The sequence below is a fragment of the Papio anubis genome, chromosome 12, assembly GCF_008728515.1.
Source record: "Papio anubis isolate 15944 chromosome 12, Panubis1.0, whole genome shotgun sequence".
NCBI lineage: Eukaryota > Metazoa > Chordata > Mammalia > Primates > Cercopithecidae > Papio > Papio anubis.
Window position 1 is genome coordinate 77,081,849 of NC_044987.1, and position 237,709 is coordinate 77,319,557.

Sequence of the window (237,709 nt, forward strand, 5' to 3'; positions counted from 1 at the left end):
TCATGGGCATTTATTGGGTACTTCCTCCATTCCAGGACCCCTCTTTCGTGAAGGGGTTCCCAAATTGATGAAGACCTGGTCTCTCGCTCTCAAACAGCTCACAGGCTATTAGGAACAAGGGGCTTGGACATCTACAAGGTCTGATAATAGCCAATAGCAATCCAAGGGTGCAGAAAATAATCTGGGAGACATTGTCAACACCTCCTCAGTCATTATCTGATGAGTGCTTTCAGACACTCATCAGATTCAGCCAGTGAAGGAGCATGGAGAGAGCCCATCTGCCCAAAACTGATGTCTGGAAAGGCAAAACTGGAAGAACTCAAGGTGACGGGATGGTCTATGATGTCTTCTAGGGCCAGCAGCCATTCATTCTTCCACATGTGGATTATCTACCCCTGTCTGCTTCTAAGAAGGGTTTGACTCAGTTCTGAGAGTCTGAGGTTCTGCATCAAAGGGCTCAGGAGCTAATGCACCCCCTGATCCTGTTTCAGGCTGGGAAGGAACCCTGAGACACTTCTTTTTGGTGCTCACAAGGAGGTCATGGGAGAGGCAATAGGACTCAGCAGCAGAGGCCTTGGGATTTTGGTTTCTCCCAGCAGTTGCTGAAAGAGGTAGGAGGGAGCTCTGAACTGGAACCTTGTGAGAGAGTGCATTGGTTCTTTGTGAGTGGTAACCATGTAGGTAGTATGGGCCTGAGTGCTATCTGGTGTGGGATTGCTTTCCGGCCTGATACAGGCCTGTAGGACAGTGGGTGGTGGGCCAGTGACCTTGGGTTGCTCCAATATGGGTCACCTCTGGGCCATCTGATTGCTCCATCTCTGTGGTTTGTTTGGTCATCTTGGCAAATCAAGCTCCGAGTGCATGGAGATATCCTTCCCATTCCTCAAGTTCTTGGAGACTGTACTGGCCTCTATTGGTCCTGAGAGGTGGGGAACCAAGGGATTTGCTGGCCAGGGCAGCCATGTTTCTAGGGTGCAATATTGGGAGGACTCCATGCATGATGTTCAAGGTCAGCCTATGGCTGTCAGTGGTCTCTATGTTCAAGCCTGGGAAGCTCAAGATTGCCCTCATCCTCCTCTTCTGAGCTAAACTCACTCCTGGTCCCAGGGCTACTCTCCATCACACTCTTGTCTCACTCAAGGACTTAGCTGGGTCACTTCCCAATCAGGACCCTGGCCTGGTAGTGAGGTTTATGACCTTCAGATGGTCCCTTCCCCTCTTTTGGCCTCCATTTTCCCACATGAACAAATGAAAATGTTGAATAAAATCAGTGTTGAATAAAAACTTTCTCAAGGACCTCTTGTCAAACGAAATGTTATGTGAAGCCCAATATAGAGAAAAACTAAAGCTGCTTGGAATAAGATGTGTGTGGGGGGGACGGGGGAACCTGGACCTCTATCTACCTGGCCTCCTTAACCCACAAAGTGGCCACTGAGTTCTCAGGAGACTCCCAGGACTCTAAAGAATGCAGCGTGACAGCCACTAGGCTGGATGGTCTTTCAAGGGCCTTTAACTTTGGTATCCTGGGATTTTGTAACTTGAAGCCACTGCAGCCCAGCCCTAACAGACTCATTCTGAGTCACAAGCAGGCAGTGTGGGATGGGCCACAGACCTGGGCTGCCTAGCTGGTGACACTGCCATATGGTTCTCCAGAGAAAGTCCATTCTCTGAGGTCCTCTGGCAAAAGGCTTGTTGCCAGTCACAGCAGAAAGAAAGGTCCTATGTCCCCCAGAGCCACAGGGAAGTCAGGGAATGGGGATCTAGCCTGGTCTCCATCTTACCTGAGGGCCCTCCTCCTGCACAGGCTAGGGCTTGGTGGGGCAGATGGTCAGGGGTCAGAGTCTTTGACGTTGCTATCCCTACAGACTTCTCTTCTCCTGCTGTGACCTGTCCTTCATCTGAAACAATATATTTTAGCAATTATAGTTACACAAACAAGCTCCAGCATCCTGGCTGACTCAGATGAAGACAAATCTTCTGAGAGTTTCGCCAGTTGTAGCCTCTCTTGTCCATCCTAGGGTTTTCCTCTACTGGGTCTTCCCAGAAGTCTTGACTCTTCCTCCACGTACTCCTCTCTACTTCCCTCCACCCCTACTCCAGAACCTTCTCCCTCGCCCCCAGTCACCAAGATAAGAGATCTTTCCTATTTAAGTATCCAGTCATCTGATCAGGGTACCTCGATATCCTTGAACTAGAAAACCATGTGCTCAGGGCCTTAAAAATAAAACTCCAGGAGGGGCTGCTTTAGGCATGCCCCAGGAACCCTCTGTTTTGCTGAATTGAAGGCTGCTGGGCCAAAATAATGAGGGACATAGAACTGGGTTTTCTATCTCCACCAGGCAGGGACAGGCTAGAGCCTTCCTACTGGTGTGTTAGCTTTCCATATCTTTAGTGAAGACCTAATCCCTCATTCTCCTCTACTGAGTAGAAAGCATGTCTGCCTCCTTGAGTCCCAGGCACTGGGCAAGCAGCCTGCCATCATTCTGGTTTATGGTCAGCCCATCCATCACTGCCTTCTGAGCCCTTCTTTGGCCAACCCCACAGCCCAACAAAGCAATTCTCTGGGAAGGCTTTTGGTGCGAAAAGCCACTTTATTAAAGATTCTCTATCACAGTCCCCCATTTCTGGATCAGTCAGATTGGCTTTGGGTTGAAGTTTCTGATTGTCTTTCCTTCCAGTTTCTCTCTTTGTCCATGGCTTCCTGAGATTCAGTGTCCTCGGTGGCATCTGGGGAAAGGTAGGTGACCTTGGGGTCCTGGACCAATGCAGGGTGAGCTGGTAGCTGGCAGAGGGCCAGGGAGTGGCCAGCCCCACAGCCCACAAGGAGTCCTGATGATGACAGCAGAGCCTGCACCGGCTTCGGGGCCCAGATGTTGGTTTCAGTGCCATCTCCGCACATGCCATGTTCATTCCAGCCCCAAGAGTAACACACTCCACCTGTGAAGGAGAGGGAAGACTGCTGTAGAATAGGTTTTGGATAATAGGGCTGAAAAATTCACCCTGAGGGTACAGGTATCATCATAAACCCCAGTTCACACAGGAAGACGCCAAAGCTTAAGGACACATGGTGGCATGCTCCCCATCCCTACTTTCCTCCCTTCCTCTGAGGGCGGCTGCCCTCCCACCCCCAAGGCATGCTTCCCATTCCCACAAAACCCACGACTGCTCATGTTCCAAGCACAGCTTTCCTCCTCGGCCCTTCCCTACTGTCACCACCACATATAATCCATCACCAGACCTACTGACTGTGCCTCCAAAAACATCTCAAATCTTTCCCCACATTTCTCCATCTCCTCAGTCAGCTCCAGCCTGATCCAGGCCACCATTTCTCCTACCTGGACCATGCCAATAGCCAACTAACCAACCCAGCTGCTCACTCCATCCACCCTGATCTTCAAAGAGCATCAAGGCGATCTTCAACTACTGCAAATCTAATCACGTGTCACTCTGCACCTAAAACCCTTCAGTGACTTTCCACGGTCTTTAAGGAGGCCTTCCCTTGGCCTGTGAGGCCTGAGTGATCTGGCTCCTGACTATCCTGTGGCCTTACTTGCACAACTCTTCCCCTTCTTCTTTGCATCCAGAACCCTGGCTTTCTTTCTGTTCCTTAAATATGTCCAGTAAGGCCTTCCTATCTCTCAAAGCCTTCAGTTTACTGGGCTTCCAGATCTCTTCATGTTTTCCATTCCAGTTGTCGCTCAGAGGCCAGGGTCCCCCCCCGGCCACCCAATCCAAATAAGATTCTCATGACTGCCCATGTATTCTTCCCTCAGGAGGACCTGGCGCGCTGTAGTGAGGGATGATTTGTGTGGTGATGTGTTTACTGTCCCCTCTTCACTAGACTGCACTCTGTGGTGAGGGACAAAGCATGTATAGTTTCTCCACTGCTGTATCTCTAGGACAGTGCCTGGTACACGGTTGGTGCTCAATAGGTGTTTGCCGAATAGATACGAGAATGAACAAATTCATACAGTCAGAAAGTGGCCAAGCCAACAGTCATGCCCAGGTAACTCCAACACCCCACCAATCATAACACATCTTCCTAGGTTTTAGACACTGTCCTAGGGTCTAAACTCACTCATGTTTTTCTGTGGTTGTTTAAAAAAATCTTCTGGATGTAAAAATAATACATCTTCATAACAAAAGAAAAGAAAAGAAAAGAAACAATGGACAATATGGATGTGTAAGGAAAAGCAAACTTGCAGAATTTTGCCCTTGCCCACTACTAGAAATATTTTGGATATCTCTTTCAACCCTTTAATTTGTGAAATTTATAAATATTTGTATATGTTTGTCCCGCTTTTTAACATTATAGCACAACTATTTCTCCATGGATTGTAAACTCTTCAAAAAGTAAATTAAAATTAGTCAGGCATGGTGGCGCATGCCTGTAATCCCAGCTACTCAGGACACTGAGACAGGAGAATCGCTGGAAGCTAGGAGGCAGAGGTTGCAGTGAGCCAAGATTGTGCCATTGCACTCCACCCGGGGTGACAGAGCGAGACTTTGTCTCAAAAACAAACAAACAAAAAAGTAAATTAAAAATAATTTTCTTCTCAATATGCATTAAAGAACAGAAAATAATTTAATAGAAAGATGCAGATCTCCACTCAGATTAAGAACATTAGCTAACATTTTGCCATATTTACTTCAACTCTTCTCTTAAAAAAAATCATAAAGATACAGTTTATGCCTCACCTCCTATTCTTGTCCCTCTATCCAACCCTCCTTCCCAGAAGTAACCACTATTTTGAAGTTGGTATACATCATTTGCATGGTTGTTTTATATTTTTCTACATAGCTATATCCTTAAATATTGTGATCTTTTTAGTTTGTTTTAAAGACTTACACAAATAGAATCATTCACATATGCTTTTTTTTTTTTTTTTTTTGCAAGTTGCTCTTTACACTTATCATTGTTTTCGAAATTTATCTGAGCTGGTAGTTACAGATTTAGTTCAGTTATTTTCATTTTAACTGTGCATAGTATCCCGTTATATATAAATCACACTTCACTTACCCATGTCCCTTTTGATGGATAGTTATTTAATAATATCATTGCTGCTGTTTTATTATACAACAATTGAAAATATATAATATTATGCAACAACAATACTAATATGGTTGCTATTATAGACAGTATTGCAATGAAAGTCTTTGAACATGTCTCCTTGTACAAACTGGTATTTGTACAGGGTGATTCCTGGGAATATGTGCATCATGCATGTATATGCAAGCATGTTTACTTTCAGTAGGTATGGCCAAATATCTCTCCAATGACTAGACATTTATATTCTCATCAACAACAGATATGAATTTGCTTCACTATATCTTACCTTTAGACTCTTGCCATTCTCATGAGTACATTCAATTAGTTTGCATTTCCCTGACTACTAGTGAGACGGAGCAGTAGCGCTTTATGTTGATTACCCCGTTTAAGTTGCCTCTTCTGTGAATTGTCTATATACATTCTTTCTCTGTTTTGTTCTTTGGTTGTTTGCCTTTTCCTTATTGATTTGCAAGTATTCTTTGTGTATTATTTTGTTTTTCTGATTCTTTGTTGTTACGTGCATTGGAAGTATCTTCTTCCAGAAGTCTGTGGTGTGTCTCTTTACTTTCTTTATGGTGTCTTTTGTTATACAAATTTATTTATAATGGCTGCCTAACTGCCTATTATGAAGATTAAACAATTTACTTAACCTGCATTCTATTATCAGATCCATAGATTGTTTCTAATTTGTCATTATTTTATATAGCATTGCTATGAACATCTTTATGCATGAGTCTTTGTCTGTCTCTAATTATTTTCTCAAATTAGATTATTAGAATGGGAATTCCTGGTCAAAGAGTATAGGCATTTTTGAGACGCCTGAGTACTGTTTTGAGTACTGCCAGAATACTTTTCAGAAAGGCTACTTGCATATAACTTCAGCAATCTGTGAGAGTCTCTGTCTTACTCCAGCATTGCAGGTACTTAATAGTATTATAATGTTGAAAGATCTTCCTAATTTGAAGACAAAAAATGGTATCTCTTGTTTCAACATGTACTGTTTGGACTACCATTGAAATAGAAAAATAATTCTAATGTTTATCAGATATTTATATTTCCTCCTTTGTGTACTATCTGCTTCATATCTTTTCCCTGGTTAGTACAGAAGAGTTTAAGTACTCAGGCCCAAGAGCCAGATGGACTGCATTCAAATCCCAGCTTCGCCACTTATTAGTTGTGCCGCTTCAGGCAAGTTACTTAGCTTTTCTATATCTCAGTTCTCTCGTCTGTTAAATGGGGACAGTAACACCTTATTAGAGTTGTTTACAAGGGTTAAATGAGTAAGTAGAGTATATGCAAAATACTCAGAATGGTGCCTGGCACATAGTACTACAGAAATGTTTGTAATTGTTGTTGTTACCTATTAAGAGCTTTGTGGTTTGAAAGACTTTGATTTTAAGAATATAAGTTCTTTCTCTGCTATATTTAGCATTACTATTTTTTTCTCAGTTTGACTTAAAATTTTGTTTTCAGTCTTTTGATAAGTGTATGGTTCTGCGCAGTAAAAACTTCTTTTTGATATTTCAATAATTTGAATTTTTAAATCTTCTTTACATTTAACTCATTATCCATTGAAAACTTGTTTTGCAGACCACTCTATCAAGAGGGTGGCTGACTGGGCCCCAGAATTACCCTTCCCTTCCCTTTGCCTTAGTAGGAAGGCAATCACTGGCCAAAAGCTTGGGTTTAGGGAAACACAGATGTCTGCCTGTTTGGCCCACAAACGCGGAAGCGCATACAGAGAGGATGAACCCCAGGCCACATCTCCTACAGTTAAGCAGGAGTTCCAGCCAGGTTGAGCTGAGGCACAACGTAGGGAGAGTGGAAGAGGCTTGGTACCTTTGGGCCTAGTTCGGCACCTGGTATGGGCTTTGTGCCCGGCCCTGGTGAGTGGCACCAGCTGACCGTCAGCAGGGATGGGGGTGGCAGGAAGGCAGAGCTGACCTACCAGCAGGACACAGCACAGTGGGAAGCTGGCAGGCCCCTCTCCTCCAGCCAAAGGGAACGCACTCTGAGGAAGCTACGCCTGGGACCGGGTCAGCCAAAGGCCTAGAGCCAGGATTTTCATGCCCACTGGGTCGAGAAGCCTGGTAAAGGCCCAGTAATATCCCCTCACAGTACTTCCAAAGAAAGCTTGACTTTGGGTTAGGTGCTTTGTGTACTTTATCTCATTTAATTCTAACAACCATGTGAGGCAGCCACAATTTACTGATTATTCTCATTTTTCAGAGAATAAAACAGAGGCTCTAGAATCCAGGCAGGATGGCCCCAGAATCTGTGCTAAAGTCTGCATGTTCTATCCCAGGGCTTGCCAAGATTATTCTATAAAGGGCAGATAGGATATATTTTAGGTTTGAGGGCCATGTTAGGTCTCTGTCATGTATTCTTTTTGATAACCCTTTAAAAACCATTCTTAGCTTGCAGCATCACACAAAAAGAGGCTGCAAGTCAAATCTGGTCATAGTTTGCCAACCCCTGCTGCACACATATTACAGACTATGGCGTACGGACTCTGCTATCCTGTCCTGGGTCCCACTTTACCACACAACCGTGTGACAATGGTACGTAGGTCCCCACCGACTTCACAGGGTTGCCAGGAGGAGGAGCAATGCCCCAGCACCATGCCTAACACAGCGACAGCTCAAATCCATGTGGAAAGCAGACCATAGAAAGAGAAGGAAAAGGCAAGGAAAGCCACACCAGTGGCAAACAGCACAGAGGAGATGCGGGGGCAGCAGCAGAGGAGAAGGTCTACAGTAGAATGATAGGAAGTTTGGGGTTTCCAGACACTTTAAACAAGCCTATAGAAAAAAAAAAAAAAAAAAAAAAGCCAGGACGCTGAACTCAGAAAGCAAAGGATTGGTTATCCCCTTAACAGAAGGACTTGCAGCAGGACATCTTTCAGTAATAAGCTCCTCTAGCATTTTAGAATAGGTTTCATTCACCCCCTAACCTCACTTAGGGCCACCTTTTCAGGGGCACAATGAAGCTGGCAAGGCCCTCCAGACTCAGCAAGATGCTACTGTGCAGGCTGTTCTCACACAGAAGTAAGAGGAAGGAGAGTGGCCCACAGAAAGCCTCTCCCTAAGCTACACGGAACATGGAATGTCCAGTTTTCAAAACAGGTAAGTTAGAGGATGATTCCTGGCTTTACAGAGGGCTCTCTGCAGTGTGCTTGGCACTTGTCATGTCCTTGGAGACACTGGAATCCCACCTGGTTTACTGGTCCCGGGGCACATGGCTGAGCCTTGGGTGGAGAGCCCCATATTTACAGAGGGATTCCCTAGGCCCTTGGAGTTCAGGCCCCCTGCTCACAGGGCTCAATCTAGGCTGTGACGAGTGATGGAGCTCACAGCCCACCACACTTGCGTCAGCCTAAGAGCCCTGCAAGCAACGGAACCTCGGGACTGGCAGGGTCCCTGGCACAAGCTGGACACAATACCCAAATCTGTTCGGGTCTGTGGCACCTGCCTGAGCTTCTTGGCAACTAAGTCCTCACAGGGCCGTATGGTGCTGGGACTGCAGCCCAGTGCTAGGGAGGGGGCAGCATTTCTGCTGGAGGACCTTGCCAAGGAGGAATAAACACCTGAGCATGTGTGCAGAGCCTCCTGGTTGTCTCCTGAACCACAGAATCAAGACATTTCCCAACCTTTCTTGCAGCTAGGTGTGATCATGAGGGTCAAGCTGAAATGTTCTGTAACTGCTTATGGGACTTTTCCTTAAAAGACAGATGGCTACACTCTCTGCTCCTTCTTCTTTGTCCCTCCTTCATCCTGTCACCGGGAACGTGGATGTGATAGCTGGAGTTGTAGCCACTACCTCTGACCATGAGGATGAGGGCTGCAACCTAGGGATGGTGCTTCTCAGTTTCATAAAAATGTCACCTTAATTTCCACAGCAACCCTCGGAGGTATTACTACTTCCATTTTACAGATGAAGAACCAGGCTCAAGAGGTAAAATAACTTTCTACAGTCACACAGCTATTCTAGTCAGGACTAGAATCCAGGACTCCCAAATCTCAGGCTCCTTCGCTAGTTCCAAACCATGTGAAAATGGTAATACAATCATTGAATACTTGGTATATGCCAGATCCTGTGATAAGCACTTTGCAAGTATTCATTCACTGAATCCTCACAACAAACCTGTGAAGTGCCATCTAATATTATCCCCATTTTGCAGAGTGATGACGTGAACCGTGCAAGGTAACAAGAGGCAGAGCTGGATTCGAACCCAGACAGTCTGGCTCCAGGCCCTCTTCTATTTAATATTATACTGTTCTCTCTAGCAAAAACACTGCTCCCCAGGTAGTTAAGAAAAGGTACAGGGTAACAGGCCACCTATGGGAACACAGGAAGTAATGGAAGGCAACTCCAGCTGGCGAGAGAAAGACACTATGCAGAGAAGCAGAAATCCCCCTGAGCCCTGTGATCACTGGGGCTGAAGCCCTGCCCCCTTCTGCATCTGCTGGGCAGTGGGAAGAGGAGGGAGAGATGGGCACAAGAAATTAGGTAGCCAATGGTCCATGTTGTCTCCTCCTGTCCAAGAGCACGCATAGGCCTAGACCAACAGTCAGGACTGCTCTTCTGCACTACCAGGCTGATGGAGAGGAGGGGTGAGGTTTGAGCACCCTCATGGAGAGGAGGGCTCTGGATTCTGGTAGATGTCAGGAAGGATGGGGTGGGCCTTGGAGCGGGGTAAGTTTGGGAGACACTTCTGAGTGTTTAGCCACCCAAGCTCATAGGGATCTCATCCTTTTGGCAGCAACTGGTGGAATGGTCCCTAGGGTCCTGCTGTGAGGAACGGGGAATGAGGAATCCCAGAAGTGGGACCTCCTGAAGTGCTTTGGGTCTAGATGGCAATAGCAGGATGGGAAAAGGGGATCAGGTCCTCAGCTCCCTTGCCCGGACAATTACAACTACTACTTTATCCTTTACGCTGAGGCTGCTGGCCTGGGTGGGAGAAATCAGGCAGAAATGCAGCCTGGACTAGGTCCTCCCATGGAAAATTTCCTGTCTCCACAGCACCTATGAGACCAAGTCCAGACCCCTTAGCTGGCTCCCAAGGCCCCTCAGTAGTCTGTTCATCTTGGCATCATCACTCCTGTTCCCAACTCAGTGTTCCAGCCCCACAGGCTTACTGTCAGCTCCCTGAATTCACCCAGGCTGTTCACATTGCCATGCTCTTGCCCAACTTGAGTCCATTTATTTCATCATGTGGGTGCCTTTTCTGGTTTAGGACTTGTGCTGCACACAAGACCCAGAGAAGAGGAAAATTCAGTTTGTGCCCTCAGGGTCCCCATCCACTGAGGAAGACAGCCGTGGGAAAAGACAATTATGGCAAATGACGGCATGTGTACACAAAGGGGCATGGACAGTAGTGTTTACTGTAGCACCGTTTGCAACTGCGAAAGACTGGGGGACCCCAAGAATATTCATCAATAGAAGATTATTTCAAAAAGCCAGAGCCCCCTTCAGGCCAGGGTCCTTACATATTAAAACTTCTTTTTAACATAAAGTTATGTAAAGCCCCTATATATTTTTATATGTACAAATCAAACTGAGAACAGTCTCTGAGGAAGAGAGGGGGAAATGGGGGAAGGGTGACCCTCATTTTCTGTTTTGTTCAAATATTTTAAAAAGCCATAACACAGATGATGATTTAAAAAATAATAATATTTCTAAGGGACAGAGGGGTAGCATAGAGGAGAGGATGACCTAGGAGACACTGACCCAGGAGGCCATGCAGAGAACGGCCATGAGAATGGCTATGAGGATGATGGTCCTATTGGGCTGGGCAGAGGACACAGGCACTGTCAGTGTTGGGCCCTGCTATGGTTTAAGTGTGTCCCCAAAAGCACAGGTGTTGGCAACTTAATCCCCAGTGCAACAGTGTTGAGAACCGGGACCTTTAAGAGAGAAGTAGGTCATGGGGACTCTGCCTTCATGAATGGATGAATGCTGCCACTGTGAGAATGGGCTAATTATGGTGGAGTTTGGTCTCTTTTCTTCTCTGTCTTGAATGTTTGCTTGCCCTTTTGCCATGTTACGATGCAGCAAGAAGGTCTTCCCCAGATGCGGCCCTGTGATCTTGGACTTCCCAGCCTCCAGAACCATTTATTGAGCTAAATAAACCTCTTTCTTGAGAAATTACCCAGTCTGTGGTATTCTGTTATAGCAGCAAAATATGGACTAAGACAGGCCCTTTCAGGAATTAGTCCATCCATCACTCTCCAGGGCCAAGGATACCCTCGAGGCAGGAGCTGAGGCAGCAGGAAGAAGCTATTCCAGAATCAAGAAGTGGGGCTGTTCACCCACAGAATTACTCTGGGGATGTTTTGGGTTTGTGGCCCACATTGCTTCAGAGAAGGCTGTATGTGGGAAAGCAGACAGGCCTAGGGTCCCCTTCTCACCAAGATCCATAGCAGCCCTGAGAATGAGGTAAGAGAAATAGATGGGTGGGGGGGTGAGGCCAGCAAGGAGGCTGTGGCTGTCCACCAGGTAAGAAAAGGGGAGGGCCTGTGGAAAGAGGGTTTTGGGAAGATAATGTGCAAAATACAGCCAGGATCTGGCCACATCTCACTGGCCCCATCACCCCTCAAGGGCTGCCCAACTGGTCTCTCTGCTGCCTCTGTTTCCCTGTATGTTCTATTCTCTGCACAGCAACTTGAGTGATTGTGTTAAAACCTATGTCAGACAAGGCACTGCATTGTTTAGAATCCTTCAGTGGCTTCTCCTCTTACTCAGAATAAACAACAGCTGGTCTCCAGCTCCTTCTCTGACATCACATTCTATCACGATCCACTCTGTTAACATCATCATAGTGACACTGACTTTCTTACTGTACCTCAAACACTACTTGTCTCAGGACCTTTGCCCTGCCGTTCCTGCTATCTGGAATGCTCTTGGCCCTGATAGCCACAGGTTCACTCCTTCATGTTGTTTAGGTATTTGTTAAAGTCCCACCTTATTTGAGAGGCCTTCTCTGATAACTCTACATGAAATAGCAGTCTACCCTTACTCCTATCTCTATCTCTTCACCTGCTTTATTTTTCTTCATTTTTTTTACAGTATATTTATTTTATGATCTCTCTCTCCTAACCAAACACAATCTCTTTCAGAGTAGGTACTCTGTTTTGTTTGCTGCTATATCCCAGTACTTGAAACAGTGCTTGGCATATGTTAGCACTCAATACTGTTGTGTGAATGGAAGGACAAATGAATGAATGGCTAGTGAGAGAATGGAGCTGCTTGTTCTCTCTTAGAGGCCGAAAGAGAACCCATGGATGTGGGAAGAAGCAGCCATGGGCATGGCGATTGTAGCTCGCTATCAGGAAGAACACTGCAATGACTGGAAGACTGCTCTGGAACATAGCTGGTGCTCTGTCAGAGGTCCTGAGCTCCCAGGACAGTCCCACAGTGGGCAAAGGCTGGGCTGAGACAAACCAAAAGTCCTTCCAATCCTGGACAACTTGTTTGGTGGTGTGAGTGGATATGGAAGTGTATAAGAAAGAGAAGGAAGGTGGACACAGAAGAGTAGAATGGGCAGATACACGCTCCCCAGGCTGGCTCCTTCAAACCAGACAAAAGAAAGGTCTTGGTTCAAGTGATAAATAAGTGTGTTGAATTAATGGGTTCTAAGCTGCAAGGCTAGGACTGCTCTGGAACTTCTTCTAGAACCCCATTGCTCAAAAGGTCACCCAGTTCTCTCTGTCAATCACTTTCCCTTTACATAGGAGGAAATTGAGGCCCACAGTGGGGCAATGCCACGGCAAAGGTCCCCACTGGTCTACCTCCCCACTGCTCTCAACCACCCCCTGGCATCACTGCAGGCACCTCATCTGACAGCAGCCCAGTGAGGCAGGTGTTGGGTCAACATTGCATGGAAGAGAAAACTGCATTTGGGTGCGGTTCAGAAACAGCCAAGCTGGGACAGGCAGAGGCCAGCCCTCCCTACCCCCAGCCCCAGGAGTAGGAGGCTGCTGAGGCTGCTGTGGACACATTTCCTCAGTCACCTGCAGTGAGAGCGTGCTGTGGCACGTTGGCTCCAGTGGGTGACTATTCTTAGATCTAGGGAGCTATGATGACGGATTTAGAACTTACAAGGTGGAAACATGTTGGCCTGTTTTATAAACAACTGAAATCCTCCCTACAGACTGTCTTTCTGAATTCTGTGTTCTCTCAGAACTGCTGGCTTTCTGGCTTATTGGCTGCTTTGGGAGAGGGGGGAGAAAGAGAAACTAATCCTCTTGAGGGCCTACTATGATCACATATGGTGTTATGGGCTTTTGTATCACCCATCTCATTTAACAGCTCTGGAAAGAAGGTATTTTGGTCACGCTCTGTGGATGAGGAAACAGGCTGGGAGAGGTCCAGAAGCAAGCACACCCTGTGACGTGGTACAAGAACGAGGCCGTGGACCAGCAGGTCTGCTGTGGAGCCTGGTGCTGCCAAAAGAAAGGTGGCCCTGGCAGATGGAGCAGTAAGGGCATGCGCACAGCACCTTCAGATTTGAATCCCTTCAGGTGTTGCTCTCCTGTCCTCTAAGATTTCTTCACTCCTGGTGATACCTCCTCCCTCTGTATGACCTGGCAGCTTGTCCCCATTGCATACCAGGGCCCCCTCAGCAGGTTCTCAGTTGTCATCATCCCTCTAGAAGTATGGTATCCAGAGGTGGCTGAGGTCCAGAGATGAAGAGCCCACCAAGATGCACACACAGTCCCCGAGGCTCTACCTCTGTTAGCTTAGCCTGAGGCCACATTCGCTGCTTTGAAGGCCAAGTCCACTTCCCCTTGCTGAACCTACGGCCTGTATATACTCCTAAATAGTTTCTGGAGGACCTATTCTCCTATCTTTTACCTGGCCTGCCTGCATGCTGGTGTTTTAGACCTGGCTGGAACTTTCAGGTCGTTTCCATTAAAAGTCATCTTATTAAATGAACATGCCAATCTCCGAGGGGCACTAGCAGAGGGGTGGAGGAATGGATGCCACTCTGGGCCCAGGAGCAGCTGCACTGTTGCCATTCCTGAAGCCTGGTCACCATCAGAGCCTCCTTACATTGCTCTCCTCAAGCCTGTTTGGGAATCACCAGTGTGCAGAAGAGGAAGCTAGGGAATTAGGGGAATAGTGGAGGTGGTAGTAACAAGGTCTGCTCTGGAATCCAGTGGCAAGTCCAGAAGAATCCACATGCAGGAAGATTAGGGTACTAGAGTTCACATGGGGACGGGTGACACAAACCTGAGATAGAATTCTCCGTAGAGGTTCCAATCACTGAATAAATATTATACCTACTTAGTATCTGGTCTCTGTCTGGTGCTATGCCCAATTCAGTTCAATTCATTTTGTACACATCAACTAGGCTCCCACAAAGTCCAAGTGCTGGGTTGGAGAGCTGAGCATCCATCCCACAGTGACAGTGCAGGGAGATGAGGTCCTGGAAAGATTTGCTCAGAAAGACCAGGCAGTGGCTAATTCCTGAGACGGATCAAACCCCCAAGGGAAGAGAGTCTCTTATCTTTTTTTTTTCCTAAACAGCAAAATTTTATTAAACTTTATGTCAATAAACATTATTACAGTACAAAATAGGAAAAAACTAATGGGTTAATACTTATAATACATATTAATCAATTTTTTTCCCTTTTAAATAGACTATTTTTTAAGAGAAAATATAGGTTCATAGTAAAATTAAGAAGAAAGTATGGACAGTTCCCATAACACTTCCTGCCTCTACTTACTTCACAGCCTTCCCCACCAACATCCTGCACCACTGACACACCATTAATGCTCAAAGTGGGTGGTTTACATTATGGATGATCTTGATATTGTACATTTTACGGGTTTTGACAAATGAATAATGACATGGATCCACCTAATTATAATGTCATACTGAATAGTTTTGCTGCCCTAAAAATCCTCTGTGTTTTGCCTACTTATTTATCTTTTCATCTGCCAGAGTTGCAGAATAAATGTTATAGAGTGCCTATAATATTCAAGCAGTTGCAGAGAATACAGCACCAAACAACACACAAGGTCCCTGTCCTCAAGGGGCTTACACTCTAATGGGGGAAACAACAACCAAGTAGGCATACAAGTCAACAGAATGCAGCTAGTAATAACAGTTATACAAAAAACCAGTGATACAATTTAGAAGGGCAGGTAGTCGGGAAGTCCTCCCCAATTATGTGGCCCCTGAGTTGTGACCTGAAGGACAAGAAGGAGCCAGCCATACCTGTGGGAAGAACTTGGCAGGCAGAAGAAATGACAATACAAAGGCTGGAAGAAGGAAGGCATTTTGCCAGTTCCAGATATAGCAAGGAGGATGACTACGTGTGTCTGGGGCCAAGTAAGCCAAGGGAGAGGCAGGCCTTAAAATTGAAGGGGAAGCAGAGCCTTGAGATGCCAGGTGAAGAGTTAGAAGTTTGAGAATGCTGAGAAGCTAGGGAGGGATTTAAGCAGGCAATGACAAATTCTGATTTACATTTGAAAAGGCTGCTCTCTGAAGGCTGGATTACCAAGGCAAAATGCAGGGAGCAGATTTAGGAGGCTACTGCATTGCAGAGGACCAGGCAGTGCATGAAGGTGGCTCGAAGTAGGCTGGTAGCAGTGGGGACGGAGAAAAATGGATAGATTTATAAACTGCTTTGGAGATAGGATTTCTAGGACCTGCTGATAGATTATACACAGAGAGAGATAGGAATTATAACTGATTCCTTGAGCAATGAGTGGATGGTAGTGCTATTTATGAAGTTGAGGAGGCCTGGAGGAGAGAGAGGCTTGGGGGAGAAAATCAAGAGTTCTGTTTTGGACATTTTAAGATGTAAGTGCCTATGAGACATGAATGAATGAATGTATTCCCCAAATACAGACCTCTGGTGAGCCTAAGAGATGATAAACCTGAGACCTGGGAAACCGTGTGAATGACAAATGGTAGGAGCTACCAGGTGAGCAGTGGGCAGCTCAAGAGGTAACACTGTGCTTATGGTTCGATGGGGACTAATTTGGTGCCTTTATCACTCTAAATTATAGCTTCTGTTTTTGTTTTTTCTTGAATGAAGTGCTTGACTGGGATGCATACATACTACATGGGCTAATAAATATAAATTGCCTTTGTGAATGTCCCTACTTCATTAAAAAACGCATAATATTTGAAAGGAAAATTACCATTTCAGATAATTATAACCACCGGCCCAAGTTCTCCTACTGGTCCCATTGGAAGTAGCATTCTTCTCTAACCCTGGTGAGCTGCCAGGACTGCTGGGCTGGGAAATCCAGGCACAGAGTTCCTCTCTCAAAGCAGGGTGTCAGCAGGAGCAGTGGCATTCCCAGAGGATGCAGTGTTTGCATGAGACCCTGCAGCCAGACTCTCCTTGGGACATCTAATTCCCAGGTAGTAGGAGGCCACCCCAAAATGAGGCAGCCCTGAAAGACCCTTAAGCATTGGTTCTAAGAATAAATATGCAAATGAAGATAAGGAAGCCTGGTGAGTTCCACTGGGCTCCCTCCCTACATGACTATACATGTCTCCACCTGGGACTATTCAGCCTCCTGTGGGCTCAGCCCCAAGTGGCAGATTCCCCTCCCAGATAAGGGGACTAGAAACTTTGAGGCTGAGGCGAGGTACGTTTGTCTCAGAGTGTGAATCCTTCAATGGCATTCTAGCTCAGAAGAAAATCCCAAGCCTAGACCTTAGCCTATAAGGTTCTATACCATCTGGTCCCAGCTACCTCTCTGATGCCCATTGCTGCCACTCTCATCCTCACCTCTTCTAATCCACTCGTCTTCAGCCACACTGGTCTCCTTGCTCTTCCTCCAACTGGCCAGTCATGCTTCCAGCTTTAGCCTTTGCACCAGCTGTTCCCTCTGCCTGGAACCTTCCTCTCCAGATAACCATATGGCTCCCTCCCTCCCTCCCTTCAATCAGGGCATCATTCAAATGGCACTTTCTTAGAGGGCCTTCCCTGATCACCCAATTTCATCCTTCCATCTCTTTACACTGCTTAATTTTCCTTCCCAGCACTAATACCCTATCATATACTTTTGTTTGTCTGTTTCTCCACCAGAATGAAAAGCTCTATGAGAGCAAACATTTCATTTTATTCAACTGCTGTATTTCCAGCACTTAGAAAAGGTTATGGGTATATAAAAGGTGCTCAATAAATATTTATTTTAGCAATGAAGAGCTGTCACTTGCCCCAGGAGGGGCTCATTCCCTTGAGGGGAACCCAAATCAAAGTGCTGGGCAGACCATCCACTGGGATCACCAATCCGAAGCAACTGCTATATTGTGTGTGCACACCCACACATGTGGCAGGGCAGTTAGGGTAGCCCATGCTGAAGGCATTTTGTAGGGCAGCTGCAGCCTCAGTTATGGAGGAAGGGAGTTATTAGAGCTAGGGGTTGAACAGACCACCTCCAGCTCTAGGATCAACCCAATCCTGGCAGGCCTAGCCTAGCCTAGTCCATCCCAGCTCTTCAAATGAGCACCCATCCATCTGCCTGTAGGCTGACCCTCTGCTTCCTGAAATGAAGGAAAGCCAGCTGGGCAGTATATATCTCAAGTCCTCACCCAGTGGGTCAGTGAACTGGGAAAGAGTTGTTGCTGCTCAGTACTTTTGGAGCCAGACAGGCTTGGATTTGATCTTGCCTCTGCCACCTACTGTATGTACTTAATTCTTGGTTTCTTCATCTATAAATAAGGACAATCATCTTTTCCTTGCCTTTTTCTAAACAAACATGTAAAGTGCCCAGCACAGACTCCATCACGTGACACATGCTCACTGGACACTTGTTCCCTTCCCCATCTTCCCCTCTGCTGCTGGGATTGCCCACATCTCCTGCCCAGGATCTACTTCTCAGCCTTCCTCGATCTAGTCTATCTTGAGGCTAGCTATTAGTAAATCTGGGAAAATCATCCAATATAGGGGCACATGGAAAAATTGTCTCATCCCTTCTCCTTCTTCCCATCTCCATGGACCCCTTGCATGGAACAAGTAGGTAACATTTCATACAAGTTCTAGCTGAGGGTTCAGATTAGTGTTTGTCTGAGGCGTCCTGACAGGCACAAGCCACTAAGCATTGCTATGGAAACCATTTTGTTATTCTCTGCTGTGTCGTTTGTTTTCTGGCACAGTTGCAGTTGTGGTACAGGGGGAAAGGCAGTGGATAAGGTGCCCAAGGATCAGAAACCTAGTGGGGCCTGTGTTCCTACAGGATTGTATGACCAAGGCTAATTCCTGCTTCTCCTTGGGTCTTGCAATCTCCAACTCTCAGGTAGAACACTATTTTTCAAATAGTGGCCCGATGACCATCTCAACAATCAGAGTCCTGATGCCCGTCCTATACCAACTGTCAGAATCTCCCTCAGAGCTCTGATGCACAACAGAGTTTGAGAACACTGCTGTAGGAGTTAGACTCGCTAAATTGTTTTCAATCTCCCAGTGCACAAAACAGGCAGCACTGAAGTTATGCTGACTGGAGCAGGGATGAAAGGCTCAGAGCCCTATCCACTCAGCCTCCCACTACTCCCAACTGGCTCCATGGAATCCTACAGCTTCCCAGAGCACAGTTTGGTAACCACTGGACAAAATGATTTCTAGAGGCTTCCCTAGAAAAGGAGTCAGCATTCATTCAATCATTCGTTTATTCACAAATATTTATTAGGTGCCTTCCTTCTTTACACCAAGTATTTGTTTGAAGTCAGTAGCTCCACTATTACCTAATCTCTCTTGGGCTCAGATTTCTCCTTTGCAAAATGGAAACATAGTATTTGTTTTCCCTACTTTACTGGATTCTTCTAACAATCAAATAATCATGAGACCACCTAAGAAAAAGTTGTTTGTTACCTGGAAGAGACTCTGCAAATGCCAACAACTATTATCATTACTGCCATTAGTGGTATATCTAACTATCTCAAGTCTATAGAACTAAGTTAAGTCCTCAGAGGCCTCAATGGACTGTTACTCTCCTATTCTCTGTAACTAAACTTCCAGAAGGTGTTGCAGGGTTTGGAGAACCATTGGTCTAAAAGCCTCCATCTAAAAAATATATTTTCTGAGGGCTAAGAATATCCCTGAATTTGATGTCTTCTAAATAGAACATTTCTCTATTATCCCAATTTACTTCCATGATCATATATTACTTTCATAACAAAAAAAGTTAGAAAAATGAAGACTGTTGAAAATACTGTCTGATGCACACAGTTCTCTGATAAACTCTTTATCTAATGGTTTAAAATGAATTCAAATGAGATATTCAGGCAAGAGAAAATGCAAAATTTTCCCTTCCTGACAGCCACATGGCTCCACGGCAGTGCGGGGCTCAGTGTCAGACCTGGGCTCTAAGTCTCGGCTCTGCCACTAACTCAACACGTGGTCCTGGGTGAGTCACTACCTCTCACAGGATCTCAGTCTCTGCACCTATAAACTGAAAGCACCAACTATGGTGATCTGCAAGGGCCCTTCCGGTTCTGATGGTTGATGCTCCAGACAATGAAGGTACTTTCCCAATATACCCAGGCTGTAATTCTACAGCCTATCTGGCTGTGCTGGGCACACAGCCATGCTGAGTTCACAGTGGCTCATGGAAACGGTGCTCCTCTCCCCAGTCACTCATGTGGAGTTTTAGACCTTCCAAAGCTCCATCAGCCCCACAACAACCCTGAAGCAAGAAGTCAGGGAACAAGCACCTTGGGAAGAAAGGTGGCTCATTTCAGAGCTGCAAACTTGTAAGTGACAGGGTCATGACCAAAATCAAGGTATTTTGACTCCAAGCCTACCTAGTATTCTTTACCTCATTTGGATCATATCCTAAGAGAACTACAGACCCTAAAAGCTTCATGCGGTGGAAAGACCACCAGTGTTAGAATCAGAAGATGGGTGCAATCCCCTCTTCCTGCTCTCCTGTGTATGCTTCTGCACCAGCCACTCCCTATGACTGAGCCTCAGTGTCTTTCTCCATAACACGGGGCTATTGTTCTGACAATTCCAGTGCTGTGGGGAGGCTCATGGAAAAGTGAATGGAAACCTTTTGTATGTTATAAAGTTAGATGTCAGTTACCATGAATACCATTTATTGGGCCCAAAGGTAGGGAGGAATCCATCCCATTTGTCCTTCAAGAAACCCAAAGCCCTGGGAAGTTTAAGTCCTGGGCCATAGGACAGCTGGGTATGAAACCTGAATGAGCAAGTCACTTGACTTGCAAGCTGAGCTATACAAGACAGACTTTAAGCTTGGCCTGGCTCCCACCCTATGGAGACCAAACTGCAACAAAACTGAAAACACTGGACAGAAGTGTAGAGCCCAACAATATGGATGGTTCCTTCTTCCCATCATTCGCACATTCAACTAGTCAACAAACATTCCTCTAATATCAATTATAGATAGTGATGTTTGGGTACCTTATGTATGCAAGGAAAGAGAAGGAGGAAGGAGCAAAGATGAATATGATGGTCCATATATGGAAAATAACTAACATTTAATAATGAACATTTCCTGAGCTCTTACCATATATCAGGAACTATGCTGTACTATTTGTGTTATCTCATTTCACACCCACAATAAGCCAAGAGGGCAGGAATGTTCTGGATTACTATTTTACCCTTGAAAAAGCTGAGGCTTAGCTGAGGCTCAGGCTCAGCTGAAAACTAAGTGGTGGAACCAGTACTCAAACCAATGCCAGCCTGTTCAGATCCTAAATTTTTAACTTCTAGTTCCACAGCCTCTGTATTGCTGGGTGACCTTAGGCAAGCATCCTCCCATCTGAAATGTAGAGATTCAATTATTCTAATGGGCACAAGAAATATCACAAACAACTGTGACCCAAAAGAGAAAGAGAGAAACGCCCACTTGAAGTGAGGTGTGGCCGTCACTTCCCATTCCTCAGGAGAGGAAAACATCAGATATAATCTGGGTGGCATGATGACAGAGTCAGGCTTTTGCCAGACAGGGCTCAAACCGGCAGGGTTCAGAGAGATATGGCTAATATCTGCCTGCCTTCAATAAGGTCTGTTCTCCCACCAAACCCAACTGTGTACCCCATCTACACACTCCATTTACCACCCCACCCCTGAGCCAGGCCTTTTGTTCACGCTGCCCCCACCTCCCCTTACTTCTCTCCTCCAGGAGGTCTCTTCTGATGCCGCATCTCTCCCACAACAGAAAAGCTTTAACAACCACTCAAATACTATTTCATCAAGAAGCCCCCAACTTGATGGAATAGCATTTTCTTTAAGACCCTGGTCCTTGGTGAATGGTTCCCCTGTCTCCACAACTTGCTCTGCTTATAAGAGAAGAGTAGTGGTCCTTCTCCATCTGAATCTGTCACAGTAGCAGATGCCAGTAAGGTTGCCTGGAATGTCCGCACATGTGATGCTGCCATGGTAACAGCAGACCAAGGTTCGGAATGCTTTATCCCTGATGAGCTGCCCCGGCAGTGCCATGCCAGGCTGCTCACGGAATCTTCCTCGAAGAACAATAACAACAACAAAAATCACCAAAACCTATGCAACAACAACAACCCATTAATGGACAAGAAACTGCTGAGCACTGGTGCCAAGGTTCAGTTCCTATAAACATACTTTGGGCCACTCACCTGGTCCCTTAGCTGATAAGGAGGCCAGGCCTTGGCTGTGAGTACTGTGGCTCACCCAGAGGGTAATGCGGTTTTTAGCTGGCTGGGCCAATGAAGCAGGCCGTCCCCAACTCCAGCCCCCAAATTACCACTTCTCTTGTTTGATGCCGCCAACCAGGGATCTGCCGGCGTGGACCCTGGCAATTAGCACAGCACTCGCATTTGTTGGGGAATTAGGAGCCACTGATTACCCTAATTCCACGTCATTTACAGGCAATGAGTGTCAGCCTGGGATTGGCCTTTCCAAACGGTGGCCTACAGGGTGGCATGATCATGACTTGACTTTGAAATGGAAGCAGAGGCCTGGTAAGCCAGGCTGTGAACCAGGAGGGGAGGCAGGACTCACAGCTGAGCCTAGCTATATGGCAGCCATTGCCTCCCCCAGTCCTGCCCACTTAAGGGAAATGAAGACCAGAAGAAGGTGTTTCCAGATTGAGAACATGCCTATTTCTAAGTCATCCTGACCCAGGAAGGGAGCCCATTTCCTGTTGATAGCCCTGCTGACCCCCTAGAATGTGCAGCCACAAGATTAGTGTCCCCTAATCTGAGAGTTTCTGGGGGCTAAAGGCCTGAGTCAAACTCTCACTGACTGAGCAGGACCTTCACACTCAGATCTGCCCCCAGGATCCAATCACTTGCCACCAGGCCCCACCTCCAACATTGGAAATTACATTTCAATGTGAGATTTGGAGGGGACAAACATCCAAGCCATCTCACCCAATGATAATTACCTTTAGACTCTTGCTGTTAGATCTCTAGTCACAAATGGGCCCTCCAGGATAGTGACATTTACAGGATAATATAGGCCCCTACACCTTGTATGATTGATCCCTATCTCAACCAGCAGGGGCCAACTCTGTAGCTAGTATATTCCCTGTGTTTCCAACCTCTCCTGCCAGTTTGCTGTAAGAGGAGCCAATAGGCTTGTCTACACTTTATAGGGTCATGACCATGTGGAGCCAGCTAACTGAATACTTGTCCACTAGAGAACTTCCGGATCTCTCCAAAGGAATATATAGGTATTGGGGTTTGGCTGGACAAGTCCCAACAACTTCCCTAATTCAAACTGTAGCTTGCTTGAAAATCGGGGACTGAACCAGGTCTTTCCAGTCATTCATAAAATGTCTATTTTGTCTTACTTGGTAGATATCGTAAGGGATATAAAATGAACCATTCATGGCACCTGCTAGCAAGGAATAAACAGTCTAAGGGATCAGAAGAGATTCCTGGAGGAAGAAGAAAAGTTAGGGGAGAGGGAAGAAAGAGCATCCTAAGTAGAAAGAACAGTGGGAACAAAGACCTAGCTGGGGGAAGGAGTGGCTTGCAAAGATAATGGTGGTAGTTCCACTTGGTGGAAGAAGAAGTGGTGCAAAACATAGCAGAAGGAAATAAATTTGGGATGATAGGTAGGGGGCATATGGCAGATGGCTCAAGAAATATAATCCTTAAAAAGCCTGACTAAAGATTTCGGATTTTATTTCATAGCCAATTGGAAGCCACTAAGGCTTTTGGACAACAGAGTAGCAGAATCAGATCTGTGCCTCAGAAGCAAAATCTGGCATAATAACAATCATCATTATTTTCTTGCCATCATGACAGATCACATTTAGGATGCACTCACACAATGCCAGGCACTTTTCTAAACACTTAGACTGAGTGGGAAGGAAGGTCTACAGGGAGATCACTTGGAGGTGGAGGCAAAGTCTAAGAGGAAGAGGATGAACAAAGCCTGAGCTGTCTCAGTGGCAATGGGACATAGAAGAGGGCACGATGGAGAGAAAACAAGGAGGTGGGACCAAGAGGACTTGGCATCTGTGAAGCTGTGGGTACAGAGGGGTGAGAGGAGTCAGATAGCCTTAGCCAGGAGACTAGGAGGATGGAAGTCACAACTAGGTCTATGATATGTGATTCCTTGATTCATAGTCCTGGTAGATGAATCTAGAATCCAACCCCAAGGATATAGCCAAAATATTCCTTGTCACCCTGAGTTCAGGAAAACATCTGGGGAGGAACAGACCATGAATCAAGGGCGGCTGCCCCAGGAAGATTTATTCTCCCACACTGTGCCCTGCTCCTACCAACCTAGAATCTGCTGGTTGGAGTGAGAGAGAAAGGACCTGGAGAGAAGTAGCCTCTCTTTGCTTTGACAGTAGTGTCTTCTTGGTGGAGGTCTTGTCATGATATGCATCAGACTAGGGTCCCTATTTAGGGAGAATGCCCTGGTTTTAACCTAACTTATTTCTCTGTCCTTAGGTATCACTGGGGTGGCCCTGAGCCCCTGAGGATTAGGGCCCTCAGATGGAAGGCAAGAACTACCTGCTCTGATATTTATCTCACTTCTTGTATCCCATACAAACCCTGTGCTCTGGTCAGGAGGGCTTCCCACACTCTGCTCTCAGCCTGGGATCCGTCTATGCTTATACCTCCCCATCCCGCAATCAGGAATGCCCTTATCCTGGGCTAATCCAAATCCTAGCCTTCAAGGCTCAGCTCAAGTCCTCCTTCCTCTAAAAAGTCTACAATAATCATGCCTACACTGAGCTACAGTGAAATTTCAGAGCTGCAAGGGAACTTACAGATCATTGGCCCAACCCTCAAAACTCTACCGAAGAGAAAACTGGGGCCTGGAGAAGAAAGAATAAGGGCTATGCCTAGAACCCGAGTCCATAGCATTCCCTTGATGAGCTTCCCATGAACTTTGTAGTTCTTTATTTCACCTGTCCATGTCACAGATTGTGATACTGTCTGTGAGGACAACGACTTCTGTATCTCTACGTCCTTCACTGTGCTTAGCACCCTGGGTCACAGATGGCTCAGGAAATAGAATCCTTAATAGCCAAAGATTCAGGAAGGTAACAGGTCCTGAGGAAAAGCAGGATACAGGTGAAGAAAAAAAAAAAACCACCACCAAAACCCTCCTTCCAGCAATTCTCCACTGTTCTGGGATGCAAGCCAAGCCTAGCCACTGGACTGGGGGTGAGAACAGAGATGATGCATTCAAAGGAGACTTTTACATCCGAAAGAGATTTCTGCATCCAATATCAGTGTTCTAGCCCAGAGCCTCTTGGGAGAGCAGCTTCCAGAGGCTGGCAGAAGGGGTCATGCTGAGGTCAGCCTCCAGCCTAGGGACACTGGTAATGGTGGTGGAAGCAGCTGAGAGAAGATTTTTCTTTTAAAGCTGAATCTTCAAATTTGGGGAACTAAAAGAACCCTCCAAGATCACCTAACCCCATTCCTAAATGTTTCAGATAGGGAACCTGAGGTCTTGGTAAGGAAAGAGACTTGATCAAAGTCACACAACACATTAGGGTTACAGCCAGGACACAGTTCCATGTCTCTTGATCCCAACCCAGGGGTCTCTGCAAGACAACTTTTCTCAGCTGGGTCCCACATGGACATAGCCAGGAGAGCAGCTGGTAGGATTACATGGCTACCAAGAATTTCTACACTGCTTTTTAAATTGTCAAAACTCAATTGCCGATAGACTTGTGATGCAGGTTTAGAGAAAATAATGAGTTTGACTAAGGCTCCAAGCTGAGAAGTCACTTGCTTGAGATCATATCAAGCACAGATTTATCTAGTTCAAAAACCCGTCGTTTCCCATTGGCTCATGCTGCCAGACATGCTGTGTCTAGGCTCAGCATGGAAGAAGAAAGACAGGACAGACAGACATTCTGAGAGGTTTGACAAAGAATTCCATCAGATACACACTTCCTGGTCAAGTTCCTCCTTTGCCCCAGGCACTGTGCTGGGCGCTCCAGACGCAAAGAGGAAATACGATCCAGGAGTGGAGAGACTAAGTAGGTAACTTCCAGGGAGCTCCTAAATGAGCAGTTATAAAGATTGGAAGAGAAACAAATTCGGTCCTTCAAATTCTGAAAAGAATGAGGTTGAGGAACAGTAACAGACAGGGATGTTGTAACAGAACAGGCTGGCAGGGTCCACCACAGATGTATGTGCCACCAGCCAAAGCCATTTCTGTACTTGCAGAGCACAGCACAATGCCTGGCACATAAAAGACACTCAATGTAGACTTGCTGAGTCAATGCATGGATAAATGAAACTAGCATCCCAAAGGGAACTGAGGGGCAGTTCCAGTGCTTGCAGAGAAAGGGTCTGCCCACCAAATGTGGTCTTGCTCCACTCCATCTGTAGAAGGGGCAGGAGGCAGCTGGTGGGTCCAGAAATGCTGACAGAGAAGGACAGAGCTTCCAGCCCCAACCCACTTCTCCATGGCAACGAGCTGACAGAAAACTGCACAGGAGACTGAGAAACCAGTTTTAAAATAAAGACACAAAACACTCTCAGTCTAAAATCACACATGCAAAGCAACAGCTCCTGCCTCTCAGCCCCTTAGGAGGGGTAGGCATAATCACTAAGAAAAGTACCTCCTTCCAACCTGCCCATTTCTCTGCCAAGGGCCCATGGGCCTCCCCTCCTGCTGTATACTCTTCTAAGAGCTGCCAGGCAGAATTCCTCTTGCTTTGCAGTATATGCTTCAGGGCATTGCATCAAATCTGACAAGCAATGGTAAAGCTCCACCAGGGTTAGATCTGGCAGGTTCTGCAGCAAACAGGCTGTCTGCTGCTGGCTTTGTGTAGAACGGCAGTTCATAGCGGGGTGGCTGTGGCACAGGGGCCAAGCAGGAAGAGCAGGACAGGGATCACTTTTCTCCATCCTCCTCATGTTCAATCCTGCTTCATCCTTCAGGGCTCAGCTGTATTTGCCTTCATCTCTCCAGGATGACTTAATTGTACCTTTGACTGTAAACCCAAAGCCCTCTGTTTACATTTCAAATACAAAACTTACCAGTCTACTTTTCATTATACTGCTTACTTATTCTGCCCCCAGTAGAGAGCCTGGCATATGATAAAGCCTCAATAAATGTTTTCTGAATTGAATCAACAGCATGAGAAAACATGTTAATTTGAGTAGCTGGAGACCAACCTCCTTCTGGTTTATGGGAGTCCACTCAGACTACCATTTCCCTCCAAAGCCTTGGGTGCTTAGAGAGTGTGAAGGCAATGTCACCTCCTCTCCAACACTGGATCTGCTCACTACTTTTCTGCCAACACCACTGTGTGCTCTTCCCTATAGTTCCATGGACATCACCGTATTCAGAAGGGTACCCTAAAACAAGCTAGACTAAGGATCCTAGATTCAGTCCCAGCCTTATCACTTCCCATCTGTGTGAATTTAGACAAGTCATTTAATCTCTTTGAACCTTAGTGGCCTTGCTTGAAAAACAGAAGTACCAATTTCCATACCAGTATCCTGCCTACCTCACGAAGCTGGTGTGAGGACCAGAGATGATGAATGGTGAAAGTGCTCTGAAAGCAGTCAAGTGGTGTCTGTGCAAAGATGAGGTGGAGTTTTATTTCCAGAATCTTATAAAAAGGTAGCTGAGGCCTAAGCTCATGAGGTGACTTGCTCATGATCATATGGGGAGACAGTGGCAAAACAGGGTTCCAGTCTTCTAATTCTTGGTCCAGGGCTCCTTTCACAACCTTTTGCTGCCTTAGAGATCCCATCTAGACGTTCTTCAACTTTGGCAAAAGCAATTCCACATTCCATTAAAATGAGAAGCATTTTGGATCACCTGCAGAGTATAAATCTCTGCCATGGAATGGAGTCCAGCTCTCTACTTCCAGGCAGAATGCCACCTGAAACATTCTAGGCAGGGAGTTAACTCTGACTCCCCCACAAAAATCCTTCCTTACAGTCTCTCAGTCACTGCTAACTAACCTGTGCCAGAAAGGTCATCCTGGTAGCTAAAATATTCTTGCTGTGGCAGAGCCCACATCTTCTGATCAAACCTCAGAAACAAAAATAAAGAATGCAGCACTGCAAATATTAGAGAAGCAGATTGAAAACAACTTGTACAGGATATACAGGAAAACTCATATGGCCTGGAGCACAGGCTTCAATGGAAAACCACTAAAGCTACCCTAGGGCTTGACTCAGGAAGTAGGGACACTGCTTCCCTGAGATGTAAAGTCAGCAGAAACAGATCTGAGAGAGTCAGGAGGGACACACAGACCCCACTGCTTAGGTTCTAACAGCTTGTGGGCCTACATGCCAGAGATAGCATTAAGTGAAACCTCTTCAGACCTCAGCAATGACTTTAAAAAGAAGGGAGGAAGGGAAGATAGAGGGAAATGTCTTTGCTGAGAACTCTAACCCTTACATGGTATGATGGTTAATTTTGTGTCAATTATGGAAACCAGTTGTTTGATCAAACACTAGTGTAGATGTTTCTGTAAAGGTATTTTTTAGATGTGACTAACATATTACAGTGAGTTGATTTTAAGAAAAGTAGATTACCTTCCATGATGTGGGTGGGCCTCATCCAGTTAAAGGCTCTAAAAGCAAAGACTCAGGTTTCTTGGAGAAGTAATTCTAACTCCAGACTGCAACAGAAATTTTGCCTGAGTTTCCAGTCTTTGGACTCAACTCTTACCTGAATTTCCATTCTGCAGCTTGCCCTATGGATTTCAGACTTGCTAGCCCCCACTACTGTGTGAGTCAATTCCTTCAAATCAATCGCACTCTCTCTTTATCTTTCTCCCTCTCTTTCTCTGAGATGGAGGTAGAGGTAGAGATGTAACTTATTGGGTCTGCTTCTCTGGGGAACCCTGATGAATACACATGGGATGCGATGCTTTCATTTAATTTACCTAATTTCATCCTCCAAATGACCCTGGGAGGTAGGTTTGGTATTTTGATGCTTGTTTGCAGATGAGGAAACCGAAGCTTGCTAACTATGATTCCAAAACCCATGTGTCACCATAGGTCTGTGAGGAAGTGGAATTTCTTTGAAGAACTCTGGGACAGAATTCCTGGCCAAAGCAAATAATGTTGCTGATTCCTCTGAGTTCTCCTTCTCCTTGGGGATGTAGTTAACACCAGAGGGAACTAGGAGTATGAATAATTTTGCTCATTCAAGCAGGATGACTTGCTTTTACAAAACACAGTCTTTAGGATGGCCAGGTACGCTCAGAAACAGCCTATAATCCTAGTGCTTTGGGAGGCTGAGGTGGGAGGATCACTTGAGCCCAGGAGTTTGCAACCAGCCTGGACTACACAGTGAGACCTTGTCTCTACAAAAATAAAAAATAAAAAAATTAGTCAGGTGTGGTGGCATGAGCCTGTAGTTCTAGCTACTTAGGAAGCTGAGGCAGTAGGATCCCTTGAGCCCAAGAGTGCCAGGCTACAGTGAGCTACCATTGGGCCACCACAGTCCAGCCTGGGTGACAGAATGAGATCCATCTCTTAAGAAAACAAAAAACAAAAATTACAGTCTTTACGTTATGATCTACATTCTTACCTGGGGATCTGTTTCTGGATTTAGGGTTTTGATCTACATAAACACTTCAAGGTTTCATCACTTTTAAAAACTGACCCGGCTGGGTGTGATGGCTCACACCTGTAATCCTAGCACTTGGGGATGCAAGGCGGGCGGATCACCTCAGGTCAGGAGTTCCAGACCAGCCTGGTAAACATGGTGAAACCTCGTCTCTACTTAAAAAAAAAAAAAAAAAAAGCAAAATTAGCTAGGCATGGTGGCACACGCCTGTAGTTCCAGCTACTCCGGAGGCTGAGGCAGGAGTATCACTTGAACCCAGGAGGCAGAGGTTGCAGTGAGCCAAGATTGCGCCACTGTACTCCAGCCTGGGTGACAGAGCGAGACTCCGTCTCAAAGCAAAACAAAAACCGGCCAGGCTCAGCAGCTCACACTTGTAATCTCAGCACTTTGGGAGGCTGAGGCGGGCGGATCACGAGGTCAAGAGATCAAGACCATCCTGGCCAACACCGTGAAACCCCGCCTCTACTAAAAATACAAAAATTAGCTGGGCGTGGTGGCGCATGCCTGTAGTCCCAGCTACTTGGGAGGCTGAGGCAGGAGAATCACTTGAACCCAGGAGGCAGAGGTTGCAGTGAGCTGAGATCGTGCCACTGTACTCCAGCCGGGCGACACAGTGAGACTCCATCTCAAATAACAACAAACAAACAAACAAACAAACAAACAAAAAACACTGGCCCTCAAGTATGAAGGGGAAGATAAAGTTTTTGCTAGTTAATGAGTGGTCTTCTTCCTGAAGGCAAATCCAGGCTATAGATTGTTTCCACTGGGCTACTGCTAGAAAGTGGGAAGACTGCACTCTGCTCGAATAATGAGCCCTAAAGGGGCTGAGCTCAGGTAGGGCGAATGAGCAAGCAGCCCTCATTCTGCCTCTTCCAGCTCCCCTTTCCTGATCCAGAAGTCTCTCAGCACCGTGGTGTCTTCTGAGAAAGGGGGAGTATTGTTTTCCTGAATAACAACTCTAGTCTAAGGATGGATGAAACCCTCTTTCCTCAGTTCCCATTAGTGCAGCTGAGACAGGGCGGTATTTGCAGGAGGAAGTTTACTAAATGCCAGGGGGCAATGAAAAGGAAATAATCACAGGAATCCAAACATATCTACCAGTAGGCAGGGCTGCCAAGATGAGGTTCGTGACTCCTTAATAATTCTCTCTCCAAAGGGCTGGAACATGCATCTGCAGCAGCCTTTGCTAAGCTTCCTGCCATTTGAGCTTTCAACAGTTTCCACTTGGTCACTATCTTGCTTACTGCCTCAAAGGCACAGCCTCCCAGAACTCCCCAATGTGTTAAAGCTCACATAAAAAATGCTGACGTTTGGCACATAGGTAAATGGAAAGGTAAGCGTGTAGTCTGACATCACTGGCTCCTGCTAGCTCAGGCCTGACCAGCCACCCCAAAGTGCTGAGGGGATCCTTGTCTTGGTATCCTGGTTGGGAAATCTGTCCTGCAGAGTCTTGTCTCACTTGTGGCCTGAGACAAGATCCAGAATCAGCTCTGGCTCTGGCCTGAGCCAACCCCCTTCATTTCTGGGTTCTGGTCTGAGAGTGCTGCTTCCTCTTCAGGTAATGGGCTGGAATGTGGTGACAGACAAATGACTTCACCTTCAGATGAGATCTCAACCCTCTCCATAGGGAAGCAGCCTTATATGTGATATACCAAAGGGTCCTTCAGGAACAAGGAAGAGTGCTACTTGCCCTAGAAGCCTGTCCAGACAGGTACATCTTCTCTGTATCTGCCTAAAGACCAGGGATCTCTCCTCTCCTCTGCTGCTGGTGTTGCTCTGTCAAAAAGAGTTGCCTGCATGTTTACACAGCTGCTAGGGTCTATGAGGGGAAAAAGCTCATGATAATAATAACAGTAGTAACTAACATTTACTGAGAACTTACAATGTATTAGATACTACTACTCTAAGCACTTTCCATGTATTAAACTCATTAATATTCACTATAACCCTTTGAATTAGGATCTATCATCATACCCATTTTACAGACAAGAAAGCCAAGACACACAAAGATTACATTATTTGATCAATATAACAAAGCTAGTAAGTGGTAGAGCTGGGATTCAAACCCAGACAGTCTGGCTCTATATCATTTAATCCAAATAACAGCTCTGCAAGGTTAGTATTATTAATGCTGGTTTGGTTGAGGAAACTGAGGTTTGAGAACTCTGCTAAGATCATATAGCTAATAAGGGGCAATTCAAGTATTCAACCCAAAGGCTGCATCCTTTCTCAAGCTCTCCTTGGTAAGGATGATGTTATAACCACTCCAAGCTAAACTCAGGGAGGCCAGCTGACTTCATTTGTCCTTTTGGTTGAAAGGCCACAGAACCAGAAATGGATGCCCTCAGCCATCAGGAAGGCTCTTCCAGCAGGTGACTTTGGAGGAGTGAGGTTCCCAAAGCACTCTATGTATAATCCCATCTTTCCCTAAGATGGACAGACTTGAGGATTGGGAGAGCCAGCCTTCTGTGACCACGTGTACACTTTTTTCTTAGAGTGCATGGACACTATACGGTTATGGTTTTCTGGGTGTCCGCTCTGCCCCAGGAATAAGTGAACCTACTTGTAATCAGGATTCTGTGAGACACTCGAAACAGCATCTCCCAGTGGAAAGGGCAAAGACTCAGAGGAACTTAGACCTCTGAGCCACACTACCTGGGGGGATTTAGGCAAGTTTCTTAATCTTTAAGAGTTTCAATTTGCTTATCTGTAAAACAAAACAACAAACAAATATATTTTCCCTTTTAGGGTGGTTATAAGAAAAAAATGAAGTATGAAATTGTACAGAAAACATCTGCTAAGTACCTACGGTGTGCCGGGCTCCGTACGTTTGTATCTTATTTATATTCCACAAAAATCCCATGAGATAGATACACTATTATATCCATCATACAGATAAGAAAATTGAGGAACTGAGAGACTGAATAATTAGATCACTCAGCTGGTAAGGAGGAGAGCTAGGATTTAGGCCCAGGTTGTATAGTGCCTGAGACTTTGTGCTTTGGTGCTCTGCTGTGAGTCCCACTCTGCTGCTCCACAACTGCCTCCTTTTCACAGGTCTCTCCAGCTCTACTCTCCACACTGCAAAGGCAATGATCTTTCTAAAAGGCCAAACACCATTACTCCTCTATCTAAACTCCACCCTTGATTTCCCCTGCCTAAGGTGATCTTAAACTCTATAGCATGGCATTCAAGGCCTGCTCCTGACCCTGCTTCTAGCTCCTTTTCTGGCCTGTCTCCCACTCCAACTCCCACCAAAACTGAAGTCCTTGCCACCTAGACTTTGAACCTGCTGTTCCCTATACTTGCAAGGCCCTCTCTGCAAAGGAGGGAAACTCCTACTCATCTTTGAAAGCCTAGCCTAAGTATCACCTCCTCCTTCCCAGATTTCTTTAGGCAGCTGTCTAGCTTTCCTCTATGCTTCTGCAATAGCTCTGTAATAACACTGTTCACCCATAATCTTGTTTGTCAGTTTATATCTCTGTCTTCCATGCTACACCAGTGGTTGCCAATAAATTTGAGTCTGAGGACTCCTTTTTAATGTTGGAGAATTTCAGGATCTTCATATATACTAATCAAAGCAATACTTAATGACCAAGAGTCACCATTAATTCAGTAAAGCTTATAAATGCGACTGTATTTTGGTCAACACCATGCCATCTACAATATTTGAAAACAATGCTGCATGTAGGTGTATGTGTTATAGATTCTGAGGACTCTAAGGCTCCAGAGCCTCCAGTTTGGAAACAATTGCTCTGCTCAGCAAGTGAGTTTTTTGATTAAATGAAAGTAACGGCCGGGCGCGGTGGCTCAAGCCTGTAATCCCAGCACTTTGGGAGGCCGAGACGGGCGGATCACGAGGTCAGGAGATCGAGACCATCCTGGCTAACATGGTGAAACCCCGTCTCTACTAAAAAATACAAAAAAACTAGCCGGGCGCGGTGGCGGGCGCCTGTAGTCCCAGCTACTCGGAAGGCTGAGGCAGGAGAATGGCGTGAACCCGGGAGGCGGAGCTTGCAGTGAGCAGAGATCCGGCCACTGCACTCCAGCCTGGGCGGCAGAGCGAGACTCCGTCTCAAAAAAAAAAAAAAAAAAAAAAAGAAAGTAACATTCATTGACCCTATTATATTCCAGGGGTGTGCCAGTCACTATTCATTTTTATCTCCTTCAAAGCTCAAAAAAATCTATATTCTTCAGATAACAAAACAGAGGCTTGGAAAGCTAAAGTGCCTCATCTGAGGTCACACGGTGAATGAGAGGCAGAGCAGGGATTTGGTTCCTGATCTTTTTCTACTCTGCCACTCTGCCTCTGGTGCAGGACCAAAACATGTTCATCTCTGAATTTCCAGTGTTCACTCATGGCAGTGCTCAGCAGGAATGAATAATATAAACCCAGAGAACCCTTCTCTACACAGTCTCAGGCCCTCCCGCTTATATCCACCCCAGCCAGAGACCTTCCCAGTTGTAGGCAAGCATAGGAGCCCTTCACACATCAAAGAACCAGAGGTGCTGGGCAAAACTCTACAATGGCAAAGCATGGCCCACTTTTGCTTTGTTGTTGTTGTTGTTGTTGTTGTTGAGATAGGATCTCACTCTATTGCCCACGCTGGAGTGCAGTGGCACTATCAAAGCTCACTGCAGCCTCAACCTCCCAGGCTCAAGCAATCTTCCCCCACAGCCTCCAGGAGAGCTGGGACTATAAGTGCACACCACCACCCCCGGCTAATTTAAAAAAAATTTTTTTTTTGTAGAGGTGGGATTTCACTACGTTGTCGTGGCTGCTCTCGAGCTCCTGGGCTCAAGTGATCCTCCCGCTTCAGCCTCCTAAAGTGCTGGGATTATAGGCATGAGTCACTGCATCTGGCCCTACTTTTCCTTTAAGTGCTATTTCCCTCATTTGGTGGGTATTCCTGCCCTTTTCCTGAACTCCAAGCCCCTTTTCTTCATTGTCACCCTCATCCCCACTGTCCTCACTCCCCCAAACTTCCTGCCCATATCCATTGCAGTTTGCTCTCTATCCTCTAACAGTTCCCTCAAACTAGCTCCCACAAAAGTCATACTGCCTGGTAATAGCCAGGTGTGGCACCCCGCAACCCCCTCAACCGGACATTTATGTATTAAGCCAAAGGACAGACTTCTAAACAATTCTGGTCAGTATGCCATGGGAGGAAGAGAATGGGCTTCAAAGTCGGACAAAGCCAGGTTTCAATCACTGGTTCTGCTACTTCCTTTTTGAATTACCTTGGGCAAATCACTTAATTTATCTGAGCCTCAGTGTCTTCATCTGAAAAACGAGGATAATAAAAGCTACCTCATAAGGTAAATATACAAAGACCTTACAATCTTGGACTGTATAGTGGGTTGAACAGTGGCCTTCCAAAAGATGTCAGTCAATGCCTTAACCTCCAGAACTTGTGAATGTGACCTTTTATGGAAAAAGGGTCTTTGCACATATAATTAAGTTAAGGATTTTGAGATAAGAAGCTTGTCCTAGATTATCTGAGTGAGCCTAAAGATGCCATCACAAGAGAAAAGCAGAGGGAAATCTGACATACAGACAAAAGAGGAGGAGGCAATGTGACCATGGAGGCAGGGACTGGAGTGATGTGGCCACAAGTCAAGGAATGGCAGCAGCCACCAGAAGCTGGAAGAGGCAAAGAACAGATTCTCCCCTAGAGCTCACAGAGTCTCTGCAGATGTAACCAAGTTAAAGACCTTGGAATGAGTGCAATCTCTTCTTTATAAGAGAAAGAAGAAAAGATGCAGTCACACAGAGAGGGCCACATGAAGACAGAGGCACAGTTAGGGTTTTTGCAGTCACAAGCTAAGGAATGCCTGAAAACACCAGAAGATGGAAGAGGCAAGGAAACAGTCTCTCCTAGAGCCTCCAGAGGCAGCATGGCCCTGCTGACACCTTGATTTTGGACATCTGGCCTCCAGAAGTGACAGCATAAATATGAGAATAAATTCCTATCATAAGCCACACAGATTGTGGTACTTTATTATGGGAGACTAATAATTTTTAGGTTAATAATACTAATAATTATTCATATCATGTATACTAATACACACTGCCTATCTCCTTATCATATATCACCCCTCATCTCCCTCATACAAACTACGTTACAAGAACGCAAGCTTTGGGAGAATGGAACCTTATCTGACTTGGTCATTATCAAAACCCTAATGATTAGTATGGCACCAGATAGATGGTAGGTGCTCCATACCTTTTTTTAAATAAATGAATTAATTGCAGTTCCTCAAACACAATATGCTATGTCATGCCTCCATGTCTTTGCATACGCTATTCCCTCTGCCTAGAATGCCCTCCTCATTCCCTTACAAACACCTATAAAATTATCCTTCAAAACTCTACTCAGATATCACCTCTTCTCTGTGTGCCTTTCCTTACCACATAATCTGTCTACATTAATTCCATGTCACGTACATTGCTCTAATACAGCATGTCTTACATTGCACTCCAATCACGTGTATATGTGTCCATCTCACTGAAAAGAGAAGAGCTTCTCAGAGGGCAAGACAGTAATGTGATTTACTGCTTCTAAGTCCTCAGCATCCACAACATAGGGCACAGCTACATATACATAGAGCTTCCCCCTCCTTCCATATATTCCAGCACTGAAAGGGCAACTCTCCCAAAAAAAGGGGCAAATCTTACCAGCCTGAGGCCCAGAAATAAGCCTACAGGATCCAAAGAGTCCATGAGCCCCTTCTAGGCCTATTTCCAAACTACCTCTAAACAGAAGCCATAGAGAGAACCTTATAACTGCAGAATCCTGGGAATGGTATTGTTTAATTAAACAGAGACTCAAGTCACCAGCATCTGGCTCAGGCTGGGCCTCTGGGACTTGAGCAAGCAACATTTCATCATTAGGAGGAAAGGAGATGACAAACTCTTTCCTGAAAGAACCCAGCAGGCAGGCAGCAGAATTACTGGATGTGGATAAATAAAACCATTATTTCCAAATACATATCCCAGGCAGCACTAAATGCATTCTCCGTATCACAGGCGATACTAAATTTAGAACTGGCAGTTTGAGTCATATGCTGATTCCTAAAGAGAAAAACTAAATTCAAGGGGGAAAAATGAAGTGAAATATGAAAATAAAAATGCAATCTTAGTCTATAAGAGCAAGCTATCAAGAGAGGTGAAGGGGAAGTTACCCGCACAGAAATTCTGGCTGAAAAAGAACTCCAAATGGGGAGAGGGCAGGGTTTTGCTAGGTACCAGCAACAGCGGCATTTGGGGAAACCTCTGGAATGTCTCCCTGTGTGGAGTTTCAGAGAGGCAGGAGTGGAATCTGCATTTGAACAATAATGTGGGTAGCACCCAAAGCCATCCTAAGGGCCGAGGCTTGCTGTTTCCAAAGTGCTGTCAAGCACACTGTCTCACTGAAGTTTTTTTTCCTATTCTGCAGTGAAGGTATGTCACCCCCATTTTACATCGAAGAACCGAGCCTACAGGGGTCAAGTGACTTGCCGAAGTCATAACGTCAGTGAGGAGGAGAACAGAGATTTCATTTAATAAACTCTTAATTTTAAAATAGCTTCAGATTTACAGGAAAGTTTTAAAGATAGTACTAAGTTCCCAAATATCCCTCCCCCAGTTTCCCCCATTGTCATCATCTTATATTACTGTGGTACATCTATTACAACTAAGGGACCAGCACTGGTACATTACTATTAGCCAAACATCATATTGTATTTAGATTTTGCTAGTTTCTCCCTAATGTCCTTTCTCTGCTCCAGGATACCATGTTACATTTAGCCATCATGTCTCCTTAGTCTCCTCTGGTCTGTTACAGTTTCTCCAACTTTGTTTTTGATGACCTTGACAGTTTTTAGTATTAGCAGGTATTTTGTAGGATGTCCCTCAATTGAGTTTTTCTGACGTTTTACTCATAGTTAGACTGGGATTATGGGCTTGGAGGAGGAAGACCACAGAGGTGAAGTGTCCTTACCATCACACTATATAAACGTCATATACTATCAACATAATTTATCACCGATGATGTTAACCTTGGTCACCTGGGCAAGGTAGTGTTTGCCAGGTTTCTCCACTGTAAGGGTATTCCTCACCTCATCTCCCTCCCCCAACCCCTTTCCATGCTCTACTCTTTGAATGCAAGTTAGGTGCTCCCAGGCGGAACAGTTTGGACGGAGCCTGAAAGAATGGATGAGATATTAAAATGTCAAAGGACATCCCAAGTAGAGGGAACTGCAATGTAGGTAAGTGCAGGCATATCTGGGGAACAGGGCTAGGGGCAAGGTATTGGCAAATGGGAAGAGAAGGCTGAGAGGGTGGCTAGGCCCAAACTGAGTAGTGCCCTACAGTCAAGCACGGGGCTTGGACTAATCTGTAGGCAAGACCCATCTCCTCTCATCACCTTGCTTAGGGCACTCAGGGTACTGCTCAGATGCTGAGAAGTGGGACTATTTTGTGAGTGATATGCTGACTTCTAGCTTCCTTTATTCCCCAAAATTCTCCTGCTCTTTGAGGCACAGACTGCTGGTTACCTGCTCACTATCCATTGTCCTCTTCTTTCCTGGTAACAGACCTCAAATTTTATTCAGGATAGCCATATGCCCAGCTAAAAGTCTCACTTCCCAGGCTTCATAACAGGTTTGGCTATGTAGCTAGGCTCTGGCCAATCAGTTTTTAGTTGATATTGCTGGGTACCACTTCAGGGAAAGTGCCTTAAAAGGGCTTCTTTTTGTCCTTTCTCCCTTCTATCTGGCTGAATATTGCTAGTAGCCATCTCAGACCTTGAGAAAATCTTTAAGACAAAGGCCTATGTTAAGGATAGTGAAACAGAGAGATAGAAATAATTAGGGCCCTTGATATCTGTAGAACTATTATACCAGTCTTGTGCGGGATATCACCAGACCTCTCATGCGTGAATGTATTAGTCAACTTGGGCTGCCGTAAGAAAAAATACCACAGACTGCGTAGCTGAAACAACAGAAATTAATTTTTTTCACAGTTCTAGAAGCTAGACGTCTACTATCAAGGTGCCATCAGAGTTGGTTTCTAGTGAGTCTCTCCCTGGCCTACAGATGGCTGCCTTCTTGCTGTGTCCTCACATGGCCTTTCCTCTGTGTGTAGAGGGAGAGCAATTCCTAGTATCTCTTCTGCTTCTCATAATGATACGTCATATCAGATTAGGGCTCCATCCTTAAGACCTCACTTAACCTTCATTACCTCCTTAAATACCTCATCTCCAAATACAGTCACATTGACGGTTAGGGATTTAATCTATGAATTTTGGAGAGAAACAATTCAGTCCATAACAGTGAGAGAAAACGCTTCTGTCTTGTTTAAGCCATTATTATTTCCGATGTCTAGCATGCACACACACTTTCTTAATGATAGACCTCCACAGTCCAAGGAACACCTTCTAAAGCTTCCACCTTGATGGCCTTGTTAGCTGAAAGTCCAAAGGAAGGTACCAGAGATGCCACTCTTAAGTCATTTTGAATGCTGATTCATTAATCGCTTTCATTCATTCAATTGACAAACATTTACTGAGCATCTCCTATATGCCAGATACTGAGTTATGTGCTGGGGACACTAAAGTAAACGAAAATGGTCCTTGACCTCTAGGTGCTTATAGTCTTTATTGATTTACTTACTCTAAGCTCATCTCCTTTGAAAGGATATTCCTATAATATAGTAAATAAAATAGAAGTGGAAATTCAAAACCATGGAAAGGAGGCGTATCCAAATGCCAGCCCTGGGAGCTTATATACATGCCGTAATTGAGCATCCAGGTTGGCTTTAGCTTCCTAGCAACCATGAAAGAGCAAGAGAGCGTGACTTGGTTCTTGTTTTCTGAAAGGAAAACGAATCCCAATCACTCACAGAAGTCAAATGTAAGCATTTTCTTTTCTGAGCAAACTCTACCTAGTGTTTGTGTCCTGGAAAGTACCATTTTCTGATCAAATCCCAGTCAACGTTTCTCTAAATTCCATGTGCAGTTCATTAGCTCTTAGGTACTCATCAAATAAAGCCAGAAAGTTCCATGGTTTGCACACATGCTTTTGGTTTCCTACTTTAGAGCTTATGGAAGACTGTGAGTGATCACTTCACTCACAGAGAGAATGGGGACTGGTAAATACAGAAAGCGCTGAAGCTTGGACATTAAGTATATGATTTTAAGAAGAAGAAATAGCAAGATGATATGACCCTAGAAAATGGCCAGGGTATATAGAAAGATGGAACACCAAGATGAAGTCAGTATACCTCACCCATAGGGTTCCTTTCTTGGTGTATCACAACAGGCAGCATCTTATGAGAAAAAGAGTATGGGTTTGAATTCCAGCTCTGCTACTCTACAACTTATTAGCTCTGTAATTTTGGGAGTTTTAGCAGCCCAGAGACTCAGTTTCCTCAGGTAAGATGAAAATGGTATCTACCTATCATGGGAATTAACTACCAAAACATATATGTTATCTCTGTCACAGTGGAATTATGGTAACAAAAGCCTGCATATAAGGGCCTGATCTGTGCCAAGCACTGTATTATACACTTGACATGAATTATATCATTTAATCTTCACCATAAGGTAGATGCTATTCAAGAATTCAAAAACTGTTGGTTTCTCCCCAAAGCTATGCCAAGCCATATCCTTTGATATTTCTGAAAGGAATGTATCAGTGCTTAGAAGCCTCTTTGCCAGATCCATTCCATGCAAAGCAGCTATATTGACACCAATTTTGTAACCATCTGCAATCCCAAAAGTTTGCTGCAACTGGTATAGACTTTTAATTCTCGGGCTCCCCAGTGGGAGTCTGAAGAACTCAAAACCCTTCCAAAAGGCTCTTTTTAACCTCCATTTGCAATGGGAAGAAAGACACTGAGGAATTTGGAGCATGCTATTCAAAATAGAGTGCCCTGGCTGCAAGGATGGGGAGTGGGAGTTATTGTTTAATAGGTACAACATTTCAGCATGCGAAAATAAAAATGTTCTGGAGATGGATTGTAGTAACGGTTTCACAACAATGTGAATGTATTTAATGCCACTGGACTTCATGCTGAAAATGGTTAAAATAGTAAATTTATGTCATATATATTTTACCACAATAAAAATAACAATAGTAATAATAATAATAAATAAAGTAACCAGGGCTGTGAAGAATCTAAAAGTCATACATGATAGAGAACATGTGAAATAATTCAAGCATTCTGAAAGAAAAAGTTGGAAAGCCTCTGGCTTACAGGATAATGGTACTCCCTACTACATATGAAGCACTCATATATGTCAGGACTTTACCTAGATTATCTTTATTCTCTAGCAGGGCCCTGCAAGGCATTCCTTGCTTATAAGGATCAGGTGACCAGCCCCCGATCACACAGCCAGAAAGTGGTGAAGATGGGATTTGAATTCAGCCAGTGTTCTTTTTTTCTATACAATGCCGCCTCTCATTCAAATATTGAAAAGATGCCTGGATTTTAAAATGCTGAAAATTTATCTCAAGCCTGAGATTTTATTATTCTGAATTGGGATGTAGGGGGTAGAAAGGTCAGATATCCATCTTCTTGAAGGCTCCCTGTACTGCCAGGGCATGCAGGTAAACCTCAGCCTATTGAATCCTGCCCTCTAGGGGCAACCCTTATGATAAGAGGAAACTGGAGGGGCCTTGAGATCAGAACCAGAGGCAAAACCAGGTTGATGCTGCCAGGGGACTGCATCAGGGCCGCTGGATCACAACCAGCTCCCATGGCTAAGGAGGGAGCCATCAGCCAATAGAGAACACAAAGTAAGCTCCAAATACAGCAAGAGCTACCAAAAGCATTTCTCCCCACAGTGTAGTCACCATATCCCAGAAGAGAAATTTTGAAGAGGAAGAGAAAGACAATGAAACAGGAAGAATTAGAGTTCGGTGAGAAGGCTCTGAAATCTGTAGTGTGTGTTCAGATCCTAGCCTATTGTTCTGTTGGTAAGCATTGTAACAGTTTTGGAGCTGGAGCACAATCTCCTACCTGCCTTGGGTGCCCTCAGAAATCCCTCGGCATCACCTCCTACTCTTCAGTTACCTCCCCCCGCATCACTGAATCTTGCCCTACAGAAAAACAGATTTGGGAAATGATCCTCAGGTCTAACTCAGTGTCACAAACTTCCAGACAACAAAGGTATTAGGCCAGGGTCAAAGGATGAGTGACAAGGAAATGAGTTTTCTGTAATGCTGGCTATTGATCAGAGACTCCTAGACACTGAATCTGAATTTTTCCCCACTGGATAAAGATGTAGACTTGTTGACCATTAGTTTGCTTCAAAAAGTAGAAGAGCTTTTTGTGTAAGAAATGTCTGTGAACATTCTCTTAAAGGAAAACATAGCAGCTGTAAGTTCTTCAAGAATAAGACAAGCCTTGAGTGAAAAAGACCTGTGATGCAGCAAGAAGGGGCTGACTCCTAGATGAAACAGAACTCTATTCTGCATGGATGGTGTTACCTGCAGCTGCAAGTTCCGCTAGGGAGCTAGGAGCTAGTGAAGGCAGACTTGAGATACCCCATATCTACTGTGTGCTCTCAAAACGTGTCTGTATCCTTGAGTAAGCTGGGAAGTTGATGTAATCTTACATGCGTGTGTGTTATAGGTATGAGTGTGTTTGTGGCCTCTTCTACCAATCCACAGATTCTCATTGCATTTCCTCCAGTTTCCTTCAAGAATTTTCTCTCTAAGCTTGTAAGCTGGGACACATTCATATGAGTTCCACAGATGGCCTGCACCAGCAGCAGGAGTCTTTCTGAGAAGAGCCTTGGAATAGTGAGCGGAGCCGTGGCTGACCAGCCCTGCCGTGTGGATCCAGCTGGAGTCAGCTGGGCTCTACTCCACACAGCGCACGGCTGTCGCCTGCTCACTTCAAGTGGAGGATCTGGCACTTATTTTAGGTCCTTATAAATAATACATTTTGTCATCTCGATTCTTCAAGGCCTTCTTTTAAGCTATTTTTTCCTCTTTGGGAAAACCGCTTTTACTCTACAAGACAGAGTTGTTCATAAATCAAGAGGAGTTCCTAGTGACCAAAGCCTAAGTTCCTGACTTCAGAAGAAGTGGGCAGCCACCCAACCTGATTAGTCAAAGCCTCATACAAGAAGAGAATCTTATTTTAAGGATGAAAAGAAATGTCCAACATCTGATTCCTTCACCTCTGACCCAGGAAGTCCTAGTGTCTGAGCTTTAAATACCACATTCAACCCCTGCTTCCCCAAGAGTCCCTACAGGCTCATCATGGTCAGTAAAATACTGAGGTTCTTACCATCTGTAAAATGGGAACAAGGCTTCCTGTGTATAACTGTCCAAGTGTCTGGCATAAAGTCAAGGTTCAGCCTGTGAGCTCCCGGTTAAGTCTTCTAGTCCCTTGCAACTCCCAAGAAGATGCATTTATACTTTGAAAAATTGTTCCTTTCTTCCTTCTTCACAACCATGAATCAATCACAGAGGAAGTGTTTACCAGTTAATATGGCACAAAGAAACCTAGTAGGACAGTGATAAAGTGCTGAACTGTGATCAGATAGACCAGGGCTTGAAGCCTGGCTCTGCTACTTGTTATGTGACCTTGGGCAAGTTCCCTAATTGCTCCAGACTTCAATGTCCTAATCAATAAATGGGATAAACCACTAACTTTATAGTCTCTTCCAAACTTTACTGTGCATAAAAATTGCCAGGGAATACTGCTAAAGTGCAGATTCTGATTCAGCAGGTCTTAGGTAGTACCTAAGGTTCTCTATTTCTAATTAGCGCCTTCCTCCCTGCCTCTGGTTTGTGGACCATCTTTTGACCAGAAAAGAAGAACATGAACAGTAAAGACATGTTGTACGTTGTAAAGGGCTATGCCACCTTAAAGTCTGATTCATTAACCATTATCGTTTTATCTTAAAACACAAAGAAGACCATGAATTAATCCTTTATTCTTTATGGGTAAGCAAAATAGTGATTATTTATCTAGTAAAATAACAGGAGCTGGGGAAAACCAGTTGTCACCAATCCTCTCCCCATACCACCCCCAAAAAATGCAACAACTACTAACCAACAAAGTGCAACACTCCTCCTATCAGCTGGCTGATGTAAAAAAGTAAATATACAAACAAAATCCCTAATAGAGCTTAAAACTATTTCAGATGAAAACTTTTAGGGGTAACAATGTAAACTACACTGATCCTCAAAAAAGCATTGTTTTAAGACCAAGTGTTTATGACTAAACTGAAGTGTTGGTTTTGAGTGTAAAAGCAGATTTGGGTAGGTTGAAAAAAAACAAAAAACAAAAAAACAAAAAACACATAAACATTGAGTTCCTGAGATTAGTTTGATGGAGGAGGAGAGGAAATTGATGACAGAATTTAATGGAATGGAAGAAGGAAGCAAGTGACAAGGACTGTGAAAAGGGCTTTCCTGCTTCTTGGAACAATCCTATACTCCAAGGCCACCTCCTTGGTGACACCTTTCCTGACAGCCCCAGATAGAGGTGATTCCTGCTCTTGTTGCCAAAGCACTAATACCCACCTCTCTATCCATCCTGGGGCCAGTGCTTATCACAGTATACTGAACACTCACATTGATCTCCAATCCCTTAAGGTCAAGGACCACATCCTATTTATATTCTCAGCCTGGCATAGTGCCCTGGCACATATTAGGCACTCAGTGAATAATGCTGATTGAATGCATGAAGTAGGGGATGTTGAAGAAAAAGTTAATGACCTTTCTTCAGGGTTTACCTTTCTGGAGCTATTCATTCATATATACATTCACTTGGTGTCTTAGTACATTTTGTGCTGCTATAACAGAATAGCACAGACTGGATAATTTATAAATAATAGACATTTATTGGTTTATAGTTCTGGAGGTTGAGATGTCTAATATCAAAGTGCCAGCATCTGGTGAGAGCCTTCCTGATGCATCATAACATGGTAGATGGCAAGAGAGTGAGAGAGAGGAAGGGCCAGAGGGGGAGAGAGAGAGAGAGAACACATGTACATGCAAGAGTGAGTAAGTCGGGATGAACCCACTCCCTCGATAACAGCATTAGTCCATTCATAAGGGCAGACCTAAACACCTCTTACAGGTCCCACCTCTCAATGCTGTTATAATGACCAAGTTTTAACATGAATTTTGGAGGGGACAAACATTCAAACCATAGCACTTAGTAAGCACACATTTTCTAAGTGTGAGTACTCAGACGATTTACCAGTTTTCAGTGTATTTCAGTCTGAGAAATAATTCAAATTTTCTTTATCTCAAGACTGTAAACTTAATAATATGTAATAAGTAAATACGTATAAACTTTTAGCATCTTCCCAAAGTACTTTTCTATTTTTGCGGTAAATTGAATATATAATTTTCCTATTTTAAAACAAGGAAACAGGTCCAGGAAAAAAATTATCTAAGGCAGAGTCTTAAACTTTAGGTAAATAAAAATCACTTGGTGCACTTGTCAAAAATACAAGTTCCTGTCACCTACCTCCAGAGATTCTGATTCAGTAGGATGAGATGAAGCCCAGAAATCCACATTTTAATACTCCCCAGGTGATTCTGACACAAGTGGTCTACAGACCCGGGGCAAGACCCCTATACAATTAAAGTCCAGTCCAGAGCCTTCCTTCAGGCTGGGTGCCTGGCCTATTCTGGAGGTCAGCACGGGGTGCAGATTGTCTCAGGGCTTTGGTTTCAAACCTAGAGCCATAGGATGGGAGACAAGTCACATGTATGGCACCTTCATGGGGCCTGGTGGCAAAGCCAAAACCAGAAAATGATGGCAGTGCCAAGAGCCCATGAGTAAAATCATGAAGCCAGAATGGTAGCTGGCAAATGGATCCCATTTCTGAGGACTTAAGAGCTGGAAGGCCGGGTTCTGGAAAAGAATTAGGCCTTGCTATGGAAGAGGAACAACAACAACAATTGCAAAGAGGCTCATTTGGGGAAATACTGGAGGTGTCTGATATATTTATCTTGGCTCTACACCCCTTCTTTTCCACTTTGAGACAGCTTACCAAATGGAGCCCAGTGAGAATTCAGTAAAGAACAGTAACTAAATACAGGATAAGTTTCCCTCTTGTCTGTCTTCCACATTCAAGTCCTGCTGACTAGACCTCTATGTTCTCTCCCATCAGCCCCTTCTTCATTAGCCCACTGCCAAAGCCCTAATTAAAGATCTTGTGCATTACCTTTCATCTGAATTGTAAAAACATTCCAAGGCTCTCCCTGACTCTGGCTTCTCCTTCAAACTACCTCCCCTAGAAAGCCTCATTAATCTTTCCAGAGCATAGATTTCATCATAGAGTGTAAAATGTCCACTATATTTGAAGCAAGAAGATCTGGTTCTGGCCCCAGCTCCAGCACCATCATTTACTAGGTGTCTGACTTTGGGTTAGTAACTTCCCCTTTTGGGATTCTGTCATTATGTGTGAGATGGTGATATGGTTTGGCTGTGTCCCCATCCAACTCTCATCTTGAATTCCCATGTGTTGTGGGAGGGACCTGGTGGGAGGTAACTGAATCATGGGGGCAAATCATTCTCGTGCTGTTGTTGTGATAGTGAATAAGTTTCATGAGATCTGTTGGTTTTAAAAAGAGGCATTCCCCTGCACAAGCTCTCTCATTTTATGCGTGCTACCATCCACATAACATGTGAGTTGCTCATCTTTGCCTTCCGCCATGACTGTGAGGCCTCCCCAGCCACATGGAACTGTAAGTCCAATTAAACCTCTTTCTTTGGTAAATTGCTCAGTTTCAGGTATGTGTTTATTAGCAGTGTGAAAACGAACTAATACAGTAAATTGGGACTAGTAGAGTAGGGTGCTGCTGAAAAGATACCCGAAAGAGTGGAAGTGACTTTGGAAGTGGGTAGCAGGCAGAGGTTGGAACAGTTTGGAGGGCTCAGAAGAAGACAGGAAAATGTGGGAAAGTTTGAAACTCCCTAGAGACTTCTTGGAGACTTGTTGGATGGCTATGATCAAAATGCTGATAATGATATGGACATGAAATACAGGCTGAGGTGTGGTCTCAGATGGAGATGAAGAATTTGTTGGAAACTGGAGCAAAAGTGACTCTTGTTATGTTTTAACAAAGAGACTGGCAGCATTTTGCCCCTGCCCTAGAGATTTGTGAAACAAAAGAGATGATTTAGGGTATCTGGTGGAAGAAATTTCTAAGCAGCAAAGCATTCAAGAGGTGACTTGGGTGTTGTTAAAAGCATTCAGCTTTATAAGGGAAGCAGAGCATAAAAGTTTGGAAAATGCCTAACATTTTCCAGCCTGACAGTGCTCTACAAAAGAAAATCAAGCCAGCTGCAGAAATTTGCATAAGTAACGAGGAGCCGAACGTTAATCCCCAAGACAACGGGAAAAATGTCTCCAGGGCATGTCAGAACAGCCCCATCCATCACAGGTCTGGAGGCCTAGGAGGAAAATATTATTTTGTGGGCCATGCCCACGGTACCTGTGCTGTGTGCAGCCTACGGACTTGGTGCTCTGAGTCAGCCCTGGCTGAAAGGGGCCAATGTAGAGCTTGGACTGTGGCTTCAGAGGGTGCAAACCTTAAGCCTTGGCAGTTTCCACATGGTGCTGAGCCTGTGAATGCACAGAAGTCAAGAACTGGGGTTTGGGAATCTTTCTTTAGATTTCACAAGTATTTAGAAAAGCTTGGATGCCCAGGCAGAAGTTTGCTGTAGGGGTGGGGTCCTCATGGAGAACCTCTGCTAGGGCAGTGCAGAAGGAAAACGTGGAGTGGGAGCCCCCACACAGAATCCCTACTAGGGCACTGCCCAGTGGAGCTGTGAGAAGAGGACCATCATCCTCCAGACCCCAGAATGGGATGACAATGACAGCTTGCACCATGTGCTTGGAAAAGCTGCAGACACTCAACCCCAGTCCGTGAAAATAGCCAAAAGGAAGGCGGTACCCTGCAAAGCCACAGGGGTGGAGCTGCCCAATACTATGGGAACCTACCTCTTGCATCAGTGTGTCCTGGATGTGAGACACAGCATCAAAAGAGATCATTTTGGAGCTTTAAGATTTGACTGCCCTGCTGGATTTTGGACTTCCATGGAGCCTGTAGCCCCTTTGTTTTGGCCAATTTCTTCCATTTGGAAAGACTGTATTTACGCAATGCCTGTACCCGCATTGTATCTAGGAAGTAACTAATTTGCTTTTGATTTTACAGACTCATAGGCAGAAGGGACTTGCCTTGTCTCGGATGAGACTTTGGACTGTGGACTTCTGAGTTAATGCTGAAATCAGTTAAGACTTTGGGAGGACTGTTGGGAAGGCATGATTGGTTTTGAAATGTGAGGACACATGAGATTTGGGAGGGGCTGAGTGGAATGATATGGTTTAGCTCTGTGTCCCCATCCAAATCTCATCTTGAATTCTCACATGTTGTGAGAAGGACCTGGTGGGAGGTAATTGAATCATGGGGTCAAGTCTTTCCCATGCTGTTCTCATGATGGTGAATAAGTCTCATAAGATCTGATGGTTTGAAAAAAAGACATTCCCCTGCACAAGCTCTCTCATTTTTTGCCTGTCTACCATACACATAAGATGTGAGGTGCTCCTCCTTGCCTTCCGCCATGATTGTGAGACTTCCTCAGTCACATGAAACTGTTAAGTCCAACTAAAACTCCTTCTTTTGTAAATTGCTCAGTCTCGGATATATCTTTATCAGCAGCATGAAAACGGACTAATACAGATGGAGTGCTGAACTGGGTTATATCCAAAATCCTTTCCAACTCTAGGATTTTTCCAACTCACACCTGCTTAAAAACTTATTAAACTTATTAAGTTTTAACTTATTAAACTTAATAAGTTTTTAAGCAGGCATCTTAGTGCCCATAGAATTAAATATATAAATGCCTTACCCTGGAAATCTGAGGAAGAGGCCCTCTGTGATGATCTGATCCCAACCCTTTTTAAGCCTCTTCCCCTTAGCCAAACTGAAGTATTCCTACTTTCCTAAACAAGCCTGAAGTTTTTTGCTTCTTCAATGCATTTGTCATTATTTTATCTTAGAAATCCTACTACACCTATTTCAATGTGTATGATTCCTGCCTTTTTGAGGTCCAAATCACATGGATCTCCTTTACATTTTTCTCTTTGTGCCCATAGGCTAAAACCAAACTTTTTCTGCTCTGATCCCTCTAGTACTTCTCTCAGCTGGTATTTCAGTTCCCCTTGGCCTGGTTCGCACATCTTTTGTCAGCTCCTTGAGAGCAGAGCCTGTGTATGTCTCCTACCCACTTAGCACAGGGCCTTGCACAGAGAATCATTTGACAAATAATTGGATAAATGTTGGAAGTGGATGATCCCATTTTAGTTAGGTCCTGAATTTCAGTGGCAGCCAAGGCGGAGAACAGCACACACTGGACAAATATTATTAATAGTTTCCAGTCTGATAAAACAAGAAATACAAATTCGTGTTACAGTGAATGACTTTTTCTTGAAATCAACCCTGAGGATACAAGCCATAAAAAGATGCTACCAAGCTTGGCAGTGTAGTATGTGCACACTGTTCATTAAGGCCTAAGATTATTTTCGTTGCCAATAACAGTTTGGGCTGAGGTGCTCAACTTGATGGCTGAGGATGACTGTAAGCTCCAGGCAGTCGCATGGCACAGAGCACAATCCACAGAGCATATCCTCATAGCCACAATGGCTCAGTTTAAATTCTGAGCCCTAGGGTTGTGGTAAGAGGCAGACTTCCTACATATATGATGTACTTAGAAAGGATTTCCTCCTCTGACACTCCTACCCCTGTATCTGGACTGTCTCTGCTTATTCTCTGTCCACCTGGGTCATAGTCAAGCATGTATATGTTTTATCTCCCTAACTACACCATCAATTCCTGCCTGGAAGGACCTGTATCTTATTCATTTTCCTATCTCCCTCATGCCTAGCATAAAACCTTGCTCATAGCAGATGTCAATAAATGTTCTCTGGATGGATGCTCAAATTTAGATCAAACTGACTCAAATCCCAATTAAAATCCCTAGTCAGGAAGACAAGATTTAATTTATTTTTTTTCCTACAAAAAGGACAATCTTGCTGTTTAATATAACCTAATACATTTTCTTCACAACTCTGAGACAGACGCAGGTTCTGTTTTTAGAAGGCATATCTGAAATGTTGTAAAGTATTGCTGATTTTGATATTTTATTCTGATTAAATTTGAGGCATATTAGAATTATAAATGATAACTGGGCTTGCTCTGAACTATTCATTACCCTATAATCCTAGGGTAGTAGAGTGTGAAAGGCCTTAGAGAACAACCAGGTGGTTGTACAGCTGAGAGAATGAAAATTCGAGAGCTGGAATTAGAACCCAGGTTGGATGGTTGACTGGTTAGGTAGAGAGTTGATTAGTTTCTTTTCCTTGTTCATTTGTTCAGCAAACATCACTGAGCACATACCATGTGCCAAGTTTTGTGCTGGATGCTAGGGATACAGAGCTGGCAAAGACAATCACAGCCACCAGTGAGGTTACAGACTAATGGCTACTTCCTGATTCCTTAGCCCAGCACATTTTATCCTCTTCAAAACAGCTTGACTTTCTGTTCAAAAGAGCTTCCTGGAAAAAAGGACCAATGTCCACTGGGCAAGAAGGCCTTGAGTTTGCTAGAGCACTACAGGTATATGGGCCAAGGGCATCCACTCAAGGTCTACTGGACTGGGCTTGCTTGAAAGCCTCATACTTTCATGCCTCCTTCATGAGAATATTTCTGAGGCTGCATTCAGACTCAGTAGAAAATGGGGATTTGAATGGTTAGCATTCAATAGGACAGCTATTTGCTTTCCATCAACCAGACTACAGCTTTAAGACCTCTATTGCCTCCTGATGCCTAAGGATTAAGTCCAATACCCTCAACGTGCCACAAAAGGACCTTCATGGTACAATCAACAATGTAACACATCAGCGCATATCTCCTAAACACACCGTCTTGTTTTCTATTTCTTGAATATACTCCTTTCCTTAAGGATTCTGGGCCTTTTCAAGCGTTATTCCCTTTTTCTGGAATGCTCTCTTGCCTAATCCCCTTCTGAGGCACAGTTTCTCTATGAAACTTCCCCTTCCTTCCCCTATGAAAAGTAAGTCCCCTCTTTTGAAGTTCCCACCTTCCCTGGACTCTCCTTTGCCATTATACCACTCACTGAGATTCGCCTATCTACAGATTTACCTCCCCAGAGAGAAGGGGAGTCCGAAATAACAGAGCCCTATCTTATTCACCACCAGCAGAACACCAGCCACAGATAAGGTACTTGCTAAAAGACTGCTGAATGGATGAATTCTTTAGAAATAGCTTCCCTTTTCACTTCTCCAAGCTATCTTTTAGAGGTGTAAGAACTAGCCTCTATAGTCCCTCAAATTTATGGAGGTACTTCCTGGCAGTCAGGTCTGTTACCTCTCAAATCTACCCACTGCCAGGTGATACCCTTCTCTTCTTCATTACCATACCCCACACCCCAATCCCCAAGTTTTAGAGCTGAAACTAGGTATTAACTTGATCTATACTAATTGAGTACTTTTTTGTCTAACACAGGGTCTGGCTGAGAGTAAGTGCTAAATAAATAAATATTTATTGAAAGCCAAATGAATGAGTTCCCCTAAACCTCATGTTGAAATTTGATCCCAATATTGGAGGTATAGGCCCTGATGGGCGATGTTTGGGTAAAGGGGGGTGGTTCCCTAATGAATAGTTTGATGCCCTCTGTGGGGAGTGAGTGAGTTGTCACTCTATTAGTTCCTGCCAGAGCTATTTGTTAAAGAGAGCCTGGCACCTCCCCTCTCTCTTGCTTCCTGTCTCACCATCTCTGCACATGTTGTCTCCCCTTTTTCTTCTGTCATGAGTGGAAGCAGCCTGAGGCCTTCACCAGAAACCAAGGAGATGCCGGTGCCATGCTTCTTATACAGCCTGCAGAACTATAAACCAAGTAAACCTTTTTTTTTTTTTTTTTTTTTTTTTTGAGATGGAGTCTTGCTCTGTTGCCTAGGCTGGAGTACAGTGGCACTATCTCGGCTCACAGCAACCTCCGCTTCCTGGGTTCAAGTGATTCTCCTGCCTCAGCCTCCTGAGTAACTGGGATCACAGGCATGTGCTGCCACCATCCCCGGCTAATTTTTGTATTTTTAGTAGAGACGGTGTTTCACTATGTTGGTCAGGCTGGTCTTGAACTCCTGACCTTGTGATCCGCCTGCCTCGGCCTCCCAAAGTGCTGGGATTACAGGCGTGAACCACCATGCCTGGCCAATAAACCTCTTTCCTTTATAAATTAACCAGTCTTAGGTATTCCTTGATAGAAACACCAAACAGACGAAGATAGTAACCTTCAGGGCATGCACAGCACTAGAAGTCAGAAGACCTGTGTGCCATATGTGGCCTCTCATGAAGCACAACGTTAACAACATGAAAGAGTCCAGGTAAAATGTCAAAGTAAGGGAAGCAACCCGTATTTGCCTTAGAGAAAGTTAGGAAAGAGGAAAGCCCTGTGGCTAGAGAGGCCAGGGTAGGCTTTAGCGGTCCAGAACACAGCTGTGGGGCAAATGTCAGGGGTGTGGTGCAGAATGCCAGGGAAGGATGATGTTTCCTGAACTGGCATAAAACTAAACAGGCAGTATCTGACAGAGAGACTTGAAGTGGCCTCTGGGCAGTAGGGATGAGTGTGATGGAGAGAGCTATGGAGAGGACTTAAGCATGACCTTAGCTTCCAAATGTATTTTGTGGGGTGCAGTAGAAAGACCACTAGATTAGAAGTCAGAGGAGGAACTAGGGAAAGGAAACAAGTATTGACTGAGCACCTCCTCTATTCCAGGCTCTGTGCTGGGCAGTTTACACATACCATTTTATTCAGCCCTTATCATCACCCTCCCAGGGAGATATTAATATTCTTATTTTATAGAGAAACTGGGGCTCTGATAGGGAAAGCTACTTTAGCACTCTGAGTTTCAGGATACTTATCTGTAAAATGGATAATAATAAAACCCCTCTCACAGGTCTAGTGTGAGAATGAAAATGAGATATAGTGTAAAGCACCTACTACCACGCCAGGTGCTTTGTAAATTCTACTCTAATTATTAATATCAATAACCATTTATAATAACTAGCTTGCACAAGGTCATACAGTTCATGAATGCCATTGTTGGGATGTAAATGCTGGATGGTGTTTTCATTATGTCAGGCTGCCCCTTAGAAGACCAGGATTTGAAAAACAGCTCTGCCAATAATTAGTTGGGTGACCTCAGACAAACTATTGCACCTTGCAGAGCCATGTTCTCTTAATCTGAATAAGATTAAGGGCCAAGAACCCTGCCCTCCAGAGCCCACAGGGAGGCTAGGCAGATAAAATAACTGGTAAATACAGAGCTTCATTGTGTGTACAAATGGAACTGTGATGACTATGTTGGATACCCTGAACAGTGACAAATGTCTTCAAGTTGGAATGATTCAGGTGTGCTAGATGGTGACATATGAAGCCAGAACTTTGCCTGAGGTGTCAAGGATTCTGCAGGTGGCAAGCAGCCTCTAGTTTACAAAGACTATGCTTGCCCCAACGAAAGCCTAGTCTACATCCTCTTAATGCTCCCCATGAAAATAAAAACATTGTGAACCTCCTAAGACACCATCAGAGACACGCTTTAGGATTTTATCCAACACATTAGAAAAATAATTCCTCATAAAATCCGCTTTAGTAAAGAGTTGGCATGGGAAAGGGACATAGTGAGAATTCTTCCAGGGGTCAGATTGCAAGAAACATGCCACTCTCGGCACCTGAAAGGATTTCTCTGTAATGAAGACTGAGTTCTTTGGGGAAACTTAAGCCGGGTGGGCTGTTTGCTGAGTGGGTGTCAGTCCTCAGGCAGGAACAGGACAGCGTGTCCCAGCCTACCCCAGGCTGCCAGTGAGCTGACACATGCCCTGAATTTGTGTTCCGTGGAGCAATGAATGTTCTCCCTGTGCAGAGCATGCAAACTCAAGCCATGTGCACACCATCCACGCGCACACGCCACACGGCTGCCAGCTGATCAGAGGCTCCAAAGGTTTCTCCCCTGAGGTGTTGGCTCCTAGACTTAACTCATTTGACCCTTATACACACAAAACTCTGCAAGGAATTATAAACCTAATTTTATAGACTGGAAGAAGGAGGTTCAGAGAGCCACCTGCTTAATTTACATAGCTAGAAGAGGTGGAGCTGAGATTTAGCCTAGGTCCTTCTGACTTCAAGGACACATCTGTCCTTGGCAGATTTGCCTAAGGCAAACTTACTTTTCAAGACAGAAAGCAAAGCCAAGAATCAGAGAATCTTAGAGCTGTGATTCTCAGTCCACCATGGGAAGCAGTTCCTCTGTCCCACCTGACACATGGTCGTCTGGCCTCTGCTGGATCACCTGCCCTGACAGGGGCTCACCATCTGCTCCAGTTATAAGAAGTTCTTTGTTCCACTGACATAGAGAATGCCAGCTTCCCCTGAGTGCCTAAACTGGCATAAATATTTCGTCCCTCACTACATTGCATTTTAGATACACTAGAGGATATTCTAAAGGATACCAGCTCCCTTTTGTGATGGTAATCGCTGTTCCAAATTCATGTGGCTTGTGAGTTTAGATTTTCACAAGGCAAATGTTCTTAAAGCATGTATCTATTTCACATGGGTATTCACAGATCCTATCACATGGTGCCAGGGCTTGATGAGTCACACCTCTGCCCACCACCCCTCTTCCTGCCCACCAGTCCAGCTCTCCTCTGCTATTCTACAGAAGAACATGAAACCTCCTCTGACACTTCCCTCACCCTCACCTGCTCACCTGGACACAAAGAGTTGCTTTCAGGCAACAAACCAGAACACATAGCAGTGGTAGGGTGGGGCGGCTCAGAGTGCCCAGCTGAGCCCTGTTCAAAGTGGAGAACCAGCACTGATGTAGTTACTGTCTAGGGAGACTGCAAAAGAGAGGCCCCCAAAGACAGACTGAGGAGTTGCAGCTGCAGAGGAAGCCTCTGACAAACCAACCACGTGAACTCAACGACAGGTTCCCTTGATGAAAAGTCAGCCGCTCAGCAGCCTAGAGATTTAGTATTCTCTAAGATCATAAGAACAGCAAAGCCAGATGGGTTCTGGGGGTGTCGCTTCCAAACTACCATGGGTCCTTTCTGACTTGACATTGTGTCTACCACGTAGTAGATATATATTAATAGCAAATATTTTAATAAATAAAAGCACACATGTCAAACACAAATATCTCACTCACAGATTTGGAAAAAACATCTCAAACAACACGCATCAATACCCAAATTGTTTCCCCTAAAGCAGCAGAGTCTCTCCCCAGACCGTTCCTATTCCTTCTCAGGCTGAATTCTCCCCTTTCACGATATTCTGGTAAGGAAATCGAACCACAAGGGTGGGAAGCAAACCATAAGTCCTCAGGCCAGCTACTAAACAAGCCTGACCACCAGAGAAGCTGGATCTGGGTGAGATTGCTTGGGGCATTCTAAGGCCATTGTGGCCTACCCTTGGTGGCCATAGGCATGGAATATCCATACCCAGATGTCTGAAAGGCACCTCCAGTGCAGCGTGTTCAAATTCAGATCAGATCTTCCTATCCAAACCTGGTCACCTTCTACTTTTTTTACTTTTAGCTTAGTGAATGGCAGGGCCATTTCCACTCATGCACCCAGAAACCTGGGGCTTGTGCTTCACATCTTACCTTTCCTCACAGCTCCATTCAATCCACCATTAAGTCCTGCTAATTTTACCTGCTAAGTATCTCAAATCACGTTGTCCTTTTTATCTCCACTGTTACTTCTCTAGCTCTATCCAGCATGATTTCTTGCTGGGACCATTGCAAAAGCCTCCTTAACTGGTTTTGCCACACCCACTTTTGCACCCTCCATCCATTCTCAAAGTCATTGTTGGAAAGATCTTTTGTAAATGTCGAATTGAGCACAGTGCCCTTCCCATGCGTAACACACACATAACCACCTCTGCTTCAAATCCTTCTGTGATTCCTATGAGCTTAGAATAAGGAGAAAAAAGATTCTTCACATGGCCTGCAAGGCCCTAATCTCCTCCTCCAGCCTTTTCTCTGTACTCAAATCATATTGACCTTCTAACTTCTTTGAAAGCGCTAAGCTGCCTCTCACCATAAGGGCCACATTTGTCCATATGCCTAGAAAGCTTTCTCCCCACCCTACCCACTGCTTTCATCTAATTATAACTCCCAGTGATCCTTCAGATCTCAGCTCAGATGTCAATTCCTCAGCAAAGCTATCCTTGATCATGGGAAGTAGGTGAGGACCCCTGTCATAGATTCTCAGAGTACCCTGTCCCTTTCTTTCATAGCATTTATCCTAGTCTGTAATTTTACATGACTGGTGCAATTTTTTTTTTAACAGTGTCTGAGTCCTTCCATAATACTGTAAGCTCCTTGAGGGCAAGGGATCATGTCTGTTTTATCACCATAGGATCTCTAGCTTTTAGCACAGGCCTGAAACATAGTAGGTAGTCAATAAAAATCTGCTGAATGAATAATAAACTGCAGCTATTCGCTGAGTTTATTCCAAGCAATCATACCAGGTCCCTTTCTAATACTATTTCTGAGGTTCTCTTGAGTCTCGCTTAGATTAACAGAAACTGTTGATATTTTTGCCACCTCTCCTCATCTCTCTGGTATCCACTACAGTGAACCATCTTCTATAGATGAAGAGACCACAGCATTGTCATCATTACCACAGTTACATTTATTGAGGATTTTCTTACCGTGCATTAGGCGTGGTACCATGCATGTGGTATTCAGTTAATCCTTTCAGTATTATGAGGTATACATTACTAGACCTTTTTTGATAGTAAGAAACAGAAACTCAGAGAGGATTTGCTAAAATATGGTGGGGTCCAAGATTTGAACCTCGGTCAAACTTAAAAGCCTACAGTCTTAATCATAACCTACTGCCCTATAAAATGAGCTAATAATAACCACTAATAGTGATGTCAAAGGACTCAAACACAGTAGGCACTCAGTAAAGGGTGGCTGTTATTTTTGTGGTGCTGGAGGCATTGTGGGGAGTGATAAGCATTTACCATTTTGCCCAGAAGAGAACTAATCTGGCTGCCTTCTAGGACTGAAACAGCTGGACTTGGTTTGAAAGACAGACTTTTATGAAAAGCAGCATGCTGTGGCAGTTCCAACACAGAGTGTGTGAAGAGAAGAGTTGATATGCTAACGAAACCAATGCACAGATTTTTAGCCCTGAGAACCAACCATTTGAAATGAACTTGAGTTTCTCACAGCAAGCCCAGACATCAAGCCTGCATAAGGATCCCCAACCTACAATAGTTCCTTGAATTTCTTTTGTTACTTCTCCTTCTACCTCCTGTAGCTCACAGAAACAGAGAGAACATGCCACATTTAAAGTCAAGAGATTCTAAGTCTGAATTCTGATGTGCCCAGGGTTGAGCAGCTGAGGATCATCAAGATGCCTGGCCCTCAGTCGGAACCTCAGTGTCGCAGGAAGCCAGGAGATGACAATGAACCATATTGTCATCCTCTGTGGCCTGGCTTGAGATTGATCTATTCTTCTGAGTCTTCCTCCCTCCTTTTACTGTTACTCACCACTGGGCATGTAAAGGAAGAAAAGAAGCTGAGATACTTGAGTTCCTACTATATGTCAGGCACTCTACATCCACATTTTCATGTAGTAAGTCAATCCTAACAACAATCTCAAGCAACAGGTGCCATACTCCTTATTTTACAATCAAAGAAACTGTAGTTTAAAGAGATTAAATGACTTGGGAGAAATCACTACACAGTAAGAGAAAGAGTTGAGATTCAAATCCAGTTTTTTTACATTCTAAATTCTGTGCTCTTTCCATTTACCGTTCTGAAGAAATCTATAGTGACTGAGGATGCAGGAAAAATTAAGGACATTACTTGGATGTGTATAGGTGGTATAAAGCCATGAGAGCCCATTCATTCCCTCCTTCCCTTCATTGTGCCCACTGCTCACTGAGTACTACCAGTGTGTGAGACATTGAGCTGGAGGACGGGGATAAAGAGATGGGTAAGATACAGGCCCTCCTCCTCAGAGGTTCACAGTCTAGTGAGAGGAGCACTCTAGGGAAGAGAGGAAAAGAAAACAATGTTCCCACTGAGCAAAGAGAAAGAAGGCAAAAGATCCTAAAACATCAGAACCAGAGGGGTTCAAGGAAGACCAACTACTCAAAACTTGGCTATATCACCTGAAATTAATTACCTGGAGGACTATCAGAACTAAAAATTTCTAAGCACCCAATTCCCAGCTCTACTTATTTGGAAGTGAGCCCAGGAGTGTATACGTTTAACAATTATCCCATGTGATTTCATAGAATAGTCCAGGTGAATGAAACCACTGATCCAGACTCTTTACTTTGTTGGTGTGAGAGCAGAGGGGCAGAAAGGGGAAGTGACTAGCTCAAGGACACACAGGAATCAATACTTCACACTCAGGCACCCAATTCACAGTTAAATGACCTTTAGTCACTTTTTAAAAATTAGAATAATTTTATTTTTATACATTATATATACATTTATACATTCACATGACATTTTATGTACATGGATTAGGTAGCTCTTGACAATGTTATATGTTTACTGAAAAATGACTTTATAAAAATAAGGCATGGAAAATAACAAATCAATTTAGAAGACTAAAATTATCCATGGACACACAGAATGGATATAGGTTTCCATAATCAAGAACAGTATTTTCACCTTCTCATACCTCTGACCACCTCTTTCCTAGGTAGTCAGTATAGGGCAGAAAATTATAAATTAATCAAGGATAGTGCTTCAAGGTACTGGTTCCCAGACTGTGATGGACATAAAGAAAGAGCAATAGACAAATAAGCATTTTAGTATTTGCTAAAGCCTCGCATCTTCCTCTATCCATAATGGAGATGTCCTGGCCACTGAAAACATGATGGGCCCCCTGTTGCCAACTTCTCTGCAGTGATCTCAATCCCTTTGCCTCACAAGAGCATCAGAAAGGTCCCCTGCCCTTCCAACTTTAGATTCCTTTCATTGGTTACATGTAGAAGACAGACATGGGCCAGAGGTATAGAGAGGCTCTAAGTCAGAGGTGTCCAATCTTTTGGCGTCCCTAGGCCACACTGGAAGAAGAACTGGGCCACACAAAAAGTATACTAACAATGGCTAATGAGCTAAAAAAAAACGAAACAACAACAACAAAAAACGACCCCTCATGTTTTAAGAAAGTTTACAAACTTGTGTTGGGCTGCATTCAAAGCTGTCCTGGGCCACATGCAGCTTGCTGCCCGCGGGTTAGATAAGCTTGCTTTAAGACAATGAGTGTAGGTAGGCCGTTCTATAGGGCCTCTGAGTTCATGGAGCAACTTCTCAGCAGCCATCTCCACCAGGTTCCCTTCTTTTGTTGTTTCACTGTGGTTTGCCTCTGTAACTGTTTGTTCGAGAACTCTGTCAGCAAACTCTACATGCTCTGCTTCAACTTCTTCATGTCCTTTTTGTTTTGGCAGCCTTAGCATAACAAAGTTAAATTTGATTTACCTTCTGGGGCTCAGCTATCAAAGCCTACTCCTTCCTTTTCTACTCTCAGGCCATCAGGCCATGGGCCCTGGGGCTGCTAAGGAAGCCCAGAAGCAGTGGTTAGAGGTATAAGTAGAAGACTCAGTAGAGCTCACTGTTAGAAAAGCCAAGTGCAGAAAGGGTTCCATACAGGGGCACAGCAGCAGTGCTGAGTGAAGAGGCAGCCTCAGTAGGACTGGGGTGTCTCAAGACTAGGGCTCAGCTGACTGGCCTCTCCATCCTGGCTCTGTTCATTGATATACTAGTCAAGACACACCCTTCTTTTAGCGTCATTTTTCCCATTTGTAAGTGAAGTAATTTAATTAGCTTGTGCCCATGTTTCCCATCCAGATTTTGAAATTTGAGATTTTCATTTTTTTTTTTCCTTTGGCATTGGATACAAATGACTAAGATTGATACTGTGACTCATGTTTATAATCCATAACCACAGATTCTGAAATCTTAGAGCTAAAAGAAATTGACCAATACAATTCTCTCTTTTCTACTCATTTGATGAGAAACTAACATCCAGAGAGGGCCCACTTCCAGGTCTACAGAATTGGGAATTGGGTGCTTAGAAATTTTTAGTTCTGATAGTCACCAGATGATTAAGTTCTGCAAAGGCAGGAACTATCTGTCTTGTTCTCCATTGCATGCCTGGCCAGATTTTTTTAAATGCTTGTTGAGTGAATGAATGAACAAATAATCTCCCTCTAATGTCATGCAGCCTGGGACCACGGAAGTATCCTTACTCCTTGCCTGGAGGTAGAGGCAGATAAGACTGAAGACACAGACTGCTTCTGGCCCCTAAAGGGATGGTGCTCTCCAGCTGGAGAGCCAAAACGCGCCAGGAACAAATTCTCAAGGTTGGTGGTGCCAGCAGCGCTTGGCCACAAAGTGGGCTTCTACTAGAGTCCTTCGTGCTGTGCATAATGAATCACGATATGTCAATTACTGCATTCTGTTAACAAGCTCATGTCCACCTGTGCATCACCAATGAGTGCCCTGCAATTTGCCACAGCTCTGCAGTTAATACATGGCAGAACAAGTGGGGCAGAGGATTCTGAAACACTCCAGGCCCAGGGAAATCAGGTGGTTGGTTTGTTTTTGGCAACTACTGGGCTTGATGATTGGGCAGCAGTACGTAGAGATGTATTCTCTCCTCTGGGGAAAGGGTCTGTGTCCTGGGTATTCTTTCCTGTCCTGACTCAGATAGGTTCAGATGGAGAAAGCCACCTTTGTATTTTTTTTTTCTCTGAAGTATTGAACAAAATGGGGCAGAGGCAGAATGATAATTAAAAAATCGCCTCCGGCATGGTTTGATGGTCCGGTCATCTGATCATCGGCACTGAAGTCTCTCACAGGATTCAAAATATGGCTCCACGACACATGAACAGTGTGATCTTCAGTATATCTCTTAATTTCTCTGCAACTCCATCTCCACATCAGCAAAACTGGGATAATAATACTTACCTTGCAGAGATACTGCAAAGATTAAACGAGAGAATGCATATCAAACCCAGAATGGCGGCTGGCATGTAGCAGGTATACAATTAGATGAGCCTCCTACCATGTTAGAGGTGTTTCCTGAAGGGATTCTAATCTCCTGAGGAAGATTAGGGCCAAGACCTTAAGCAAACCCAGACAAGAGCCTCTGTGTCTTAGATGTGTGTGCGTATTACCCCCTAGTGGCTCCACAGTAATGATTACAACTGCAGTCATGTAAGGATGTCAGATCTGCCTTCCTCACCTCCACACTGGCCGTGTGAGAAGTGAGCAGGCCTCCCGGTGACACGGGAGGCTGTTCCTTTCTCAGGCAGCACCGCTGCAGCCCCTGACCTACTTTCTTACTAAAAATAGCTCTTCTTAGGTCACTGCTGCAAATTGAATTCCACTGCTTCACTGCACCCTGTAAGCAGGTGGGTGGGCGCCAGAGCACATTTGGTGAGATGCAAGCCTCTGCTTATGTGGTGCATTGCTGCCCAAGGATGCTAATTCCACATGCCTGAGTAGATGGCAGAGGGTGTCTGCACTCAGCAGGGCTGCGTGTGACCCTGCTGGGGTTCCTTTATTTGGGGGGAGGAGGGACAGGGAGGAGCAGTGAGGGAAATTCTAGATCCAGTTTTGAAGTCTGACAGAACTGAATCGAAACATAGGATCCAAAGTTTTCTTATTTGACCTCGGGAAAGTCACAATTTCTCTTTGCCTTAGTTTTCTCATCTGTAAAATGGAGATGATAAAACTGACCTTAAAATATGATTGTATAGATATTTTAAAATGCTGTTTATAAAGCAGTCCTTGGCACAGAAGAGGAGCCCAATAATGAAGCTAGTACAGGTATTCTCCATTGTATGGCCTGTTGCTCCACATGCGCTCCAGCTAAAGCCTCTCATAGCAGGGGTAGCAAGGGACAGGAGGCCAATCCAAGAACTAGAAAGATTTTAAGCTGAAAGGGCTTTAGCAGTACTGAGGTCAAAGCTTCTCAGACATGGCTGAGCATCCCAGTAACTATTAGCCTGGTAATAATACCGATTCCAGGTCCTTACCCTGGAGACTGGGACTCAAGCAGTCTGTCTAGGGGCCAGGGAATCTGCATGTTAATAAGCTCTCCAGGTGATTCTTATGCACTGCCAAGTTTGAGAACCTCTCAACTAGGCCAGTCACCTTGTTAAAGTAAATGAGTAAATGAATTACTATTATTTTTCTTCCATTATAAGCACAATGTAGGGTCATTATAAAATACGCAGAAAACACGGAAAAGCAAAAAATCAAAATAAAAAAGTAAAAATTCATTCATATATTGAGTGATTATCAACTGCCAGGCACTTTGCTGAGTCCTAGGGATTTGTTGATAACACAGTTCTGACCCTCAAGGAAGGCCCAGTCTATGTGCAGAGATAGAAACAGACAAGAAGACTATAACACAAGACATATGTGTTAGAGTCAAGTTACAAATTATATAGAAAGAAGGATGAAGGAGCACCTGATTCTACCTAGGAAGTCAGGGACATCTGCAGAGCAGGACTAGAAGAAGAGCAGATATTCATGGCTAGACAAGGGAGGGAAGGGCATTTCAGGAGGAATGAACCAGACATATAAAAGCATATAGGGATGAAAGGTATTCGTTAGGAAAATGTCCTAAAGTCACCATAGTGAGGTCACTAAATACAGTAAATAGTGGTGGCACAAAGAGAGCTGATGTGAACATCTGGGTCTGGATCATGAAGGGTGTGGATAACATCAACAATGCTTCCTACACTGGGAAGTATATTTCCCAGTATATTTTTCATATATGGCTTTTTGTTTTCATTTTTACACGACCAATGCTGCAATTCTTACTTAATAAACACTACAAATTAGTCAAGCAGAGAGGTCATCTTTTATCCAGTTCCAAATGTTAGTAAAATTAGGTAGCTCTTAATTTTACTAAATTATAAAAAGACTATGATGAACATCTTTAACCATAAAGCTTTTTCCATATTTAAGATCTTTCCTTAGAGGAGAATTCTAGGATATGAATTAATAAATGAAAGTGAATGGACATCTTCAAGGCTCTTGATAATAGCTCCAAAGGATTTTCCAAAAGTGGCCCAGATGGTTTTACAAATAATAATAAGGCCCAAAGAGGTTCCATGTCTTGTGCAGATCATACAGTTGAATGGGGTGCTACCAAGAGCAACATCTGGATCTCCCAACTCCCACTCTAGCTCTCTTTCTTCCGACCACATTGCTTTTCTACAAATCAAAGAGAGATGAAATAATATCTATCCACCCAATGCTTCTAATCAATTCTAAGTATTTTAGGTTAGCAATGTACATGCATAGGAGATGTGAGTAACATGTGTGTGTTTATACACACACATGAAGCTGCATATATGAGTCATTTTTCCATCCTTATCATGTATGCTCCCCTACCAATGACAATTTTTGTTCTAGCCAAGCTGAGCAAATCTTACGTTGCCTTACCTCCACACCTTTGATCCTACATGAAGTTATCTCTTGTTCTCCTGGTCAAATTCTATGCATATTTTTAAAATCCAAAAAGCATTTCCTGACTCTGGGCACTTATTATCAACAACAGTCATATGTGACACTTACTTTATTGCTTTGCAGCAGCTCTGGTATTGATATAAAATTATTTAAGTTTTACCTATAGAATAAAAGCTGTCTCTGGCTTCTGTCATTAGAAAGGGATAAAACAACCTCCAACCCCACCCTCGAGGCTAATGAGAAGACTTCTGGTGTTTGATGGGCTGAAGACAGGTCAGGCCAATCCCTTGTACCTTGTATATCTACAGTAGTAGACATCTTGGTAGACTGGAAAGAGCACAGGACTAGGAGACAGAATAATAAAAGCTTCCATGTGCTGAGGACCTACTCCAACCAGGCACAATGTTGGTTGCTTTATATATATATTACTTAGAATCCTTAAAATTACCCCCAGCAAGGGAAACATTATTAGACCCATTTTACAGATGAGGAATCTTAGGACCTGACAGATTAATTTATTCACAGTCAATACCGTCAGTAAGTGGCAAAATCAGGATTTAAACTCAAGTATGTGTGACTCAAAAATCTGTTTCTTTCTGCTTTACTATATTATGCCTCAGTAAATGTCATTTCAGTTCATTTCATGTATCTTTCAAGATACATGATCTTCTCCTGGTCTTTTATTCTGTTGCTATAACCGAATACCACAGGCTGGATAATTTATAAAGAAGTTGATTTGGCTCACAGTTCTGGAAGCTGGAAAGTCCAAGAGCATGGTGCTGGTATCTAGTTAGGGTCATCCCAGAGTAGACAGGTGGAAGGAGAAGAGAGCACATGCAAGAGAGAGCTTGCATTTTTAACAAAGCCACTCCAGCAATAACTAACCTACTCCTGCAATAATGACATAAATCCATTCATTCATAAGGGTGGAGCCCCCATGACCCAATCACCTTCTGAAGGCCCCACCTCCCAGCACTGTTACACTGGGGACCAAGTTTCTAACACAGGAACTTTTCAGGAGCATATTCAAACCATAGCAGATGCCTAAAAGGACATTCATGCTCTCCAAATCCTAGCCTCCTCACTAATAACATGGGGATAATCATCTTCCTATCCTGCCCTTTACTCCTAACACACACATACACATACAGGACTGTTGCAATAATTAAATGTTATAATGGGCATAAAAGACCCAGATAGACATATGGGTTGTTATTAGAGTCCTGAACATCACAACTGATCATTCTGGTGATAAATGGACATCCTGCCAAGATCCTCTGTCACCTAAAGAGAATTTAATTATGCTAGACAGCTCCTTCTAGCACCAGAGAGTGAATGGTTGCAATGCATTTCATAATGACTTTCAATAAGGCCTGAAACCAAGAGGTTAATACTCTGAGAAAAATCCATTAACCAAAATACTGCATTCTTGGAGTACTCTGGTAATCATGGCTCCCTGGGATATTTTCCCACTCTATCACATATATGTATGCATTTCTATATACACTTGCATACATCTTTCACTGGCAGCCTATTTCTAGAAAGCAGGATTCAGCAGAAGGGAAGCTGGGCTGGGATTCCACCACCAGGGGGGCAACTGTAAATGGGCTGGGGTGCATTTATTCCAGTTTTCCAGAGGCTTCTGGTGAAATGTTAGGAGACTTGGCTGAGGTGTCAGGAGACCTGGGCTGTAGTTCACATTCTGCTGCTTACTCACTGTATAACATTGGACAACATGCTTGACTCAGCCTCGATGTCCTTTCATATAAAATAGGGATGATACCTACCTTAGATAAATTAGCTATCCTCCCTGCGGCAGTATTTCCTCTGCTGTGAAACTGTCACAATTACTATGTATATATCTGTACTGTGTGCTGGCCCTGTGCTGAGGGCTTTGCAAGCATTCTTTCACTCCTCCTTACAGTCCTGTGAGATGGGTACTATTATCTCCAGCTGACAGAAGAGGAAACCTATGCTCAGAGGAGTTCAATAATTTGTACCAGGTCATATAACTGTTAAGTCACAGAGTTAGGATTCAAACCTTGGTCTCCTTGATTTGAAATCCAGTGCCCTTAACCATGAAACCATATTCCTACTTACCAGAGAGCTGTTGCAAGGAAAAAATGAACAAACATTAATTATTATGTGTCTCCTGTGTATCTAGTTGTTTGCATCCCTCTTCTGTAAGACACACGAGTACAAGGATGCTCTACAGAGCCCATGCACATGAGGCTGCTCTGTGACTGTGGGGCCCTGTGTGGGGATATGTGCATTTTGAGAAGGGAAGGGAGAGACAGGACCTGGTAGAAAAGTATTTACTGCTGCGCTCCCCAAAGTCATGAAGTCAGCCATACTAGAAACATGGATGAGGGTTATGGATGAAATTTCTCCAAAGTTTTAAAAGTTGGAGAGTTGAAGGCTGGCGTGGCAGTGACAGAATCTTGCTGAAGACTAGAGTAAAACACTTGCATTCATGCATTATCGCAGATTTTTAAGCTGATGGTATCCAAGGTGACTGTGCTGGACACTAATGAGGAAAAAGATATGACTGAAATGGCAGGAGTACTCGCCTTCAGAGAAGCTGGACAACCCACCCCACCCCCACTGCTTACACAGAAAGGATGAGGGGACACAAGGAAGAACCCACATTTTGAAACCTTAGGCTGGATTGAACTAAAAATAGAACTGTGATTCAAACATCTATTACTGAGTTCTCTGCTTTTGCACTCTGGAAACCAGGTTGTTTCACTCCCCATCAAATCTACCTCCCCAAGGTGTTCATTCCCACAGCTTGGAGACACAGCAAAGTAAAAACTGCTGAGAGTCTAATGAGTGTGTGGTACCATGCTGGGCCCTTTAAACCCATGATCTCATCTGCGCCACATAATAACCTTGAGATGCATGTACAGAGGAGGAAACTGAGGCCCAGTTAGGTGAGACGACTTGCCCAAGGTCATTCAGCTACTAAGTGGCAATACCGGGAATTGAGTGAACTCAGGGCAGTCTGACTCTAGAACCCATGCTCTTTCCAACAGAAATCCTTGCTACATTTCAAAGAGGCAGAGCTTCATTTTAAGCTTAGTGAGTGATGAAAGCAACATTGCTCCCTAATTTACCTTCTGGCTCTGGGAGGACCCAGCAAGGCAGCCATTTGAATGATTCATTCCTGTGACTGACAAGGAGACTTCTCTTGGTTATAGCTTCAGCAGCTGCTAAATCTGCTACACACCACCCCACCTCACCCCCTCCATTTGGCTCAGGTAGGTGGAATTATTTATGTAAGAATTTCAGTGGCCTCCTGCCTTAAGCATGATTATCACAGACTTTTAAGTGATAAAAATGTCATACATCATAATAAAGGACAAAAGGAGTCAGGGTCAGGGAAGGTAACAGGAAAGAAGATAATCTGAAAAGCAAAGAAGTAGGTACAGATGCAACAGGGTAACTCTCAACATTTACAAAAACACTTTCCTAGCAATTTATTCATCTGATCCTCATAATACCCTGGTAGATGTAAGTATCTCCATTTTACAGATGAAGAATATGAGGGTTGGATCTGAGGTCCAAGGTCAGACCGAGGGTGGGATAAGAACCTAGGTCTCCTAATTCTCACTCAGTGCTTCCCATAACCCACTCACCCAATAAAGTGAAGACAGAAATCCATGAGAACTATCAGAGAAAGAACTCTGTAGTCTTGCTCCTCTCCCTGACAGGACCAGGGAGGGGAAAGTGGCTGTGACAGTATCAGAGAGAAGTAGCATGGAGTCTGGAACTGTGGGTTTAAGAACATTTTTCAAGTTCCACCTTGGATATATATTACTAAATAATTGTGTGACCCTAGGCAAATCATTTAATCTCTCTGCCCTGATTTCCTCACTTGTAAAACATGGCCAACAATAGTACCCACTTCATTCGGTTGTTGTGGTGATTAAATAGAAAAACAAAACACCATACGTGAACAGTCCTTGGCACCAAGGCAAACAATCAGTAAGTGTTAGCTGTCACTGTTTTCATCATTATCATCATGAACATGCCCAACACACTGCTTGGCACATGGGAAATGTTAAGTGAATGTTTATTTCCTCTCCTTCCCCTTGCTCCTGTATCTCCCAAGGCACCACGCCCCCATCTGTTATCTGTAGACCTGTTGACAGGAGGTCTGGGGTTGAGGAAGAGCACACAGTGCTTCTTTCCAGGCAACGTGACTGGGCTGGCCTTGTTTACTGGGGCAGCGAGCTGCTACACAAAGTCATTAATCATACTTGGTGCTATGAGCTTTCAGGTCACTCCGCAGAAATGAACAACTCCATCTGGTTTCTCCTCAGGGAGACAGAGCCTTCCCATGTATCCATGTATGGGGTTCCTATTGAGGATTCAACCTTTGCAATAGCTTCTTGGAATCTGGAAAGTCTACTATGATGAATTGGCCCCCATAAAAAGGGACCAGGAGGCTGGGCACGGTGGCTCATGCCTGTAATTCCAGCACTTTGTGAGGCCGAGGTGGGTGGATCACCTGAGGTCAGGAGTTTGAGAAGCCTGGCCAACATGGCAAAACCTGTCCCTACTAAAAAAATACATATATATACATATATATACACACACACACACACACACACACACACACACACAATTTAGCCGGGCACGGTGGCGCACACCTATAGTCCCAGCTACTCGGGAGGCTGAAGCTGAGGCAGAAGAATCGCTTGAAACCAGGAGGCAGAGGTTGCAGTGAGCCAAGATCACACCACTGCACTCTAGCCTGGGGGACAGAGCGAGACACCATCTCCAAAAAAAAAAAAAAAGGGGGGGGGACCAAGAAAGCAGTCTTTGCCCTGGGCCAAATTATTGCAGCAGCAAAAATAATCACAGAATAGTGACACTTATATAACATTATTAAAGCTATCACAACACCATACCCTATAGCAGGGCCACTTAGCAGAAATGCTTTGTACATATACATACAGAAAAAACTGTAATTAAGTAGCTCTGCTTCATTAAGCTTTTTCTACAGAACCAACTCCTTGACTCCTCTACAGAGCTGAAAGCTTTCATTCCAACCTTCTACCAAGTAGTCCTATTTGGGTGTTCCACAGGCATCTTACACTCAGCTATGCTAAAAAAAAAAAAAAAAAATTCATTACCTTGCCCAAAGCCTATTCTTTCCTCTCTCCAGGCATCTCTCTTCTCAATGATGACATATCTACCCAGTCTACCAAGGAGAAAAGGGTACCACATCCTCGATTCTGCCCATTCCTCCCCTTCCTTTCTCAATCCTTTTCATATTAGGCCATTTAATTACTGACAAGCACTGGCTTTCAAATCTCTTCCCTACTTCCTATTTCTGCTGCCACTGCCTGTCCTTCCTGACAGTTTGCCCTGTGGATTTCAAGCTTGCTAGCCAGTCTCCACAATTGTACAAGCCAATTCCTCACCTAAAATATCTTAATTTGCATCTCCTTCTGGGTCTGTTTCTCTAGTTGAACCTGGACTGACACACTCTGTCTTTGAAACTAAATTCTTATTTTGGTAGAAAAACATTTTGTTTCTCACCTTTGACTGGCAAAAATTGACAACTGGATCATGCTAAGTTCTGGCAAGGATGTGGAGCTACAGAAATCTGCATTTACTGCTTCTGTCAAGCATCAGGCCCTAAGCTCAGTTCTTTACATATATTATCCCGTCTAACAGTCATAGTAGCTCTGAGCATTTTCATTCTTTATCTACGCAGGGAAACCGAGGCTCAAGGAGGTTATAATTCACTCAAAGTTGCATGGCTAGGAAGGAGCAGAGCTGAGTTTCTTTCATGGACTTAGTGTCCCCCTCAAAATCACATCAACTTCATTTGAAAATTGTAATGAAACTATTTATTAAAATTATAATATTCTTACTTTTTATACAAAATTATTATCTTTCTTTTCCAACCATACTTATACTTGTTACAACCTCAGAAAGTCTATATAAAGTAAAGTGGGGGAGTAGGAGAGCCAGAGTATTATCTTTATTTTATAAATGTGCATTTGGAGCCCTTGAAGGGCAAGTAAATTACTTAAGGTAATTTAAATTTCATTTTAAAATTGAAGATTAACAAAGGTACCTGGACAGTTTAAGGAGCCAGATTAAAAAGACATCTTCACTAGGGGATAGTCAGTACTGGATTTGGAAACTGTCACAGTTTTAAATACAGTAGTGCCCCCTTATCTTCAGAGGACATGTTCCAAGACCCACAAGGGATGCCTGAAATCTCAGATAGTACCAAACTATATAATTTGCTGTTTTTTCCCAAACAGTAACAGGCGGATAGTATATTCATCATGGACACATTGGACAAAGAGATGATTCATATTCTGGGTGAGATGGAGTGACATGGCATGAGATTTCATCACGCTACTCAGAATGTGAAACTTTTGCATTGCTTTTTTCTGGAATTTTCCATTGAGTATTTTTGGACTGTGGCTGACCACAGGTAACAGAAACTGTAGAAAGTGAAATCGCAGATAAGGGGAGCTGCCATTCTCCCTCTGAGATACAATTTGAAGCAAAGGGGCCTAGGCTGAGAGTTGGGAGATCTGCTTTCTTAGTCTGCCTGGGCATGTCCTCTGGCTGGCGCACAACTGAAACATATCACTGCCCCTTCTAAGACTTGAATATTTCACTTATAGATGAAGATTGGGAACAGTTGGCTTCTGAGATCCTTTCCAGCACCAACCCACTTTAATTCTATAAACCCAACATTCCCAAGTATACCATGGCCATCTGTACTTTGCAGGCTCTCTCTGGAATGGACAAAGGTTATTCTGCAGCGTGGGCACAGACGTGGTCCTGTAATGCAAGATACTGAAAACCACATCCCCACCCCTAACCTACAAATTTCCTCTCTAGGCCTCTTTTATAGGAATGTCTTCAGACTATGCCACTGCCTATCCCACTGACAGTTTAAAGGCAATATAATTAACAAGCTCATCCTTTATCCTCTGTCAACATCTCTGCTGCCATGGCTGGCTCCCCTGTGCTCTGGCCTCCCTAGTGCAAGCTGACTCAGTCAATACCCAAGACTTACCATTTCTACCACTAGGCCCTCTCTTATATTTATTCCCAATTACACATTACTTTGTTAACTTCTGTTCATATTTCCACCCTTTAGATCCTGAATTCATCATCCTTTGTGTATATAAATTCCCAGTTTTCAGAAAAAGTGAAATGTTCCCCTTCTATGCCTTCATGGAGACAGGCTGCAGCTGGAGCCTTTTGGCAGCCAAAAGAGACCCCTTTGCAGCTCTTAGCAATCTGTTACTGAATAATTTGAGAGAATATTGCTAATTATGAACATGTGCCTTTAGAGTCCCAGCTCCTTAAGCTGCAGAGTACCCAGGACAAGGTTCTCCTCCTTGAGCAAGTTACTTAACCTCTCTGCCTTAGTTTCCCCATCTATGAAACAGGTATAATAATAGTACCTACCCAACTGTTGATGTAAGAATCAATTAATAATGTATGTAAAATGTGTAAAACCACACATAGACCAATAATGTCAACTATTACTGTTACTACGGTCCAATAAATATTTGAGAGTTGATCATACAGCGTGTTGGCTTCCTGGACTCTTCTTTCCCCTTAACTTTCCTAAAAAGCCAAGCTATTGAAGTCATTATCTTTTTTGTTTCTTAAACTACATTTGAGTTCATATGGTGAGCCTTGGCAGAGCCCCCAAAAACAATGAAATGAAAGGAAACATGTCTAAACGGGTCTACAGTTTGGCATAGCACTGGTTCAGTACAAACCTCTGCTGCATAGCCTCCCAAAACTATGCAGCATAGGGAAATGGAGAATATAACATCTCCAGTGTGGGTGAGTAGCAGAAACTACCCAGAAACAAGCCAAGTCAAGGGCTCCTGAGGCCATGGACTGCTAGGTCACAGCAACAAGGGTGGGGCCTTTGGAGCTCACCTCTAAAGTTGCTGACTTTCTATCTCCAGAGGGGTATAATGTGCCAGCTGAAGTTAGGACTTATGGGCGACAGTTCTGGGCATAGCCTATAACTTGCTGTGTGACTTAGGGCAAATCATTTCCAAACTGAGGCCTTAACTTCCTCTTCTGTAAAGATTAGCCTATTTCTGAAGTTCCCTCCACCATGAAAGTCTGTGGGCCTATGACCCCTGGGCTCTTCTTACATTAGATCAGCTAAGATTCTGCTTCTCCCTCCTCTGAAAAGCAGTCCTTCCCACAGTAGAAGCCTATAAATCTTCTTTGGCTACCCTCTACATTTGGCAAAATTAAAATTTTAAAAAGTATCTGTCCAAGAGCTCCCCATATTTTTCCCCCTTCTTGCTATGTAATGCCATTTGGTAAAAAATTCTTCAAGTAGGTTCCCAACTGATCTTAGTAAATTCCCTTCACAAGAAGTATTAATCTCAGAGGTGCTGCTCGAATAAAATGAACTGACTCACAAAACTTGCAAATACAAAGGCCACGGAGCCAAGGCTTCAGTTTTGAATGGCTTCCCTTCTGTCATATTGCGCAGTCACACAACTTCCAGCCTGCCTCCCGCTCTCTGGGCCACTGTGACCACTTTCTCTATCCTTTTCAGCTGTGGCCTACAAAGAGTAGTAGGAACTTCCATTAATCCGGGTAGATTGAGCTCCTACTTTATCCCTATTTCCTTCCAAAACCATCTTAAACCAACTGTAAAGGAATAAAGAAAGTATGAATCCACCAAGAAAAGAGGAATAGAAGGAGAAACAAGATAGCTCAACACATTTCAGATGACTACCACAGATGAAGGAGGTAACTGACTATGCAGAGTGGAGGAGGCTGAAGCCCTGTGCCTGCTGAAGGGAACAGTGAGAAGGAAATAAATTTTGTCTTACAAGACACTGAAAAGCCTCAGGACTGAGAAGCACCAAGTGTCTTTGAAAGTCAGGTAAGGATAGGGCTGAAATCAGAGGGGTTGCCTGACAGTATATTTATGGGGGGTAGTTAGATACCCAGATTCTCACCAACACATGTAACTAGGCAACCTATCTATCGCTATACCTAACGAACACCACACATTTATTATCTGGCGAAACTGACCTAGGGGAGCTGTGGACCCGGAAAAAGAGTCATTGGAGGGTGGGAATGAGGATCAGAATGAAACAAATGGGTTAAGTGACTAAGTGATGGTCTATGTAAAGGATGATGGGACTCCCCCCAGCCCACTTCCGCCATCCTGCTCCAGAAAGTCAACAATTAAGCATATACACCCCAAGACAAAAGATTAGGGGAAAAGTCCATAAATATTGATCTCTGGAAGTTTACCAATGGAAAAGCTTCCCCAACTCCTCAGTCGAAACATCTTACAAGGAAGTCAGCAGCCAATGCACCCTCTCCACATACACAGAGTCTCACGTAGTATCTCTTTTCAATATAAACAGCCAGCTAAAGATCATCAATCTTTAGAGAGGAAAATCCCTGTATCTGTTAGAATCTCAGTAGAAGACCACATCAAACTGGATAGCCGGTGAGAGTTTAATAAAGGAACCATTTACAGAGGTATGGACAATGTTTATATTCCAGGACTACTAAATAAAACTAGAGCTCTACCACCTCTAAGCCTGAAGAGTGGTTACCCTTGGAGAGGGTGAATTGAAGAGGGTGAAGTTAAGGAGAGGGACACCAGACTGGAATCCCTGATAGAGGGATGCAGCTATGGCAGGTAAGCAGGGAGAAGCTAGGAGAATAAATACCCTGACCTCATTGTTTTTCAGTCCTGAGATCTGCCATTCCTCTCATTAGATGAACCCAACCAGAAGCAAGAGGGCCAGTTGATGCAGGCCATAAAGAGGCCATCCTCCCTAGGGGTATATGGAGTGTGAAAAAAGGTGGATAGTGCATCTACAGGGCAAACAAAAAACATCCAGCACAGTCTCCAGTGTGAAAGGACAGAACCCAAAACAAAGAAATAGAAAATTAAAAATTGGAAAAAAACAGAGTCAAGGCAGAGAACAAAAGAAAACATTTTTTATTTTTTTATTTTTTTATTTTATTTTATTTTATTTTATTTTATTTTTTTGAGACGGAGTCTCGCTGTGTCGCCCAGGCTGGAGTGCAGTGGCGCGATCTCGGCTCACTGCAAGCTCCGCCTCCCGGGTTCACGCCATTCTCCCGCCTCAGCCTCCGAGTAGCTGGGACTACAGGCGCCCGCCACCACGCCCGGCTAGTTTTTTGTATTTTTAGTAGAGACGGGGTTTCACCATGTTAGCCAGGATGGTCTCGATCTCCTGACCTCGTGATCCACCCGCCTCGGCCTCCCAAAGTGCTGGGATTACAGGCTTGAGCCACCGCGCCCGGCCGAAAACATTTTTTAAAAATCTATAATATCCATAGAAAAATGATAGATGATATGGCAATATAAACAAGAACAGAAAACTATTTTAAAGGATTAAAAATAAGAAAGAGCCTTAGAAATTAAAAATAATAGCTAAATAAAAGTTCCATTAGAAAAGTTGGAAGATCAAGTCAAAAAATTTTCTCACAAAGTGGTAAGAAAAGTAAAAACATGCCCAAGAGTAAAGAAAAGATAAGAAAATTAGGAGTCAGGAAATTCAATAAACATTCAATAGAAGTCCCTGAAAGATAGAACAAAGAAAAATCAGGAAAAAACAAGAACGATTTCCCAGAACTGACAGGCCTAAGCCTCTGGACTCAGAAGGCTCAATAAACACTGGAACAATGAATAAGGAAGATACATACTAAGGCATGTCATCATAAAATTTCAAAATACTGAAGTAAACAGAAGTTCCTAAGAATTTCAAGGAAAAAAAAATGGCAATGTACAAAGAAACAGGAATTAGGAAAAGCAGCAGACTTCTCAATAGTAACACTAGATGCTAGAGGACAATGGGAAATGCATGCAAAAGTCAGAATGAAAAAAAATGCCCACCTAGATTTCTTCAAAGAGTGAAAGTGTCAATTAAGTGTGAAAATGGAGTAAATATATTTTCAGAATTTCAAAGAATCAAAAAGTTTACCTTCAACTCCTCCTTTCCAGGAAAGGTACTGAGTCCTGTGCCCCACCAAAATGAGACTAATCTAAAGAAGAAGGAAGATAGGGAACAGGGATTTAACACAGGAAAACGGTATAGAGAAGTCATCAGGTAACCATGGTGCAGGCCTAGAGTAACCATTTCAGAGTGGAACAGAAAGGCAGAACCCCAGAGTGGCATGTGGTGAAAGTGGGGATGGGGAGACTGCTGAAAGAGTTGACATCTTCGACCATGTTGCAAAGCGTGTAAGAGGTGTTTTACAGATGTTTTGGAGGCATTTGGGAACAATTAGTAATTGGTATATAGAAAGTCAATTAAAGGAAGGGAAAAATAAACAGGCAAGTTTAACTCCAAGAAAAGAAAAGTCTAGCATAGGAACCATATCATGATATATTACTTGGCTTAGCAGTGAGAACAGTATTTACACTACTCATAATAATAGACTAATGACTTAACTACAGGTGGGGATGGAGGGAAAGGAAATGAAGGTGGTGGTATAAGATAATTAAATGTTTATTTATAAGGAAGCAACAGATAAAATTTATTTTAAAATTGATATCTTAAACAGACATTTAGTTTAAAAATACAGAGATAGACACCCCAAAATAATTCAAAATGGTTGGCTCCAGAAATCAGACAACAGAATGGGAAAAGATGAGGCAGAAATTGCCATTATTAAGGCTTTTAGTATTTTAAAAAATTTTTAACTCTGTACATACACTATTTTGTAATAAACAAAAGGTAATCTAATTTAAAAGTGCATGCTCCAGAATCAGATAACCTGGCTCCAATCCTGGTTTCATCACATATGAGTTTAAGATCTTACTATGTTTAGATTTTCTGAGCCTCATTTTCCTCATCTGTAGAACAGGGTTACATGTTAAGCGTACAGAAGTGTATATAAGATACACACACAGTGGATGTAAGACTGTGTGTAAGAGCTTAGTGAAACAGTGTAAGAGCTGAGCCTGGCACTTGGCATACAGTAAGTTCCCTGAGGAGGAAGAAGGGATCATCATGAGATGGTCAGATCACCTCAACTTTGTTTCAAGAGTGAAGGCTAAACCCTCTCCACCCTAACATACACAATAATCAGGTAGCAAGCAGTGAGGGCAAGGACCATTTCCTATGTCCTCTCACTTCATCCACAAGGCTTAGCTTCATATTGTATACCCAGGAAGAACACTTCCAGTAATACATGTCTGTGGCATTGACTTAAGAATAGAGGAGCAAGAGAGATGACAAAGAGGGCCATATGGGAAGCAAGGCGAAACACCAGAAAGAGCACTGAAGTGAGTCAGAGGAAACAGAAACAGACACTCTGAGCACCTACTCTGTGCCAAGAGCTTTTCCATAAACCACATAATTCGCTCCAATGACACGTACATACAGAAGCTATTATTATCTCAGTCTTTAAGGATGAGAAACCCACAGTTTAGAGAGGGTGGCAATCTTGCCCGTGGTCAGATATTAAGATATTAAGCAGCAGAGCTGGAAATGGAACCCATGACTTCCCAACTTCAAGACCTCATCCCCCTTATACTACATTATGCTGCTTGGGGCAAATCATGCAACTCTTCTAAGATTCCATTTCCCCACTGTACAGTAGGGATTATACTTTCTCTGAGAACTTCAGAGTTACTGTGAGAATGAAAGAAGTTGATGAGTCAAAGTGCCTGATACACTATGAAGCAGCGAGCACACATGAGGACCTACTGACATATGCATGCGTGCCACAAGGGCTACACTGTGGAGCTTCCTAAGTCAGCTGTTTGGCTGGCTTGGTTGTCATGGGAAGAGAAAAGGGCTGGCTTTGGCTTAGGCCTGGAGTTGCAACTAGAATCGGGCAGAATCTGGGCCAAGGAGTCTGATGGGGATTCTAGAGCCACAGTCAGACTGTAAATCATGACATCCCCCATCCAACAGGTCAGTAGCAACTTGTCTCGGCTAAAAAGCACAAACTTACCAAATTAATATCTTATAAAGCCACAAGATTAAACCCACTGCCATTCCTCCCAGGTTTCTCTGTTGAACAGTACTAGCTTCTAAAAATAGATCAAATCAAGTCATTTCTCTGCTTTAAAACCTTTCCTGCACCTTCACCCCACAGGATGAAGTTCCAGTTTCTTAGCCTGACATTAAAGCCTTTATGACCTGGTCGTAGCCATCACTGTAGCCTTGTCTCCCACTGCTCTGCTCCCCTCCAGATGCCCTCATTTCCCCCAGTTTGCCATGCCTTCTCCATACTTTTGCTCATGTTGATCATATTCCCTGGAATACCTTTCTCTTCTTCATACTCATCCTTTAAGAACCACTTCAAGCATCATCTCTTCTAAGAAGCATTCCCTAACCCCATGTTAGGATGAAGGTGTGAATTTACGGCTGAATAAAACAGTTTCAAAGTGAGAGAGCTAGTAGAGACCTCAAAGATTACCTTACGCAATTCTCCTATTTTATCCATAAAGAAAAGGAGGCCTGTAGAAGAAAGTGGCCTTCCCAAGGTGTCAGCAGCTTGTCTAGTACTCAGGTATCCTGTCCCAGTACTCTTCCTATTGCATGATACAGCTTCTTAATGAATGAATTCATGAATAGACAAATAGGCAAACCGAATGTTACTAAAGTACTGCCCAGGGACAGCATGGTGAATGAATAGTCACAGCTGTTCTACATTTAAGGGCTTTAGGTGCACCCAGGAGGAACAGAAGATTCCAGAGGTAAGAGGCAGCAGGGACAGCAGTCACAGGACAGGTGATACAGAGGGGCACCAGCATAGGCTGAGGCCTGTGGATGCTGAGAAGCAATACTGTGAGTCTGGGTTTTGCAGATACAATGGTGCTGCCCAGGCTCAGGAAGCTAGTATCTGTCTAAGGAAGGACAGAGCAGGCTCATGGGCAGACTACTTGGCCATTGTCCAAGCTGCCCAATGCCACATGTGGTCATCCCCTAGGTGCTATGCTCTGGGAGATAGACAAAAGGATGGGACTGGCCTCTGCCCCTACAAACAAGTACCATCAGTAATGCTAGCTCTGCTGTTGCTTTCTCCTGTCTTCCAAAGTCACATGTGTATTAAAAGTTCAGTTTATGCTGTTTGATATGCTAATTAACCTAAGTCAAACCTCTGCAGGGAGCAGCAAAAGCAGCAGCAAGTGCAGACCTTGCAGTCAGCAGACCTGACCTTAGTTTGAATTCTGGGCTCTACTTCTTTGAGTCTCCATTTTCTCATCTGAAAAACGGGGACAATTTCTATCTACTTTCTACCCTGCATGGTGATAACTAAATGAGATGATACACACAAAATGCTTAGAATAGTATCAGCACTTTGTACTTAACTACATCACTTCAGTTTTACTCTGTAAAAAGATATTATCCTTTAAAGAAAAAAAGTTTTATCTGCTATAATTGTCAACTTCTAAAGAATCTTCCTAAATAACCCACGATAGTTCTACACTGTCTAAACAATAAAGTCAATGCCCTTCAGCATGCTGTTGGAGACTTGGTCCTAAGCTGTTTTGCTAGTTGGCCACTTGTCCCTCAACCATGATTCACACTTTAGAGCCTTCTTTCCCTTTGCTCATGCTTATCCCTCAGCACAGAATGCTGCTCTTTACCCTTCCTCCACTCAGGAGCCACCTCTTCCACAAGGATTTCCAAAATTAATCATTCTTACGTCTTCATTCTTTCTCCTAGTTCTTATCATGGTCTGCTTTGTATGCATTCATTCATTCATTTACTCAGTATTTAAGTGCAAAGTATGTGCCAAATTTAATTTCCATAGCTCTCTTTCCCACTAAATGTGAGTTCCATGAATGTGACTACACGAATGTGAATTCCATGAATGCTGTATTCTTCCACAGCATCCATAATACTACATGGCACATCATCAGCCACTAGTAAGCTGAAGGGAGAGAATGAGAAAAATATTGCATATAATGTTCATTCAGTATTTAACAAACACATGAAGCACCTATTGCATGCAAGGCAAGTATAGATGGTCTGAGTCTATGAAGATGTTCAATACAGTTTGTGGACATGAAGACAGACTTTGAGAGTTGCAGAAGACTTTAGAAATTGTCTAGTCCAGCTCCCACATCTCCCAGACAGGGATTCCAAAGGCCCAGAGAATGAGAGTAACTGCCTAGGATAACACAGAGTTATCACCATAACTCTAGTTATGGTGCACAGTGGAAGGCTGTCTCTAACTTGCTCTAATTCTTTGTATTTCCCTCTTTGAGTTCACATTAGATTTACTTTTGCCAGGTCTCAAACCTCCTGAGTAACTGTAAACAAGTGCAGTGAGTCACCAATGCAGTTTCTGCCACTGTAAGCAACCCTAAAAAGGACCAGAGCATTGTGCTAAACAGGTGGTCAACCTTGTGCCTAAATGACCAGCATGAAAGAGTAATTTAGCAAGTATGGGAGCCTCCTCAACAGCCTAGCACCCTCACCTGTGGTGTCATACAGAACGACTCCTCAACTCCTGTGGAGTGATATAAATGTTGCTTCTTTAGGAACAGTGAAAAATCCACCTTGATTGAGAGGTAAAAAGTTACATCTTGGGTTTGAAGCTATATATGACTTAACAGAAATGTGACTTGAGCAATAAGCAAGATTCTGTAAAAATATCTATATTTATTGTGAAACATCTTTCTTATTTATTTATTTATTTATTTATTATTATACTATAAGTTCTAGGGTACATGTGCATAACGTGCAGGTTTGTTACATATGTATACTTGTGCCATGTCGGTGTGCTGCACCTGTCAACTCGTCAGCACCCATCAACTCGTCATTTACATCAGGTATAACTCCCAATGCAATCCCTCCTCCCTCCCCCCTCCCTGTGATAGGCCTCGGTGTGTGATGTTCCCCTTCCCGAGTCCAAGTGATCTCATTGTTCAGTTCCCACCTATGAGTGAGAACATGCAGTGTTTGGTTTTCTGTTCTTGCAATAGTTTGCTGAGAATGATGGTTTCCAGCTGCATCCATGTCCCTACAAAGGACACAAACTTATCCTTTTTTATGGCTGCAGAGTATTCCATGGTGTATATATGCCACATTTTCTTAATCCAGTCTGTCAATGATAGACATTTGTGTTGATTCCAAGTCTTTGCTATTGTGAATAGTGCCGCAATAAACATATGTGTGCATGTGTCTTTATAGCAGCATGATTTATAATCCTTTGGGTATACACCCAGTAATGGGATGGCTGGGTCATATGGTACTTCTAGTTCTAGATCCTTGAGGAATCGCCATACTGTTTTCCATAATGGTTGAACTAGTTTACAATCCCACCAACAGTGTAAAAGCGTTCCTATTTCTCCACATCCTCTCCAGCACCTGTTGTTTCCTGACTTTTTAATGATTGCCATTCTAACTGGTGTGAGATGAAACATCTTTCTTAAATGTAAAAGGTTTATCTCGTATCTGGCCTGTTGGAGAGGAAAATACGGTGCCCCAAGCGGCCAGGTGTGGTAATGGCGACGAATATATCAGTTCCAGAGCTGGGAAAGGCAAGACCTGGGACAGAGCACTGGTAACCGAGAACTAAAAAACTGTTGTTCCCACCTATGAGTGAGAACATGCGGTGTTTGGTTTTCTGTTCTTGCGATAGTTTGCTAGGACTTGGGAAGGGAAACATCATACATTGGGGCCTATTATGGGGGGGAGGGGGGAGGAGGGAGGGATTGCATTGGGAGTATACCTGATGTAAATGACCAGTTGATGGGTGTTGACGAGTTGATGGGTGCAGCACACCAACACGGCACAAGTATACATATGTAACAAACCTGCACGTTATGCACATGTACCCTAGAACTTAAAGTACAATAATAATAATAAAAAAGAATATAACTAGATTGTAACACAAGGGATAAATGCTCAAGGGGCTGGATACGCCATTCTCCATGATGTGATTATTACGCATTGCATGCCTGTGTCAAAACGTTTCATGTATCCCATAAATATATACACCTACTATGTACCCACAAAAATTAAAAATTAAAAAAAAATTAAAAAAATAAAAAATAAATACAATAGGAAAAAAAAAAACTGTTGCTTTGCCTTTAGCTGCTGTCTCCCCGTTTGGCGAACAGCTCAAGCAACCACGTGAGAAAGCCCCTTGAAAACCAGGCACAAGGCCGGGCGCGGTGGCTCACGCCTGTAATCTCAGCACTTTGGGAGGCCAAGGAGGGCGGATCATGAGGTCAGGAGATCAAGACCATCCTGGCAAACACGGTGAAACCCCGTCTCTACTAAAAATACATAAAATTAGCCGGGCATAGTGGCAGGCGCCTGTAGTCCCATCTACTCTGAGGCAGGAGAATGGCGTGAACCCAGGAGGCGGAGCTTGCAGTGAGTGGAGATTACGCCACTGCACTCCAGCCTGGGCAACAGAGCGAGACTGTCTCAAAAAAAAAAAAAGAAAAAAAAAAAAAAAGAAAACCAGGCACTATCTCCTTCTGAATAGCACAAGCTAGACTTGAGTGCTAGTCCTAGCTCTGCTACTGACTAGCTGTGCAATTTTGGGTAATGCCTTAGGGCTGCTCTGGTAGCAACAGAACCCAGAAGGCAGCCAAAGAATTCAATAAATAGTTTTGAGATAATTTGATCAGCCATTTAAAAAACTGCGAGGCTGAATGCACACCTGAGTTATACCAGGATAAATTCCAAACGGATCGAAGATTTAGATGCCAAAAATAAAACCATAAAAATATAGTCATGTACCACATCGCCATGTTTTGGTCAACAGTTGATTCATATATACAACGGTAGTCCCATAAGATTATAATGGAGCTGAAAAAATTCGTATTGCCCACTGCCATAGTAGCTGTGACAATGTTGTAACACAACACATTACTCATGTTTGTGATGATGCTGGTGTAAACAAAACTACTGTGCTTCTAGTCATATAAAAGTCTAGCACAAACAATTATGTACAGTATGTAATCATGCTTGATAGATGAATGACTATGTTACTGGTTTATGTATTTACTATACTATACTTTTTATTGTTATTTTAGAGTGTATTCCTTCTACTTACTATTTTTTTTTTAAGTTAACTGTAAAAATACCTCCTAAAAGTCAGGTCCTTCAGGCGATATTCCAGAAGAAGGCATTGTTACCATTGGAGATGATGGCTCCATACATGTTATTGCCTCTGAAGACCTTCCAGTAAGACAAGATGTGGAGGTGAAAGACAGTGATATTGATAATTCTGACCCCGAATAGGCCTGAGCTAATGTGTGTGTTTGTGTTTTAAACAAAAAAGTTTAAAAAGCAAAATAATAATAATAATAATTTAAGAAATACAAAAAAGCTTATAAAATAAAGATATTAAAAATATTTTTGCACTGTATACAATGTTTGTGTTTTCAGCTGTGTTATTACAAGAGTAAAAAAGATTTTTAAAGTTCAGAAAGCAAAATGTTACAGTAAGCTATGGTTAATTTTTGTTTGAAGAAAGAGAGTTTTTATGTGTAATTTAATGTAGCCTAAGTGCACAGTATTTACAGCCTAAGTGTATAGTGTTTATAAAGGCTACAGTAGTATATAATAAGGTCCTGGGCCTTCATATTCACTCATCACTCACTCACTGACTCACCCAGAACAACTTCCAGTCCTGAAAGCTCCATTCATAGTAAGTACCATATACAGATGTACCATTTTTAATCTTTTGTACCATATTTTTAATGTTTAGATACATAAATACTTACCATTGTGTTACAAGTGCCTACATATTCAGTACAGTAACATGCTGTCCAGGTTTATAGCCTAGGAGCAACAAGCTAAGCCACACAGCCTAGGTGTGTCCTAAGCTATACCATCTAGCTTTGTTAAGTACACTTTATAATGCTTGCACAATGACAAAATTATCTGACGACACATTTCTCAGAACATATCCCCCCTTTTGAGTCTTTGAGGGAGTCTTGCTCTGTCACCCAGGCTGGAGTCCAGTGGCAGGATCTTGGCTTGCTACAACCTCCGCCTCCCTGGTTCAAACAATTCTTGTGCCTCAGCCTCCCAATGATTACAGGCATGTGCCACTAAGCCCAGCTAATTTTTTTGTATTTTTAGTAGAGACGGGGTTTCACCATTGTATTAGTCTGTTTTCACACTGTTAATAAAGACATACCCAAGACTGGGTAATTTATAAAAGAAAGAAATTTAATGGACTTACAGTTCCCTGTGGTTGGGGAGGCCTCACAATTGTGGCAGAAGACATGGAGGAGCAAGTCACATCTTACATGGATGGTGGCAGGCAAAGAGAGAGCCTGTGCAGAGAAACTCCCCTTTCCAAAACCATCAGATTTCGTGAGACTTATTAACTATCACAAGAGCAGCACACGAAAGACCTGTCCCTGTGATTCCATTACCTCTCACCATGTCTCTCCCACAACACATGGGAATTCGAGATGAGATTTGGGACACAACCAAACCATATCATTCCGCCCCTGGCCTCTCCTAAATCTCATGTCTTCACATTTCAAAACCAATCATGTTTTCTTAACAGTGTCCTAAAGTCTTAACTCATTTCAGCATTAACTCAAAAGTTCACAGTCCAAAGTCTCATACGAGACAAGGCAAGTCGCTTCTGCCTATGAGTCTATAAAATCAAAAGTAAGTTAGTTACTTCTTAGATACAATGGGGGTACAGGCTTTGGGTAAATATAGCCATTCAAAACGGGAGAAATTGGCCAAAACAAAGGGACCACAGGCCCCATGCAAGTCCAAAATCCAGTAGAGTAGTCAAATCTTAAAGTTCCAAAATGATCTCCTTTGCCTCCATGTCTCACAGCCAGCTCATGCTGATGTAAGAGGGGAGTTCCCATGGTCTTGGGCAGCTCTGCCCCTGTGGCTTTGCAGGGTGCAACCTCCTTCCCAGTTGCTTGCACGGGTTGGCACTGAGTATCTGTGGCTTTTCCAGGTGCACAGTGTAAGCTGTCAGTAGATCTATCATTCTGGGGCCTGGAGGATAGTGGCCCTCTTCTCACAGCTCCACTAGGCAGTGCCCCAGTAGGGAGTCTGTGTCGGGGATCTGACCCCACATTTCAGTTCTACACTCCTCTGGCAGAAGTTCTCCATGAGGGCCCCACCACTGTAGCAAAATTTTGTCTGGGCATCCAGGCATTTCCATACATCTTCTGAAATCTAGGCAGAGGTTCCCAAACCCCAGTTCTTGACTTCTGTGCACTCACAGGCTCAACACCATGTGAAAGCTGCCAAGGCTTGAGGCTTGTACCCAGTGAAGCCATGGCCAGGGCTCCACATTGGCCCCTTTCAGCCACAACTGGAGTGGCTGGGACACAGGGCACCAAGTCCTTAGGCTGTAGACAGTAGAGGGACCCTGGACTCAGCCCAGAAAACCATCTTTTCCTCCCAGGCCTCTGGGTCTGTGATAAGAGGGGCTGCCATGAAGACCCCTGACATGCCCTGGAGACATTTTCCCTATTTTCTTGGGGATTAACATTTGGCTGCTCATTACTTAGGCAAATTTCTGCAGCTGGCTTGAATATCTCCTTAGAAAAATGGGATTTTCTTTTTTATCACATCATCAGGCTGTAAATTTTCCGAACCTTTACGCTCTGTTTCCCTTTTAAAACTGAATGCCTTTAACAGCGCCCAAGTCACCTCTTGAATGCTTTGCTGCTTAGAAATTTCTTCCACCAGATACCCTAAATCATTTCTCTCAAGTTCAAAGTTCCACAAATCTCTAGGGCAGGGGCAAAATGCCACCAGTCTCTTTGTTAAAACACAGCAAGGATCACCTTTACTCCAGTTCCCAACAAGTTCCTCATCTCCATCTTAGACTACCTCAGTCTGGATTTTATTGTCCATAGCATTATCAGTATTTTGATCAAAGTCACTCAACAAGTCTCTAGGGGGTTCCAAACTTTCCCACATTTTCCTGTCTTCTTCTGATCCCTCCAGACTGTTCTAACCTCTGTTACCCAGTTCCAAAGTCACATCCACATTTTCGGGTATCTTTTCAGCAGCACCCCACTCCTGGTATGAATTTACTGTATTAGTCCATTTTCATGCTGCTAATAAAGACATACCTGAGACTGGGCAATTTACGAAATAAAGAGGTTTAATGGACTTACAGTTCCACATGGCTGGGGAGGCCTCACAATTATGGCAGAAAGCAAGGAGGAGAAAGTCACATCTTACATGGATGGTGGCAGGCAAAGAGAGAGCTTGTGCAGGGAATCTCTCCTTTTTAAAACCATCAGCTCTTGTGAGACTTATTCACTGTCAAGAAAACAGCACAGGAAAGATCTGCTCCCATGATTCAATTGTCTCCCACAAGGTCACTCCCCACAACACGTGGGAATTCAATATGAGATTTGGGTAGGGACACGGCTAAACCGTATCAGTCATGTTGATCAGGCTGTTCTCAAACTCCTGGCCTTAAGTGATCAGCCTGCCTTGGCTTCCCAAAGTGCTGGGATTACAGGTGTGAGCCACTGACCCTGGCCACGTATCCCCATTTTTAGGCAATGCATGACCATACTAGAATAAAATATAAAGAAAGACCATTATACTCTGGAGTAGAGAAGGATTCCCTGACTCAAAATCCAAAAGCCGTACAGGAAAAGACTGATACATTTAATCTATAGTAAAATAAAAGGTTGTATGGCAAAGTATTAAGGACAAAATAAACAAAAACATTAAAAACAAAAGATAAAAAGCTGGGAAAATACATTTGCAATTCAAATCACAGAATAATGCCTAATCTCCCTAACATGTAAAGAACACCTAGACATTTATTAGAAAAAGACTAACAATCCTTTTTCTATTCAATTGTTTTAAAAAAACAAAAGGCTGTCTTAGTCCTTCTGGGCTGCTATAACAAAATACCTTAGACTGGAAAATGTATAAACAATAGAAGTTCTGAAGGCTGGGAAGTCTAAGATCTACGTACTAGCTGATCTGATGGTACATAGTGAGGGCCTGTTCCTTTTAGATGGCACCTTTTAAATGTCCTCACATGGCAAAAGGGGTGAACAAGCTCCCTTGGACCTCTTTTACAAGGATACTAATCCCGTTCTTGAAGGTAGAGCCCTCATGACCTAATCACCTCCCAAACACCCCACCTCTGAATGCTATCACATTAGGGAATAAATCTCAAAATAAAATTTTTCGAAAGACACAAACATTCAGACTCTACAGCAAAGGCAAAGGATACTGAGGTAGAAAAAATAATGGCCTCCTAAATGTCCTAATTCCTAGAGCCTATAAATACGTTTTGTTACACAGCAAAGGGGAACTGAGTTATCAGATGAAATTAAGGTTGCTAATTAGCCGATATTAAGACAGGGAGTGATATGGTTTAGCTGTGTCCCCACCCAAAATCTCATCTTGAATTGTAATACCCATAATCCCCAGGTGTCAAGGGAGAGACCAGGTGGAGGTAATTGAATCATGGGGGCAGTTTCCCCCATGCTATTCTTGTGATAGTAAGTTCTCGTGAGATCTGATGGTTTTATAAGGGGCTCTTCCCCACTTCATGTAGCACTTCTCCTTCCTGCCTTGCTTCCCCTTCACCTTCCACCATGATTGTAAGTTTCCTGAGGCGTTCCCCAGCCACGCTGAACTGTGAGTCAATTAAACCTCTTTCCTTTATAAATTATCCAGTCTTAGGCAGGTATTTACAGCAGTATGAAAATGTACTAATACAGGGAGATTATGCTGGATTATCCAGGCAGGGCTGATGTAATCAGAAGGGTCCTTAAATGTAGAAAAGGGAGGCAGAAGAGTCAGTATCAGAGTGATGCAGTAGGAGAAAGAAAAGTCATGGCTTGAAAAGCCATGGCTGGGTTTGAAGATGGAAGGGGTCACAAGTCAAGGAATATAGGTAGCCTTTAGTAGCTAGAAAGGGCAAGAAAATGAATTCTCTCTGGAACTTCCAGAAAGGAATGAAGGCTGCTGACAGCTTGATTTTAGCCAAGTGAGACCCATCTTAGATTTCTGACCTCAAACTTGAAGATAATACATTTGTCTTGTTTTAAGCCATTAATTTTATGGTAATTTGTTACAGCAACAATGAATAAACTAATATGGGTGTGGAACACTCTTCATAAAGGAGGAAATATAAATAGTTCTTGAACATATAAAAAGATGCTAAACCTTCATTTACAATAATTAAAATTAGACAGCTTAAAAAGGCCACAATAATCTTAAAAAAGAACAAAGTAGGAGAGCTTATAATGCTAGATATCAAGATTTATTATAAAGTTACATTAATCAAGCTGGTGTGCTACTAGTACACAAAAGGAAAAACAAACTAATAAAAAAGAATCTAAAAGCACATTCACATATACATGCAGTCTCTTGATTTATAACAAAGATGCCTCCACAATTCAATGGTAAAAAATGAACTTTTCAATAAATGGTTCTAAATGTTTTAAAATACTAATTTGAGATGGATTTTAGGACTAAATACCAAAGGCAAAATAATAAAGCTTCACAAAGAAAACATAGGAGAATACTTTCATGATCTTGGAATGGGTAAAAATGTCTTAAATAGGGCACAAACACCTCAAACCATTAAAGGAATGGTCAATAAACTGGACTTCATTAAAATAAATATTCATCAAAAGAACAATTAAGAAAGTAAAAGAGTAAGCCACTGGCTGGGAGAAGATGTTTACAATACACATATTCAACAAAGGACTGGAATCTACAAGATATAAAGGATGCCTACAAGTCACTAAGAAAAGCATAGACAAAAACCCAACTTAAAACGATGGGCAAAGGCTTAAAGTCTTTGGATTTGACAAAAGAAGCCATCCAAATGGCCTATAAGCATACAAAAAGGTACTCCACATCATTAGTTATGAGAGAAATGCAAATTAAAATCAGTGAGATTCCATACTGCACATTCAACAGAATTGCCTAAATCTATAAGATAGAAAATATCTGGTGAGAGTATAGGACAAATGGAACTATCATATTGCTGGTGGGGGTGTAAATTGGTGCAACTACTTTAAACAGTTGCGCAGTATTTACCAATTATAAACATGAACTAGAATTCCTAGTCTTAATCATGCACCCAAGAGAAATAAATGTATATGTCTACCAAAAGGCGTGTATAAGAATGTACATAGCATCCCCAAACTGGAAACAACCCAAATGTTCAACAGTTAAATGGTTAAGTAAGTTGTGATATAGTTATACAGTAGAATATTACCGAGCATTATAAAATTACTGCTGCACACAACATGAATGATTCTTATAGACACAATGTGTTGAACAAAAGAAGTCAAACACCATTCATATGAAGTCCAAACAAAGGCATCTTTGGAGATAGAAGTCAGAAGAACGCTTACCTCTGGGGGTGGGTTATAGGCAGAGATGGAGCGTGAACTAGTCTTCCAGGGTGCTGGAAATGTTCTGTATCTTGCTCTGGGTGGTGTTTTCTTAAGTATATACATATGTAAAAATTCATCAATCTGAACCCTTAAGATTTGTGCACTTTACTGTATATTTTATACTTCAACTTTAAAAGATAAACAAAAACTACCCTGAGTAGTTGCTTACCTATCAGACTGGCAAAAATCCGAGTTTCTTAACATATCCTATTAGGGAGACTGCAATAAATAAGTACCCTTACACATTGCTAGCAGGAGTCAAAAATGGCATAGCCCCTATGGAGGCCAATTTTGAAGTACATTGCACAATTACAAATATATTTATACTTTGACACAGTAATTTCACTTCTAGGAACTTACCCTATAACTATACTCTCCTACACATGAAATAACATATATAGAAGGTCATTCACTATAGTGTTGCTTAAATAACAAAAGACTAGAAATTACATAAATGTCCATGAACAGGGCACTAGTTAAATATATCAAGGTACATAGGAACATTAGAATATTAAATAACTGTAAAAAAAAAAAGAGCTAGGACAGCTTTTATACTGATATGGAAAGATCTCCCAGAAAAATCGTTGAGAAAAATCAGGCACTGAGAAATGAGCATAGTATGCTACCATTTATGTAAAAGGCAGGATAAAAACATATCTTAGTATTCACTTACATATGTAAAAGGACACTAGAAGGATACAGAAGAAACTAGTAACAGGCTTTAGCTGCACATGTGGTAGAAGGGTTTTGGGGAACTGGAGAGAGGGAGATAGCATGGAAGGGAGTTTTTCATTTTAAACACTGAAACAAAAAGATGAAATACTCCTCTCTGGTGGCTTGAAAAACAGGCCAGATCATCACCAGTCTGCAGGAAGGCAGCATCGGGTAGTAGTCCACAGGCTCTGAAATTAGAGGCGTGGGTAAAAAACCTGACACACAAATTCTTCCTACTTGTGTGACCTGGGCAGGGTAAATTGCTCACCTTCAGCTTCATTTTCCCTTACCTAGAAGATGGGATTAACCAGAGTACCAGCTTATCAATTTGCTGTGAGGATTAAATGGGATGAGATAGGTAAAGTATTTACATTCTGCCTATCTTGTTGTGCATAGAAACATACAAGTTTGTATCTGCCCCTAAGCTCTCTACAAGGCCCTAGGGTTTGGAGATATCACCTCTCAAAGGAATATCCAGTGCCAAAAAAAGTTATTTCTTTATATTCCTATTAAGTTCTTACATGAAATTGCTTGATAGTTTCATGCCAAGGTCAGATGTTCTGCCATACATATTATAAAGGTACAATGGTTCAACAGTTGAAAATCATCTGTGAAATGAAAAAAAAATCTATGCATATATTATAGCTCCAATTTAGTAAAAGAATTGGCTCTGCTTGGAGGAGGAGGAGGAGGAGGCATCACACTTCCCTGCCAATAACCAACCCTTTAACAATGGCTGTCTGGCAAGCCTGAGTGCTCCAGGAAAAGGCCACCAATAAAATCCTTCCAAGGTCTGCGTGGAGCAGGGAGAGAGGAAACGCAGTCAGCTCTTTTTCCTCCGCAGGAAGGGAAGACAAAACTGCACATCAGGGGAGAAGGCAAACAAATTGCCAATTCAAGCCAAAATAAGCTGCTCCTGATGGAAGCACAACAGCTGGAGCCAATTCATCCAGACACAGAGGTGAGGGGCCTGAAAACAGAGCTGGATCTGGGGACCCTGCCTCTGAAAGGCAGGGATCTTCTCAGCAAGTGATGGCCACGTGCCCTCATTTCACCTCAGCCTATGCCCACAAATGGGAGTTAGCCAGTGAGCTTTGTCAGATGTGGAAAGAAATCCTAGGTGGAAAGGAAGAAAGCGAATTAGTGAAGCAGCCAAGTGGACAAGCACCTGTGGAGCACCTATGACATGGCAGGTACTGAGCATGCACTTGACATACATATGCCATTGGGAAGAACAGCTTCTGGGAGTGGGTATCAGGGTGTCGACAATCAGGCTCGGTGAGGCAGAGTGATTGTACAAGGCACATAGGTAGAGAATGCCCAAGCCAGCCATGGTCAATGGCCTCAGCTCTCTCTTTTCTGATTGTCACCTGAGTCTGTCTATGCTTAGCTCCAACAGTTCTTAGTCTAAAGCAGGAACTCATACCACTTCACCATTCTGTCTAGCCATGGGGGCACCTGGTGGCAAAGACAAAACATGTCAAGAGAAACTTAATTGGAAAACTAAGGAAGTAACGAAACCAAATTTCAAAAGAAGTGAACAAAGAAACCCAGAAGCACATAAAGCAGCAGAGTAAAATTTCCATCTTCGCAAGAAACTGAAATGTGGCTTCCATGGGGCTTGCCTCAGGCTGGAACATGCAGGGCCTGAGTTCCTGTCTGGGACAATGAATAGCAGAATCCTGTCTTTGAACAAATCTGGGCTATCACTGTTTCCAGGGCTGTTTGGATGTGCAGATTCCCCAATGGGAATCCCAGGCTCCAGTTTACAAATCCATCCTGCAGCTATGCTGAGATCTTGCCATGGACCCTGATATCCAGACTGGGAAAGACACTTCCTTCTCTAGCTCCTGAGGTTCCTATCCTGGCCTCAGGCTTATAATTATTTCCTTCCTTGAGGTCTTAATATAGAATAATAATAATAATAGCAGCTAACATTTATTGAGTCTTTACTTGTATTAGGCGCTGTTCTTAGCACTTTACCTAACAACCTTATGAAGTCAATAATAATATATCCCAGATGAGGTGATCAAGACACAGAGAAGGTAAGTCACTTATACAGGTTACACAGCTCGTAAGTGGAGGAGACAGCTGTACTATTTACTGCAGTAACTGTAGGACCAGTTCAAACCAATTAATCACTGCTTAAGTTACAGGTAATGCAGAGCCAAAGTTACCTGGCATGCTCAGGAGAAAAGCTTTAGCAACCTAATGGTTACCATCACCAGCCTGGCCCACCAGCTGCACTGGCATTACCTGGGATTAGTTTAAAATGCCACAAAACCTTGACACACTCCCAGGTTGGGGAGATTGATTTGAGAGTTGCCTCCCTGTCTCCTTGTCAATTGACTCACAATAAAGCTTTTTTCTTTTTCTCAAAGCCAGTGTCACAGTATTTGCTTCTGTGTGCACTGGGCAGTGAGCCCATTGCTCAGGTAACACTGCTACTTATCTCTACGACCTGTTTAACCCATTTAACCTCTGAGCCTGTTTTGTCTCTAAAGCAGACACAACAAATATACTTTGAGGAATTGTTTCCATTAACCCAAGACAGAGTAGGTTCTCAATCATGTCCTTTCACCATTCTCTGTTTCACCTCCCTTTCCAAGTTGATTCATCTGTCACACACTCATTAGACATTAAGGTTGCTTCTACCCTTGGGCAAAGTTTGATTGATTTATGTTATCTTCTAGTCTATTCTATAACTATTTTGTGCCTTTTACATGTGGGACACAGCACCAGGCACTGAAGGGCTACAGTTCAGGAAATGAAACTGAAGGCAGGGAAATCCCTCTAAAGTAGGCAAAGGCAGTAGGGTTGAGGGGAGGAGCTCAACCCATGGGAAACATGGCTTTAAGCTGGTAGGAACTCTTCTTCACCTGCAACTTGTCTCCCTCGTGCTGGCCTCCTGGCAGGGCTAACAGGCAGCTTCTTGTAGCTTCCTGTTTCAAAGCCTGCACCCTGCAGAGCACCCACTCAGGCCCTCATTCCTCCAGTGATGGAGAGCTTCTTGCTCCTGGCTGGCAGGCAGGTACATACGTGCAGAGCCCTGTGCCTGCACTCACCTTTCCTGACTCTGAAACCATTATTCAGCAGTCTGTGAGCCAGGTCCCAGGCACTGGGGATACAATGGAAGATAACAGGTCTGCCCTCAAGTGCTCACCAGCATGCCCTATTCTCCCACTGCCTCTGACGGCCTCCACACAGGTAACACGGGACACATCTTTCCAGAATGTCATTGTTTCTCTCCCAACAAAGAAATATTTCACTAGAACAGTTACACTAACAAGTATTTCTCCCCTCCCCCTACCCAACCAAGAGAAAAGAGAAACCAAAGGAATTTATATCTGCCAGGTATTTCACATAAATTATCTCACCTAATCACAATAATCCTGAAAGGAGGAATGATTATCCCCATTACAAAGATAAGAATATGGACGCTCACACAGTGATGGAACCGGTTTGAATCAAGGCTGTCTGCAGAGTCTTTGCTCCTTCTACAGCCCCAGGCTGCCTACATCAGCTCAGCCTGTCACTTTGCTAGCTCTGACCCATTCCTTCGTCTGGATTTTGTGCTTTCACAAATTTAGATTCCCTGCAATCTTCTTGTTTGTGTTGGTCCCAGGGGAAGCCGACCTCTCCCAGTTCAGTGATAGCAGTAGCAGCAATGTCCTAGGCACTGCCTTTGACTCTTTGATTAGCTTGTCTTAATTACAACCAGGCTGAAGCAGTTCCAGTATAAAGTATCTGGTCCTGCTGCAAAGCATGCAGGTTTGCTGTTACATTTTCTAGCTCCTTCTCTAACTCCAGCCCCTGTTACTCCCCACCTCCTCTGCTGTCCTTGGTTCTGCCTCTTTGTACATCATGTTTGGGCCTGCAAAGTAGTGCTTCACACTACTGCCACCCCAGGCAGCCAAGCCAGTCTAGCTCAATTCAGAAAAGAACGTATGAGTCTCTGCTAAGAGCCACGCACTGCTTTAGGTGCTGTGAATAGGCAATAAATGAGGAAAACACAAGGGTCTTGCCTGGTAGGAAAGAATAGGAAAGAACTTTTGAATGGGGATTTATTCAAAAAACCAGAAGCAGTCCAATCATTCTTCCTTTTTATGTCTGGCTTTCTACACATGATGCCCCTCAGCCTATGAGTTCTTTAATATGCTCAAATGCCACTTCCCAGTTAGAAGCTAGGAGACAGGAGTGGCCAGGAACAGAAATTATTGACAGAAGTCAGTCAGTGGTGAGGTTGTAACAAAAGTCCTAAAATATCAGAGCTGGAGGGAAACTTGGTTTTCTGTTTTAACTTCTCCATTTACAGCTGGGGAAACTAAAGCCCAGAGGAGGGCAATTACTTTAACACATAACACCAGGTAATAATAACAAACATTACCAAAGTCCCTACTAGGAGTTAAGTGCCATTCTATGTGCTTTGCATGTCTTAACTCGTCCCTTCAACAACACTATGAGGTAGACACTATTGCCCTCCCCATTTTAAAGATGAGCATAGAGAAGTCAAATACCTTGTCCAAGTTCACATGGCTAGTAAGTAGAAGTATGTACTGAACTCAGGCAGTCTGGCCCTACACTGCAGTCTCCTTAATGTACTGTGAGATGGAAACTGAGTCTACCTGTGGAAGTAAAGAGAAGGCTTCTTGAATGAATAGATCTAATCATGAAAACACTAAACTGTGATTATCCAGGGCCAACTAAGAGGAAGCCTCTATTAACCAGAGGTTTGAGTCCAGCTGGGAGCTCCTGAGTGCCACTAAATACAAGGCAGCGAGGGCAGTGAGCAGAGCCGCATATTTCCAAAGAAAGAGCCAAACCAATAGGAAAGAACTTTTGAATGGGGATTTATTCAAAAAACCAGAAGCAGTCCAATCATTCTTCCTTTTTATGTCTGGCTTTCTATACATGATGCCCCTCAGCCTATGAGTTCTTTAATATGCTCAAATGCCACTTCCCAGGCAGGGAGACCAGCTCAGGTACCTTAAAAAGATGCTCAATGATATGAATTGAAATATTCAGAAAAGGAGCTTCTAGTAAACCCTTGGTCAACCAAAGATTTCCATTTTCCCCAATCTCCCCTAAAACATGCATGAGCACACGCACCATGGCTCTTGGTTAACCAAAAGTCTTCTCCAATTCTGCCACATGACTTTCAGAAGAAACAGTTATCAGTATAAAAATTACTCACCAATTACTGCCAAATTATGCTCTGAGCCACAAGAGACCTGTAAAAAAAAAAAAAAAAAAAAAGAAAGAAAATGGATAGATATTTCAGTCAGTATATTTTATAATCAGTTCTTTTCTAATGACACTAACATCCATTTTTGGCAAAATTTAGGAAGGAAATAGAAAGGAGCATCACATACAAAAGTTAAGATTGTAATTACAACACATTCACAGCTACGTAAAAAGAGAAAATAAAGAAATACAGAATGGAAAGTCATCAGATATTACAGTTGTCTTTAGCTAGTGAGACCATGAGTAATTTTTTAAATCCTTTCTTCCTTTTACTTTTTGTATTTTTCAAACTTTCTATAACGAGCATATGTTACTGTAAAAATGGAAAGATAAGGCAATAAAGATAACAGTTTTTGAAAACTGAACTAAAAAGACCATCACTCTCATATGGACTGATAAAATGAGCAAAGAATTCAGTGGAAACAGACTGGTCCGTGGAGAAATGTTTGACTTTTTCTCATCCGTCCACTATCCCTTTCACCTACCAGCCACACAAACTATCTGTAGTTCTTTCAACATGTCATGTTCTCTCACACCTCTAGCCCCTTGCACATGCTTGTTCCTCTACCCAGAATGTCCTCTCCTCTACTGCATACCTAAAAAATTTCTACTTATCCTTTAAAATCTCAAAATATCTACTAAGACTCCTTTGCTGTTGCATCTAGGTAGACTCAGGTGCACCTGTCCTTATGTCCTTAAATGTACCCGCACCGTAGCAACCATCTTGTTGCCTTTTATCATTGTTTCCTGTTCTTATGAGACTACATGTATTTTGAGAACATGGTTGAATCTCATTCACCTCTGTATTGCACGGATGGATTGGACAAGGCCTGGGACTCAGTTAACATCTGCTAAATGAGGGAATGAATGAAAGAACAAAGTACATAAAAGAACAAATACTTAATACATAAAAGACAGTTTTTGGCTTTCTGAATCCAGGATTTCCAACCAGTGAGAGATACTTCTTGCCCTTCAGTCTCCATATGTCTCAACCGCTAGCAGGAGGAAGTGACTGGGAATACAAAGGCATAAATGGTTCCCTAGGGCTAATTAAGAGGAGCTCTGGACTTTGGAGAATTATCCTGTGACCTTTATCAGGATACTCACTTTAGCTCCTTGCAAGAGGAATGTTTCAAGTACTCTGGAATGTTAATGCTGGAAGGGTCCTGGAGATACCCTACATTATGAGGAGAAGATGGAGGTGCAGGAGGGAGAAATAACTTACCGCAGGTCCCAGGCAAGTCTGTGACAAAACTAAGACTAGAGCCACCACTCTATCCTCTACTTCTATGAAATCAACTTTTTAAATCCACATATGAGTGATTCCTTATTGAATGAGATCATGTGGTATTTGCCTTTCTGTGCCTGACTTATTTAACTTAAAGTAATGTCTTCCAGGTTCATCCATGTCATTATATATGACTACAGTTAATATATCAGATTCTTAAAAAATGCTGAAAATAGATTTTGTTTTCTCACCACAAAAATGACAACTATGTGAAGTAATATATGTTAATTAGCCAGTTTAGTCATTCCACAATGCATACATATTTCAAAACATCATGTTGTATACAGTGAACATATACAATTTTATCTGTCAATTAAAAAAATAAAATAAAAAACTAAGACTAGAGTCACTCTGATTCCTTTAATTCTCCCACAAGTTCCTTTGGTAGTGTTTCTCATTCTTTCCCAGTGAAAACCACTTGTAAGTAATATTCAATGGTTCTTAGCGCAGGCCCCTGACAGCGTAGCTCAAAAGGCATTTGAGTATTAGAAGCCAATCTGCATATTCATAGGTGAGAAGCGGCAGCAAGGTTTCCTAGGCTTTTTCCTGTGTAGAAGCTGTGCTTCCCAGATCCCAGTTTCCAAAGGGAAAAGGTTACGCACACTTAAGTGGACTCCCTGACAGTGCTTATTTGCCAGTAAGTATCTCCAGGTTGTTTAGTCTCTGAGCTCCTTTGAGGCTGGCTCTGTGTCTGATTGACCTGACGGCTCCCACTATGCCTCACTCAGGACCATATAAACAGCACAAGTTCATTATATGCTTCCTGGCTGTAATGAGGCTGGTTCCCTAGGTCTGTTACAGGAAGCTATTTAGATTGAAGAATTGGAAAAAACTCAGATGTCTAACAATTGGGAAATGCTTATGTAAATTATGGTAGAGCCACCTGATGGACTAATATGCAGCCTTGGAAAATGATGCTTGTAAGAAAATATTCATATGAAAAATTACATAAAAATTGTATATATAATATGATCTCAACTCTATAACAAAGTGTGAATAAGAATGACTGGAAGGAGATACAACAAAATGTTAACAATGAGTATGATTTTTCTTTTTCTTTTTTTCTAAACTCTGAATTTTATAAACAATTTTTATAATTAGGAAAAAATATATTAAAAACAAGAAAAAATAAGTGTAATGCAGTTACCACCATGGAGGGAAAAAACCCACCTGGGTATAAAATATACATGTGATAAAATCAGGAATGTTTAGAAGTAGTGGGGGAAAAGGATTTGAAGGAAATTTAAATTACAAGGGTAGCTGCATCATGGTGGTAAGATTGTAAGATATTTTTTCTACTATTCTCTATTTTCCAAATATTATTTAACTGTGGTGGCAGTAGTAGTGGTGGCTGGGGCAACAGTAACTGTAGGAATTAAAGTCAGTATATATTGAGGATTCATATGTGCCAGGTGTCATGCCAAGGTACTTTATAAACATTATCACATTTTAGTCATTACGACAATCTTTTCAGGTAAGTTCTACTTTCTTATTTTAGACATAAGGAGACTGAGGCTCATACATATTAAATGATCTTCACAGCTAGACAAGTGGCAGCAGCAGATCTAAAACCCAGGTCTGCCTGATCTCCAAGCTAGTGTTCTTTACTGCTACATCATGTTATCTTTGCTATTGTTTTAAAGTTATTTTATTTTACAAAATGCAGAGAGAGAAAAGCCCTACTTCTGACTGCCGGGGTTCACCCTGGGGCTGTGACTGTAGAGCTGACCAGCCTTGAGGACCGGAGCTTCCAGAAACAAGCCATTGACAAATGTCAGTATCAGACAGCACATTAATGAAAGAGACAGTGATGAATGGATTTTGTCAAACCAATGTAGAGCTTGAAGCTCAAAGTTCCCCACTGCTTCTTGCTGTCTGTGTGCTGGCATAGAGGTCAGGCAACTGAACACCACAGGCCGCAAAATCCCAGTGTTATACTCCCTCAGTGAAACTGTATCAATGACCATATGCTTCATAATGCTCCTGTCTGCATCTACCCACTGCTCAGTTGCAGGCAGCTTTCTAGAAGACGCTATTAACAATGGCAATGCGCCCAGGAGAAAAGAGATTCAGGACCGGGAAACTAGGTGAGTCCCAGGTCCTCCCCTTTCTGGCTCTGAGACCTAAAGGGCAAGGTATCTGACTTGACCTCTTGGGCCTCAGTGTTCTGAGGTGTAAAAAGTAAACAGTGTCTTCCCTGCCTGCCTTATAGAATTGCTAGAGGACAAATGAGACAATTTATCCCCTTACAGCCATGCATCCCACCTTCTTCATGCACAAATCTGACCATATCATGCCCATGTATAAAACCTTCACAGGATTCTAGCGTTGGTAGGGTAAAGCCTAAAACATCTTACAAGGCCCTCATGAGTAGGTCCCTGTTTACCTCTCTGGACTCATTTCCTCCCTCTGCTACTCAGAACCCTCAACCCAAATAACATAATCCTTTTGTTCTATTCACATCACATTACTTTTTCTCTAAGAACATGATGCAATTTCAGGCCTTTATGCATGCTATGCTCCTTGCCTGAAATTCGCTTTCTCCCACTGTCTACCAAGGTAAATCTTGTAAGACTGCTCAGCTGGGTGTGGTGGCTCACATGTGTAATCCCAGCACTTAGGGAGGCCAAGGCGGGGGGGATCACTTGAGGTCAGGAGTTCAAGACCAGCCTAGCCAACATGGTGAAACCCCGTCTCTACTAAAAATACAAAAATAATTGGTGGGGCATGGTGGCGGGTGCCTGTGATCCCATCTGCTCAGGAGGCTGAGGCAGAAGAATTCCCTGGACCTGGGAGGTGGAGGTTGCAGTGAGCCAAGATCACGCCACTGCACTTCAGCCTGGGCAATAGAGCAAGACTCAGTCTCATTAAAAAAAAAAAAAAAAAAAGACTGCTCAAACAACACCTCCTGGTAAAGCCTTCCCTGACTTCTTCAGGCAGAGCCAGCTGCCCCACCCTGGCTATTCCCACAGCACTATGTATCATGGCCCTTATCACACTACAATGTCTGTTCACAGACTGTGCATGTTAGGTTCTCTGTCTCTCAGACATCCAGAAGACTGCCTGCTCAGTAGTGTTTCTGCCACAAAATCTAAGTGTAGGTCATGGGGGTGAGGAGGTGGCAGTGCAAAGAGAAGGGACTCAGGGAAGGTATATGATCCCAAAGCAAGTATGAGCAGCAGTGTGGCCAATCCAGTCCAATTGGAGACTGACCCTGACATGCACAATGCGGGCAAGAAGGAGACAGCATTAGAAGGATACAGCATGAAGATGCTGGGGGCACTGAAAGCAGAGAAGGGTTCTTCTGGCAACTCCAGCACAGCAAAGCACAGAAGACTCTAACAGAAGTCAGTTCTAGGAAACAGGACCCCACTATAGAAAAATCAGGTTCCAGCTTGCTGACTGGGGCCTTCTGGAGAAGGGGGACACAACTCCCCAAGAGTAAGGGGTGAGAAGCAAAGGTGGCTGTGGAGAGCTGCTCTGTCTTAATGCTTCCCAGACATGAGAGAGGTCTGCTCTGTTCAGGGACCTCAGCCCACAAAGTCAGAGCTGCAAAAAACAAATTCCAAACCCCCACTGCCACAGGGATAAGATCTCCCACCCACCCACCAGGCTAGACTTCATCAGTTCTTGCAAGGCCAGTTAAAACTTTCCTAGGGGTGGGGTCTTAGAAAATACAGCTGGACCAGGGCAAGAGCTGACTAATAATATGCTCAGTAAATACATGCTGAATGCATTAATGAGTTAAACAAATGAAAAATTTAAGCAAAAATTTGATGAATGTGAAAATGTTTGCCAACTGTTGGATGTGAGTACTTTGGTTCTCAACAGTACAGTTGTACCTGTTTGTAAAAACAGCTGACTGGCTCTTATAGAATACTTATAGGCCAGGCACTTGGCTAACTACTTTACCTACATTATCTCATACAGACTTATACAAAACCTAAGATATTCTTTTGTTACAACCATTTTACAAATGAAGCTGCTGGGGTTCAGAGAAGCAAGGTAACTTGCCAAGTGTTTCACAGCTAGCAGAGGTGTAGGATTCTGTGATCCTTCAGGTTCAAGCTTTCTTCCTCAAAACGGTATGTACCCTTCCTTTTCTCATATAAGATGGAAATAAACTACCCATCCAGTTCCCTTACATCTGGCAAGCCCAGTGCCAGGGATGTAAGGCTGGGAGAGCCCTAGATTTACAGGGCCCAAACAACATCCTGACTGGGGCTAGGAGGGCCCACTTCTGGAAAGATCAAGCAGCTGTTTCCAGGGATATTTCTTAAGGGGAATGGCTGCAGAATGGCAACAAAGTTCTGTTGCCTGCTCTCCTCATGGATATCCCTTGGCGAGAGAACGCCGCCAGATTGTTCAAATCTGAATATTCTAAATGGGGAAATCGGGGCACAGAAGACTGGGGTGGGAAACGAACACCGGGTTGCGGACCAGAACTCAGGGTCAGGTGCCAAGGAGAGGAAATGAGGCGAGGTCAGCCCCATGCCACCAGCCAGGGCCCGCTTCCCTCGACCGGAGAGTGGTAGCCAGCCGCGGCCCAAAGGCCACCCAGGGTGCTAGGTGGACAGCGAGGCCTGCCGACTGGTTCTCGCCCTGCGCCAATGAGTCCGGGTGCCTTCAAGTGCTTTGGCAATGGGGCGTACGTGCGGAGATGTGTGATGGCCAGGGTGGAAGGGGAGTAACAGGGTTTAGGCTGGTATGGCACTGGGCTATGCTCTGTGCCTCACTGCGAGCCCTTGGCAGGCACAGCCGCCAGGGTAGGAGAAGTGTGCCAGAAGCAGCTCCAGAATGGCAGCCCCAGCTGGCTGGGCAGCCTGCGCCGCCAGGGTTAACAGGTCAAGGGAATGGGCGTCTCGGTGCCACCTTTGCTAGAGCTCTGCCCAAACCCAGTTTCCATCTGTGTATCTCTGGGGTGACAACCAGAATTTCCAAACTATTAAACACAGTGCTTGGAAGCTGGGCACGTTTTACAGGCACACTGCAATCCAGTGAACCACAAGAGTTCTACCCCTAAGCTCAGAAATAGTCCCAACTGGGGAAGGCCACCGCAACACCAGAGAAACAGTACAGCTGTTTGCTTCTGGAAGCACCTAGCCTTACAAAGATATCTTTAACTCTCTCTGTGGGCTTGAATTTGTATTTTATTTCATATATATGTATGAAATAAAATGAAGGCACATTGTATGTATGCCTGTGAAAAAACAGTGAGGCTTGAACTAGGTTCTGCTATCTTCCAGAGAAGTTGGGGTGAGAAGAAAAGAGCTAAAGTTTGGTTAAGTGCCTGGATGCCAAGCATGTGACATTATAGAATTTCACTTTACCTGCAATACCTCCCATCCTCACAGCCACTCTGAGAAGTGGGAATCTGTCTCCCTACATAGCAGGCCAGCAAACCCACTCAGACCAGTTAAGTCACTGGTCCCAGGTCTGCTTTGGTGCAAAGTCTGTAAGCTAACTCACTATAGACATCGCCTCCTCCTCTTCTGATACTGGTACCACAGGGTCCCTGTCACAAAGGCTCAAACTCTCAAGTGACAGTTCTAACTCTTTTCCTTATCTCTCTCCTACCCTTATATTTAGGCTGTCTCCAGATCCTGTTAATCCTGCCTTCTCAACGGTTCTCAAATCTGACTTATTTCCAGCTGCTATCATCTTAGTTTAGTCCTTTTTGCCTCAGTCTGAAGTCTTAACCACCAATGACTTGAAGCTTTCTTCTCACCATAATATCATGATCTGATCTGTTTTTGTTTTTGTCTTCAGAGACAGGGTCTTGCTCTATCACCCAGGCTGGAGTGCAGTGGTGTAAACACAGCTCACTATAACCTCGAATTCTTGGGCTCAAGCGACCCTTCTGCCTTAGCTTCCTGAGTAGCTAGGACTACAGGTACACACCACTATGCCTGGCCAATTTCTTTTTTACTTCTTGTAGAAACAGGATCTCATCATGTTGTCCAGACTGCTTGAACTCCTGGCCTCTCAAAGTTCTGGGGTAACAGGCATGACCCACCATATGTGCATGGGCATGATCTGATTTCTTTTTAATTAAAGTTGTCACAGTTATCAAAGTCTTATTACTGTTTAACACACATTTTACCACTCCTTTCCTACATAAACCCTCCAACCCAGCAACACGAGTCTCTTTTCTGTCTCTGGAAAAATCTCTTGTTTCCCCACTTTTGTATCTTCATTTGTACCATTCTCCCTTCTCCACACCATTCTAAATCCAACCAACTCTACAAGGCCTAGTTCAAAACCTTGAGGCAGTCCCCCAGATCACCTCAGCCTTTAGGAGATCTGCCTCCTCTCAGTTCTCACCACTTGCCTTGACTATAGTTTGCTTTTATCAAATCTCCTTTGTGCTTTTAATAGTTTGGACATGAGTATGGGGCATGTCAGTGTGAGGTAATGCAGAGAGTTCTGGATATGGAACCAGAAAACCTGGATTTAAGTCCTGATGCCCCCCGCCCCCACTTCCTAGCCATGTGACTTTGGGCAAATCTCTTTGCCTCCTTCTCTGGCCCTCAGTTCCCTCATCTGTAAAACGGAATTCAAACAACCAGGTATACTTCACGCATCCTAACCTCTGCTATCTACAGAATAAAATTCACTTTGGGCTTGACCCCATTCTACAGATACATTTTAGGACTTATATATTATTTGAGAACATAAAAGGAGACTATAAGCATTAGGAACTGGCATAGGTTCACTATGAAGAGTTCTTCAAGCTGGGTGTGATGGCTCACACCTGTAATCCCAGCACTTTGGGAGGCTGAGGCAAGCAGGTAGCTTGAGCTCATGAGTTCAAGACCAGCCTGGGCAACATGGCGAAACCCTGTCTCTATCGAAAATACAAAAAAATTAGCCTGTCATGGTGAAGTGTGCCTGTAGTCCCAGCTAGTTGGGAGACTGAGGTGGGAGGATCATTTAACCTGGGAGGCAGAGGTTGCAGTGAGCCGAGATCATACCACTGCACTCCAGCCTGGGCAACAAAGTGAGACTAAAAGAAACAAAACAAAACAAAACAAACTTCTTCAGTCTAAACAGTTCATTTCCTTTTCCAATCATTTACTGACAGATAAGGAGAGGGCTTGAGAAATGTCTACTGAATTAGAATATAATATACACAGTAATTAGACTATAATACATACAATTAAACTAGTCAGGCGGTCAGATTGCTTGCTTTTCCCATAGTGCCCTTCTAAGGGAATGTCTTCATCATAAATGGCCATGTTGATACCATGTGGTCCTGCTTCCTGGGGCCATACCTAATTGGACTATGGATGGACATCTGTCTCAATGTGGATTAATGCATAGATTGACCATAGCCTGTGAAATGTCTTAGTGAAGATTCTGCCTTGAAACAGTTTTAGGGAGTGAGTCCTCTAGTTGGTAGCTGGAGCAGCAGCTGGAAGAAATAGACACAAGGAAGGTTAAGATGAGGAGGAGGCACAAGCAGAGGAGTCAGAAGCAGCAGCAACAGTAAAGTGAAGCTAAGTCACCAGGATGTGAGTTCTAAAGGAAGAAGCAACAGATCCTACTGCTGAGGGCTCAAGAAGGTTTAGGCTTTTGAGTTGCCTTGGGTTCTCAATGACTTTCCCATTGTTCTTTTATAAGGCATTTGCTTCACCTGTTTTCCTTACTTATGCTAAAGTACAATATAGTCTTCACAATAATAATCTGCAAGTATCTTTGGTCCTTGCCGGCTAAAAACGCCTGACACGACAATACATCTGGATTTCAGTAAAGGCATGCTACTAGGTTATTTAAGTTACTCAGTACTTGTATTGAGAACAAAATGGAACCATGTGAGTTGGACAATCAAACTAAAAGACAGGCAATTAATAGATTCAGGCCAGGCAAACATCCTATGGCAGGCTTCTCAAAAAAATGTAACCCTTTCCCTAGTGGCCATGATAGGTTAAAATTAAAAAGACTGCCAACACCAAGTACTAACGAGGATGTGAAATAACTGGAACTCTCTTACACTGCTGACGGGAGTGTAAATTCAACAACTGCTTGGAAAAACTGTCTGGCAGTATCTACTAAAGCTAAACATATATATATGGACACCCAAGTACCCAAAATAAATTATTGCTTACTTCTACCAAAAGGCATGTACATGAATGTTCATAGCAGTTTTATTCATAATAAAAATATGAAATAACACAAATATTCATCATCAGTATAATGGATACAGTGTAGTTCATTCAGAATACTTTACAGCAGGGGTCCCCAACTGCCAGGCTGCAGACTGGTAACATTCCCCGGCCTATTAGGAACCAGGCCACACAGCAGGAGGTAAGCAGCAGGCAAGGGAGGGAAGCTTCATCCGTATTTACAGCTGCTTCCCATTGCTCACATTACCATCTGAGCTCCGCCTCCTGTCAGATCAGCAGTGGCATTAGATTCTCATATGAGCGTGAACCCTATTGTGAACTGCGCGTGGGAGGGATCTAGGCTGCGCAATCCTTACGAGACTCTAACTAATGCCTGATGATCTGAGGTGGAACAGTTTCATCCCCACCTCTTCCAGGAAACCGGCCCCTCGTGTCAAAAAGGTTGGGGACTGCTACTTTACAGCAATGGAGGAAAATATTGATATTCACAACATAAATCTTTAAGAATGATAATATGAAACCCAAAAGTAGGCAAAACTGATTTCAAATAAATAATATAACTGCTCTTAAGGGGGTCAGAGTAACTCCTGAACATAGTACTTTGACTAAATAACTTATGTTTACAAACAAACAAAATGCAAAAAAAAAAAAATTTTAACTACTTTGTAGGTTATTTTCTTTCATTGCATGGGTGTATCAATTCTGAAAGTATTTTGTATATATTGTGGGACCATGCAAATAAGGAAATAAATGAATGTTGCTGGGAGCCAGAATGCTCACTGTAGTCGAAGGAAACACAAATATAGAATGAGAGAAGGCAAAGAGAAACCCTGTGGATATCAGGTTAGAATTAGAGTTTTCAGTATGAACTCAGAGTTTTACACACACACACACACACACACACAGGGGTTGAGTTAAACCAACATGAAATTGCCTAGTAGCACTGACACCCCAGCAGCAATGAGTTTACTTGGTGCACAGACCCTGGCTTTTAAATACTATTCAACTAAGAGGGATCAGAGCTCTTTAGAGAAAAGGCTGATTCTAGGGTTGGGATGAGGAAAGAATAATTTGAGCCTGGAACATGTATTTGTACCACGAAGTAATAAAAGAGTAATGGAGACATGTCAAAAGGAAACTAGCCAGCCTGAAACAGCTCCCACTAGCTAAATCAGGGAAAACTTGAGCTCCAAAATGAATAATGACAATAGTAGATTACAGCCCATTGAATAAAATAAAAATCCACAGTACATACTGAGCAGTAAATATATATAGGAAAGCAGGGAAAGCTCTTTCTTATAGTAGGATGCCAAAAATAATAAATGTAAAAAGAATAATTGGGCTAGAAAATAGTTTTGCAATCATTAGTTAATTCAGACAAGAATCATCAATGCACGTTAAAACTACTGGGCAAAAGTCTGAAGAGAAAAAGGATATTCACATAGTCTTAAAGTATTTCTTCATAGATGACTTCTTAATTACAAAGAATAAATGGTAGCCTTACAGCAGAGAAAGGAGGCAAGCACCACCTTACACAAGAAATGTAGGTTAGCATCACTAATAATGGGCCAAACTGACATCAGGTGCCTCCTCACATGATGCATTAAAGACAGACACAACATCACTTATTTAGTATTCCTGCCAAAAGTGCATAAGTGAAATGTAATCATGAGGAAAAATCAGATAAAATCAATTGGGGGACATTATATACAAAACAACTGTCCTGTACTCTTAAAAAATGTCAATGTCATAAGAGATAATGAAAATCTATTCCAGAATAAAGGGGGCAAGGAGACATGACAACTAAATGCAATATATGATCCTGAACTGGATCCTAGATCAAAGTGAAGAACTGTCATAAAAGATATTGTTGAGACAACTGGAAAAATATACAGAAGCTCTGTAGATTGGGTAAGAGTATTCTATCAATGTTAAATTATTTTAAAAAGAGAAAGGACACAAATGTGGCAAAATGTTAATACATTCTGTGTCTGGGTGAATGGATTTGTGGAATTCTTTGTGTTATTCTTGCAACTCTTCCGTGAGTTTGAAATCATTTCAAAATAAAAAGTTAAGCAAAATTAATCTGTGGTGAAAGTTTAGAATAATGGTTATTTTGGGATGGGTATATCCAGGAGGTTTACTGAAGTGCCTAATTTGGGTGATTACATGGGTGTATACACATATAAAAGGTCACTGAGTTGAATATTTAAGATTTAATCATTTTACTGTATGTAAGTTACACTTCAACCAAAAAAAAAGCAAAAAAACAAGGATAGCTTCCTTCTTAAGCCTAAGTGAGGAAAGTGGCCAAGCATCAGAGCCTACATGAGAAAAGTGGCTAAGAAGGGGCAGCAAGGGCCCAGTGGAGGTTCAGAGCCTGGCTGGACAGCTGTGGCCTGCTGGGGAAGCAACCTGTGCAAGGAAGGTAGTCAGCAGGACTGTGGTGCAATGGGTTGGTTTCATACAGGAGAACTGAGCAAGTCAGTAAATGTACTGAAGATAATGGGAGCCAGGTTGCTCATAGTCAGGGAAGTGAATTACAACTGAAAGAGCGAGATATAGAAGGAACTCTGTAGTGTTGCATTATAACTTAAGACACTGGTGTGAACTCATTGTTTTCAAGGTAGACACAGAAATAGAAACAAATATATATAGAAAAGTAGGGCTGTGTGTGTGTGTGTGTGTCTGTGTATGCACAAACTCACGTTTTTCTCACATGTTTTCTCTCACATATTTTCTCAGCTTTGTCCACTGAGAGAGCCTGGGAGCAGCAATCTCCAATGACATAAGCACATCCAGACCTGAGACTGATGAACTGATTGATTTTTTGTAGAGACAAGGTCTTACGATGTGGCCCAGACTGGTCTCAAACTCCTGGGCTCAAGCGATCCTCCCACCTCTCAGCCTCCCAAAGTGTTGGGATTACAGGCATGAGCCACTGTGCCCAGCTGACTTTTCTTTCTTTTTTTTTTTTTTAGACGGAGTCTCGCTCAGTTGTCCAGTCTGGAGTGCAGTGGCGCGATCTCGGCTCACTGTAAGCTCAGCATCCCGGGTTCACACCATTCTCCTGCCTCAGCCTCCCGAGTAGTTGGGATTACAGGCGCGCACCACCACGCCCGGCTAATTTTTTGCATTTTTAGTAGAGACGGGGTTTCACCGTGTTAGCCAGGATGGTCTCGATCTCCTGACCTCGTGATCCGCCCACCTCGGCCTCCCAAAGTGCTGGGATTACAGGCGTGAGCCACTGTGCCCGGCCTGACTTTTATTTCTAAAAATCATTCTCCACTAAAAATTATTGTGGAGAAATGGCTGATTCTAGGACTGAGGCAGGGAAAGTACAAGGTGAACCTGTAGCATCTTGTATCAGAGCGCAAAAAAAAGTGCTCAAAAAATGATGTGCTCAAAATAAATAATGATACTCATTGGAATATAAGCCAGAGACTGAAACAGAAATCTTCCTACGTGAAGCTCTTACCTAGAGGCATCTTGTGGTATACCAAGGAATGTGGCCCTCAATTTGGCCTACCTAAACTTCTGATCAACAAATAGGATCAAGACTGAAGGTTTGCTTACTAAATACACAGAATTTATAATGCTGGGAGAGACAGCCAGTACCTTGGATGGAATGCTCTGGACTCAAAGAGATGAACAAGTAGAAACACAAAGGTTATAATTTAAAATGTGAATTCCTACACTCAGTTTCAAAAAATAAGTTGTAGAGATGCAGAATTGGCAAGAAATAACTAAAGAGCATTTCTTGTGAAAAAAGATTCATACTTGCAATTTGAGTCAGCAATGTGACATAGCCTCTCAAAAAATAGGATCCTGGGCCGCATTACATTTTTGCCCACAAAAATGAACTGATCGTAGTGTCCTCTGTGCTGGTCACATCATATTTGGAGCACTGTGGTCAGTTCTGGACTCTCTCTCACATTTTAAGATACTGAATTTAAGGAATAATAAGATCAAAGTAACCAGAATATTAAAACATGTAGAAATTGTCATATGATGAGCTGCTGAAGAAACAATACATGTTAAGCCTGAAAAAAAAAAAATAGTAGGGACGTGGTAGATGGAGGTGCATATAACTCTTCAAATAATTGAAAGACAGTCACATAGAAAACTTGTTCTGCAGGGTTCCAGATGGTAAAACAGTGTTATTAACATAGAGTGTGGTCTAATAAGCAGAAGAACCTTTTTAACACAGAGCCATTCTAAAACAGAGTGGTCTATCTTGTAAGGTGGTGAGCTACTACCCATTATGGGAAGCATTTAAGTACAGACGGGGTGACTGCCTCTCAAAGCTAATTACTGAAATCCTTTCGAGTTCTGAGTTTCTGTATCTGGCCTACTACTGGCTAGACATTTTTTCTAAGCCACCATCTTCTTTGGTCTCCTCGTCTATCTTTTAGGATCTTTTTTCCAAGTGGGCAAAAATTCTGAAAATAAATATTTGCATATAGATAAATTCTGGAGTAGGACTATGCCTAGAATGCGGGTGAAAAGGGGGAGAGGAAGCTTCCAACTTTTTCCAGAAGAACACTACAGAGTTAGGAAAAATGTGAGGAGCACTTGGGGATAAAAAGGAAGCATGCCAAGAAGATAGTAAAACATAAAAACACTATTATAGACTGATTGGATGAACGTCCCCAATTCTTACTCCTCATATCCACATCCTTTGCCATGAACTGCCTTCCCATTCAGAGACAGTTTACCAGCCCGTCAGCCTTTGACTTTGGACTCAGCCATGTGACTTGCTTGGGTAACTAGATGTTAGCAAATGTGACACAAGCAGAGATTTGAAAAATCATTTGTATATTTATGCTCATTTTTGCTCTCTGCCCTCTGCCCCTGCCATGAGAACTTGCCCAGGCTACCCTGTGCAATGATGAGATGTGTGGAACAGTGCTGAGCCACTCCCAGTTGTCCTAATCAAAGATCAGCCAAGACCTAGGCATGTGAGCAAGCCCTGCCAAGACCAGAAGAGCCACTCAGCTGAGCCACAGACACATGAACAAATAACTGTTTCTCGTAGTAGAACCTACAAGTTTTTAAACTACTAGGTTATGAGTGATTTGATATGTAGCATTACTGTGGCAATTGATAACTGATTTAAAACATCCACTAACACTTGTCTGGCACTGAAGGGTTTCCAAGTGTACTCACTGTCAATGCCCTGCAGCCCAAGACTACCAGGAACATGTGTGTAGTTGAACAGACTGGGTTTACTACTTATTGCTGTGAAGGAGAACACACACTACAGGAAACCATGGAGCATCTCTGGGAGGTGGAGGCTGCCGTGAGTCGAGATCATACCATTGCACTCCAGCCTGGAACATATTAGAAAGGACTTTATTAGACAGAAGAGTAGTATGTTTGGTGTTTTATGGCTTGGACAATGTTCATGTTTTGTCTGTGTTCAGACATGATTACAAAGTGGTCTTATTTTTGTCTTGATCCATCATGGTCACAGAGTGGCCTTGTCTGATGCTGATGTTTTGTGAAGTAGTATATGTTCAACAGGAGAACATCAAGACCTACCTGAGTGCCAGGCCAGCTCACAGCAACACAAAGGCCCAGTGACTGAGAATACTAGGCCAGTTCCTAGATGCCAGGGAATGATTTTCTCTTTATCATTTATACAGAACTCTATTTGATCCACAAAATAGCCCTAAAAGTTGGTTTTATTATGACTTTTTTAAATAGGTGAGGAAATTGAGGTTCATGGACATTAAGAGCCTGGTCCGAGGTCTGACATATGTAAGCTGTCTGACCTTGGGCATGAAGCCTGTACTTTTTGAACCTTTGCTTCTTCACTGTAAAATGGGTGTAGTAATATTTGCCTCACATGATAGTGAAGATTACATGAGATCAAATATGCTGAAGAACCCAACCCACCTCCTAGTATCTAGAAGTGGTTCAACCAATAGTACTACTTCCATCTCCCTTGATATTCCCACTCTTTTCATATTATGAGGCCTCTGGAAAACATCTTTATATGGAATCTATATCAAGGTAATTTTCATTGTTGTGATTTTAAATACTGGGCCTCTCTTCAGAGAGGTTCCCCTACATGAGGCTATTTCATAGTTCAGCTGGTTCCACAGCGGCTCAGCTCTATACAAGCCACTAGTGTCCACGTGCAGAAAGATCTTGTGTATATGCTCAACTCTCATATGATGTGATGAGTATAGCTAAATGGGCAGGGATGCATGGGTAGATCAGCCTTGAGATCAGAAGGCTGAACATAACCTCAGAATATTAAAAGTTATGGGCTACATGGAATAAACTATCACTCAAACCAGTGTTCCTCCAGCAAGAAAACCACAGGCACATAGAAAGGGTGGAACTAAATATCTTGCTCAGCCTCCATGACACTGAGGGTGTCAGAGAAATGGCCTGAGTCTTAATTCTGGCCTTAGCTCTTGCCTGGGATTCTGCAGCAGCTTCCTTGTGCTTCTCTCTCCTCTGATCTCTCCCCCACTCTGTCAAAATGGTCTCCTTAAGTACAAGTGAATTATTTTGCTCCACATTGCCCAAGTCCAAATTCCTTTGTCTGGTATTTAAGATCTTCCATGGTCTAGACCCAATGCAGTTCTCTAGCCTCTTTCCCCAGTAAAATTACCCACAAATACTTGCATTCCTATCTCATCAAACCCCTCCACACAGCATCCGACCACCCCACTCCTCATCATGCCCAACTTGTGCTGTGCTCTCAGTTCAGTGTACCTTCACCACTCATCCTTGAGAAGGAAGAAGAAAGGAGAAGAAAAGGAAAATAATTGCATTTATTGATTACTAAACCTATTCTAGGTACTTTTTGTGGATTAACACATTATATCTACATTTTATAGATTAACTGAGAAATAGGATGATTAAATACCTTGACAAAAAGCACATAGCTAGTAAGTGGATGGGCCACTTCATAAGTAATTGCTTCCTCCTCTGGGTTCTGCTATAGAAATAGCACTTATTCTACTTATTATTAAGTGGTTTTCAAATCTGTCTCTTCCCAAATTATATTGATTATAACTTTCTTAATCATGAGGGCTATATTTCATTCATTTCTATCCCCCGTGGCTTGCACAGTGCTCTGTACATAGTAGGTCCTAATGAGATGTTTGTTGAATTGAAGCCACTTCTCTGGGTACCCCTCACTGCTCCTGGCTCAGAAGCTGACACATTAGTATTCAGGAAATGCTAAATGAATGACAGTGAATTTATCTCTGAACTTCCTGAGCTCCTCACCAGGGTCTTGTAAATGCATCGAACTCTGTAAGTAATGGCTGAATTCAGAGACTGATGACCCTTCAGACGTTAAGAATTTGAGTCAGTGGCTAAACAGAATGGCCTCCCAAAACATCACAGGTAGATCCCACAAGGCCTGGGGAAAAGTTCGCTGGGTGATGCCACAGGGCAGAGACAGTTAAAAAGTGGGCCTGTAGTGTATGGGGAAAGGCAGCACAGCCCCTTCCTGTCTCCATTCTATCCCCAACAACAACCAGATGACAGGCTGACTCTGAGCCATTTGTGCACAGAGCCCAAGAATCTTTGCCTTTGCTACAGCTGCACAGGAGAGCTTGGCTGGGCCATTGCCAGGCATGAGGCACAAACACGTGAACATAGCCCCTGATCAAGAGGCCCTCTGGCACCCCAGAGCCCTTCACAGTAAGGATCACTTTTGCTTTTTTGATTAAAACAAAACAAAACATATTGAGGCCAGGTCCTAAAGCTTTACTCTTTCTGGGATTTAAAAAGTCAATAATGAAGATAAGATGTGACAGAGAGATCAAAGCTTATCATAGCAAGTGTATACAATATAACACTGAACACAGCAGCAAGAATGATGAATATATCTTTTGCAGCTGACTGGTGCCATGTAACCCAGCCTGACAGACTCCCTTCCTAGGCACAGCCCGACAAGTCAGCAGACTTAGGAGTGCTGCTGTCCTGTTCCCAGGGGCAGCTTGCTAGAATCCCACTGCCAGAAGTCCAGTTCCTAGCTGAATGATGACCACAGTGACCTTCTTGATCTACTGACATGACTGCAACTTTTCTGGTACAAAACAAAGTTGTAGATTATCAGGTTCTGTTTTGGGTGACATACACATACCTAATAATGTTTAAATAAAGTTTATTTTTTTAGGTTATAAAAGTAATATACACTTATTGCAAAGAATATAATAAGGAAAACAAAAACACCCATAATCCCACTGTTCACTTAACATGTGGTGTATTCCCTTCAGTCCTTTCCTATCAATATTTGTCTTCATGTGAATAAAATACATATAATTTCAGAAACACAGCTTATAGTCATATTATATATTCAGTTTTATATCATGACCTTTGCATTTAACATGTTATGTTTCCCATATCATTGTTTCATTGAAAATGTGATTTTCCTGACTTTATAGCATCATAGGAATATGCCTTATTTCACTATTTCTCTTCTATGGGGTACCTACATTATTTTCAATATCTTACCATTATAAAGTGTGTGGTGAACAAAAAAATCTTAACTTATATCTCTAATTATTTCCTTGGGATAAGTTTTCTAAAATAGAATTCTTGAAAAAAGGGCTATGAATCTCTTTAAGACAACTACACAATTTGGGGAGTACATTTTATTAGGATCATTGACAAAATGAACCACATGCAGAAGAAAAAGAACAAAATGGGGAAAAGGTAACAATACTGAAATGATAATATTGGCTAACATATATGGGGTGTATATAATGTCACAGGAAAAGTGCTTAGGAATTTTGTTTGCATGCATTAGCTCATTTAATCTGTGATTTAATCCTATAAAGTATACGTACATAAGGAAACCATAGTTCAGAGAAGTTAACTTTTTCAATATTGCAGTTCATAGGTGGCATAGCTGCAGTTTAAATCAAATTATGGTATAATTCCACAAAGTACACTTAATGCTATGCTACAACATATCACATAAAAATAAAGGGAAAAAATGAGTGTTTTCAGTCTGGAGAAGAGACGACTTGGATAGTACAAGTACTGGGATAGTATAGAATAGGACAAGGGAAATCAGACAGCAGAATGAGATGGTACAGTGAGGATCAATGGATAGAAATAGTGGACGGATCACTTGAGGTCAGGAGTTTGAGACAAGCCTGGTGAACATGGTGAAACCCTGTCTCTACTAAAAATACAGGTGCATGGTGGTGTGCACCTGTAGTACCAGCTACTAGAGAGACTGAGGCACAAGAATCACTTGAACCGAAGAGCAAGAGGTTGGAGTGTGCCAAGATCACACCACTGCACTCCAGCCTGGGCGACAGAGCAAGATTCTGTCAAAAAAAAAAAAAAAAGAGAGAGAGAGAGAGAGAAAGAAAAGAAAAGAAAAGCTTAAAATGTCAAAGTACACCTTAATATTAGGCCATTCTAAAAATAAAGTTCTACCAAAAAATCAAAGGAGTGTCTCCAGGTGGGCCTAATCTAATCACACATGCCCTTTAAAAGCTGAGAGTTTTCTCTGGCTGATGGCAGAAGGAGAAATCAGGAAGACTAGGAGCACAAGAAGGATGTAAGGGACCATTGCTGGGTTTGAAGATGTGGTGCTACATACAAGAACTGGAGAGCAGCATCTATTGCTGACAACAACTCAAGGCTGACAACCAGCAAAGATACAGGGACCTCAGTCCTATAATCTCAAAGAACTGACATCTGCCAACAATTGGAACAAGCTTAGAAGCCGATTCTTCCCTAGAGTCTCCAGATAAGAATCCAGTCCAGCTGACACCTTGATTTAGGCTCTGTGAAATCTTAAACAGAAAGCCTAGCCAATCCCATCCAGACTTCTGGCTTACAGTACTGTGAACTATTAATTATGTGGTGTTGTAAGCCACTAAGTTTGTGGTAATTTCTTATGCAGCAAGACAGAACTAATACAATGGGTAAGTGAATAAACAAAGCATAGTACAACCATATAATGGAATACCACTAATCAATACAAAAGCAACAATCTACTGATACACATAACATGAATGAATCTCAAAAACCACTGTGCCGAGTGAAAGAAGCCAGGCACAAAAAAGTAAATAGTGCATGATTTCATTAATACGAAACTCTAGGAAAGTCAAATCTGATTTACAGTGATAGAAAGCAGGCAAAAAAAACAAATCTAATGTATAGCAATAGAAAGGCTGTGGTTGGGGTGGATTGGTTGACTGATCCTATTCCCTTCCTGTCTGACTTTTCTGCCTCCACCTGCAGCCTCAGCCTAGCATGGAGAATGGGGAGGCCCACTTACAAAACACACCAGTATATATTCATTTCTTTCTCTGCCACTCTAACAAGACTAAGGACCCTATGTGGGTAAACAGTCTATCAAAAGCACAATTTGAAACCTTAAAATACATTCCAGAAGGGAATAACCAAGTTTTCAAAAAGCTATGCTACATCGATTTCTCTTGTCAAGTTCCTTTTAACAATATGTCCCATGTATAAAGGGGCCACACTGGCAGGGCTGAGCATTCATGATAATTTAACACTATTAAAAATATATATTTTAAACAAGTAGGCAGCAATGGTGACTGAGAAACTCAGGAATCTGGCCCTGTCTTGCCTTCAAGCAATATACAGGTCAAATATTTTTGAATGAATTCCTTGTTCTAGCAGATCTAAAGTGAAGCTGTGAACATAAGCTGTCACCCTCTGCCACACACAGCAGGAAGGGTGCACGGCAGGGAGAAAGGAACATGAGCTCTGCAGTCACAGACTGTCAGGAAGCTACTACAGTAGTCCAGGTGAGAGTAGGTTGAACTTCAGGTTCTATCACAATCTTCTGTGAACTTAGCCAAGTTACTAAGACTTTCTGGGCCTCAGTTTTCTCATCCGCATAATAGGAATTATAGTTCTAACCTCACAGGACTATCATAAGGGTTCAATTCAGTTAACTATTATTTAGCATCTTGGACAAAGTAGATGCTTACACGATGGTTCACTTGCCCCTTTGTCCACTGAATATTGTTGAGGGGTAGGAAAACATTCTTCCCCCAGACCCCCTGCATATTTCATTAAGAAACATTAGATGGGGCCAGGCACGGTGGCTCACGCCTGTAATCCCAGCACTTTGGGAGGCCAAGGTGGGTGGATCACAAGGTCAGGGGATCGAGACCATCCTGGCTAACACGGTGAAACCCCATCTCTACTAAAAATACAAAAAATTAGCTGGGCATGGTGCCGGGCGCCTGTAGTCCCAGCTACTCGGGAGGCTGAGACAGGAAAATGGCGTGAACCCGGGAGGCGGAGCTTTCACTGAGCCGAGATTGCGCCACTGCACTCCAGCCTGGGCGAAAGAATGAGGCTCCGTTTCAAAAAAAAAAAAAAAAAAAAAAATTAGATGGAAAATAAAAACTCTTCCAAAACTCTGAGTTTAATTCTCTCTAAATGTGTTAGCTATGATAATTTTACGAGCAAACAAAAACATTTTTGTACCCATCAACAATTACTTTAGATCTCTAAAGGCCTGAAATGGTTTGGTTCTGTGTTCCCACCAAATCTCATGTCAAATTGTAATCCCCAGTGTTGGAGGTGGGACCTGGTAGGAGGTGATTGATCATGGGCGTGGTCCATCATGAATGATTTAGCACCACTCTCTCGGAGCTGTTCTCATGATAGTGAGTGAGTGATCGTGAGATCTGGTTGTTTAAAAGTATGTAGCACCTCCTCCTTCTCTCTCCTGCTCCGGCTCCAGCTATGTAAGACATGCCTGCTTCTTCTTTCCCTTCCACCATGATTGTAAGTTTCTTCGGGCCTCCCCAGAAGCAGAAACCACTATGCTCCCTGACAGCCTGCAGAACCGTGAGCCAATGAAACCTCTTTTCTTTATAAATTACCAAGTCTCAGATATCTCTTTACAGCAGTATGAGAACAGACTAATACCAGAGCACTTTAAAATCACTGTACATTTCCATTTTAATCAATATTTTGGTCCTAATCTAAAAAACGACTTTTTTCCCTTCTACAGTTTCAAAATTTCCATCAGCAATAATATAATCCAACATTTTCTGAGTTCTATGTGCCAAGTACAATGCTAAGAGTTTTACAAGAATTATTTCATTTAATCTTTACTAAAGCCCTACATTGCAGGTTCTATCATTATTTCTATTTTACAGATAATAAAACTAAGGCTTAGAGAGTCTCAGTGATTTGTCCAAATCTACACTGAGGGTGTACCTATTAATATATCACCATACCATAACTCTTCTGTGAAATACAGCATCTCTAGCAGCAACAACAGGAATATGTAAGAAACTTCTTTGACTACCTTCACTTCATATCAGATTAGGAAAGTAACTTAGAAAGATATTCATTCATCAAACATTTAATGAGGCCAGGTATGGTGGCTCACACCTGTAATCCCAGCACTTCGGGAGGCTGAGGCAGGCGGATCACTTGAGGCCAGGAGTTCAAGACCAGCCAGGACAATATACTGAGACCCCCATCTCTAAAAAAAATTTAAAAATCAGCTAGGCATGGTAGTACACACCTGTAGTCCTAGCTACTCAAGAGGCTGAGGTGGGAGGATGGCTTGAGCCCAGGAGTTCAAGGCTGCAGTGAGCTATGATGGCACAAGTACACTCCAGCCTGAATTTTGAGACTCTTGTCTCTAAACATGTACTATATGCCAGGCACTGTGCTGGCACTAGGGATACAGATAGAATGAAGACAATATCCCTACCTTCTAGGAGTTAAGAGTACAGTGGACTAGAGTTTGCTTTAAACAATATTTCAAAGCTGACTGAAGTATCACCAAGTGGCAGTACACACAGTGGCTAACAGTGCAGGGTCTAGAAACAGACAGCCTGAGTTTGAATCCTGGCTCTGCCTTATTAGAGCTATGTGACCTTGGGCAAGTTGCTTAACTCTAAGCGTCTCAGTTTCCTTACCTAAAAAACAGGAATAACGCAGTTGCCATTTTGCTAGGTTACCATGAGATGTGAATTAATTATGATATGCAAAATGCTTAGAGCATTATCTGTACAAAGGAAGTACCCTATATACGACAGCTATTCTTTTTTTTTTTAATATACTTTAAGTTTTAGGGTACATGTGCACAACGTGCAGGTTTGTTACATATGTATACGTGTGCCATGTTGGAATGCTGCACCCATTAACTCGTCATTTACATTAGGTATATCTCCTAATGCTATCCCTCCCCCGACCCCCTCCCCACAATAGGACCCGGTGTGTGATGTTCCCCTTCCTGTGTCCAAGTGATCTCATTGTTCAATTCCCACCTGTGAGTGAGAGAGAACATGTGGTATTTGGTTTTCTGTTCTTGCAACAGTTTGCTGAGAATGATGATTTCCAGCTGCATCCATGTCCCCACAAAGGACATGAATTCATCCTTTTTTATGGCTGCATAGTATTCCATGGTGTATATGTGCCACGTTTTCTTAATCCAGTCTGTCACTGATGGACATTTGGGTTGATTCCAAGTCTTTGCTATTCTGAATAGTGCCGCAATAAACATACGTGTGCGTGTGTCTTTACAGCAGCATGACTTATAATCCTTTGGGTATATCCCCAGTAATGGGATTGCTGGGTTAAATGGTATTTCTAGTTCTAGATCCTTGAGGAATCGCCACACTGTTTTCCACAATGGTGGAACTAGTTTACAGTCCCACCAACAGTGTAAAAGTGTTCCTATTTCTCCACATCCTCTCCAGCACCTGTTGTTTCCTGATTTTTTAATGATTGCCATTCTAACCGGTGTGAGATGGTATCTCATTGTGGTTTTGATTTGCATTTCTCTGATGGCAAGTGATGATGAGCATTTTTTCATGTGTCTGTTGGCTGTATGAATGTCTTCTTTTGAGAAGTGTCTGTTCATATCCTTTGCCCACTTTTTGATGGTGTTGTTTGTTTTTTTCTTGTAAATATGATTGAGTTCTTTATAGGTTCTGGATATTATCCCTTTGTCAGATGAGTAGATTGCAAAAATTTTCTCCCGTTCTGTAGGTTGCCTGTTCACTCTGATGGTAGTTTCTTTTGCTGTGCAGAAGCTCTTTAGTTTAATGAGATCCCATTTGTCAATTTTAGCTTTTGTTGCCGTTGCTTTTGGTGTTTTAGACATGAAGTCCTTGCCCATGCCTATGTCCTGAATGGTATTACCTAGATTTTCTTCTAGGGTTTTTACGGTTTTATTTCTAACATTTAAGTCTCTAATCCATCTCAAATTAATTTCCGTATAAGGAGTAAGGAAAGGATCCAGTTTCAGCGTTCTACTTATGGCTAGCCAATTTTCCCAGCACCATTTATTAAATAGGGAATCCTTTCCCCATTTCTTGTTTTTGTCAGGTTTGTCAAAGATCAGATGGCTGTAGATGTGTGGTATTATTTCTGAGGGCTCTGTTCTGTTCCATTGGTCTACATGTCTGTTTCGGTACCAGTAACATGCTGTTTTGGTTACTGTAGCCTTGTAGCATCGTTTGAAGTCAGGTAGTGTGATGCCTCCAGCTTTGTTTTTTTGGCTTAGGATTGTCTTGGCAATGCGGGGTCTTTTTTGGTTCCATGTGAACTTTAAAGCAGTTTTTTCCAATTCTGTGAAGAAAGTCATTGGTAGCTTAATGGGGATGGCATCAAATCTATAAATTACCTTGGGCAGTATGGCCATTTTCACAATATTGATTTTTCCTATCCATGAGCATGGTATGTTCTTCCATTTGTTTGTGTCGTCTTTTATTTCACTGAGCAGTGGTTTGTAGTTCTCCCTGAAGAGGTCCTTTACTTCCCTTGTAAGTTGGATTCCTAGGTATTTTATTCCCTTTCAAGTTATTGTGAATGGGAGTTCATTCATGATTTGGCTCTTTGTCTGTTACTGGTGTATAAGAATGCTTGTGATTTTTGCACATTGATTTTGTATCCTGAGACTTTGCTGAAGTTGCTTATCAGCTTAAGGAGATTTTGGGCTGAGACAATGGGGTTTTCTATATATACAATCATGTCATCTGCAAACAGGGACAATTTGACTTCTTCTTTTCCTAACTGAATACCCTTGATTTCCTTCTCTTGCCTGACTGCCCTAGCCAGAACTTCCAACACTATGTTGAATAGGAGTGGGAAGAGAGGGCATCCCTGTCTTGTGCCAGTTTTCAAAGGGAATGCTTCCAGTTTTTGCCCATTCAGTATGATCTTGGCTGTGGGTTTGTCATAAATAGCTCTTATTATTTTGAGATATGTTCCATCAATACCGAATTTATTGAGAGTTTTTAGCATGAAGGGCTATTGAATTTTGTCAAAGGCCTTTTCTGCATCTATTGAGATAATCATGTGGTTTTTGTCTTTGGTTCCGTTTATATGCTGGATTACGTTTATTGATTTGTGTATGTTGAACCAAACTTGTATCCCAGGGATGAAGCCCACTTGATCATGGTGGATAAGCTTTTTGAAGTGCTGCTGGATTCGGTTTGCCAGTATTTTATTGAGGATTTTTGCATCGATGTTCATCAGGGATATTGGTCTAAAATTCTCTTTTTTTTTGTTGTATCTCTGTCAGGCTTTGGTATCAGGATGATGTTGGCTTCGTAAAATGAGTTAGGGAGGATTCCCTCTTTTTCTATTGATTGGAATAGTTTCAGAAGGAATGGTACCAACTCCTCCTTGTACCTCTGGTAGAATTCGGCTATGAATCCGTCTGGTCCTGGACTTATTTTGGTTGATAGGCTATTAATTATTGCCTCAATTTCAGAGCCTGCTATTGGTCTATTCAGGGATTCAAATTCTTCCTGGTTTAGTCTTGGGAGAGTGTAAGTGTCCAGGAAATTATCCATTTCTTCTAGGTTTTCTAGTTTATTTGCGTAGAGGTGTTTATAGTAGTCTCTGATGGTAGTTTGTATTTCTGTGGGGTCGGTGATGATATCCCCTTTATCATTTTTTATTGCGTCTATTTGATTCTTCTCTCTTTTCTTCTTTATTAGTCTTGCTAGTGGTCTATCAATTTTGTTGATCTTTTCAAAAAACCAGCTCCTGGATTGATTAATTTTTTGGAGGGTTTTTTATGTCTCTATCTCCTTCAGTTCTGCTCTGATCTTAGTTATTTCTTGCCTTCTGCTAGCTTTTGAATGTGTTTGCTCTTGTTTCTCTAGTTCTTTTAATTGTGATGTTAGGGTGTCAATTTTAGATCTTTCCAGCTTTCTCTTGTGGGCATTTAGTGCTATAAATTTCCCTCTACACACTGCTTTAAATATGTCCCAGAGATTCTGGTATGTTGTATCTTTGTTCTCATTGGTTTCAAAGAACATCTTTATTTCTGCCTTCATTTCGTTATGTACCTAGTAGTCATTCAGGAGCAGGTTGTTCAGTTTCCATGTAGTTAAGCAGTTTTCATTGAGTTTCTTAGTCCTGAGTTCTAGTTTAATTGCACTGTGGTCTGAGAGACAGTTTGTTATAATTTCTGTTCTTTTACATTTGCTGAGGAGTGCTTCACTTCCAACTATGTGGTCAATTTTTGAATAAGTGTGATGTGGTGCTGAGAAGAATGTATATTCTGTTGATTTGGGGTGGAGAGTTCTGTATATGTCTATTAGGTCCGCTTGGTGCAGAGTTGAGTTCCATTCCTGGATATCCTTGTTAACTTTCTGTCTCGTTGATCTGTCTAATGTTGACAGTGGGGTGTTAAAGTCTCCCATTATTATTGTATGGGAGTCTACATCTCTTTGTAAGTCTCTAAGGACTTGCTTTATGAATCTGGGTGCTCCTGTATTAGGTACATATATATTTAGGATAGTTAGCTCTTCCTGCTGAATTGGTTTTATGTAATGGCCTTCTTTGTCTCTTTTGATCTTTGATGGTTTAAAGTCTGTTTTATCAGAGACTAGGATTGCAACCCCTGCTTTTTAAATTTTCCATTTGCTTGGTAGATCTTCCTCCATCCCTTTATTTTGAGCCTATGTGTGTCTCTGCATGTGAAATGGGTCTCCTGAATACAGCAGACTGATAGATATTGACTCTTTATCCAATTTGCCAGTCTGTGTCTTTTAATTGGACCATTTAGTCCATTTACATTTAAGGTTAATATTGTTATGTGTGAACTTGATCCTGTCATTATGATATTAGCTGGTTATTTTGCTCATTAGTTGATGCAGTTTCTTCCTAGCATTGATGGACTTTACATTTTGGCACGTTTTTGCAATAGCTGGTATCTGTTTTTCCTTTCCATGTTTAGTGCTTCCTTCAGGATCTCTTGTAGGGCAGGCCTGGTGGTGACAAAATCTCTAAGCATTTGCTTGTCTGTAAAGGATTTTATTTCTTCTTCACTTATGAAACTTAGTTTGGCTGGATATGAAATTCTGGGTTGAAAATTCTTTTCTTTAAGAATGCTGAATATTGGCCCCCACTCTCTTCTGGCTTGGAGAGTTTCTGCCGAGAGATCTGCTGTGAGTCTGATGGGCTTCCCTTTGTGGGTAACCCGACCTTTCTCTCTGGCTGCCCTTAACATATTTTCCTTCATTTCAACTTTGGTGAATCTGACAATTATGTGTCTTGGAGTTGCTCTTCTCGAGGAGTATCTTTGTGGCGTTCTCAGTATTTCCTGAATTTGAATGTTGGCCTGCCTTAGTAGGTTGAGGAAGTTCTCCTGGATGATATCCTGCAGAGTGTTTTCCAACTTGGTTCCATTTTCCCCGTCACTTCCAGGCACACCAATCAGACATAGATTTGGTCTTTTCACATAATCCCATATTTCTTGGAAGCTTTTTTCATTTCTTTTTACTCTTTTTTCTCTACACTTCTCTTCTCACTTCATTTCATTCATTTGATCTTCAATTGCTGATACTCTTTCTTCCAGTTGATCGAGTAGGTTACTGAAGCTTGTGCATTTGTCACATAGTTCTCATGTTATGGTTTTCATCTCTATCAGTTCTTTTAAGGACTTCTCTACATTGGTTATTCTAGTTAGCCATTTGTCAAATCTTTTTTCAAGGTTTTTAGTTTCTTTGCGCTGCTTACATAGTTCCTCCTTTAGCTCTGAGAAGTTTGATCGACCGAAGCCTTCTTCTCTCAACTCGTCAAAGTCATTCTCCGTCCAGCTTTGTTCCGTTGCTGGCGATGAGCTGCATTCCTTTGGAGGGGGAGATGCACTCTGATTTTTTTAATTTTCAGCTTTTCTGCACTGCTTTTTCCCCATCTTTGTGGTTTTATCTGCCTTTGGTCTTTGATGATGGTGACGTACTGATGGGGTTTTGGTGTGGGTGTCCTTTCTGTTTGTTAGTTTTCCTTCTATCAGTCAGGACCCTCAGCTGCAGATCTGTTGGAGTTTGCTTGAGGTCCACTCCAGACCCTGTTTGCCTGGGTATCAGCAGCGGAGGCTGCAGAAGATAGAATATTGCTGAACAGTGAGTGTTGCTGTCTGATTCTTGCTCTGGAAGCTTGGTCTCAAGGGTGTACTCAGCCATGTGAGGTGTGAGGTGTCAGTCTGCACCTAGTGGGGGATGTCTCCCAGTTAGGCTACTCAAGTGTCAGGGACCCACTTGAGCAGGCAGTCTGTCCGTTCTCAGATCTCAACCTCCATGCTGGGAGATCCACTGCTCTCTTCAAAGCTATAGGACAGGGACATTTACCTCTGCCAAGGTTTCTGCTGCTTTTTGTTTAGCTATGCCCTGTCCCCAAAGGTGGAGCCTACAGAGGCAGGCAGGCAGGCAGGCCTCCTTGAGCTGTGGTGCGCTCCACTCAATTTGAGCTTCCCAGCAGGTTTGTTTACCTACTTAAGCCTCAGCAATGGCGGGCATCCCTCCCCCAGCCTCGCTGCCACCTTGCAGTTAGATCTCAGACTGCTGTGCTAGCAATGAGGGAGGCTCCATGGGCGTGGGACCCTCTGGGCCAGGTGTGGGATATAATCTCCTGGTGTGCCGTTTGCTAAGACCCTTGGTAAAGTGCAGTATTAGGGTAGGAGTTACCCGATTTTCCAGGTGTTGTGTGTCTCAATTTCTTTTGGCTAGGAAAAGGAATTCCCTTTCCCCTTGCACTTCCCAGGTGAGGCGATGCCTCGCCCTGCTTCAGCTCTCGCTGGTTGGGCTGTACCCGCAGACCAGTGCCAACTGTCTGACATGCCCCAGTGAGATGAAACCGGTACCTCAGTTGAAAATGCAGAAATCACCTGTCTTCTGTGTCGTTCACGCTGGGAGTTGGAGGCTGGAGCTGCTCCTATTCGGCCATCTCACGACAGCTATTTTTTTTTTTTTTATACTTTAAGTTCTAGGGTACATGTGCACAACTTGCAGGTTTGTTACATATGTATACATGTGCCATGTTGGTGTGCTGCACCCATTAACTCGTCATTAACATTAGGTATATCTCCTAATGCTATCCCTCCCCTCTCCGCCCTCCCCGTAATAGGACCCGGTGTGTGATGCTCCCCTTCCTGTGTCCAAGTGATCTCATTGTTCAATTCCCACCTATGAGTGAGAACACGACACCTATTCTTAATACTGACAAAACATCAATCTCAGCATTGTTATCATCCTGAATATATTTTTAAATTTTATCATCTCTTTCAACAAAATCTATGTACTTACAGCAGCTAAAAGTCATCTAACTTTCCTATTTGATATATGCTAATGGCTCCAATTGCATTTATTATTAAACTAAAATCTACTGTTTATTCTCTAATAACCTTTTTAGCTTATTGAGTCAATGGTTCAGTGACTCTACCTAGGGGATTAGCGGAGAAGTACAACATATTTCTGACCGTTCTAAGTGCTTTGTCAACCATAAACGTTCATACAAACATGAACTACTGGTGTTATTACACCAGTTATAACCACCAGGTGGTCATACCTGTAGGTATATTTATGTGTGGGGAAGCATACAATGAGGAGACTAGCCTTAGGAAATACCAAGTGACATGGATGGTACATCAGAAATTCAAAGATAAAGAAGGTCCACTTGAGAGTTTCACTCAGCTACATTGTAAAAGGAGCCAAAAGTTTGCTTAATAAAAAAGAAGGAGGGAAGGGGACCAGGAATGGTGGCAGTCGTAGTGAAGAACACTGAGCATAGTTGTGACATAGGCAACTCACCTGCACCTAAAATTCAACCTGCACAAAACAGAACACACCATCTACCACCACCTCATCCATTCCCACCCGCAAATCTGTTTCCCTTACTGACCCTCCTATTTCTGTTAGGCGCTGCCATCACCATCCTTGTAGTCACCTCAGAATCATCTCCTCCTCCCACTCCCCAAGTATGTCCAACCACCAAATCCTGTAATTCTGCCTTCCTGGTTCTGCTCTCATGTTGCCCCTCTTTTCCATCTCCACTGCCACTGTACTAGTTCAGGCCCTCAAAACACCTGTACAGGACAATGGCAATAGTTTCTTAAGTGTTTCCTCTATTGTTTCTCTTTCTCTCCAATTCATTGGGTGCCCAAAGTAACCTTTCCAAATCTCAGCTCAGACTAGCAACTCCTCCGCTCAAAACCTGCTAATGGCTCCCCTGAGCCTATAGAACAAACCATGAATCCTTTAGCTAGACATTTAAGTGTTCATCAATGAACAGGCTACAGTTTACTTTTACAGCCTTACATCCCACTACATCTTCTACCACAAGAAGTCCATGCTCCAACCAAAGTGGACTGTACACTAATGATTTCTAATGACACTACCAGCATTTTATGTCTGTACCTCTGCCTATGCTAGTCCCTCCCTTCCTGATCTCTGCCTCAGCTCCTTCTGTCAAAACACTGCCCATCCTTCACACTCAGTGGAATCCAACTTCTCCACGAAGTCTTTCCTAATCTTCCAGCTAAAAGAAATTTCATCATCCTCAGAATTTTGACAGCACCATAACTACAGTTCTCATGATGATGGGCATTTTCTTCCGTGAAGCTGTTTTATGTGTGTGCCTTATCCCTCCTGCCCTCTTAAAGACTTTAGTTCTCACCCACCACTCTGCCTCTAGCACCAGCACGGCAGCATAGCAGGAGAACATGTTACTTTTTTTTTTAGGGCTTCAATTTCCATATCTATAAGGTGAACAGAACTCAATCTAACCCACAGGAATAACAACAGAATTAAATAAGATACTAAATACAAATTATCAGCACACAGTAGGTAGTTACCAAATCCAAAACTCCATTCTTCCCTTTCATATAGCAGAGTACTTTGTTGGCCAGACAAAAGGTTGCATTCTTTATAGTTTGCAAAGAAATGTTACTGTATTTTTTCACTGAAGAAGGGAGAGAGGGATGGAGGAAACAAATGAGTAAACATGCAGCAGACAGGAGTAGTCCACTTTGACTGGTATGAACAACCTAGATGGGAACTGAAGGTTTGATTGATGAAAGAGCTATAACGTTTGGCCTGATTGCTTTACCAAGTTTTAAGTTCAAAAGTTGGGAGTCTATCAGTCTGTATGATGGATGAATGGACAAAGGACCAGAAGATCACAAAGAGGCTACTACAGTGGTCCAGGAAAGAGAGCACAGACACTCAGCTATGGCTGGTAGAAGCCACAAGGGAGCAGACAGGAATCAATTTGCAAAGCATGTTCAAGAGAAAAAAATGGCAGAGTTGGTGAGTGCAGATGAACTAAATGACTGGAGCACTCTTATCAAGCTGAATCACAGAGAACCCCAAGCCTAGGTAACTAGAAGAACAGAATACCCAGAAGAATGGAGGGATCTGGGGAAGGTAGGAGGTGTCAGGGGAGCAACACATGTAGGAAGAACATAAGTTTACTTTTTTAGTTAGGTGGAACATGGGCAGAAATGGGGAATTAGTGCCTGGGGGCCCTCAAGGACTGAGAAGCCACTTCAGAGACAAACAAACAAAAAATCACATTTTGTACATGAGAGCCTACAAGGATTCGCTGAACAAGCAGCATGCAGGACTAGAGTTTCCAACATGCTGACCTCATGAGCTTTCTAGGAGACAAGGGACAAGGGATATCTGCCTACCTACCAGACATCACCTGCCCAAAGGAAATGACTTCTTCTAAGCTATCTTTCCTTCCTTACATTATCAAGGCATGGTATTACAAAAGGAGGTCCTAAATTGTTCTATCTGCAAAGAGAATTCAGAGAGTTGATGCCTTCTCCAAATTAAGAGTTTGCTTTCCTGGGAAGGATAAAGTCTGGCATTAGGACTAATAATTTATTAGCTGGGCAGCCTTAGGTTGGTTATTTAAACGCTCTAGGTCTCAGGTATTTCACTTGTTAAGTATAATAACAGTATCTCATGTGCGAGAAAGGACCAGAAGATTTTGAGAGGTCTCTCAGCTCTAAGATAGAAAATTCAGTATTTCTTCTAAACCCTGCAGGTCACACTGTAATCTCTCTGAACCCCTGGACTGTGACTCACTGCAGAAGCCTACATGATACGAAGATGAAAAAAACCTGGCAAAAACTCAGAGTTGAGCCTGGGGGCAGAAACTCCAACTGGCAGGTCCCAGTCACAAGAAGATACAGCTAGAATATTAAAGCTGGCCTGGGGACAGAAGATAATTAATCTTCAAGGCAATAAAAATATTTAATTCATTCATCTGAGAGAAATGACAAGAAAGAAGATAGATATTTCCTTTTTCCCTCCCTGTTCTGACAAGGTTACCCTGGGTAGATCGTAGAATGTTTAATGAATATTTAGTATAAAAGCCTGAGATGCAAACAAGTAAATGATGAGAGGCTGGGCAGCAAGCAGTGGAAGCTGACATTGTAGAGGCTGCAACCAGGACAGACGTTTCCAGAGCAGAGCTTTGGAAAGGGAAGCTAATTTGCAATTGTTCAGGTGGCAGCAAAAGTTAAAACATGGGGAGAGATATAAAAGAAATTCCGAGGGTAAAAATCACAGGATTTGATCATTGAATGGATAGATACGGAAGGAAGAGGCACACTGAAGCTGCCTGAGCTTTCTAACCGTGATCAGAACTGAGGAGGCGTTAATGTAGGCAAGGAGACAGCCATGGAGAAAAAGGGTAAGGGGAGTCTCCATTCCCATAGATCATCTTAAGTGACAAAGTAACAGCCATCAACTGTGAACACGATAATCCCTCCTTCACCTTGGCCGTGTAGGCCTTGCAGGCATCACCACAAGTGCCAGATCAGTTAGCCCACATCTGTTCTGTGCCTAGAACAGAGGAGTAGGTATCTAGGGCCAGGGGAGTATATGCAGGGAAGTGTTCAGGGATTGGGATAGTAGCAAAGCCAAAAGAAGAGGAGAAAATGCAGCCCACTACTTTAGACCCTGTGTTGGTTTTGTATCAGAGGGCTAATGAGGGCCCCAAGAAACAGAAAAGTATTTCCAAGGCTGGAAGTAGGAACATGGGTCACAGTCTGAGCCAGTGAAGCAGAAGTGAAGTCCTCAAGGAAAAGAGTGGGGGTTCTTCAAGGTACCCTTGGCAGCAGCTAAAAGTGAATGGTTGAGGACTAAAGGCTACTCTTAAGATAAGTGTCCACGACCAAAGAGGCTGGGATCCTGGAAAGACTACCCAGACAGCCTCCACCATGCCAGACTGAGCCCTGCTGGGGCATTCGACTATAACCACAGGCCCTGCCTTTCAATTCCCTTAATGTAACCATTCTAGGAAGAGAGATGACTCTTGATAAACTTCAAATTACAATCTCTGTCCAGCTTTACTCTGTCTATTCAAACCATTTCTATGAACTCTTAGGTGACTCTAGTGACAAGTCCTAGTTTAACCCAAAAATGAGAATAAATGGAAATTTCTATGACTATGTCAGTCTCTGAGTAGAAACCTCCCTAGGTATCAAGAAGCTTTTCTTCTTTCCTTCTCCCTCTTTCTTTCTTGTAGTAAATATCAACTAGATGCAAGGCCTACCAGTTTGCAAACAGATATAACCTTCCAAGACCAAGGAAATCAATTAGAGGCATTTAAACACCTTCTCTGACCAAAAACACAATGCAATGCAGTGCAAGACAGAAACCTCTGCTTGAGGAGAACTGGATCGGTTCCAGATGCCTGATTCCCCGGGTCATCAAAGCCTAATTCTCACAGTCAAAATGTTTCACCTATTCTAATGGGTTTGTCTGTTTTTTCAACTTTGCTCAACCCAGAGAGTACTTGACATCTGAATTATCAACTGTCTTCCAAAACATGTTGGCCTTGAAGCTGGCTCTGAAAGATCCTACGTGAATAGTGCATTTGATTAGCAAACTTTAGTACATCTATAAAAATATGGGTACACATTTCTGCATTTCAGTTGTAACATCAATACTTGGTCCAAAGACAACATTCCTCATATTGGAGACTATCCAAAATATCCAGGAAAAAGTATTAGGGAGATTGGTTTTATTCCACCCTTTGTTTCTCTTCAAAAGCGAAAGAGATGCTGTACAGAATTTAAATGTTCTAACAAACATTGTCTTTAAAGCAAATTTCAATAAATTGAAGTGCAATTTATTGAAAACAATTTTTAGTCACAATGAGCCCAGTTTTCTCACGGAATAGCATAAAAGTGCAATGGCCTGGGTTCCTGCCACACTCAGCTTTTCTGACTGTGAGAATCTGAGCCCTTGCTCTGAGGGAAGACCCATTCCTACCAAGCATTCTTGGGGAGGCACCAGCCTTACTGAACAACCAGCACTGGCTGAACAGGGCTTGGTCTGAGGAGGAAGGCTGCAGTTGTCTGACAGAGATGGAGTGACCTTGGAATCCAAAGTGAGCAGGACCCCGGGCTCCTCTAATGGGTAATTTACAGGTGGAGACCACTGGGTCTCTCAGAGCTCACATGACACGAATCAGAGGTGACAGGAGTGAAACCCAGAAGGAGGAAGTGAATGTTCTCGGAGACCCATTAGAAATGAGGACAAGTGCGCAAATGGGCACTGTGTGGTTGTAACAGCACTAGACTGGCCTATGTTCTAATCCTTTCCTCTCTGTCCCTTAGTCTGCCCATTTCTAAAATAAGGAGCTTGGATGAGCAGATCCTTAGGGTCTCAGTCAGTCTGGAAATTCTGAAATAGATTACAACCCCAGATTGCTGAGGAGGTCTCCAGCCTTAACAAGGTTGCCCTGAGACTAGCATGGGAGGCCACCAGCATCTTCCCTTCATTTCTTCCTGTCTTGACCCAATTCATCACTCAAAGCCTAGTTCGAATGCCACTGCCTTCAAGAAGCTTCCCCTGACCCTTCTGGCACAATCACTCATTCCTTCTCTAGAAGCTCCTAATTTGTGTTGGTGCTCAGCACTGACGCTTTCAGAGGTGGGTGCTACATAATTGGAGCAGGGCAGGAGGAGGGGTGGACTGATAAGGAAGGGAAAACAGAAGACAGGCAAACTGAAACATTACCAACCCTTTCCTCAGTACTGTGCAGAACTCTCAAACCCACTGTCAGCCTCCTGACAAAATCAGCTCTGCAAAGCCAAAAGACTTGATCTATGGTTTAGAATACCAGTGGCTAACGAAGTTTAGGTCTAAACCAGTCTCTGTCTTTTTTATTGAGAAAAAGCCATTCTTGAGCTGAGAGATATAAAAGCTTTGTGGTCTGTAGAGAAACAGAAGGCAAAATGGCCACAGGAACAATCACCTGCAAAGGGGGTGGGGTTAGTGGGGGGGTGCTGCAGCACAGAGCTAAGTGGGGGTGGGACGCTTGGTGGCTCAGGCTCTAGGAGACAGTGCCATGCTGTGGCCACCTGCCGCCTCTGCGCCGCCTTCTGCAGCCTCTGCAGGTACAGGAGGCCTGTTTCCTGACCCAGTTTTCTCCCCAATCTCTATTTAGCTGTTCGCTAGTGATGCTCCTGGCATGCCAATCAGATACTGCAGCCGGCAGTGCAGTTTGTTACAACAAATTCACAGTTCCTAGTAAATTCAGTGGAAAAGTACTGTGTCAAGCAGCCTAATTAAACTGACGTAATTTCCACAGCCATACACTTCTACCAAATAAGAAAAGAAAAAAAAAAAAACAACAAAAAAAAACAACTTCAGGGTAAAAAGAAAGAAATCATGTCTTTCAATCTTACGAAATTGACTGTGCTGTAATATATTTAAAGAATGATTCTGCCCAGTGTCCTTGGAGCCACAGTTGTTCAAGTCTTGGGCCCTAGATGAGACTTTGGACTGTGCTGGGAGGAACACTAGGCTATAAGTCTGCAGGCCCTTCTTCTCCTTGCCCAGTCCGTGACCCTGGGAAAGCTATTTCTGGTGTCTTGGGGGAAAGGGGAGACTATCAAACTGGATTGTCATTAAAACATCCTGTAAGTCTCTTATTCTCTAGTCTGTCAAACTGTCAAACTTATGACCAAAAAAAAGGAAAAAAATGTACTTTCATTAGACTAGTGAAACAAGAACTGAACTAGAGGTCCCCATTCTGGTCCCAGTTCTACTACTAACTAATTAAGACCTTGACCAAACCACAGGATCCTAGAAACTTCAAAGTCTTCATCTGCAAAATGAGGGTGATGAACTGGATAAACTCTACAGTTCCTTCTGATGCTAATGCTCTATTCTATTCCATAAAAGATTAAATTGGTCAGTACTACCATGGAGGGAACAGTTCTGAATGTCACCAATTGCATTTCAATCTGCCTACAATGGGTTTTCTCTTCTCACAATGAGAATTAGTTATATGTCCTTTCCCTGTGTTTAAAGATCTTCTATTCTAAAAATGCAAGACAGACACTTGCCTCTTCTTTCTTTTGAGATAGCTCAGCAAATAAGGTTGCCCTTTTCCTCACTCCTCCCCAGGTACCACTCTTGGAGGAGGATAGCACTATCCAGGCAGAGGGGGAATGAGAGTTACCTAAAGAAATACCAAAGTGTCACTCAGGTTTCCAAGTACAAATTGAAAAAATGACCCAGACATTAGTCAGACAGATGATAAAGGTAGAATCAGCCAAAAGGAGAAGGATCTCAGAGGGAAGATGGGGTAGGGAAAGGGAAATTGATAGTTAACCAGGAAACAAACATCAGGTTTCTCTTCAGACAGCAAAAAGGAACTGCATGGAGGAGACAGCAAGGCAGACAAATCTAAGGGTAAGACAAAATAGCATGCATCCTCAACTCCATGGGCAGCTAATCAGCTACTAGTCCTAGAAATTCCACCTCCCTGATATTCTGAACCTATTTACTTCTCTCCATTATTGCTGCCATAACCTTAGTTCAAGTTCTCCTCAACTTAGCCCTCAAACACTGTCACAGTTTTCTGACTTCTCTCTTATCTCTCCCTTTCTCCAGTCCATCTTTCACCCTGCCATCACAGTGATCTTTCTAAAATGCTATTTTAAACAAACCACTCTTTTACTTCAGATCTTTCAGTGGCCCCTCATCACCTTGAGAACAAAATAGGAGTCCTACACAATCTGGTTCCAGATGACCTCTCCTGCCTCATCCCTCACCATCCCTACAGGCTCTGCTCTAGTCATGCTGAAGTGCTTGCAGTTTCCTGAATGTGCAGCTTTGGATCTTCATATAAGCAGCTCTTTTTGCCTGAAACTCTGCCCTCTCTACAACTCCTGCAACCACCACCATCACCATTCACTCACTCTAAGGCAATTTCCACTCATCCCTTAGGAGTCAGTTCAGACATGATCCCCTCTGAGAAGACTGCTCTGACCAGCTCCCTCAAATCTGGATGGCATGCTCCTCCTCTTATGCTCCCACAAACATCTTATGTTTATGCCATCACAACCATTTCCATATTGAATTGTAAAGAGCTTCTGATTCCTTGATCGCTTCAACCATATTTTAACATCTTGGAACTCTAAATACAGTGCTTGACATCAGTATTCAGAAAACAGCTGATGAATGAGTGAATGAGTAAATAAATAAATGCACATGGGAAACCAAGCCTACCTGATAGAGGGGGAGCCTTAATGAATCAAAGCAACACTGACAGGACAAATGGTGAGAAATATGGGACAGATTAGGGGGAAAGCGGGACCTAAGGTTCAGACCAAGAACAAACCTGATGGTAGAAAAAATAAAAGCAGAAACCAGTAAGAGCTCTGGCTAAGGGAAATGGATAGGGTTCCATCATCAGCATGAGAAGCCACAGAAGAATCTCAGGGCCTGAGAGGTAAAACTTCTTCTTGCTGGAATCCATGGAACTCTCCCAAGAATAAAAAGGTATAGAAGCAGCAGAGAAATTAATAAATAGTTTAGCCTGGGATCACAGAAAAAACCTAGAGCTAAAGCCAGAATAAGCCTAGGCAGATCAAAGGGAAGATGCTGGTAGAAGGAGCCAGGAGTCACATGGAAAGAGGACCGGGTTTGGAGTTAGGTCGCTCCACCACTTACTACCTCTGTGACCTTGGGCAAGTCAAGCCATTGTTTTCCTAGGAATCTTAGATTCTTCACTGGCAAAATGGGAATATAATACCTATTTCACAGAACTATTTAAAGAAACATATGAGACACACAACACTTTGTAAATGAAAGGAACAATGTAATTGACAATTATTATTGAGTATTGGCCAGAAGCTGTCTCTTCTGTTTGAAGGAATCCAGAGCTTACAAATTGTTCCAGATTCCTTGTGAAGAGAAACAACACATGTTGATAAAGGCATGTGCTCCAAGGTATGAGAAACATGAATGTTACCATTCCCAGTGGGAGATTCTGCTGGAAAGGGCAATGCTTAATCCAAAGGAACGGTATTAATAATGATGAACTTATAAGCAGGATCAGGGACCAGCTGGGATGGCACAGAATAATGTGTTATTTTGTGTAACTATCAGAATATAAATGTCTTCTTGATGATATGGCTAAGGTACATCACGCTACTAGAGTCGAGTAAAGGACAAACCAGAACGATATTTGTGCAGAGTGGAGTGGCAGAAGTGTCACTTGAATAGTGATCATCCTGGATATGTCTCTCAAACTGAATAAAGGAAATGTGTATTTAGAGAAATAGAAACCAGGTTCTCCAATCTTAGACATTAAAATGTCATATATCCAAGAAGGAGCTCCTGGGGAAAAGTTTTCAGATTAGACCTCCCACAGAGGCAAGGGGCTGCAGCTGGAAAGCAGAGAACCAGGCTGGAGTCAGGGGAGTTGCATCCACCCCTTAGGGCCAGAGACTGAGTGTCCTAGACTAAGTGAGCCAGATGCTTCGCATTTCTTCTCTCTTTGTCTAGTTCCCTATCTCTCACTCACTATCATTCAGACAAGTCAGAACACTGCCAGCCTGCCTCAGCTGCACTCAGGGGACTCACAGCAAGGTCAGGGTCCAAACTTGGGTCAAGGGGTTAAAGGAGGCCTACAGTTCCCCTAAGGTCCGAAAGGGAAGGTGAATTCAGAGGAGCTGACTTGGGACCATTTGCCACCTACACACACAGATACACACACACAGATACACACACACACACACACACACACACACACACACACACACACACAGAGAAAATTTCCCTCCAAGGCTAAATCTTGTAAGTTCTGGGTTGGTTGGTTTGTTTGCTTAGAGATAGGGTCTCACTGTGCTACCCAGGTTGGAATGCAGTGGTGAACTCATAGCTCACTGTAACCTCAAAAACTCTTGGACTCAGGCAATCCTCCTGGCTCAACCTCCTGAGTAGTTAGGACTACAGGCACGTGCCACTATGCCCAGCTAATTAAAAAAAATTTTTTTTGTAGAGATGGAGTCTTGTTATATTGTCGAGGCTGGTCTCAAACTTCTGGCTCAAGCAATTCTCCCACTTTAGTCTCCCAAAGAGCTGGGATTATAGCCATAAGCCACCATGCCTGGCCTGTTGTGGGTTTGTTTTAATAAGCTAAATCATGGGAATTTGTCTGTCTAAAGTCTCCCTAATATTTTGCAAATCATACACCATTCACTCATTCATTCATTCATTCATTCATTCTACTTTTACTAAAAACCAACTATATGCCCAGCATAGGCAAAGAAGATATACAGAAAAAATACCAGATATTACATGTGCCCTCAAAAGATGTCCAATGTAGATGAAGAAGAAAGATATCTATACAGAAAGCCACTTAAAAAAAAGACAAGACCAAAAATCTGGCTGTGAATCAGTAACAAATACACTAATACAAAACATCAGTGCTGGGGAGAGAGGAGGGTGGCCAGGAGGGCCTTGTGGCTCAGGTGGGTGGACAAGACCTCACAGATCAAGTAGAACCTAAGCTGGACCTTACAGAAGAAACAATATTTAAATAAAAGTCAAGGAGGGAAAATAGTACTTCAAGACTGTGGCAACATTCATTCAACAAACACTTATTGAACACCTATTCTGTGCCAGACATGGGGCACATGAGATGAATAAGAGAGGAACAGCAACAAACACTTTGGAAGTGTCAGGTAATGTTTTAAGCACTTTACCTACCCAATCTTCCCCACAATCCAGTACGGTAAATTACTGTTACAACCCTCATTTTACAAATGAGAAAAATGAGGCAGAGGAAAGGTGAGTAACTTGTATGAGTGATGGGGCCAGGATTCAAGTCTGGCTCTGGGAAGTGTTTGTTTGGGTTTTTTTTAAGTTTTATTGAGGTATAATATGTACATATACACACACATATATATATTTAATGTGTGTGATTTGATAAGTTTTGATGTATTTATACACTAGTAAAAATTTTTTTTGAGACAGTCTCTCTTTGTCACCTAGGTTTTTTAGAGACAGGATATCTCTGTTGCCCAGACTGGAGTGCAGCAGCACGAAGGCTCACTGTAATCTCCGCCTCCCAGGCTCAAGTGATCCTCCCACCTCAGCTTCCCAAGTAGTTGGGACTACAAGTACACACCACCACACCTGGCTAATTTTTGTATTTTTTGTAGAGATGGTATTTCATCATGTTGCCTAGGCTGTTCTCAAACTCCTGGGCTCAAGCGATCTGCTTGCCTCAGCCTCCCAAAGTGCTGGGATTATAGGCGTTATCCACCATGCCCATCCTACACTAATAAAATCTTTACCACAATCAAGATGATGAGCATATCTATCACCAAAAAGTCCCCTTGTACAGCCCTGAGCAGTTTTTTAATGACAACTCATTAATGGAAACAGGGAAGTCAAGTGGAGGTAGCTGGGTAGTAGTTTGGAGTTTAAAAAATGACACGTTTAGTTTTGGATATGATGAGTTTGAGCTTATATTCAGCAAATAGTCAAAAACAGGGAACTAGAGGGGGGCTTGGTAAGTGGAGGTGGGAATACCGATTCCAGAATAAAGATAAAAGTATGACTCTATCCATGAGGGAAAAAAACAAAACAAAACAAACAGAAGAGCAGGGGCTAAGAACTGAATCTGGGAGACATACGGTATAGAAGACAAGAAGAGAAGATGGTGAAGGAGACAGTGGGATGACAATGAGAAATACACAGTGTTATGAAAACCAACAGAGAACAAAGCTTCTAAAAAGTTAAATGCCAGAGAAAAGTCAAGGATAATGATGACACTGTATAAAACATTTCAGAACCAGAAAAAAACTTCAGAAATGATATAATTTTTCTTAAAAAAAAAACCACAGGGAATCTGACTACCGTTTGTGGCCTAGTTAACAAGAGGTATTGTGCCCATTTCCTGATTTTGATATGATACGACAGTTACCTAAGATTCTATCATTGAGGGAAGCTGGGTAAAGCGTATCTAGGATCATCTGTATCAATTTTCCTCTGAATCTATATTTCAAGATTAAAAAGTTTAAAAACCAAGGAACTAACTGAACATCTAGTGTATGCCAGGCATTGTACTAGATACTTTCATAATGAATGATCATTTTAATCTTCAAATAATCCTATTAAATAGATGCTATGTTCCATTTTATAGCCGACAAAAGTGAGAGGCATAATAAAGGACTTGTGCAGAATCACCCAGCTAGATTACAAGGGAGGCAAAGCATTCACTACTTCTTCTACCGCAATGTGTATACATTTCACCTAAGGCAGCCCTGGCAAGCGGCGTCCTGGCTCCTGCTTGAACAAGTTACAGCCTGCATATTTTCCATCCACACAACTGTAGAATAAGGTACTTTACCCTATCCTAGCCCCAGTTTTCTCATCAGTAAAATGGAGCAATAACTCTTATCTTATTCAATTCATAGGACTGCTGTGAGATTCCAATGAGATAATGAGTGCAAAAGGTCCTTACAAACTATAAAGTCTGTGCCCATCTCAGGGACTGACATTCTGAAACAAATGACTGTGAGTAAGGTCAGCCCTGGCTAAACAGACAGAGGTAAGGAAAAAATATCTGCCCTAGCAACTCTTGCTTGCCTGTCCTTTTGGGTAGTATATGACCCTGGGGATGTGCTGGCTACCATGAGCATCTGGCCAAGGGCAGGCAGTCCTCTCTGCATAAGCCTGTATCAGCAATACTAGACCCAGTCACTATCCTGCCTCCACCAGCCCCACACACATATGGTGTGCTTGCCTGTGCAGATGTCCTGTGCCTCCAAAAGCTTCAGTTGTTTATAAATGAGCATCCTGCTACAAAGCTACTAGAAATACACCCTTGGGCCCCTGACCCCAGCCCTAGCTCAAAGCTGTCTTTTTGGAGGCAGGATGTTGTTAGTACACCCAGAGCTTAAGAAATTAACAGCTCCAGATACTAGTAGAGCCGACTTCATTCATGGTGCTGGAATTAGCTAGAGAAGACACACACTGCTATTGTAAGATAACAGAAACCTATCTCAGAGGTGGCTTTGGAGGGACTGAGTTCTGCCTGTAGAAATGCTTCTCTGGATAAAATGGCCTATCATTTCAGGAAGGAGGCCTAGCTGCACTGTCTACTCCTCAGTCGTGCATAGGAAAAACCTAGGCTAGGGAATGCCAGTGCAGCCTGACTCCCCTGGCTTGATTAAAAGGCACTGGCACTGCAATGCCAGTGATTCCACCAAGAGAAAAGAGACCTGTGGCTGCAGTGTAGGCAGCCCTCACATGGCCTGGTTGTACAGGCTCCACTGCTGCCCTTCTCTCCAACACCAGTGATGCAGCCCTCAGTGGAGCCCACCTTACTTAGACTTTGGCAACTGCCTCCTTACTGGTCTCCCTGCCTGCTTCCAAGCTGTCCTCCAAGGGCAGCCAGGGAAGCCTTTGATCACATCATTTGTTTAATAACCATTCACAATTCTCACTGACTACATGACTGAATGAAGCCCAAATTCTATAGTCTGGCATTAAAGGCTTTCTCAAATTGGCCCCAGCTGACCTTTACAACATTGTTTCAATTATTTCCCTTTGGGTTCCTTAGGCTCCAGCCGAAATGAACTACTTGCTGATCCCTGAACTCAGCCTGTGATTCCTGCCTCTGTACTTTGTTCATGCTGTGCACTCCATCTGGAATGCTTCCTTCTTGTCCAAATCTTACCTGATTTTCAAGCCAGCTCAAATCCCACCTCCTCCATGAAGTGTTCCCGACTATTCTACTAGTTCACATTATTTTAGCTACATATTATCAGTACCTGAGGAGCTCTTACAAAATACTGATGCCTAAGCGTTATCCTCAGAGATGACAATTTAATGAATTTGGGGTAGGGCTTGGCAACTAACATTTTTAATGTTTTTATTTTTTTAATTTAATTAATTAATTAATTGATTGATTTTAAAGTTGGGGTCTTGCTCTGAACCCAGGCTGGAATGCAGTGGCACAATCCAAGGCTGACTGCAGCCTCCAAATCCTGGGCTCAAGCGATCCTCCAGCTTCAGTCTTCCGAGTAGCTGAGACTGCAGGCATGTACCACTGCCCTCAGCTAAGTATTTTATTTTATTTTATTTTTATTTATGGAGAAAGAGTGAGAGAAACTCAAGGTATTTTCTAACATGCAACCAGAATTAAAAACCATTGTCCTCGTTAAAAGAGATCTCTCCTCTCACTGAGCTCCCATAACATTTTATCTAAATATCTTTTATGACACATAGTTTCTAGCTTTTTTCATACATATTTTATTTCTAAAGTATTTTATTGAGGGTTATTTTGTGTCAGGCACCATTCTAGGCACTGTAACATAATAGTGATCGACCCAAAGGGCCTTGCTCTCATGGTGTTTAAATTCTGATGGGGAAACAGATACTAAACAGATAAAATAAGGTCAGATGATAAGTGCCATTAAAAGCAGGAAAGGAATGGAGAATAAAAGAAGAGGCCCTCTCTTAGAGAACGTGGTTAGGAACAGCTTTCCTTATTGCAATCTTATGTCCCTTTTAGACAGCATATTGACTGACAACAAAACCTGTGTCTAATTCATTTCTGTATCCCTCATAGCTTTTTCTATAGTGCCTGCATAAATAGGTGCTCAGTAAGTAGATGCTCATTGTATGAATGAATGAAAGAATGAATGAGTAAATGGATCAATGTGCCTTATTAATAGTTGTATCCCCCATAATGCCCAGGGCAGTACCTGAAATATACCAGATGCTCAATACATATTGGCTGAGTGGGTGAACTTGACTCCATTTTGGGACAAGTTATTTTGATGGCACACTTCCTGCGACTAGATCATCACAAGATCACAAAATATCAAGCTGATCCTGAGATCACTGAGCCCAACTTCTTCATTTTAAAGATAAAACTCTTGTTCAGAGATGATCACCTAACTGGCCCAAGGTCACAGAAGAAATCAAAGGGACAGGTGATCTGAGTCCCTAGTTCTTCTGACTCTTGGTCCAGTGCTCATTCCATCAAACTGAAACACTTTTTCCATTAGTAAGAGAAAACCATTCTGAGGACCATTCACTCAACTGGCCCAAGAAACAACTCGGATTAGCATCAGTAAAACTAAAGAAAATCTCCATTTTCTTTGATCTCATAACAGTCTTTGCTGATGACTCAAGCGTGGTACATTTAACAGACAATCTCACCCTCATGACACCTCACTGCCCAACTCCACCACCCACAGCAAGGCATGCAGACAGGATCTCCTAGAGCAGGCAGGGGATTGGTGAATTTCCAGCTACAAATAAAACTATGTACCTTTCCCCTTTTCCATCCTTAGCCACAGTTCCAATGAGATATGGTAAGGCAATGCCAGGCTACATGGGAAAGGCTAGGCTAAGAAGCCAGCAGCTGGAAAACCAGGGAGGAGCTAAAGAATCTGGCCAGGTGAGGGACAGCAGCAGGTGCAGGGACTGTTGACACAGTGATGGGTTGTGCTGCAAACTAGTGGTTGGCCACACTGGCCTTGCTGTGGGCAAATAAACTGTGGCCTGAAGACAAGCAAGTAAAACCTTTTATTTCCCATTTTTCTTAAAATTCTGTGGAATCACAGCATCCATCTGGATGCAATGAAGACCAATTTCCTAGAATAACATTCCAAACAAAATGCTCAAGAGAGCCAAAAGTTACACAGTTGGCATGGGCTTCCCTGGCTTTGTAGTAAATACATCGCTCTATCACCTGGCCATTCTGTACCTCTACAGTCCAGGAATGTTCAAAATGAGGACTCTAAGGCATTTAGAAATCCTAAAGGGTTTTCTGAATCATCAAAGGAAAATTTGGCTGAGTGCAGCTTTCAGTGCCAAATATATTATTATTACTATTTCTTAAAAATTGGCATTTTGTGTTGGGCATAGATGAAAAAGAAGCAGAGTAGCTGATTAACTGCAGCAGAGATTTCTAGCTTTATCTGAGCTTATAAATTACCTGGAGGCATTGAGCCCCACCAGATTAGAATCAAAGTAGAGACCTGGAAATCTGTATTTTTAGCAAGCACACCACGTGATTCTTATGAATTGGTTAGCATAGGAAACACCAAGCTAGAAAACTATAGTATCCATTTCACAGGATTATTATCAGAATTAAGTGAAACTATATAAAGGTGTCAGCATAATAGCTGGCACATAACTACTCAGTAAGTGTTGGTTTTTGTTGCTATTTAATTATTAATAAGACATTTCAAGCCTGGTCAGATAATAATTACACTATGGACATGTACAAGTTAAAAGGCAGACAGTACAAATATCCCGGACTGGAACAATTACTATCATTTACCTCTTTTTTCTTATTAACTTCATCCCTGTTACCCTCCTAGCACAACGGTTCTCAAAGTGTGGTCCCTAAACCAGTAGCATCAGCATCATCTGGGAATATTATTAGAACATGGATGTGGTGAACAGGGAACACTTCTACACTGCTGGTGGGAATGTAAATTAGTACAACCAATATAGGAAACAGTGTGGAGATTCCTTAAAGAATTAAAAGTAGAACTACCATTTGATCCAGCATTCCCACTACTGGGTATCTACCCAGAGAAAAGTCATTATACAAAAAAGATACTTGCACATGCATGTTTATAGCAGTACAATTTGCAATTGCAAAAATGTGGAACCAACCAAATGACCATCAATCAACTAGTGGATAAAGAAACTGTGGTACATATATATGATAAAATACTACTCAGCCATGAAAAGGAATGAATTAATGACATTTGCAGCAACCTGAATGGGACTGGAGACTATTATTGTAAGTGAAGTAACTCAGGAATGGAAAACCAAACATTGTATGTTCTCACTCATAAGTGGGAGGTAAACTAAGAGGATGCAAAGGCATAAGAATGACACAATAGACTTCAAGGACTCAGGGGGAAAGGGTGGGAAGTGGGTGAGGAATAAAAGACTGCAAATTGGGTTCAATGTATACTACTTGGGTAATGGGTCTCAAAAATCTCACAATCACCACTAAAGAACTTACCCATGTAACCAAATATTACCTGTTCCCCAAAAACCTATGGAAATATAAATAAATAAATGAATAAAAAAGAAATGCAAATTCTCAAGCCCCACTCCAGACCTACTGAATGAGTATATCATCAGAAGTGGAGCCCAGAAATTCATTTCAGCAAGCTTTCCAGGTGATTCAGAAACAGACTATAGTTTGAGAACCATCACCCAAATATCTTGCAATTCAAAGTATGGTCCCTACATCAGCAGCACAGGAATGTTAGAAATGCAGAACCTCAGGTCCCAACCCAGACTGACTAAATCAGATTCTGCATTTAATGAAATCCCCAGGTGATTCATAGGCACTATATCATCTGAGAAGCACTGTCCTAGTCCACAGGAACTTCAGAGATGTAAAAGAAACTAAATTTACTGTTGTTTTGATTATTAAATGGGGTTTATAAGTACTTACTAGGCACTGTCCTTTACACAGAATACCTTGTTCATTCTCATTACGCCTGTGGTAGGTATTTTTATTCCTGTTCTACAGATTAGAAAATTGAGTCTCAAATCAGTAAAGTAACTTGCTGAAGGTCACAAGTTATGAAGTGGTACAGCTGATCATCACTGTATGACCCAAAGTCTGTGTTCCTTTCTCCACTCCATGGTGCCTGTGGGTATAGCTAAGCAGATACCACCTGCCTGCTGGTACAAGCGGAGCACTTCAAAACAGAGGCAGTCCCCAACTTCTGATGAGCAAGACTCCAAAAGTGTTTTTCTAAGTCAGATGTTTGGAACTAGTGAGAGAACTACTTGTAGAAACTATTTACATCATGGCTTCTACAAGAAAATGCATTCTGAATTACAGCACCAGAAGGTAGTAGCTCCCTGCAGGGTCAATACATCTGGGCTCCAGGAACTTGTTAGCACTTCATTTATATCAACATAAGAAAAAGCACCTCCAAGGCAAATCCCTCCCCAGATGTTATGGCCTGGGAAACATTCATTGATTCCCTCATTCAAAGATTTACTGCCTCCTATGGAAAAGGTGCTGTGCTAGGTGCTGTAGGTGAAAATGATCCATGACTTAAGGAATTCATAATCAGTAAGGGAAATAAAGCAGGAACAGACACACACACATTCTCTCTCTCTCTCTCTTTCTCCCTCCCTTCCTCCCTCCCTACCTAAAATCCAAAGCAGGAAGTGGTAACTGACAAAAAATTACTACGGAAGTTCAGAGAAGGAAGTAATCAATTAGGACCTGGACATCAGGGAAGACTTTCCAAGGAGATGCCATCTAAAGCTAGTCTGGAAAAATACGCAGAATGTGGATTAGGCAAAAAGCACTCCTGGCAAAGGGAAGAGTGTGATCAAAGGTATAAATGTGTGAAAGAGAAGTCGTGTTACAGAACTGCGAGTTATCCCCTTAGGTGAAGCAAAACGTTCACTTGACTTGGGGAGATGAAACTAGAAATGCAGGACTGTGCCTCGGTAGGGAAGACTCTAAATGCTAGGTTGAGAGAGCAGAACTTTGTACATATATAGAGAGCTGCTGCATATTACTCATCATATTACATAACAAATCATTGAACCCCAAATCCTTTTTGCAACAAACTAGGGTAAAAACAAACATTTCTGAATTGGTATTATAATTATTTCAAGTCTGCTTCCTCCATTAGACTGAATTCAAATGACTTTGAGCATTAGTAAATTCTCAAAAGATGCTGAATGTATCAACAAAGGAATGAATAAATGAGTACGTTAATGAGCAGCTGAGAGGTTATAAGCAGGAGAGAGAAGGCTCAATACTGCATCATGGCCTGAAAAGGAAAGGGTAAGGGGAGGGATGGAGATGGAGAGACCGGAAGCTGCAGATCTCATGGCTAGGAGGCCACTGTGATTAGACAGGCAAGAATTTGGCAACAACTAGGTTAAGGGTAATGGGAATGAGGAAAAAGGGACAGGAGAGAGAGAGATGGTTACAGAACACAGCAAGTGATTGACAATGTGAGCAGAAAAGGAAGACATTAAAGTCTCACTGAAGTTTGGAGTCTGGGTGACAGTGCCATTTGAAAAATGGGTAGTGAAATGGTAGAGCAAGGTGCATTATAGATATCACTTATTAAATCCTTACAACCCTGAGGGTATTATCCCTCTGACCTCATCCTCTCTCATTCTCCCCCATACTCACTCCACTTGAGTCATGCCAGCTTCCTTGCTATTTCCTGCATATGCCACGCCTGCTCCCACTTTAGGGCCTTTGCACTGGGACATGCTTCCCCAGATATCTGCATGGCTAAGTCCCTCACCAACCCCATGTCATTATTTCAATGAGGCCTATTAAAAACCGCAACCCAGGAGGCTAAGGCAGGAGAATTACTTGAACCCGGGGAGCGGAGGTTGCAGTGAGCCAAGATCGTGACATTGCACTCCAGCCTGGGCAACAAGAGCAAAACTCCATCTAAAAAAAAAGAAGAAAAAAAAAAACTGTGGCCGGGCGTGGTGGCTCACGCCTGTAATCCCAACACTTTGGGAGGCCAAGGCGAGTGGATCACAAGGTCAGGAAATTGAGAGCATCCTGGCTAACACAGTGAAACCCTGTCTCTACTAAAAATATAAAAAATTAGCTTGGCGTGGTGGCACACGCCTGTAGTCCCAGCTACTCGGGAGGCTGAGGCAGAAGAATTAGAACCCATGAAGTGGAGGTTGCAGTGAGCCGAGATCGCACCATTGTACTCCAGCCTGGGCAATAGAGTGAGACTCTGTCTCAAAAACAAACAAAACTGCAACTCACACTTCCCCCAGCATTCCTAAAATCCCTTACCCTGCTCTCACTCTTTCTTCTTCTTTTGATTATATTTATTATCTTCTAACATAGTATTTGATTTTCTTATTTATTATGTCTAGGTTTAATGTCTGTCTCGCCTCACTAAAATGTAAACTCCATAAAGACAAGGATTTCTGTCTATTCCCCAAATGCCTTGGAAGTGACTGGCACATAACTGTGCTCAATAAATTCAACGAACTATCTCCATTTTATAGATGAGAAAACTGAGGCTGAGAGGAGGAATGCAAATTTCCCTAAATAACACAGTCGTCAATCAGAGATAGGAATCTGAATTCAAACACAGATCTATCCAACTCCAACTGTCACTTTACCAGGCAAAGTCTCCCTTTAGACAGACCAAGTTTAAGGCTACAGTGGCCTATATGGAAGGCGAATGATGTGAGATTAGAGCAACCATTCCCACAAGACAGTAGACTTGGCCTGGAAGGGAGCAGGTCTACGTACACATAGAGATCCTGAACTACCTGCAGTCTGAGAAACAAGCAGTCTGACCAGAGGATCACCAAGAGAACCAACAGTTTCATTTTCCAAGTGCAAGTTTGAAGAATCAGGCCAGCTTCTCCAGTGAAAGAGCTTCTAATTTTTCCAGCTGCCTAGATTGTCAAATTACAAACTTATCTTTAGGGGAACGTATTTAACAAAGGGACATGTTCATTTCCCTTTTTACCACCCATCCAGTGGATCTGCACTTGGTTTAATTGCCACTCTGATCCCCCCACATAATCCATACATCACAAGACTCACATTTACAGTTCAGTACATTATCACACTGGAGCTGCTCAAAATAAACGGGTTTGGCAAAGTGTAATTATTTCCAGCAAAAGAGTTGGTTCTGCATTTTGACAGTCATCTGATACATTATTGTACTAAATGCTAAACTGTGAAACTGCAAAATTAAAAGAAAGCAATTTTTTAAGTTTTAAAAGTACTCATTATTAAATTATAAAGCAGGTCATTTATGATGAGTCAGTCCAAAAACAGAAGGATGATAATGAAAGAGTGAAGGAAGATTGGCTTCTTTGTATAACCTCTAATATTCACAATCCAAGGCCATTGTGAAAATGAAATGAGATTGCACATGTAAAATATCTAGTCCAGTGCCTAAGACATAATAGATCCTCAGTAAATGCTGATTTTCTTCCTTAAAAATTATTTTCTCAGCAGCAGAATTTACAAACTACCTCAATTTGTTCATTTGTTCATACATTCCACAATTCCCTCATTCCCAAAGAGCTCTCAGTCCGCTGGGGAAAGGCAAGTAAGCAGATGACTCCCACAAAAGGGATGAGGGCTAAAAGAAACATAGACAAAAAGGGCCATAAGCGTGCAGACAAAGAGTCCTTACCCCAGGGAGAGCAAGACCTGAAATGAACTAGACAGGGAAAGATGAGGTTAGTAAAGCATGGGGGAAGGTGAAAAAGAGACAGAGCCCAAGAGACAGAGAGAACAACACATGCAAAGGCCTGGAAGCAAGGAAGAACACATGATTTAGGGATACTGTAATTCGAACCAGCCTATAACGACCAATACGGGGGAACAGATGGTAATAAGACCTGCAATGGCTCGGGAGGCTGAGGCAGGAGAATGGCGTGAACCCGGGAGGTGGAGCTTGCAGTGAGCTGAGATCCGGCCACTGCACTCCAGCCTGGGTGACAGAGCGAGACTCCGTCTCAAAAAAAAAAAAAAAAAAAAAAAAAAAGACCTGCAATGGCCCCTCTTTTTTTGTTAAAGTGACTAAATGCACTGCCTCCTCAGCACAATGGGAAGTGGCTGAGCTTGCCTTGTAGCCCACTTTCCCTAGGGCAAATTCCCAGTAAGGTGATCTCAAGCCCCAGCCACCACCAAGCCTCATGGACTTGTCTTAAAGATGAGATGGGAGAGATTTCTCTTTAAAAGAAAACTTGATGAAATCTAAGTTACCCAATGGCAACGTCTGAACATGCTGAGTCAGCTGCACTTCAGGAAACAGAGTGTCCTTGGAGAACAGAGCATATCACTTTACACACAGAAAACCATTCCTGTCCACGAAGGACAAACTGCGAAATGCTTAACACTGGCCTTCAATTATTAAACGAGCCCAAATGAGCTCTGGCAGTGAGACAGATCACACACACTCACAGAGACAGCTCTAGCACGCCAGCCTATATTGTCTTAGGATTATTCATCAAGGCACCAACAGACCAGGGTCTTTCAGAGATCTTAGGGTCACGAGGTTACCCATAGCTCTTGGAAAAGATGATCATGCTCAGAACAAGGAAGAGAAAGTAAAAAGAACCTGACCCTTTGCAGAAAACATTGGGGTTTTTTTTTCTAAGTATTGTAACACAGCCTATGCTGAAAATATTTCATTAACAACTTTTTGCTCCTTGGGTGGCAGTTTCATACTGGTCAGTTTTTGGCTTACCATGTGGTACTCAGGAGTTTACTCAATTGTCTCCACTGGGGGTATTTTTCAGTCCCCTGAGAACAAGCAGAACACTGAGGAGAAGCTCTGGATTCATACCTGGCTTCAAATGCTGCTTGTTCTCTTGTGTACTCACTGTATGACTTGCAGTCTCAGTTTCCCCATTCACAAATGTAGATTCATGGGGTTTCTGTGGAAATTAAATAACATACCATGCACCTGGCACAATGCACATAAGGGAGCTATTTACATTTTGTTCTCTATTCCCTTTACTCCTTTTGTGTCCTGGAAAAATTAGAATGGCTTCCTATCCGGATACTGGGTTCACCTCTTGATTTCAGATTAAAACTGCCATCCTAGTCTCTGCTGGTTTGAAACTAACTTCCACCTGGAGGTTACCCTAACAGAAAGAAATCTGGGTAATGACCACAGGGCCAGTCCTTTCACATCTCTCCCTCCTCTGACCTCTGACAGTCCCACCCTACCCAGATATACATCAGCTTGCACTCCTCTCTAGCTGACCCACCTATGAGGTCTGTCCGTTTCCCTATCCCCGCAACCTTCTTCTCTTGTCATCAGCTGATTCCCCTCTATTGGTCCAGCCCTGCCATAGGCCCAGTGATCACCCTCCACATCTAGCCAGGCTTCTGCCCTCATCCAGTTTAGCCTACTGGATCCTTAGTCCCTGGAGAGCAGGGGCCACACCTCAGTGCTCTCAGCTCTGTAAGCAGCTCGGCATCCAGTACACAGCAGAGGCTGGCCAGAAGTGGTAGGGTGAGAGGGACTTGGTGCCAGAGGGCCCAATCCTGGGACATGTTCTTAGAAGTTCTGTCTTGAGGCCAAGAAAAAATTTCCTAGGATGGAAATGCTCCAGGAAACCTAGGCAATGACAAATGAGCTGAGTACAGGCAATCTCCAGAGACTCCTGGTACTCCAGAAACCTTCACACTCTCATGCACATTCCTCACACACTTGCCGCAGATTATGTGAATGGGGCCTGGACCAGGGTGGAGGCAGAACAGATTCCAGACTTACTGGGAAGGAAGGTGTTGCAGATGGACTAATGAGAATACAGAGAGTGAAGCAAAAGGTGACAGATTCTGAGTCCTGGTCACAGGGGAAAACAATTTAACACAGTGCTAAGTGCTAGGGATGCAGAAGTGGGTGTACACACAGCTCCAGCCCTCCCCCAGGATAAGTTAGTTCTCAGCCCTCTGCTGCCATAGCACCGTGAACACCCTCATCATTGCACTCAGCATCCTGGACTGACACTATGACTTACCTGTCTCACCTACTACATCACAAGCTCCTCGATGGAAGAGACTATGTCATATTGAACTTTCTATCTACAGCATCTAGCACAGTGCCTGGTACAATTCCCAGGCCTACCAATTACTAGCTTTGTCAAGTCATTTAAACTCTCTAAGCCTCAATTTCCTAGTCTGTAGAGTGAAGATGATAATAATCTCTACACCCAAGGAGGAAGAAATGAGTGAACTTATGTAAAGCCCTTACTTATCCCAATCCCCAACTGAGAGTCAATACTCAAAAAGGGTTAGCTAGTGAATGAATCTGAGGTGAGAGAGGGAAAAACATTCAAACAAATAGTTCTGGAATTATGCAATAAATAATATAGTAGGAATATATTTGAATTACTCTGAGAGCAGAAAGGAAAGCACCAAATTTTGCCTTGGCATATATAGAAAACTTCACAGAGGAGGTAACACTTGAACTAAAATCTAAAGATCTAAAATCAGGCCAAAGGAAGGCCACGTGTGAAGGCAGAGAGGCAGGAAAGATAACCTAGTATGTTCAGGAACTGCAAGTCTGGCTATAAGAAGAGTCTGTGCAAAGGAACGGTGGTGACACACAGGGTGAAGAGATAACTCAGAGCCAAAAATTCCCTGCAAGCTCTGCCACAGAGAATGGATTTCTCCTGGAAGATACTGAAAATCCACTGCAGGGTTTTGAGTAAGAGAGTGAAACATAGAGGCATTGTGGTGGCAGTGTGGAGGGTAGAAAAAAGGGCAAGACTGGGGACAAACATAGAACAGTGGGGATTAGGGGATGATCTGGGTTGAGCAGAAAAGAATGGAGATGAGGTGGAGAGAGGGGGAAAATGAAGCTGGCCAGGTCAAGAAACTAGGTAGAAACTGAGTCTCAGAAAAACTGCAACTGGCCCTTGGCATTCCCCAAGACTTTTTCATATAAAGTGTAGGTCTATGAGTTATAACAAATCACCTTCCCTCCACGTTTGCTGTCTTACAATTTGTGCAGCAGAGAAGCACGAATATGGAAAATTCCAGCTGAAAACTTTGACCACATGAACAGGCCCAGAAGTCACAGTCACCACTGATGGTTAGATGAAACCATCTACAAATAGGCCTGGGATCCCGGCCAGCAATTTTTTATTCACATGCAAACTTGGGGCTGGAGTTCCAGTGACAAAACCTTTCAGGTGTACTATTTTTTTCTTCTTTTTTTTTAAGCCATTTACAGAAACCCAAGGTCCTCCTTGTACTTCAGAGAAATGCTTTGTATTTAATTTGTTCTTAAAGAAAAAACAATAGCCTCTTTGCCCTACATGACTAGGCCACTGGGCACCATGAAAAAGATACAGTAACCTGGCCAGGCACGGTGGCTCATGCCTGTAATCCCAGCACTTTGGGAGGCCGAGGCGGGTGAATCACAAGGTCAGGAGATCGAGATCATCCTGGATAACACGGTGAAACCCCGTCTCTACTAAAAATACAAAAAAAAAAAAAAAAAAAAAAAAAAATTAGCCGGGCGTGATGGCAGGTGCCTGTAGTCCCAGCTACTCGGGAGGCTGAGGCAGGAGAATGGCGTGAACCCGTGAGGCGGAGGTTGCAGTGAACCAAGATTGCGCCACTGCACTCCAGCCTGGGCGACAGAGTGAAACTCCATCTCAAAAAAAAAAAAAAAAAAGTAAAATATACAGTAACCCACCAAGTCTCTAAGGTCCCAGAAGTCCATCTGTCTGTCACACACATCACAAACACACCACTCACGGCAGAAGAAATACACTACTGCAAGGTGAAAGGGACTGCACTCTAGACACCTTCTGGAGGGCAAAGGAGGGAAGAGAAGAAGAAAAGAAGGGAGGAAAAGGGCCAGAGAGTGTTTAAGACCATACATGACCACTTCTGCTAAACACAAAATAGTTTCCTCCCTTGCTTTCAATCTAATTAGACAGAAAGAGCTAATGAGTAGGCAGCAGTGGTGCTTGGTTCAGCTGTTCCAGACCCTAGTGTTTCCTCCTTATTAAAAATAAAGAGACCCAAGGGTTCAATTTGGTAGAAATGCACACAGGGAGGCACATTTCCTTTATACAAAAATGTTTTGCATTAAAAAACCATATCTGTTTAATAGGTACCAAAAATTAAATGTACAATAGCAAGATCCCTGGTAGTATCTGTCTGCATTTTTAGAAGTGTCTTCAAAGACAGAACATTAGAGTAAGACTCAAAAGACCTGAGTTCCAGTGTCAGCTGTACCATTTACCAGCTGTGTGATCTTGGGCAAAATATGTAACATCTTGAGCCTCAGCTGCCTTATTATCAAATGAGTATAATGCTCTGCCTGTCTCACAGAGTCTGGGGGAAAGAAAATATTTTGAAAACTATAAAGCACTTTGCTAACACCTACTCAGTCAATAAATATTCACTGAGGGCCTACTAGGCATTAGGCATTGTTTCCCTTCAACTGTTAATGTTATTACCAATATTGCACCCCTTCCAGCTCAGTCATTAGATGTCAATTTCCAATGCAGACAGGTCTATGGTCTCAAGCCAACCTCTCATTCATCCAGTTTTCTCCCCAGTTGGGGCATTAGTCACTTGCCTCCATCAGGAGACATCTAATGACATCTCAGCCCTAAGAGGCCCTGGAACATATTAGTATAAATGATGATGGGGACAAGAGCCTCTGCCACCTCTGCTACCCTAGAGGGCCTGATCCTAAGAAGCTTCCAGAATCTTACTCTCCACAACCACAGAACAAGACAGTTCTCATAAGCAGGGCCAGAGGTAGGTAGAGACAGGTGAACAGATGGAAAATCTGCATGGCTAAGTCTTTCCAGTATCAGAGTGCCTGGCTCCACGTCCACACCAGGTGACCTACTCCAGCCCACCCCTGTCTTCTACCAGGAAAGATTTCAAGTTTCATAGGTTAGCAGCTCAGAAGCAGGCTCAGTGTGCTGCCATTCCTGCCCTGACCTTGTTCCTTGGTTTCATCACTGGGTATCTGCCTTGTTCTAGAAACCATGCCCTCCTTTGTGCCAGAGGTTCAGCAAGTGTGACCCTGAATTGATTGTTTCTTCTATCTGAATCCTCACCTAATAAACCATTTCACCAAGACCAGAGTCTTACCTTGCTATTACTCCAAAAGACTGTCTTGATGCAGAATCCACCTGGAGGGCCTCCTGAGACCAGAGCTCTAGGAATTCGTCTCCACATCCCCCACTGTGCAGTTCAGTATCTGGCATGTAATGGGCACACAACAAATATTTATAGAATGAAATGTTACCCACTGGTCTAGATTACTGCAGACTGTCTGCTCCTATACCCCTCCCCAACTCAAAGGACCTCCTTGACGGATAAACCAACCATCGCCTGCCATCATGTTCTCTGGCTGCTTTGTTGTTCCAACTCCAGGCCCCTGACAGGGTCTCTGGGTCAAACGTACCTACTCTATTCCCAGTATGTCCTCTTTGCCACTTAGCACATCCTAAAAGCCAAAGTGCTAAGCAAATTCTGAAGTCTGATGACTGCTTCAGTGTCCCAGACACACCTTTTGCTCCTGGATTCTGAGGGTTAACCTACACTAGACACTCATTTGGGGCCATCTGGCAATTTTTGGCACCACCCACTTCCCCTTGTCCAGTATGGAAGGGACTCAAGTTCTGTTCAACAAGCACTACTGAACACAAAGCCTGGTGTCATAGAGAGGCTCTGTTTAAGATCCTGAGGTAAATGCCTGACTAAAACCTAAGAAAGAAGGGCTTCAGGCAAGTCTAGACTACCAGCACATCAGATTTTGGTTCTGTGAGGCTGCTCTAAACATGAAAATGCAAGTAGGAAACCTTATTTCTGCTTCTTTACATTGCTAGATCAGCAGAGGAAAAGCACATATACAACACAGAAGGAAAATGATGACCTGAGTGTTGGTCCTGGTCTCTTCCACTAATCTGCTGTGTGACCTCAGGAAAGTCACTCTGCTTCTCTAGATTTCTATGTCTTCCTTTGTAAAGTCACAGTCTCAGATGTGATGACCCATTTCTAAAGCCCCTTCTATGCCTGACATTTAGCGATTTCCTTGCTACTCAGACCACAGAATTGACATCATCTGGGAACCTGTTAGAAACAGAGAGTAGCCCTACTGACTCAGACCTACAGAACTAGAATCTACATTTTAACAAGAACCCCAAGTGATTGCACACACATTGAAATTTGAGAAACACTGTTGTGCAGCTTCTCAGGAAGATCCAGGCCGACCTGGGGCATGACATCTGCAAGAAGCTGGAAGAAGAAAGAGTCTGTCACAGGACTTTACTGAATGTGATTAGAAGCAGCTGGCTAGTAGTAAGGGCTGGGGAGAAAATGCTGCAAGATCCTTTTAAACTCAGCTGCAATCCATAAAATGTCTCTCAAGTACTTTGAGTCTCTAAATTTGAAGTCTTTAGATAAAATGACTTTAAAAATACTAATTATGCACGGAAGTCTAACCATGAACCAAGTATTAGTGAATCCAAAGCTCCTTCTGTACTGGCATGCTGCCAGCACGCATGAACAGAGAGCTCTAAAATCAGCAAGGAGGTCACCTCTGAAACCACAGCATTTCTCCCAGCCTCACCTGTCTCCTGACTGGTCCTCACCTACAGAACTTCAGTCTCAGTTGGAATCTCACAGACAAGACCACATTGAAAGGAACATTGTGTGGGCCTAGACAGTAGGACAAAGGTCAGAGAGGGCTACAAACTCTGGGGTCACAGACCCACAGAGTCAGTCCATGGAGGAGAAAGGGAAGAAAGGGAGAAGCAGAGTGGAACCAGCACAGACTGAATAAACTTAGTGGTGAAGACTCCTGCTTCCAAATCCAGGGAGAAGCCAGTTTCTGACTTCTTATCTGTCTCCCCCACAGACTGCAAGCTTTGTGAGGACAGGACTGTAAAACTTGTCTCTCTAGCTATAGTGGCCTGCACATAGAAGTCATTCAACAAATGTCTTATGAGTGAATGAATGAACAAACAAACCAATGAAAAAAAACAATAAACAAACAAGGACCAAAGATCATTCGCTTGGTTTTATCAGTATCAGTCAAGACTACCCTTCAAACTCGTGAACTAAGCTTACTCCTCAGTCCAAAAGCCAGAACAGAAGACCCCAAGGGGTCTGGGAGATATAAACCTGAAAAAAAAAATGGGATTCAAACTAGCTTGGCATTTTTTTCTGGACCAAGGTATACTAACAAATAGGCTATTCTAACCTATTCCAGGTTTTGTAATGTTTTATGCTACCCTTACCAGAATTTTCAGGCAAGAAATTTTTTTCTCAAGAAATTAGATGCTATTTGTATTTTAGTTATTAAATGCAATGTGAAAGTACCTAACACATAATCATCGTCTACATTAACATTTATTGAAACTCAATCGATAGAATTCTATTACTCTATGTCATAAACTAGGAATTTTGCAAAGAGCGGAATTACAGAACACTCTGGGCCACCCACTTTTGTGAATATAAAATCACTTAAGTAAGGCAAGCTGACTTTGGTGGAATAGCCTTTATTTTTCATCCACTTACATAACTCTGCATTGTCAAAGTGCACCAATAACTGGTGCTCTCATCTCTCATGCCCCCAAGAAAAAACTCCTTTGGGGCTCTTTCTACATTTATTTTCAATTGCCAGATCCCCAGAGGAAAAAATCAAATCACTGACGCTATTTCAAACTTCATGCTCAAGGCAGCCACTAAGAGGATATTAGGGCAGCTCAGCTTTTGCTCTCTTTGAGACAGGAAGACACCCCACGGCTGTGAAGGAAAGGCAGGACACGTGTGTGGACATTCAAAATATAGCAAGGAAACCCAAAACAACAGAAAGACAAGAGGAGCTGGAGGAAAAAGTCATTTGGAACTATGAATCATCCCAAGGTAACTTATTATGTGTTTATATAAGAAGCAAAATGAGCTTTCGGCATTGCCATTCATTCATTGTTTTAGCCATTCATGCATTTGTTCAGCAAACATTCATTGGGTACCCATTATATGCCAGGCGCTGTGCTAGGTAGGCAGGCAGCAAGACATCAGCCTACTACTGCTTACTATGTTCCTGCCACTCTAGCCTTCCTTCAGGTCTTTTGCAAGGTTGTTTCATGCTTCAACACAGTTCTCTGTGTAAATGTTTCCTCTTCCAAGAGGCCTTGCCTGATTTATTCCCCCATCCCACCCTGGACGAGATTAGGCTTCTCTGTTGTATATTCCTACAGCATTTCCTTTTTAACATTCTACACATCCATCATTACTTTATAGTCTCAGATAGATGGTAAGCTCCATGTGAGCAGGGACTGCCTTTCCAGTTACGAGCACAGAGGCTAGAATATAGTAGGATTCGATACACATTCACCGAACAAATGAACAAGCTGGGATTTATAGGCAAGCTACAGGCTCTGAGAGGTATACCAGAATAAGTGCAGGATTTGGAGCTCAAATCTGAACCCCAGCTCTACCACTCATTAGCTAGGTCACCTTAAGCAAGTCCCATAATCTCTCTGAGCCTTAGTTCCTCATCTGTGAAATAGAGACAAAACTTCATAGAGATGTAGTGAAGATTAAATAACATGATGTGGGTAAAGTAACTGGCACAAAATAGACGCTCAACAAATATTATCCTCCTACCCACTTCCCAACTTTGCCTATAGTTAAGATTCTTAAAGAGTTGACAACACCAAGGCAGGGCCCCAATTCTACCAGAACTCATCAAGACAGGATTCAGGCACAGAAATAAGGGAAGGTCAAAGATAGCATCCCAGATGACATCTTACTGACTCCCAAGCTTTGAACTTGAGCTCCTTCAATTTGTCTGACCAAGGTACAATACTAGGCCCAGGACTGAACCTGCAGATGGATGATCCAATGGCTGCAGCCATGGGAAGAAGATGGCAGAGACTAAGCCCATTCCTTTTGGCTTTTGAAGCATTTAGACAAAAGCATACAAAACTCCCTTCCCATCTATGCTGTCTATAGGTAACTCAATGGAATCAAAAGTCTACAAGTAAGCTTAGTTAGACCAGTGAGGTTAAAGGCAGCACAGCACAAGAGGACTACACCTAGAATCAGATGACGGGGTTCAAGTCCAAACTCTGCCATCTACTGGATGTGTGATTTGGGACAAGAGTTTCCCTTATTTAGTTCTCATTTCACCATCCATAAATCAAGGGGATTAGACTAGGATAGTGTCTAAGGGCCCTTACAGTGCGAAAGATCTGAGATGCTAGATGCATGTCAGTCAGCTGTAATCAGCAGGCAAAAGGAGAACTCTTCAATCATGCACACCACTGAGCTGACGTCTGCTACACCGCTCTCAATTACACTGCAGAAAAAATGGTCATAAGGAAGAGCTAATATGGTATTTCCTGAGCCTATTTAGTCTCCCAATTCAGCACTGCACCTGTTCCTTCTGCATTTGCAATTTACTAGATAATATCATCACAGGCACTCCCTGAAACAGCTACCATTTATTTGTCACTTGCTTCTGTATTTCAGGTATTATCTCTTATTTTAAATAAGATTAGGTAGAGTATTAGAAAGACTAATCAATACAACTGCCAAATGAAATTTACCCAGAAAACAATTTTCTCCTTTGTTTCCATTGTAATAACAGCAATATCTATAATGAATTGCTGACCTGCAATAAAAATCAGACTACTATCAGAAAGAACATGGGGGCAAAAATATAATGCCTACTTCACAAACATATAATGTCACACACAGTAAGGTAGCCCATTCATAATCCAGAACCTTTTTCTTACAGAAACACTGTAAATAATACTCAATGTCCTGGGCCTGCTGCCTTGCAGTGCTAACCACCTCCACCCAAACACATACCCAACATTCACTAAATGCCATTTAACATGTCCTAGCCATTCTTCTTAGGGCTGGAGAAACACAGTAATAAGACACAATTACTGTCCTTAAACAAAGTCTCAGCCTAAAGGTCACGTGGTCCCAACTGTGAAAGAAAAAGTGGCAGACTGGAACCCAGTCCATATGCCACACGGTGACTTCTGTGAGCACTTAGGCCAAAGAATGGACTGCAAAACATCACCCAATATCTACATTATAAAAGACCACTTAATACTGGGGCTGTGGTTCTCAAAGCATAGTCCCAGACCTTAAGTATCAACACTACCTGGGAACTTGTTAGAAACCAAATTCTCAGGCTCCTTCCCAGACCTACTGAATCAGAAACTCTGGGAGTGACGCCCAGCAATCCATGTTTTAACAAGTCCTCCAAGTGATTCTGATGCATGCTTAGGTTTGAGAGTCACTGCCTTAAAGCATCCAAACTGCTGCATGTTTGCAGTAAAAATAGAAAGCTAAGCTTTCAATTAAACCTAAGAGAAAAGCAATAAAACTGGGTAAGAATAGGTTTTTCGATGTATCTTAAATATTGGTGTTTTGGGGAAAAAAAAAAAAAAAACCAGCCTTGTCAGAGAAGGAGGAGAAAGAAATGCTGTGCTAATGCAACAGGGAATGTCTGTGCGTGTTCAAAAACTTCTGAGGCCTAAGGCCCTAGGCCTTTTCCTGTGTGGTACTTCATTTCCAAATATAGGCCTTTTCTTCAACTGAGAGCCCATCACTTCAGAGCGTGTTCCCACACATTCACTGGCAGACCTCTCAGACTTAGCAATCATAATTAAGGTCACTTTAAAAAAAAAAACTCATAAATAAGAGGATGGAAAGTAAGAAGGAAAGGAGCAATAAATGTTCCTGGGGTCAATAAATTTTAAAATGAAGGTAGAATTTTTGAAAGGATGGAAAAATAAATGTGTGCATGTATGAGAAAGAGGTTGCTTAAAGTTGAATTTGTTGAGCTCTGAATAAAAAAAGAAAGATGGGAGGACCAGCCCTAAGAGGAGAAAGGAGCCACAGAAGGAGAAAAGAGGTAGTGAAGGAATATTGAAACATTTCTTAGCCTCTGCCACCAGGTGGTGAAATCGACCCAGCGCAGCTTAGTTGCTGTCCAGAGCTACTGTTTTGATTTATCTTTCCTCGTTTGTCATTGCATTGGGGTGGGAATAGAGATGCAGAACAAATGGAGATGCAGAGCAACTTCAAGCTGGATGGCTGGGAGCAGGGAGAGTATAATGAGAAATGGATTGTTTTTATGCATACTAATTCAGTGGCCCTAATTAAGGAGCATTATTATATTTTAAAATGCATGGACAACCATGTAATAAAAAGTGCTCATGATGATAAAGGCTATACTGAATTATACATTAATGTTTAACTCCAACTAAGTTTTAAAATAATACATTTGACTTTAAAATATCTATTTTCCTGGAATGAAACTCAATGTCAGGTTAGGTCTAATGTTATCATCCAAATGCAATTTTCCTCCAGTATACCACAAAATGTTGAATACTGAGGAAGACAATAATAATGAAAAGTCAGCTGTACTATAACAGCAAATTTCCCGTAGAGATGATTTGAGGTTCTACAGGTCACAAAGGAAAAGAGACACATGGTAATCATAAATCCATCTAAAGATAGTTCATTTCTATCATCCTTCATTTTAAATGGAGGCTTAAACAACTCTTGGCTTGGAGGGTTGTAAATTTAATAATGTTGTTCCAATTCACTACTAGTCCTCATTGATTTTCTCTTATTTTAATCTGTATTGATTGATTAATGTCATCTTGTGACATCCAAATGGCAAACTGAGGAAGAAAAATGGTATGCATTGAGTTGGACTTCTATTGGAAAGAGCACTAAACCAAGTATCAAGAGACCTGGCTTCTAACATGCTCAGTCACTACTAGCTACTGTCCCTGGGAAAGTCACTCCATCTATCTGGGCTTCAGGTTCCTCATATATAAAATTAAACAATAATATCTGCCATAATTCACCAAATTGTTGTGATAAGCAGATCAGAAAACAAAAAGTTGTTACTATGAGACGGTACCTATATTCCCTTAAGTTCAAAACAAATAAACCCTCTATTGAAGAACAAACTACTTGCAAAATATTTTTAAATTAGGCACAAAAAAGATGCTGTTTTAAGTATTACAAATATGTAGGTGGGCAAGAAGGAAAACTGGAAAATAGTTCTCAGTGTTGTTGGATTCCTACATTTTGGATCATTTGGAAATAAGTGTCTTTGGAAAATTTGAGTTTGAATATTTCCGAATGTTGCTGCAGTTACCATAGCAACAGACAGGCCCAGTCAGTTGAGTCAATCAATAATGGCCATGAACAAGTGGCTCTGCTTTTCCTAAGATGACAGCCACAAGAAAGTTTCTACTAAAGCTGGTACCTCTAGGCTCATACTTCTCTGCAACGTTCAGTGTCAAAATGTTCATGGAATTAACAAGGCTCAAGTGGTTTTCAGAATAAATTGAATAATAAAAAAACACTAGATTTTTTTTTTAATATTGAGATCCTTAAATGAAAGGTATTGTCTGGGTATACATATCACTGCCATTATCCAGGAAGAGATACCAGTCAAATGGATCTAGGGACAATTTACTCTGAATGTTTCTTTAACTGCTATATTAATAAAAGGTAATATAATACATGTAAATATGCACTCAGCAAAACAAGAGCTTGCAATCGCTCTCAATTATTAATGGATATTAAAATTCAGACAAGCCAAACCATCCCTCAAACAATTCAGATCACAGAGCTAGACAAATATTAGCTTGCTTCCCAGCTGGTAACCCAAACAGAGTTCAATCTAGTTATTCATTCAGGAAAAAAGAAACTGCCTATGTCATTTATCTTTAATTCATTGTCCTGTTGAATACATATATCCAACAACTCTCCTCTAGGTCAGACCACTGCTTAGACATTACTTCCACTATTAACTTCAACAGTAGTCCACTTAAATAAAATGGGACAATGACTGTGAGAACTTAATGTAAAAACTTTATAAAGACCCCCTAATCATCTGGCAATTCCAAAACAGATCTCTAGGCTTCAGGCTATATGGACATTTGTATCTATGGAAGAAAGAGCAACGTGTATTGACTAACCCCAACCAAATGAATTTCTAATAAAACTGTATAATGAGAAATTTTATCCTGAATTTTTTTTGCATAAGTAAATGAAATCATTTGTAGAAAGAAAACTTCATCTACAATTCCACCACCTAATACCATGTCACATCTTGTTTTTCATTGTTCAACATTCCCTTCAAATCCATATCTAAGCATAAACAGAATTTTCACTCAAAGACATGACCCAGGTCCTATTTCTCACTTAATTTAGACAAAGATTTTCTCAAAACTAAGTTCTATAGGGCCCTAGTACTCCTGGATGTGCCTCAGGAGCCACCACAAAGGGAACCTGCCAGTAGGCAGCCAAGTGATAAGGCTTCCTTCTCCCACCCCCCATCCCTATTCCCAATTCAACCAGAACAGTTATATTTTTATATTTTTATCTGTTTTAGATTTTGAGGCTCTGCATATAATTCCAAAATAAAATAAAATAAAAATGGTATATACTGCTAAGCATTTAAAAATAAAAGAATGTTTCCAGCACGTTGGGTGGCCAAGGCAGGAGGATTGCTTGAAGCCAGTAGTTTGAGACTAACCTCAGACATAGTGGACCATGTCTCTACAAAAAAAAAAAAATTTAACTAGCCAGGCATATGCCACCAGATACTCAAGAAGCTGAGATGGGAGGATCTGCTTGAGCTTGGGAGTTTGAGGCTGCAGTGAGCTGTTATAGCACCACTGTATTCCAGCCTGGGCAACAGAGGGAGACAAAACAAAAACAAAACAAAACAAAAACACCAAAAACTAAGGATGTACAGAATCATGTAATTTTAGAGCTGGACAGAACCTTAGAGAACCAATGATTTTATTTTATAGATGCTAAAAGAAGGCACAATGAGAAGAAAGACTTATCCAAGTTTATACAGGCATTAGGAACGAGAATTGGATCCTAGGTCTCTATAGCCAACACAAAAGCCTTATTCGTAATTCAGGAACCATTCATTCACTCATTCAGTAAATATTTATCAAATGCTACTGTATGCCAGGCAGTGACTGAGGAACTGAGAAGTCAAGAAACAACCACAACAACGAAAACCCTGCCCCCATGGTACTTACAGTTTAGTAGAGGAAGATAAATAATAAACACAACAAATGAGTAAAGAATACAGTATATTGGCAAGTGATAAAGCAAAGAGGTGAGATAGGGCAGCAGAGTGGAGGGAGCAGGATTAGAGGTTACAACTGATGAATTTCCTCAAAGATCACTGCCATTCAGTCTTTATGCGGATATGTGTGTTTGTGCTATAATTGATTAATTCAGGCTCACCAATTCAGAAAAGGAAATAATCTAATAGTAAATCTTCCTGAAATTTCCCAGGACTCTATCTATTCTTCTAATAGCATCCAAAGTAAATCAGTATAACAAGCAGAATGTTAAAACTATTTGGTAAAAATGTTAAACAGCATCTTAGAAGCACATACAAGCATGATAGTAATTGCTGCACTTGGCTCCACAACAAACCAAGAATGTGGCCAAAAAGAATTAGAAGTGAAGACCTAGCTACCAGGTTTATTCTTCTGGGTAATACTGGATAAGATGATTAAGTTCTCTGAGCCTGAGTTTCCTTATCTATAAAATAAGAGGGCAGGGTAAGATATTCTCTGAGGTTCTACATTATCATTTAAATATCAAAGCCCCCTAATGTGCCGAAAGCATTATGTAATATCTTAGTAGTCATATCAGCATTACGATTTGAATCCAAAGTAGCCCTAATAATAACACATTACATTTATAGAATTCTCTGGTTTTCAACGTGTTTTCACATTAATTATTCTCATCTGACAAGTAACAGAACAGCATTTTTTTTTCATGTTCTAATAAAGAAGGCTGGCCCTTCAGTCAGTCCAAGGTAATATGAAGCTTCCTGTTCTCTAGGGCCTACACTCTGGTCCAAATGTGGCTCCAGCCAAGGAAACCAACAAGCACCTCACAGAGAGACTCACAGAGTTATGGGTTCCATTCATTAGGGTTAAGGATGCCAAGAGTACATGAGATACCATTTCGTGGATAAAGGGAGTCTTCAAATGAAGTACTTCAGACACTCAGGCATCTGCCACTATACCAGTGATGAGTGTAGGGATCAAGGATGAGAATGTGAACTTTAATGATTCTTGCCATCCTAAATATGTGTCAAGAACCTTTTAAAAATCTGTATCTTTTCATCCAGGAATCCTATTCCTAGAAATCCTTCCTGAGAAAATAATTAGAGATTTGACCAAAGATTTAAGTATGAAGATGCTGATCATAGCATAATTTTTGGTAGCAAAAACTTGGGAACAACCTAAATTTCCAAAAACAATCACATAAATTATGGCATATTCAAATAATAAAATATTATTTTTAAATGTTAGTTACTTTAAAGAATATTTAAGTAATATAGGTAAATGTTCCTAATATAATTGTAGGTGGAAATATGAATATAAAGCAAACACACTACCTATAATATCTGATATTTTTTAAAAAATACATGTAGAAAAAAATATTTAAAATGTACTACAATGGGCCGGGCATGGTGGCTCACACCTATAATCCCAACACTTTGGGAAGCCAAGGTGGGTGGATCATTAGAAGCCAGGAGTTCAAGACTAGCCTGGCCAACACAATAAAATCCCATCTCTACTAAAAAAGAAATACAAAAAATAGCCAGGCGTGGTGGTGCGTGCCTGTAGTCCCAGCTACTTGGGAGGCTGAGGCATGAGAATTGCTTCAACCCAGGAGGCAGAGGTAGCAGTGAGCCGAGATTGTGCCACTGAACTCCAGCCTGGGTAACAGAGAAAGACTCTACCTCAAAAATAATAATAATAATAATAATAAATAAAATAAAATGTATCACTATAGCATAAGTGGTTTTCCCTAGGTTGTGAAATTACAGATGATTTTGATGTTCCACAATTCTACAATGAGCATGCACTCTTTCTATAACACAAAATTTAGTATTATTTTTTTAAATTCCTGTCCTACCTACCTCACAGAGGTATATAAAAAACAATATAAGGATGAGCTTTCTAACAGTAAGAACTATCCTAAAATGGAATCTCTGGGGAGACAGTTCAAGCTAGCAGTATATGACCACATGGCCCCTGATTAGGTTAGACCTTAGAGACCTGGGATCTACAGCCCCCTGTGAAATCTCTCTATCCACAGAATATGTTAGCCCATCCTTCCTGCCGAGTACCCTGATGCTCAGTGGCACATACTATTGAGGATAAAGCAAGTAGTCAGTGGCCAAGAAATAGAGATCCTCCAGGAGAACAACCCTAGCAATCAATGGTCACTATGCCATTACCAGCTTGGCCACTATGCCATTACCAGCTTCTAACATCACAAGTGGTAAAAGCCCCTCTGTCCAGCAAACATATTGCTAGGACCTCTGCTACTGGTTCTAGGACACTGTGCTCATGGTAACTTCTCTGAGGACCTAAAGTGGTCCAAAGGCTTCACTTTGCAGCTATGGTCCCATATATGCCATGGAAAAGGAAAGGAGAAGTAAGACTGTCAAATACAACCATCAGATATTTTATGCTTGATCCACCATTGGTTTGGCCCACTAAGTGTTTTAAAAGATAATATAGTAGGGATTTGACTTGCTCACAATATAATATAAGCATCTCAACTTATACCTATATCCCTACAAGCACCTAAGCTTCAGACAGGAAAAGTGAGAGGCAAAGTGACTTGTTGAAAGCCACACAGCAAGTTATTAGCAAGCTAGGTTTAGAACCCAAGTATCCTGGCTTCCAATTCCATGTGTTACACTGCAGAATCCCTAGCTCCTCAGGGACCCTAGACCCCTGATATTAGGAAGGACCCCAGATCCCTAATATTAGGAAGGACCCCAGACTCTGCTACCTCCTATGGTTCTCTTTGCCCAAGACTGCAGGACACTTTAGTTATTAAGTTGTCAGTGACCGAGACCTGAGGAAATATGTAGTTCATACTTGTAGTTAGGAGTAACTGACAGCAAGCAAACAGAAAAACACAGGACATCCTAGAAACATATGGGTATACTGGGTACTCTAGACCCAAAGTTTTATATAGGAAGTGAAATAGCATGTAATGCTAACTAGATCTATGATACAAGTGAACATCCATACTCCTCACCGGAGGAGAGAAGCAGAAATACTTCATGGGTATCAGAAGAGGCTGGAGCAATGGACGAATGGGTGTTAGAAAAAAATCATCAATTTCTACCTTGGTTTCTTGGTCCTCCTTAGCCTGGCTGCAGATTTCCTCTCATCAGAGAACTATTATAGGATACAGCATAATAAATGTAATAAATTCTGAATGAAAGAATGTTTATTGTGGACTCTTTATTTAAGATAGTGACTCTATCACCGAGGGAAGGGGTGAAGGGGTCTGGTGTGTTATATTTTTCCTAGCATTCCACATTCTCATATTATTAGAAAAGAAATGTTAAAAGAGTAGAAGGTGGAGCAGGAATAGGAAGACAAGAGTGGCAGAACAAGGAGAACGAGAAGGGAAGGTTGGGGTAGAGAAAAGACATAAGAATAGAAAAGCATTAACAGTAAACAAGTTAGATGACAATCCTGGAAATATAAGTTATTTTCTTTCTAATTTAAAAAGGAAAGTAGACTTCATTATTCAGACTTCTATTCACTCACCAACCTGTCTTCAGCTCCCTCCCCTGCCTAATGGCTTCCAAGATAATGAAATATCAAGGTAAATCAGGCAAAAGTATTTGAGTGTGGACAGAAAAATCTACCTCCCCTCATCCCCACCTGTTGCACTGGAACACTCTGAAATGCCATGAGTCTTCTCAGCTGGGAAGACTGCTAAGAATGGTGAATTAATTTGGGCATTTCAATGCAGAGAAGCTGAGGTGCCACCTCACTGCATGAATACAGTATGCTGCTGGCTTCCTCTGGATCACCAGGTATGCCTAGGCATCACAGGCAGTGTGACTCCTGAGGGATGGGGCAGCCCTTGGGGGAAAGGGAGAGCCAATGAGCCAGAAGGGAGCAATGACACAAGGGATATCCCAAAAGTGCAAACACAAAGCAAAGGCCAGCCTTTGGGTCAAATCCATAGCTCTGTGGAACCCTGTCCAACTGGCAGCAGATGGCTGTTCTATTCCAGACTTGGCCATTCCCCTTGAGAAAACCTCTTTGGTAATGGGGTTATCAGTCCCTTTCTCAGTCTAATGCTCACACATCACCAGGACATGCAACCAAGAATGTCACAAATATTTTCAGTGATATTTGAAAATCAGAAGGAACAATTAGTTACTTGTTTTATTTGGAATTAAACATGTTTATTACAGAGAAAAGAGCCTCAGAAAAACCTTTCTAATAAAACAGGCAGTATACTCTCCAGCCTGGTTCCTCCTTTCCACCTCCAGTCTAACAAAGAAGAAAGCTGAATGGGAAGGGGTCTAGCAAATGAACTGAGTCCAGTTTGTAGGTTCAATAGCGAAGTTACAATAGCACGTTTCAGACCAAAAAAGAGCAGTCAAAGAAAACCCAAGCCACCTTGGACTCTAAACATTCCTCTCCTCGTGGGCAAGATACCAATATTCCAGGATGCTAACAAGGCCATCTGGGACAGAGGAAAAGATGGTTCATGGTGAGTCAAGATTATGTGGGTGGCAGACCCCGCTCAGCTATGCAGCATGCTTAGCCTCTTTTGAGTTCCAGTGACCCCCCCACCCACCCAACTGTAAAACAGAGAAAATAACATGTATATAACTTATTATTACTATTGGCAGAAATAAACAAGACAGTGTACATGTAGAATGCTAGGTAAGGAAGCCCTCAATGTCAGTTTCCCATGCTCTGCCCAAACCCACACACAATCATTTCTTTGAAAAATGGTGATCAGTCTTTTTTTTTTTTTTTCTCTCTCTCTCTCATTCTGTTGCCCATGCTAGAGTGCAGTGGTATGATCATAGCTCACTGCAGCCTTGAACTCCCAGGCTCAAAAGATCCCCCTGCCTCAGCCTCCCAGGTAGCTGAGACTACGGGGACATGCCACTATGACCGGCTTGATGATCGGTCTTACGGCCCTTTTCTAGTGTTCCTTCAGTCTTACACTGGAGAAAGTGCAAAGGCTGAGACCACTTCCCAAGGTCAGACCACCCACTGCTCAAGGCAGGCTCCAAGTCGCTGTACTTCTGCTGAATTGCGGCCAAAAGCACTACAAATAAGTTTTCTTTTTCCTCACAATTTGGTTTCTCCACCAATATTTATTATAAACATTTTTAAATACACAGAAAAGTTTGAACATACAGAAAGACTTAAATAATTATACAATGAACACTCATATTCCTACTACCTAGATCCTACAGTTAACATTTTGCTATATTTGCTTTAATCATGTATCTAGCCATCCCTGTCTCTATTCACCAATCTATCTTTTTAAATGTATTTTAAAATAAGTTGTAAATACAAGTGTCCTTCACATATGCTGAGTTTTTCCTCCAATTTTAAAAATTGTGGCAAATATACATAACATAAAATTTACCATCTTAACCATTTTTAAGTGTACAGTTCAGTGCTATGAAGTATATTCACATGGTTCTACAACTATCACCACCAACCATCTCCAGAACTCTTTTCATCTTGCAAAACTAAAACTCTGTACCCATCCCAGAATCATACAGTATCTGTCTTTTTGTGACTAGCTGATTTTGCTTATCTTAAGGTCCTCAAGGTTCATCTATGTTGTAGTATGTGTCAGGATTTCCTTCCTTTTTAAGACTGAATGATATTCCATTGTGTATATATATCACATTTTGTTTATCGTCTATCCTTTGATGGACACTTGGGTTGCTTCCACTTTCTCGGTATTGTGAATAGTGGTGCTATGTACATGGGTATGCATATATATCTTCGAGATTCTGCTTTCAACTCTTTTGGATATATATCCAGAAGTGGAATTGCTGGATCATATGGTAATTCTATTTTTAATGCTCTGAGGAACTGTCATGCTGTTTTCCACAGCAGCTGCACTATTTTACATTCCCACCAACAATGCACAAGGGTTCCAATTTCTCCACATTCTGGCCATCACTTCTTATTTTCTGTTTGTTTGGTATAGTAGCCCTTCTAATAGGTGTTAGGTGGTATCTCATTGTGGTTTTGATTTGTATTTCTCTAATGATTAGGGTTGTTGGGCATCTTTTCACATATTTTTGGTCATTTGTATAGTATCTTTAGAGAAATGTCCATTCAAGTCCTTTGCTCTTTTTAAAAATTGGGCTGTTTGGTTTTTGTTGTTGCTGAGACACAGTAGTTTTATAGCAAATCTTGAAGTCAGGTTAGGTGGATCTTGCAACTTCATTCTTCTTTTCCAAGATTGCTTTGGATAGTCACAGCCTTTTGTGTTTCCATATAAGTATCATAATCAGCTTATCAACTTCTACCCCCAAAAAAGCCTCTTGAGATTTTGATTGGGGTTGCTTTAAATCTACAAATCAACTTGGGAAGACCTGACAAGTTAACAACATTGAGTTTTCCAATCTATGAATGTGATATATCGCTCCAATTAATTGGGTCTTTAACTTTTCCCGGCAGTGTCTTGTAGTTTGTATGTACAAGTCTTGTACATTTTTGTTAAGTTTACACCTAAATATTTTGTACTTTTTGATACAACTGTAAAATTATCATTGTAAAAAAACTGCAAAAAGAGCCCACATTGCCAAGACAATCCTAAGTCAAAAGAACAAAGCTGGAGGCATCACACTACCTGACTTCAAACTATACTATAAGGCTACAGTAACCAAAACAGCATGGTACTGGTACCAAAACAGAGATATAGACCAATGGAACAGAACAGAGTCCTCAGAAATAATACCACACATCTACAGCCATCTGATCTTTGATAAACCTGAGAGAAACAAGAAATGGGGAAAGGATTCCCTATTTAATAAATGGTGCTGGGAAAATTGGCTAGCCATAAGTAGAAAGCTGAAACTGGATCCTTTCCTTACTCCTTATACGAAAATTAATTCAAGATGGATTAGAGACTTAAATGTTAGACCTAATACCATAAAAACCTTAGAAGAAAACCTAGGTAGTACCATTCAGGACATAGGCATGGGCAAGGACTTCATGTCTAAAACACCAAAAGCAACGGCAGCAAAAGCCAAAATTGACAAATGGGATCTCATTAAACTAAAGAGCTTCTGCACAGCAAAAGAAACTACCATCAGAGTGAACAGGCAACCTACAGAATGGGAGAAAATTTTTGCAATCTACTCATCTGACAAAGGGCTAATATCCAGAACCTACAAAGAACTCAAACAAATTTACAAGAAAAAAACAAACAACACCATTAAAAAGTGGGCAAAGGATATGAACAGACATTTCTCAAAAGAAGACATTCGTACAGCCAACAGACACATGAAAAAATGCTCATCATCACTGGCTATCAGAGAAATGCAAATCAAAACCACAATGAGATACCATCTCACACCAGTCAGAATGGCAATCACTAAAAAGTCAGGAAACAACAGGTGCTGGAGAGGATGTGGAGAAATAGGAACACTTTTACACTGTTGGTGGGATTGTAAACTAGTTCAACCATTATGGAAAACAGTATGGCGATTCCTCAAGGATCTAGAACTAGATGTACCATATGACCCAGCCATCCCATTACTGGGTATATACCCAAAGGATTATAAATCATGCTGCCATAAAGACACATGCACACGTATGTTTACTGCGGCACTATTCACAATAGCAAAGACTTGGAATCAACCCAAATGTCCATCAGTGACAGACTGGATTAAGAAAATGTGGCACATATACACCATGGAATACTATGCAGTCATAAAAAAGGATGAGTTTGTGTCCTTTGTAGGGACATGGATGCAGCTGGAAACCATCATTCTCAGCAAACTATCGCAAGAACAGAAAACCAAACACCGCATGTTCTCACTCATAGGTGGGAACTGAACAATGAGATCACTTGGACTCGGGAAGGGGAACATCACACACCGGGGCCTATCATGGAGGGGGGGCGGGGAGGGATTGCATTGGGAGTTATACCTGATGTAAATGACGAGTTGATGGGTGCTGACAAGTTGATGGGTGCAGCACACCAACATGGCACAAGTATACATATGTAACAAACCTGCACGTTATGCACATGTACCCTAGAACTTAAAGTATAATAAAAAAAAAAAGAAAAAAAAATTTTCCAATTCTTTGATGCTACTATATAAAAAAATAGTTGATTTTTGAACATTGATTTTGTACCTTGCTAGATTGCCATCTTGGTTCTAATAGTTATTTTATAGATTGGTTAGATTTTATAATTCAACAATCATATCATCTGTGAATAGAAACAGATTTTCCTCTTCTTTTCTGATTTTAAGTCTTTTATTGCTTTTTCTTGCTTTATGGCACTGGCTAGAACCTCCATCCAGTATAATAGAGAATAAAAATGGTGAGATGACATACTTGCTCATTCTGATCTGAGAAGGAATACATTAAATTTTTCACCATCAATTATCATGCTAGTGCTTTATAAGTGTCCTTTATTAAACTGCAGAAATTCCCTTCCATTTCTAATTTTCTAAGTTTTTAATCACAAATAAATGTTAAATTTTGTTAATGATTTTTCCACATCTGTTGAAGTTATTATTATGGCTTTTCTCCTTTATTTTGTTAACATATGATGAATTAAATTGATTTTCAAGTGAAAAAGCAAGCTTTCATTCCTGAGATAACATAGTTTGGTCATGATATATTATCCTTTTTAAATATTAATGGATTTGATTTGCTAATATTTTGTTGCAGTTTTTGTGTTTATATTCATATGGGATACTAATCTATAATTTTCTTTTTTGTAAAAATGTCTTTGGTATCAGAATTATGCTAACTTCATAAAACAAATTTGGAAGTGTCCCCTCCTCCTTTATTTTCTGACTTTGTGTAAAAATGGTACTATTTCCTTACTTAAATGTCTGATAAAGTTTATATTTCCTTACTTAAATGTCTGATAAAGTTTATCAGAAAAACCACCTAGGCCTAAAGAGTTCTTTGTGGAAAAGTTTTTGATAATAAATTGATTTCTTTACTAGACATACAGATAATCTGATTTTCTATTTCATCTTGTGTTATTGTACATTGTAGTTTTTCAAAAAATCCATTTTATCTAAGTTGCTGAATTTATAGGCATAAAGTTATTTGTAGTATTTCTTTAGTCTCCTTTAATGTCTATACAATCTGTAGTGATATACCTACTTTCATTTCTAACATTTGCATTTTGTGACCTTGTTTTTCTTGATAGTCCAGGTAGTGCTTTATCAACATTGTTGATATTCTCAAAGAATTGCTTTTGAATTTTTATTTTTCTCTCCTTTCTATTTCATTAACTTCTGTTCTTTCCTTTATTATTTTCTCTTTCTATTTACTTCAGGTTTATTTTTCCTCTTTTTCCAACTTCTAAAGGTAGAACATTAAGCGGCTGAATTTAGTCCTTTTTCTTTTCTAATATATGCATTTAAAGAAACAAATTTCCCTCAAAGTACTGCTTTAGCTGCATCCCACAAACACTAATGTGCTCTACTTTCATTATTGTTCAAAGTTTTAAAAATCTTTTTATTTTGAAGTAAATTCACATCTACAGAAAAGTTGAAAGAACCACACAAAGAACTCCTGTTTACAATTAACTCATATTCCCAAATCTTAACATTTCACTCGCTTTGCTCTCTATATTCCCTTCCTTCCCTCCCTCCCTCCCTCCCTCCCTTCCTTCCTTTCTTTCTTTCTTTTTTTTTTTTTTTTGAGACAGACTCTGGCTCTGTCGCCCAGGTTAGTGATCTCGGCTCACTGCAACCTCCACCTCCCAGGTTCAAGCGATTCTCCTGCCTCAGCCTTCCAAGTAGCTGAGACTACAGGTATGTGCCACCAAGCCCGGCTAATTTTTTGTATTTTTAGTACAGACGGAGTTTCATCATGTTAGCCAGGATTGTCTCCATCTTCTCCATCTCCTGACCTCATGATCCGCTCGCCTTGGCCTCCCCAAGTGCTGGGATTTACAGGTGTGAGCCACCATGCCTGGCCTTTATTTTTTTCTAAACTGTCTCTGACCAAGTTGCTAAACTTGATGCCCCATTATTCTAATATGTCAATGTGTTTGCCACCAAAATTGACATCACTCTCTACATAACAATTCAACCATCAAAACTAAAAAATGAACACTGATACGTAACTTTCAAGAAGCTTCAGACTCCATTTAGGTTCTACCAATTGCCCAGATAATGTCCTTTACAACAAAAGGATCCAGTTCACAACTGTACATTTCATTTAGTTGCTATGTCTCTTTAGAATCTTTCAACCTGGAACAGTTCCTCAGTCTTAACTTCCAGACCTGGACACTTGTGAAGAATGTGCCTGCTTTTGGTTACTCTCCATTTCCTTCAGGTAGTTTTTTTTCACATTTTTTCTGAGTTTATAGTTGATTTCTGTAGGAGGACTGGTCTGATAGAAACTACTGCACCACTACCAGAAATGGAATTGAGATGAGATTCAATCCTCTTCTGAGCACAGATACTGCATGAAAAACCTGCTTCTCTCTGTTTGATTAGCACGACAGATCTCACACTTACAAAACAGAAACAGCTATATTATACAGCCTCATAACATTTCATAAACCTTTTCCAAATATCTACTTCATTATTATAATTAAGATGATGCCAACATAGAATTAAAAGATCAACTAGTAGAGAAAGGTATAAAATGAAAAGAAAAAGCCTTCCTGTCTAACATTAAAAGAATGATCTCATGAACAGAGTCTCTCTATTCTATGCTTGCCATATCAGTGATAAGAAAACTAGAGGAAACTTAGGCTGGAAATCAAAAGATATAAGTTTCCAGTCCTAATTCTACTGCTCCAAAAATGGCCTTAAATAAGCCACTTACTCATATTTGATACACAATTAGCACTTTTCTCAGCTGCTAGGAGTATATTAAACTGCTCTGTGCCTAAGTTTCCTTATCTGAAAAACATACATAGCACAAATCATCTTTTCTATATGCCTCCTAGGTAGGAAACAAAATGATTTAATAATGTAAGTTTGAGTGCGCTGAAAGCTGAAAGCTTAATACAAATGTAATAATACATCAGGTATTACACCTCTGGAAAAATCAAATGGAAATTAGAAGCCTTGGTTGGAACATAGAAGAATCTATGCTCTATTTAGTTTTATATTATTATACTATCTATACCTGCACTGTCCAGTATAGTAGCTTCTAGCCACATGTGGCTACTGAAATTTGAATTAAAATTAAATAAAATTAAAAATTCAGTCACTTGGTTACATTAACCATATTTCAAGTGTTGAGTAGCCACATGTGGTTATTAGCTATTGTATTAGACTGATACAGACCACTTCCATCATCCTAGAAAGTTCCACTGGACAGCACTGATCCATACAATTTTATACTATGTATTCTCTTACTTGCCTGATTTGAATGTTATTGTTGTGGAATTAATACCCAGCAGCTAGCCTGCCACTATAAAACAAAACAAACAAAACAAATAAACCCTGCACTTTGGGAGGCTGAGGCGGGCGGATCACCTGGGGTCAGGAGTTCAACACCAGCTGACTAACAGAGAAACCCCGTCTCTACTAAAAAAAAAAAAAAAAAATTTAGCCAGGCATGGCGGCACATGCCTGTAATCCCAGCTACTCGGGAGGCTGAAGCTGGAGAATCGCTTGAACCCAGGAGGCGGAGGTTGCGGTGAGCAGAGATTGCGCCATTGCATTCCAGCCTGGGCAACAAGAGTGAAACTCCGTCTCAAAAAAACAAAAAATAAAAACTCAAAGGTGAAAAGAAATTGGTCTCCAGGTGATTAAGAGCTCTAGCCAAACTAGAAGGGTACTGGCCTTAGAACTTTGGAAGAACCCTTGAAACTGCTTCTCAATATACAGATTAGGAAACTGAGGCTCAGAGAAAGCAAAGTCTCTGGTCCTAGGTCCCATAGGCAGTCAACATCAGAGATGAAAATGGAATCCTGGTACACAGCAGCATAGGCTTTGCAGTAGGATCAGGGTTTTACTAGCAACTTTGAAATTTACTAATCATGTGCCCTTGGACTAGTGACCACCTCCGAGTCTCACTCTCTTCAACTGCAAACAGAGGAATAATAATCCCTACTCTGCAAGACTGCCATGAGGATTAAAGAGAGGGTGCCTAGAAAGTGCTTAGGAGAGAACCTGGCATCTACTGGGACTTGGAGAATGCTACCTGCTGTCATTATTAGCAAATACATTGCTCTTTCCATTGCATCCCAGACCCTGATCAGGGAGGCTGTGGCCACCAGATGGATCATCATCATGGAGCTAGTGAGTGTTGTAAGGCACAGGGAAATTACGCAGCTTGACAAAATGTGCCAGGGGAGCAGAATGATAAATGCATTATACAGCAGTAACTACAGAACTGCTCCCAAAAATCCCCGTGCAACAGCAGAAATTTCACCTTGAGGGGTGCAAAGGGAAATGCACCATTTGCGTGCCTCTGTGCTGTCACCCTAAAATAGGTGTCTGAGGAACAGGGCAATGCAGATTGAAAAAGATGCCTATATTCCTATGAGCCTCATGCTGAGACTGCTGGAGGAGTCAGCATTCTGTTTTTGCTTCTCTCCCTCCAGAACTAATACATTATAACTCTGTTAGCAACCAGTACAGCGATCTCATGATGGACCTCTCCAAGCCTGCTTCAAAGTAGATGGAGATGGAGCCCCCAAGGCTTCTCCAAGTGCCTGCCATGTGACCTAGCCCCTCACTCCCTGCCTAACAGGGTATGACCAAAAAAAAAATCATATGATACAGTGCCCACTCAGTAGCACCATACAATTTCCTCTGGAAGACCACCACACATGGGATAATCAGATGTTACAATACAATCAAATATTAATAGGTGATTCGAACTCTGAGTTAAGATTTCCATTCAATTCAATAACAAATCCCAACCATTTGCTTTCTGACAGGCACTGTGTTATGCACTAAAGTTACAGCCACAATCAAGATATGGTGCCTATCCTCAAGTAGCTCATACTTGAAATGGCAACTGAAGTTGTCCAGAAAAGATTCCACTGGGCAAGCTCTAATCTGAGCCTTGTAAAGTGGTACACTTTGGATGTACAGGTGAGGAGGCTAGGACTGAGATACTCCAAAACTCATTCTTCCCGCCACTGTAAACAGAAACAACACAAACCCAAGAAAGAATGATGAGGAATTAAAGTATCTTTTTGCAAGTCTTCAAAGGCATGTTTTACTGTACCAGCTTTAAAGTGGTGGTTTCTGGGGAAGGAAAGCCTCTTGGGTGCCTTCGTTTACCTCCATTAGTTTGTGCCCAGATACCAAGGAGGGACAAATGAGCTCTTACAGGCTCTGCCAGAAGACTGGCACATCTGGACTTCTAGGGGTTGGGGTGACCACCAAGCCACAGTCACCTCTTTGCCCTTCAACCTGGAAAACCACCATCCAGTCACCTGTATGTCCTCTAGTCCACACTGCTGCCACTATGTTAGCTCTGCTATTTATCAGCTTTGTCCCTAAATAAGTTACCTCCCCAGGTTTTGGTTCCCTCATCTACAAAATAAGGATAAATTATTATACTGCTTCATGGGAATGTGTTAAGAATTAAAAGTGACGTTTATAAAGTGCTTAGCATAATACATGGCAAGTAGTCAATGTTCGACAAACAGGAACTAACATTATTATTACTTCTTTTAAAAAAATCCAGTTGTCTAATCCATTCTTTCTTTTTTTTTTTTTTTTTTTTCTTTCTTTCTTCTGAGACAGAGTCTTGCTCTATCACCAAGGCTGGAGTGCGGTAGCACAATCTCAGCTAACTGCAACCTCCATTTCCCAGCTCAGCTTCCCGAGAAGCTAGGACTACAGGTACACATCACCATGCCTAATGTTTGTGCTTTTTGTAGAGACAGGGTTTTGCCACGTTGCCCAGGCTGGTTTCAAGTGATCCACCTGTCTCAGCCTCCCGAAGTACTACAAGAAATTAGTTTTCTAAAAACCCATGTAAGAAATCTACAAACAAAACGTACATTTGTTTATAGCTTCATAGTTGATAAAATGCTTTCATATCCCTGACATCATTCTGACAACTTACAGAGCTAAATCCAATAAGAAGTATTATATCTATTTGACAGATGCAAAATCTGAGACTCAGAGAAGTAAAAACAGCTGTCCAAACATCAATCCGCAGTGTAGTCTCTTGATTCTTCCAAGTCCTTCCCCTATTTGTTGCTCCTTTGTGCAGACCCTATCCTCAAATGATATGCATGTTCCATGCAATTAATAAGAAATCTTACCAGTGGGGACCACAGTGAAAGAAAACCACAGAGAAGAAACTCAAAAATTACTGAATCACCTTTTTGAAGCAAGGGACTTTCCTCACCCAGTCTTGGGAGTGCTGCTTACAGTGACACAAACATTTTGTTCAGTAGCCATGAGCAACCTTCCCTAGCCAGCTGGGTCTCCTGAAGTGGTACATGGGGAGGCCCCTGTGGGAGCCACAGTAGCCTCCCAGCACCTGTGAGTGGGACCCCACTCTACCTCCTACTTTGCTTTCCACTTATATTTCTGGTTCCTCTGAAAAGCCAGAGGCTTCACAATTAATTATTGTAGCAGTTGCTCCTTTTGCAAAGATATCTCTGATTCCTTCCATTTCTGTTATCTATAGCCAGTCTCCCCCAATCTTGGATGACATCCGACATCCAGTAAAAAGAGCTCTCTTCCAAATAGTCATCTTCAGATGAAGGAGGTGGCGGCCACCACTGGCAGTGTCCCCACAGACAGAACCACTACATCACAAAGGGAATTATGTAACCATACAAAGATTAACCTCTCCCTTCCAGTCACAATTCACCAGTCCCTCTAACAACTGGCCAGGGATCTTGGGGTTGTAAAGGCTGCATCCCAAGGGAATGGCCTGTTTTTGCTTTCTTGGAAGCGACAAGAGGAATGTTTCCTCTTTATCTACCTCAAGAGGTGCCTACCAGGCAAGGCCTCTGTGGTTCAGGACATTTCAGGCAAAGAAGAGGCTGGAGCCAGATGGCAGTCATCTTTGGGGAAGATGGTGAACTACAGGGCTGGCTCCTAAGGCAGCTATCCAATATAAAGTACCCAGTGGAGCCTGGCAAAGAAAAGCTTAATTCAGGTCAGTGTAAACAACAAGGACGTCCCATTGGTCAGAAGGCTTCCAAGCAAGAAGCTCCAAGGAACAGCAACCCTTGGAATCAAGCAGATGGCCTTGTATAGGGGAATGAGCCACTCAGAACAAAGTCCCAAACAGTAACTAAGGATCCAGGACACTGAGTCCAATCCCTGTGCAATGGGACTGGCAAAACCCATACCCTGCTCAGGGTAGGGTTTTTGTGCAAGTAGAACTGGCAGAGAGATCTAGCTGTCTAGATGTGGACAAAGCAGGAGGGAGAAAGTGTTTAGGAAAGGCAAAAGGGAGGTCAGGGCTCATCACATCCCAGAGCCAGGCCACCAACAGCCCAACAAATTCCAGGCCTAAACTCAAAGGCAGGGGAGGTGAAGGGAAAAGTGCTTCAGGGACAGCTGCCCAACAGAGGCAAGGAAGGTGGATAATGACACCACGCAAAGAAAAACTCAATAGAGAAAGTAAGAAGAGGCATGTTTGTAAGACTCGGTGGTAGGAATACCAAGATGATTATAAGACATCATCCTTGTTAGCTACTGAGAAACGGGTAGTAGTTGTCCAAGGAGCCAAAGGCAAAGGGAAGCAGAATCAGCATGCAAAGACCCAGAAGTATCAAAAAACATGATGCATTATTGGCTAGGCATAAATAAACTGCAGAATACAGGGAGAGACTGGTAGAAGGTGAGGCTGGGTATTTTGACAGAAGCTGGATCAAGAAGAGCTTCTTATGAAAATCCAGAGATTTTAGACTTCATTCAGGATGGGAAGCCATCAGAAAGTAAGGGCACACATTCAGCCCTATAACAATCATTTGCTCAGCACCTGCTGTGTGCTGGGTGCTATTCAAGGTGATGAGGAGGCAGTGGTGAACAAGGCCAACAATAGTCCTGGAGCTTACACTCTAATACCTCCATTCTTTGGAGACTGGCTGTGCAGATTATGGGTTGTGTGTTTCTCCCACCCATTGAGAACAGAGGCTGGGTCTTAATCTCCACCATATCCTAAATGCTTGGCTAAGTTTCTTCCATATAGAAAGTCACTATCTAATAAGTGTTTATTATGGGAATAAACATTTTCTGTATTTTCTAAGAGTCTAAAGAAAAAGAGCATAGTGCAATCAGATTTCTATTTCAGTACATCACTTTGGCAACTGGTTGTGAGCAACTGGGATGAAACCAAACTAGAGACAAGGGGTTACCAACTAAGAAGCTGTCACTCTATTAGGCACTAGATAATGAGAGTCCAAACTAGAGGAACAGTGGAAGAATTGGAGGTAGTTTTAGTCCCCTGACAAGCCAATTCATGTGCAGCGCATTCAGCCTTCACAGACCTAGAATGGCTCTCAGCAGACCACCGCAGCCTCCTTTAAACCCTCATTGCCTTCTGTTTCCACTCTAAACCTCTGCATGATTTACTTTCACCCTGGGACAGCCCAGTTTTCAAGGTCAAATGCAACAAAAGACAGCTGGTCAGCTCCAGGGTAACCCTGGGCAAAGCCTGGGGCAGTCGTACTTCTGCAGAGCATGGTAGTGACATACGAGGTCACTAGGACTTTAAATCAGTGCTGATGAATTTCCTCTGCTGCTGGAAAAAAAGCAAGCCAGAGATATCCTTGCTGTCAATGCTGATGGCTACCTCAACAGGAATTCATACTCGGATGCTGCATGGAGATTGGCTGGATTATCAAGCATCTAGGCTCCACTATCTTCACTGGTTCTGGTTCTAAGAAGTGTTTACAAGATCCACGGTGGTTCTATGTAGCTTCTAAGATCTCAAGCGATTAAGACAAAGCAGCAGCTCTGACCCATACTTTTAACAAAACCTGCACCTGAAGCAGCTCATGTGTCATGAACCTAAAAAACAACTTTTTTTGTACATGTACAGCACTTTACAGTCTACAAAAGCCCTTATATATACTATCTGCATTTTTCTATAACCCTATGGGCAAGATAATGCAGATATTATTATGTGCACTTTGTGAATGAGAAAGCTAAGGCTTGGAAAGGTTCTGAATGACCCCAAATCAGATTGTACATACAGAGCAGAAAGTCCAACCCAAGTCATGCTCTATGTTCAAGACTGTGTCCATCAGACCTCTAACTCCAGCCAGCACGAGTTTACTACTATAAGCATGAATTAACTTACTGTCCCAATACTTACTGAGGCTATTCCTTTCCTTGTCACTTTTCCTGATATGACACTGAGGCAGAGCCTGTAAAGGGCCACCAGGTCTCCATTAGACCTGACTACCAGCCAGTGATATCCAAAGCCAGAGCCCAGGGTCACACACTGATCAGAACTGTCCAGAGAAGAAGCTGTTGGTATACAGGGCTAGCAATGAGAAAAATGAGGGGTCTGAGAGCCAGGTTCAAGTCCCTGTTCTGCCATGTACTGCGATTTTGAGCAAGTGACAGCTTTCTTTCTCAACTTCAGTTTCCTCACCCCCAGAATAAGGACAACAGCATCTGCCCTTCCTGCCACTCAGGGGTCAGAGCGAATAATGGTGTCTTCCTTCTCCCATTTCCAGACAGTCACCCAACAGTGCTGGAATAACCCATTACAGAGTAAAGTGAACTAGTCCCTCCCTGGTGGCCTCCCTGCTCTAACCTCATCACTCCAGCTGATAATTTGCCTTCCAATCTAACCAGGAAGATTTAAGCCAACCAACATGAGCTCTCACGCTTTCTTCATCACAATTCTATTATTACTTTGTACCAAACTTTGACCTAATTATACAAAGATAAATAAGATAATGCCTGTCCTCAAAGAACTTCAAGTTTGATTTTGAAATGGGCATGTTAATAATTACTACATTACTAATAAATATCACATTGCAGTATTGGGCAGCAAGTTTGACTTTTATTTGTGAATTCTTGGTGCCTGTGCATGGCCCACAGTAGGATACGGCAAACATCTGTTGAATAAATAAATAAAACTAACATAAAACCTGATGACAAAAGAGGTACACAGTTCAATGAAAGCATTCTCTTCTCCACCTCAAAACTTCTCTCTTCACATATCCCCTTATTTCTTTACTCCAGCACTGAAAGAAAGAAAAAGTCTCCTTTCTTCTTGTCAGAACTGACCCCTTCACAGTGACCTCAATCCTCTGTCTCATCTTCTTGGGGGCCTTGCTCCAATTCTTCTCCCTTCCTCTCGCAACTTTACTCATGCAGTTTTCTTTCTCTCTCTAAATCTCTCTTTCAGCCTTCTGACACACTCTGGTTTCTCCATGCTTACAAAACAAACTGTAACCAATCTCTCTCTTCAAGGTACTGGGCTTGTTTTCATCATCTTTGACCGGAATCTCCTGGAAGGGCTACTTACACCCACAGCCTCTATTTCTCATCACTCGCTCACTCATTTGCTGTGCTCCTGCTTTAGCTTCTACCTTCCAACTGAAGCTGCTCTCTCAAGTGCCACAGCCTCCCGGTCACCAAATTCAGTGGTCTTTACTCCATCCCCAACCTCCGTGACCTCCCTGTTGGCATTTCCTTGGCTTCTGTGACTTGGCAGGACCTGGCTTTCCTTCTCCCTCTCCTGTCAATACTCAGTCTCTATCTGGCTGCTCTTCCTCTGCTTTCCTCTTCAAATTCTTGCCAAGATTCCCCGGTTACTTTACTTTTGCTCCCTTGAGCACTAATTCAACATCAAGGCTTCCAATTCAGGAAGGCTTTCCAGTCACAACTTCCCACTCCAGCCCCTACCCCCACCCAGCAGAACCCAACAAAACCACAGGGACTGAAAATGCAACAAAGAGAAGGTCACCAAGATACAGGAAGGGACAGGATCAACATATTTTCATTGCCAGACTCTCTTAAAGCCTTTGTCACATTCTGTTTGTCCTACAGTAAACTTAGCCCCGCTACTAACTCACAAGCTCCTAAGACAGAAACTGTTCCACTCTTCTCTGCTTCCACTACCCTAATGCTGTGTTCAGACAGACAGGCATACCTAAGCATCTGTTGGATTAAAGAAGAAAATCTGAAGGTGAACAGGCACGAAAGTACTTGGTAAACTGTGAAGTGCTAAAGGACTATGAGCCTCATCATCAGTAGCCTTTGCAAGAAACTTCAGGGCTGTTCTGAGCACAATACAGGCTCACAGCCTATCTGTGCTGGCTCTGCAGGGCATCTGATGACCAAATGCCTGAAAACATGGAAATGCCTATTCCTGAACTGGCCTGGGATTGAGAAGCACAGACTATGGGGAAGAAGAGAAGAAGAAGTGAAAACAGGCACATACCTCCAAAACCATTGCTTTCATTCATTTTTCACTTAGCCAGTAAACATTCATTAAGTACCCACAAGGTGCCAGGTACTATTCTAGACATGGGGATCACATCTTTGAACAAGACAGACAAGGCCCTCGCTCTCTTGGATTTTCTATTTTAGTGAGAAAAGAGAGATGATAAATATAAATAAGAAAACAGTGGGTAGTAGTAAGTGCTTGTTTCACCATCTCTCTCAAATATGACAGCTCTTCCTCCCTTCTGAGTGTTCACAGGGACAAATCCGGTCCACCACTTTGAGGTTTGTTTTGTGTTATTTCTTCCCCTGCTATGTCAGCAGCTACAGCACAGATGTGCTAGATTTTTAAATCTCCAATGAAACCATCTTTGGGTGAACAGTACTACCCATTTTAAGCACTGCTATCTCATTTCCAGAGGCCTTTAAAACACTGGACCCTGCTACAACTGAAAGGTTTGGGCTGCCTGGGCCCATGGTCTCAGAGACCTTATGCTTCTCTAGGAACAGTAATGATGCTGTGGGTTACTTACCAGAGAGCCACTTGGGAATGCTTTTTCAGGTTGTGTTCAATTCTGTCAGAGCCCTCTGGACTCAGCTGATTGCTGGTGGTACATTTCTGTGTTATTTAGGGCACCAAAGTCCCACAGTCTTGACACAAACTTAAAATTAGAAATGCATTAAATATAGGAAAGGAGGAAGGTCATTCAGGAAAGGCAGTCTTCCGAGGGAGCTGTAGGACAAAGATGCCCTGGAAACTTCCAGGTTCATTAATGGGTTTTACACAAGCATTCAAGTGGTATTTCTCCTTCAGAAATAACACTGTGGAAAGTGTAGGGGCCTGGCTCAAACCTCAGCTAACACAGCTGAGTGAGTGACTCTGCAAACTAAAAATAGCTTCTTTCCCACTCATTCCGACAGATTGCACTTAGACCCTGTGCACAGGTTGATCCTCTAGCAGTTTTAGTCCCGCTGCAAATGAGAGCTGATGGCATTTGGGCTTGACAATTACCCAATCTCTTGGTTTAACTTTTGTTTATTTCCACATTTCCTGCTCCTGCTCCAATGGCACTGTATACGCACACACATGCACGTGTATACTGAGTTCCCTGGCTGGGATTTGGTGCTCCTCAACCAAACGTAGGCAGAATTTAAACCAGGAACATGACTCAGGACTGTGGCTGCAGACTGAGCCCAGAGAAAGTCCTTAGAAACACTGGGAATCAGGCTGTTTGCCTTGGATCCTCTCCTAATTCCTAGCTAGCCTCTCTGGCCTCAGTTTCCTGAACAACAAAATGGGAATAACCATGCCTATTCTGGCCTATTTCACAGCATCATGCTGGGATCGAATGAGACAATGTATGTGAAGGTCATTTTCCTTCAGACAGTGATGGGACAGGCTAGACAGGTAGCCAGACTGCAAAACTAGGTTCAGCCACTAGAATGGGTAGGCATCCTGATTGCATCAGAAGTTAAAAGCGATCTAGACTCAATTTCAGTTGATGTTGTCCCTCAGCCTGATATCCTTCTACCTTTGCTAAACCCCTATGCATTTTTAAGAACCCAATTCAAATAACATTTCTTTTTTGTTAGCGTCTTCAGAATTAACAATTCCATCTTTACTGCTCCTTTGGCCTTTTGTACATACCTCTAATAGCACTTTTCACTCAATTACAGTAGATATTAACTTATGTACCTGGAAGTTCTTTGAGGGCAAAGACTGTGTATTTTTCATCCTTGTATCCGCCTCCCCACCCACTTCCACTGTATGGCCAACACTGGTGCATGACAGGTGTCAACCAATGTTTATGGAATGCGCAAGAACTCAAAAGTCAAGAAGGAGGTTGATGTCAGAGAGATCCAGGAGAGCATAAAAGGTGGGACAGCACACAAACAGTCAGTGGCGGGGATGGCGGGCAAGAAATCCAAGAAGGTAGTGTCACTGAGGTCAGTCCTAGGCAATAAGGGCACAGGCACAGGGATGACAGTCAAAGCTGAACTGCAAGTTCTGGGAAGACCAGACAGGGATTTCATCTTGGAAACACAAAGAATTGAACAGGGAGCAGGAGCATTCTATTGAGGTCCAGAGAATAAGGAACGGCGGCATCATACCAAGTCCTGCAACCTAAACTGGAATAGGAGGGCTTGGGGACAAGAAACAAGGGCAGAGAATAGAGCCAGGGCAAAGAATCGGGCAAGGCTGAAGCGGTACTGAAGAAGCCTGGGAACTTATAGGTTAGTTAACATTCTCAGGAGTGCCAAAGTTGAGTTAGCAGCTAGGGATTAGAGACCTTAGCTATGAAACTGGCTTGGAAAGCAGAGAGCTGCTGGGGTATACATCTGCAGTCAAGGAGCAAACAAACCTGTTCACACACATACTGCCCTGTCATGTGCATGGTGGGATTAATCCAGATCACTGTACTACCCACTCTGGAATTTTCCAGGAGTGCCTAGAGAGGCCCAATATCTAAGGTAAAACTGACAGTGAATGAAACAGAAGTTTTTACCACTGTAAGAACATTAAAGGAAGGCCTGCAAGGTCTAAAATCTCAAATAAAGTGTTTCTCCAGCTAGAGAGGAGACATGGCTCAGAAGAAAAGAATTGAGACACTTAGGGAATTTACAGACCCTTATTCCCAGACTTCAAGCACCCAGCAAAGGGATCCACCCAGGAAAGGGCACATAGAAAAAAGGACCTCAATTTTAGTTTATCTGTAGAGTATGTGACCTTCTTCAAGCACTTCAAGTTAAAGACCCAGGCTCACTGTTTACCTATTGTGTGATCAGTAGGGGCCAGCTGAGTTTACCCATTCCTAGCCTTAGTCTCCTTATTCATAATGCAGCAATTGTGACACCTGCACATAGGTTTATCATGAAGACAAAATAATATCTGCAAAGCATTTAGCATATTGGCCTATAATAAGCACTAACTAATTTTGTGTTTCTTTGCTTTCTTTGGTTCCCAGGAAGGGATGGTTATACCACAGTCTAGCTGTCTACCTGTGTTTTCCTCTCCTGTTTGGCTGTCCTTCTGGACCCTTCTGTGCAGACATCCTATCTGAGGCACCAGACAATTCATTCCTCCTCTTGCTTATCCCTTGGACATTAAAGGCAATTAAGAAGAATTAAAGGCAATTGGTCAGCTATGTGCCACACGCAGGTCCTCAAGGGTCAGGAAACATCAGCCTAGTCCAACACTGTTCCTGTGCCTCCAGGTGTCTCTGCACCTCTCTGGCCAAGCCCATGACCAGGGTAGCACCTAGTTTAGTGTGGCTCTTGTCTTCTCCAAGGTGAACCCACTCCTAGTAGCATATACCTGCCTCCTGGACTGGCTCTCTCTTGGCCTCGAGCAAATATATGCCTAGCAGGCCAGACCTGGATATCCACAGCTGGAGATAATTCCCAGACCCAATTTACCAGAGAGTAAGAGCCTGGAGTCTGAATCTGAAGTGAGACCGAAGAGTCTACACTCCAGCACCCCAGAGACTGGAGCTAGGAAAGAAGGAGCTCTAAAATGAAGCTGCCAGGGGGCTCAGGGCTCAAGCCTACTCCTGATAAGCTACATAAAATTTGTATCAGTGTCAGGCTCTTACCCTAAATTTTGCACTGGCCATGTCTATCACAGTGCTGCATACTGTGGCTACCACAAGGCATTAAAAAACTTCAAAGGGTAAGAAGAGAATGGACTCAACAGTTTCTGAGTGCCTACTAAGTCATGAACTTTGCAAGTTATCCTTACCAATACCAATACCTTAGGTATTATGACACAGGGTATACTCATCTTGCCAATAGAACTAGAGACTCAGAAAAATCTAAGAATCCTCTATTCCTCCACTACTGTGCAACCTGACCACAAAGTCGTAAATGATCTGGGAAAGACAAAGAAAAACTAGAGTCTAAAGCACTATTTAACAGGCTCTCAGCACCTTAACTCACTAAGGAGACAATACTAGTTTAAATACTGCATTGCCTTATTTACTACTGGTAGAGCCAACTTCTGCCAAACACAATCTGGAGAAATATATCAAAAGTCATAAAGATGCTCCTGACCTTTGCCCTTGTCATTGCATCCCTAAGATCATATCTTAAGGAAACAGTTCAGCAGAGATTCACTAGTGGTGAAAAAAAAAAGGATGATCTAAATGTCCAATATCTAAAGAATGGTTTGAGAAATCCCAGAACCTTCTAATCATGTAATGTTTACTGTATAGCCATTTTAAATGTTCATTTTAAAGACCAAGAGGGAAAAAAGCAAAGCATCTGTGATAAAATAAAGATTGAAAACAAAACATCATAAATGCTATTGGTACAACTTGTAGAGAAGTATGGACACGTGTATACACAAAAAGGAATGTAGCTGTTTTAGGGTGGTAAGATCATGGAAATCTTCCATAATACTAAGTGGTTTCATTATTATTACATGTAAAATTGTCTTTGTGGTATTGTTTAGTACCTTTTCAACCCAAGAGAAAGAGAGAGAAAAAAAGACAGACACATTTAACCCAGCACTAAGAAAAGGCCCAGGAAGACCAGGGCTGGGATGGTGAAAGCAGAAACTGAGAAGCGTCCTACATATCCGGAAGGAGGAGGCCAGGCAGGGCCCTGGGGAAGGGAAGCCCTCTAGGTATGAAGAGGGTTGTCATTAGTCTGATGCTAATTACAGAAGTCTCACTAGCTTATTAATTTTTTTGACAGACTCTGAATGAAGACTGAATTCCTTCATTAAGCCAACTTGGGTTCAGAGGCACATTTCCTGTGTGGCCATCCTCATTCCTCTAAAAAATCTAGCCTTTTCTTTTTTTTAAGGGTAACAGTAAAGTAAAATTTAGTGACAGAAACACACACCCTGGAGAAATTAAGATTCCTGCCTTAAATGTAGAAATTCAAACCACTTCAGAAAATCAAAGGGGTTTGAATAAGCAACTGAACTGCAGTACTTTCTGGACTGGGAAAAATAAACACAAGTATAAAATATTTAGCTCAGTATTAAACGGCCCCTTGATCAGGTTCCAGCCCATCTTTCTGATATTACCTCATAATTGTCCCTCCAGATACCCAATGCTCCCGCCAAACTGAACCACCAAGTGGTCCCCAAAATAGTTTCCTCCCTTTCCTACCCCCATGACTCTGTTCAAGCTGTTGTGCACACTTAAAATTTCTGTCTTACAACTGCTTGCTCAAGTCTGACCCATCCTCTAAAGCACAGATGAAAGCATCAAAGCCTTGTCATTGTCCTGGGTTTTTCTTGGGTTTTTTTTGGTTTTTTTTTGAGACAGAGTCTTGCTCTGTCGCCCAGGCTGGAGTGCAATGGCGCGATCTCAGCTCACTGCAACCTCCGCCTCCCAGGTTCAAGCAACTCTCCTGCCTCAGCCTCCCAAGTAGCTGGGACTACAGGCGTGTGCCACCATGCCCAGCTAATTTTTGTATTTTTAGTAGAGATGGGGTTTTACCATGTTAGCCAGCCTAGTCTCGAATTCCTGACATCAGGCAGTTCACCCACCTTGGCCTCTCAAAGTGCTGGGATTACAGGCGTGAGCCACTGTGCCTGGCCAGCCTTGTCATTTTCAAAGCCTAGGCCAATCCCTGTACCCTGAATTCATTTCTTGCTCTTCATAGTAGATCCAAAGTACTTTGAACCTCCAAGGAACTACACAAAGTCTGCCTTGCAGTACAGTTATCTGGGTAACTGACTTTTGACCACATTAAAGCACGAGCTCCTTGGAGCAAGGATCTCTTCAGATTCCTACATGGAACCTATCCATAATGCCTGGCCCACAGTAGGCCCTCAGTAAATGCTTCACTGAAAGACAAGAAAAAGGGACACATTACATCTGTGTGAAGTCACTTCCTACCTCAGTTGCTCCAGTTAAGCAATGCAGAGATGAAGGCATGCTGTTCAGTAGTCTTGAACAGGGGAGGAATGAATCTTGCTTTTCTAGTTTCCAGCCTTCGTAAGTCTCCAACTTCCTCCCTAGTTGACCATAGTCTGCTCGGCCCCAGGTAAACACCTTGCCAGTTTCTAAAAACAAACATTATTTGAATTAAGACTACATTCCACAGCTGTGCTCCCATGGGTAGGCAATGAATTACAAGAGAAAGTGTGACACTGATTTTAGTACCAACTACCAGGAGCCTTCCTATCTTCCTGTAAAGAAGGCACACGCACTCATGTTTTTACAGATGTGGAAATGAAGGTTCAGAGAGGTTAAATGACTTGCCCAAGATCAAACAAGCTGTAAGTACCAGAGCTGGATTCAAGCAGATTCATTCTAAAGTTTCTGCTCTTGCATGTTATATCGATATGGATATGACTATGGATATAACTTCAATCATGCTTTATGGCCTTCCATTCCCTCCCTTCCCCACACACTCCTTGTGCTTTGCCCAGATGCCTGCTCTCAGGCTCTCCTCTTCCCCACCCAACCCAGGGCCCATTTAGCCACCCTGAAGTTCTCCACTCCACAATCTCTTAGGGCCTAGCTCAACAAATGGCCAGTTTCATTTGCTTTCCCCTCCTTATAACATAAGGGGACCTTTCGGAATCTATGCTCTTACCAAAGGAGCAATTCTAACAATCCTAAGGTAAGTGTTTATGTGTGCTAGAGGGAAGGGAGTGAGAGAAGAAAAAAAAAATGGCAAAACCATTTGGAGCCAGAAAAGCATTTAGTCCCCCAGATGCACCACATGGGAAGCGGGCCAGTGCTAAAAATGACAAAAGAAAACGAGATTTGCAAAAGGAGAAATGGACTTTCTTCTCCCAGATAAGAGAAAATTCACCAAATTCATTCAGTTGTACCAAGTGCCACATTTGTTATTTCAACACAAATGCAAAATCTGATGAGGCATAGATTATTAACAGATTCTCTGCAATAAATATGCATAACCATGTGCGTTGTATAAATTCTTTATACATGTTTATTTTAACAAAGAAAAACTTTGCTTTAGAGACAAAACACAGAGCAATGCATATTAAATTCTAGACAAATCTACCACTGCATACTTTGTGTTTGGTATCAAAGCTTCATCTGGCCCCACATTCAACATATGGGTTTACAGTGTCAGCTAAAAAACAACCATAGATTCATGGGGAAATGTCAGAATATTGCAGTGATACAAGGTTCTGCAGGGAAACAGTTCTCAGCATCAGCCTGCTAGCAGACACTAAGGTAGATACCAACAGTTTACAGGAATCTGACTTTTGGGCTTCCTCAAAGAGGAAACAAAGTCTGTGTAGCTCACAGGGTATATGGGATACCTTGTATATTATGAGAGCTGGGAGTAGGTCCATTCACACGTACTACTTCATGGCTCTTTGTGTGCTGTTCCTTTTGCTAAGAATGCCCTCTCCTTAACTGGTAAAGAATGCCCTCTCCTTAACTGGTAAACTGCACCTTTGGAGTCCAGCTCATGTACCACTAGTTCTATGAAACCTTTCTTGAATCCCCAGCTCTCCTCAGCAAGGGTGAAAGTCACCCTCCCGTGAGCCACCTTTATCATTGTACTCATCAACTACTATGCTGTCACTTGACAGGTGAAAAAATTAAGGTTCAGATAAGTGACCTGCCCAGGGTCACACAGCTAAGCCACATCTCTTTCTACTAGCCCATGGTATCACTCTGCATTGGTTATTAAGCCCTAGTCACTGCACAATCACTCAACACTCTTCCTTCACTTCTGCAAGATTACTCTTAAAAACCCATGTGCCCAGGACCCATAAGGCATCCAAAACTGGCAAATTGTCCCTCTACCAGAGCTGGCTAGGATTTCTAACCAGATTGCTAAGCAGGAGATTCCCAAGAAGCCAGGGGATGAGACTGTTGCTGCTTAAATGACTATAGCATTCCTCTGCTGGGAAAAACTAGGAAGTTGTTGTCTCCAAGACTACAGAAATAATTTTATCAGAAATCACACACTGAATCCTTTCTTTCACATGAAGTAAAACATCTTAGAGCTTTCCTGTTATTGATTATTGATGTCAAAGACAGTCAAGACTGGCAGAATATGGTGCCACCATTATTATATCCCTGATAGCAATTCAGCCATTCCACTTACATAGCACTTTTCACCTTCAAAGCACTTTACAAAGATTAACTAATTAATCCTCATACTCTCTGGGGAGGCCATAGACATTCTGGTTAAGATAAGTCCAGAAACCAGGCTGACTTAATGTTCAGTCTTCAGTCTCAAGCCTAAATTTAATGCACTCTGAACTTGTCTGTTTCTCCTCAAAATAAACTCTGCATCAGAAGCCTCACCCAGGATAGAAGAGACCCTTTTATTTTTCCTTTTCTTTTAAACAGACATTTATTGACCTCTTCCCAGGTACCCAGTACATTCATTGACATTGTCTCAATCCTCACAATAATGCTGTGGCATACAGAGTATTAAGCTTATTTTACAGATGAGGTTAAATGATGAGAGTTAAATGATTTGGTTGGGTGCAAACAACAACCAAGTAGTTGAATCAAGATTTAAACGTGTGTCTTCTGACTCCAGGGCCAATGGTATCTCCAATGATTGCACAGCTGCTGTCACAGACTGACAAAATTTGGCTGATGAAACAGCCATTTTTACAATGTTTGAGGAAGAGGAAAACCCAGATTAAATGGATATGCTCTGTGTACCATCCAGCTTTCCCCACTAGAATAATCTTCTTCCCAGGAGCCCATGCAGAAATCAGGACAGTAAGTGCTGAAATAAAGGCATTAAACACATGGATGATGATTTTATGTCATCTGGAGTAAAATAAATCCACATACAAAAAATGCTCATTAATACATTGTAGATGAATGTCTGCATCAAGCTGATGCATGCTGTCAAATCCAGGGAGACTCAATCACAAATTTAACAAATGAATCTTTTCCTTAAAGGATTATATATTACTATGATAAAAAAATAGATACACTAATGTCATCCAAAAAGTATAGGTATGTGTCTCCAGGTAAATGATAAATTAGAGAGATGACAAAATAGCTCAAAACAAAGTCAGCAAGTGACACACAATTTATAAGGCATGTCCATGTAAGAATTAGCACAGAGTAACTACAGAGCCAAGAAGTATACCCTGCAAAAAATATCAACGCACCACAGAAAACGACAGAGGCCAAATGAGAAGTATGGAGAAAGAACACTTAAGGGGTCTGGAACTGGAATTGTCCTGGCAGGCTTGAGGGAACAAGAGGCATTTAAGGTGAACTTCTGGATAAGAAAAGAAAATGGGAGACCGAGGGAGGATATTGAGGAACAGTGTGAGATGAGCAATGATATGAAAATCAAAAGGTGGCCAGGCGCAGTGGCTCACACCCGTAATCCTAGCACTTTGGGAGGCCAAGGCGGGAAGATCACCTGAGGTCAAGAGTTTGAGATCAGCTTGGCCAACATGGTAAAACCCCATCTCTACTAAAAATACAAAAATTAGCTGGATGTGGTGGTGCACGACTGTAGTCCCAGCTACTGGGGAAGGTGAGATGGCAGAATCACTTGAACCTGGGAGGCAGAGGTTGCAGTGAGCCAAGATGGCAGCATTGCACTCCAGCCTGGGCAACGGGGGAGACTGTCTCAAAAAAAAAAAAAAAAAAAAAAAATCAAAAGGCAGGAGAGTGAATAAGGGTCACTAGGGAAGGAGACTGGGAGGGGAGTCAAGACTGCCAGGCTGGGGCCAGCCACAGGGAATTGCCATGGCTGGGTCTGGATCTCACCCTCCAGACCAAGGGTCCCTAAACTTGGTTGCTTACTATTAGTAAAAGAAAAAAAAAAAAATTTTTTTTTGAGACAGAGTCTTGCTACATCATCCAGGCTAGAGTACAGTGGCATGATCTTGGCCCACTATAACCTCCACCTCCTGGGTTCAAGCAATTCTCCCGCCTCAGCCTCCTTAGTAGCTGGGATTACAGTCATGCACCACCACATCTGGCCAATTTTTGTATTTGTAGTACAGACAGGGTTTCGCCACGTTGGCCAGGCTGGACGTGAACTCCTGACCTCAAGTGATCTGCCTGCCTCGGCCTCCCAAAGCGCTGGGATTATAGGCGTGTGCCACTGCACCAGATGTCTATCAGCAAAATATTTTTTAACACATCACCAACATATGTACATTAATTTATTTATTAAAGTATGCACATTCTATGTACAGTATCCTGCTTATTCTTGCAACAAGCTTGTGAGTTAGGCACTTTTACCATCCCCATGTTACTGACAGAGAACAAGGTACTTACCCAAAGTCACAGAGGTAGTAAGTGATAAGGTAAGAAAAGAAAGAAACAACAACAATAACAGAAGCCTAGGATGCATCCAGGTCTAAACTAGAATTGAAGTCATAGGAAAACAAAAAAGAAAGAATTTACAGGGCTCGGCACCCCATTAGATGTGATTTTGAAAGGAAAGGAGAGGAAATAAACACCATTCTGAGATTTCACGATTTCAAGGTGAGTAGGAAGGTGATGAAAGTATACAGATGCTACATCAAGGGTCCCGCTAATGGGAATCATAGAATGTTATTTAATTACCAAATTATTTAACTCTCCTGGGGTGTTTTGCAAACATGTTATCAAATAGTCAAATATAAATAAAAGGGGAGAGAGTAAGGAGAAAGACTACTAGATGCAAACCACAGAGAGCAGGGGATACTCTGCGGGTAGGGTGGGTGGATGATGAATATTCAAGAGGCCAACTTCCTTTACCATCCATCAAGGGCTGCAGGTGCTGCAGCCATAGCTATAGGTACAAGGAGAAGTTGCTCCAGGGATGTCTGAGCTCTTCAGGGAAGAGAAATTTCTACCCTATTCTAGAGAAGGGAGTCCTATAGGTGATAGAAAGATAGATTAGAGGATCATCCGTACTTTCTTGACAGTATCTGTCCAAAAAGGGAATATAATGTCACTGAAGATAGCAAAATGGAGTCAGCAAACCAAGGTAGATGTTATAAAAAGAAAATCCATGGGTAAGAGAGAGAAAAGACCACATGACCTCTTCAGTCTCTCTCAACTCTAATATTCCAGGATGTTACAAGGCTATCTAGAATACACTCATGAAAAGGAGGAAGCTCTCTACCTATAGGTTTGTTATATTTATGATTCACCTGTTTACAAACATAAGTACCAGTTACTCTCTGGGTTATTCATTCTATGTCCTTAGAAGGTAAGAACCTGACTTCTGTCACTCATCCTTCATTCTGCCACATGGACAGAGACTTCATAAAAAGGCATTTGATGATAATACCCAGGGACTCGTTAAACACAGAACTAACTGCCCAAGAATCACCTAGCATCATCTTCCTGTACAAGGAGCAGGAAACAGGCAAGGAGAGAGCTCAGCACAGCGGCAGTCACACCACACTCCTCTCCGTATAGCATGTGCCATGCTGCTCCTCCACAAGGCCTCTAATATGGTTTGGCTGCATCCCCACCCAAATCTCATCTTGAACTGTAATCTCCATAATCCCCACATGTTGTGGGAGGGAACTGGTGGGAGGTAATTGAATCATGGGGTCAGTTTCCCCCATGCTGTTCTCATGATAGTGAGTGAGTCTCACAAGATCTGATGGTTTTATAAGTGTCTGGCATTTCCCCTGCTGGCTCTCATTCTGTCTCCTGCCACCCTATGAAGGGGTGCCTTCTGTCATGATTGTAAGTTTCCTGAGGCCTCCCGAGCCATGTGGAACTGTGAGTCAATTAAACCTCTTTTCTTTATAAATTGCCCAGTGTCAGGCATTTCTTCACAGCAGCGTGAGAACGGACTAATAGAGCCTCCATACTGGTTCCCTCTGTCCCCAGCTATCCCTACTACCCTGATCCCATTCGCCTAGTCAGCTCCTGCTCATCTTCAACTCTGCCCACTACTCAACTCAGATCAGGTTCCTCTGTGCAACAATCTCAGAGGACCATGTTCCACATCCTGGGAGCATTTACCTCAGCTTATAAATGCACACTCATTAGGACTGTTTAATTAATGTGGTCTCCTCTTTCAGAGAGCCAGCTCCATGATACTGGGGACAGGCTATTTCACTCATTCTTGAGTCCTAGAATAATGCCCAACACAAAGTAGGCACTCAATAACTATCTCCTGCCTGAATGAACAATTGAATAAATGAATCCAACCACCTCCCTACCTATCAACCTATCTACCTCTTACTCACCACTACTGAGCACTACCATTCACTGGTTCCATAATCTTGAGCAAACTGCTCAACAACTCTAAGTCTTATCTGCAGAATGAAAACAAAAGCATCTCCCTTGTAGCATTGCTGCAAGGATACTTTTCCATAAAGCGTGTGGCACACACTAACTAGTGAACGGCCATTATTACTATTATGCTCCCAAACTGAACAACACAGCCTTATTAAGGATTTACATGTTTCCACACAGCATTTCTACCACTTTGTCAAATCTTCTCAGCCAATTCCCACCTACCAAAGTGTTAGGGTCAATGTCTCTAATGATAATCAAAGAAGAGAAAGAACATTGAAAGCTCGATCACAGAATTTTGATTTTTAAGATTAAAGCATGGTGGCTTGCACATCAGAAGTCTATAATGTACCAGACGAAACAAATTAATTAAAGGTAGGAAAAAGAAGAGAGTTAAAGGGAACAATGGAGAAGAAAGATGAAGCAAGACGAGTTGGAAAAGAGAAGAGAGGAGAGGAAGCTTTAACTTGAGATTCAATAAAACTTGAATTACGATTCAGGTCTAATCCTGGCTTCTCTTCTAGGCTGAATGGCCTTGAACAGGTCCCTTCTTCTTTAGGGGCCTAGTTTTCCCATCTATAAAACAAGAGGACTGGAATAGATGACCTCTTGGATACCTCCCTGATCTACACTTTAATTATGGTGCCTAAAAATCTTCAGTGTTAAAATGACTGGTATACAATTTAATTTTATTGTCACCTTTGGAATATTTAGTCTCACCATTGTCCAAAAATAAAGCATGCACTCTAATATCAAAGACTACTCATATCGTTCCCAGTGTAAATAAAAAGTAAAACTTGACTGTATAGTTTGTTATTTTTTAGTAAAATGTCACAAGTTTCCAAAGTCGTATCATAAACAATATCACATAATAAAAGGTTTGGATTTTTTTTAAGTTAATACAGAAATAAAATTCCCAAATACGGGCTGCCTAACTAAAAAGGGGAGAAAAAGCCTGCAAAGAGAATGAACAAAAGTTGAGGGGTTGGGGGGAATTTATTTATTGAGAGCTGACTCTGCAAAAAACTGCTTTTGGCACTATCATTAAGTTACATAATTTAATCAACCCCGACTGATTACTGTGAATCCCATTTTACAGATTAAGAAACAGATCACAGAGGTTAAATGACTTGCCCAAGATCACACAGCTAGTAAGTGGCACAGCTGCAATAATAACAATAATAATTGCTAATATTTTGAGGGCTATTTCATGCTAAACTCTTCATATGGATTATCCCTTTTAATCCACAGAAATACCCTAAATAGGCATTATAATCCTCAAATTACAGATGAAAATATTAACGCATAGAGAGAGGTTATGTCTCTGGCTCAGAGCCAGCAGCTCTCAATGGCAAAGCTAGGATGGGACCCAGCGGCCTGGCACCAGAGTCAGTGCCCTCAGTCATTGTCCTGCAGAGGATGCACAGGTCTGTCTGACCTCAGCTCCACTTTTCACTTGGTCACACTGGCTCTTCAAAAGTGAACATTCACAAGGACTTCCTGAGGTTGTTCAGAGTCACAGGGACACACACGTGGGCTGGAGGCACAGAGAGAGCCCAGCTGATGAGTGAGTGAGTGAGCTTCATCCATCCTTGACCTATATGGCAAAGGTCAGATTCCTAAAACATAGAAGTATTACACACAGCTGCTCCATTTTCACCACTGACTTTCTTAGCTACCAAATCGGGTGCAGCAGTGATAGAAGTGAAGACAGACTGCACCCTGAGGAACACCAAGACTGACTGCAGAACTATCTACAACATGGGGTTAGGGTTTCCCAGAGAAAAGCAAGGAGTCAGGCTGGTTTCTTCTTCCAGGCTAGGCAAGAGCATGGCAGGAAGCCCCAGTCCTAGTTTGTTCAGTAGCTCCCTTGCCTCTCTCAAGGCACCTACGTTCGCTCAATGTTGGATGACTGCTCCTTTGTCAAAAGCATATTCAACTTCCTCCCTCCGGGGCCTTAGGACCATGCTCTGCCCTCAGCCCACAATGCTGGTCAGCCTGCAACACCTGTCAGCCTGCAAAGCTGGTCAGCCTGCTTGTCCCACTTATGGAATCCTACTCCCCCTTCAGGGCCTAGCTCAAATGCTGCTGCCTCCCTAAAGCACCCTATCATCCCCTGGTCAGAATAAGCCATCTCTTCCTTTAGGAGCCACTAGCATGGTGCTTGTACCTCTGTTTCAACAACTTTCTATCCCTCCAAACATAGGGTTATTTGACTGCATATCTTAGTTTGCCCAATGAACAATGATCTTTTCTTATTCTCTCAGTATTCCCCACAGCACCTAACACAGGGCCTGACCCAGAGCAGGTGTTCAGTGTTTGTTGACAGAAAACAAAGTAATAGGTATTGCTGTTACCACCAAGGACATCAGAGACCATCTAAACCTACTCTCCAAAGAGAAAACGAAACTAAGGAAAACAAATAATTTTCCAAGTCACACAGCCTATACAGATAGAAACAGATCCAGGCATTCACAATATTCAACAAATAGTTACTGAGCACTTTCTATATGTCAGGTGCTGCCCCAGGTGCTAGGGGCTACTGCACTGAACAGAACACATAAAACTTAATCCTAGCACTTTTGTAGGCCAAAGTGGGAGGATCACTTGAGCCTTGAGTTTGATCACTTGGATTTGAGACCAACTTGGGCAACATAGCAAGATCCTGTCTCTACAAACAATTTAAAAAAAAAAAAAAAAAAAAACTAGCTGAACAGGTAGTGCACACCTGTAGTCCTAGCTATTCCAGACGCTGAGGTGGAAAGATTGCTTAAGCCTAGGAATTCAAGGTTGCAGTGAGCTATGACTATGCTACTGCACTCCAGCCTGAGTGACAGAGCAAGGACCTATCTCAAATTAAAAAAAAAAAAGACAAAACTCCCTCCCATCATGGAGCTTAAATCTAATGACAGGAAAGACAGACAACAGCAACAACAAAACATTACCTATGGCAAATGACTTTCATTGCTATAGAGAAATATAAAGTAGGGAAAGGAGACAGGCAGAGCTGGGGAGGGAGATGGCGGCCCAGGACCAGTGTCCAGCTCCCATCTTCCTTTCTGAGCTTCTCCTCTACAGCACACCGCCTTTCCTAATGGAAGAACCTTAAACTTACAAGTCCCAGCCAACTCAAGTAGAGGCAATGAAACTTGCTTAAGCTGCCTCTCAAGCCTATGATGAAAAGGCAGGCAATAAACATAAATGCACTTTGTAAACCCTAAATGCAGGTGTTAATAACATTATGACTCTCACTCTCTAAAGCCATTTTACAAAAAAACCATCATGAGAGGCTGGACCATGATGAGTCCCTGCTCTGAGATGTGCTGGCTGAGGGCCTTGGTTTTCCTGTTCCTCTAGGGGTCCAGTAGCACATCACGCTACTAGTTACACCTAGAAGCCACTTGGCAACCTGAGAAAAATCTCTGATTGAGGCCAGTGACTCTACAGATGTTTCCCAACACATTTCACATTCAAACTCTAAAGCTTCTTCACACACTTATAGATTCTTATTAATAACATTTTAAAATGCAGATTGCTGCCTAATCTTAGCTGCGTAATTAAAAAATAATCTTGCTTTTCTCCCTCCCGGCAAGAAAGGAAACTATACCCCAGGGCTTCTGCAGCTAAGAATCACACCCTGCAGAAAAGCTAGTAGGAGGCTGGGGGGCGGGGAATGTGTGTGGAGTGGTGAGGGAGGGTAGTTGAAGCCAAGCAGCAAGTCTAATCCCTTGATTTTAAAGAAAATGAAAATAAGGCTGAAAGAGGTGAATGATCTGCCCAAGGACACAGTATGTTTTGGTAGAGCCAGAACTAGGATCCCAATTTCCTGCTTCCCAGCAGACTCTGCTGCCTGGTGGGGACAGGAAAGAAGGACAACAAGCTGTAAGTCCTTAAAGGGTGAATACCATGTCTATGTGATTCTCCTTATACAGTGAGCAGAACACTGCTCATCTGGAGAAAGAACTATTGGGTTTGGATTCTCAAGAGGATTTTGGGAATAAGGTTCAAAGTTCTTTACATTCAATTCAGCCTCATAAACCATCTGAGCCAGAAGAAACCTTAGAGAACTTCTTACCCAATCATTTGCTTCTATTAGGTAAAATGAGGCCCAAAAGGAAAGTAACTTAACTACCCAAGGTCAAATACTGAGTTAGAAGTAAGACTAGACTAGAATCCAGGCCGCCCTGACTTCTAGTACATCTTGTCCACAGCTTCTTAGAAAAGTATAGGCATACTTCACTTTACTGCACTTCACAGATAACTGCAGTTTTTGTTTTTGTTTTTGTTTTTTAACGAATTGAAGGTTTGTGGCAACCCGGAGTCAAGCAAGTCTATTGACGCCATTTTTCAAACAGCACGTGTTCTGTGACATTTTGGTAATTTTTGCAATATTTCAAACTTTTCACAATTATTATTATTATTATATCTGTTATGATGATCTGCAATGATCACTGATGTTACTACTACAATTATTTTGCGGCATGATGAACCATGCCCATATAAGATGGCAAACTTAATCGATAAATGTTGTACGTTCTGACTGCTCCACTGACCAGCCCTTCTTCCATCTCCCTCTCCTCAGGCCTCCCTATTCCCGGAGACACAACAATATTGAAATTAGGCCAATTAATAACCCTACTATGGCCTCTAAGTATTCAAGTGAAAGAAAGAGTCACATATCTCTCACTTTAAATCAAAAGCTATAAATGATTAAGCTTAGGGAGGAAGGCATGTCAAAAGCCAAGATAGGCTAAAAAGCTAGGCCTCTTGCACCTGTTAAGCAAGTTGTGAATGCAAAGGAAAAGTTCTTGAATGAAATTAAAAGTGCTACGCTAGCGATAAGAAAGCAAAATGGGCCGGGTGCAGTGGCTCACGCCTGTAATCCCAGCACTTTGGGAGGCTGAGGCGGGTGAGGTCAGGAGATCGAGACCATCCTGGCTAACACAGTGAAATCCCATCTCTACTAAAAATACAAAAAATTAGCCTGGTGTGGTGGCGGGTGCCTGTAGTCCCAGCTACTCGGGATGCTGAGGCAGGAGAATGGCATGAACCCAGGAGGCGGAGCTTGCAATAAGCCCAGATCGCGCCACTGCACTACAGCCTGGGTGACAGAGCAAGACTCCATCTGGCAAAAAAAAAAAAAGCAAAATGGCCTTTTTGCTGATACAGAGAAAGTTCTAGTAGTCTGGATAAAGGGTGAAACCAGCCACAACATTCTCTTAAGCCAAAGCCTAATCCAGAGCAAGGCCCTAACTCTCTTCCATTGTAGGAAGGCTGAGAGAGGTGAGGAAGCTAAGGAAAAAAAGATGGAAGCTAGCAGAGGTTGGTTCACAAGGTTTAATAAAAGAAGCTATAGGCTGGGCGCAGTGGCTCATGCCTGTAATCCCAACACTTTGGGAGGCTGAGGCAGGGGGATCATGAGGTCAGGAGATCAAGACCATCCTGGCTAACAAGGTGAAACCCCGTCTTCACAAAAAATGCAAAAACTTAGCCAGGCATGGTGGTACATGCCTGTAATCCCAGCTACTCCGGAGGCTGAGGCAGGAGAATCGCTTGGACCCAGGAGGTGGAGTCTGCAGTGAGCCGAGATCATGCCACTGTACTCCAAGCTGGGTGACAGAGCGAGACTCTGTCTCAAAAAAAAAAAAAGAAAGAAAAGAAAAAGAAAAGAAGCTGTCTCCAAAAAAGTGCAAGGTGAAGCAGCAAGTGCTGATGGAGAAGCTGTAGCAAGTTATCCAGAAGATCTAGCTAAGAAAATTGATAATGGGGCTACACTACACAGCAGTTTTTCAACGCAGACCAAACAGCCTTCTATGGGAAGAAGATACTATCTAGGGCTAATGCAGTTGGTGACTTTAAGTTGAAGCCAATTCTCATTTGCCATTCCAAAAATCCTAGGGTGCTTAAGAATTATGCTCAGTGTACTCTGCCTGTGCCCCAGAAATGGAACAACAAAGCCTGGATGATAGCACATCTGTTTACAGCATGGTTTACTGAATATTTTAAGCCCACTGTTGAGACCTACTGCTCAGAAAGGAGTCCTTTGAAAATGTTACTGCTCATTGACCAAGCCCCTGGTCACTCAAGAGCTCTGATAGAGATGTGCAAAGAGATTAATGTTGTTCTCATGCCTGCGAATACAACATCCATTCTGCAGTCCAAGGATCAAGGAGTCATTTTGTCTTTCAAGTCTTATTATTTCAGAAATACATTTTGTAAAGCTATCGCTGCCATAGATTGTGATTTCTCTGATGGATATGGGCAAAGTTATTACATATCTTCTGGAAAGGACTCATTATTCTAGATGCCATTAAGAACATTCATGATTCATGGGAAGAGGTCAAATAACATTAACAGGAGTTTGGAAGAAGTTGATTCCAACCCACTTGGATGACTTTGAGGGATTCAAGGCTTCAGTAGAACAAGTAACTGCAGATGTGGTAGAAACAGCAATACAACTAGAATTATACATAGAGCCTAAAGATGTGACTGAGTTGCTGCAATCTCAAGATCAAACTTGTAGGGTTGAGGAGTTGCTTCTTATGGATGGCAAAGAAAGTGATTTACTGAGATAGAATCTACTCCTGGTGAAGATGCTGTGAACACCGTTGAAATGCTAACAAAAGACAAGCTATTATATAAATTAATTGACAAAGCAGCAGCAGGGTTTGAGAAGACTGACTCCAAATCTGAAAGAAGTTCTACTCTGAGTAAATGCTATCAAACATCTTTGCATGCTACAGAGAAATCTTGTGAAAGGAAGAGTTCAATCAATGTGGCAAGTTTTACTATTGTCTCATTTTAAGTAACTGTCGCAGTCACTCCAATCTTCAGCAACCACAGCCCTGATCAGTCAGCAGCCATCAACATCAAGGCAAGACCTTCCTCTAAAAGGCCACAATTCAAAAAGATCACAACTCACTGACGGCTCAGATGACTGCATTTTTTAGCCATAAAATATATTTTAATTAAGGTATGTACACTGTTTTATAGACATAATGCTATTGTGCATTTAATAAGTATAGTATACAGTATAGTGTAACACAACTTTTATATGCACTAGAAAAACAAAAAAATTGTGTGACTCCCTTTATTGGATATTTGCTTTATTGCTGCAGTCTGGGACTGAACCTGCAGTAACTCCACGGTATGCCTGTACCAGTCAACTTCTCCAAGCTTCCATTGCAACCTGCCTCACCTAATTATCATGGGTTTCCTGAGCTGCTTGGCAGGGAAGAGCAGACAGGTGAGGTCACCATGATTCTCACTGCCTCCATCCCAGGGATGGCTTTTGGGAGGCCCAAGGGCTAGGTAATGAAAGAAACATCCCTTTCTCCATCTCCTCCAGATACTCCTCTCCCTATCTGGAACTTCCATCCCTAATCCTGTACATCACCTTCAGTTTTTGTCCACTGCAAAATCATCAGTAGTTTCCATCTCTGTGAAGTTACAAAAGAAAAAAAAAAGGAAAAAAGGCCAAGCGCTGCACCCAGCTGTTGATGAGGCCGTGTTTTCCACTGATGACGATGACTCACAGTACCCAAGCTGAAGGCTAAAGCTGGGAATGCGACTTGGGAGAGTCAGCACAGCCAAGGGAAAGCCGCAGTTCCCAAGCATGCCTAAACCTGCAGAGAGGAGTTGCTTGAGTTCCCTTGGTAAAAAATCCCAGCACTTGGCTATGGGAACACGGCTCCCCCTGCAGACCACCCTGAGGTCCCACAGGAGCAGGACCAGGGACAGGCCATACACTGGAGCCAGCTAATTCTGCAAAGCCCATCCACTGCCATGTATCAAAACTGTTATGTTAGAAAGCCAGGACCCCACCTCTGAAACCCCAGGACATCCCACAACCCCCTAGAAACACTATTTGCATCACTGGTTTTCAAAAAGAAACTAGGAAGCTCAGATTAAGATCTCCAATAGAGGAGACAAAGGTTGGCCCCAATCTTTGGGTGAGCAATTCACCCAGAGGCAGCAGTAGGGAAGGAAACGAGCCTATCCTAGGATGCTCGTTTGTGGTCAACCAGTGAGAACATCTTGGTACATGACTGTAGACAGTGCCTCTCAAATTTACCCTAACCCCATCCCTGGGAAACTGTTCCAGGCTCTTCAAGAGAGATTAGTATAAAAGATCTATTGGGGTCCTAATAGAGCTATACTCAAAGATGGGAAAACATTCTCCCACCCCTATATTTGAGAACTCTACAAGGGTGAAACTGAGCAGTGGACATGGTCAGGAAGATGCCAGTGGAGATAATGACCACTCCACTGTCGGTGGTTTGGGGACTTGGCACTTGCATCGAGCAGTGGCAATAATGAGCATCACCGACGGAGGCCACTGAGAACATATAATGTTCAAGGACCCACCAGGAAAGGGAAGATAATCAGGAGACTTAGAGTCCCAGTAATTTCAAAGTAGGGGGTTGGGAGAGGTTTGGGCTTAAAGTCCACTGTCAAGGCTGGCAGATGGTGTGACAAACACTGCAGTTACATTCAAATGGCTTGTCTGGAGGTCCATGGTCTCATGGTATGGAAAAGGAGAGGTTGCCAGGGCAGACCCAGGGTGGGATGGCCTCCTTTCCCTCCCACATTGACTAATCTCCCTCCTGCTCTGCTCCCTGCTCCCATCTGTCCCTCAGGCCCCAGAATACAAACACCTTCTACTAGCAGCTCAACTGCCAAGAACCTCCAAGTCACCAATGTGACCTTTTGTAAAACCTTGACACCGTGTAAGATTATCTTTCAGGGTGCTGACACTTAGTCCCACTAGAGACAGTTACCACCAAAGCTACAGTACTTTCCTTGGAGAGGAGGACTTTTCCATGGCCAGGGCCTAGGAGAGGCATCTGCTACTGAGGATTTTTCATTTCATAGGCTCAGCTCCAACCAAATCAGCAAAGCACTGTTACTATGGACCATCTGCCAGGACCCGGAAACAGCCCTGTTACATAAAGGGGCTGGTATAATGAAATTTATTAAACTCGATTCTTCCTCCACAAAGAAGCCAAAGTCTCTCATAAAAGGGCTGATGTGAGGCAGTGGAGGGGTTCTAGACAAGGGACCCATTGGGTTCTAATCCTAGCTGGGTCTGCTGCTACCTGTTAGCTATGGGACCATGGGGACAAATCATCTCTTGCTGGGCTTCTATTTTCTCAAATTTCAAATAAGGATAAAATGGTCCCTTCTAGGATTAAAATTCCACAATTTACGTTGTTATCACCAAAATGGCAAAAAGAAAAGAAAGTTTACCTTGATATTAGTTGGTACTATAACGTTTTAAAATGTTAACATTCTAAAAAAAGGCATTGCTCTCTTATTTGTGGGCTTAATGGAGAGAAGTGGTGAATAAAGCCACTGACTCTGGGGCTGGCTGGGGGAGAAAGTGCACAGAAGAGAAACAAATGGCTAGAAGCTTCTATCAGCTCAGGAATAAGTGGTCCAAGCAAAATTCAATGTAGGAGTGTGACTGGGAAGGAGTAGTACTATTGATGGCTCCCTGCCTATGCACATAGTAACTTTCCAGTTTACAAAGTGCTTTCCATGATCTTATTTGAGCCTCACAATACCCCTAAACTTGACAAGGTGATGTTGACCTGCATTTCACATTGAGCAAAGCAAGGCTAAGTACCCAGGTAGGGTAAGCTCATGTCTCTTCACGTCTCTTTGGTTTCCTCATGGGTAAAATGGGAGTGAGCCTCACTTGGCAAAATTTGTATATGGATTAAATAAATGTTTGTAAAGCCCTGGTAAAATGCCTGGCATACATGTGCCCTTGATAAATGTGACAGACTCCTTCCTCACACAGCTCCATCTCCTCAGGGAGGTATAAGGAGAAGCCCCAGAGCTGCTCATTTTTAGGCCTTTAAGAAAAGCTTCAAGACGAAAGGTAACATGATGGTTTCCTAAATGACCTTCCATATGGCCCATGACAGCTTCCCAGAAGAAAGGCTAATGAACCAGATGACTCCAGTCCCACCCATCTCCCCATCTCGTAGATTCTCATAATCACCTGAGCCCCTGAAAGGGGCACCCCTAAGATTTCAGAGTACCTCTAATTCAGCCACAGCAATGAGCAGAAAGCAAGCATGAGGCCTCAACAGAGGAGCCAGCAAGAGCCACCCAGAGTCAGGGTGTCTCCTTTCAATGTTTACATTTCTCACACACCCCCACCCCTCACAGAAACCTCCAGCTGCTCCTCCACTGCTCACAGAGTAATGCCTCAACAAGGACCCATTCCCATTATACCCAAAAGTTCCTGGTCTCTTATCATCTGGCCCAGGTCAAGCAAACTACACCACAGAGCACTTCCCACTTCTACGGATTTTTTCGCAGTATTGCTTCTGCTTGGAATGCCCTCCCCTCACTTCTGCCTATGCGACAAATATTTGTTGAACAAATGAGTGAAGGAATAAAGGGAGGAACTGCGAATGAGTAAATGATATAAGACACCCCTGTGAAGCAGACAAATTAGGAGTTAAGGTTCTCATTTTACAGGTGAGGAAGTTCAGGCCCAATGATTTGCCCAAGATCACACGGCCAACAAATAGCCAAATTAGAACTTAAACCTAGCTCTTCAGGGTTCTTTTGGCTACATTAAGCTTCCTCCTAAGGTAAAAAGTCACTCTTAGATTGGGCAAGAGTTGATTCCTCCAATATTCCTCAGAATGGGTTGCTTTCACCTTGACACACGTTGAGAGCACTTTAAGGTACTGGTGGTCACTACAATTTATTTATTTATTTATTTATTTTTGAGACGGAGTCTCACTCTGTCGCTCAGGCTAGAGTGCAGTGGCGCGATCTTGGCTCACTGCAACCTCTGCCTCCAGGGTTCAAGTGACTCTCTTGCCTCAGCCTCACGAGTAGCTGGGACCACAGGCGTACACCATCATGCCCAGCTAATTTTTTTTTTTTTTTTTTTTTTTTTTTGCAGCGATGGGGTTTCACCATATTGGCCATGCTGGTCTCAAACTCCTGACCTCGTGATCTGCCTGCCTCAGCCTCCCAAAGTGCTGGTATTACAGGAGTGAGCCACCGTGCCCGGCCGTCACTCTGATTATTGAGAGCACCCATGGGACAGGCAAGGTCCCCTGAAAAAGGCCAAGCAGAGTGCCATCTGTCAAGAACCTAAAAATGATGGCAAAATCATAGGCCAGTAACTCAATGCTCACTTTTAGAGCACTCCTGGAACAAATCAATCTCCATCACGAAAGAGGAAGATTCTTTGAATGGAAACTGAACTCTCTGCCAGGGACCTCTGCACCATTCCCAGAACCATCTGGTGAGCTTGCAGCATGGCTGGTCACCCCACTCACTATGGACAGACTGGGGAAGCCAAGGTCCCAAGGCAAGGCCTTGCAGATAGGCAGGAGCAAAACTGGTCTTAGAACCCTGGGGCACCAGACATTGCTGTCAGCCTCAGGGAGCTGAGACTCTCTGATCTGGGCTTCTCCAAGAAAGTAGGAAGAGGACAGGGCTGGCTATAGGCTGTGTCTCCTAAACACAGCCATTGGAAACAGCATAGCTTCCATGTCCAAGAGTTCTACCCATTCCATGCTACCAGCACTCGAGTCTCTCCCCTATGTTTGGAGAAATCTAGCGGTGAATAAAGCAGACCAAGTCCCTAACCTTGTGGGGCTCACATTCTGTTAGGAGAGAATGACAACAAATAAACAAAAATGACACTATGATTTCAGGCAGTGAAAACTGCTATGATGAAAAATAACGCAGTGAAGGGAATAGAGTATAAGAGGTGACATTTGGACAAGAACCAATGGAAGTGAGGCAGTAGCTATGCAGGAATCACAGAGACAAGCATTCCTGGAAGAAGGAACTGCTAGAACACAGGAACAGAGGGGAAAGGTATTTAACCATTTCTCAGTGGGCTTTAGAACACCAGCCACCACTCCCTAACCTGCTCCATAAAGACCTGCCCTTTCCTACTTCAAAGGCCTCCTCCCTCTTGCAGTTCACCACCACAACTCCCCCAGAAGCTTTCTCCAGGAAGGAGAGACAAAATATCTGTTGCCCCGTCCCTAAAGCCTAAAGAGCTGCTACAGACTGAATGTTTGTGTCCCCATTAAATTCACATGTTGAAATCCTAACCCTTAACATTACGGAGACGAGGCCTGTGGGATGTGATGAGGTCATGAAGGTAGGGCCCTCATGAATGGGATCAGTGGCCTTATAAACGAAACCCCAGAGAGCTCCTTCACTTCTTCTGCCATGTGAGGCATAGCAAGAAGGGGAACCACGAGGCAGGCCATCACTAGACACCAAATCTTCTGGCACTTTGATTAGGACTTCCCAGCCTCCAGAACTGTAAGATATAGGTTTCTATTGTTTATAAGCCACCCAGTCTATATTACTTGGTATAGCAGCCTGAATGGAATAAGACAGTCACTTGCCACATTTCCAGTAAGGTCACCTTGAGAGGAAGTGGCATGATGAAATAAAATAAGCTTTGATATCAAACACAGTGGGATTCAAGAGTCTGCTTTGCTTTCTAACTAGCTATGGTACTTTATGCAAGCCACTTAGCCTCTCTGAGCCTCAATTCTCACCTAGAATGAAGGGAAATAAACCCTACCTTAAGGGGCTACAGGAGTATTACCCTCAGGCTGCAGAGCAGTACCTGGCAGAGCACCTAGTATATAGTAAGTACTTGGCAAACACTGGCTCCCTGCCCTATCCTGATCCCCTTGGAAATTTAAAAAAAAAAAAAAAAAAAATTGTTCTTATTCAGCCAATTGTGCTAACTCATGTCCTCAGCACGCCTCTGGCAAGGCCCTGGGCCTGCCCATCTGTGGGGTATAGGGCTTAAGAGATGACCCCTAATTCTATCCATTGCACAGTGTGATGGGAAGCCTTGGCCCAGAGAACTGAGGAGGAGAACTGGAGAGGGCAGAGGCGAGCAGAAAAGACATGCACATTGCTTTTGCTGTGAGTGAGAAGGTGAAAATCATTAAGACAAGGCCCTTGAAGAAATCAGGAAAAAGCCAAACACTTAACTGCCACTGCCAGGTCCTCTCCCACAGCTGGCTCACTGGCCCTTGTCCCCTGGATCTCCATGGGGCAGCCAGCTAGAGGTCAGACCAGTCTCAGTTCCTCTTAAGAGAAAGGACTATCAGCTATTAACTCAGGGTGTGTCCTTATGCAAGCTCCTTTCCCTTTCTGGGCCTAGGTTCTCCCATCCATACAAAAAGGGGGAGAACGTGGATGACCTCTAGGGGCCCTTTCAGCTCTGACCTTGCTAATTCCGGAATGACCCTACCAGCCTCATCCCAAGGCTATCTGGCTGCCTGCTGCTGCCATCTGGTGGCCCTGCAGGCCCAGCCCCTTCTCAAATATACCCACTTCAGAGGGTGGCTCTTGCTTCTGCTTCAGGTACACACATGCTACACTTCTCTAGACCACAGATCAATGGGTATTCACTGCCAAACACAAAATCCAAATACAATGACAAAACTTCATCTCTCTATCAGAGATGACACAGCTGCAGCTGAGAGCATGAACTCCCTTCTCAAAGACAGAAGGTAACCTGCGCAAGGTCACAGAGCTGCCTGGCTCCCAGGCCAGTATACGATTTCACTTTACCACAATGCTTAGGGCTGGTGGGTACCTGCAAACCAAAAATAAAGTCAGCCTAGAGCCAAGGAACAAGGCTGGTTGAAGGTGGAGAAAAAAATGCCAGGACTCCTCGCAAACCTCAAGAAAAGGTAAGGCATGGCACACGAACGGGCTAAGCACTGCTTGCAGAAGTTAACTGGAAATACAAACTTAGAGTACCCAATGTATCTCCCTAATCTTGGAGGTGATCATTCATAAGAACATGTGCAGGGTCTTCCACAAACCAGCCTCCAAACCACCACCACAGCCTGGATCCTAGACTAGGCAGACCACCAAACAGTGGGGAAGACATCTGGGGTAGCATCGTGTGTTTGTGCGTGCTTCCCCCTGCCAGACAGCAGCTCCTCAGGGCAGGGTTATATCTTTTCTTCTCTATCTCCAGGCCTCTTAACACCTGACTAGAGGAGCTCAGTGAATCCAAGTATACAAGTAGATACTTTAGGTTTCTGCACAACATGGGACCTGTCTATTCTTTGTGGACTCAACTGATTATACCCTTGGCTCTGTCTGCAGCCTTCCTTTATAGTGTAGACCCTGAAAAAACACATTGTGTGACTTTAACTAGGTCGCTTGCTTTATCAAGCCTCTATCATCTCACATCTGCAGCATACTGGGGTTTTATTGGATGATCTTCAAAGTCCTTTTAATTCTAAAATGCTAGAATTTGAAACCCCCAGGCAAATCAAGGCTAATCTTCACCTGCAGACACAGCAGCTAAAAATGGGAAAGGAGAAAGTAATCAAACAATGCTTCCCTCTAGTGGTTCAGTGCTGTCACTACACCCTACCTGCGCAGAGCCCCTGACACTCAACTTTTACTCCAATTCACCCTGAACTCTGAATAACAGAAATCAGCCTGCAGTCAGCAGAGCCCAAGTGCAGGGGAGCGGAAGAGAAAAGAAAGAGGCCAGGCTCAAGAAGCCAAAGAGGCCTCTTAGCCAGTTCCACAATAGTGGAGAAATTATCCATCTTTAGGAACAAATATATTTTGCAACTTGAAGGATCTTTTGTGACCTCTAATTCCCCTCTTCGGATGAAGAAATTGAGGCTCAGGGATGTTCAGAAGGGACTTACCCAAAGTCACAAAGCTGACTCATGACTGAGCCAAAAATAGATGGTCACTCTCCTGCCTCCTGCTAAAGTATCTTGCCTCTCTTCCACGCAACCTCCCAACTGAGGCCCGCGCAAGTGACTTGTCAAGGACATATATACATGGGAATAGATGGCAAAGGAGCCAGTCTCTTGCACTGAGGGGTAAGTGATTTTATTCATTAACTTTAAAATAGTATTTATAGGAGATATAATCAAATTGAAAATATTCAAAATTCAGCATAGAAAACAAAATTCACTCATAATCCCACCTGGCCCATTTCCTTCTAGTCTTTTCTATGCATTCTTCTTTTCTTTCAACAAATTAGAAGTTACAGTATAGTTAATCATTCTTTTCACTTACTATACCATGAGTGTATTCCTGTCATTAAATATCCTTCTAAAACATTCTATTTAATGACAATATAATATTCCAACATATGGCTCTGCCATCATTTGTTTAACCAATCTCTCTTCAATTTCATTTGTTTCCATACCTTTGTTTTTGTCATTATAAATTAGGCTGCAGTAAATGGCATTATACTTAATCTTTGAATGCATCCATGACCATTTCTTTAGGCCAGTTTTATTTTTTATAGGATAGAATTTCAGAGCTGGAATGACCCTTAAAGATCATTATGTCAACGTACTGGCCAGATGGAAGAGAGGGGGCCAGAGAGTTTAGTGTCTTGCCAGAGGACAAAGAGAAAGCAAGAGAACCAAGTCAAACTCTCCGTCTATTAAAACATGACCTTCCCAAAGCCCAACCACAATTTCACACCCTTCCGTGACCAACCTCACCCACACTGACCTCTCCTTCCCCTGAAATCCTAGAGCCTGCAGTGTCTGGGCCACTCCTTTGGCCCTTGGCTACATTCTTTTTATTCTTCTACTAAATATTTAATTGTTCATCCAACCAAAAGCTTCCTAAAGGTGGTTCTGGATTTTAAATTCCCCTGTATTCTGTAGCATAGTGCTATATACATATAGAGAAGCATTTCACAAATATCTGCTAACGGACTAAAGATACCTACGAATTTCCTTCCAATTGCTTGCTGAAATGTAGTATCACTGGCAATAGTTGGAGAAAGATGCTTCTTTGAACAGTAAAAGAAGTTTCGCTGATGAGTTAGAGCTCTCTGAGAAACACAAGATCTGGAATTAGAATAGCAGGCTTGGGGACAAAAGATGGGATTCAAGTTTTAGCTCTGTCCATCTACGTGAAACAGAGCAATGCCATTAACCAATTAGGGACTCTTCTGTGAAGTAAGGATACTACTACTCATCTTGCCAACTTCATATGAGAACATGGATGTGAAAGTACTTGATAGTGATAAAGGTGGTCCGTGAGAGTTATGATTGCTGCTGCATTCTCATGCAGCTGCTTCTGTGAATCCCAGAATGGCCTCCTGACCCTCGCTTCTCAGGCACCATTTCCCAGTTTCTACTCCACACATACATCCTTAAAGGAATCTATGGCTGCACTCTTCAGGTAAGAATAAGTGTTTTCTTGAAGCAGAACTTTTTTTTTCTCTGTGAGACAGGGTCTCACTCTGTCAACCCAGGCTGGACTGCAGTGGTGCAATCTTGGCTTACTGCAACCTCCACCTCCTGGCCTCAAGCCATACTCCTGCCCCAGCCTCCCAAGTAGCTGGGACCACAGGCACACACCACCACACCTAGATAATATTTTTATATACTTTTTTGTAGAGATGGAGTTTTGCCATATTGCCCAGGCTGATCTCAAACTCCTGGGCTCAAGAAATCCACCTGCCTCAGCCTCCCAAAGCATTGGAATTACAGATGTGAGACACCATGCCTGGCCAAAGCAGAACATCTTACACAGAAGGAACTATCTTCCTGGTTCAGGTCCCTGGATTTGACTAGTTAAGTGGTCCACACTTCCTCATCATCTCTGGAAAGAATGTAACAAGGCAGAAAGAACACTGTACTGAGAGTCATGAGACTTGATTGAGTTCTGGTCCTAGTTCCTTAACTCACTCACTGTGCCTCCCCTATTTAGTCCTAAGTTTTCACATCTCTAAACTGAGGAATTAAGGCCAGATGATCTGTAAGTTTCTATCCATTACTGACATTCTAAGTATTCTAGGATAAAAACTCATGACTTTAATAAGAATCAAAAAGTATCCATTTCAAAATAAGCCTTTGGGCTCAGCTTGACTTTCACCCATTGGGTTTTCAAAGTTCTAAAGAACAAGCATCATTAATTCCAAAGCACCTGCTTTAAATAGAGCCCATGAGGTCAGAATCTCCCTGAGCTTGGTTGAAGTTTCATGATATATGGTCCCAAAGAAGATGGAGTAATGTATACTGTCACCCTATTCTGAAAAGGATCTTGGCCCCAAAACAGAAAAATCAGCATTAGGTATATTTATAAACTCAGTTTAGTGTGAATCAATGGCCGGGCTTGAATTTCACTAATGCTTAGACATCAAATGCAATAAAATATTTCTTGGGCTGTGACACTTGAAAGAGTAGCTAACAGCTAGTCCCTTTCATACGTACCATACAATTCCCCTCTTTAGGAAAACAAAAGAATAAAAAAGTCTCAATCAAAAGCACATAACCACGAATCAAGAGGACAGTGACGGAAGGGGGAAAAATTCACTGGAAAGTAGAACTGGATTTCTAGCTTAAAGTTGCCATAAAGTCACTTTCTCTCCTCTTGGTTTCAGTTTTTTTCATTTGCAAAGCGAGGAAGTTGCTTCTTTCATCATTGATTCTCTAAACCTTCTAAGACTCATGGACTTTTTAAGGTGACACTGAAGAAAGTAAAGAATGTCAAAGAACTCTCTGTATTTGTTCTCACTTTTTCAATCCATATCCCTTGTAAGACCACAAGGCTACTTTGGGATACTGCAGGATCCAGGGAAAGCTTCCAGCATCCCAAAAGCAACTGGATTCTAGACATTCTGACCAACTCCACATTAAGGTTTAGATCTTGTATAAATCATTCCCCTTGAAATTCTAATACACCACCAGCAACCAGCACTTAGCATTTGTAAGCACTGATCTTTCTGTACTCTTCAGGAGAGTTCTGATCAACTTGTTACCTATCCAGACACATTCACATCCAGCCCCGCAGAGACCTCTGACATAAAGAGAAGAAATGGAGCATGTGATCTCCAGAGAGCTCATGAGTTTCCAAAAGAGTAGTGGGAGCTAATGTGTCTTAAAAAGACATATGAGCCAGTCCTGTGCTGGATGCTTTAATACATCATCTCTTTCAATCCTCATATCAGGTCAGCAGTTATTTCCCCATTTTCCTAATAAGGAAATAAGTTCAAAGACATCGGGTTTTTTCATTTGTCTAACATGTCTTAAGTAGGCAAAAGCAAGCATGGCTTCTGCCCTCACAGAGCTTACAGTCTAGTGGGAAAGGAAATTAGTCAAAGAATGCTACCAAAAAATAGCACAAAAGAGAGGTTTATGGTGCTATGAGAACAGAAAAAAAAGAAGTGACTTAGTCAGCAATGTCAAGAGAAGTTCTCCCAGATACCTAAGTTAAGGATTAAGATTTTTAAAAAAAAGGATTTAGCTAAGTCAAACTGAAGAAGAGGTGCACAGATAAGTGGCCAAATAGAGGGAATATCAGGTGCAAAGGCACTATGGTGGGAAATGAATGATGCTTTCAAGGAACCAAGCAAAGGCCAGAGTGCAGATTGGATAGGGATCAAGAACTAGCATGGTGAGAAATGGGACTGGAAAAGTCAGCAGAGAGCAGATCACACAGGACCTGTAGGGCCACTAAAGATTATATTTTTATCTTAGGAGCAACGGGAAGCCATCTGAATGTGACGCAATGGGTTTGAAGAGATCTTTCAACTGGGGTATGAAGAATGGGTTGGAGGGGAGAGGGAGGGTATTAGTCCATTCTCACATTCCTATAAAGAATACTTAAGACTGAGTAATTGATAAAGAGAAGAGGTTTAATTGGCTTAGAGTTCTGCAGGCTATACAGGAAGCAAAGCTCGAGCATCAGCTTCTGGGGAGGCCTCTGGAAGTGTACAATCATGGTGGAAGAGGAAGCGGGAGCTTGGATGTCATCTGACAAGAGCAGGAGAAAGACAGCAAGGGGGGAAATGGTACACACTTTTAAACAACCAGATCTCATGAGAACTCACTCACAATGGCAAGAACAGTACCAAGAAGAATGGTACTAAACCATTCTTGAGAAATGTACCCCCGTGACCCAATCACCTCCCATCAGGCCCCACCTCCAACACTAGGGATTACATTTCAACATCAGATTTGAGTGGGGACACACATCCAAACTATATCAAGGAGTAAATATGGGAAGACCAGGACACCAGTTAAAGGCTACTGCCGGATTCAGTTAAGAGGTGACAGTGGGCTGAACCAGGGTGGTGACAATGGAGACAGAGAGAGGTGGAGCTGCCTACAGTCACACAATCAGTAGGTTAAGAGAGCTAAGATTCAAGCCTTCATCTAGCTGACTTCAAAGCCCAGGTTTTTCTCTACCTTGCCATTTATTTATTCATTCAGCACTTAGTTACTGACCATCTGTTATGTATCAGGCCTGCGCCAGATGCTGGGGATATGGCCATGAACAAAACAGACACTGCTCTCGTGTAATTTACAGTCTAGACATTAAACAAATAAGAATACAAAGAGATGTATACAATTACAAATTGGGATGAGTACCATGAATTTTAATAGGTAATATTACAAATTAGGCCACAAAAATCTTCCAGGTTGTTGATAATATGAAAAAGCCACTTGCCTACTGCATGCAAGTAAAAGACTTTAGGAAACTTTGCTGCCAGAGTTTGATAATGAGTATCTCAGGCCTCTGAGCCCAAGCTAAGCCATCATATCCCGTTACCTGCACGTATACATCCAGATGGCCTGAAGTAACTGAAGAATCACAAAAGAAGTGAAAATGGCCTGTTCCTGCCTTAACTGATGATATTACCTGGTGAAATTCCTTCTCCTGGCTCATCCTGCCTCAAAAGCTCCCCCACTGAGCACCTTGTGACCTCCACCCCTGCCTGCCAAAGAATAACCCCCTTTGACTAATTTTCCACTACCTACCCAAATCCTATAAAATGGCCCCACCCCTATCTCCCTTCACTGACTCTTTTCGGACTCAGCCCACCTGCATCCAGGTGAAATAAACAGCCTTGTTGCTCACACAAAGCCTGTTTGGTGGTCTCTTCATACGGAGGTGTGAGAAAGAGTATGGCATCCCTGGCCAGCTCATGAGTTTCAGGCTAGTAGTCTCAAGGTCACATTAACCCTGTGGAAATAGAAGTCTTTCTAAAAGCCACTACTAAGTCTTTAATTTACTTACATATCCCAGGCAGCCATCACTTATGTATGCATTTTACAATAGTTGGGATCTGGCCGGGCGCGGTGGCTCACGCCTGTAATCCCTGCACTTTGGGAGGCCGAGGCGGGCGGATCACGAGGTCAGGAGATCGAGACCATCCTGGCTAACACAGTGAAACCCCGTCTCTACTAAAACACAAAAAATTAGCCGGGCGCGGTGGCGGGCGCCTGTAGTCCCAGCTACTTGGGAGGCTGAGGCAGGAGAATGGCGCGGACCCGGGAGGCGGAGCTTGCAGTGAGCCGAGATCGCGCCACTGCACTCCAGCCTGGGCGACAGAGTGAAGACTCCGCCTCAAAAAAAAAAAAAAAATAGTTGGGATCTTTCACAGACTCGTTCATTTGAATATCACAGCAGCCCTATGTAGAATGCAGGCAGGTTTTAATATCAAACTTCAGAGTTGAGGAAACTGAGGCCTAGACAAGTAAAGTGACTTAATCAAGGTCAACAAACTAGGAAGGCACCCAGATCTGCCATCCAACTCTCACTAGAAGCACCTCCAGCCAGGAAACCATGAATCTCAGATGAGACACCTGCAGGTCACTGAGCCTGGATAAAGTCACCCAGGAGTCCCATGAAGTTCCTGAGAACAATGATCAGCAACATTAAGCAGCTTGGGAAAGGTTTCTAGAATGCAGCACCACGAGCCTGAGACACAGGTACCCTTGCCAACTCTCCCAGATTAGAACAGGTTCTCTTGGACTCTTTCCAAGTGCCTCTGACTAACAGAAAAGTATTTTTCCATCACAAACACTGCAGGCAGGCATCAGACAGACTCCTGAGAGGGGAGGGCAGAGAACACATCACAGATTCCCATACAGACAATCTATAAAGTTATTCTGATACCGTGTGAACTGCCCTAGCTAAGCACCTACCACTGGGGATGTCCAGTATTGAGCAGTGTTTCTCAATCTTGACACTATTAACATTTGGGGCTAGATAATTCTTTGTTATAGGGGGCTGTCCTTGCATTATAAGATGTTTAGCAGCATCCCTGGCCTCTACCCATTAGACGCCAACAGTGCCTGTGCATAAACTCTTTTTTAATCAATATCACACAACTAATGCCTCCCAGAATGAGACTGAGAGCAGCCTCTGTGCTGATGTGGCCTGCAAGTTCGTTCCAGGAACAATTCACCACTGGAGCTTGTGTAAACAACTAGAGTCAAATAACTCCTTGTTCCACTAATGAGCTGCTCCTGACCCTGTGAGGAAATCTTATTCCCATTAATGTGAGCGCTGAGTCTGATTAAATAGAAGCCCTGGGTGTTTCTTCTCAATGACACTGGGCCAGAGCACAGGCCTCCACTGCTGTAGAAGGAACACAAAATTGGTGAATCAAATGACAGGAAACTCCCATTTACCCAAAATTCAGTACAAAAACCAGGACATTCAAACCTCCCAGGTTTAACCATTCTGGACTTAGGATAAAGGAGAAAGTGGCAATGTACAAAAACAAGCAATCCGAATTAACAAGCTAATTAAATAGCTGAAACGTTACCAAAAACTCATGCTCTTGAAAGGAGGCAGGAACCTGAAGCTGAGCTCCAGAGAAGCTGGGGTGACTCAGTGTCAGAGACATGGGTTCCAACCTCCCACCCCAAGGGCTGGGCTGCTGGCCCAGATGTGGGAATCGCCTCAGTTATAATGCTTCAAAGCTAAAATCAAAGAAGCAACATCTTTATGTCTTTCATTAGTCAACTACCTAACTAGTTAAAGGGTTTACTGACAGACTCAACCAAATTCACCACCATTTGGTAGTAAGTGTATTTTAATGTACTGCAATTCTTGGAAGACTGACTAACCATGAAATGCCTACCTATGAACACCCAATCACTCAAGATGACTGCTAATTTCTAAGCGACCTTTGCACTTTGTACTTAGCTCTACTGTTGCACATCTCATACTGGAATGTAGTAAAATTTTATCATAGGTCTATCACCCCTAATGGACAGTGGACTCGTTAACGCCAAGATTTACATCTAGTACAAGGCACAGTACATAAAAAGACCCTCACCATTTGTATGATAGATGGATGATAAAGTTTTCCATCTCTATATTCTCAGACTTATACCTATCTACATACATTCTAGTGGGAAGATATGGCCTATGTCTTTTCTCCTCCATTTCCCCAAGGCTTAACACATTGCTCAATAGGTGCCTAATAAACATTAACCTACTTGGTTGGACACCAGAATCCAAAAAGACAAACAAGCTTTCTGTTCATGAACATCTAAGTCCCAGGAAAGAGGTCAGAAATCCTAGCTATCTACCCTGCCTTGTATGCATTTGTGTATGTGAAGTCTCTTTTAACTATAAAGAGTTTGATGCAGGAAAATGAGTACATTCTCTGATAGGCAGTGGAGACACAGAAGTGAGCAAGACTAATCTGGTGGCTTCCTTCACAGAGCTTATTATCTGAAACAAAAGAGAGATACCAACAATTACACACACACAAAACCCAGCTACCATGCTCAGTGAGTCTCTTTAGGAAAAGCTTCTGTAGATAAGCTCAATCTTCAAGCAATCTGAATCTCTTTGAGGAAAGTGATGACCGTCCTCCTAATGAATGACACACTTTCCTTAGAGCATCCTCCAAAGTAGTAATATGGAAAGCCATTATACATCTTTGTTATTCAGGCCACTGTTTCAAAATGATCATGAAATGTTTTAAAAAACCAATTAAAAGCATCATAGATATGACTGCTCATAAGTCTACATTTGTGTATAGACATGTGTAGTATGTGTGACTTACCAAGGATAGCTGAAGCTGACCTGAAAACCTGCAAAAGCCAGAAATTCCTGAAAATAAGAATCACTAGGTATTTGGGAGTCTAGAGATATATGTGTAGCTAGCAAGCAGGACAGGAGTAGGTAAGGGGACTCCTGAGAACCCCTGAAGCTCAGAATACTTTGACATGATAACAGATCTTGGGAATTGCAAATTGGCTGGGGAACTCTGTGAAAATCAACAGGCAGGGGCAAGAATATGAAGGCCAGGAAAGCAGAACCGCCCTAAGGGAAAGATGAGAAACAAATGAAGATTCAGGAAAAGATGAAGATGCCAAAAGCTGTACGGCACGATGTGAGAACATTTGAGGGAATATATGAGATGTCTGAACCAATACACATAGTTTATTACGGTCAACACAAAAGTTTAAATCAGAATACCATGCCAGCTACGAATCAAAATAGTGCTCCTACCTGAATCTTGAGATATTTATCTTTCACTTAACATTTTCCGATGCTTTTAATGTAGACTTAGAAATGCAAATAGCTATGACAAAGTAGGGACTTCCCAACAAGCTGGGCAAATTTCTGGGTGACGCTTGCTGCAATGGATCCCTTCTCAAAACCTCATGGGCTCTTAGGACCGGAAGGAGTTAACTTAACCCAGGCTTATCTTTTTGGGTACAGACCTGTGACCCTGAGAAGAAAAGCCACATATCCGGCTGATGGCAGAACTAGACCCCAGTATCCCCATCGCTGATCCTTAAGCTTTCATCAATAAAAAGCCTTAACCCTAAGCACTCATAGCTGCTTAGACAGCTGTCCCCCAGCTGCTCTCACCAACCGTAAGTTCTCTGCTACTGTCTCACCTGTCTGAGCAACCAGGTGCGTCCACCCACTCCAGACGGCAGTGACCTTTTCATTCTGGAAACAATGTGCTTCTATTTTCTGGGGCACAGGAAGGAAAGCAGCCTCAGTAGCCAGTTGCCCATGCTTGTTGCTTCCCCAAACATAGACCTCTCCTGCATCTTAAACAAACAGAAGGGGAACAAAAGAAGTGAGGGAACATTAGTCCAAAATGATGGAAAATAACAGAAGTCTAAAAAATAAGTGGTTAAAAGAAGTCGTTTTATACTTACATTACAACGTTGAGTGGAGCCAAGCAGGATACAAAATTTGTGTACAGCATAATAACATATTACAAGATTTTTTAAAATTCTACACATAAAAAACAAGGCCACATGTTCTTAGTAGTTTAAGAAAAAAAAATGTGTGGTTTTTCTCTTCATTTTTTCATTCAACAAATATTTATTCAACATCTACCACGTGCATGAGACATGTTTCTCTATTTTCTACGTTTTTAAAATATATGCCTATACTACCTTTTGTATGAAAAAAATGCTTTAACTTTCAAAATAACAGGTTAAAAGATACATTATTTAAGCTTAAATTTTTTAAACATAAGATTATTTCACCGCATGCCCTGTCCAGCAGAAAATATAATGCTATAGAATTGCATTTGGATAGCACTTCAGCTTGTTTTAACCTCACAATCATCCTGTGATACAAGCAGGAAAGTGACTGACTGACATTGTGATTAACAGAAAGAGAGCAAATTCAGAGTCAAGTGACTCTAGTTTCTATTCCTGGATCTGCTAACTAGCTATTGACCTTGGACAAATCACTTCCTCTCTAAGACTTAGTTTCACCAGCTGAAAATTGGAAGGGAAGGCTGTTGGTGTAGAAGGGCAGACAATATGACCGATGACACTAGTAACAAGAATGACTGGTGGGTGACTGTGGCAAGCCAGGGAGTACGTGCCTGTCTAAAAGGCATTCACATTCAAAAATATTTTGTAAATGAAAGCCATACAAAATGAGGCCATGGGCTATAATTTAGCCTACGGCTTGTCAGTTTGTGACTCCTCAGCTTTTCCAACCCTTATAATCCAAGGATCTATAACTGTACTATCCAATACAGTAGTTCACCACCTACATATGGCTATCAAACAGTTTAGATGTTGCTAGTCCAAACTGAGATACATTATAAGCGAAATGCTACTCTCTCACACAATGGACTGCAAAGACTTAGTGCAAACAGAGTGGGGCTCATTATAATTTCATATGGGTTACATGTTGAAATAATATTTTGGATATACTGGGTTAAGTAGATATATTATTAAAATTAATCCCACCTGTTTCTTTTTATTTTTTGAAATTGTGGCTCATATTATATTTCTATTAACACTGTTCTAGAACATAAATTAATCAAGGCTGGAAGATATTAAATTACTTTTCAGGGATCACATGGCTAATAAGGAGTCAAATAGGGACTAGAAGTCAGGTCTTCTGCTTTCACTGCATTTTGTAGCTTCCCAATAAAACTTTATAGTATTGCTTGCCCTAGGGCAGTCTAGTATAGTCCAAAAAACTGATGGAAAGTCAAACAGTATCATTAAAGGGCATTAGACTAAGGTTCAGAAGTCTCCAGTTCAAGTTCCATCTGCTACCCGATCACTGTTTGACACTGGGCACATCACTTCACATTCTAGGTCTGTCTCCTCAACTCTAAGATGAGGGAGTGTAAATCACTGAAACCTTTTTGTCACTCAGGTGACCCTGCAACACTGACATTCTGCAGTTCTGTGAAGTGAATCTGGTGTATTACATTCCCAGAGAGAGGTCAACCTCCTGGACTTCCTCAAGGTATGCAAAGTATGAAGACCTCTTACAAGATAGCAAAGAAGCCCCCTCGGCAAAGTATCAAACCATTAAGTGGACTGGTGAGCTACAAAGAAGACACTGATGACGAAGCCTGTGTAAACAACTTCACTTATCTTAGTAGCTCTAAACCATCTTTTTGAAAGTCAAACTGTCTTCCAGATGAGGATCATTATGCTGTTGCCTCAGCAGGTAAAATTAAATTATGCTGCAATGCCAACTAGTTATATAATCTACAACCCCTCCAGAGAAAATGTCTAAAGAGCATTGAACAAAATTCAATGTGTAACAGCTTGAACCACATGAAGAAAGAGAGGGCTATTAATCTTTTTTTTTTTAATTTTTGACACGGAGTCTTGCTCTGTCACCCAGGCTGGAGTACAGTGGTGCGATCTTGGCTCACTGCAACCTCTGTCACCCGGGTTCACGCGATTCTCCTGTCTCAGCCTCCCAAGTAGCTGGGATTACAGGCACATGCCACCATGCCCGGCTAATTTTGAATTTTTTAGTAGAGATGGGGTTTCACCATGTTGGCCAGGCTGGTCTTGAACTCCTGACCTCAAGTATTCCACCTGCCTCAGCCTCCAAAGTGCTGGGATTACAGGTGTAAACCACAGTGCCCAGCAGGGCTGTTAATCTCCACAATCTTTAGCTCATTTTCAAAATATCAAAAATCATTTCACTTTGTGAATATACTAAAAATTACTAAATTGTATACTTTAAATGAAATGTAAATTCTTTAATCGTATACTTTAAAAGAAATTTATCATATATAAATTACATCTTAATAAAAATATTCAACATTTCTATATAAATAACACCATAATAAATGTGCCCTACATATGAAATACTAAATTCACTACCAACAAGAATTTTTAAGAAGTTGATGTTGACAAACAATTAGACAAGCTCTAGGTTTACATACCATCAGTCATTTCAGATTAATCAGAACAAAACAGAAACACCTCATAGTCTACTTTTATTCTCAGAAAAGAATGCCTTCTCCATCCCTCATTGACTATGGGGCACGAACACATCCCTTCTCACCCTAGGGTCTCCAGTCCTTCCTCTGTAAAAGGAAGGGAGGAACTAGATACCCAGTGGAGTCCCTTATAGGTGGCATTCATTTCAACTCAACACTTTTAACAAATATTAATATATAAATCTACCTGATGTGAGATGTAAGTTAAAAGCACGTGCTTTTTTATTAGATGTTTGTTTTAAATTCATTAAATAACAAATTATCTGCAGCTCAGAATTTGCAAAGCATTTAAACTCTCATATTAGGGCTCCCGTGCTCTTGAAATAACTTCTCAGCTGGGCTGCATTGCAAATTTGATGCATACCACCATTAATTTACATATATTATGGACACACCTGAATTTCTACATAAAACATTAAGTATGGAAGTCCCTCCTCTTTGCTTAAAAAATAGAATACATTCAACTCTGTGAGAGGTCTTACCAAACAAAATGTTATAAATCTCTCAGATGTATAGTCTCCAGTCTACCAGCAGGGGTCAGGGCAATGTGGGCCAAAGAGAAGGGATTACTGTCACTTTCAAGAAAATGCTGCATTGCCTTGGAAGGAAAAGTCACTAGACAGTTTATACTGTATTGGCTCGGTGTTTCAAATGGAAGGATGAATGCGCAGCCAAAGAGAGAGATATAGTGTAGAATAAAAAAACAGTTAAGATAGAAAAACAGATAGATCAAAGAGATGAAGTAGATAAATTAGAGAAATATATAACAATATAAAATATTCACAAAACTATATATCTAGAGTTAGATATATAGATAGTTACATAGATTAGATATTAAGATACAAAGATTAAAGATAAATAAAACAGATAAACAGAGTAGATAGACAAATGGAGATTGATAAATGGATTAGAAAGATACAGATGGATAAATGGATTAGAAAGATACAGATGGATAAAACAGGTTACTTTAGTATACACAGGTAGAGAGCTTAGACAGTTGTAATACACACCAAAACAGATTAGATGCATAAGACAGCAGCTTCTGCCCTCCTAATCGTAGGTATATGAGAAAACTACAAAGAATTAATAATTATATAATACACTGTGTTATCCATATATGCTATATATAAATTTACTGTTGATTATATGATTTGACAACCACCATTACCCTGAGAGGAAGACATTATTATCTTTATTGTGTAGTTAAGGAAGCAAACTCAGACGAAATGGAAGTGAGCCTATGTTTGCTATTCATGATTTATATGTATTATATTTAATTCTCATAACTACCCACAAGGTCATTTATAGACAAGAAGATGGTCTCAGAAAGGAAAAGTAATTTGCCTAAGAGCATACCAGTGGTAGCATCAGAATTCTAGCTCCAAAGTCTATGACATTCCCTCTGTATTTCAATATCACCACTTCAGGCAGTCACACAGAGAATCCTGGATGGCATGTTAAACCGTGAAAGAGTTGGTACCTACCTGTTAATGAAGCTGAGTGGTCTGAGCCAGCAAGAACACACATTGCTTTAGAATTCTCTAGACCTACAAAAGAAAAAATTTTCTTCTGAATTACATTTATAACAGAAACAACTGGGCAGAGAGGGGACACTCAGTCAGCACCATGGGCGTGGGAGACACTCAGCCAGTGCAGGCTGGCCTGAGTCAGCAGCACTGGCCAAGAAGATGGCTGGCATTGTAGGGAGCCTGGTAACACACCAGGAGATTGAACAATCAAGTACATATATTCAGGATAAAGGAGCCAGATTCATCACTATCAAAGAGCGGAGGAAAGGTACAGATATGAAAAGGGGAAAAGCTAGAATCAACCATGTAATATTAGATAGTAATTGGAAAAATCAGTGTAAACTCATGATTTCTAGTAGAGACAGATAAATAGACATAGGTGTGTATATGTAAAAATGTGTGTGTGCGTGTGTGTATTTCCTAACTTCAGAGGTTGAGTGGGTCTAGAAGCAATGACATCTCATACATTCAGCTGCCATCATATGCAGGCACTTAAATAACCCCAAGCCTCCTAAGAACACACAGTCAGAATCAGATTCTGAACTGGGCTTCTTTCTCCAAATTCAGCATTTTTCCTTCCTTAATTACACTGCTAAAAGCGGAGCTAGCCTGTGATGACATGCAGTCTAGCATGCAGACAGATGCAGACTTATTCTGTAACTTTTTTTTCTGACACTTCTTTTTAATTAATAACTGTTGTAATAAAATGGCCCTCACACCTTCAAGTGTCCTCTGGAATGATAACAGGACAAAGCAGATGTTTTCACCCACGTTCACCAGAGAGGAAGTACTGGGCCCCTAGTGGCCAGGTGAAGAGGGGACAGCCAGGGTTCCAGCCCCAGAACCTTTGGCAATGAGGTGAGTACGGGAGGATGAAAAGTGAAAGACTTTGAGGACTGGAAGTTGATGATCCATTCTAATGTCTCATCAGAGAATTCCCCCAAACCAACTCTGAATCTAAGCTGTGCCCCACCCAAACAGATGCCAAACAGGTTGTTTAAATGAAATAAAATAAAAAACATTTTTTCCCACTAATAACAGGTCCTGTGCTAAAATATAGAGCAAAATGACACACAGTTTCCATCCTTTAAAAGTTCATAATCTTTAGCATATGAGAAAACATACAGACAATTCATAATAGTACAATATATTGTGCTATTCACGCATGTGAAGCTAATGCAGTGAATGCTAGAAAAGAAAAGGTCTTTACTGAGAAAGGTGTATCTGACCTAGGCCTAGAAAAATTCTTAGAATTTTTCCCAGAGGGAACACAAAGGAAAAGCTTTTCAGGCAGAAGTAACAGTTTGCCCATAAACACAGAGAAATGAGAAGGCAGGATATGCCTGGGGAGAAGTGAATACCTTGATGAAAAAAACAAAAATGTTTGAGAAGTCTAAGTTTACATCATACATGTTTCTAATGTCATGTGAAGTGGACTACCTGTCCCACATCCAATGCTCCCTCTCCTTTCTAAGAGTACCCTCCCCACCTCAACCCATGGGTTTCAGGGAAGCTAAGTCCACCTCCAGCTGAAAGAGAACACCTCCAGGACTTAGAAAAATCAGAATGATCTCAACACCCAATTACATCACTCCCACTGCAACCCATCCTTCCGTATTTTTCCCCCACCCCTTCCCACCACCCTCAAAAATCCCTGATTTGTTCCAGGCAACAGGAAAAGTAGCTACAAGTCTACTATGCAAGTTTTTCCTACAGCCAAGCCTTGGTAAACTGGGTCACAAAGTAAAAGAGTGAGAAAACAGAAAAGGGAGAAGAGGAGGAAATGGAGACATGGTACAGTACACAGAGGGAGAAAGGCCCACAAGGAGAGCAGAGAGAAAGAACGAGAGATAGAGACAGGGGAAGAAGGGGAGGGGGAAGAAAAGGAAGGAGAAAATACAGACCAAATGACCAACAGACCTATGGGCAGAACACGTTACTTACCCCTCGTATTTTCGCATAGAAAGACTTCCCTGTGGGAACACTCCTGGCCCCTCTGTCTACATCCTCACTCACTCCTGCTTCCTTTTTGGGAGAAGGAACTGGCCATGCATGGCACGGTCCTCCTGGGCTCCCTCTTTGGGGTGTGCCTGCCTGCAGAGAGGGTACGTCCTCATGTCCTCTTGGTCAGGCATTAAGTTTAGCAGGGCCAATTCTATACAGCTACCACAGTGCTTGGTGGGTAAATTCAATCTGAGATTCAGAATCAGAGGCTCACTATGACTATACATTGTCTTCAAACCCCTAATCATGTCTTCCAATCTAGCTTTTAACAGTCCTAGAGTTACCATTTCAATCTCCACCTACCTGACTTGCATCTATGTCTCAATGGGTTCCAAACTCTGGCAGCAAAGAGAGTTGCTTCTATTGGGCTGACAAAAACTGCCAGCAAGACTAACAGACCAACTAATAGAGAAAGTTAGAGAGATCAAGAAATAACAAAATCAAAAATCCATTTAATCCTTTTCTGCATGTTTATGTCTCTACTTCCTGACAAAGAACAAATACAGGACTAAAGAAAGAAGCATCTTACCTGTCACTCTGCTTGGTTCCTTTGCTGTGAAAAACAATGGAAGAGTCTGCCCAGGGCACAACCGTCGTCCACATGATGCCAAACCAGTCCCCCACTGGAACACGATGCCACTCGCTTCCCAACAAAATGGAAGAGAAAGCAGAGAAGATGCACATCAGGATAAGACTAGATTGCTCTTTGAACCTCACTGCTATGAGAAATTCCCAATTCTTTCTCAATTAATATGGGTGTTATGGAGAAGCTCAATTGCTTCAAGAGGTCCTGCAACTGGTCCAGGGATTACCACCAAGCCAATCACAAATTCAGTCTTCAGGGCAGACTAAGAGCATCAAAGTAAATTCCAATACCACACAACTTCCCACAAAAAGTTCCGGGACACTCCTCCAGAGTCAAATCAGTGGAATGACACTTTATTCATGATTAACCTGAAAAGACAACTCAGACCTGAGACAAAGCAGCAAAGAACCTTGAAGATCATCAAGTCCATTCCTCACATTTAGTAGATGAGAAAACTGAGGCCCTGAAGAAAGGATGTGATCTGTCTCCCCACGCAGGAAGCTAACAGCAGAGAAAATGCCAGGACTCAGTTCTTCTAACACCTAATGTAGTGCCCTTTCCACGACACCAAGACGAATTCAAAGATTCCTAATTGCCAAATAAATACATACTTGTGACTGCAAGATAGCTTCTTAATAGCCATGATTTCAGTGGAATGGCCTTTTACTTTCATGCCCACTGAATCTAATTAATGTACCTATGTTCTGAACCTCATACAAAGGCAAAGATGAAATTCTAGATATTTGGTCTACAGACAGGTGTGTGCAACTAGGATCCATCACCCAACAGCAACATTAAAGTTCTGCTCCTTTGGGAGTATCCTATAAACAGCAGTCCTTTTTTAGGCTGTAAACAGACAAGGCTGTTTTGTGAAAAATAAGCTATGACCACTGAGCACAATGTGAGCAAAGCACAGTGCTGAAACAAAAACTTATGATCTCTTCAACAAATTGACTACAAGAAGAAAAAAAAAGAGGAAAAACTTTACAGATTATAAGAGACTTCAAATAGCTGACAGGAGATTAATTCCAGAATATATAAAGAACTCCTAAAACTCAACAACCAAAAGAAACAACTCAATTAAAAAATGGGCAAAGATGTAATCCCAGGACTTTGGGAGGCTGAAATGGGAGGACTGCTTGAGCCCAGGAGTTTGAGAAGAGCCTGGGCAATATAGTGAGACCTCATTTCTACAAAAAAAAATTTAAAAATTAGCCAAGCATGGTGGCGAACACCTGCAGTCCCAGCTGCCTGGAAGGCTAAGGTGGGAAGATCACTTGCGCCTGGGAGGTGGAGGCTGCAGTGAGCCAAGATCACGCCACTGCACTCTATCCTGGGCAACAGAGTAAGACGCTGTCTCAAAAACAAAGCAGGGAAGGAGGGCGCAGTGCAAAGGATTTGAACAGACATTTCTCCAAGAAGATACACAAATGTCCAGTAAAAACATGAAAAGATGCTCAACATTGCTAACCATTAGGAAAATGAAAAGAGATATCACCTCACACATATTTTGATGCTATGATTTTAAAAAAACAGAAAATAACAAGTGTTGGTGAGTTTTTGGAAAAATTGGAACCTCGTGCACTCCTGGTGGACACAAAATGGTACAACTTCTGCGGAAAATAGCATGGTAGTTCCTCAGAAAATTAAAAATAGAATTACCATATGAACTGATAATTTTACTTCTGGGTATATATCCAAAAGAATTGAAAGGAAGATCTTGAATAGATATTTGTACACCCATGTTCATATCAGCATTATTCACAATAGCTAAAACATGGAAGCAACTCAAATATCCATTGACAGATCAATGGTAAACAAAATGTGATATATCCATACAATGGAATATTATCCACTTTAAAAAGGACCTAAATGCTGATATATCCTACTCCATGGATGAACCCTGAGGACATCATGCTAAGTGAAATACGCCAGTCACAAAAAAGACAAATACTGTATGATTCCACTTAGATGAGGGACTTACAGTAGTCAGAGCTACAGAGACAGAAAGTTGAATAGTGATTGCCACAGGCCATTGGAATGGGGAGTGGGGACTTATTGTTTAATGGGTATAGAGTTTCAATTTTGCAAGATGAAAAGAATTCTGGAAATGGATGGTGGTGATGATTGCATAATGATATGAATGTACTTAATATACTTAAAAATGATTAAGATAATAAACTATATACTATGTATATTTTACCATTATAAAAAATTAAGAAAAAAAACAATTTTTTAAAAAAAGAAAGACTTGTGATACATATCAACTAATTACAATATGTAGACCTCATTCAGGCTGGGCACAGAGGCTCACACTGTAATCCCAACACTTTGGGAGGAGAAGGCAGGAAGATTGTCAGAGGCTGGGAGTTCAAGACGAGCCTGGGCAACATACCAAGACCCATCTCTACAAGAATAAAAATGTAAAAATTAGTGGAGTGTGGTGGCACACATCTGTAGTCCCAGCTACTTGGAAGGCTGAACCAAGAGGACTGCTTGAGTCCAGAAATTTGAGGTCGCAGTGAACCATGAACACACCACTGCACCCCAGCCTGGACAAGACAGGGGGACCCCATCTTAAAAATACATATATATATATATATATATATATACATGCATGTGTGCGTGTGTGTGTAAATATATTTGTGTGTGTGTGTGTGTATATATATAGGCATGGGAAGAACTGTATTCCCCTAAAATTCAGATGTTGAAACCCTAATGCCCAGTGTAACTAGATTTGCAGATAGGGGCTATGGAATGCAATAAAAGTTTAAGGGGGTCACATGTGTAGGGCCTTAATCTAATAGGACTGGTGTCCTTACAAGAAGAGGAAGAGACATCAGAGATCTCTCCCTCTCCACAGGCACACCAAAAAATGCCATGCAAGAACCAAGTAAGAAAGTGGTCACCTACAGGCCAGGAAAAAAAAAAAAAAATCACAAGAAACCAATCCGAACAACACAATAATCTTAAGACTTTTAGCCTCCAGAATGATGAGAAAATAAATGTCTGTTCTTTAAACCTCCCAGTTTGTGGTATTTCGTTATGGCAGCCCTAGCAGATTAGTACTGTGGTACACCCATACCAACAAATACTACTCAGCAATGAAAAGGAATGAATTATTGATATACACAACTTGGATGAATGTCTAGGGAATTATGTTGAGTGAAAAAAGCCAACCTCAAAAGGTTATATACTGTATGATACCATTCATATAACATTTTCAAAATGACAATATCATAGAGGTGGAGAACAGAAGAGTGCTTAGCCTAGGGCTAAGAAGTGGTTATAGGCAGGTAGAAATGGGTATGGCTATAAAAGGGCAACAGGAAGGATCCCTGTGGTAATGGAACTGTTCTATGTCTTGATTGTATCAATGTTAATATCCTCATTATGTTATTGTACTATAGTTTTGCAAGATACCATTAGGGGAAACTGGGAAAAGAATACACGAGGTCTGTTTTATTTTTGCAGCTGCATGAGCATCTGCAATTATCTCAAAATTAAAAGTTGAATTTTTTTTGAAGTATAATCAATGCTAAGCTCAGGACTATCAGCACAGTCCTGCATTGAGCTCTTCCCCACCTCCTCTCTCCTTCCTCCACTCCACAACTGGACTCACGAAGCACTTGAGCCTCAGCTGCCACAGCCAATTAGTGCTGTCCTTCAGTTCAAAAGGAGTAAGAGCAGAAAAAAAGAAAAGGGGAGAGATAAAAGGGTCACCGTTCTCCCACATGCCACCTCCCTGTCCCCCTCACGTACAGACTGTCAGTCCCATCACCCACTCACAGTACAGGAGACAAGCTCACTTAAAGCTTTTAAATTAATAAACATTAAAATCCATTAGGAAGGCAGTGCAGTTGCCTGCAAAGAATATGGGCCTTAGGATGCAAACCATCCCAGCCTCTGATCCCAGCTCTACCTTACTCCCCGTGAAAGCTTACACAAGCACTTTAACTCTGTGCCTCAGTTTCCTCACGTGTAAAATGCAACTCACATCACTTCCTGGTTGTGAGGATTAAAGTAATCAAATCAATAGCACCTAGCACCATACCTAGAACATAAAGAGCTAGAAAACTTCATTTCCTTCCTCCCTACCTGCTAATGTCTTTCCCACATGACTTCTGCCTTATGTTCTCTCCTTTTCATCAGAAACACAATGCAGCAGGACCCTTTGAAATATTCCCTAAAGGGTTTGTCACTAAAGTTCAGTTTCCTCTTATTACAGACCTATTTTTTAAAAAGGGGGGCAGGCTAGACACAGTGGCTCACACTTGTAATCCCAGTACTTTGGAAGGCCAAGGTGGGAGGACTGCTTGAGGCCAGAAATTCAAGACCAGCCTGGGCAACATAGCAAGACCCTGTCTCTACAAAAAGATCTTAAAAATTAGCAGGGCATGGTGGTATGCACCTATAGTTCTAGCTACTCAGGAGGCTGAGGGAGTCAGACAGCTTGGGCTCAGGAGTTCAACGCTACAGCGAGCTATGGTCGAGCCACTGCACTCCAGCCTGGGCAACAGGTGAGACCCCATCTCTAAAAAATATTAAAAATAACAATAAAAAATAAAGATAAAATGATCACCTGTAGCAGCTAATGCATGCCTCAGTCCAGCAGCAATACAAACAACCTTCTCTTTATGGAGCTGTCAAAATAAAGAAAAGGATTTAGATCTCAGAACCATCCACCTACAAAATTGTATATAATTTATACCCAAATACAACACAGTATGCTCCTCACTATAGGTCTGACTGGTTTAAAGCAACCACTCCCCCCAACATTTCCACCCATAAATACCTCTATATTTATCCCTAAAAGAAAAAAATATATCTTTTAAAATGCCATATCACAACACCATATGACAACAACTCTCAGGGCTGAAAGGCACTTATAAGGTCATCTAGTCCAAGAGTTAGTAAATGTTTTCTGTAAAGAGACAGTTGGTAAATGTTTTACAGGCCATAGGTTCTGTCACACTACTCAGCTCTGCCATTGTAACATAAAAGCAGCTCTAGACGATACATAAACGAATGAGCATGACTGTGTGCCAGTAAGACTTTATTTACCAAGGGTTCAAAGTTTCCCAACCTGATCGAGTCCAATCCCCATCCAACAACACCCCACCAAGTGGTCATCCAACTCCTGCCAAACTCCTACCCCCAGTGACATAGGGATCACCATTTCCCCAGATGCCTGTTCCCTCTTTGCACAGTTCCATTTATCTCTTTAGGTGGAACCAAATCTAGCTGCCTGCAACTCCTGACAATGCTTTCCAAATATTTGAAGACAGTTGTCATGTCCTCCCTAAGACATCTTGTAGTGGTTTTAAAAATAGGTCCTCAAATTCTTTGCTACTCCTCCCTTCAAGATGTGGAGCTTAATACCCCTCCCCTTGTGTGGGCTGGACTTAGCGACATGCTTTTAATAAAGAGAATAAAGAAGCAATGAGTGACTCAGAGTCTAGGCAAAAAAAGGCACTAAGGCTTTCTGCTTAGCATCTCTCTGTCTCTCATCACTCCTGGAGGAAACCAGATGCTATGTCTGAAAAGTCCAGTAGAAAGGTTCACATGGCAAGGAACATGCAACCATTAGGGCTTTATCACATTTGTTTATTTACAGGTTCACGGAGATCGCAAGCAGACCCAGCTAACATCTCAACTGCAACTTCATGAGAGACCAGCTAAGCTGTTCCTAAATTCCTGACTCTCTGAAACTGTGACATAATAAATGTTTGCTGTTTTAAGCTGCTAAGGTTTGGAGTAATTTGTTACACGGCAATAGATAACTAATGAAGATCTTTTCTTTAAGCAAATATTCCCCATTCATCAGTCATCATTGGGTTTCAAATTCCCTTCCCCTCCTGGTCTTCACTTCTCTAAATATGCTCTAGTTGTTCAATCTTTCTCTTTTAAAGGAACTCTATAGCATCATCCTAACCCCATTAAGGTTTATCACATTTGTTTATTTTCAGGTCCACAGTGTCTTTCTAAACTTTAGGACCCTCAAGGGCAGGACCTGAGTCTTATATACCTTTATGCCCAGGGCCTAAGCACTAAATCCACAACAAAATATGACATCGCAGACGCAGGCTGAATGGCAGAAAGGACTGAGCTCTGGCCTTCCTTCTTCTGAAAACTATACTTCTGTCAATGGAGTCCACAATCACATTAGCTTTCGGGAAGATCAAATCTTAGTGTTAATACAATTCGAACATATCATCCTTTATATTTTTCTTTTGTTTTTCCCCCAAAAACTAACTGATGGGTTTTACATGTGACTTCAGTCTCTTTAACACCACTCACCTCCCTCTTACTCTCCATCCCAACTGCTGCTGCTTTAGTTTGAGCCACAATCATCTCATTTGGATTGTTAGCAAGAGTTTCCTAAGTAATCTTCCTTCAGTCCATCTTCTACTACCCTATCTGACCTCCCTACCGTGCTGTTCTTACCATGTGTCACATACAACCACCCTGATTGCCCCATTCCCACCTACTCTACCCTGGAACTCCCACCTCTTCCTTATATTCCAACCATACTACACTACTTACAATATCTCAAACTCTCCTGTTTTATTCTGCTCCACCTTTGCTTACATGCTTCCTTCTGCCTAGAATGTTCTTCTTTTGTACCCACTCTGAGCATCTTCCTATCCCAAGACAGGTAAACTTCTATTTAACTTTTGAGACTTAGCTTAAGCCTCTTCTCACCCCACCTTCCCCTAGATGCTCAATACTCCCTCCTTTGGGGATATACATGCATCTGTCATAGTTCTGACATGGTATTACATTTAAGTATTTATGTGCCTATCATGTCCTACCAAACTATAGCTCTCAACTGCTAGGACAGGTCTTATTCAACTTTGCTCCCACTGCCTAAACATAGTACCTACACATAACGGTTGTCATTAAATAAATGCATGAATTTCCATTAAATTTCACTTTGGCACATTGCTCCTATTGTTGCATAGAATATCACCTGTCAAAATGTTTTTACTTTCTGATTCTGTCATTCAACATATTTTAACCATTATTCCTCTATTCCCTAATTATATAAAGTATAATTAAGCTAAATTAATTATAACTTATACATAGGTGCTTACCAGGCCATCTATTTGCAATTGGGAGCTATAATACTTCCTTCAGGGGCTACAGAGCCTAGACTTGTGTGCATACCATGGGAACGATGACCCCAAATAACAGTCCACAGACCAGCAACTGAGTTCAGCAAGCTGGCAGGGGCAGACCCAAGCTTTCTCCAGGGAAAAAAACATCTCCACTATTAATCAGAGTTTAGGAAAATTAGATCGGAGCAGGGCAGCTTAGGTGGTAAAACTCATTTTTGATTCATGCATATTTCTTTAAAAATTCTATATTCCTATTATGATCACTTACAATATAAACTTCACAAAAAGGGGTAATTTTAAGTATGATGCACTGAATTAAAGAACTCTGAACTAGGGCCAACAGTCCTGTTTAACACTTGTTTTGTCCAATATGGTAGCCACTACCTACACATAGCTCTTGAAAACTTGAAATGTGATTACACTAAACTGAGACATATTATAAGTAAAAAATGCATACCAGAGTTCAAAGACTTAGTACAAAATCAGTATAAAATATCTTGTTAATACTTTTTGTACTGAATTAGCCGGGCATGGTGTCAGGCGCCTGTAATCCCAGCTACTCGGGAGGCCGAGGCAGGGAACTGCTTGAACGCGGGAGGCGGAGGCTGCAGTGAGCTGAGATTGCACCACTGCACTCCAGCCTGGGTGACAGAGCAAGACTCCGCCTCAAAAATAAAAATAAAAACAAAAAATAACTTTATACTGATGACATGCTGAAATAATAGTGTAGATATAGTGTATTAATTTAAAAGTTATTAAAATTAATTTCACCTACATGCTACAACATGGACAAAACTTGAAAGCATCAAGTGAAGTAAAAGGAGCCAGGTCACATATTTTATTATTTCATTTATATGAAATGCCCAGAACAGGCAAATCCATAGAGACAAAAAGTAGATTAGTACTCACCAGGGGCTGAGGGGAGGGGAGAATAGGAATTGACTGCTATTAAGTATATAGTTTCTTTTGGTGGTAATGAAAATGTTCTAAAATAAGATAATGATATTGGTTGTTCATTTCTGTGGATATACATTTTAAAGGGGTTAATTTTATGGTACCTGAATTATAGTTCACTAATGCTTTTATTTTAAAAATTAATTTCACCTGTTTCTTTTTTAAAAGGAGCTACTAGAAAATTTTAAATTATATACAGCTCACGTTATATTTCTACTGGCTGGCACTGGCCTATACCATTTGCCCAGCTTAGTGTCTTTTGACAAATCACTTCTATTTGGACCTATTTCTAACATAATTTCCATTATTACTAATTTTAGAACTGTAAAATGTCATTAATACCCTTATGAGATGTATTACTTTTATTGTTTTATTTCACAAAACTTCATATAAAGTGTATAAAAACTAACAGAGGTTTTCATTTACAACGTCTACCTCCCAACTTAACTTTTCCCAGAAGGACCTATTTTTCAACTCAAATTCTCCTACCCCATGGGTTTTCAGGGATCCTGACAGCCTTTTATTCTGGGGAGAGATAGGTTAATACCTCGGAAACACTTTAACAGGTCATGGGCAAGCTAAATATTAACTGTCCTCACCTCAATGGCCTGGGGAACCACACATCTTCGAGGTCCATGAGGAACTCCTAACTGGCCAAAGGAGTTGGATCCACATGATAGAACTTGACCATTTTCTGCAAAATACAAATACTTAAATTGCAAATCTATGAAGTAGGATGTCTGTGACCAATGGTTAAATGGTGCAGGGTGAGAGATGCAAAGGGGATGAGGGGAAATGCTTCAGTGCATTCAGACCACATTCCCTGCTTTTATTCCTCTGGGAATGAAAACACTGGGCACCAGGTTAAGCATTCTACACCGACTGTCTATTCTATTATCTCATTAATAACAGATTATCTGTGTAGAACACTTAACTCAGTGCCCAGTATCGGGATGGGAGGATAGTAATTTCTCACTTTTCATGCTTCCATGTGACAAAGTTTCCATTAGTAAAATACTCCAGCTTTTCTCCATGCCCTTCCCCATCCTCACTGCTTTCTAGGAGACAGCGGTCATGTAACCAACTGGTGAGTTTAGGAGACGGGACAGGACATGTATAGCTTGGCACCTCCCTGTCGGTCATTCTAGGCTGACACATAGGAAGCATTTCCCTGTGGGGAAAGCCTAGAGATCTGGGGGTAAGTTTGGACCAGAAGAATATTAGGACCACTGGCCTCATCATTAATCCCGTCCTCCAATTTAGCCTTTACCAGTGAAAAGCCAATAGTTTTTAATCTCCATTACTGACTTCTCTGTGCCTTTCTCACAACTGGCTCCAAATGTGAGCAGGAAAGAGCATTATCTACTAACTCCTTACAATCCAAAACACAGGCTCACAATAAACACTTCATAAATGATAGTTATTATTTAGATTCTAATAATTACCATCAAATTCAACACATATTACAGAACCCCTCCACAGAGGAGGATGGTGACACTTGAGCAGGGTTTTAAAGCTGGGATTTGAGTCCATCAGACAGACAAGAGGGGCTGGTCCAGACAGACAGAAGAGCATGTACTGCTTGGTACGACTAGAAAGAAAAGTATGAGGAGCGTGGAGAATAAGAGACAAGGCACAAAGACAGCTAGGGAACAGTTACAGAAGGCCAACGCTAAAAAGCTAGGGATCTGAGCTATGTCTGGGAGAATCCACAAGGGTTTATGACAGAAGAGTGACGAAAGATGCCCTTGCCAGAGGACTGTGGCAAAGAGGGAGCCTGGTCAGAAACCATAGATGGTCCTTTAAATCCAGAATGGCCAGCTAGACACAGCAAAGCTCAACAGAGAGGTCAAAACTGCTTCAAGGGAACAGACATCAGCTGACAAAGTAACTACGTCTGGCTGTTCCCAAGTGCATTATTCTAATAACCCTCTGGCCATATCCTATCCTGCTACCTGGCTTCACAAAGACCAAACAGATCTGCCCAACACCAATTATTAAAAAAAAAAAAATTCCACAGTGGGAAAAAGCTGCTATCACTGTTTTGACAACCACTATTGCCTCATATTCTCCTACCACACTCCCCACAAATAACCCTTCGCTGTCACTGCTGGCCACTGGCCAGCTACCCCAGGCAGGCAGCTATCATGAACTTTTGGGACAGGAAATGGCCACCAAAGGTGATCTAGTCTATTTCCTACTCTCTGACAAAAGTTTTCCACCCCAATCCCAGTCTCCTTTACCATTAAACTCTCCTTAGAAAAGGTAGTCCACAACTTTCCTTGACAACCAGAGGGAAAATTTGTGTGTGCTTTTTATTTATTTTTATTTATTTTGAGATGGAGTATTGCTCTGTCGCTCAGGCTGGGGTGCAATGGTGCATCTCAGCTTACTGCAACCTCCACCTCCCAGGTTCAAGTGATTCACCTGCCTCAGCCTCCCAAACAGCTGGGACTACAGAGTAGCTGGGACTATAGGCATGGGGTACCACATCTGGCTAATTTTTGTATTTTTAGTAGAGACGGGGTTTTACCATGTTGGCCAGGGTGGTCTCGAACTCCTGACCTCAAGTGATACACCCGCCTTGGCCTCCCAAAGTGCTGGAATTACAATTGTGAGCCACCGCACCGGGCCTTGTGTGTGTTTTTTAAACACAAAGAGGCTTTCATTTAATCGGCAGTCACCACCATCATACTGTTCTCACCCAAAGCCTTTGTGGTGATACAAATTTACCTAGGAGTGAACTCACCTGTGAGTATAATGGTGAAATCCCAGCCACAGGCCACCTGTTGGATGGGACAGCCAAAGAGGGATTTGCAGGGGGTAAAATATGGGATATCCTCTGTGTGACCAAGCCCCAGTTGCCCATCTTTGTTCAGACCACAAACAAAGAGGTCTCCTACGTCTGCAAAATATAAAGGCACCAGTGATAGTGCACACAGGGAAAAACACAACTGCAAAATGAACAAAAAGATTTCACTAATTATTTGGAGTCTCAGACCAATAACTTTTTTTCCCATCCAAGTTAATAAGTTGTGTATGTTCATGTATTCTGGAGCCAAACAACACAAGGCCAAGGGCCTCAAACTAATACCTATATAGAAACTTCAAGTCTTGGAACAGTGGTCAATCACCAAACTGAGCATCTACTGGAACAAAAAGCCAACATTTATTCAACATTTAGAATGTGCCAGGTACTGTTTTAACAGCTTTGTGTGCAGGGTGGATTCATCCTTTAGGCACAGTGTCTAGGGCCCATAACACTTTTCAGAGGCCCACAGAGTGGCTTAATTTTTAGTTATTTTGAAATGAGAAAAAGATAATACAGTAACAATGCATATATAACACTAAATTTGGAGTGGATTATATTAATATCCATCTTTATACCAACACAGTTGTAAAATATAATTTTATTTCTTTACAAAGGGGTCCATAAAGGGAAAAGCACCCAGGACCCATGACAGTCAGAATGGAGCTCTGCTAACTCACTGGTTCTCTTCACCCACTATTATTATCCTCATGTAACAGATTCAGAAATTGTGGCTATTTGCCCGAGGCCACATAGATAATAAGTCACAGAACCAGGATCTGAACCCAGAGATTTGATTCCAGAGCTCATGTTCTTAACCAGATGCAATATGCCCCCTTTTACAACATTGTAGCACTTGTATTACTTGTTAAGTGCTATCCTAGATACAGTAAGGGAAGATTAAGGGAAATGCACAGTTTTTGCTCTCAAGGAATATCCAATCTAATTACAAACACTTCTAACTCCTATGGTGTAAAATATACATTGTAACTCTGCCACTTATTTGCCTTGTGATGTTAAGCAATCAGTGCTCCTTTCTGAGTTTCATTTGTATAATGGAGGGGGTGGGGGAAAGAGTTGGCCTAGAAGAAGATCTCTGAAGTCCTTCCAGTCCTAAAAATCTAGGATCCTCTGATGGCAATTTGGCTCTTTCACAAAAATGTTTCACAAAAATACATTATTTTCCTCTGCAAAATACAAAAGGCTGAAAAATGGCAATATCATATCCAGGGGAAAATGTCTAACTAAGAAAATGAGTGACTATCTACTTTTGAAGGAAGTTACCTGTGACAACTGCAGAGTGGCCTCCTCCTCCTGTGATCCTCCTGACACTCCTGGGTTTACAGAAGTCTTTCAGTTGCTGAGGCAACAGCACATCTTCCTTATGGCCAAGGCCAAGTTGCCCATAGCTATTTGCACCCTACGGATGAATAAGCCAAAGATGAAAAAGTTTGGGAACCGCGACTGTCAATGTCTATTTACCTGTCTCTATCTTTCTCACCCTGACGTATCTCTCAGAGGCTATAACAAATGAGATTTCTTAAGCTCATTCTTAAAAAAAAAAAAAAAAAAAAAAAAAAAATTAGCTCCTTCATGGCAAATACTCACAGCACTGTTTATTCAAATATATAATAACAAGCACCAGAAAACAACATGTAACACCGTCTCCTGACCCCTGATCTGTAATACCATTAGTAAGAGACTCACGACCATAATAGTGGAGGAAATTCACATCCACGAAAGTTCCTAGGTAGGTACCCTGGCAGGCTTAATTTACTGGGGCAAAGGACAAATGACCTGCCTCTTGGCCTCCTGCAGCAGCTGAAGAACCCACACTTTTTTCTACCTCAGGCCCCAGAAGGCAAAGCAGCAATGCCAGCCATGGTTGTGGGGGCATGAGTTCTATGAGGTCCTTGGCCTAGCCCAACCCTCTAGAGGTAATGGGGTAAAGTAGCCTTTCCTCTTAGAGTGGCCATGAAAAGAGAGGCCATATCCTAAATCAAGGTTCTTCTGACTGAGAACAAGACAGCCTCTTGAGGAGGAGGGCCTTGTCTTCTCTAGAGAGAGTTCTGAGCCTCGAGTCCTTGGCAGGAGTATCTCATATCTCTCCTTACTCCCTCCCCCTACACCCACATCCCATGCCACCTCACTGCTTTCCCTAGCTGAACTTCAGCCCCTAAAAGAGAACGCTATCCAGCACATTTCAAATAAATTATAAATATGGACACAGAATCCAAACAAAGTTCCAGTAGAAGCTGCTCACAGACCCCTACAGGGGCCAGCATGAAGAAAAATGAAGGTCATTCCTTTGTTATCTGTGTCTCTGGAGCTGTGGGCAAAACTGTCTCCCCTTGTCCTTGAGTAATCATGGGGACAGCTCAGGACAGACAGAGTTTCAGACTTAGAAACACTCTCACCCCATCTCCTTTCTTCCCTCCTTAAATCCCTTCCCCAAAATCTGAAAAGAAAAATAGTAATAATTCGCTCACTGAAGGACTTTGGAGCATTTGGGAATGTAAATCTTACCCTTCCTTTGTCAAGTGGGAAACTGACCAAAGAGGAAATGACCTGTTAGGATCATTCTTACTGGCTGTTATATGCAACCCATATTTAGATGGAGGCCCCATCCTCAGAACACCACGATTTCCATATGAGAAGAGTCCTAAGCACCCACAACTCAGCCAGTGATATTCCTCATCTTTCCCTTCTTATGCTCCAGCCCCCATGTATTGCCTTTGGGAGACAGCACAGGGGTTCCTTCTGATAAAAGCTAACTACCTAGGGAAGTTAAGAAAAGAAAAAAATGAGGGAGAAACAGCATCAAAATGGGAGGGCAATATCTGGAATTAGTTCTTGTTCCTCCTCCCCACACCCATAATGGGAAAACTGACAACGACTCTGGAATCAAAGTTGGCTAAGGATTTTGTGCCTTAAAGCAAGGCACGTCATTATTTCATTTGTACAGTGAAAGAGGTTGGCAATGATCTCTAAGGGCCTTTTCAAGTTCAGTGCTATGTGGCTCCAAGATTCACATGGTGAGATTCCAGTAAGGGGACAGATTTCCCCTTGACAGGCAATATGTCTATTATTATTATTATTATTATTATTATTATACAAAAAAGGTCCATAATCCCTAATCTGAAATGCTTACAGTCAGATGTATTTCAGATTCAGAATTGTACAGCTTTTAGAAAAGTAATACAGTATACATGTCATATATGCTGATGCAAGGTCCAGGGACAGCAGCCTATAAGCAAAACCATAATCTTTCTGCATTAAAAAGTACAAATATTCATAAGAAGTGGCCAAATACTATAAATGGCCTTATGTCCAGTAAGTTTTGGATTTTCAGAGCTTTTTGTATTCAGAATTGAAGATAAGAGATTGTGGACCTGCAGAGAGAATCTTACTAAGATTTCAGAAATCTTTATAATTTATTGAAGTATCTACTCCTAGCTGATTCTTCCTGGAGAGGAGAAGTAAAATATTTTAAATATATTTGTTTTTGAAGACACCTGAATGAGGAAAGGTGATGTAAAATAATTATAACAAATACATACAGACATACTTACATACATACATACATACATACATACATACATATATAATCCTTCCCCTTGTAGTCTATTTCACAGCCATCCTGGGCTGTAAGAACTCAAAGATGGAAGAGTAAGCCATAGCAGGGGCATAAGTCCCAGGAGCCCACATGGGGCAATTATTAGCTACCAATTACTGAGTGCTTCTCTCCATACTGCGCATTCACCTTTAATCCTCACAACTAAGAAGGACATTATTACTCCCATTTCACAGAGGAAGAAACTAAGGCTCAGAGAGGTTAAGTAACTTTCCATAGTTACATCTGGATAGGCAAAAAGTCTGAAGCCCTGTACCTTTTACTGTACCTTACTGTGTCTCTAAGAAAAAATAAAAAAAGAACATACAGTGAACCATCCCAGAGCTTACCTGGCAGGTGGTTAACTGTATGACCTTATCTAAAATAGCATCCCCATATCACTCATTTTCTGCTTTATTTTTCTTCATGCCACTTCTTGATGTTACATTATATATGTCTACTTGTTTATTGTACACCTCCCCTGCTAGAAACTAAACTCCAGGAGGGCAGGAACTCTGCTTTGCTCACTGCTGTTTCCCCTGCATCTGAAACTGTGCTGGCCCGAATAAGATGTACATGCATTTATATGGTGAATGAATGTAAGACCCTGTGAAAGACTGTCACTCAACATGAAGGGGAATATAGAGTATACACACACAGTATTTCTTGGTCAGCCCTGAGATCTCCGTGGCTGTCCCATTACCAGGGGTGCAAGGCTGCTGAACACCTGGGAGAAAAGTAATATGACACATGGGCACTCTGCGGTTCAAATTATGGCACCAATTTTTGTAATGCTGGGAGAGGCCCTAAATCCAGGATAAAGCAAGATGAAGGGAAATTTAACACAACCTATTACAACTGTTGTTTGCCTTTCTTCCTTACAAACACTCCAGACATATCACACGTGCACATGTATGCATGCGCGCGCGCGCACACACCCACACACACCCCTAACAAGGTAACTGTGAACTGAACTTTATTCCCCCAAAATTCACATGTTGAAGCCCTAACCTTTAGCACCTTACTGTATTTGGAGAGAGGGCCTTTAAAGGGGCAATTAAGGTTAAATGAGGTCATAAGGGTGGGGCCCTAATCCAATATAACTGGTGTCCTTAAAAGAAGAGACACCAGGGATGCTAACACACACAGAGAAGGCCATGTGAGGACACAGTGAAAAAAGCCATGTGAGGACACAGTGAGAAGGCAGACATCTGCAAGCCAGAGAGAGGCCTTGGGAGAAACCAAACCTACTCACACCTTGATCTTGGCCTTCTAGCCTCTGGAACTGTGAGAAAATAAATTTCTGTTGTTTAAGCCTCTATTGTGTGGTATTTTGTTATGGTAGCCCTAGCCGGCCAACACACCCCCACAGTTTCAGATTATGCAGCAGCAAAAACACACCACCAGTTCTCCAAACACAGCAGAAGGGTGTCAACAACCTATTAAACATATTTTACAGACATACTGTTTCAGTACAGACAAGGCCGAATATTAAAGGTTTGTTTCTGCCTGATGTTTCCTCTGTCCACACAGACGCCAGTCTCCTGCCTGGAAAAAGCCAGAGACAGCACATATTCAATCCCCCAGCTCCCGGGCCACCTCAAAGACGCCCAGCCAGCTAGACTACCGCAGGCCATGCTCTCCCTCCTGCCAAACTGTAGCACCACATTCAACAAGTGCCGCCTTGTACTGATCATTACTTCTTTAAAAAATGGTCAATTAATACTGATTTTAACAGCAATGCAGGTTATACTTTTGCTCTCACCCCACACAAGAACTGGAAGTCTCTCACTCATGTGTATTTCCCCAACACCAGCACATGGGTAGACACACGGATACTCGTTCACTCATTCGTCAACAAGTATTTCCTGGGGACCTACAATGTGCCAGACACCAAGAGAGACACTGTGAACAAGACAGGCACAGCACCTACTCTCACCACACTTACTTTCTAGCCAGAGAGACTGACGTTAATAATAAATTATACACATCATTAAAATTGTGATATGTGCTATGAAGAAGCACAAGACGCAGCGACTGCTCATTCCTGTGCATGCTGGTCGGCCACCTGCCACGCTCCTGTGCACGAAACCTCCTGTCTCCCAAACACACATCAAGATGACCCTGTCTCTCCCAATGCTCCCGTCAAACCAACAGCAGCCCAACTCCCCCAAGACAGGTCACAGCAGAGTATCAGCAAATAGGTAGGGTCTGTGCCTTGTGCGCGGCCAAACACCGCAGGCCTCACATCCAAAGGATGCACTCGCCAGGCTGGGACACGGCCTCCCTCCTTCAGGCATCAGGAGGGTGGGGGGCACAGGTGGCCCCACGGGGCTCTGGGACCGGGCGATCCTCTCCACCGAGCCCTTCGCGCTATCTTCCAGGCGCTATGCGGGCTGGAGGGCTCTCGCGGAACCAGACGCTCTGCCCCGAGGCAGGTTCTTCCCGCAGCGCCACAGCCCCTCCGGCTCCGGCCCCGCCAGCCGGCAGGCCCCTAAGTCGACCGCAAAGACCCTTCCCTCCCCGCCCGCTCCTCCCCTGCTCCCAGCCCAGGATCCTCCAACCCAGAGCCCGGCTCGGACCTCGGCCACCCAGCCCCTGAACTGCCCAAGCCGCGGCCAGGAGCTCCCACGTCTCGGCGCCCCTCTGCTGGCCCTGGCTCGGGGGCGGAGTCACGTACCCAGGCGAAAAGCACGGCAGCCGCGGGGGCGGCCTCTGAGGCGCTGGGCTCGCGCTCCATGCGAGGTCGCTCTGCCGGCGTTTCCGGGAGGGACCGCACGAGGGCGGGGCCTGCCGGGGAGGGGTGGGCGCGGGAGCCCGGGCGCAGGGGCGGGACCTGCGTCGCGAATGGGGCGGGCGCCGGGAGGGATCTGTGGTGGGAAGGGGCCCGCGGGCCAGGAGAGGGGGTGCGGACGCGCCCTCGGGCCTTTGGGGACCAGTGGTGGGCGGGGCCGGATGACAAACCCGGAGCCGCCTCCCAGTCAGCCCGCCCCGGCGGCGCTCGCAGCGTCTCCGCCCGCAGCCTCCTGTCGCGCTGGGCCTCTCAGCCTCTCGCTCCTCCCCCTCGTACTCTTTATTTTTAGTCATAATTTCATGTTTCATACAGGTGCACTGCGCGCCACAGTTCACAAAGCTCCTTCGTGTTTTTGTCTCCTTGGAGGCCTACGACAGCCCAGAGGGGCTGACAGGGCAGGGATGGCATCACCATTTGCGGGAACAAGAAATGGAGCCTGACGGGTAGGGCAGGGTCCTGCTGGGCATCTCAGGAGCAATTGTCTTGAGCCTGCTTTGATGTGCGTTCGCAAACATCTGAGGGGGCGCCTTGGGAGGCGAGTGGAGTGGCACGTCGCCAGTGTCGCCCTCTGCACCTGGCATGGAGCGGGAACCCGCGCCTCACGACGCTGAATGGGGGAGGCTGGTTGGCGTGGACTCCTGCCAGGGCAGCCTCGGCGCTCCGGGCACGGCCCTGAGCTCATTCGATTAATAATACTGGATAATCGTCACCCAACGAACATTTCCATATAAAATGGCTTTTCTCAGAC

General features: G+C 42.6%; 1 protein-coding gene across 10 annotated transcripts; it reads right to left on the reverse strand.

Moving 5' to 3' along the window:
* Window positions 1-2,571: 2,571 nt before the first annotated feature.
* On the reverse strand, window positions 2,572-237,065 carry SERGEF (secretion regulating guanine nucleotide exchange factor). Of its 10 annotated transcripts, XR_001894917.3 has the most exons (12): window positions 234,824-235,277; window positions 231,839-231,974; window positions 230,495-230,650; window positions 228,345-228,439; window positions 224,253-224,313; window positions 219,614-219,727; window positions 217,036-217,098; window positions 212,718-212,876; window positions 182,704-182,870; window positions 92,903-92,939; window positions 92,226-92,333; window positions 2,850-2,937 (listed from the first exon to the last, which is right to left on the reverse strand). XR_001894917.3 is itself a non-coding variant. In XM_009186472.4 (11 exons), the coding sequence occupies exons 1-11, from the start codon at window positions 236,905-236,907 to the stop codon at window positions 2,630-2,632; spliced, it is 1,356 nt and encodes a 451-aa protein (XP_009184736.2). In that variant the 5' UTR covers window positions 236,908-237,065; the 3' UTR covers window positions 2,572-2,629. The 10 variants fall into 10 exon arrangements, 8 of the variants coding, with proteins under 8 accessions (XP_009184736.2, XP_009184735.2, XP_009184737.2 ...); XM_009186472.4 differs by lacking the exons at window positions 92,226-92,333; window positions 234,824-235,277 and adding an exon at window positions 236,848-237,065 and having other exon boundaries at window positions 2,572-2,937; XM_009186471.4 differs by lacking the exon at window positions 92,226-92,333 and having other exon boundaries at window positions 2,572-2,937; window positions 234,824-235,270.
* Window positions 237,066-237,709: the final 644 nt, after the last annotated feature.

Excerpts from the sequence above, each read along its gene's own strand:
- SERGEF (XM_009186471.4), bottom strand. The coding sequence starts at position 234,919 with ATGTGTCATATTACTTTTCTCCCAGGTGTTCAGCAGCCTTGCACCCCT. Across the intron at positions 228,440-230,494 it reads TTTCACCATTATACTCACAG|AAAATGGTCAAGTTCTATCA; the intron begins GTGAGTTCACTC and ends TGTATTTTGCAG. Across the intron at positions 224,314-228,344 it reads TGGTTCCCCAGGCCATTGAG|CTCCATAAAGAGAAGGTTGT; the intron begins GTGAGGACAGTT and ends TTATTTTGACAG.